Source organism: Mobula birostris, chromosome 25 (assembly GCF_030028105.1).
Source record: "Mobula birostris isolate sMobBir1 chromosome 25, sMobBir1.hap1, whole genome shotgun sequence".
Classification (NCBI taxonomy): Eukaryota; Metazoa; Chordata; class Chondrichthyes; order Myliobatiformes; family Myliobatidae; genus Mobula; species Mobula birostris.
Window position 1 is genome coordinate 29,292,793 of NC_092394.1, and position 262,391 is coordinate 29,555,183.

The 262,391-nt window shown below is 40.1% G+C and overlaps 3 protein-coding genes across 12 annotated transcripts; all 3 read left to right on the forward strand.

Moving 5' to 3' along the window:
- The first annotated feature begins 3,467 nt into the window (after nt 1-3,467).
- On the forward strand, nt 3,468-124,886 carry LOC140187841 (protein-tyrosine sulfotransferase 1-like). 6 transcript variants are annotated; one of them, XM_072243636.1, is made up of 8 exons: nt 3,468-3,575; nt 12,015-12,977; nt 23,346-23,544; nt 32,521-32,576; nt 101,613-101,772; nt 106,351-106,520; nt 107,915-108,093; nt 123,049-124,886. In XM_072243636.1, exons 2-8 carry the CDS (start codon nt 12,124-12,126, stop codon nt 123,423-123,425), a joined length of 1,995 nt encoding a protein of 664 aa, XP_072099737.1. In that variant the 5' UTR covers nt 3,468-3,575; nt 12,015-12,123; the 3' UTR covers nt 123,426-124,886. The 6 variants fall into 6 exon arrangements, 5 of the variants coding, with proteins under 5 accessions (XP_072099737.1, XP_072099733.1, XP_072099734.1 ...); XR_011883162.1 differs by lacking the exons at nt 101,613-101,772; nt 106,351-106,520; nt 107,915-108,093; nt 123,049-124,886 and adding exons at nt 67,207-67,316; nt 72,943-72,965 and having other exon boundaries at nt 32,521-32,571; XM_072243632.1 differs by lacking the exons at nt 101,613-101,772; nt 106,351-106,520; nt 107,915-108,093; nt 123,049-124,886 and adding exons at nt 72,943-72,992; nt 83,325-85,763 and having other exon boundaries at nt 32,521-32,571.
- Nucleotides 124,887-133,297: 8,411 nt separating this feature from the next.
- rabgef1 (RAB guanine nucleotide exchange factor (GEF) 1) lies at nt 133,298-167,339 on the forward strand. 3 transcript variants are annotated; one of them, XM_072243704.1, is made up of 9 exons: nt 133,298-133,424; nt 142,759-142,944; nt 145,005-145,162; nt 153,626-153,795; nt 155,434-155,521; nt 157,359-157,491; nt 158,559-158,650; nt 161,157-161,413; nt 163,192-167,339. In XM_072243704.1, the coding sequence occupies exons 2-9, from the start codon at nt 142,766-142,768 to the stop codon at nt 163,588-163,590; spliced, it is 1,476 nt and encodes a 491-aa protein (XP_072099805.1). In that variant the 5' UTR covers nt 133,298-133,424; nt 142,759-142,765; the 3' UTR covers nt 163,591-167,339. The 3 variants fall into 3 exon arrangements, with proteins under 3 accessions (XP_072099805.1, XP_072099807.1, XP_072099806.1); XM_072243706.1 differs by having other exon boundaries at nt 153,629-153,795; XM_072243705.1 differs by having other exon boundaries at nt 142,762-142,944.
- A 38,137-nt stretch (nt 167,340-205,476) lies between these two features.
- Nucleotides 205,477-239,649, forward strand: tmem248 (transmembrane protein 248). 3 transcript variants are annotated; one of them, XM_072243092.1, is made up of 8 exons: nt 205,477-205,920; nt 218,262-218,438; nt 222,624-222,909; nt 224,797-224,947; nt 227,661-227,844; nt 232,082-232,225; nt 234,243-234,271; nt 237,616-239,649. In XM_072243092.1, the coding sequence occupies exons 1-7, from the start codon at nt 205,918-205,920 to the stop codon at nt 234,255-234,257; spliced, it is 960 nt and encodes a 319-aa protein (XP_072099193.1). In that variant the 5' UTR covers nt 205,477-205,917; the 3' UTR covers nt 234,258-234,271; nt 237,616-239,649. The 3 variants fall into 3 exon arrangements, with proteins under 3 accessions (XP_072099193.1, XP_072099190.1, XP_072099192.1); XM_072243089.1 differs by lacking the exon at nt 234,243-234,271 and having other exon boundaries at nt 232,082-232,323; XM_072243091.1 differs by lacking the exon at nt 234,243-234,271.
- Nucleotides 239,650-262,391: the final 22,742 nt, after the last annotated feature.

Consider the following 262,391-nt stretch of genomic DNA (forward strand, 5'->3'; position numbering starts at 1 on the left):
AAAAAGACTACTGACTGCAATAGCTGTGAGAGTTGGTTCAACTACGTACTGTGCATAAGAAGATGAATACTTCTGACTGGCTGACATTTCAGATTTCGAATTTTTAGTTTTTTTAGTTTTTTAGTTTTCCCTGTTTTCGGGCTCTACTGTGGAAAAAAAGGAGCACATGATTCACAGATAAAAATTTTTCCATTAAATTAAACAAAATTCCTGGTTGTAATACTAATTTATGTGACCAAAGGGTTGGGCTGAATACTTTTACAAGGCACTGTACAGTTGATTGTTCAATCTGCTATTTATTGGTCATTTGGTGCTCTGCGTGACTAATCAGGTTATCCATTAACTTTGTTACACTGAAAGATAGGTGGCCACATGATTTTGCTTACAATATTCCTGCCTTGAATGGTCTGGTGGAAAACAAAGATCTGTGTGCCTCACTCTGAACCGTGAATCTGAAACATCATACGCTTTTCACAAGCCGATACCTTGGGTGAAACTGACTGTTGGAGCCTTGATTGGAATCCAAGGCTGCAGTCAAGAGAGGCCCTAAATTGTGCTTTAGAATACGGTGTATCTGAATTCCCAATAGGTACAAGACATTGTGCCATTATTTTAAGGGTTCTGATTCAACAGTATATTTATGGCATGTATTGTATAGGTTTAAATGCAATTAGAGGAATCAAACTGCAGATTATCATCCTCTCTACTCCCTTCCTACTTCATCCTTGGCTTCCAAGGCCACAGCTGCCTCAAATCTCCTAATCCGGTACCTGAGTCACATGGCAGTGATTGTTGAAAGCACCAACAGCCTCATTCCACTTTGCACACATCTCCCCTCCAGTGCTAGGCCACTGATGCAGAAGTGAACTATCTTAATCAAAATGACCATCAGCAATGGGCAATGAAGAGAAAAGAATTGGTATAAGGAGATTTTGAGAGTGATGATGATGCTCTTGGCTATCAAGTTGATGTGGCCTGGATCAAAATAGCTGAACTATCAAAGTTTCCACATGAAGACTGCCCATTTGAGCAAAGTTTCAACAGAATGTATGTTCTGGTTTTGAAGCACGATTAGTGGAAAGAAATGTGTGTGTGTGTGTGTGTGTGTGTGTGTAGTAGGGGAAGGATGAAGATAGTCATTGTCACTGTCTTTTTGGAATTATGCTTTACTTGTCAAGTAAGGAGTTTTAGTATCTGCCACTCGAAGCCACTCAACCCCAGGGTGCCTCAGTGAAGGAAATGTCAGTGACAGGTTGTTGCTACCGCAGCCAGCCAGAGCTCTTCAATAGGTAAGAGCCAGCTGAGCAACAAGGTCTGCCAATGAAGCAGCATTGCTGATGATGACTGAAGTGGTCCGGGTCAGGACATTGTGCTTCTTGGTGGAAGACTCAGTCAACCACTTAATGAACCTGTGCACCATCATAATCTATCAGCTGTGAGACTGGACTCAATTTTGGTGCTGAGCACAACACTGGCGTTGCTGGTCTGAGCTCAACACAGTGGGATGGATGCTCTGGACTGGAATACCCATCTTCATGTAGGGTTCCCTATATTCTGACCAAAAGAAAAAGACATTCAAAGCCCTTGACTGGGTTACAAGATCTTAGCATTTAGCCATAAAGATGGTTCAAATGATTACAAGCTTGAACTGTTGCCATTCTGAGGAGCAGAAATTTTGATAAGATATTGGAAATGTGAGCAAAATTTAAATATCTATGAGAAAGTCTTTATTTGAATTTTTTTTGGCACAGAATAGTATTCCAAAACGTTACTTCAGTGTGGTATTGAATATACTGGCTGATGTGTTCCAACAAGAAAAAACATAGCAGGTTTTGTTAGGATATTTTCAGCAAAGATAAAGAACATTCTGATACTCATTGTTCCATAATTTCTGCAAACACAAGTATTGCTGAATTTAGATAGATAAGCAGCATCAGCTCCCGGAGAAATGGTTGGATAACATGAGCCTTTACTGATCTAATTTGGAACCATCTTTTAAATTCACAATTTCTCTTTTCACCCCTTCCACTATCTCCCAATCAAATGCATAGCCACAGGGCATTTGCCTGAGCATGGCCCCCAGCTATGGCTGTCTATTTGTTGGTTATGTATGACAGTTCTTGTCTCAAAACTACTGTGCCACGGTGAAGCCAAATGCAAACTAGGTTAAAAAAAAACAGCTCATATTCTGCTTGGATAGTTTATGGCCCAATAGTATAAATACTGATTTTTTAAAAATTGCAGGTAACTCATTCCTCCTATGTTCCTCTCAAACTCCAGTCAGTACATCCAGGATCTCTCCTTCTTTGTTAACCTTTCCCACCACCATCTCCCCTTCACTGCCTGGACTCATTACTGGTTACTTCTGCCTATTTGTTCATCTTCCCTATCTCTCCCCACTTGGTTCTACTTGCCATCATCCCACCTTTATCTGGTTCCACCTATCACCAATCAGCCTCTGACTCCACCCTTCCGCATCCACATGATTTCACCTACTCATCTACTACTTTACTAATTTTCTCTATCATGTACCAGCCTCTGGTTACCGCCACCCGCCCCCCACCCCACCAGCTTTTCTACAGTATGGCTATCTTCCCTCTATAGTCCCAGTGCTAATGCAGTGTCTTGACCTGAAAAGTTATTTATCCGATTTTGCTTGATCCACCGAGTTCTTAGAGCAGTTTATCCCCCCCCCAATTTCCAGCAGCAGTAGTCTATTGTGTCTCCATTCACGTTCATTCTACCTTGTTCCACATATACACTCCTTTAAGTAAAACAATGATCGCAAATAATCAACTTTATGTAGCCACTTTCGGACAGAGTCAATATTCTCCGAAGTAAATGCAAATGAGGAATATTGTAATTGAAACTTAAACACAAAGTCTTCTGCAGATGCTGGGGTCAAAGCAACACTCACAACAAGCTGGAGGAACTCAGCAGGTCGGGCAGCATCCGTGGAAACGATCAATCAACATAACGGGCCAGAACCCTTCGTCAGGACTGACACTTTTTTTTTACAGGGAGTAAATAGAGTAGATAGCAGGCACAATGTTGGTGCTTAGATGTCTAGCATTACGGCTGTCTCAAATTCGGGGATCAATCATTCAAGATTGAGATGGAAGAAAAATATCTTACCCTTATCCTGGTGAATTTTTCACATTTTCAACATGAGAGTTGTGGAGGTTCATTCACGGAATGCATTCATGAAAGACTGTTATTTAGTTATTAAATGAATTGTGGAACTGATTGACGCCGGTGTAAAAGATTAGCCATGATCATGTCTAACGGTAGCAGGAACGAGGGGCCGAATGGTCTACCACCCTTTTATTTGCTTCTTTACCAAGAGTTAAAACCGCAGATATCTTGCTCCCGCCCCGAGCGCTCAGCTCGCCCAATCACCGGCCACCTGGTTACCGCCGACCAGCCAATGGGAGAGCCACTCTGCCCCATCAATCACCAACGGGTCGACTGGCAGAGGGGGAGAGTCTCGGAAGGGGGATGAGGGGGTAGTGAGGCGACATGGCGGCCGGCGGGGAGACAGCTGCCTCTGGAATCCGTCCCGCCGATCCCTCCCGGTGAGTAGCGTAGCACCGACGAGCGTCTCGGCCGCCTGCTCACGCTGTGAAGGTGAATAGCCATCGTTTGAATAACAGTACGGAGTGAAATGGGGGGGGGTGTGGAGAGAACTCGAGTCCCCGAGACCCGTGGCCGGTTGGTCGCCCCCCACCCACCCCTTCCCTTCCCGCCCCGCTCACGCGGGGGAGCCGCCCTGCCGCGTGGTGGCGTCGGGACTGCGGGTGTTTACCTTGGCCGGAGCCCCCGAGCGCCGACCTTCCTGTTCCCCTTCACCTTTGTGCAAAAACATCCCCTATCCTGCTTCCTACTAACTTAGCCTCGCCCCGGGGTGTTTTCCAGAAGCCGGGGATGCGGTTCCTAGTGAACTTGGCGTGCTGTTTGTCTCTGGATGGCAGGTCTGCCCGACTCTCCACGCCCCCGAAGTGCCTTTATGCTACATGCTGGAAATACTACAAAGTTTGTAGCATGAATTTGCCAATCTGTATGCCGCTGATAAAAGGGCTTGAGTGTTCTGGTGCCTTCCTGGACAGTTCTATTTTCCAGTCTATAGGCTTTGTTTTCTTATCTAGCTGAAGATAAAGTAATCTAAAATTGAAGGAAACAGTGAAGCTGGATCTTCATTTAGGCTATCTGATAATGTAACGAGCTTAGACTGCAGCCAAAACAACTTTTAGCACCCTGAGCCTTGTTACTTAATGAGAAGAGGCAGTTCAGTAAAAATTCCCTGCAGATTCAGAGCACGTGTCCTTGTTTTGCATTTGGCTGATTTTCATGGACGGTTTCTTGGGGCCGAGGGTGATGGATTGCATTATAATTCTGTGAGTATTGTGGTGGCCAGTGATACCAGTGTTCTGTGACGAGGGCTGGGGCTGCTTAAGAGATAATGTATACGTAGTTTAACATGTGCTGTATTGTATTTGCTGAGCTTTTGTATCTTGAACAGCTCTTCCATTTTGATGGGACAGAAAATTCCATTTTGTCCTGGAATACTTTGTTTTTCTCAGCATCGTGGCTTTAAGAGCATTTGCTGCTCATGTCTTAGAAGTGTAGTAGGAATCATTACTGCAAAGAAGATCAAGAGCTTTGTGCCAGGTTTGAGGATTTGATTATTGAGCTGCCTTCTTCAGATGGCCAGAGGCTGCACAGGTGCAATATAAGGGGTTGATAAATTTCTTTATTGCTGTTTGACTCCACTGAAAGCAGGCTATTGAGATTTTTGAAAAAAATAAGTGTTCCATATGCTGATACTTGCGATTCATTTTATGAATGTATGCGGATGCACCATAGTTTGGTAACCCTTAGTTTATTATTGGAGTGAAGGAAATGTAGGCTTTTGGCTTGAATGAACCACATAGAGACTGGAGTTGTAGATATAACCCACCTTTAGTCATCATAACTCACAGTCATTCTCGAAGATCTCTGAGAATCTCTAGAAATATTCTCTCAGCACAAGAGTACCTTACGGTTTTGCACTCTTTAAGCACAGCAATGTATTCTTTGTAAACCCCTCTGCCTTTGATTTCCCCCCTTAAGATAATCTGTGCAAATACTTCAGTCAAACTTTTGATCATCTGCCCAAGTAATTCATTGACTCAGTGTCCAATTTAACATCATTGCAATCATAATGTTGATGTTTATGAAAATAGCAGATTGATTACTATTTCAATAGTCACAATAGTTTATTATTTTAATGTTCTAGTTCTACATAATTGCATATTTACAGTGGAAACATATATGGACTGTTGAGAGTCTCCGTATATTCAAATACATTTGTTACTAATCCAGGCTCAAAAATAGCCTTTAGCAACAGTGCAGAGAGGTTTGCTGTCTGCAGGTAGTACTGTGTAATCATACAATTATCTTTGTCTTACTTTGAAGACTGATTCTTGTTTTTATTGATTGGCTGCTAACACCATTCCATAATCCTGAAAAATGTCCTGTGCCTAACAGTCCCTAGCAGGTCGTATACTTTCCGATTTGTCCTATCAGTTAGTTTTACTCTACCAGAACGGCAAGTATGATCGAGAAGAGTATTAGGGCGATTGACGTAACCTGAGATTGAGTTCGTTGATGTATGACAAATTGGCTCTTTGCTTAGAGGTGGATTTTTTTTTAGTGTTACCAAATGTATTTTAACTTCACTGTATGTGGTTTAAAAAATTAAAATTGTGAATTATTATCACTGTTGTAATAACAGTATTTTGGCAGTGTTATATAGAGAAGTATACTTTGTAGAAAAGTGTAGCTGCCACTATACTAAACAGTTTCTCAGTTTAATTTTAGTATATTTCAGATAAATTAAGGATTCTTGTATAATTGTAATATTGTAAATAATGAAAAGTCATTGGAAATACTGGATTTCTTTGTACAAGATAGATAAACTAATCTGTTTATCTAGTGTGTTTAGGACTTTGGCAGAATTTCTAAAGTATTGCATGTTATTCCAATTAATATTGCAATCTTACTCCTTTGAGATGTTACACAGCTTCATAATATAATAAATTTTCCAATGAACCTCGTAAATTTTAAAGGGAGCACAAAGACTAGATTCCTGGTATGTTAGTGCAGAAATCAGCACCTGTTGAACCATGTGCCAAATTGTCAGGATTTCAGAACAATTGAATAGATGATCATAGTTTTATTTATTTGGAAATACGGTGTGGTATAGACCCTTCCGGTCCAATGAGCTGCACTGTTCAGCAACCCACATACATCACCCTAACATAATCACAGGACAATTTACAATGACCAATTAACCTACTAACCAGTATGTCTTTGGAATGTGGGAGGAAACTCACATGTTCACGTGAAGAATGTATAAACTTTCTTACAGTGGCTGCTGGAATTGAACTCCAAACTCTTGACACCCCACACTGTAATAACATCACACTAACAGCAATGGTAACGTGGGACCCTTATAATGCACACACAGTGTGCTCATTGTATTTAGCAATTTCAGTTCATCTTTGGTTAACTCCACAAAAGTTTAATAATTACAATTTGTTAATTATCTTTTGCATATAATTCCACTAAATTGTTCACATGCTTCCTATCTGAATTCCAAAGCTGAAGTCTTTTAAATTTACTGTGCATTATCAGGTTGTATGTGTCTATTCTCTTTCAATGTCATAAAATATTGCAGAATGCTATACAAGCATGAAGCTAAATTGGACACTGAGTCAAGGCATTACTTAGGCATATGATCAAAAGTTTGAACAGAAGTGTTTTTAAAGATTATCTTAAAAGAAGGAAATCCAAGCCAATAGTTTACAAAGAGTACATTGGAAGATGGGCAATGAAGTTTTGGATTATCTCAAATTTAGAGGAAAATGTATGCTTGTATTCTTAAGCTAAGTAATTTCCGAATCACTTCTCAAAAATATTAAGTGGTTTCTTGCTGAGCAATCTTAGGTGCTGAAAAGTAAATGATATTTGCTTGTGTAGTGTTAAAGGCAATCTGTTACTTTGCGTCTTGAAATACTAACTCCCCTGAATTTCTGTTTTAAAAAAAAAGCACTTGTGGATTGATTTGGATAAATAAATGGTGAATGTGCCATTTTGGTTATGAATGTATCATTTAAGACCAGGAGTTGGTCATTTGACATCTTGAGCCTACTTTGCCATTCACTAAGATCATGTTTGATCTGATTGTTATTAAACTCTGTATTTTTGCTTATCTTCACTAAACTCCCCCACCCAATTTATCCAACCTTTGCTACTCAAGAATCTATCTACCCTCCTACCTTGTAAATATTCAAAGTTGTTGGATCTGGCAATGATATTGTCCAGATGGTTCTTTGGAAGCACAAATCTTATGGTTATAGCCATTTTATTGGATGTCCATCATAGTACATACAGTGTCAGCCTGCACCTGCCAAACAAGTAACACAACAATGAAAAAGTAAATGGAAAGGTTTAAAAGAAAAATAGGATGGACCTCATACACGAGGAAATCTGCAGACGCTGGAAATTCAAGCAACACACAAAATGCTGGTGGAACGCAGCAGACCAGGCAGCATCTATAGGAAGAGATACAGTCGACGTCAGGACGAAGGGTCTCGGCCTGAAACGTCAACTGTACCTCTTCCTATAGATGCTGCCTGGCCTGCTGCGTTCCACCAGCATTTTGAGACCAGACCTCATGTTCTTTCTATACCGCAAATCGGTTGAAGCTGGTTAGATAACAGTCTGTGAGGTAAAGACAGTCTTAAACTACCATGACATTTAGGTTTACAAAGAAACTACAGAAATACACAACCAACTATCTGCTGGAAATTCAGACAAACTAGTGATTATGTACACATTTAAACAAGCATAAAGAAAGTTAAACTACAAGAAAGTAACAATTTAATCCAACAAAGTCTGTGATTCCACTGCCCTTTTGAGGAAGAGTTCAACATTTGCAACTGTCTTGAAGAAAATCATCTGTCATTTTATTTTCTTCTAAAAACAGTCTTCACATCCATCCCATCAAGACTTTTTAGTCGACCTAGCCCCAACTCCCTCTTCTAAATTCCACTAAAATAAAAGTCTTGCTTATTCAGTCATGTATAACCTGCTCAACCCCAAACCTTGTCTGAACTGCTTCCAACACATTTTCATCCAATCTTGAATAAAGTTACCAGTATTTACTAAGATCCTATATAATTGAGTTGGATCAAAGGATTTGTATTTGAGAATAACATTATTTTTTCAGCTACTTTCTCTACCCTGTATGCTAGTCTTTCAATGAATAATGCATTTAGACACCCAGGTTTTTCTGCATCTTAGAGCTGTGTAGTCTTTCACCTTGGTATAGGAAAGCTAAAATCCAACCACTCACTCTATGCTGCTGGGCTAGCAGACTATATTGGACTATTGCTAGTCTAATTAATATTCCAGCATGCTTTTAATTCAATTTGGAAAAAAGTGTGTTACACTATAGTTTAATATTTTCCAGTGAATCCATAGGAGCAGGACCCTGGTATGTTCAAGTGAACCCAGGAGCTGACACCTTGGTGTATTTTTAAGTGAAGCTTAGGAATCAGTATCTAATGGACCATTGAGATTTCAAAACAATCAATTATGGTGGAGTTTTGCTTGATTGTTTTTATTTTTGTAGCTTCCTGTGTGTACTCTTCAGTAGCCTGCTTTTTGTATCATCAGTACATATAGCAACCAGATCTTTGCTTTCATCCAAACGCATTGTAAAAATTTGAGGCCTTTGATCCATTACCTCACTGGCCACGAGTTTTTATTCATTTCAATAATGTGATGTGTGACCTTATCAAGCACCTTCTGAAAATCAAAATATTGTCCATCCAAGGGTTCCCCTCTATCCACAGCACAGTACTTCTTTAAATAACTGTTTTGAAATGGTTTTAATTTCAGTTTATTGAGAAGCTGGGGCAGAGAGTTTGAATTTCACTTAAATTAAAATCTGTTGGTATGCTCTGAACCATAAATGGCTCTGTTAAATGTGATTACAATTAATAAAGCTTATGGAGAAGCTAGTTAACTATAATTTGTAGCATTTGTATTTTCTTAATGTCTAGGAGCATTTCACAAATAAAATTAAGGATGTATTAGGATTAGTAACTCAGCACTTGGTTAAAGTTAAATTTTAATGAAATCCCTATTGAAGAGATTTTGGAGCTCAACTTGGGTAGTTGTGATGGTTACAGAGAAAGGGAAAAGTGGAATGAGCATGATTTGAATAAATTTTAAAACTCCAGCTACAAACAATCTGGTCTAAGAGCTTGATGGGTTAAGCATTACCTGTGGTACAGCTGAAGGAATTGTTGATATTTTGGTCATCTACAGCAGCAGTCCCCAACCACCGGGCCGCAAAGCATGTGCTACTGGGCCGTGAGGAAACGATATGAGTCAGCTGCACCTTTCCTTATTCCCTGTCAGGCACTGTTGAACTTGAACATAGGGTTGCCAACTGTCCCGTATTTGCCGGGACATCCCGTATATTGGGCTAAATTGGTTTGTCCCGTGTTTCCCCCGCTAAGGTCGAGCGTTCCTCTGAAACCTTTCGTGCTGAAATGGCGTGAAGCGAAGAAGCAATTACCGTTAATTAATATGGGAAAAAATTTTTGAGCATTCCCAGACCCAAAAAAAACCTAACAAATCATACCAAATAACACACAAAACCTAAAATAACACTAACATATAGCAAAAGCAGGAATGATATTATAAATACACAGCCTATATAAAGTAGAAATAATGTATGTACAGTGTAGTCAGGAAGATGAAGGCAAAACCGATTTGTGGGGAAAAAATCGGCACGTACACGCATGCGCACACAGGTGCCTGCGCAAGGCTTCATGGTCATGGTAGTCTTTCCTGGGGTAAAGTGTCCCGGGATTTGACTGCTACTTTTGTCCCTTATTTGGGAGTGAGAAAGTTGGCAGCCCTAAATGTAAAAGACATGTTGAGGTGAGTTTAACCCTACTTCAACACCTGCCCCCCTGATCAGCCGGTCCACAAGAATACTGTCAATATTAAACTGGTCCTCGGTGCAAAAAAGGATGGGGACCCTTGTCTCTTATGCCTCCATTTAAAAATTGCAGGAATTTTAATTGACTTTATTACTTACATCCTTCATATACATGAGTAAAAATCTTTACGTTGCATCTCTGTCTAAATGTGCAATGTGCAATTTATAGTAATTTATAATAGTATGTACAACAGGGTAGTCAATATAACATAGAAATACAGTTGTGTCAGCATGAGTTAATCAGTCTGATGGCCTGGTGGAAGAAGCTGTCCCAGAGCCTGTTGGTCCTGGCTTTTATGCTGCAGTATGATTTCCCAGCTGGTAGCAGCTGGAACAGTTTGTGGTTGGAGTGACTCGGGTCCCCAATGATCCTTCGGGCCCTTTTTACACACCTATCTTTGTAAATGTCCTGAATTGTGGGAAGTTCACATCTACAGATGCGCTGGGCTGTCCGCATCACTCTCTGCAGAGTCCTGCGATTGAGGGAAGTACAGTTCCCACACCAGGCAGTGATGTAGACAGTCAGGATGCTCTCAATTGTGCCCCTATAAAAAGTTCTTAGGATTTGGGGGCCCACACCAAACTTCTTCAACTGTCTGAGATGAAAGAGGCACTGTTGTGCCTTTTTCACCACACAGCTGGTATGTAAGAACATAAGAAATAGGAGCAGGAGTAGGCCATCCGGCCCATCGAGCCTGCCCTGCCATTCAATAAGATCATGGCTGATCTGTCCATAAACTCAGCTCCATCTACCTGCCTTTTCTTTTCCCCATAACCATTAACTCCCTTACTATGTAAAAACCTATCTAACTGTTTCTTAAATATATTTAGTGAAGAAGCCTGAACTGCTTCCCTGGGCAGAGAATTCCACAGATTCACCACTCTCTGGGAAAAACAGTTTCTCCTCATCTCTGTCCTGAATCTTCTCCCCTGAATCTTGAGGCAATGTCCCCTAGTTCTAGTCTCACCTACCGATGAAAACAACTTTCCTACTTCTATCTTAGCTATTCTTTTCCAAATTTTGTATGTTTCTATAAGATCCCCTCTCATTCTTCGAACTCCAGAGAGTATAGTCCCAGGCGATTCAATCTCTCAATCACGTGAGAGGATTAGTTAATGTGGAGGCTAATAAAGTGTCAGAAAGATGGCTATGGGTTAAGATTCATGAGCAGGTTTGGGTGTGCATGAGTAGACAATCAAAGGCTGAAGAGTGGTCTGAGGGATTGTTAACATTTCAAGAGGGTGCCATTCATGATTCTTTATTAAGATCAAAGTTGTTACATTGCCAGATTTGCTTTGGAACTCAAAGACTTGCAACTAAATTGTACATAGAAGCAACTATGTATTTTAAGATAGTGAACATGAAAGGGAGATTCAAGAGCAAATGAATCTCAATTTCAGCCAGGTATCTTGGAGGAAGAAAAAAATGATATTGGAATGGATGGTGGGATTTTACTGAATTTGAGTGAGGCACGATTTTAACAGACGAGATCTCTTTGCTGAACATGGCAACAGCCTGTCATAGTTTTTAATCTGCATTGTAGCATGTCCCTGTGTTTGAAGTTTATTACAATCTAAATAGGAATTATGATTTTTTTATTGTTATAAAAATACAGCTAACTCTTTGGTGGTCTGAACTGTTAAAGCAGGACTTGGACAATATTTGAGTACTTTGAATCTGGTTTTGGTTATTGCTGTAACATTTTTTTCTCCAAGTACTGGTTTATAATGTATATGGTCTTGGCTTTCATCTCTGGAATTTTGTCCAACAGCATCTCAACCTTTTGGAAGAAAACAAATGAAACTTCATTCTTGTCATTTGCAGTTCAAAATAAATTGAAGAATAACATAGCTTGTTTGATTAACTGAGATGGAAAGTTTCATTTGTGTGATGAAATTTGTTCTAGATGTTCTTAACTGTAATTTAATTCATTATTTTTTGTTTTTCTTTCAGATGTACATGCCCCTGTATTTTTTGATGCCTTGGAATTGATGTAAACAAAATTACAGAAAACTATCTTGGACATCTGAATCAATATCAATTATAGTTGCGATATTTCAAAATGATAGGCAAATTAAAACACAACTTGCTTTTAGTATGTTTAATGATCAGTTCACTAACTGTGTTTTACCTGGGCCGTTATGCATTAGAATGCCATCATAACATAGATCACAACCATAAACATCCCAACATGTTAGCTAACGGAAGATCATTAAGTTATGTTTCAGGAACTGGATTCAAAAATAATTCAAAAAGATTTGCGTACAACAAAGACATGCCATTAATATTTATTGGAGGAGTTCCAAGGAGTGGCACCACGCTCATGAGGGCCATGCTTGATGCTCATCCTGATGTTCGCTGTGGGGAAGAGACGAGGGTTATTCCGAGAATCTTGGCAATGAAGCATATGTGGAGCAAATCTGGCCGAGAGAAGCAGCGATTGGATGAAGCTGGAGTAACAGATGAAGTGCTGGATTCAGCCATGCAAGCCTTTTTACTAGAAATAATTGTGAAACATGGAGAGCCTGCTACATACTTGTGCAATAAAGATCCATTTGCTCTTAAATCATTGACATACTTAAGTAAAATTTTTCCAAATGCCAAATTCATTCTAATGATACGAGATGGTCGTGCTTCAGTTCACTCTATGATTACTCGAAAAGTTACCATAGCAGGTTTTGATCTCAGCAGTTACAGAGACTGCTTGACCAAATGGAACCGTGCCATTGAGACGATGTACAACCAGTGTTTGGAAACTGGATTTAATAAATGTTTGCCAGTACATTATGAACAACTTGTTTTACATCCAGCAAAATGGATGAGGAATGTTCTACAGTTCCTAGACATACCTTGGAATACAGCAGTTTTGCATCATGAAGAAATGATAGGAAAAGTGGGTGGTGTTTCTCTTTCTAAGTAAGTATGAGTTTACTTTAAAGCTTACATAATTGTAGATTTTAATGAAAAAGCAATTTGAAAATAGTATTCTTTTTAATATTATTTGCCATCAGTGAAACAAAGAAACAAAATTTGTGTTTTGTGAACCTCCAGATTGTCTTTGTGATTACAGGGGTATTAAGAAACAACTCTAATCCTATTGTAAGCCTTATTGTAATTAGTTTTCCACAATATCTACAGTTATTTTAAGAGTGTTACAGTGATAATTTAGTTAACTATAACTGTCATATTTTGGATATCAGAGTATATTTTTGGTTAAATTTATTCTTTGCTTTATTCTTTACACTCTTTTGTGCCAACATAAGCACAGAATTCAACTGATTTGAGTTTTAAAAAGTAAAAGAACTATTTGATCCGATGGAATATAGCCTTCCTCTAAAATGGTAATACTGCTTCCACACTTGTAAATAATTCATTTTTTCACTTGTATTTGGGTGTTCAGTTTAACTAATTTATTAGGGGGAATTGAAATAACTTGTAGCAAATGTTCTGACATGCAAGAAACCTTAATTAACTAAGCTATTATTGTAATTCTTTTTCTTCATTCCCAAATCAATATGTGCCTCATTTTCTTTCTTATAAAAGATTGAGTTGCACATTAAATTCAGAAATGTAACTGCATACAATAGAGTTTCAAGCAAAATATATATAATTAGCCTGGATTTTTATGGTTAGCAGTTAAGAACAGACTTTTTCCATTCGCCTCTGTTGAATGGGTTTCCTTTATCTGGTATGAAGTGCAGTCTAAAATGTTCCATAAAGTCTTTTTGGCTTGTACCTATAGTAATATATTCAAGCAGGCTGACCATCCCATTCAATTGGATTTTTACACAACCAACCAAAGAAGTTAAAATGTGAGTTTTAATGAAAGCCTTTCATTTGTATTAGACGTTTTCGCAGCCTTTGCAGAATTTTACAAAGTTTGTTAACAGTATGAGTACCATTTGCAATGTAGAAAATGTAGCAGGTAATTACTTCTCCAAAAAAAAAAACAAGTGTAATCATAGTGCTTTGAAGAAGGGGCAGTGTTTACTGTGTTGTTCAAAGTATTGCTTTGGAAGTCTTTCCATCCTTTGGGATGGCAAATATCATCTGTTCAGGTTCATCAAGCAATTAGTGTGGGAAATGGTATGTTGATCTTTATTCTGAGAGGATTTGAGGATAATTATACTCCAATCGTATAGGTTTCTGAGAGTCCATATTTGGATTATTATTGTACAATACTGATCTCCCCACCTAAGGAAAAATGTATTTGTGATGAGAACTATCAGTAAGATTACATCGGATTGGTTCCTAAGGAGTCAGCTTGTTCTATGAGGAAGGATAAACAGACTATCCTGTGCTCCTGAGCACAGAAAAATGATTGAGCACATCCTAGTCTTGTAGTGGGGCTTTGGCCTAGATTTAAGAAAACATTACAAACAGGAGAAAATCTGCAGATGCTGGAAATCTGATTAACACACACAAAATGTTAGTCCTGACGAAGGGTCTCGGCCTGAAACGTCGACTGCACCTCTTCCTACAGATGCTGCCTGGCCTGCTGCGTTCACTAGCAACTTTGATGTGTGTTGCTTGAATTTCCAGCATCTGCAGAATTCCTGTTGTTAAATGCTGGAAGAACTCAGCAGGCCAAGTAGCATCAATGGGGAAAAAGCATAGTTGACATTTTGGGCTGAAATGTTGACTATGCTTTTTTTCCATAGATGCTGCCTGGCCTGCTGAATTCCTCCAGCATTTTGTGTGTGTTTAAGAAAACATTGTTCAGCTACCTCCATGACTTGATCTTGGAACACCGCTGTATCAAAATGCTGTAACTTGTTCAGGAGGAAGAAACGTAAGTAAGTGCAGGAATAGATTGTTTTGGCTTCTAAAGTCTGCTCTGCCATTCAGTGTGTTTAGAATCAATTGACCCCGCACTTGATTCCATTTTCTTGCCTGCTCCCCATAACCTTTAACTTCTCTAGATCAGAGATTGTACGATCAATTCTATGGCAATGGATGGGAATAGAGTTGGCCATGAACTTGAAATTTTCATTATTGTTAGGTTCATGTTTGAAAAATAGTGGTTATATGGTATAAATAGATCACTATTTTAAAGTAAAATAGTATTGTATAGTTGCATATGCAAAAATTGAAGTATGACCTGAAACCATGTGATGTCTGATGGTTCAACAGTATTAATTGCAGTTGAGTGATGTCATGTACTGTTCAGATAGATCTTTCAACATAAAGAAACAAACTACAACAAATTCAGAGTGGATCACATTATTAATGCATTCATTACTTTACGTACAAGGGGAGATACACTTCCAACCAAGGTTCATCTGGAAATATAGCTCCCATCTTCTGCTTCAACCAAACTACTTCTGTACTTTTTTTTTAAACATAGAACAGTGATTAGGTTGCTCCATTCAGTCACATTACAGTCCTCTGTTATCTTCAGCCTTATCTCATTCTCACATTTGATCTTTTGAAGTTTCCAACCTGTTTGCCAGTTATCAAACATACCCTCTGAGCAAAAATACAATTTCCTGTTATCAAAGAAAATAGTTAGTTCCCATATAACACAAACATAGTTGTTAGTTTTCTCACCCAAACCAGCAAAGCACTTCAGAATTTCATAGATGCTCTGTCCGCCAGAGAAAGCAGGATCTCCCAGTGGCCACACATTTTAATTCCATGTCCCATTCCCATTCTGATATGTCTATCCACGGCCTCCTCTACTGTCAAGATGAAGCCACACTCAGGTTATAGTCATACTTCATTGATCCTGGGGGAAGTTGGTTTTCATTACAGTTGCACCATAAATAATTAAATAGTAATAAAACCATAAATAGTTAAATAGTAATATGTAAATTATGCCTGGAAATACGTCCAGGACTAGCCTATCGGCTCAGGGTGTCTGACCCTCCAAGGGAGGAGTTGTAAAGTTTGATGGCCACAGGCAGGAATGACTTCCTATGACGCTCTGTGTTGCATCTCGGTGGAATGAGTCTCTGGCTGAATGTACTCCTGTGCCCAACCAGTCCATTATGTACTGGATGGGAGACATTGACCAAGATGGCATGCAACTTGGACAGCATCCTCTTTTCAGACACCACCGTGAGAGAGTCCAGTTCCGTCCCCACAACATCACTGGCCTTACAAATGCGTTTGTTGATTCTGTTGGTGTCTGCTACCCTCAGCCTGCTGCCCTAGCACACAACAGCAAACATGATTGCACTGGCCACCACAGACTCATAGAACATCCTCAGCATCGTCCGGCAGATGTTAAAGGATCTCAGTCTCCTCAGGAAATAGAGATGGCTCTGACCCTTCTTGTAGACAGCCTCAGTGTTCTTTGACCAGTCCAGTTTATTGTCAATTCGTATCCCCAGGTATTTGTAATCCTCTACCATGTCCGCACTGACCCCCTGGAACAACACCTTTATATTCTGTCTGGTATCCTCCAACCTGATGGCATGAACATTGACTTCTCTAACTTCTGATAATGCCCCTCCTTCCCTTCTTACCCCATCCCTTATTTATTTATTTATTTATTATATTTTCCCCTTTCTTTCTCTTTTTTTTCTCCCCCTGCCCCTCTCACTATAACTCCTTGCCTGCTCTCCATCTTCCTCTGGTGCTCCTCTCCTCCTGTCCCATGATCCTCTCCCTTCTCCAGCCTTGTATCCCTTTTGCCAATCAACTTTCCAGCTCTTAGCTCCATCCCTCCCTCTCCTGTCTTCTATCATTTTGGATCTCCCCCTCCCCTTCCACTTTCAAATCTCTTACTATCTCTTCTTTCAGTTAGTCCTGACAAAGGGTCTCAGCCCGAAACGTCGACTGTACCTCTTCCTATAGATGGCGCCTGACCTGCTGCGTTCCACCAGCATTTTGTGTGTGTTGCCAGAATTTCATAGACCCCAGTTCATTACATTTTACAAAAATTAAAAATTTATAAAGGCTCCAAGGGTTACAGATATGTTTACACATTCCCTCTTTTTCTGTATTTTCATGGTAACGCCATAATCATCAAAAACACAATTGTTAAGGTATGAGTGCAATACTCAGTTATTTTGAATATTCAAATAATGATACAGTTTCAGACCTTTAGTTAAACAAAATCCCCTTTTCCTAGTCTGGATCAACGGGTACCCATTTTCAATATACTCTCCTTAGTCCTATACTGCACATAAACCACAAAAGAATAACAGCTATTATTATATGAATGGTTATGCCTTAATGTAGGACGGTCACCCCTCATACTCTTCCTGGAGTGTTATAATTGTGAAACTGTGAACAGTCAACAAAGAAGGTTAAATCAGCATCAACAATACAAGTATCAGTAAGGTCCACACGAGGTTTTATTACTTATGTAACAGTTTCACAACAACATGGATCTTGTCTTCCTCAGTGGGGAGAAGTGGCCATAAGAGTTGCACAGTAAGTAATTCAAACATTTGGGCTTATTAATGACTCGATTTCATACTTGGTTTGCCTAACGGAGACAAGATGTTATGTGGCACAATGAGTCAGCATTTACTGAACAGCAAGGCAAGAGGCTGCATCTGCTGGAAGAAATTTGATAAACCTCTGGCTATTGGGCCTGAGCACCGAAATAAAAAATTGGCCTTTGTCTTTCCGTGTAATTCTTGAGTTAAAGTGGTCTGAACAAACCGTTCATGGAGAACAAAAGGTGAAACTCCTTTCTATAGTCTGGGAGGCCCAAAGCTGAGAAAAATATCACTGCTTTTATATGTTCAAATGCTTTCTCAGTTTCTGGGATATAACGTATTTGGTTGACTGGGAAAAGATATTTTCTGGATAGGCCTAACAATAGCGTCATAATCTAAAATCCACTCTTTGCAATACCCAGTCAACCCCAAGAAATGGTTCATTTCTCTGAGTCATTGGCTGTATGGATTTGGATTGAAGCAATAGTTAATCTATGGTCTTGTATCCTGGGATAGGGTACATCCCAGATAAGTAACTTTTGGTTGTACAATCTGTAGTTTCTGCTTCGTTGTATTTATGCCCATTCTTGACTAGTTTATGTAAAAGGTAGAGGGTTTCCTGCTCACAGACTTTGCTTGGGGAGGTTGACAGGAGGTCATCCACGCACTGTATTAGAGTCGAGCCCCTGGGGAAATGCCTTGCCACCTCCCATTTGCAATTTACACCAATTACATCAAAACTATTTTTCAAGGAATCTGAAGCTCAAAATCAATAAGTCAAAGGTCTTGACAGCATCTTTTATATTCTATAAATGAAAGGAGTCTTATTACTAAAGCAATTTTTAGAATTACCCTCAAAATATTTGAATCTTCCCAAAATTGTTAATTTCAAATTGCTAATTTAATTCTCTTCCAATTTGCAATCTACTCCAAATACCCATTTCCCTCAGAAATCTGGAATATAAATGCAAAAATTTTTACCTCAACTTAGATTACATCTGGCCAGTATGGAATTGTGATTTTTTTTTTCTAAAATCAATTCCACTTCCCCCTCCCACTTTCAAATCTCTTACTATCTCCTTTTTCCGTTCGTCCTGACGAAGGGTCTCAACCCAAATGTCGACTGAACTTCTTCCTATAGATGCTGCCTGGCCTGCTGCATTCCACCAGCGTTTTGTGTGTGTTGCTTGAATTTCCAGCATCTGCAGATTCTCTCGTGTTTGTGTTTTTAAAAACATGTTTGTGCTATTCTTCCTTGAAGTAACTTCAAAATTTAAAATGCCCACCATGGAAGGCTTTCATATTTTTTCAAAGGAGCAAAGAAGAGAGAGAGAAAAACTGGGTGGGGGGGCACACGTTAACACATTGATGCAATCTCTTAAAGGCACAATTTCTTAAAACAGCTTTCCCTCCCCCTCCCCCTCCAAAATCTCTTGCTCCTAAGGGTTAAATCGTTACCTCAATATTCAGTTGCAATTCAGCATAATTGAGGAAATGTGTTACTCCAAGACTCTAAAAGAAATGTTGGAAGTTATTCATCATGCACAAGTAAACAACATTCAACAAGTTTAAATCCCCACATTAACCAAGATTCCAAAATATTCTGACTGACCCTTTTGTAACTCCAATGTCTGATTTTTGTTAGGATTTAAGTTGTATTAACTGTTTGCTGTACAGTTCTGAGCATAAAGACGCACATTGCCACTGCTGAAACAGCAGATTTGAGCCAGATAACGGCTTCATTGATTAGGTGTAGGCACACTCCTCTATAATTTCTTTGCTGGTTTCTCCCCTGACCTGCATTTCACCACACAATATCCCATGGATTTTCAGGAATGGAAAACACTTTAACTGCCTCCGGCGTATTCTTAGAGTGTAAAATCTAACTTCCGTGCTTCCTTCTCTCATGCTCTAATCATTTTCCTCAGTAGATGTAGGGTCACTGGGAGATAACAGTTCCAAAATCTTTCTAAATCTGTTGGAACAGTGAGATACTAATGTTCCTATCCATCTGTTTTGTGGGTTCTGGCACTAAGTGATCTTGACCTAATGTTTATCCATACAACCCTTGAAACACCATCGGCAAATGCAAGAGGGTGTTCTCCTTTCCTCTGGTAACATTTATGTAACCCATCTATTTGGGTCCCCATTATTATTACCCAGAACAATCAGTGTTGCATTCTTTCTAATTCATCATTTATTTCCCTAGCATGGCACTGTGCTTCTGGCAAAGTGGAGTTTATGTTCAGATGCAAGCACCTTACAATCGACCTCCTTTCCTCATTATCACTTAGACTTGTGTATTGCTCTCTGGTAACTAATTACTTGGACCAACTCTGTAGAGTAATCCCAGGGCACATGTGTCCCAATATTCTTAACAATATCCCTTTAGCTGCTGTGCCCTGAATGAGGTGGTCTATATTACATTTAGGTTTTGATTTTCTGCACAGCTCCTTCCCCTCTCATAGTAACTGGGTGGGGGGAGAATCCTCATCATAACCATATTTGGTTACCTTATTTGCTACATTATTCCAATCTCTGTTTCCATATTCGTCGTCTTCCCCCTTTCAGATCCAAAAGCACATTTTATTCCTCTCTGGAGCAGCTTATGTATCTGCTTTAAACACTTTGTATTATTTCCAGTGTTAGATTTTCTTTTCACGTGCTAATTTCTCATTCGGGATCAGGGAAAGATGCACCCTGGCCCATTTACTTTTCTAATTACAATTACCAATATTTTAACTACTTACCAGTTTTCACTACAGAGTCCTGTAGGGTTTACTAAATTTAATTACTTAGTGTTCTCTCGTTCTCTCTCTTTTTTATTTTTATATATATATATATATGTCCCACTCGCTAGATTGAGCTGTATAAGTGTCCCAGACACTAACAACTATCCAATATGTTAATGCACATCTCTTTCATGCATCCTTGGCACTAGGTCGACCTCTTTCTGTAGTCAAAGTTTCTGTCGTCACAACGAATGCGTCGGAATCATGACGAGAGAAACCGATCCACTCAATATCATAGCATTGAACGGAGTGTACAGGGCAAAAATGAGTCAAAACCAAAAGTGTAACTGCCAAGGGTAGAAAATTTCCTTTTCCTTTGGCAGCTGCTACTCCTGAGGAGCTCCCCCTTGGCAGTTCTGGAACATATTTATTATTTTACTTGCAAGGGGAGATGTACTTCCAGCTAAGTTTCATCTGGAAATATAGCTCCCATCTTCTGTTTCTGTTTTTATACTTTTTTAAACCAAAGAACGGTGATTAGGTTGCTCCATTCCATAACATTACATTCCTCAATTGTTTTCATCCTTATCTCATTCTCATATTGATCTTTGGAAGTTTCCAACCTGTTTCCCATTATCAAACATCCTCTCTGGCCATAAGACATTTGCCTGTCATCAAAGAAAATAGTTTGTTCCCATATAACACACACAGTTGTAAGTTTTCTCATCCAAACCAGCAAAGCACATTAGGATTTCATAGACCTTGTTTCATTACAAGTTCATAAAGACTAAAGGGTTATAGATATTTCCACAGTGACCATATCAACGTAATGGGCAAAAGCAGTTTCTGCTACCAAGATCTGGGAAAGGATAAGGAGGGATGAGACTAGAAAATAAATTGCCATATCAACTGTATCTGGAATGTAGGTTTTTATTTTACGGTGGTGCGTGAAGAGCCACAGAGCTAGGAGAAACAGTTACCAGTAATGAAGTTGAAGAGAGATTATGGTTCAATGGTTCCATTTAATGTCAGAGAAATGTATACAATGTACATCCTGAAATTCTTGTTTGAAGGTACAATTTCGCAGACCCACAAAAATAGAAGAGTGCCCCAAAGAATGAGTGACAGTAAAAACAGTAGAACCCAAAGCCCCTCTACTAACCCCACCCATACACAAGCAGCAGCATAGCAATGACCCTCCCCCTCCCCCACTTCAGCAAAGAAAGCATCAGCACCTTCCACCCACCAAGCAAGCAATAGCAAAGACCCTGAGAGACCATGATCTGCAGTACAACAAAAACTAATCACACACCAACATACCACAGGCTCGCTCTCTCTCCTCAATAATGGGACAGAGAGGTGTCTCCTTTCCACAGCGAGAGGGGAAATGTAACAAAATGACTCACTGTTTTGTGACGATAAGGTCTGCTGTGTTGCTTTTTTCCGAGTTCTCTGGCTCTAGAATCAGCAACAAACTCTTCCCCCACCAACAAGGGAGAGAGAAGGCAAGCGAATGTACGATTCACTGAGTACAGAGCCTGTTACATGTTTCTCGGTATTCTGTTTTCTTCCCCGACGCTTCACTCAGCAGCTCTGGCTTAGAAGCAGCTTGTCCTCAGGGCCATGCAGACTCAGCACCCCGAAGGTGAGCTGACCTTCTAGGCTGCGTCCTTGGGATTTCGAAAAGCAGTCGGTGGTGAGTCCCAGGAGTGGGTCCCACCACTACAAAGAATTGTAGTCTGAGTGTAACTCCAGGTCAGGGTCTCCGACAGAACTGCACCCACCCTGAAGAGGGAAAAAGAGATGTCAAAAGTAGAAATTAAGCAGTTTCTGCAGATGAGCTTGAAGTGGTTGCCATTAGCCATTGTAGCTCCACTCCAATTAGTCCTTATAAGGGCTATGAAAGGCACCAGGAACCAAACTAGCGAAAGCTGAACCAGGAGGTGATATTAGAAATACTATTGTGATAGTTGTGCAAGTTTGTTGCATGCTCATTATGCTTTTCCTCCTGTTTTCCATTATGATGATTAAACCATTTTTAAAGCTATTTTAATGTATTTTATCATTGTAAAATCAACCAACTCTGTCCAAAACAAATGTAGTTTGTGAACCAAGAGGAGGAAGCAGCTTGAGGTAGAGCAGAATGCAGGCAACTGTGCCACCAAGTGGCCAGAGCTCTCATTATGATGTAACATACAAAATGCTGGAGAAACTCAGCAGGTCAGGCAGCATCAATGGAAAAGAGTAAACAGTCGACATTTTGGCCTAAAATGCCACTCTTTTCCATTGATGTTGCCTGACTTGCTGAGTTCCTCCAGTATTTTGTGTGTTGCTTTGGATTTCCAGCATCTGCAGATTTTCAAGTTTCTGATTAAGATGTGACTTGTTTTTAAATTTGACCCACAGCTGTTATCATGTGTTGCATATGTGGAAGTTAAATATTTGTAAACTTGTCTACATTAAGTAAATGTTAAGCTTGTTAGCCAAAGTTTGCAAAATGTTGCTGTTGGCCATGTCAGTAAATTTGCTTTTACAGTTTAATATGTAATATAAAGATGAAGGTCCACTAGACTCCAAGTTAAAGTCAACTAAATTTGAACTTGTTCTAATGAAAATCAGTTACAGTGATCATAGATTTTCTGCAAATTAGTTGTGCAAGTAGTAGCAAAGCATGAGATCGTGATTTTTATTTTCTATAATGAATATTATTATTCCCCAACATGGTGATTGCTCTCAAAGAAAGTAATTGAAAATTTTAATGTAACTTATGGAATTTATATAAACCTTGCCATATTTTTCTGATTTTTGAAGGAGGGTAGAGAAGTACAATCTATCACCAAATCTTTCTTAATGAATGAGAGCATTTAATTTGCTAGCATCACTTATTTCTGTCAAGGTTTTGTTAAAATAGCAAATAGATTTGAAAAATTATTACATATATATAATAAATCAGGCTTTGTTTTTCAATTGTGTATGAACTTTTGAAGAGGATCAAGATCTTGCTGAGTTCCACTTGCATTCTGTGTGTGTGTGCGCCTCAAAATTTAATGCTGCTGTTTCATGATGTCAATAAAAGGAGAAAATTTGGAATGTATGATATATACTTGCAAGCACCTTTGATATAAAGACTAAACTTTACAATGTTTTTAATATTACAGAGTTGAACGATCTACAGATCAAGTCATCAAACCAGTCAATATTGAAGCCTTAACAAAATGGGTGGGAAAAATTCCACACGAAGTAGTTCGTGAAATGCCAGTGATTGCCCCTATGTTAGCAAAGCTTGGATATGATCCATATGCAAATCCACCAAATTATGGAAAACCAGATCCAGCAGTTATTGAAAACACTAAAAGGGTAGGTGTAAGAGTTTAAATATCTGGAACATCCTTTTAAATTGACTGAGATTGTTCCTGTAGTAAGTAGTTGAAGGAAATTTTTTGGTTATTTCCTGGCCTGTGGAGTCTGACTTCTGTCAATTTCTATTTGTTTCTGTTGTATCCTCAGTATTCTTCTAATTTGGCATTTTCTGAATTATTTAATGAAAAGTTGGCTTAAGGGAGTAGATGCAATGTCTTAATTTTGTTTAAATGTACTGTAAAACCAAAGAATTGCAGGCAAATCATTTTATTCCTTGTACAAAAAATACAAGACTCCATTTTGATTTGAATTAAATATTTTTTTAAAAGGCAAATGTCAAGACAGACCCAATTGTGGAAGGTACAGATTCTAATCTGAATTTTTTGTGTGTAGAAAATTGTTACAATTTGTGCTGTACAAATTGCTATCAACTAATATCGAGTTTGCTCTTCTGCAGCACAATTTCCAAGTGTGTAGATGAGATTGGTACAAAGTGAAGCTCAAGTTCCTGAATCATGTTAAAATTCAGAATTATAACAACTCTTACTTCAAAACTACATTTGTAATTCATCACATTTTGAAGTAATATACATGTTCTAAAATTGCATCTATCATTTTTGTATTCCTCAGAGAAACGTTATTTGTATATATTTTTCTCAATGCTTGACACTGAAAAGCAAATCTTACAATTAGAGGGGTAGTTTGTAAAACTAAGTATTGCATTCAACTTGATAAATTTTGATTTCAAATTTTGATTACAATTAAGAGGAATAATTAAATGAAGTTTTTGTGCATTATAAACTTATGATTTTGCTTAAAAATTGAGGATTGCTTTGCTTATTGGAAAGCTGGGATTTCCTGCACTTTTAATCCTATCCCTGTCTGCAAGGAATAGTTTTTTTTCTCCTTTTTAACTCTGCACTTTTTAAAAAAAAAAAAAAAAAAAAAAAATCAATCTACAAATTTGCTGCAAATTTTAAATTTGGAATGTTATATGATGGTACTATTCAGAAGTTATATTGCACATTATGCTTTAAGCAACTTTACTATTGTTTCTAATGGTACTGAATTGTTCCCTAAAGTTGAATCTGTTTTGCTGTGTGGTCTATGCATTTAAGAATATAATACTTTTCCAGCTAATTACCAAGTAGAAAAATCAGAACTTTTCCTCAAAATGATCTACACTGCATTGTTTTAGTTTCCTCTAAATATGAAGCAAACTTCAATTTATTGAAATTGGAATAATTTTATGCACCAGAGAAAACTCAGCATTATGCTAGAACCCTTTCCAGTGCAATGCAATAATATCTTGGATAATGTGTATCATTTAAAAGATTGCTGCCTGTGGTAATTTTATCCACTCATTTGTTTCATTGCCTAATTTAGTCTTGACTATTTCCATGTAATTTACCACTAATATTAAACATGAATGCTGAATTTATAAGTTCTGTAAATCTATTCTAATGTGTTTGATAGCAATTGCTATTATGATAGCAACTTTTTTGAAATTTATTTTAAATTGCAACAAAAACAAATTTGTATCGCTCCATGACTTTCATGTATAAATGAATTAATCATTGAGCATTTTCAAGGAAGTTGCTTTCCAGGACCGATTTAAAGACTATTTAGCATTGAAGCTTTCTATTCAAATAGTGGTTATAGGTGCTAGGTACTTGCCTCAGTAATGCAGTAAGGAAAATGTTTGAGGATTGTTCATGTTTATTGTTGCCTCAAGTGTTAATACATATTTTGTATTGGCCATTGAAATGTATATACAGCTCTTTCACGTATTGATGTAAAGTCTGACAAAGATTGCTACATGATTCAAAAACTATAAATCATAATGTTAGTTCATTGTTTGAAAACAAACTGTAAAGTGATTTTGTATTGTGATTTTTAAAAAAAAATAAATAAAGCTACTGAAAATGCTGAAGACTTGTTTTTATCTTTTGAGCTGTTTTCAGCCAAATGAATATAATTATTTTTATAACCGGTCAAATTTAGAAGCCAGAGGGAATTTAGATGAATCTTAGTGCTCTTCCATCCTAATGTTCCAGTGTTTGTGGAGGAACTAGAAACTCTAGCATGTTTGTATTTTTTATGCCTCATGTTTGTATTTATCAAATATGAATACACAGGATAGAAGGTGATTTAGATTAACAACTGGAAGGCGAGCGAATCAAGAAGAGAAACACTTTACGAATGTCGTTGTGACAAATGTTGGTTCTCGGAGACTTGGATGCATCTTTTGACATGGAGATGGTTTGTTTCTTTATAAAGCTGTGGGATGCTGTTTGGATTTGAAAATGTATTTGCAAATATAAGCTGCTAATGATTTTGAAACCTTGCTGTCTACTGAAGGTGGAATGAACTTTTGTTCTTTATTTTCTTGGATTCTCAGATTGGGGGTAGTGATGGTGAGGACCTGTTTTTTTTTTCAGCTGGTAAAATGAAATTACCGCAGTGCAAATGTGTACAGAAAACACAAGTGCCATTGAAAACTGAGAAACTACTGCAGTACTAGAGGTGCCATTGTTCAGAGAATAAACTGGCTTTGGGTTGATGTTAAAGATAATGTGACAGTTTTTTAAAATTAAGGGGAGTTATCCCTGTTGTCCTGTCCAATACTTATTCTTCCATTTCCATCACCAAAATACAAGGTTACCCTTGATTTTGCAGTAGTAACAAGGGTAAAATTTACTGGTGTCTGTGTAACTGATAGCATTCAGTGCTTCGCTGAACATGGAACTCAAGAAGTTTCTGTCAGTCGAACAGTGAAGCTTCCTGTGACTTACTTTCTGTTTTATCCACTGAGAAATTAAGCTGCAATTACTTGTGTTAATATAGGTTTAGGCTTTATTTTATAAGCTAGCTCTACTGTGAAATACAATCAAAAGCTAGTAATTTTATACCTGCAATTTGAAGTTTTAATTGGCAAATTATCTGGTCCTAAATCAAAATGTGTATTGTAATTTCTTTGCGTAAATGTTTTACATCTTTCTTTGATATTTAGTCTTGTTTAATTCATGTGTTTGCTCAGTTTAGGATGAAGATGTTTAAAAGTTAATTAAAATTACTTAATGCTTCACTGTGAGGAATCCTCTTTAATGTGACTGGCTGCTTGGCCAGCTTGATACCATCACAACTGTTTGATGCCAGACTTGGCACAGTGTCAGTAAAGTACTTAACACAGTGGTTTGCAAAGTCGTTAGAAACATTTTGCCAGATAAATTGGAAGTTGAGTTGCTTTACCACTGGCATAACTCTTGTCCAATGTCTTGTATGGTTGTGAAAAGGTAACGTGTTCTTTAAAGAATGACTAATGTATTTCCTGTATTGCTACAGTGATTATACCTAATATTTAAGAGGTATTACAGATTGCTCTGGTGAGTGCTATATATTAATGTTGGGCATCTTTCTGATTGCTTGTTTGCAAAGGCATCTGCTTTATTAATAGACAATAGATAGTGATAAAATGCCCCTTATTCTCCAAAAGCTGAATTACAGCCCAGGATTCCAATGAGGTTCAGAGAACAATGCTATTGTGGTGTATAATTATGAAAGTAATCTTTCACACTTGATGGCCAGATATTGCTTGTCCAATTTCCTCCTCCCACCATTGTGTCACTTTATGGTTTTTCCACCTACTATCTCTCTCCCACTGGCAGACATCTTACTAGGACCAGTTGTGCAGAGCGTATCTTGTTGACTTGAAACTGCTCAGCAATAAGTTTCTAGCTCGTCCAGCACTCAAAGCTGCTACGTTTTAGTGTTTTTTTTATAAATTGTTTGACATGCAGAACTTCTTTAAAACTATTAAAATTAGGATGTAATTAAATTTAATTACTATAAATAGTTTTCCACAAACACTTGCAAATAAAATTAAAAACAATAGACATAGAAGGCATATTTTGAGTTAAAGGAATGAGACTGCATTGGTTCATACCCAGTAAGTAGCATTCAGAGAGCTCCAGCTGAAATGAAAGGCAATGTAAACAAAATGGAGCTGCATGTAGAGTCAGTGGCAGAACATCAGTAAGTGTTGGACTTCTGCTTTCCACAGCCCACAAGTCCTGGGCTTCCACTTTAAAAGGTAAATGCTGTCTTCTCATAACATTTCTCAAAATTCTCATTATTTTTAAGTTGGAACAAAGTGCACGTTGCATGATTTTTATTGAGTTGAAACAAAAACCATGGAACGTGCACTTTGCACTCAATATATTGAGACATTGATTTTGTGAGCAGTGTACGCCTAGTGGTTAATTTATAAAGGTGTGTTATACTTCGTGATTTTTTTTATGTGGTTCCCACATTATCTCATTACAGAAAATGCTGGCCAGAATATTCTCATAACACAAACCATGCTTATTCTGTTCCCAAAAATCAAATAATCAAAAAAAAATATCTACTAAAGTAAACTAGTTATAAATTTTATGGGAATAGCAGTTTTGAAACTGAAGATTAATCCCTTTTATTTTGAGGCTTGCTAAGAAATGTTTTAGCAGTTACCTGTAAAGCTGACTAAATACTGGACACATTTTGAGATTTTCCATCAGGCAGGTTTGAATATTGTGTGCTGTTTTCAGCACATTTTCTTTGGAATGTTAAAGAGATTTTTATGGCTGGCTTTCATCATTCTCCCTTCTGAAAATTTGAGGTCAGACGAAACTTCGCTTCCCAAGTTCAAGTTTGACATTCAACCATACACATGTATACTGCCACATGAGACAACATTCCTCTGGACCAAGGTGCACAACACAGTTAGATATAGCTCTCACACATAACACAAAGTAATATTACCGCAAGTGAATAAATAGATAATAAGGTACATATATGATACAAGTTTAAAAAGTAAACAGTATACTGCTGCTGGCACTTAATGTGTGATGAATCCTGAGGGTGGCAGGGAGTTCAGTAGTCTTACGGCCTGGGGGAAAAAGCTCTTTCCCATCCTGACAGTTATTGTCCTAATGCTATGGTACTTCCTGCCTGATGGTCAGGTGTCAAAGAGATCATTGGATAGATGGGAGGGGCTACTGACAATGTTAAGGACCCTGCATACACAGTGCTCCTGATAAATATCTCTAATGAGTGGAAGACAGACTCCAATGATCCTCTCAGCAATCCTCACAATTCTATGTAGGGACTTGTGGTCAGATGCCTTAAAATTCCCATACCAGACAGTGATGTAGCTGGTCAGGATGCTCACTAGTCAGTGAGGGCCTCCATGATCAACCATGAATATTGTGTCCCAACTGTTAATACAAGCCAGGGCATTATGATAAGAACAAGCTGTTGCTCATGTAGCAGGCTCCCCCTCTTCACACAGCTGATGAATCCAAAGGAATGGCGGAGACCTATAGAGTTGGCACCAGTGGCGTAGGAGTTGAATTCAATGCAGAACTGCCTTAGGGACTCTAGCTCAGGATTTTTCCTGGACATTTACATCTGAAGTCTTCTCCATGAGTGGGTACAGCTGCAAGGCAACAGAGATTTGAGATCAGAGTTTTCCTTCTCTGACATGAGCTACCAACCATGGCTGATGATGATGAGCCCCATCTGACTGAAGTGACAGGTTTTCAGGTGCCCCTTCTCTTGTCAGAAATGGTTCTACCAGGCTTAGTAACTAAGCCACATGTGAAAGTTGGGAGTTGATTCTCAGAGGCTATTTGAGATGCACACAATTAGCATTTAATAGGTAGTGGAAGCATATCCCCAGTACCACCCCTGCTATAACAACCTTAACCACTCTTGACGGTGCTCCTTTAACAATTGATTAAAATTGTGATGGTGGAGTGGGGTGGTGGGAGACCCTTACTCGCCTCAATCTCCTCAGGAAATGGAGATACTGCTGTGCTTTATTGACGAAAGAAGTCCTGTTGAGGGGCCATGTGAGATAACCTATTTTGTGCATTCTCAGTAACTTGGTGTTTCTAAATGTGTGTGTTCGTGTTTGTTTAGGTGTTTAGCCTGTATCATGTTATAAGTCCACAATAATCTCTTTGGTCTTGTCCATGTTGAGACTCAAGTTGTTCTGCTTGTTGCACCATTCTACCAACCACTCTACCCCACCTCTGTATACCATTTTATTGTTACTGATGAGGTCAGCCACTATTGAGTCATCAGCAAACTTAACTGATTCAGTTTCAATTGGATCTAGCAATACAATCATTCATCAACAATGTGAACAGCAGTAGGCTGAGCATGCAACCCTGGGGAGCGCTGATGATCATCTTGACAGAGCTAGAAATGTTCCTGCCAACATGGACTGACTGTGGCCTTTCTGTCAGAAATCCAAGATATAGCTTCAGAGAAATGTTGAGACGTGACAAAGATAGTTTACTCACTGGCTTCTGAGGTACCATGGTCTTATTCCATCCTAGCTATGAAATAACCCTAAAACGTCAACTCTACTCCAATTTTGTAGAAAGGAATAGCAAATAGCTAGCTTAAATTTCCTACACATCCAGTTCACTGATATAACGGTGTGTTATGTGATGGGGATAATTAATTACATACAAAGTAGTCTGGAAAAGCTCATAGTTCTGTGCTATACTATTTCTTTGACAATGACAATTATTGAAATCCAGTCCATTGTTCTGAGCAATTTTTTATTTAGCCCACCGAAAGGTTATCCTGAGCAAAGGTAATAATCCAGTTATCTGTCCAATTACTTAAAAGGACATGCAGCACATTTTGTGGAAGCATGTCCATCAGGATTAGAGTGTGGACCGGAAGACTTGGCTGTTAAATTGTGTGGCTGTTAACTGTGCACATATTTGATTTCCCCTGCCTTGGCTGAGAGCAGTTATCAAAGCCACAATCATTGGGCACATCCGGTCCATAAGAAGTAAGACAATGCCAATCTGTTCATTTATTACCCTGTTCATCCACTTCAATATGTCATCAAAGTGATGGATGATCTAATGTGTTACCTGTAATGTTACTGAAGTGATTTTAATCACTGCTAACCTACCAGAAAACAATGTTACCTGAACCAGTAGTTTGCATGAGAATTTTGTTCAATATATGCTTATCACCCCATTGCCAGTAGTAGTTGCTGGAACATTTGATGCTATCCAAGGTTAATGAAAACTATTAGCAAGACAACATATGGCATAATGCTTGCTACCAGGCAGGTGATGATCCAGAGGTTTTCTGATAGCAGTAGATTTGTACTTAAATTGAAAGAACGGCCCCAGAAACAAGCCATGCAACTAACTGTAGTTACCCAAAATGTCACACATCGCCATCCCTAGATATATTATTCCTCATTAATAAGGTGTATCCAATTAGTTGTCACTTTCATATCGCAATCACAGGTCAGATCAAAGCAGGAACAGGGAAGGTTTTAACTATACAATTCTCGAATGATGTTCTGGAAGTTTTTTTAAAAAAGGCATTGGAGAATTTGTAGCAATCTGGACCAAGAAGCATTAAATGAATGATCCAACTAAGCATGCCCTTGAGGACCTCTTTTACTTTGGAACCCATACTACTCCCAATATGGTTCACTCCATGACATCAAGAGAAAGCCAGTTTCTGGGTAGCGCAAAGGCTATGGACTGTGGTAGCATTCTAGCTTTAGCAATGAACTCTTGGCTTAAAATCAGCTATGCCTCTAGTCAAGTTGATGTGCAGCCAGTATAATCTGGAACTATGTCCTGATAATTGGTGGTAGGAGTGTGGGGTGGGGGGAGAAATCCAATCTAGCCCTTAGCATTCCACTGATGCACTTTCAACAAAGTAATAGATTATGGAAAGTCATTAACAGTGTTATCAAGGTTCTTTTAATTGCTAAAGACTTACAGCCTTCTTTTAAAAACTCATCAGGTATACTCACCTGCAAATTTTGGGAATATCTTGTTGCTCAACTTTTTTATCGAAATCCTGTAACATCTTACCTAAAGGTGCAACTAGCATGTCTTTACATGGACATCTGTGATTCAAGAAGACCAGCTCTTCCCAAGGCCAAAGATGTCCAATTTCCACCAATTAAAAACATACTTTTATTTAATATTTACCTTGTTGACAGTAGAAATTATTTCTAAATGCCTATAAAACCTGTGGAAATATTCCAATATTAAGACCAAATAGAAACAATAGAACGTGTGGTAAACATGAGTGAACTGTACTCTGAAGTTACAATTCCTGTGAAGCTGCCTGAGACTATTAAAGCAATGCATGTTAAGTTGAATAAAAGTACCCTACTGCTTTTAATGATAAAATAATCCCTTTTGTTTTTAAGAAAATAAAAAAATATTTAATTGTGTGCATAATATTTGCTCACTTACTACATATTTTCAGTAACTTAAGTTTGTGATCACCTGACTAAAAACATTTTATTAATGCATTATCCTTAGTTTTGTGCATTCATGGATTTGCAAGTGAGCAGCAGATTGACTTACCTTATATAAAGTACCAAGGAAAGTAGGCAAATCTGTAAGTAGAGGTGAAGGTCTGATGGATTGTGAAATAGTAATGATGGAACAGGGTTGAATAGTTGTCTCCTTCTCATTTATTCTCCATGTATTCATTTTAGATGGTTGTAACTAAATATGTTTTGATGTCTGTATTTGTATTTGATGACGTATTTAAATACTTAATAAATCATGGAGTGTAGCAATATGCTTGAGACTGATTTAATCAAAATCTGTTGCATTCAAATTTTAGTGTCATTTGATTTTAAGTTATATGTTGAAAATACAATATTTTCACAAAGGCTATTACAATTTCATATTGATATATTCTGTTTCATTTATTTCAGTAGTATTTAATTGTATAATGTTTAACTTGACTTTCACAGGCCTGCAGATCTGCATTCTTTTTTTTCCTCTTTTGTTACCTTCTCCCCCTGCAGAAAAACAAAGTCCACACTATTTGTTAGGTGGAGCTAAATGGCCATGTTTTGTTTAAGATGGCTTCGTTCACAGAAACCTGGTGTATCTAAAAGGAACTCATTTTTTTCCTTAGGTCATCAAAGGTGACTTTCAGCGACCTGAGTTTCTTAAAGATCAGCCACAGGTACAGTACTAGGTTTCATCATATCAACTTGGGGTTTATTATTTTATTAAAGTTACTGCATGTGAGCTTGTGCTTGTGTTTACAAGTTTAAATTTGCCTAAACTGGAGGCCATTGGATAGCATCTGGGAGTATAGTTAATTAAAAAGAAATGTTTAGTTTAGTTCCATATTTAACTTCTGTAAAATATCAAAATTCTTGTACCTTTGCTTGGATAGGGTATGTAAAGAGTAGTAAAATAAGGGTGTAGTTGAGAATTTGTGATTCCAATATGATCAAATGAATTACAGGAACAAATAAAAGTGTAGAACGAAGGAACTTAATTTGGGGATAAAACACTTCATAGTAGACTGATACAGACATTTGGAACTGGAGAATCATTGTATTTTTAAACAGGTTATTCAGCAAAACACATCAGTACCCTCTAATTCATTTGACTTTCCTTTCATCCCTACAAGTTCATTATCTTCAAAAGTTAAAATATTTTTGTTTCTTTTAGATCCACTATGTTTTGGTACAGTGCTTTTCAACTCCTGTTGTTAGCTGTATAAAGGATTCTTCTCAGATCACATTTGGATCTTTTTGGTGTGTACTGTAAACCTAGCCCTTGACTATTCTGCTTCTCTATTTTCCCTATTTAAACCTGTCAAGATGTTGAAACAAGATACAGTATCAACTATATTGAACAATCTCAATCTTCTCAATGTTACAGAGAGGGTAAAATGACAGAATGACAAACCAATGGAACATATGTAGAAAAATAAGAGGTAGTAAGTTTCCAAAGTAATTAATCTCTGGAGAAAATGAAGGAATGGGAAAAAGGGGAAAAGCTAGAACAAATTTTTAAAACTTAAGTAATTTTTCTCTAGCAGGAGTTTTAAAAAAAAATTTGTCAACAGTGAAGTGCAAGGGAAAACAAGGTGGGAGATAGACAAATGTAGTAAACAAAATTCTCAAAGTGTAAAAGAATTTTAAGAGTATAATGAATGTTGCTGGAAAGTACTTTTCCTTATTTTCAAAGAGGAGTTAAGTATCAAGCAAAAGTTGACACAGTTTATATCAAATGATTATAAACAGAAACAGAAAGGTAAATTTGAAGGACTTAAATAAGGTAGAGCAGATTTAGGAAAGAAATTCCAAAAAGGGTATGACTGGAATTCATCACAAGGGTGCTAATTTTAACTTTGAGATATTTTCAGATCAGAGGGAATGCAGGTCAACAGTTACAAGTAACACACAAAAAATGCAGCAGGCCAGGCAGCATCTATAGGAAGAGGTACAGTGGACCCTTCGTCAGGACTAACTGAAAGAAGAGATAGTAAGAGATTTGAAAGGGGGAGGGGGAGATCCGAAATGATAGGAGAAGACAGGAGGGGAGGGGTGGATCTAAGAGCTGGAGAAGGGAGAGGATCATGGGATGGGAAGCCTGGGGAGAAAGAAAAGGGGGGAGTGGAGCCCGGAGGGTGAAGAGCAGGCAAGGAGTTATAGTGGGAGGGACAGAGGGAGAAAAAAGAGGGGGGAAAAGGGGGGAAAAATAAAAAATATATAAAATAAGGGATGGGGTGTGAAGGGGAGGAGGGCATTAACAGAAGTTTGAGAAGTCATTGTTCATGCTGTCAGGTTGGAGGCTACCCAGACGGAATATAAGGTGGTGTTCCTCCAACCTGAGTGTGGCTTCATCTTGACAGTAAAGGAGGCCGTGGATAGACATATCAGAATGGGAGTGAGACGTGGAATTAAAATGCGTGGCCACTGGGAGATCTTGCTTTCTCTGGCGGACAGAGGTGTTCAGCGAAACGGTCTCCCAGCCTGCGTCGAGTCTCGCCAATATATAGAAGGCCGCACCGGGAGCACCAGAGGCAGTATATCACACCAGCTGACTCACAGCTGAAGTGTCGCCTTGCCTGGAAGGACTGTCTGTGGCCCTGAATGGTGGTGAGAGAGGAAGTGTAAGGGCATGTGTTGCACTTGCTCCGCTTACAGGGATAAGTGCCGGGAGGGAGATCGGTGGGAAGTGATGGGGGGGACAAATGGACAAGGGAGTCACGTAGGGAGCAATCCCTGCGGAAAGAGGAGGGGGAGGGAAAGATGTGCTTGGTGGTGGGATCCCATTGTACGGAGAATTATGTGCTGTACCCGGAGGCTGGTGGGGTGGTAGGTTAGGACCCTATTCCTAGTGGGGTGGCGGGAAGATGGGGTGAAAACAGATGTGTGTGAAATGGGAGAAGTGTGTTTGAGAGCAGAGTTGATGGTGGAGGAAGGGAAGTCTCTTTCTTTAAAAAAGGAAGTAATCTCCTTCGTCCTGGAATGAAAAGCCTCATCCTGAGAGCAGATGCGGCGGAGGCGGAGGAATTGCGAGAAGGGATTTCCTTGTGTCAACAGTTATAAGTGATGCATTTGTGTTGAATCATATATCATAGAAACATGCACTTCAGTCCACTGAGTCTGCACTGACCTTTATCGAGAAGTATTAAATATCAAGGCACTTAAAGTTAATGATGAGCTTGTACTTGTCTATTTAAAACTTTTTTTTTCAATACTTATTGCATTATTTGTTTGGAAGTAGATAATTCATACATTTCATGGAATGGTCTGTGGTTACCATTTTTAAAATATTTATCCTTTCCTGAAAATATGGTTTACTTTGCTGTTCTTTCAGCCTTCTGTCACAACTTTCAAATGTAAATACGCTTGAGTACAATTTTTTTTTAGAAACTCTGCTTCTACCTTTTGGATGAAAATGGCAATAATTAGGTTGTATTTAATCCTTATGCCTTTGGAGGAATTAAAGGCCAGATTGATAGTATGAACAACATGGCACACTGTAATGTAATGGTTAACATAACATTTTACAGCACCAGTGACATAACCCACCGCTGTCTTTAAGGAGTTTGTACATTCTCCCCATAACGATGTAAGCTTCTTCCAGGTGCTGCAGTTTCCTCATACATTCCAAAGACGTGTGGGTTAGTAGGTTGTGGACTGGAAGCATGCCACAAATACTTACAGGCTGCCCCCAGCACGTCCTCAGATTCTGTTAGTCATTGAAGCAAGCGATGCGTTTCACTGTATGTTTTGATGTACATGTGACAAATAAAGCAAATGTATTTTATAAATGATGAAGTATAGACAGGATTCTCAAAGGAATTGGTGTTTTGCAGCATTTTTTTTTCAAATGCCTGTCACTGAAACTCTTTTACATGATCTAATTAACTAATGAAGTATCACTTCACTAGTATACCCTGATGCATTTCATCAGGAACTATCTCCTGACATAAAATGGAATAGTTGCATTTCAGTGAATGTCCTGTCTCATCCTCTTTATTGTTCTATCCCTTCATTTACACTTTAAGCTTCCTGTGACAAAGGCAAAGTGTTCCTTGCCTTGCTCTATAATTTTTGTCATTTCCTTTCATTATTCTAGTCTTTCTTTTTACTCCATCGCATGTTCATTTATTTTTGTTTTTTGGATTTTATTTTTTGTAGCTTTTCTGTCATTGTACTTCTACAGTATCTCATTTCTCAGTTCAAGCACCTTGTGTGAATTGTCTAGTGTGTACTATAATTCTCTTGCTAGAAGGTTTCCTTTAGGTGAGGATGAGGATAATTAAAGATTGTCTCTCACTGTGTCCCTCATTGCCTGGCAACTATGATTTTCATCCAGTTTAATCAGTGATGGAACAACCAAGCCACCCTTGGTGATGCCCAGTAAACAAGTGTGGTTCAACACCTATGAAAGGTCAGTAAGAGATAATGAGGTGAAAGTTTCCTTGCAAAAGTCTCAACATATTAGCATTAGTAATATTGGAGGTAAGCAGATGAAATCCTGCATGCAAAGTTGAGGGATCTAGGACAAGTGAAAAAGAAGGATCTCAAGGATAGTAATTTCAGGCTTACTCCCTCTGCTAACATGTACAGAACTAGGAAGATCAAGTAAATGAATATTTTGTGCAGGTGGAGACACACGATGCTGAAATCTGAAGCAACATGTAAGAGCTAGAGGAACTCAGTGGATCAGAGAGCATCTATCGAGGAAATGGACAGTGGACTTTTCAGCTCAAGACCTTTCATCTGGACTGGAAGGAAAACTAGTATAAAAAATGTTGGAGATTGTCCAGGCAGGATACGAGATGTTGTTCATTCAGCCATGATCTTGATAGATGTATCACCTGAACCTGAGGGGGGCCAGTATCCTTGTGGGCAGGTTTGCTTGGAGCTGTTGGGGAGGGTTTAAACAAAGTTGGTAAGGGGATGGGAACCAGAGTGAAAAGGCTGAAGATAGGGCAGTTAGTACACAAGTCAATGCAGTGTTTAGTGAGACTGTGAGGACGGATACGCAGATGATAAGACAAAATTGCAGTCAGTGATGAGGTGAAGTACAGAATGGGGTAAAATCAAAAAGTATGATGAATATAGGACTGAAAATGTTATTTAAATGCACTCAGTGTATGGAATAAGGTAGATGATCTTGTAGCACAGTTAGTGATTGGCAGGTACAATGCTGTGAGCATCATTGAGATGTGGCTGTAAGAAGATCATAGTTGGGAGCTTAACATCCAAGGATATATCTTGTATCGAAAGGATGGCAGGTAGGCAAAAGGGTGGGTTGGCTCTATTGGTAAAATTGAAATCAAATACTCAAAAAGAAACCACATAGGATCAGAAGATATAGAATAGTGGGTAGAGTTATGATCGGAAGGGGACACTCGCAGGGATAATGGTAGAACAATGACTGGAGTTTCAAGGGGCAATTTGGAAGACACAGGACAGATGGGTCCCAAAGATGAAGAAATATTCTATAGGAGGGATGAGGCAACCACGGGGGTTGAGCGCTGTTCCCTTTTGGCTGAGCATGTGTGTGGCCTTGCAGTGACTGAAATGCTCCTGCACACATAGCTTTTGTTACTGTGCAGCCAGAATTGGACACAGAAAAAGTTCACTAAACATGAAAATTTTCTTTGTTTTACTGTATTTCATTATACTCTTCAATTAATAAAGAAAATCAGAAGTATGTGATACTTCAATCTTCCTTCTAAATATTCATAGTATGCATATTACAGAAAAAATTAAAGTGCTGCACAGTTTTCAGGCAGTGTAAAAAATTTTCTGTGCAGAACAATAGTTGGTCTGCACAGCTGTAAAAACATTAGAGGGAACATTGGTGACATGGGAAGTCAAAGACCAGATAAAAGTAAAAAGAAAGGGCATATAATATAACAAAAGTTAGTGGGGAAACTAGAGGACTGGGAATCATTTAAAAACAAATAAGGTAACTAAAAAGCCATAAAGAGAGAAAAGATAAAATATGAAGGTAGGGTAGCCAAAGATATCAAAGAGGATACCAAATAACTTTTGAGATATATAAATAGTAAAATAGAGGTGAGAGTGGATATCAAACTGCTGGAGAGTTATTCATTTGAGACAAAGAAATGGTGAATGAACTTATTACATATTTTGTGCTTGTCTTCACTCTGTAAGATACCAGAAATTTGAGTGTCAGGGAAGAAGTGAGTACTTGCTATTACTAAGGAGAAGGTGCTTGTGGAAGCTGAAAGGTCCTAAGGTAGGTAAAATACCTGGACCAGATGGACAAAACCTAGCATTCTGAAAGAGGTAGCTGAAGAGATTGTGAAGGCATTAGTAATGATCTTTCAAGAATTACTAGATTCTGGAATGGCTCTGGAGGACTGGAAAGTTGCTAATGTCACTCCACTCTTCAAGAAGAGAAGGAGACAGAAGAAAGAAATTATACCCCAATTAGCTTGACTTCAGTGGTTGGGAAGATGTTGGATTCCATTATTAAGGATGAGGTTTTGGGGTACTTGGAGGTGCATGAAAATTAAGCCAAAGTCAAGGGGAAATCTTATCTGACAAATCTGTTGGAATTCTCTGAGGAAAATGGGTGACAAGTGAGGTGGAAAATCTAGTCAGGTGGAAGAAGGCTAGGAAGCATGAGGTTTAGGAAGCAAGGATCAGATGGATCTATTGAGGAATATAGGGTAGCAAGAAAGGAGCTTAAGAAAGGGCTGAGAAGAGCAAGAAGGGGGCATGAGAAGGCCTTGGCGAGTAGGGTAAAGGAAAACCCCAAGGCATTCTTCATTTATGTGAAGAACAAAAGGATGACAGGAGTGAAGGTAGGACCGATTAGAGATAAAGGTGGGAAGATGTGCCTGGAGGCTGTGGAAGTGAGCGAGGTCCTCATTGAATACTTCTCTTCAGTATTCACCAATGAGAGGGAACTTGATGACAGTGAGGACAATATGAGTGAGGTTGATGTTCTGGAGCATGTTGATATTAAGGGAGAGGAGGTGTTGGAGTTATTAAAATACATTAGGACAGATAAGTCCCCAGGACCAGACGGAATATTCCCCAGGCTGTTCCACGAGGTGAGGGAAGAGATTGCTGAGCCTCTGGCTAGGACCTTTATGTCCTCATTGTCCATGGGAATGTTACCAGAGGATTAGAGGGAGGCGAATGTTATCCCGTTGTTCAAAAAAGGTAGTAAGGATAGTCCGGGTAACTACAGACCAGTGAGCCTTGCGTCTGTGATGGGAAAGCTGTTGGAAAAGATTCTTAGAGATAGGATTTATGGGCATTTAGAGGATCAGGGACAGTCAGCATGGCTTTGTGAAGAGCAGATCATGTCTGACAAGCCTGTTAGATTTCTTTGAGGAGGTGACTCGGCATATAGATGAGGGTAGTGCAGTGGATGTGATCTATGTGGATTTTAGCAAGGCATTTGACAAGGTTCCACACGGTAGGCTTATTCAGAAAGTCAGAAGGCATGGGATCCAGGGAAGTTTGGCCAGGTGGATTCAGAATTGGCTTGCCTGCAGAAGGCAGAGGGTTGTAGTGGAGGGAGTACATTCGGATTGGAGGGTTGTGACGAGTGGTGTCCTACAAGGATCGGTCCTGGGACCTCTACTTTTCACGATTTTTATTAATGACCTGGATGTGGGGGTAGAAGGTTGGGTTGGCAAGTTTGCAGACGACACAAAGGTTGGTGGTGTTTTCAGATAGTGTAGAGGATTGTTGAAGATTGTAGAGAGACATTTATAGGTTGTAGAAGTGGGCTGAGAAGTGGTAGATGGAGTTCAACCTGGAGAAGTGAGGTGGTACACTTTGGAAGGACAAACTCCAAGGCAGAGAACAAAGTAAATGGCAGGATACTTGGTAGTGTGGAGGAGCAGAGGGATCTGGGGGTACATGTCTTAAAGCTCTTAAAGATAGTGGAATCAAAGGTTATGGGGGTAAGGCAGGAAATGGATACTGATTATGGATGATCAGCCATGAACACAGTGAATGGCGGTGCTGGCTCGAAGGGCCGAATGGCCTACTCCTGCACCTATTGTCTATTGTTTTATGTCCACAATCCCTGACAGTTGCCTCACAGGAAGATAGGGTAGTTAAGAAAGCTTATGGGGTGTTAGCTTTCATAAGTCGAGGGACAGAGTTTAAGAGTCACGATGTAATGATGCAGCTCTATAAAACTCTGGTTAGGCCACACTTGCAGTCCTGTGTCCAGTTCTGGTTGCCTCACTATAGGAAGGATGTGGAAGCATTAGAAAGGGTACAGAGGAGATTTACTAGGATGCTGCCTGGTTTAGAGAGTATGGATTATAATCAGAGTTTAAGGGAGCTAGGGCTTTGCTCTTTGGAGAGAAGGAGGATGAGAGGAGACATGATAGAGGTATACAAGATATTAAGAGGAATAGATAGAGTGGATAGCCAGTGCCTCTTCCCCAGGGCACCACTGCTCAATACAAGAGGACATGGCTTTAAGGTAAGGGGTAGGAAGTTCAAGGGGGATATTAGAGGAAGGTTTTTTACTCAGAGAGTGGTTGGTGCGTGGAATACACTGCCTGAGTCAGTGGTGGAGGCAGATATACTAGTGAAATTTAAGAGACTACCAGACAGGTGTATGGAGGAATTTAAAGTGGGGATTATATGGGAGGCAGGGTTTCAGGGTTGGCACAACAATGTGGGCCGAAGGGCCTGTACTGTGCTGTACTATTCTATGTTCTAAATAACAGGCAGTATATACAGAGGAGAGTCAGTGGATGTTCTTTACTTGGATTTTTGAAAGGCCTTGGACAAGGTGCCGCATGTGACCTGCTTAACAAGATAAAAGTCCGTGGTATTACAGGAAAGATACTAGCATGGATAAAGGATTGGCAGGAGGCAGAGAGTCGGAATAAAGGCAGCCTTTTTTGGTTGGCTGCTAGTGACAAGTGTTCTGCAGTGGTCAGTATTGGGATCGCTTCTTTCACATTATATGGTATGTCAACAATTTTGGATGACTAAATTGATGGCTTTGTGGTCAAGTTTGCAGATGATGTAAAGATAGGTGAAGGGACAGGTAGTGCTGAGGAAGCAGGGATTCTGTAGAAGGACCTGGCCAAATAACTGACAGATGGAATATAGTATAGGGAAGTGTATGATCATGCACTTTGGTAGAAGAAATAAAGGTGTAGACTATTTTCTAAACAAGGAGAAAATTCAAAAGTCTGAGCTACAAGGGAACTTGGGAGTCCTTGTGCAGGTCGAGTCAGTGGTAAAGAAGGCAAATGCAATTTTAGCATTCATTTTTAGAGGATTAGAATATAAGAGCAAGGATGTGATGCTGATGCTTTATAAGGCATTGGTCAGTGTGGGCAGTTTTGTGCCCCTTATTTAAGAAAAATGTGCTGGCATTGGAGAGGGTTCATGAGAATGATTCCAGGAGTGAAATGGTTAATGCATGAGTGTTTAATGTCTCTGGGCCTGTACTTGCTGGAGTTTAGAAGAATGAAGGGGGATCTCATTGAAACCTATCAAATATTGAAAGACCTAGATAGAGTGGATATGGAGAAAATGCTTCCTATATTGGGTGAGTCTAGGACCAGAGGGCATAGCCTCAGATTAGAGTGGTATCCATGTAGAATAGAAATGAGAAGAGGGTGGTGAATCTGTGGAATTCATTGGTACAGATGTCTGTGGAGGGCAAGCCATTGAGGTTGATAGTTCTTGATTAGTCAGTGTGTCAAAGGTTATGGGGAGAAGGCATAAGAATGGGGTTGAGAGGGATAATAAATCTGTCATCATGGAATGGCAGAACAGACTCAACGGGCTGAATTGTCTAATTCTGCTCCTCTGTCTTATCATTTTGGCAATGTCAAGTGCAATTGGAATGACTGACCACTAGCCCGTTGCTTGACCCACTAAATTCCTTCAATACTTGATGTTGGAGATGAGAGAGTTTGGATTTCTGAGGTCTGAGAATGACCTGGGGCAAGAGGAACAGAGGCTCATCAAGACAAGGACCAATATCCTTGCAACAGGGGCTGTAAGTACTTTTCAGGAGGGTTAAACTTGGGGTTACACTATAGCCAGTGTGGTGAGTGCAGGCATTACTGAAGCCAGCCATCCACAACCCATTTATGCTAATCTTACATTAATCCCATATTTATTCTGCTCACATTTTCATCAGTTCTTGCCAATTCTATCACTTGCTTACATAGAAGGAACAGTTTACAATGGGCAAGTAACCTGCCAAGCTACGCACGTTTGGGATGTGGGAGGGAACCAGCATACCTGGAGTTACAGGGAGAATGTGTACATTTTACATAGACATCACCTGAGATCAGGATTGAACCTGGTCTCAAGTGCTATGAAGCTGCAGCTCTACTAGCTTGTGCCATTGAACTGAATTAAAATTTCTCGTAGCTACATTCTCTCTGCCCTTGAGTCAAGGTTTCCATTGCAATACTGTATTACTGATCTGCTAAGAAATCTCATCAGTTTTTTTTCCCTGGTTCATCAATTTTGTCTGTTAATACCACTGTAGATTTCTCCACTATTGCTGTTTCATAATTGTCATTTTTTTCTTGATGAAAATCTGGGTTTCCTCCTGTTTTTGTATAGTGTTTCTATAACCAAAGGTCTGCAGCTTTCATCCTAGATCCTCATTTCCAGCTTTTTTGAGTGCTTAACTGCTCACCACTGCAATCGCCATGTTTGTTGATTACTCTCCATGCAAAATTTGATTAAATAAAATATTTAGTTTTAACATGTGTTACAGTCAAACTTTTGTCTGAAGTGGGGGTTTTTTTTGGGGTGTTTAGCAAATTTGGCTGAGTAATAAATCACAAACATGAGAAAATCTGCAGATGCTGGAAATCCAAAGCAACTCTCAAAACACTGGAGGCACTCAGCAGGTCGGGTAGGAACTATGGAAAAAAAGCAAACAGTCTGAGACCCTTCTTTCTTCTTGCTGAAGGAGGGGCTCGGCCCAAAACATCCACTGTTTGCTCTTTTCCATGGATGCTGCCTGACCTACTGAGTTCCTCCAGCCTTTTGTGTGTGTGGCTTTGATTAAGGGGCACAGAATAGATGTACAGTTGAGACAGCCGAGGGAGGAACATGACTTGTTTTGTTGTTGCTTTTATTGCTGCTCGTCTTGTTCAGTTTTGTTGTGTTCTGTGTTGTTATACCAAGCATTGTGGACGTGCTATGGTGGCAAATTTGGAGATATGATGCTGCCTCCTGCAAATTCGTGGGTGCGTTGACTCTTCATGCAAAAACGCATTTCACTATGTTTTGATCAGCATGTGATAAATCTGGATCTGTGTCAGTCCATTGGGAGGAGCTAATGGGCATGATAAAGTACGTGACGGTATCTAAGAGGAATGCAAGTCTAAATTGCATTCATTGTAATGAAAGGAAGGCAGGAACGGCAATCCAATATCCCAGGGCATAAAATCTTCAGGCCTGACCGGAACAGATAGGGGGTTTGTTAAAGAAAAGGTAGCATTGTAAGGTTAATTTAATTGCTCATTACTGTGATAATGAGAGATGATATCCTAGAAGACTCTTCAAATGAAACCATATACAGTTGAAGTCAGAAGTTTACATATACCTTAGCTAAATACATTTAAGCTCAGTTTTTCACAATTCCTGACATTAATCCTAGAAAGCATTCCCTGTTTTAGGTCAGTTAGGATCACTACTTTGTTTTAAGAATGTGAAATGTCAGAATAATAGTAGAGAGAATGATTTATTTCAGCTTTTCTTTCTTTCTTCATTTTCCCAGTGGGTCAGAAGTTTACATATACTTTGTTAGTATTTCGTAGCATTGCCTTTAAATTGTTTAACTTTGGTCAAGCATTTTGGGTAGCCTTCCACAAGCTTCTCACAGTAAGTTGCTGGAATTTTGTTCCATTCCTCCAGACTGAGTCAGGTTTGTAGGCCTCCTTGCTCGCACACACTTTTTCAGTTCTGCCCATCAAATTATCTATCGGGTTGAGGTCAGAAAATGATGTCAAGTCTGGTTCATCCTTGGGAGCAATTTCCAAACACCTGAAGGTACCACGTTCATCTGTACAAATAATAGTACACAAGTATAAACACCATGGGACCATGCAACCGTCATACCGCCCAGGAAGGAAACGCATTCTGTCTCCTGGAGATGAACGTACTTTGGTGCAAAAAGTGCAAGTCAATCCCAGAACAACAACAAAAGACCTTGTGAAGATGCTGGAGGAAACAGGTAGACAAGTATCTATATCCACAGTAAAACGGGTCCTATATCGACATAACCTGAAAGGCTGGTCAGCAAGGAAGAAGCCACTACTCCAAAACAGTCAGAAAAAAGCCAGACTACAGTTTGCAAGTGCATATGGGGACAAGGATCTTACTTTTTGGAGAAATGTCCTCTGGTCTGATGAAACAAAAATTGAACTGTTTGGCCATAATGACAATCGTTAAGTTTGGACAAAAAAGGGCAAGGCTTGCAAGCCGAAGAACACCATTCCAACCGTGAAGCATGGGGGCAGCAGCATCATGTTTTGGGGGTGCTTTGCTGCAGGAGGGACTGGTGCGCTTCACAAAATAGATGGCATCATGAGGAAGGAAAATTATGTGGATATGTTGAAGCAACAGCTCAAGACATCAACCAGGAAGTTAAAGCTCGGTCAAAAATGGGTCTTCCAAATGGACAATGACCCCAATCATACCTCCAAAGTTGTGGCAAAATTGCTTAAGGACAACAAAGTCAAGGTATTGGAGTGGCCACCACAAAGCCCTGACCTCAATCCAATAGAAAATTTGTGGGCAGAACTGAAAAAGCGTCTGCGAGCAAGGAGGCCTACGAACCTGTGGAATCTGGAGGAATGGAACAAAATTCCAGCAGCTTACTGTGAGAAGCTCGTGGAAGGCTACCCAAAACGTTTGACTGAAGTTAAACAATTTAAAGGCAATGCTACCAAATACTAACAAAGTGTATGTAAACTTCTGACCCACTGGGAAAGTAATGATAGAAAGAAAAGCTGAAACAAATCATTCTCTCTACTATTATTCTGACATTTCACATTCTTAAAATAAAGTAGTGATCCTAACTGACCTAAGACAGGGAATGTTTTCTAAGATTAAATGTCAAGAATTGTGAAAAACTGAGTTTAAATGTATTTGGCTAAGGTGTATGTAAACTTCTGACTTCAACTGTAAGTAAAACTTGGGAACAAGGAGGTGGTCTCCTAACTGTCAGCCTGAAGTAGGGAAGGACTGATTTCGACAAATCACAAAGAAATATGATGTAGTTGGGTTATCATAGTAGCGGATGTCATTGAACCTAATCTTAGAGAATGTAGCTGGTCACATTGTTAGAGTATCAGTGGGAGAGCATTTTGCAAATGGTGATTATAAGTTTCAAGGTAGTTATGGGAAGGGATAAAGATAGTCATGAAATTAAGGTCCTAATTTGAGGAAAAAATGCCATTTTCACTATCATAAGATAGAACCTGGTAAACATGAAGCAGATATTTGTAGGTCAGTATATAACTGACCAGTGGGACGCATTTAAATGTGAAAATATTCAGATATATGTTTTTATAAAGTTGAAAGGAAAAGGGAACACTGGGTAAGAAGAGGTATCAATGACGTGATAAAGATGAAAAGTAAGCATGTGACTAAAACAACTGAAAATGGAAAAAACCTTTCAGAGTATTGAAAATAGAAGATAAATGTAAAGAAATTAAAAGGTTAAAGAGGGTCATGAATGGTCACTGGCAGGCAGGGTTATGGAAATTCAGCAAACACTCTGTTGTGTTAAGGGCAATAAGGTAACCATGGAAAGAACAGAGCCATATGGAATAAATATAGCAGCATTTGTACAGAGCTGGAGGACAAGTGGGATCTTAAATGTATTCTTCTCACTTGCATCCATAAGGAGGCCATTACTGCTGAAGAATTCAGCAAAGGGGATGGTGAAATCTGAGAATGTGTTAACATTAAAAAGGAGGTATTATGTGTCTTTAGAGGGTTTAAAGATTGATCATTCTTAAAGGGCCATTGAGATCTATAGTACCTGCAAAATTCTTAAGATACATATAGCTAAGACTTTTGCACTGTACTTCATGTACTTATGTATTGCACTATATTGCTGCAGCGAAAAAAAAGATAGTGACATGTGAGTGATAATAAGCCTGATTCTGATATGGGTCTCTCTTTTGATTTGAGAGTGGGAAAGGGGCAGGGAGAGGAGAATCCTGGTTGGGAAAAGGGAACGGCAGAAGGGACCCCACAGAGAGACATTCCGTGATCAATAAAGCAGTTGTTTGGAATCAAATAACCTTGCCTGGTGTCTCAGGGCTGGGTGTGTCTGCATCTGTGCCACCCCACACCCTGGCACTCTTTGTCTGCCACTTGTCGCACACCTCTCCCACGGCATTCCATCCTCACCATTCCCAATATCCTTTGCTTCCGCCAGATTTACTAACTTGCTCTCTGCTCCATGTTTACATATATGTAACTGCAAAAGTATAAGGCACCCTAGCTATTAAACAGTACTTTATCCCAGGCTGTGATGGGGAGAAGGGAGGAGCTTGTAGAGGACTTGATAGATTTTTTTAAAATCTTCACTGGCTGTAGATGAGGTGCTAGGAAATTGGAGAACAGCAAATATCGTACCTACTGTACATTTCAGGAGGGAAACAAGGATGAGCTTGATAACAGGCCTCTGGATTAAATATCAGTGATAGGGAATTATTGATCAGTGCTGGGACCTTTTCTGTTTGTCATGTACATCAATGGTTTGCATAGGAATTTAGGAGATATGATCGTTATCTTTGCAGATGACCCATAAATTGATGGCATTATTGAGCGGTAGCAGGATAGTCTTAAGTTTCAGGAAGATATTAGTCAATAAAATGGGCAAAGCAATGGCAGATAGAATGTAGTCCTGAGTATAGTTGATGCACTTGGGATAACATGGGTAAGAGCATATGCCGTGAATGGTTGAGCCCCGGATAGTATTGAGGAACAGAGCATTGTGCATTTCTGGTCATCAAGAAGAAAGATGTGGTTGCACTGGAGAGGACAAAATAACCTGCTTGGGTTAAAGTATTTCAATTGTGAGGTGCGATTGAATCAGCTAGGGTTTCCTTGGAGTGGAGATGAAATGCATCTCCAATGCATTCCCTAAATAATTATATATTGCTGTTGTGTGACCTTTGCAACACTTATCAATCAACCAATGCATTGTATAGATTAGTGGTCACCAACCTTTTTAAGCCCAAGATCCCCTACCTCAACCTCAGAGAACTAAATCGTTTAGAGAAAAAACAGCTCTGATTGTACTTCCAGTTTGAGGCCTTTTATTTGGGCGAATTGTATTTGAATTACACAAAATACTTTTGTCAAACTTCCAAATTAATTCAAACAAGAAAACACTGTAACTAGCATATCAAACAGGCCATAGCTGTCTTTCTTTAAGAATATTACAATACTTCACACCTTTAATTCCAAGTTTCATTATTTAATTTTATTTCAACACGAAAAATAAATGAATAAAAATTGACTGTTGCACTCAGTGTGATGACTGGGGCTGAATACTTTCTGCTAGTTCCCTGAAATTTGGCTCATAACTACAGACAGTCTGTGAGGTGTAGGGTTGCCAACTGTCCCGTATTCCCCCCGCTAAGGTAGAGTGTTCCTATGAAACCGTTCGTGCAGAAATGCTTTACGCCAAAGAAGCAATTACCATTAATTTATATGGAAAAAATTTTTGAGCGTTCCCAGACCCAAAAAAACCTACCAAATCATACCAAATAACACATAAAACCTAAAATAACAGTAACATATAGTAAAAGCAGGAATGATATGATAAATACACAGCCTATATAAAGTAGAAATAATGAAAATTAAGCCAAAACCGATTCGTGGGGTAAAAAAAATCGGCACATCACGCATGCGCACACAGGTGCCCGCGCAAGGCTTCATAGTCATGGTAGTCCTTTTGGGGTAAACACAAATGTCCCGGGAGTTGACTGCTACTTTTGTCCGTTATTTGGGAGTGAGAAAGTTGGCAACCCTAGTGAGGTGTCTGTCAGTAAGTCAGCTCCTGTACTTAGATTTAATAATTTTCATCTGTGAAAATACAATTTCACATGGATAAGTTAACCTGAAGTAGGCACTGACTTTTAGTGCTATAAAACCAGCGTGCACACCGTGCATTGCTCGGCCCCATCAGTAGTAATTGCCACCAGCTTATGAATGGGGATGTCATTTTCACGGACATTTTTTAAAAATTCCTTGTAAATATCCTCACCTCTCGTTCTTTCCTTTAATTGCAAAAGAGTGAGGAAGTCCTCCTTTGTTGTAAAATCCTGGAAATCCATACTGACAAATGCAACAAGCTGAGCTGTTTGCATTACATCCAGGGATTCATCGAACTGTAGTGAAAATGTATTCACAGAGTGACAAGTCGATCCACGGCCTCTGACAGTGATTCTACCCTCCTTGTCACTGTTGCAGGGCCAAGTGGTATATTATGTATTGCAGTTGTGGGCTGTTTTTGTTTTTAAAGTCATTAAAAACAGTCTTTGCGGTAATGACCATTTCTTCCTTGGATATATCGCCATCTGTAAAAGGCTTCTTGTGTTTAGCCAAAAGGTGACTTGCACGAATTGATGCTTCAATAGCAGCCTTATTTTGAGCAGCATGTTTTGTGGAAAACAATTGCTGGGACTTCAACCCCGATTTCAGCTCAACTTTCCAGGCACAAATTGTGCTCTTTGGTGGGTAGGTGTCTTTAAATTCCTGGTGGTTGGTGTTGTGATGCCGCTCCAGATTCCCTCTTTTAGTCAGTGCTTGTGTTTGTTGGCACAACATACATGCACACTTGTCTTTCACCAAGGTAAATAGAAATTCCTCTTATCATTCTGGATGGAATTTGTACGTTTTCATCTTCTTTCGTGGAGCCTCCGCTATGCTATCAGGGTATCACGAGTGAATGCCGATTGCGTCGCCTCTGATCTGAGCCGACATTTACGTGCCAGGCAGCATCTAATTAATTAGCTTGTTTATTTCGGCTTTTTTTCTTAAAAATGTGGTGTGTGATCCCGACTACCACTACACCACTGCCTGCTTCGCGGCCCGGAGGTTGGGGACACTGCCGTATATTGATGTTTGCCACAGTTTGTACTGTTACGTAATCTGATTGGTCACTTTGATGCAGCACAGGCTACGCTGAAAACGCGGTGCATGGTGGGGGAACTACACACGTGTGCACTGGGCAGAAAGAACGGAACTAAACCCCTGCAACCAGGAAACAATCTTTTTACAAACAGCTTTTTAGTGAAAATATTGCTATATTACCATTAGCCTGATTAGTATAACTTTTATAGTGCTCACATTACAACAGTATTTATGTATTTATTTTTGATTTTTCTTCGGGATCTACTGGGAAAATCTCAAAGATCGACCGGTCGATTGCAATCGACGGGTTGGCGACCCCTAGTATCAATGATATGGCCATTAGTTTCATTCTTGCTTGTGGGAGCTTGCTTACCCGCATTAAAATATGAAAGACACTATATGCTGATCTCTTTAAATTTTCTATTAAGTATCTCTTCACAACCACACCCCCTAAACAATTCCACCAAAGGAGGCATTTACTTGAAAATGTATATTTACAAATGAGCCTTCACCAGCCTTTAATCTGATTAGTTGCCTGCTGGCATTCAGTTTTAAGGAGTTTCATGAAAACATGATATCAGACTATAGAAACACCAAAGCGGAAAGTGAAGTCATGATAGAAGACGTGGCAGCCTCAAAGAACCTTTTTAAAAGAGGTGGGCTGTCAAGAGCAATAATTGTGATAGTCACGAGAGTCATTTGACCTTTATTAAGTGTGTGCAAAGTCTGAAGATAGTAACCTGGAGCTCAGATAATTGTCAACTCATTTTAATCATATAGCTAAAATTTATTACAGAGAGATATGAAGTTATAGAAAGAGAACATGGCACAGATAATCAAGAAACTAAACAGGAAAGCCACAGGAAGCAGGTGCAGATGTTGTTCCCCTTCTGTTTAACATAAAGCAGGCAGCTCATCATCTAAGTACAGTATCAGTGTTCTAACTATTACCATGTGCAGTCAGTATTAACTAACTGCTGTCTAACTACATGCATTAACAGGGCCCCAATATTTATTATAGCAGCGTTGGAAGTTAATTTGGATAAAGCCAGTGTGCACGTCTTAAAGACTAGTACATTGAGAAAGTTGGAAAAGCCAGATTTTTTTTGGTACTGAAAGTGAGTTGGTAAAGTGTGATCTGTGTCTGTTATCTTATGTCCTTGGAGTGGAGATGCTAGGGGACACATTGAGTGCAGCAGACAGGTTGCTGAGCTTGCTGCTCATGTCTACTTTAGAGCACAGTGATTCTTCCAGCATGTACGTTTGTATTTATTCATTCAGTAACCTACAAATAGCCACTGAACAATTTACAGTCAGCATGAATAGAATTATCGTACAAAGGATAGTTCGCAATTGTAAACACATGCTCCTGGGATTCATTGGTTAAATGTGAAGTGTTAATTCCCTTTTGACGCCCCCAAACACATTATTTATATGCTGGCATTAGTGTTAATTTACTGTGTAACCGCACTTTTTAAAGTGAAGTTCCAGAAGAGAGAGAATACAAGTGTGGATTTTGAAATGTTCTCTTTTGTTTCCTTTTGTTTTCCGTTTGCATTTGTTTAAAAGCTATTGTGAAAGAAACACACACAAAATGCTGAATGAACTCAGCAAGCCAGGCAACATCTATGGAAAAGAGCAAACTGTCAATGTTTTGGGTTGAGTCCCTTCATGGGGACTAGGGGAAGAAAGATGAGCGGTCAGAGTAAGAAGGTGGGGGGAGGGGAGGAAGAAGTATAAGGTAATAGGTGAAATTGGGAGATGGGAAGGGGGTGAAGAAAAGAGCTGGGAAGTCGATTGGTGAAAGGGATGAAGGGCTGGAGATCAGGAGCCTCTGATAGGAGAGGACAGAAGGCTATGGAATAAAGGGAAGAGGGAGAAGCACCAGAGGGAGGTGATGGAGGTGAACTGAGAGAAGGAAATGGGAATGGTGAAGGGTGGGGGGGGAAATTACTGGAAGTTCAAGAAATTGATTTTCATGCCATCAGGTTGGAGATTGCTGATGGAATACAAGTGTTGCTCCTCCAACCTGCGTGTGGCCGCATTGCAGCAGTAGATGAGTCCGTGGACTGACGTGTCAGAATGGGAAGTCAAATTGAACTGGGTGGCCACCAGGAGATCCCGCTTTTTTCTGGTAGACAGAGCATAATTGTTGTGCAACAAATGTGGGGAGCTCGAGCTTTGTCTTGGTCACCAATTTTACATCCAAAGTAGAGCTCATAGACTTTCTTAATAAGAGGAATCTCTTTGCGATTTAAGCGTATCCAGCCTCAAATTAAACAGTTTCACAGCTGTTGCAAGATTGCTGAGACATCTTGCTATCACAAACAATCCTGAAAATACAGTTAATTATGATGCTATATGCATAGAGCATGCGTATCAACGTGATTACAAACTGATATACATGCAAGCTCAATGCATAGAAAACATGATGCTTTTATAGCCTTTGTAAAACTTGTTCTACCATGCAGCATCTGCCCTGCCTTAGCATGCCCAGGCTTGCCTGGACAAGACCAAAAACTTTTCAGCTTACATTGTGGACAACATTTTAATTGACTTGAATTATGAATTGAAATAATAATTGTTGGCAATTTCAAAAAATGGCACATGATAGGGAAATTTCATGGCGATTTTCATGATCAGCAGCCCAAAATCCATATGAAACACGCCAAATTATTCAGGAAGCCAAATCTTTGTTGTTGAATAGTTCTTTTCTAAAGTGCACTACTTTCCAAAGCTTATTATGTTCAGGAGCAACACATTGAAGCATCGTGCTAATTATACTTCGGTGGCATTGCCACATAGTTGGAGGTCCAGTGGAAAGTTGTGTTCATATTAGCAAATATTTCAGGACTTCTAGCTAGCAGTCTGTTGGAAAAGTTCAGCATAACCACCCTAAGTTCCATATGGCATGCTTTCCTGGACAAGTTTGGATTGTTATGAGTTAAACATTTCTTGCTAAAGACATCTGAGTAGCTATAATTTAAGGTTTTCAAAAGTTACTGTTAGGAAAAAGTAGAAGATCAATTGATTAAAAGATCAAAACATTTCTGTTCTGTTGTGGCTATAACAATCATTTGTATGCCTCTTGGGGGAAGTTGAATTATGTTTGAAATAAAAGACATTGGCAACCTTCATTTTGATTAAAGGAGTTTCTTTGAAATGTGAAGGATTAAGTTAGTATTTTAAAGATCAGTTTCAATCTTTAAAAAAACTAAACATTGCAGTTGTATATTAGTGATTGGTTTGGAGACAATTAACCTTTAGATGCATGTTTTATTTTGATAGCATGTTAAGACTTGTTTTTGTCTCTCAGAATGCAGATTGAAATGAGTCATTCTTTGGAATTCTAACTAAACAGTACAAGTTGGTTACTATACTAAGTTTATGCTAAGTAAGAGTAGCTAGAATTGTGTATTAGTTTGTGAACAAAAGTCTTAAGATTAGTTTGTAATGAAATAAATTGAAGAACACAATTGTTGGAATTACCAATGATGGCAGATTTTAAGCCTGATCACTAAATTGTTATCAACCAAAAATATGATGCCTCTGAGAAAAGCAGGGCCAAGGAAAATGTAGCAGGTAAGAAATTTTAAATACAATCTGGAAAGGTAACTGTCAGATTTTTGGGCCATGCTGCATTTCACTAGCCCTAGAGGTTGGGTATTTGAATCATCAGAGAGAAATGATGTCTGTTTCCTGACAACTGAGGCTCTGGATAGAAATCCTATTGCTAAATCTTGAGGTGAAAGTTAACTATGGGTTGGCGTTACCTGTAAACTTTAGACTCTGTGCATCAATTAAAACTAAGTGATGGGGTGTGATAGTAGAAATGTAGTTAAGCATGCAATGACAGTTCGGCCTGACCAACCATACCCTTGGACCAGCCAAAGGCTAATGTTAGGCCCTTCCCATTGCATCATAATGTACCATGTAGTAATCCCAGTGGCAATAATTCTGAGCAAGGTCATAGTTCAGACATGCCGTAAATTAGAAACCAGATGGTTCCATATATAATAGGATCCCCTGGGAGCTGGTAGAAAGGTTCTTGTATTGTGTTGGCACACCACTTAAAGACAGGAGTCATTGTATAATTATGACCCTGAAATGAACAGTGAAGGGTACTTAGAGGGTTGGTGGAGATGACTGAATACAGTTTCAACCAATCCTGAAAGCTGGGTTTCATCTCCTAAGTTACAGAGAAAGGTTGAACAAGTTGGGTCTTTATTCTTTGGAGCGAAGAAAGTTGAGGGGGGACTTGATAGAGGTATTTAAAATTATGAGGGGGTTAGATAGAGTTGACGTGGATAGGCTTTTTCCATTGAGAGTGGGGGAGATTCAAACAAGAGGACATGAATTGAGAGTTAAAGGGCAAAAGTTTAGGGGTAACATGAAGGGGAACTTCTTTACTCAGAGAGTGGTAGCTGTGTGGGATGAACTTCCAGCAGAAGTTGTTGAGGCAGGTTCAATGTTGTCATTTAAAGTTAAATTGGATAGATATATGGACAGGAAAGGAATGGAGGGTTATGGGCTGAGTGGAGGTCGGTGGGATTAGGTGAGAGTAAGAGTTTGGCACAGACTAGAAGGGTCGAGATGGCCTGTTGCCATGCTGTAATTGTTATATGGTTATACTTAGGTCAGAAATAAAACTGGTTATATGAGAAAATGATGGGGATTGATAAATGATATTACCATCATTTTTAAGACTGGAACATTATGTGTAAATACAACCCTGAAATTAATTTTCTTGAGAGCATACATAATAAATCCAATAACCATAATAGAATCAATGAAATACCACATCAACAGGGTGTACAACCAGTGTGCAAAAGAAGCCAAACTGTGCAAATACAAAAGGAAAGAAATAATAATAAATGAACAATAACTATTGAAAACATGAGCTGCGTCTTTGAAAGTGAATCCGTAGGTTGTGGGAACATTTCAGTGATGGGGTGAGTGAAGTTATCTCCTTTGGTTCAAGAGCTTGTTGGATGAAGGGTAGTAACTGTTCCTGAACCTGATGGGATGAGTCCCGAGGCTCCTATACCACCTTTCTGATGGCAGCTGCAGAAAGAATGCATGACCTGGGTGATGGGGTCCTTGATGGGTGTTGCCTTCCTGCAACAATGCTTCTTGTAGATGTGCTCATTGGTTAGGAGGGCTTTACGGTGATGGACTGGGCTCTATCCACTACCTTTTGTAGGATCTTCTGTTCAAGGGCATTAGTGTTTCCATACCGGACTGTGATGCAACCAGCTAATATACTCTCTCAACCACACACCTACAGATACTAGTCAAAGTTTTAGATGTCATGCCAAATCCTTGCAAGTTCCTCAGGTGGTAGAGGCACTGCCATACTTTCTTCATAACTGCACTTATGTACTGGGTCCAGGATAAGTTCTCTGAAATAATAACACCGAGGAATTTAAAGTTGCTGACCCTGTCAACGTCTGGTTCCCCCGATGAGGACTGCTCATGGACCTTTGGTTTCCTCCTACTGAAGTCAATAATTAGCTCCTTGGTCTTTCTGACATTGTGACAGAGGTTGTTGTTGTGGAACCACTCAGCCAGATTTTCAATGTCCCTCTTATTTGCTGATTCATCACCACTTTTAATTCGGTCTATGACCGTGGTGTCATCAGCAAATTTGAATATGACATTGGAGCTATGTGTAGCTACACAGGATAGGCGTAAAGTGAGAAACCAATAAAATGGATGATATGGAAGCTGGAAAACAAGGAACAAGGAAACCAAACATGATTATGTAGGAAATGTGTAATACAATGGCTGAATCTAATATAGCAATTTCTGCGATGTTTGCTTCATTATATTTTTGATTATAATGGTTTGATGTTTAAAGTAATCATTTAAGGGAACAGGTCAAAAACAAATTGGGAGCTTCCATCTTTGTTCTAAGACTTGTTTCGTATGGCAGGTGTTTTTCTCTTCACACTTTTAATTGTTTTTTTGTCTAGCCACTCCTCCAGCTCATGGCTGCAGTGATGGACTGTGGCAAAGCTGTCTCAGATCTTGGTGAGAGGGCATATTTGAACCAGGTGGAGGATGTACTGGGTTGGGACACTGCAGGAGCAAGCTGGGGTTTGTCAGGCGCCCAACCGGTGTAGTGTTTGCACTGCTTTGGCATGATAAATTCTGAGTCTATTTGCGGCTGTCCTGTTTTTTCCTGCTGTCCTGTCCAGTGAAGCCTGGGAGGAGTGAGGTGGGTTGGTCAATCAGGTCTCCAGTGGGGCATGTTGGTGTGCTGGTATTGGCACCATTCAGTATGTTTGTCATAGGAGTTGAGGTTTATCAAGTTGTAGAAAGGTTTTCTGGATTTGAGTTGGGAAGTTAGAGGAGCATTTTCAATGAGTTTGCGAGCTGGAATGTTGTTGGGCATATTGTGGATACACTTGTAGAATTTTGCTGAAGCTGCTCTTTGGATCTCCGGGGTGCTATTCCACTCATTGTTGGGAGCCATTGGACAGCTGTGGATTTTAGGCTCCTGAGATTCTTCTCATAGAAGTATGGAGCTGTGTACTGATGATATTTGTGTAAGCACTTCTCTCCCAGGTGGGTGCACAATATTTGGCAACTGAGAAACACAGTACTAGGCTAGATGTTCGTAGGACTGACCGGTTAGCACCCCATTTGGTTCCTGCTGTCTTCCTGATCATGGCCGTTCTGGATTTTAGTTTATTTTCTACATTTTGAAGGTGGATCTTGTACAAAAGAGTTCAATCTAGTGTGATTCCTAAGTGTTTTGGATGTGGATCATTGGGTAGCTGTTTATCATTTAGTTTGATGTTAAGTTTTAGTTTGGTTAGTCGGTTGTCCAGATGATATATGGAAGTTACTGTTTTGTTGACGTTTATATTTTTGTACTACTTTTGAGAAGTAGTTGGATGGGAGTTGACATCTTGGGTAAGGTTTTTTCAATGATTTGACATCGTTTGATTGAAAGGCTATACAGCGTATCCACATTTAGCAGATCAACACATTGACGTTGTGTGGAGGCATGTGTGCTTTAAGGATTTCCATCAGACAATGCCAACTCAGGGCCACCCATGTCTGTGGATGAGATGCCAGATGAAGATTGATCCAATCCCGGCTCCCAAATGGACAGACTCGCGTCAGCCCCTCCTGGACCACACTTCATCGTGAATCAAACTCTGAGATGAAATAAACTTTGAATATGTGGTAGTGTCTAGGATTTACATTCAAGCTTGAGATTGTGCTGAATACAATGTAATTAACACATAATTATGGTCCAGAGAGTTAAGAAATGCATATTATTGCTTATTAATTCCAGGAGGGGCGATTTCTAGAGTGCTTAGAGTATGTTTTTTTAGAGCACCTCGTGGTTGAGCGCACTAGAAGATCAGCTATTCTGGATTGGGTGTTGTGTAATGAATCAGAATTGGTTAGAGAGCTTAAGGTAAAAGAACCCTTAGAGGAAAGTGATTATGATAGAATTCACCCTGAATTTTGACAAGTACTGTAGAAGCTATAGTCAGATGTAGCAGTATTACAGTGCAGTAAAGGGAATTACAGGAGCAACAGAGAGGAGTTGGCCAGAATTGATTGGAAGAGAACACTGTCAGGAATGACAGCAGAGCAGCAATTGCTGGAATTTCTGGAAGCAATTTGGAAGACACAGGTTATATACATCCTAAAGAAAAGAGTGCTGATGAGGGTCTTGGCCCGAAACGTCAACTGTACTCTTTTCCATAGATGCTGCCTGCCGTGCTCCAGCATTTCGTGTGTTGCTTGAAGTAACAACTATGATGACACACGAGAAGTCAATGCCAATATAAAAGCCAAAGAGAGGACATATAATAGAGCAAAAATTAGTGGGAAGTTAGAGGATTGGGAATCTTTTAAAAAATAACAGAAGGCAATTAAAAAGTCATTAAGAAGGTAAAGATGGAATACAGAAGTGATGAGTAGTTTGCATCAGTCTACACAGTGGAAGACACTAGCAGTATGGTGGTAGTTCCAGGTATCAGGCATCATGAAGTGTGTGACATTGCCATAACTAGAGAGAAGGTTCTTGTGAAACTGGCAGGTCTGAAGGTAGACAAGTCAGATGGTGTACACCCCAGAGTTCTAAAAGAGGTGTATTAAAGATGAGGTCTCAGGGTACTTGGAAGCACATGATAAAATAGGCCATAATCAGCATGATTTCCTCAAGGAAAATCTTGCCTGACAAATCTGTTGGAATTCTTTGAAGAAATGACATGCAGGATAGACAAAGGAGAACACCAGTTGATGTTGTGTATTTGGATTTTCAGAAGGGTTTTGACAAGGTGCCACACATGAGACTGCTTAACAAGCTACAGGCCCATGATATTACAGGAAAGATTCCAGCATGGATAAAGTAGTGGCTGATTGGCAAGATGCAAAGATTGGGAATAAAGGGAGCCTTTTTTGAGCGGCTCCTGGTGACCACTGGTGTTCTGCAGGGGTCTGTTAGGACTGATTCTTTTTACATTATATATCAATGATTTGGATAATAGAATTGATGGCTTTGTTGCAAAGTTTGCAGACGAAATGAAGGTAGGTGGAGGGGCAGGTAGTTTTGAGGAAATAGAGAGGCTACAGAAAGATATTAGAATGGGCAAACAAATGGCAGGTGGAATACAGTGTCAGGAAGCATATGGTCATGCACTTTGGTAGAAGAAATGAAAGGATTGACTATTTTCTTGCTGGAGAGAAAATACAAAAATCTGAGGTGCAAAGGGACTTGGGAGTCCTTGTGCAGGATTCCTTAAAGATCCATTTGCAGGTTGAGTCTGTGGTGAGGAAAGCAAATGCAATGTTGGCATTCATTCCAAGAGAACTAGAATATAAAAGAAAAGATGTAATGTTGAGACTTTATAAAGCACTGGTGAGGCCTCACTTGGAGTATTGTGAGCAGTTTTGGGCCCCTTATCTTAGGATATGTTAAAACTGGAGGGAGATCAAAGGAGGTTCATGAAAATGTTTCCCAGATTGAATGGCTTGTCATATGAAGTTTAAACGCAAACAACAGGAATTCTGCAGATGCTGGAAATTCAAGCAACACACATAAAAGTTGCTGGTGAGCACAGCAGGCCAGGCAGCATCTCTAGGAAGAGGTGCAGTCGACGTTTTAGGCCGAGACCCTTCGTCAGGACTAACTGAAGGAAGAGTGAGTAAGGGATTTGAAAGTTGGAGGGGGAGGGGGAGATCCAAAATGATAGGAGAAGACAGGAGGGGGAGGAATGGAGCCAAGAGCTGGACAGGTGATAGGCAAAAGGGATACGAGAGGATCATGGCACAGGAGGTCTGGGAAGAAAGACGGTGGGGGGGGACCCAGAGGATGTGCAAGGGGTATATTCAGAGGGACAGAGGGAGAAAAAGGAGAGTGAGAGAAAGAATGTGTGTATAAAAATAAGTAACAGATGGGGTACGAGGGGGAGGTGGGGCATTAGCGGAAGTTAGAGAAGTCCATGTTCATGCCATCAGGTTGGAGGCTACCCAGACGGAATATAAGGTATTGTTCCTCCAACCTGAGTGTGGCTTCATCTTTTTTTAAAGAAAGGGGCTTCCCTTCCTCCACTATCAACTCTGCTCTTAAACGCATCTCCCCCATTTCACGTACATCTGCTCTCACTCCATCCTCCCGCCACTCCACTAGGAATAGGGTTCCCCTGGTCCTCACCTACCACCACACCAGCCTCCAGGTCCAACATATTATTCTCCGTAACTTCCGCCACCTCCAACGGGATCCCACCACTAAGCACATCTTTCCCTCTCCCCCTCTCTCTGCATTCTGCAGGGATCGCTCCCTAAGCAACTCCCTTGTCCATTCGTCCCCCCCCATCCCTCCCCACTGATCTCCCTCCTGGCACTTATCCGTGTAAGCGGAGCAAGTGCTAAACATACCCTTACACTTCCTCCCTTACCACCATTCAGGGCCCCAAACAGTCCTTCCAGGTGAGGCAACACTTCACCTGTGAGTCGGCTGGGGTGATATACTGCGTCCGGTGCTCCCGATGTGGCCTTTTATATATCGGCGAGACACGACGCAGACTGGGAGACCGCTTTGCTAAACATCTACGCTCTGTCCACCAGAGAAAGCAGGATCTCCCAGTGGCCACACATTTTAATTCCACATCCCATTCCCATTCTGACATGTCTATCCACGGCCTCCTCTACTGTAAAGATGAAGCCACACTCAGGTTGGAGGAACAACACCTTATATTCCGTCTGGGTAGCCTCCAACCTGATGGCATGAATATCAACTTCTCTAACTTCCGCTAATGCCCCACCTCCCCCTCATACCCCATCTGTTACTTATTTTTATACACACATTCTTTCTCTCACTCTCCTTTTTCTCCCTCTGTCCCTCTGACCCTCTGAATATACCCCTTGCCCATCCTCTGGGTCCCCCCCCCACCCTTGTCTTTCTTCCCGGATCTCCTGTCCTATAATCCTCTCATATCCCTTTTGCCAATCACCTGTCCAGCTCTTGGCTCCATCCCTCCCCCTCCTCTCTTCTCCTATCATTTTGGATCTCCCCCTCCCCCTCCAACTTTCAAATCCCTTACTCACTCTTCCTTCAGTTAGTCCTGACGAAGGGTCTCGACCTGAAACGTCGACTGCACCTCTTCCTAGAGATGCTGCCTGGCCTGCTGCGTTCACCAGCAACTTTTATGTGTGTTGCTCATATGAAGTTTGATGGCTCTGGGCCTGTATTCACTGGAACTCAGAAGAATGAAAGGTGACCTCATTGAAACCTTTGAATGGTGAAATGCGTTGTTAGAGTGGATGTGCGAGAGGATGTTTCCTATGGTGGGAGAGTCTAAGAGCAGAAGAGACAGCCTCAAAATAAAGGGGCGTCTTTTTAGAACAGAGATGAGGAGGAATTTTTGCAGCCAGCAATTCATTGCCACAGATGGCTGTGGAGGCCAGGTCATTATGTACATTTAAGGCAGAGGTTGATAGATTCTTGTTTGGTCAGGGCATGAGGGGATATGAGGAGAATGCAGGAGATTTGGGCTGAGAGTAAAATTGGATCAGCCATGATGAAATGGTGGAGCAGATTCAATGAGCCAAATGGCCTAATTCTGCTCCTATACCTTATGGTCTTTTAATGCAGATATATATTAATTAAATAATTGTATTTGTTTTCACATTTTTATCTTTGCATCTTTAATATAGCAGTAACATTCAAGTGGGAAACTGAGAAAGTTTATTTTGATTCTGGAACTTGTGATCAACAACAAGAGTCGCCATTTGTAAAAGCACTGGACATAAATCTACTTGATGATTTCTGTAAAGCATATTGCTTGACCAAGGAGTTATGTGTGGAGCTTTGAACAATATTTTTTAATACCAACAAGTTTCAGGAATATAAAATACTCAAAGGAAGTAATACTCCAAGAAAAGCATCTAGACCAGAGTACCTAGCCATGTACTAAAGATCTGTGCTGACCAGCTGGCTGGTGTGTTCACTGATATCTTTAACCTGTCACTTTGGAAGTGTGTGGTACCCACCTGCTTCAAGCAGGCTTCGTTAATACTGGTGCCCAAGAAGAGCGTGGCGACCTGCCTCAATGACTATCGCCCAGTTGCACTTACATCCACAGTGATGAAGTGTTTTGAGAGGCTGGTGATGAAACAAATCAGCTGCTGCCTGAGGTGATTTGGATCTGCTCCAACTTGCCTCCCAGAGTAACAGGTCCACAGCAGATACCATCTCATTGGCTCCTCACTCAACCCTGGAACACCTGGACAGCAAAGATGCACACATCAGGATGCTAGCTGTTGATTACAGCTCAGCATTTCATATCATAATCCACTCCAAACTAATCAATAAGCTCCAAGACCTTGGTCTCATTACCTCCTTGTGTAATTAGATTCCCAGTTTCCTCACTTGCAGGCTCCAGTCAGTTCAGATTGGCAAGAACTTTTCCTCCATAATCTCCATAAACACAGGTGCACCACAGGGCTATCTGCTTAGCCCCCTGCTCTACTCACTTTATATCTATGACTGTGTGGTTAAGCACAGCTCCAATACCATATTCAAGTTTTCTGATGACACCATTGTTCTGGCCAGATTCAAAGGTGCTGATTAATCAGCATGCAGGAGGGAGATTAAAAATTTGGCTGAGTGGTGTCATAACAACCTCTCACTCAATGTCAGCAAGACCAAGGAACTGATTGTAGATTTCAGAAGAAGGAAACTGGAGATCCTTGAGCCAGTCCTTGGAGAATCAGAGGTGGAAAGGGTTAGCAGCTTTAAATTTCTGTGTGTTACTATTTCTGGGGACCTGTCCTGGACCCAGCACATAAGTGCAACTGCGAAGAAAGCACGGCAGCCCTCTACTTCCTTAGGAGTTAGCGGAGATTTGGCATGTCATCTAAAAATTTGACAAACTTCTATAGATGTGTAGTGGAGAGTGTTTTCAATGGCTGCATCACAGCCTGGTATGGAAACACCAATGCCTTTGAATGGGAAATCCGATGAAAGGTAGTGGATTCAACCAAGTACATCACAGGTAAAGCCCTCCCAACCATTGAGCACATCTACATGTAACACTGTCACAGGAAAGCAGCATTCATCATCAGAGATCCTCTACACCAGGACATGATCTTTTCTTGCTGATGCCATCAGGTAGAAGGTACAAGAGCCTCAGGAATCTCACCACCAAATTCAAGAACAGTTACTACCCTCAACCATCAGGCTCTTGAACAAAGGGGGTAACTACATCCATTGAGATGTTCACATAACCAATGATCTCACTTTAACTACCTTTACCTTGTTATTTCATGTTCTCATTATTTATTGCTATTTATTTATATTTGCATTTGCATTTTCTACACTAGGTGATCTTTCATTCATCTTATTATAGTTACTATTCTAGAGATTTGCTGAGTGTGCCTGCTGAAAAATGGATCTCAGGGTTCTATATGGTGACATATATGTATTTTGATAATAACATTTACTATTATTTTGAACTTTGTGCTGAAGTTGAGAAAAAAAGGTGGTATGCATTGATCAAGATAAAGGGCTTTGCAACAATGTTTTTGAGCTGTGTTTGATCCGTGTGGCAATGTTGATGGTATCTCTGTGGAGAAGGAAAATGAGGGTTGTGTCTCCACACAGTCTTGGGCAGTGAGATCCCCTCTTTTGCTAATTTCAAGACCACTAAGTGCAAAAGTATCTGTTGAATTCTTTGGAGTGTCAGTAAGCCCAGAGCTCTAATGCCATCAGTCCATTTTATGTGTCAATAACTGGGAGTATTTAAGTATTATGAAACTATTTGTTAAGTATTATTGATCTAATCAGTTACTCCTGTGGATTGAAGCTGACATAATCAAGAAGCTTAATCACTGTCTTGTAGCTATGATAATTAAGCAAACTCCCCTGTAATTGCTGGTATCTTCACAAATAAAATGTGTAAACATTCAATTGATCCAGAACACTGCTTATAAGAACTGTAGGAGAAAAAAAAATCTTCCTTTGCTTAGGCAACCTCTCAGGGTCAAGGATGACTTGTTTCAACCCCAGTTCTGTGGGGTTTTGCTGTGTCTAATTAGACCAATGTCAGGTTTACAGATGGTGCCAAGAGTCAAATAACAGATGCATGATGCAGTTTGTGGATGGTAAGGAAGGCAAAGTGCTACTTGTGCTCCCAATAGGCTCAAGGTTCTTAATGCTCCAGATGCTTCTTCATTTTGATCAGTCATGGTCCAGGAGCTCGCACAAAAGTAGAGGCTTTGAGAACATCCTTGAAATATTTCTTCTGTCTGCCTGGTATTCTCTTTTCATGACTGTGGCTGATAGTGTCTGTTTGGAAAGTCTGGTGGCAGGCATGCAAATAAGATGGCCAACACTGGAACTGCTGAGTATGGTCAGAGTTTCTGATGCTGAATGGTGGTGGTTTGAGAAAGGAAATTGACAATGATTTGCTTATTGTGCCAGGAGATTTGGAGGATTTTGTGGAGGCTGCTCTGGTTGTACCTTTCTGGCCCAACGAGCTGATGCTGCTCAATTACACCCATGTGGCCAAATAACCTACTAGCCCATACGTCTATGGAAACTGGAGGACCCGGTCATAGGAGAATGTGCAAACTCCCTACAAACAACTGTGGAGTTGAGCCTGGGTCGCTGACACTGTAATAATGTTACCCTAGCTGCCAAGCCACCACGGTACCCCATTCGTTATGACGTTGATGTTTGTGAGATTAAGGTTAGGCAGGATGACGGAACAGCGGCATTTTTTTTCCTTCTATGTGACATAGTGAAATATTTTACTTTGATCTGATCAAGCAGAATAGTCAGCATTTAGATTGCAGAAGTGTTTCAGCTAAGGTTATGAGCTTAAGTAAAAAGTCATTTTTGACATTATTGATGTACAAGTACTCAGAACTCAGAGGGGTTAATCTGCAGCATTTCATTTCATAGTGGAAATTATAACATGACTCATGGGCTTGTTATACTTGGCAACTGACTAGAACTGGGAAGCATGGAAGAAATACCACTCTTTGATAAAGTAACTATACATACTGTAGTTTCCTAAAAAAATATAGGATATGGACGTTATTGGTCATGTCAACTTTTAATATTCATTGCTACTTTTTCCTTGAAATGACTGGATTGCTGGGGTACTTCAACATTGCATGTAGAGCAGTCAATTGACAGGTTTTCTTTCTTAAAGGACATCAATGAACCAGCTGAGATTTTATCACAATTACCATTACTGATGTAAAGTTTAAATTCTCATTTTAATTAATGAATTTCAATCTCACACTCAGTATGATAGCATTCACATTTACAGTGCCTATGAAAAGTATTCACCCCTTTGAAAGTTTTCATGTTTAATTGTTTTTTAACATTGAATCATGGTGGATTGAATTTGGCTTTTTTGACACTGATCAACAGAAAAGGACTCTTGTGTCAAAAACAGATCTCGACAAAGTGAACTAAATTAATATCAAGTATGAAACACAACATAATTGATTGCATAAGTATTCAATCCCTTCAAGTCAGTATTTAGTAGATACTCCTTTGGCAGCAATTACAGCCTTGAGTCTGTGTGGATAGGTCTTTATCGGCTTTGCACATTTGGACACTGCCAAATTTTCCCCATTCTTCTTTACAAAACTGCTCAAGCTCTGTCAGATTACATGGGACTGTAAGTGAACAGCCCTTTTCAAGTCCAGCCACAACTTCTCAATTGGATTGAGTCTGGACTCTGACTTGGCCACTCCAGGATGTTAACTTTGTTGTTTTTAAGCCACTCTTGTGTAGCTTTAGCTTTATGCTTGGGGGCATTGCCCTGCTGGAAAATAAATCTTATCTCAAGTCGCAGTTCTCTTGCAGACTGCATCAGGATTTCCCTTTATTTGACTGCATTCATTTTACCCTCTACCTTCACAAGCCTTCCAGGGCCTGCTGCAGTGAAGCATCCCCACAGCATGATGCAGCCACCACCATGCTTCATGGTAGGGATGGCGTGTTTTTGAAGATGTGCGGTGTTTGGCTTAGTGCCAAACATAGCATTTAGTCTGATGGCCAAAATCCTCAATTTTGGTTTCATCGAACCATAGAACCTTCTCCCGGCTGACTTTAGAGTCTGTCACATGCTTTCTGGCAAACTCTAGCTGAGATTTCATGTGAGATTTCTTCAACACTGGCTTTCTCTTTGCCACTCTTCCATAAAGCTGCGACTGGTGAAGCACCCGGGCAACGGTTGTTGTATGTGCAGTCTCTCCCATCTCAGCCACTGAAGCTTGTAACTCCTCCAGAACTGTCATAGCTCTCTTGGTGGCCTTTCTTTCTCGTCCTTTTCTTGCACAGTCACTCAGTTCTTGAGGACAGCCTGCTTTAGGCAGATTTACAGCTGTGCCATATTTTTTCTATTTTTTTGATGATTGACTTAACTGTACTCCAAGAGATATTCAGTGACTTGGAAATTTTCTTGTATCCATCTCCTGACCTGTGCTTTTCAATAACTTTTTCACAGAGTTGCTTGGAGTATTCTTTTGTCATCATAGTGTGGTTTTTGCCAGGATACTGACTCACCAACTGTAGGACCTTCCAGATACAGGTGTATTTTTACTATAATCAATTGAAACATCTTGGCTGCACACAGGTCTCCAAAAACAGATCTCCATTTAACTTAATATGTGACTTCCAAAACCAATTGGTTGCATCAGTGATGATGCGATGTGTCATACTAAAGGGGAGGGGGTGAGCGAATACTTACGCAATCAATATTTTGTGTTTTATATTTGTAACAAATTTAGATCACTTTACAGAGATCTGTTTTCACTTTGACATGAAAATCTTTTTCTGTTGATCAGTGTCAAAAAAGCCAAATTAAATCCAATGTGATTTAATGTTTGTGACGAGAATACACATAGATTAAGATGTTAGCTGTCCTGTGCTGGCACCAGTGGGATCAGCAGTTGGTCTGCCACCTGTCTTCAGGAGAAAGAGAGAGAGATAAGGAAAACAATGGAGCAGCATTTGGAGATGTTAATGAAGGGACGTGAGAGTTTAACGGAAAGAGAGCTGTCAAGATTGGCTTCCCCCTTTGAACCCTGAACTGTTTGAAGTGATGGACAGGCGATACCCCAGCAGGGGGATAAAAAGGGACAGGTTTGCTAAGGCAAGACACACACGACACCCCGAGGTAACGAGACCCTGGAAACGGTGCGTCTCCCACAAGTCGGTGGGAAGTTTTGGAGGGCTGGTCGCGGGACCAAGCCATAGACGCACAGGGTGGAAAGGCACAATCAGCGTGAACCTGGTGTGTGTCCGCCCTTGCCTGGGTGCCAGGTTCACCGCAGAGAAACGATCGTATCTGGAAACGGAGGGGTCACGGTCGGTGACCTCAGAAGACATCACAAAGGGCTCGCCCGAAAGCTGACTGCAAAGAATATCGAAGGTCTGTGTGGAAGCCGTTTGAATATTCATTCGTTTTGCGCTCTCTCTCTCTCCTTCCCCCCCCCCCCCCCCACTGTCCATCTCCCACGGCAGTGATTACTGCGAACTGAACTGAATTCAATTGAACTGAACTTTGCGTCACTTTGAAACTGGTCATTTACCCCTAGACGACAATAGAGCTTGATTGATCCTGTTATCCTAATTCTATGTACATGTGTGTTTATCATTGCTGAACTGTTGCATTTATTATCCTTTTGATTAGAGTACTGTGTTGCTTGTTTCTTTAATAAAACTTTCTTAGTTCTAGTAATCCAGACTCCAACTGAGTGATCCATTTCTGCTGATTTGGCAACCCAGTTACAGGGTACATAACATGTTGTAAAACAATAAAACATCAAAACTTCCAAGGTGGAGGGGGGTGTGAATACTTTTTATAGGCACTGTATATGTCTCAAATAATAGCCTAGGCTGCTAGATATTAGTCTGGTAATGTTACTGAATTGTTACTGTACTCTCAGTATCTTATTACTATCACAAAATTGAAACTGTTTTTTCCATAAGAAGTATATGGAATGATTCATCACATTTTCTAAGACAATTGCCAGATCTGTTAAAGTGCAGTTGAATAACATATGAAACAGAAGAGATTCTGATAATGTGGGGTAAAACTGAGAAATGTAGTAATCAATTATCATTGAACAATTAGCACAGTAATGGATCCATCGCCATTTATAGTACATCTTAGCCTTCATCTTATTTGCCCCTCCTCCTTCCATCCCAACGTCACAGTTTGGTGATTTATCTTCTCCGTTCAACTATAATCTCAGCTCCACCTCTTTTCCTTTCCAAACATAAAAATATAAGAAATATGAGCAGCAGTAAGCCATCTGATCCGTTGAACCTGCTCTGCCATTCATTGACTGATCTGATCATTGACACCTCCATCGATCTGCCTTTCCCCATAACCCTTAATATCCCTACTATGCAAAATTGTGTCTTAATATATTTAATGATTTAGCCTCTACTCCTACCCTGGGCAGAGAATTCTATAGATTTACCTCTCTGGGAAAAGTAGTTCCTCCTCATCTCTGTCTTAAATCTACTCTCGTGGTTCTAGTCTCACCTACCAGGGAAAGCAAATTTCCTGCCTCTATCGTACCTATCCCTTTCATAACTGTACATGTTTTTTTATAAGATTTCCTCTCATTTTTCTGAATTTCAGTGAGTACTGTATAGTACCAGGCATCACAATCTCTCCTCATAGGCTATATCCCCATATCTCTGGAATCAACTAGGAATCATCTAGGAGTTGAGGATGTCATCATCTACCTGCTGAACTGTGTCTACGCCCACCTGGACAAGCCAGCGAGCACTGTGAGTATCATGTTCTTTGATTTCTCCAGTGCATTCAACACCATCCGCCCTGCTCTGCTAGGGGAGAAGCTGACAGTGATGCAGGTGGATGCTTTCCTGGTGTCACGGATTCTTGATTACCTGACTGGCAGACCACAGTACGTGTGCTTGCAACACTGTGTGTCCGACAGAGTGATCAGCAGCACTGGGGCTCCACAGGGGACTGTCTTGTCTCCCTTTCTCTTCACCATTTACACCTTGGACTTCAACTACTGCACAGAGTCTTGTCATCTTCAGAAGTTTTCTGATGACTCTGCCATAGTTGGATGCATCAGCAAGGGAGATGAGGCTGAGTACAGGGCTACGGTAGGAAACTTTGTCACATGGTGTGAGCAGAATTATCTGCAGCTTAATGTGAAAAAGACTAAGGAGCTGGTGGTAGACCTGAGGAGGGCTAAGGCACCGGTGACCCCTGTTTCCATCCAGGGGGTCAGTGTGGACATAGTGGAGGATTACAAATACCTGGGGATACGAATTGACAATAAACTGGACTGGTCAAAGAACGCTGAGGCTGTCTACAAGAAAGGTCAGAGCCGTCTCTATTTCCTGAGGAGACTGAGGTCCTTTAACATCTGCTGGACGATGCTGAGGATGTTCTACGAGTCTGTGGTGGCCAGTGCGATCATGTTTGCTGTTGTGTGCTGGGGCAGCAGGCTGAGAGTAGCAGACACCAACAGAATCAACAAACTCATTCGTAAGGCCTGTGATGTTGTGGGGATGGAACTGGACTCTCTGACAGTGGTGTCTGAAAAGAGGATGCTGTCCAAGTTGCATGCCATCTTGGACCATGTCTCCCATCCACTACATAATGTACTGGGTGGGCACAGGAGTACATTCAGCTAGAGATTCTTTCCACCGAGATGCAGCACAGAGCATCATAGGAAGTCATTCCTGCCTGTGGCTATCAAACTTTACAACTCCTCCCTTGGAGTGTCAGACACCCTGAGCCAATAGGCTGGTTCTGGACTTATTTCCTGGCCTAATTTACATATTACTATTTAATTATTTATGGTTTTATTACTATTTAATTATTTATGATGCAACTGTAACGAAAACCAATTTCCCCCGGGATCAATAAAGTATGACTATGACTAACCTGGTGAACCTCCTCTGTACCAAAGCCAGTATATGTACCTGCTCAAGTAAGGTCACCAGAAATGCGTTCAGTACCCCAGGTGCATCCACACCAGTATCCTGCATGGTTGCAGCATTACCTCCCTGTTCTAAAATTATATAACCTAGCAATGATGGCCAACGTTTTGTTTGCCTTGATAACTTGTTGCATCTGCAAACCAATATTTTATAATTCATGCATTAGCACTTGCAAGTCCCTCTGCACAACTGCACGCTGCAGTCTTCTATTTTCCTTTCCAAAATGGATAATGTGGCATTTACCAACATTGCACTCCATCTTCCAGACCCTTGCATTCTGACAACCTATCTATATCTCTCTCTTCAGACTCTTCACAGCTTCTGGACAATTTGCCTTTTCACTTAATTTAGTATAATCAGCAAACTTAGATGCTCTACACTCCATCCCCCCCTTCCCAATCTGTAATATACGGTTGTCGTATACAGTTATAATGAACAGTTGTGGGCCTAGCACAGACTCCTGAGGTACTATGCTCATGACTGACTGCCAACATCCATTTTTTTTAATTCTGCCTTCTATTGGAAAACTAATCCTCCATCCATACTAATACATCACCCCCAACACCATATCTTCTGGATATAACTTTTATGTGGCACCTTATCAAACTCCTTCTGGAAATCCAAATACACAACATCCCTTGTTCCCCTCTATCTTAGAGGATATGTTATTTTCCAAATTTTGTCCATATCTGTTTCTTCTCAAAATTTCACATTCTTCTGACAATTTTCCTGCTGTGCTAAAATATACAAAACAATCTGAAGCTTAAATGATTTGTCACCATGGTGAATTTATTTCCTTATCTTTAGCTTTTCTGGAACATGCTAGACACTTATCCACTTTCTCCTCCTGTTGCTTCTCTACATTATAATTTCATATTGCAACTATGATCACATTCTTAATTAGCTGCAAATTGCTTTGGGACTTCCTGGAATGCTCTTCATAAACTTAAGCTGTTGTTACTTTTCCTTTTTTCTTTCCCCATGGAATTAAAGGGCCTTCCTATGGAATCGACATTTCCCAAATGAAGCTAATGAATACAACAAAGGCTTCTTTTTCCCCCATTTTTTTGAACCTTGAGGTCTCCAAAGCATTTTTTGGCCATTTCTTTTTCATTAACACTCTACCTGGTCATCACTCTTGGTGGTTCTTTATAATGTGCACTAAAAGCCTCTCTCCTCCATTTTCAAGAATATTTTCACCAGCTCCTGGCTATGAAAAAAAAACTTGCCTGAAATTAATGATGGATGAGACAGAGCTTACTCAACAAAGGGACAATAAAGCTGTTGTCTTTTAATCACTCCCACAATCTATACTCATTTTCCAAGGCTTCCATTCCTACTCCCACTGATTGTTCAAACTGACCCGCACGTTCCATTCCAATCTCTTTTAAATCTCACATCCAACCTACCATTAAGGCCAGTTATTTCTGTATGTGAAACATTCCCACTTCTGTCTATTTTGCTGCCTTTCACTGTGGAGACCCTTATCTAATTCTGAATTTATTTCAACTACTCTAGTATTTTTCTGGTTGGTCTCTTGCCGTGCATACCATATTTTGAAAATGTACAGCATGTACATCAACCTCCTCATAATTGTGTAGAATCTCTGACCACCACTGTTATCCTCCATAAATGTTTAGTTTCGATTAATTCAGAGTGTCATCCTGCATTCCCCAATTTCCTCCTGGTTAAATATAGAGAAGATCAAAACAATTTTCTCTGCTTCCATTCATAAACTCTGTTTACTGGACAGTGATTCCATCTCTTTATAGCAATTGCATGATATTGAGCCATACTCTTCTCGAACTTGGTGTCCTGTTTCGCTCCAAGATAGGCTTTGGACAGTCTATCTGTGTAATGACAAAGACCGTAGTACAGAAACAATGAATTGCAACTGAAAGGTTGATTAGGAAATTTGAGCATATTCAGTTAGTCAGCCAGTATTTGTGGAGAGAACAGAATCAGTATTTTAGGCTAGTACACTTTCATCAGAATATTTAACTGCACTCATTAACTCCGGTTATCTAACCACAGATTTTACCTCAACTGCAGAGATTACTTGTTACTCTCTTGTTTTATTCTGTCATTAACCAGCTATTTTCCCTCATAGCATCATCTAACTTAATCCTAGTCTAGGCTCACCTGCTGGTGAAATACTGTGGACTTAACTGTTCCTGTGCATTCTTGGTGGGTTTCCACAAATTTGATCTTATTCAAAACTGTTGTTCATCTTCTCACTTCTGTTGGATACATTACTCCTATCCTTGCCCTGCATTGAGCTTTGGTAAGTAACATGTTTTTTCTTAAATTCTCCACTTTTCAAATTAGTCTTTGCTCTTGATGTTTCCTGCCTCATAGGGTATTTCTGATCTCTTGTTTCCGGCTTTATGCTTTCCAAATATAATTGTTCCATTATAGTCAAATGTGCTTTAACTGCTAAAGCCTTTCACTCTGGAGTACTAGCTCAGATCATTTACACTACTTCAACTCTCCTTTCTTCTTTAAGATACTCTTTGAACTCATGTCTTCGATTGAGCTATTAGTTACCCACCTCAATATTTAATTTTATAGTTTGATAACAAGTGTTTCATATGTTAAAGCTAATGTGTAACATCTTCTCAAACAGTCCCTGAGGATCAAGAACAACTTGCTTCGCTCTAGTTTAGAGGGTCTTGAGGTAATTGAGGCCAATGTGGAAACTGTAGATTCTGCCTCAAATAGGACAGGAGGTGCCTTACTGTTCATTTGGATGGGTCGATCAAATTGTGCTGCTTCTACTTACATAAGTTCCTTTGTGTTCCCAGTGCATGGACTTGAAGATCTCAATACCATACTACTTCTCTCGATTATCCAGGAATTTTTTGGAGATACTCTTTTTCAAGGAGGCATTAGCTACATCCATGACCCCGTTCCTTTGTATACCTGCAAATCTCTACCCATAACAGAAATTAGAAAAGGTTATCAGTTTTAGGAGACTGACATAGAACATAGAATAGTACAGCGTAGTACAGGCCCTTCGGCCCACAATGTTGTGCCGACCCTCAAACCCTGCCTCCCATGTAAGCCCCCACCTTAGATTCCTCCATATACCTGTCTAGTAGTCGCTTAAACTTCACTAGTGTATCTGCCTCCACCACTGACTCAGGCAGTGCATTCCACGCACCAACCACTCTCTGAGTAAAAAACCTTCCTCTAATATCCCCCTTGAACTTCCCACCCCTTACCTTAAAGCCATGTCCTCTTGTATTGAGCAGTGGTGCCCTGGGGAAGAGGCGCTGGCTATCCACTCTATCTATTCCTCTTATTATCTTGTACACCTCTATCATGTCTCCTCTCATCCTCCTTCTCTCCAAAGAGTAAAGCCCTAGCTCCCTTAATCTCTGATCATAATGCATACTTTCTAAACCAGGCAGCATCCTGGTAAATCTCCTCTGTACCCTTTCCAATGCTTCCACATCCTTGTCAAGTATGCAAAGAATATTTCTGAACATCGGAAACCAGACTCCTGAGACAGAAAGAGACTTCCAACAGAGTTAGGGCTTCCTTGATGGAAATATTGGCCTGGGAGTAGGTAATGATATTGGTTCACTTATCCTTATCGTGAATTCAGAGTATTTTGCGGTGTCAGCATTTTCATATACCTTGAGCTTCCTGCGACAGCTAGTCCTGGTCTCAGAAGCATTTTAGAGAGCAGAGATCACTGCTGTGTGTCAACTGATGAATTTTGTTCCTGGCCTAAGGTCTTTATCTTCAAACTTCATTTTCTTCAACCAATAATATGCTGTGCTGGCACACTGAGGACAAAAGTGAAAATTTATTATTAGTGTGTAATGTTTAATGCATACAGGAAGTGTCCATTTTTTCCTGGAGTTACATACTATTTATGACTAAACAACAAAAAGATATTTGGAATATACACAAGATTATGCAGATGCTGGAATCCAGAGCAACACACACCAAGTGCTAGAGGAACTCGGCAGGTCAGAGAGCAGCTATGGAGGGAAATAAACAGCTGATGTTTCATCATGACACTTTGGGTAAGATAGTTAGATATCTTAGATACAGACAAAAGGATAGTCACCATTTTGGGTCTAGAGTTTCCACCTGACACTCAACTGTGCCTCTGCCTCAACAGATGTTGTCTGACTGAGTACTTCTGTTTGTTTTCTTTTGCTCAAGAACTCTGCAGTCTTATGCCTATTGTGATCTTGTGGTTACTTTTCTAATGCCTCCTTCTCCCCCCCCACCTGCCACCCCCACACACACTTCCAGAAAGGTTCACTTTCCTCTGCATGTATGGATTCTTTTACCAACTTCTCAGTTTTTCTATTTCCATTCCTTAAGCATGTTCACTGACCTTCTGACCCAAGCTTTCAGATATAGACTTGAGATTAGTGTTTTTACAATGTGATAAATCACCTGAACTTTGTTTTAGGTTGAAATAAAGAAGTCCAAAGAAACAGTCAGAAATGTTCCCCATAAAAGGTAAGAAATGGAAATTTTAAACTTAATGTGAAATTCTTCAGATTAAAATGCAAGCAATGTACTCATCAATGAACCAAAGAAAATCCAGGAGGAGGTCTGGTTAGAAATGAAACCAAGGACTAGAGTACAAAACTAAGGTAGAGTTGAGACCATGCGTTATTATAGTAATGCTCATTACGTGAAGGAAGTGAGTGGACAATGGGAAGGTTCAGGAGGAAAATTATTTTTAACCAAATGAATCAGAGGTGGCGGCAGGTGTTTAATTTAACTGCTAATGGGAATTGTGCAGCATATATACGGCCACAAGAAAAATATACTGATCACGCCTTTAGACTCTAAGCTGTCCAAGTATAGAATATGGACACGATGGGTAGAGACTTGCCAAGGATCAACCTGAAACTGGACCTACTTGTAAATTTGGATTTTATCTAAATCTACAAGTAGATTCGGGAGAAAAATCCTGGTTAATATAGATTGATGGCTAGGGGTATGTAGAGAAGTGATTTCGTCAGACTGGAATTTTAAAGCTATGAAATGACAATCTGACATTCACTTGTTGGGTTGAGATATGGTGTCAGGAGTGGGATTGGGAAATTCAGAAGAGAAGGGGCCAGTAAACTTGATGTTTATTCTCAGGCAGCTGAGTATTGTCAATCACCGCATGCATATCTTGTATGCAGACTTAATGGAGTTGAGGTTGAACTAAAAAATTGCAGACTTACAGTTATCTTAAAATGAGTAAGGGAAATAATAAAGATTTTGGTTAAGATTACTTAATGAAATCTGAAGATTGCAAAGGTCAGAAGGAGAAGTCTATGGAATTTAGTCATAATAATAAAGATTCACAATGTATCCAGTAAACCTGCTCATGCTATGGAATGACCAGACAATGACTGTCTCAACCAATGAGACACCAGCCAACTTCACTTAATGTTTAATGACATTGCTGCAACCAAATCTCCAACCATCAACACCTTGGGTCACGTAAGAACCGGAGTAAGCCTACTCCTAATAAAAGGAGTAATTCCAAGCTGCTTCATTGAACAATGATGACCAGATATTTGCCTTAGCTTCCCTTTTCCACTTTGTTCCATACAACCCTTGATTCTCCATGAGATGAAGAATTTATGTTATCCTTTAATATATTCAGTAATATAGCCTTCACAGCTGGAAAATTTCAAACATTTTTGACCTTCCAAGAAAAGAAATTCCTCCGCATCAAATATCTTCATAAGTGAACAATCCCTTTTTTCTGAAGTTATGTCGCCTAGTTCTAGATTCCCAATAGTCAAATGCCCTTATTTGAAAGTTCAATGAGTATTGGCTTTTTCTTCTGGAAGCCTCTTTGTTCCAGAAATCAACCTAGTGAGCCACCTCTAAACTGTGACACATAAAAATACATCCCTTCTTAAATATCAGACAAAAACCATATGCAATATTCCAGATATGGTCTGACTGATGCCCTGTACAGCAAGACTTCTGGAATTTGTATATTGTATTCCCTTTGTAATTAAGGTCATTTTCCTCCTCAGTTTTCTGTATCTTCATGCAAACTTTCTGTGGCTTATGAATGAAGGTACCAAGATTTCTGTAAATCACAGCATTCTGTAATTTCACACATTTGAATTATATTTCATCTATCCACTGTTTGCCTACCTATTTCACTTACCTATATCCTCTTACAGACTCTACATCCTTCTAACAAATTGCTCTCTCGCCCCTCCACCCCTTCCCAATCTTTGTAATATCAACAAATTTGTCTATAATGACCTCATCCCTGTCTTTGAAATCACTAACACCAGTTGTAAATTATTGTCACAGAATTGACCTTTGTGGCACATGAGATCAGTGGTTACAGCTTGCCAATCTATTCTTTTTTCTGTCAGGTTGGCAATTCTGTATCCATGCTAATACCAACACCATGAGTTTTTGCCTTGCACAGCAGTAACCCATTGCGTGCAACCTATTAAATGCTTTCTGAAGACCATAAATACCACATGTCTACTGATCTTCTTTATCTATATTGCTCACTTCACCCTCAAAAACTATTTCACAAAATGTTAAAACACTCTTTCACTTCGATATAAACTCTGCTTAATAATTCTGTGCTTTTCTTAAAGTCCTGCTACTATTTATTTCCTTTATGTTATATTTTAACATTTTCCCAATGATAGATGTCAAGCTATCTGATTTTTTTCCCTCTCTACTTCTATCTCACTACATTCTTGAACAGGGGTATTGTATCTGCATTTTCCAAACCATTCCAAATTTCCTGAATGTAGCGAATGGCTTTTTAGAGCAGGTTGTGATTTGTGCCACTAGTGAATGGCAATTCTGGATTGGGTGTGTGTAATGAACCAGATTCGATTGGGAGCTTAAGGTAAATGACCCCTTGGGGGGCAGTGATCATAATATGACAGAATTCACACTGCAATATGAAAGGGAGAAGATAAGGTCAAATGTATCAATATTACAGTGGAGGAAAGGGAATTACAGAGGCATGGAGAAGAGCTGGCCAGAGTTGATTGGAAGGGGACACAACCAGGGATGAATGGCAGAATAGCAAAGACTGGAGTTCAGGGGGCAATTTGGAAGGTGCCAGGTAGATGTGTCCCAAAGATGAAGAGGTATTCTAAAGGGAGGTTGAGGCAACTGTGGCTGACAAGGGAAGTCAAAGACAGTATAAAAGCCAAAGAGGAGGCATATAATATAGTAAAAATTAGTGGGAAGTTAGACAGGGAAGCTTTTAAAAACCAACAGAAGGCAACTAAAAAAGCCATAAGGAGAGAAAAGATTGAATGCACAGGCAAGCTATCCAATAATATAAAGGAGTATACCAAAAGTTTTTCAGATATGTGAAGAATAAAAGAGAAGCGAGCGTGGATATTGAACCATTGGAAAATGAAGCTGAAGAGGTAGTAATGGTGGATGAACTTAAGTATTTTGTGCCATTATTCACTGTGAAAGACACTAGCAGTATGCCAGAAGTTGGAGAGTTTCAGGCGCAAAAGTGAGTGCAATTGCTATTGCTGAGGAGAAGGTTCAGAAGCTAAAAGCTCTGAAGCAAGATAATTCACTTGGACCAAATGAATTACACCCCAGTGTTTTGAAAGAGGTAGTTGAAGAGATTATGGAAGTATTAGTAATGATCTTTCAAGAATTACTAGATTCTGGAATGGTTCTGGAGGACTGGAAAATTGCAAATATCACTTTACACTTTATGGACCAAACAAGGCAGAAGAAAAGAAATTATAGGCCAGTTCACCGGACTTCAGCAGTTGGGAAGATGTTGGAATCCATTATTAAGGATGAGGTTTTGGGGTATGTGGAAGTGCATGATAAAATAGGCCAAAGTCAGCATGGTTTCCTTGAGGAAAATTTGTAGGACAAATCTGTTCAAATTCTTTGAGAAAATAGCAGGCAGGATAGATAAAGGAAAGTCAATGTATGTTGTTTACTTGGATTTTCAGAAAGTCTTTGACAAGATGCCGCACATGAGACTGCTTAACAAGATAGGAACTAATGGTATTACAGGAAAGATACGAGCATGGATAGAAGATTGGCTGACAAGCTGGAGGCAGAGTGGGAATAAAGGGAACATTTTTTGTTTGGCTGCCGGTGACATTAACGTTCTGCAAGGATAAGATTTGGGACCACTTATTTTCATGTTATATGTTAATGATTTGGATGACAAAATTGACAGCTTTGTAGACAAGTTAGCAGACAATGCAAAGATAGGTGAAGGGACAGGTTGTGTTGAAGAAGCAGGGAGTCACAGAATGGCAAAGAAGTGACAAATGTAATATAGTGTAAGGAAGTGTAAGATCATGCACTTTGGTAGAAGGAATAAAGCCCGTAGACTATTTTCTAAATGGGGAGAAAATTCAAAAATCAGAGGAGCAAAGGGATTTTGGAGTCCTCGTGCAGGATTCCCAAATGTTTAACTTACATGCTGAGTTGAGAAGGAAGACTAATGCAAGGTTATCATTCATTTTGAGAGGACTAGAATACAAGAGCAAAAATGTAATTCTGAGACTTTATAAGGCATTGGTTAGACTGCACTTGGAGTTTTTGTGAGCAGCTTTGGGCCCCTTAGAAAATATGTGCTGGCATTCAAGAGGATGCAGAGAAAGTTCATAAGAATTATTCCAGGAATGAAAGAGTTAATATATGACAAGTGTTTGATGGCTGTGAGCCTGTATCCAACGTAGTTCAGAAGAATGAGGGGAGAACTCATTGAAACCTATTGAATATTGAAAGGGCAAGCTGGAGTGGGTGTGGAGAGGATGTTTTCTATAGTGGATGAGCCTAGGACCAGAGGGCACAGCCTCAGAATAGAGGGAGGTCCATTATAACAGAGATGAGGATGAATCAGTGTTCATTGCCCCAGACAGCTGTGGAGGCCAAGTCATTAAGTATATTTAAATTGGAGGTTGATAGTTTCTTGATTAATCAGGGTGTCAAAGGTGACGTAGTGAGGGCAGGAGAATGGGGTTGAGAGGGATAATAAATCAACCATGATGGACTGGCAAAGCAGACTCAATAGGCTGAGTGGCCTAATTCGGCTCTTATGTCTTATGAGTTATGGTCTTACGGAATTTTGAAATATTGCATTCATTCACTATTACCCCAGCATTTTATAAGTCCCTATGATATGGGCCATCAGGACCAAAGAATATCTGCCTCTAAACCCTCTGGTTTGCCGAGAGCCTTTCTGCTTGTGATTAAGTTCTTCCCTTACTTTTACCCTCAGATTTTCTACCATCGAATCTCTTTTTCTGTGGTGACATATACAGAAACTTCACTGGATATGAGACACAAATATTGTGGCTACAAGTAAAGAATAAGAAGTTTGAACCAACTTTGGTGATAAGTTTATCATTACTCTTGGGGTAGATGAATAGATGAAAGAAAAACACAATGGTATCTAGAAGAATATTCCTCAGTGAACCAAGTTCCATCCATGCCAAGTTATTAATCCAATCATCCACAGCAAAGTTAGGGATAGTGAAAACTTTGTTCTTTAGTAAATTAACATAAGCAAGATTTGCTCTTACTTGGTAGTATTGAGGAGGTGATAAATGATTCAACATGAATAGGTAAAGCTAAAAGAGTTATTTGTTTATATAATTGATGCATGCATGCTTGTATTAAGACTGCTGAAATGAGTATTGGGTATATTATTGCAGAGCTAAATCAGAAGAGAGTTTATCAGGAGAGAGTTCTGTAAAAAAAAAAAAATAATAATACTGGTAAAATGCAGATAGAAGTTGCCTGTTTCCCATAATATCAAAAAGAAATGTTCGACTTCAGACCCATATGAACATCCCTCCGATAGGCTTCTTTCTGCAAAAAGGCTATCTTTATAAATTAATACCTTACTTTGAAACAAGATCAGTATTAATCTCTCCCTATCACCTTATCTAAATGCAGGAGTAACTTGCATGAAAGAATTAGATAATACTTGGGGAAAAAAAAGTTTAAGATATAATAAAGCAAGAAATTGAAATGATAGAATGCACCTTGGTAGATCCAGTACAGTTTGCAGAATAGCAAGGTTGTTAAGCTACAGTGCTGTACAATTCTGAATATTTATCAGAAGTTGATATTCTGAAAAAAAACAAACTCAATTCCCAGCAGTTCTTTATACATTTATATTGTTTGCCACTCAAAAGTACATTACGTATTTCATTAAGTACAAAAGCACAGCTTACAAACTACCTGTATTCAGTATAAGTAGTCTATGCTTTTGTTTACACTATGCATTTGCCATTTCCCACTCAACTTGCCCCTCCACCTGATACAATATCCCTTAAAATTTCTCAAGCTGATCCTTAAATATATTAATGCTATTAATTAGTCCAATTGACACCTAGGAACTTTAAATTCAGTTGAAAATACAGTGCCTTTAAAAAGTATTCAACTCCCCCCTCTGGAAGTTTTCATGGATTTAATTTGGCTTTTTTTTTGACACTGATCAACACAAAAAGACTCTTTTGTGTCAAAGTGTAAACAGATCTTTACAAGTGATCTAAATTAAATACAAATAGAAAACACAAAATAATTGATTGCATAAGTATTCAACCCCTTGAAGTCAGTATTTAGTAGATGCAACTTTGGCAGCAATTACAGCCTTGAGTCTGTGTGGATAAGTCTCGATCAGCTTTGTACAACTGTACACTGCAATTTTCCCCCCATTCTTCTTTACAAAACTGTTTAAGCTCTGTCGGATTGCATGGGGGTTGTGAGTGAACAGCACTTTTCAAGTCCAGCCACAAATTCTCAATTGGATTAAGGTCTGGACTTGGCCACTCCAGGACATTAACCTTGTTGTTTTTCAGCCATTCCTGTGTGGCTTTTGCTTGATGCTTGAGGTCATTATCTTGCTGGAAAACAAATCTTCTCCCAAGTCGCAGTTCTCTTGCAGACTGCATCAGGTTTTCCTCCAGGATTTCCCTTTATTTGGCTGTATTCATATTACCCTCTACCTTTACAAAGCTTCTGGGGCCTGCTGCAGTGAAGCATCCCCACAACATGTTTTGATTCTTTGCTTCCAATGGACTCCTTATAGCCCTGCCATATTTCCATGCATTTTGCAAGACTGTTTGCGTGTTCCTCTTTAACTGCCCACTCTGCAAAATTGTTTGTCATCTTCTATTTGATGAAATCATTCACATACTTCAGTTTGACAATTTGGAATATGTCATCAAGGACAGCTTTTACCCTGCTGTTATAAGAGTATTGAATGGTCCCTTAGTATGATACGTCTTCACCTCACAATCTAACTCCTTACAAACTTGCACCTAATTCTCTGCCTGCTTTCTCTGTAGTGTTACACTTCTTCTGCATTCTGTTATTGTTTTCCTTTGTACCACCTCAATTCATGTTGTGACAAAATGATTTGTATAGATGGCATGCAAAACAAGTTTTTCACTGTATCTCAGTACATGTGACAATAATAAACCAATTTAAATGTACCAGTTTTGATGTTCAGTCCCATTTTATCCTCATCTCTACTTATCAATGACAAATTGTACTTGGCTAGAGTTTATATATTTGTAGATAAATATATTTCTGCTGAGCTGTATTGATGCTGATAAAAAGGTTCTAACTCTCTCCTATAAAAAAATAGTGGCTGATTAGGCAGTATCTGCAGAGAGAGAAGAAGTCAATGTTTCAAGTTAATAACCCTTCATCAGAATTGTTCTGTAGAAGAGTCATTAACCCAAGTTGATTTTGTTTCATTTTCCACAAATGCAGCTTGACTGGCTGAGATCTTCCAGCAGTTTTGTTCTTGTGTCTTTCCACAGGTATTATGTGACTAGTTCAATATTTCTGAATTTTCTTATTTTGTTTCAGATTTGCAGCGTCAGCTTTGTTCACTTGCATTCATATTATGTTCTACTTTTGTTATTATTAATATTAGACATGGTTTTACGGGGCAGCATGAGGAACACAAATATCAGAAGCACCTATCTCCAATTCTCTTTGTGATCATTTTGATTTCTATTTAAAAACTAAATAATTTAGAGAAAGAGTTTAGTCTTTAATGTATCTTCTGCATTGAATATGTAGATTACATATTAAAAGCTGTGAATATAACCTCACAATAAACCATGGGGGTTGGGGGAAGCTTGGCTATAATAGGAATTTGAGCAGTCCACTCTGAGACACAATATTCAACATCCCATATAGGCATGACTAAATGTGTCAATCAACATTGCAATGTTATTTTATTCAGGCATTAGGAGCCAGACCTTGAAAAACCTTGGAAATGGTGGATGGCCTATGAATAATAGTTGAAAAGTTGTAAACAGTGGGTGGATTGACTGTGATTAATAGTTGAGTGGTCTATGAACAATGCTTGGGTGGTCTGTAAGTGTTGGTTGGATGGGCTGAGAGCGATGGCAGTGTGAGATCTAAAGCATATTCACGACATATATGAAACGGGAACCTTGTACAGTTAAAACATTAAAGTAATGAATGTGGGGTGTTCCCTATCTCGAATCAACTTGCAAAAGAATGAGATCAGAATCGGATTTACTATTATTGACGTATGCCATGAAGTTTGTTGTTTTGTGGCAGCAGTGCAGCACAAAGACATAAAAGATCTATACATTACAAAAGTAAATAGTGCAAATAAAAGGAATAATAAGACAGTTTTCATTGGTTCATGCATTGTTCAGAAACGTGATGGCAGAGATGAAGAAGCTATTCCTAAATAGCTGACATTGGGTCTTCATGTTCTTATACCACCTCTTTGGCAATAGTGAGAAGAGAGCTTGTCCTGGATGGTGAGGGTCCTTAGTCATGGTTGCTGCCTTCTCAATGAGTTGGACAGGAATATTACTTAAATTGGAGATAATGAGGATACAGAGGGACATAAACGAGGAGGGGTGTGGGGAATAGCAATAGAAGCTGGGAGGTGGTAGGTGGTGGCAATATAGTCCCGAAGATGATGGAATCTGATAGGAGAGGAAGATGGAGCATGGAATCAAGTGAGGGAGGTAGACAAATGGGAATAGTGGCAGAGGGGAACCAGTGGGATGAATGTGACGGCTGTGGGCAGATGAAGAGGTGTAAAAGGGGAAAGAAACAGTGATGGGGTGGGGTAAGTGTCAGAAGAAGTGGGTAGATCAGGAGGGGAGAGAAGAGGGACAGGGGAGAGCATTTTACTGGAAGTTGGATAATTCAATGTCTATGCCATTGGGAAGTAGATGACCCTGATGGAATATGAGGTATTGTTCCTGTGGTATTTAGCCTTACCCGGACACAAAAGGCATGAGGACAGACATCTTGATGTAGGAATGTGAGCAGAATTAAAATTGCTGGCAACTGGAAGCTCCAGACCGCCATGGCTGCCAATGCAAATAGAGCACAAGTGCTCAGAGAAGTGGTCACCCTGTTTGTGACTGGTCTCACCAATATCCTCCAGCATTTTGTGTTGCTACAGATTTTGGCATTTGCAGTCTCTTATGCACCCCGTTAGCCAGGATTTTGCCTGTAATGGAGCACTTTTGTTACATGAACCTGAGACTTTTCTCACTAGAGCACAGGAGGCTGAAGAATGACCTTATAGAGGTATATAACATTGAAGGGCATAGGTAGGGTAGATCGTTTTTCTAAAAGTTGACGTGGGTTTAATGTGAGAGGGAGATGGTTAAGGAAATCTGAGTGGCAAGTTTCTTTTTAAACACAGTGCGGTGGACATATCAAACAAGCTTCCAGAGGAGTTGACACAGACTGATATAATAGCATTTAAAAACATTTTGCATTGGTATATTGATCGGAAGGGAATGCAAGGATATGGGGTGAATGCAGAAAAAATGAGCTGACATGGATGAGACAAGTCAAAGGACCTTTTTTTGTGCTGCAAGCCTCTAAGAATCCATGAAATAGTTACCTGTCTATAATAAACATAAATATTAATGTCAGATAATGAAGCTAAGATGTAATCAAAATTCATATCCATGACAAATCATTCAACTTCAGAAGTCTTCCTATTGTACAGTTTACTATTCTGAAATCTACTGACATTTGGTTTCTCTTAATATATTGGAATATCAATTTTCATTGTACAACAGTTGAATTTGTCTCATCTTGTGATTGTGGCTCAGTGTCACATCAGTGTGTTCAGTAACTAATGATAAAGATTAGCTTTATTTGTTACTTGTATATCAAAACTTACATTGAAATGTATTGTTTGGGTCTACAATTAATGTTGTGCGAGGATGTGCTGAGGGCAGCTGGCAAGTGTAGCCTTGCTTCCAATGCCAGCGTAACATGCCCACAATTTACTAACCTGTATGTCTTTGGAATGTGGGAGAAATTTGGAGCACCTGAAGGAAATTCATGTTGTCAGGGGGAGAATTGTACCCAGATCGCTGGTGCCGTAAAGTGCTACCTTAAGTGCTACGAAGGGTGATTGATAAGCTCCTGGCCTATGGTAGAAGGAGTCAATTTTAGAAAACCTAGCACATTTATTGTGCATGTAATGAGAGCTGTATAACTCATCTCCTCCTACCGTAGGCCATGAACTTATCAATCACCCCTGCTGTGGACCACTGTCTCAAGGCCCAAGATGCCGACTTCTACAAAGAAGGGATCTGTATGCTCCACGACCACTGGACTAAGTGTGTAAATGTAGGAGGGCACTATATTGAAAAATACATGTGCTAGGTTTTCTAAACTTGACTCCTTCTACCTTAGGCCACAAACTTATCAATCACCCCTTGTATGCTACCATGTCACCCCATGTGATGTTGGTTAGCTTACGGTTTTTCATTTTGTACAGGAATTTCCAAAACAATGTTTTCTGTTTTGTTTTTCTAGCAGATGAGGCAATAACTAAACGATGAACAAGGTTCCTTCCTTCCTGCTTCTCAGAAAAGAAGAAGGTTCTCATCCTTGGATATAGATTTTTGTTTAAAAACATGTTGTAACATACCAATGTCATCACAGTAATGTGAAATAAAGTTATTATTTTTTGTATATTTTCCCCACTTCTTATGGGTTAAACCTATTTCGTAATGCTTAAGGACAAATATATGCTACTGAAGAGTGCATGTAATAATTCTTGACAACAGCAATACTGAGTTATTGCCTTAATTATAAAAGTATCAACAAATGACAGTTGAATGTGTGTTCATGTGCCCTTGAAGCTTATTCATAACAGAAAGGTCACTGTGGATAAAAGATTTTTTTTGTTGGTTATATTTTAATGACAGAATTTGTAACTAATCTGCCAAAGGGGGTTTGAATTAAAAATGAATATTTTTTTCCTAACTGCTTTGTAACAGTAATTGTGTTCATGTGATAAAATTATAGCAATTTTGTCTATATGCCTCCATGTAGAATGTGTAATAGTATTGGAACATGAGCTAATATAATACTTGATTTACTTGTATGGTTTTACAGGATTGCTTTGGGGGCTGCAGGCCAGTTTCTCATGGCCTACTTAATTCAACATCCAATCAGTCATAACTACTTTGTTCAATATACGATGGTGGTGCAACATAGCAGGGTTCAATTCTGACCATGGCTAATGTCTGTACAGTGTTTGCACATTCTTGCTGTGAGTATGTGTGCTTTTGCTGGGTTCTCTGCCTTGCTCCCATAACCTCAACGATGTGCTGTGACTTAAGTGGCTACTGCAAATGACCCTGCAGTGTAGAGGAGTGGCACAGAAACACAAAGGGAGGGTGATGGGGCATATGAGTGTAATTTGCAAGACCACAGACAAGTAAGGAAGCAGGAATCAGACTGATGGCATTGGCCTGCTGGGAGCCAGCATAGAAGTAAATGGTTAGCTTCTGATGAAGCTGACTTCCATTCCTTAAAGCTAATGTGTGGAATGGGAATTGCAGTTACTGGAATCATACTGAGATCACAGGAAGATTGAGTTCAAAACACAGACTGCCTTGGCAGGGGAGACTCCTGATGTGTCGTTTCTTTCCCTTTCAAAAACCCAACATACCAGAACTGAAATCAATGGAATTAATGAATTGGTAGCCACATAAATAAAAGCAGAAAGCACGCTGGGACCACATTTTTATGTATAAACAAATGACTTGGGCATGAGTGTACAAGGGAGTAGTTTCCAATTTTGTGGATGGTGCAAAGCTTGGCTGAGTCTTAAACACTAAGGGATTTCATAGATGGCAGAGGGGCAGTGATTGGCCGGCAGAATGTATAGAAAAGTGACAAATAAAATTTGATGCAGGTAGTGTGAAGCTTGGGAGAAAGAACAGAGAGGAATAGCTGAGATTAACTGGCTCAGTTCTGTGATCTGTGACCTGCATACATCCTTGATAATGGCAGAGCAAGTTGAGAGCATTGTTTCATCATGCAGTGGTCTATGTGGGAGTCAAGAGCCATGGTGTCAGCAGTTAAGCTTTGTTGTCCAGTAGATACCATCTGGTTTGTCAATGTTCCTTAAATGTAACACTACACTGCTGGGAAATTAAGGCATTATCTTAGCTCTTCAGGTATTATTTAATGACTTGAATAATTCACTGACTTCATACTAGCTGGACATTGGAATGGAACCTCTTTCAATTGTATGCAATGAGGTGCAATTGAAAAAGCCTGTGACCCTAGAAAAGCAGATACTTCTCCAGTTCTCGAAAGAGAATGAAACATAGCTGTCTTCAAATAAGGATACCAGTAGCTTCCCTCAAGTAGTAGTGAATGTGCAGGAAGAAGCAAGGTTTCAAAAACCAATTACTCTTTGAATTTGACACTGCAGTACTTTCCAAATTTCATTTTTGTATATTTTTATTGACGCAAAGCATAGTGTTCTTTGCTGAGGTTCAAATTAGACCCTTCCCCTTTCTCTCTCCTTCACTTCAACAGCTATTCGTGCCTCATCACATGCACTCTACTCACATCCACAGTGGTGCTGGTGCATAGCTACTGATTCGGCAACAGCTGGGAACAAATGTTTTTTTTTTCTTTGCAGAAGCCTTGCAGTCAGCAAAATTTTCTTCAGCTTTTGCCAATAATTGCCTATAATCTTTTGCAACTTGAAACAGTTGTAGAAAGTGCTAACCGCTTATGGCATCATAGCAACAACCATAAACATAACATCACCATCAACATAACCATAAACACATCAACCAACAACTCTCCAAGTTGTATTTGCTCTTTTAGAATAATATTTGCATCACTTGAAGGACTCTCTTTTTGATATTTCAATGTGTATTAAAATATATGATCGAGTTGATGTATCTCCTTCCAGTTGTAAGAGTGATTGAGAATAAAATCTGAACAGTTGCCATATGAATGTGTATACCCCACTTAATTATGCAGTATTTTCTTATAAGCTTGCAAACATTTCAATGTAATCTTACAGTATAGATTCCAAGAAATTGTACACAGAACTGTACTTCTGAGAGAAGTTCATCATTTTTCCAAATATAGACTACCATGCAACTTTGTTGCTCAAAAGTCTTACAAATCATGAAGTTCAAGCATACAGTCCAAAACAGTTTGTGCAGGCAACATGTTCGTGGACTAGTGGCCAGGCCCTCTTGTTTCACAATGACTATGAAATTACAGAGCTTAGCAGCAATAGTTTGTACAGAACAGAAGGCATTCAGCACAGTTATGACCTTTGATTATTTATAGAAAGATTCTGATTTTAGGGAAATTATGAATTATGAAGATAAGCAAACATTCCCCAAACTTACAATCAGTACCCATCATCTTGTGTCTATTTTTTAATCTGCCTTTTCATTGACCTTTCATACTTCAGCATGCATTACAACATACTGAGTGTAAGCTGTATTGCCGACATCATCAAGATTCAAGGGAAGTTCTTCTGACTTGCTGATGTCAAGTAACAAGGGCCACCCAGCTTATTATCTGATTTGAATTTATCAGCATTCTAAAAGTGACAGCAACACAATAAATCTCTTTGTGAGCAAGTTGCAGTAAAGCTACAAAATTCTGGCACAATCAGGATTTTAGTACTAAATTGGCAGCTTTTCTGGGGTATCAATTACTGTCACTGTACAAGTCGGTCCAAAAGGAAGCAGGGTCCTAGTGTATTAAAGGGAGCTCAGTAATCAGGCACCTGATGAATTGAATGGGAAATGAGGACCAGGTGAATGGAAACAATGTTGGAAACACTAGTGATGAATCAGAGGTCGAACCCAAATAGTTGGATCCCTGAGTAAGGAACAGATTCCATTTTCACAAATGTCTGTAAATCAATTTTCTCTAGAAGTCAGAAAATGTGCAAAAATCAGTCAGTATGGCAATCATGCATCCAGTGTCGCAATGACATCAGAAGCGCAGAAGACTGATAAGAAAGAGCAATTATTAAAAATGGAGCCAGAGAGGAAACCAGTTTTGTCACTTATAGGAGCAAACATACATTGAACTTTCAAATTCAATAATATTACTAGAGCTTTTTCATATGTCCATAAATCGAACATTCTTAATCCGAGGCGGCCTGTGTAAAGTCACACTATATTTGGTGAATTATGCTTTGTAATATACTGTCCCGGGGAAAGTTTTAACTGGCACTGAGGGGATATCACTGCTGAATTAATTTGTGGATCTTTTCAGTTAAGATCTGTAGTGCACTAGCTCATAAACAGTAATCTTGAGTTTCAAACATCCAGCTCCCGATACTGTCTCCTGTGCATTGGTGACACCCGATGTAAATTGGGGGACCGTTTTGTCGAGCATCTTCACTCCATCTGCAAAAGGGAGAATTTCTCAGTGGCCAGTCATTTTAACTCCATTCCCCATTCCCATTCCAACATGTCAGTCCAAGACCTCCTCTTCTGCCACAATGAGGCCACTCTCAGGGTAAAGAAGCAGCACCTCATTTTCCAAATAGATAGCCTCCAACATTGAGTTTTTATTCCAGTAATTTTTTTCTTTGTTTCTTTTCCCCTCCCTTTTCCCTCTTCTATTCCCCATTCCAGCTTCTTACCTCTTCGCAATTACCTATCACCTCCCCCAGTGCCCTTCCTTCCCCTTCTCTCATGGTCCACACCCAACTGGCTTCACCTATCACCTTCTAGCTTATCCTTCTCTCACTCCCTTCACCATTTTATTTTGGTGTCTTCCCCTTCCTTTCTCGTCCTGATGAAGGGTCTTGGCCCAAAATGTCAACTATTTATTCATTTTCATAGATGCTGCCTGACCTGCTAAGTTCCTCCAACATTTTGTGTGTGTAACTCAGGAAAGTGGAAGCTTTGTCTTCTTTCTCATATTCCCTTACCACATGAAAGGAGTTCATTTGTCCCGGCGAACTTAAGTCATTTCTCAGAACCATTCCATTTCCCCACTAATTTTGCAATGACCTATTCTTTCACCCATGTCTATTAACCAACCGCATAGCTCCCTCCCTCAATTCTCCTATCACCCACTTACCCTGGAGCAGTTTACAGTAGCCAATGCACTACCAACCAACATGTCTCTGGGATGTTTGAGGAAACATATGTCATCTTAGGGAAAACATGTAAACAGACAGCACCAGAGGCAGAATTGAAAATTGGCTCCTGAAGCTGTTGGACAGCAGCACTACCTGCAGTGTGACTTGGCCACACTATGTCAAGAGGTCCTGGTTGATTTGCACCACAAATAGTTGGGCTACCCCTGATCCATGGTGCTGTGGACAAGAATTTACCCAGTCGAGAACCTTAGCTCTTACCTGTTTTCTGATCTTTGGAAACATTCCAGATGATTCAGAGTGAGATAACCATAAAACAGAATGTCAAGAAAGCCATGCTTTCACCAGTGTTTCTGCCTAACAGTATGGTAAGAACAGGAGCTAATGCAGATGATCCTTGTAGCAATGTTGGTCTGTACAATTACCCTTCCAGCTCCCTTGTTAATTGATATTAAAGCCTATGTGTTCAGATCCTAGACTTCTCCATATCCCACTCCAAAATTGCTCTTGACCTCCATCTTTATACTTCTTGCCCTATTTTAAAATCACCTTCATTTTTAATATCTTATACAGTACAATTTACTCCCCTTGAATATGTTACCATCTCTCATAGTAAAACACATCTCCCAATGGTGTTACTTTGACATAACATATTCCTAGAATGTAATGCCTGTATGTCGGTTTCTGCTCCTGTTGTACAAATAAGAACAACTCTGCTGAAAGACACTAATGATATGTAATCTGACTGTTCAGCTCACAGCATGCCTTATTTTTAACTTGACAAAATTAACCACACTATCCACCTACAAGGCCTCTGCACTGAGTTTCAGCTGTGTAGAACAGAAGCCATACTCTTTATTTTCCATCCTTCTGAGGTGGGCTTTCAATGCTTCTCTGTGAAAATGAATGATATTCTTCTTAACCTTGGTGTGATTTATGACCCTTAACTAAGCTTTGGACTACAGATCCACATCATCAAAATGATGGCCTGTTTTGAACTCTTTGACACCAGTTTCTGAAACCATTATCTCACGCCTTTATTACCTGTAGACTTGACTATCCTAAGAAACACCTGTTTGAACCCCTTCCCCCTTTACCTTACATAAATGAGATTATTCAAAATCTATCAATGGCCTATCTCACAACATCCTGCTAACCTATCACCCATAAAGTCATTAACCTCCACTGGGTTAAGCAGTAACTCAATTTTAAATCTCCATTATTTTTAAACCCTTAATAGCTTCAATGCTGCCTTTTGGGTATTTAATATTTCAATAATATTCTAGTAATCTTGTATATAGTTTGATTAAACATTCTTTTTTGTTTGAATAATTATTTACAGGTTATATGTGTAAATGCATAAATTGTATACATCTTGGGAGGCGGGAGGAGAAGGTGGCGGTGCGACGCAGCTCGCAGCAGCCACTCCGGTGGTGATGTCTGTTATTTGTCAAGTAGGGTGCTGTGCACAATCCTGATTTGATGGAGACGGACGTCAGAGCACGGAGGAACATCTGGAGAAACTTCTGAAATGCCTGCTTCACTGCTGCTGCTACTGTGTGGTCCAGAATCTCTGGAGGAGAAGGCCCCGAGTCCTTGGCTTTGCTTGTTGCTCGGTGGCCGGGGAGGGGTCGAAGCGCTCGGCAGAGGATGGCGCTCGGAGAGGCTGGTTGGAGGCTCGAAGTTTTGGGACGGACTCAGAGTCCGCTGCGGTCGGGTATTTCCAATGGTGCTGCATCGGCAAGTTGGCGGCGCTTGGAGGTTCATGGCAGGGAGAGTTTCTCCCCTCTGCCGCCTGCATGAGATGATGAGGCTATCAGAACTTTGAGACTTTTTTTTTACTGTGCCCATGGTCTGCTCTTTATCAAATTATGGTATTGCTATGCACTGTTGTAACTATATGTTATAATTATGTGGTTTTGTCAGTTTTAGTCTTGGTTTGTCCTGTGTTTTCTTGTGATATCATTCTGGAGGAACATTGTATCATTTTTTAATGCATGCATTTCTAAATGACAATAAATGAGGACTGAGTGTCCTCATAATCTAATCTAATCTAATCATCACACTACCATGTGATATGTGCGTTCTTCACTTAAGGCCCATATTTTGGGCTCCTATGTCTTCCTTTGAATAAATTTAATGTTTTAAAGTCACAAAACATAACATTGACGACGAGGTATTTTTAAAACAAACCCAAGACGACTACCAACCTGTTAAATGCAGTGAGGAACGGTGAAACAGAGGAGCACGTGTTCTTCGGAAGAAAAGACACGATTGAGTTAAAACAATAAAAGGCTGCAAACAGAAGAGTGAGTACTGGGTGATGGCAATCATAAAAAAAGTACAGAAATGGCTGGCTGTGTCAGAAAAAATTGATGAGTTTGATTATACTTTGGGTAATTGGCTCATGTACACTGAACTTAGAGCAGTATTTTGAAACAAGTGAAATAGCCAATGAGAAGTGAGTGCCATTTTGCAAAGTGCATTGGGTTTAAAGGCAAACAGTTTGCTTTGAAGTTTAACTGCTTGAACTAGACCTGCAGAAATGAGCTTTGCTGATATTGTAAAAGTAACGCAGGAACATTTAGAACCAAAGCCATTGTTGATTGCAGAACATTTTAAGTTTCATAAAAGGAATCAAAAAGAAGGGGAGTCCATTTCAGTGTACGTGGCTGAATTGAAGAAATTAAGCCTTGACAGTACTGTAATGGGTTTAATGATACACGAACAGATTGTTTAGTTTGTGGAATCTTAAAAGAAAGCACTCAAAAACAGCTCCTATCTGAAGCACAACTTACATTTAAAAGAGCAGTGGAAATCACTGTATCAATGGAAACTGTAGACAGATGCAACTGAGTTGCAGTCAGGAATGAAAGTAAGCATGAACAAAATTGCAACATCTGAACAGAAACCAGCCTGGCCGAACAAATTGTGTTACCACTGTGGCAGGGGCTCACATACACCAGATCAATGCAGATTTAAACGCACAACTTGCAGAAAATGCAACAAAGTGGGACGCATACAAAGGGCATGTCGAGCAGACAAATATAAATGGACTGCACAGGGAAGAGAAAAAGCTAAAAAGTTGCAGTTACAAAAAGAGCATGAATCTCCATGCTGTTGGTGGAAAATCTGATAATGATGAGAGTGACACAGGACTGTATAGCCTTAAGATTTAAAGTATGAAAATTAACAATATACAAACAATATGGCTTGTACCGGAAGTGAATGGTAAATTGATTAAAATGGAATTAAACACTGGTTCAGCTGTTTCAGCCATTCCACTAAATGAGTTTGAGAACCATTTCAAACATACTAACTGAAGCCTGCAGATATCTAACTAAGAACTTATACTGGAGAAGAGATAACTCCTGTAGGAATGACATCTTTAACAGTAAAGTACAACAACCAACAAGGCACATTGAGCTTGTATGCGGTGAAAGCAGAAGGGCCAACATTGTGGGGCATGATTGGCTGAGACAATTACAACTTGATTGGAGGTCCATCCACCATTTTCATGCCACATCCCCTGCAATGAAGCCATATGAAAGCAAATTAAGGTACTGGATGATGCATCAACTGTCTCATACTGTACATCATGAACTGTTCCCCAAGAGAGGGCAAGCAGGTGTTGGTGTCAATCTCTGTGCCTCTGGTTGGAAAGTATATTGGACCAAGGAAGGACCATGCTGCTCAGAGGTTACATAAAAGTAATGAAAGCAGTGGTCAAACTATCATAGTTTTGTAGGTAGCATATCTGAACAAGCTGCTGATATGTTAATCAGGAAGTTACTTGCGCAATGTGGCTTGGTTTTAAGCTGGGAGAGAGTTCAAGGTTATCCTTCCCTTCATAAGTTATTGTGCATTATGTGTGTTATGTGCACCACTGCGTTTTACACCTTGATTCGAAGAAACGTTGTCTTGTTTCTATATACATTATATGGTTATATACGTTAAATACTAATAAATTTGACTTGACATGAAGGAGTTTCAGAAATTGCAAGCAGTCTGCTTTTGTGAGTATAAAGAGCCAGAATCTACTTTGTGTGCACTACGGTTATTGCATGAACTTCAAGCGGGTGACAAAAAGCTGCTTGTAAAAGTAATATTCAAAGACCAAAGCCCAGCTGTGTGAATGGAAGGCGAAGAGAAAAGGAGTCAATGGAGATTTGAAAACAGAGGATCTGTCAGATGATGTTCTGAATGTGGAAACCAAGAAGAGATATCAGATCGTAAAGGGAACAATAGAAAGATTAATAAGAGGAGACTCCAGTGAATCAAATGGACCTTTCCAACATCAGAGTGCACAAATTAGAAGAAAAAGGAAGGAAGAGAAGGGGAGGAAGAATGTGAATGAGAATGAGAAAGGTGTGAAAGAGAGATGGAACGTGAGAAAGAAAAAGAAAGGGATCGAAAAAGATCCCAGAGAAAGAAAAGAAGAAGGGTGCCCAGAACTGACAGAACTACTTCCTACAGTATCAGAGTCAACTCCTACAACCAACACAGAGGCCCCAGAACCTGAGATTGTTCCACAGTCACAAGTCTCACCTGCCAAGCAAAGTGATCCCCCTTGTCAGGAAAGATGTTATCCCACAAGAACAAGAAAGCCTCCACAGCGAGGAAATCTTTCAGCCTGAATGGGACAAATTAAAATTTACTATGCTGTGGATGTTGGAATATAGTTGTTGCATTATTTAATATACTGTGTGAATAGTTGAGAAGCATTTTCTATTGAGGTGGAGTTTATAGCTAAGCAGGGAAGAGTGTTGTGTATTTAATATTTCAGTAATATTTGAGTAATCTTGTGTGTTTATATTTATATGTATATATATGTGTGTGTGTGTGTGTGTATATTATATACACGTATATATATATATATAGATATTGATATATTGGTTGATTAAGCATTCTCGTTCATTTAAAAAATTACGGATTATATGTAAAAATACTTTAATTGCATACGTCACCACAGTACCACATGATATGTGCGCACTTAATTTAAAGTAAACTCAAAGTTAGACTCACATTTTATTTTTTGGACACTGTATCTTCCTTTGAATTAGTTTAATGTTTTGAAGTTACAAAACATAACACTCCCTATCTCTGTAACTTGTCTTATGCAGAGAAACTGATAAAATATCTGCCTTCCTGTAGTGCAGGCCTCTTGACCATTCCTGATTCAGTGTGGTACTTTTGGAAGTTGTGCCTTCAGCTGTCCCAGCCTTAATCACAGGAGCTCCCTACTGATTCTCTTTAGTCTGTTAATTCACTTTCCTCCTTTAAAAAAAACTTCTTAAAATCTATCTCTTTGATCAAGATCTTGGTCAACTGTGCCAATATCTAGTGTCAGATCTTGTTGATTCACACTCTATTAAAGATGAAATATAATTGCAATGTATTGCTATTGCTGTTGTTACTGCGTTTCTCATTTCCACGGGGAATGAGTCAAAAAAATGTTAGATGCAATGCATTTCAGATGTACAGATACCAGTGTCAACAGGACTATTTGTTAACTCAGCTGAGAATGTAGAAGTTGTGACCGTCATTGAAGCAGATGTTGGAAACATCAACAGATCATGCCCAAATCATTTTCTCTCAAAGAAAATGCTCACACGTTTCTACAAAAGGCAAGCAGAGAGAGAGATCACAGAGCACACCGTCACCAGGTAATGCCAGATTGGATTAACAGATAATTTAATACATTTTGGTCACTTACGATGAAGCAAAACAAATTAAGATAAGATTAAGATTAGCTCATTTGTTACGTACAGTTAAATGCATCATTTGAGTCAACGACCAACACAGTTTGAGGATGTGCTGGGGATGGCCTGCAAGTATCACTATGCTTCTGACGCCATTATAACATGCCCACAACTTCCTGCCTGTTTGTCTTTTTGGGAATGTGGGAGGAAACTGGAGCACCTGCTGGAAACCTACATGGTCACAAGGAGAACATACAAACTCCCAACAGACAGTGGTTGGAATTGAAATCCAATCACTAGCGCTGTGATATTCAGGGACTGAGACAATAATAAAATTGTTTTTTTAAAGATTTCCTCCACGATCTAATTTTAAATTTTTGGTACATTTTTTTTTCTTGTTGGCAGTTTGATGTTTATCTTTAGAAGCTTTTTTATGACGCATGGCTCCGGGGTTGAACATCTAATGGGTTTTTTTCTCTTACTTTTCCTTGCCTAGTAGGGGTTTCTTTTCTCTTTTTTTTTGTCACCAAAATTTTTTCAATCTTTAAAACAATTTTTTTTTCTTGAGACATTGTAAGTGTTGCCTACTTCGATGTACTCTTGTTAATTTTGGATAATAATAATAAAAAGATTTGAAAAGAAAGAAAATTGAAATGTATTGGCACGTAAACATGTATTGGATGACTTAGAAAGGTAACTACTGATTATGGTTTGAAGACCCAAAATCTGGTCTTGCAGGATCAAGCTTCCTTTCTGCCGCTGTATGAGAATAACTCTGACTTTACATTAGTACACTTTCACGATGCTGAAGTCCCGGCTGGAGCAGAACAGAAGATTTCAATACAGCAATGAGCCTTGTTTCACGATCCTGGCAAGAAATGTTTTGGCAACTTTGTCTCTGCCTTTTTAAAAGCCACTTATGTATAATCATTCCAATGTAAGATTAAAATGAAAACACTCCTCTGTAAAACTTCGCATGTCCTTCACATTTTGTTCTACTCAGGGCTTTAATACACTGATGCTTAATAATATTTAAATACCATAACATTAAAAATATTGTTGCACCTCACTGATATTTGTTGCTTACGAGTCATTTGGGATGACTTAAGAGCCTAAATCAATGGTCTAATAAAACCCATGTATGCAATGGAATATCTGCATGTGTTGGAGATTTTTAACAGAAAGTAAGTTTTAATCGCAAAATAACTGAATCATTGTGAAGCAGATAGATTGCACACTCTCAGCTCACAATATATGTTACAGTAATAATTGCTCTTTAAAACCACTTAAATTGAAAAAATCAAAATGAATTGGGAATTGATCATCTTATAATAATAAGCAAGGTTGATTATCATACACATGAAAGATAAGCCTATATATTTAGATAATAATAGTAATAATAAGTATTGATCCTGAGTAGAAAATTATTTCTTTATAGCAGCAACATTTAATAACACACAGCAATAATAATGAATATAATCATAATATTAGTTAATAATAAATTACAAAATAATAATATACACAATAATGATTTACCAATGTGCAATAATAATGTACGGAATAATAGAACGGAGACTATTGTACTATGGTGAGTGTTCTCTTGACACACAGAGATGAACTGTTGTATATGCTTATTGCATTTGGTAGGAAAGATTTTCTGTAACAATCCTTGTGACAGTGGAGCTGAGTGAATCTGTTTGAAAGGGTGCTCCACTGCTTATTCAGTAGGTCTTGGAGAGGATGTGCCTGATTGTCCATAATGGATAACCGTTTGTTTAGTGACCTCCTTTCCACCATTAACTCGAAAGAGTACGGGTTGTAGCCAAGGACAGATCCAGCCTTTTTGATGAGTTTGTTAAGATAAAGATTATACATCTGAGATCTGCTAAAGCTCTGCATATGTATCTAATGTATATTACATATTACATATGAGTTTTATTTGTTTTTGTTTTTGAACTTCACGCACTGGAGGTTTGCATTTTGATAACATTGCGCCACAAGTCCTCCACGTTAAACAATGGGCTCCTTCAAATTTTCTTTACTCCCCATTCAACTCCAGAATATAAATATACAAATAGTTCCTAAATAATTCAAAATTTGCATCTATTTGCATCTGGTTTTCATGGATCCATTGAATCAAACCCACCATTTCAAGTTTTACTTTTATTTCTCTTTTCCTTTCCTGCCCATCTGTTCACCCTTCTTGGGAAATGGTCTCTCAACTTTTTTCTAGCTGTTCAGTCCACTTCCTGCTACTTTCTGAGGCTTTACTCCCCCTTAAGTTAGCCTCCATCTTCTGTCCATCATGCTCCTTGGCCTATCAAGTTAGTCACTGCCTCACTAGGGACAATAACTCCAAAATGGCTCATCCTACTCTCTTTATGATCTCATCCAGTATACTGCTTGACCTAATCTCACCAGTAACTTCCTTCCCAATCAGCACAGCCTACTATGCACTCTGCCAGTGGGTCAACTGTAATTGCTCTGCACCTCCACTGTGGTGAGTACTTTTTTCTCATTTTTTAATTACAAATTTTATAAAGTTATAATCATGTCAGGGCTTAAGTAAGTTAAGGGTTAAGTAATTGTGTAGCTAGTCTGAGAAGGATACACACCCTGCTGTTTCCATTAGTGTTGATGATCATTTGATAGAAATATTGTTGTTGCCACACTATCTATTTATTATTTAAGAAGGTGGTGAACTAAGATAAGTCAGACCAATATGATGTGGTCATTAAGCTAGCAGGGTCAAAAGAGTCTGCTCACAAGATTCAAAGTCTGTAGATGACAGGGTTGGAAGGTTTGCATGATCAATGTGAGAAAGATGATGGGTTTCCGATCAAGTTGGTGCTACTGAAGATGAGTGACTGCTTTCTGGTAAATCAAAAGGCAAGAGATTCGACTAAAAACATTACTTATACCATCTTTTCTGAAGCAAATTTTGGTGAACTATCGCCACAGACAGTGAGGAGGCAGGCTGGTTTGGGTGATGAGCCTTGCTGGGGCATTGCGAGACGCAATGTGTTCGAGCTGGGGAAGCAGACAGAAATGGAGTGAGTGATTTGGAGGAAGAGTTCCGATGCTCGTCCGCCCTAACCCGAGTGCGAGTTTGGATCCCTCCATGTGCCAAGCTGATTTGGTGAGATTGAGAATGGCCTCAGGCTGAGCAGCCCAAGCATATTGGAGTGCCTTTATCTGGAATGTGACACAGCCTAGTGCTTGGACAATTTTAATGCTGGCACCGATTGAGTGGAAGCCTGAGTGTCAAGTGACGGTGAGCGCCAGGCTGATTTTGCTCGCTCTCCTGAAAAGGCTTATTCCTTTTTCCGCGATGCCAAGGCTGTGTACTGATCCAGCTGCTGTACGTTTCTTGGTGCACTGGGGGCCTCGTTGTGATGAGCTGGGGACTGAGGCTGGGGCCTACTCTGGCTGCTCTGGGAATGGATCTGGGGCTCAGTCTGGTTTGGAATGCTGTTGGCTTGCTTTGTGTTTTTATTTTCTCTCCCCTTCTCTACATGGTTTTTTTTGGTCTTTTTTAAAAAATAGGTTATTCAAGTTTCTTGCTTTGTGGCTACCTATAAGCAGACAAATTTCACGGTGTGTAATTTATACATTCTTTGATAATAAATGTGTTTTGTATCTTGAACCTTTGAATAATGGCCAAACTACAGTGAAGTGTTCACCTAGGCTCGTCAACTGACACTGGTCTTTTTGACCACTGGAACCAATAACAAGAACTGGGCTCTGTTAAAGACGATAAATGGACAGTGGGTGGCCTTGGGTTGAGGAATGAGAGTTAAAATTACACAAGTGGATAAAGATGCACTCAGGATTGAGGGCTACATGGGAAATTAGGAAAGCAAAGAATGGACTAAAGAAAGTGTCATCTGTGCCCGAGGAGTTCCTGAGAACAAGAGCTATGGGCTACTTATCTACAATCATACATTGTTTAATGCAGAATATTATACTTAATAAACTTGGAAACCTTTACGCAAGCTTCTGGCTGCTATTCATATTGTCTAGTGCAAGAATTGTCCTAGACTTAGTTCTTCAAAATGACTGCTCACAAATAATGTCCCTTGAGGTTCAACAAGTAAGTCTAGAGTATTACAACACAGAAGCAGGGTCTTTGGTCCATCTAGTCCTTGGCAACCTGATCCACTGCCAAGTCCCATCTACTTGCACCCGGACCATGTCTCTCCAGACCTCTCTCTACCATCTTTCCCTGTCCAAACTTCTCAGAAGTATAGCAATTGCATCTACCACTTCCACTGGCAGCTTGTTCCACAATCACACCACCCTCTGTGTGATGCGTGGTCCCGGTCTTTTGGGAAACCTGATGGTGATGCTTTCCTCACAAGTTTCCAGCCTGGCCACACCTTCCACCATATTTGCACACTGAGTCACATTGACCAAATGGTTCCTATCATAAAATAGGCTTATAAACTGTACCTCCTCTCTCATTTCCTCCTCCTTTGTGCCTCTCATCTGACTTCACTATTGCTTCCATTTAAAATCTTCAGTCCCTTTATTGTGAGTTGCCCTCAAAGCATTCCTTAATTTCTCCCAAAATATAAAGACCCCAATCCATATTCTATGCTACAGTCTTGAATTTGCATCTCACACAAATCACTACCCTACACCTCTTTGTCTTTCCAATGTTGCTCTTCATTTCTATGTCCTCACAGCTTCATTTCCTTATTTGGCCCTCGAAAAAAATTCTCTTTCAGTTCATTAAAACCTAATGCTAGTTGTGTAATCTTTGGTTCTCTATTTCCCACATTATTTCAGCAGACCCTGATCTGCTCACAAAACCTCCATCCTGGTCATTAACTCTAGTACAACTCTCCACCCTGGCCACTAACTCAATTACACCCACCTCATTGATTACTTAGCCCCAAACAGTAACGTTGAACAACTGGTCATTCACGGTCAGATATGGCTGAATCACGTGAAATGGATCCTGACCTGTTCAAAACTTCTCACTGTTTTAGGGCCATTCTGGAATGGTGACCAGTAAATCTTAATCAATGCTCTCTCCATCATCTCCTCCAACTTACTACCAATAACGAAGAGCTGATGGATACTTTAGATAGCAAATGGATACCATCCAATAACCTTGCTGTCTTGCTTTCCATCCTTTTGCTAAGTCTCAAAGTCAAATCTTCTTCATTTCTCTATATTTGCCCATGTCCTTCCCAAATCCATCTGGTTAATGAGACTAATCTAGTGATTTCACAATTGTCACTGGCCCATTAATCATCGAACTTCCCTTTCTTAACCCTTGATAGCTCATAGCATGAAGTATTCTCTTTCCTCAGATACTGGCTCCTCTTCTATAAATTTGCCAAATATTTAAGGACAGAAATTGACCTGTTGGCAAATATAGTCTTTTTTTTTTCATTTTATCACCACTCAAACTGACTGGGGTTTAATTATGTGTGCCCAGCAAAGAATGACTCTCAGGAAAAGATTGTGACTACATTGTTATAGCCCTCTCTTTGATCCGTTGAAAGTTCAAAGTAAATTTATTATTAAAGTACATATATGTCACCATATACTAGATTTATTTAGATATATTAGATTTATTTTATGAGATTTATTTAAGATTTATTTTCTTGCAGGCATTCACAGTAAAAAAAAACACAATAGTCGATGAAAAACCGTGCACCACAAAGACGGACAAGTGACTATTGTGCAAAAGACAACAAACTGTGCAAATACAAAATAATAATAATAATAAATAAACAATAAATATCAAGAACAGGAGTTGCAGAGTCCCTGAAAGTGAATCCATATGTTATGGAATCAGCTCTGTGTTGGGGTGAGTGAAGTTATCCCATCTGGTCAAAGAGCCCTGATGCTTGAGGGGTAATAACTGGAATTTCAGATCAAGCCTTCTACTGTTCATCTTATTTCACTTCTTGAGAAGCTAGTTGTATTTTGAAATAATTTATTAAATTTGCTTGAACAAAGGTTTGTAAATGATATTTACACTCTGAAAATACATTTATTTACAGTATTAACTTATATTTTTTTCTGAAGACATTTTGTTATAGTGAGGGCCAAGGGGAGTAACATCATATCACACAGTGGATAAAGGGAGGGCGGGGTTGTGGGGAGAGAGATTTCCACTTGAAAAGAACCTGGGACATGATGATTCCTCTGGGGAACTGAAGGTGTTCATGGCATCAGAGGATGTTGCAGCATAGAAACAATGCAATTGTCACATCAGCCACGTGGGAATGCTATTGTGAACTATGTATTTTTAAAACTTATAATGTTAGAAACCTTGTTTTCAACATTGCTTTCAATATTTCATGTATTATCTTTCAACACAAGCAGCTAAATCTGAATCTGAAAACAATTTCTCCATTGATTGGCAAGAGTATTATTTTTTCTGGTCTTTTACAAGCATTGGAAGAGATTTATAGAAAAGTATCTAAATTGTTCCCATCTGCTAGTAACAACCAAAACCTCATTCTGGCTTTTAAAATTAGACAAAAACATTTGGACTTCATTAACAAATAATAGTTCCTTGATACAACTTAATATTTGATAACGTGTCTGTGCGAATGTTAGTTTCAGCAGGTGATGGGCACTGAACTTGGAATATAGGCAGAATTCAAGTCCTAATAATACTGAGCTCCAACAATGACTCAAAATAATTACCTGTAATGTACAACACTGCAATTGGAAATGCAATACCATAATTCAATTTAAATAATTGAAAATTTGGACAAATTAATAGTTTTTAGATTATAAAAGGGAGACAAGAAGTTCTGGCGAAGGAGTTCCAAAGAGTATGAATTGTTTCATTGCCATTGAAATATTCTTCAAATTTCGTGTGTTGCAGTGTAGGGAATGTCATAAACAATTTATGTGCATGCTTCCACAGACCGTGATGAAATAACTGAATAGATCATTTATTTTCAAAACTATTTGAGGAAAAACTTTGGGCAGGATATGGGAAAACATTTAAAGTGCCACAGAATCTTTTTGGCCCTATGAGTATAAATCACAGAAACCAGCAAGCAGGTTGAGAAAGTGGATAAAAACAAGCTATGAAAACTGTTTACTCTAGGTAAAGAGCATAAGAGCCCTTGAAGTCATGATAAACCTTCATAAAACATTGGCTTGACAGCAGCCTGAGGATTATACTGTATTTGGTTCTGGGCACCAAACTTTAGGAACGATGTGTTGGTTTTACAGTGAGTCAGGGGAGGTTTACCAGAATGATCCAAGGGATTTTATGTAGAGAGCTGAAGAAGCGAGAGTTGTTCTCGATGCTGTGAAGTAATCTGATAAGGTCCAGAGTGTATACACAAATTGTTTCCATAGATGCAAGGATTACATTGAAAGAGAGCGATTTTGAAAGGAGTGACAAATGACACAAGAAATTGCTGCTTTATTTCCCCACGGTTAAATGGTGAGGATCTGAAATATACTGTCGGGGCTTTACTGAGCAGCTGATATTAGAAAAGTAGAGGAATTCTGGCCTGCAAAAAAAAGTCAAAGTTACCCAGAAGACGAACTTTCAAAAGAATGGACCTGAAAAAAAGTCTGGCAAAAAAATAGAGAAATTATATTAGGCTGTTACAGTTTTTGTTTACGTCTAGTTCCATTTCTCTTGCCACTCTCTCCAATAAGAATTAAATTGATTTAGGATATTTAATATCCAATTGCAAGGGAATGGGGAATACATGCTATAAATGACATTGCAATGTTCCTTTGCCATGATACACTGTAGCTTTAAGATTCTGCCCCGAACAGCAAATGAAATCTGAAGGAACTGGGAGGTTGCAGCTGCGCGGTGAAAATCCAGCGGGTTAGCCCACCTTATTGTAGAAATGCTACCGCTTGCTGAGTGATTACACAGCAGAAAAACAAAATCGCTAATACATTTGGAATCTGGCACCACCGTCAATGCAGATGCAGAGGGTGATGGCCATCGAAATGATCTGCAGTCATTAAGAAGTAACTTTTGTCCCTTTTGTTTTGCAACAGTAGCTTTTTTTTATTGACATTGCACAAGGCGAGAGTGATGGTGGTTATTTCAGGACCCAAGGGAAACCAGCAATCAGATGATACAATGTCGGCTTCCGAGGCAGAAGACGACGCTGGGAAGCCAGCTCCCAACCGACCCGCAAATACATTGATTATGCAAAAGGTAAGGACGGCGGTTGCATTGTTGGACCCGTTGATGCTTCTGCTGTCTGCGTTCATTCTTCCAAGGAGGAATTTCCCGGTGAATGCATCCCACTCCGATAATTTGCAATCTTCCAGGATAGAACCGGCACCATCGATTTTAAAAAAAAACAGGCTGCACATTTGCAGATTGGCACCGGCAAACCCTTTCTTTGCGCACCCGGTTTGCTTGTCCTGGGCGATGCTGCCCTATCATTGGATGCATCTTCTGTCAATCGCAGTCCTCGTCGCCCCGCTCAGGGTGACCTGAAAAGGGTTTTGCTGCATGTTTGTTATCTTAATCGTGCTGCAGGGCGAATATGAAAGTTAATTTTAAAAAAATATAGCTCACTGATCTTGAACGCAGTTAGCAAGTTTATTCTTTGGATTCGAGGCAAGGAAGTACTCCCCGATTTTCAGTTGGGAGGTGTAGGTTGAAACCTCGCTTGGGCTCAAAGCCTGAGGCTGAGAGTGAGTCTGGCAGCCCTGAGGGGTGGTGGGGGTAAGTGAGATGGTGGCAGGCAGGATGGAGCTGTATTGCTGGGTTTACTGTTACGCTGAGGGCCCTGGCTAGTCCTCTGGGATAGAGATAAACGCTGCCTTACTACTGTACTATTACTGGGGGGGGGGGAGGAATAATCCTATGGAATGGCTAATGTTTACCTCTCAGTTCACATAAATAAATCATATGGTCGATATGGTCTGTATTATAAAGACGACACATAAGGAGTAAAGTCTAAGAGTTTTGGGTCATCAGGGGAGTGAGATGTGTAAGGTAAATGTAGTGTTTATAGAAAATAAAGCAACTTCTGGGCCAGGCAGAGAAAATTAATACTGACCAAACAGCAATTACTTTCTTGCTGGTTTGTTGGATTTCATGAATTTTGAAAAATATTTTAATGTTCTAAATATTTGCTATTGGACTCCACAATGTCAATGGTAAATATGCACTGTGACATTGTATTCTATATTCAAAAGATTTGCTATTGAAATGTGAATAACTTCTAATTACTGCATTTGCCATGATCAAAAATATTATTAATGGCAAAATCATAGGCTTACTTTAGAACATTGCCATTGTCAGGCCATTATTTTGGAGGGACAGGGGAAGAAGAGGATGCTGTCCAAGTTGCATGCCATCTTGGACAATGTCTCCCATCCACTACATAATGTACTGGTTGGGCACAGGAGTACATTCAGCCAGAGACTCATTCCACCGAGATGCAAGACTGAGCGTCACAGGAAGTCATTCCTGCCTGTGGCCATCAAACTTTACAACTCCTCCCTTGGAGAGTCAGACACCCTGAGCCAATAGGCTGGTTCTGGACTTGTTTCCGTCTGGCATAATTTGCATATTATTTAATTATTTATGGTTTTATATTGCTATATTTATACTCTATTCTTGGTTGGTGCAACTGTAACGAAACCCAATTTCCCTCGGGATCAATAAAGTATGACTATGAAATCTGGTGAAACTAGAGGCCTAATACTATAATGACTAAGGTTTTAAATTGTGCTGCAAGAAATCTGCATGGGGTCAGCACCATGCCAATTGCAGTCCAAGTTCAGCTCGCTGACATTCAAGCTCTTCCTGCTGCCGTCATGATTGAGTTGCAAAAGGAAATTTACAAAAGAAAAACGCAGAAAGTGCTGGAAACACTCACCAGGTCAGACAGCATCGATGGGGGAAAGAAAAACAGAATCAATATTTCAGGGTTGGGGAAGTGAAGTAAAAACTTAATTTTGATGTAAAGGTGGAAATGGAAAAGACAAAATATTGATGATAGGATGTTGCTGGGGTTGCACAGGGGATAAGTAGTGATCAGTATTGGTGGGAATTAAAGAGATATCACAGATAATGCAATGTAAAATCTTATGAAGTACACCTTGTGTGAATGGAGCAAAAAACTAAGCAAATATCACATGGCTTGGAGATCGGTGTTTGAAGATGAGCCAGGGAGTCATAGAAAACTACAGCACAGAAACACACCCTTTGGCCCATCCAGTCCGTGCTGAACCATTTGAACTCGCTAGTTCCATCGACCTGCACTGGGACCATAGTCCTCCACACCCTTCCCATCTATGTACCTATCCAAACTTCTTTTAAACGTTGACATTGAAATCACATCCACCACTTGCACTCTCACCACTCTCCGAGTGAAGAAGTTTCCCCTCAAATAATTCACCTTTCAGCCTCTAGTTGTAATCTCACCCAACTTCAGTGGAAAAAGCCTGCTTATGTTAACCCTATGTATACTGCTCATAATTTTGTATACTTCTATGAAATCTCCTCAATCTTTTACATTCTTGGAAATAAAGTTCTAACCTATTCAATCTTTTCTTATAACGCAGGTCCTCCAGTCCTGGCAGTGTTTGTAGAGTGTCCAACAAACTGTCCTCCAATAGATTGGCTGAAAAACAAAAATGCTGTGGATGCTCAAAACCTGAAATAAAAACAGAAAATTTTGGAGCTACGCACAAAGTGCTGGAGGAGTTCAGCAGGCCAGACAACATCTGTGGAGGGGAATGTACAGCTGACATTTCGTGCCAAGGCCCTCCATCAGGACTCTTTGTCTGTTGCTCTGGATTTCCAGTGTCTGCAGAATCGCTTGTCTTTATAAATTCTAGAGCTACCTAGCAGATCAGACAACGCCGTGGAGATGGAAACAGAGTGAACATTATGATGAAAGGTCTTCATCCTGAAGTGTTTACAGTTTATACTCTCTGCAGTTGCTGCCTGACATGCTGTCCCCAGCACTTTCTGCTTTTATATCAAATTACTCTGATATTGGAAGAGTGTTAATAGGTTCAGGGAGCACCAGTCTTTCAGGATGGCAGAATTTACAATCTCTCCATCATCACTCAGTTAGTGCCCTCACTGTCTTAGGAGTAAGTCATCCCAAACCATGTCGGCCCTGGCAAGACGGTGTAATTTAAAACCTTGCATTCTAAGCCAAAGCTGCCTGAGGTTGTTCTGTAAGTCAACTGTGCCCTCCTTCATTATGAGTCAGCAGAATTTCATTGATATTAAATGCTTTAAGAAAGGCAAAGGTAATTGGGATATTCACTGGATTATTGATATTTATTAGTTATTTGACATAACTTCATATTTACATTTGAACTCGAATTTTGATATTCCTTGGGTTTTTGGTCTTTTGTTAAAGTGGATGGTCAGTGACAGACAGAAGGTAAAATGAGAACTGGTATGGTGAACTAGAATTGGGTTTTATTGATAACATGGGTCAGTTGGCATTGGACAGATTGACTGACTGAAAAGTGGGTTTTGTCATCCCCACCCTTACACTTCCTTTTTGTCCTCTTTCTTCCTTACCACCCAAAATAGGTCAGAAAGCACAGAATCGTGAAAATCAATCTCCGTTTCAGTGGAGAGGGCAGAAAGGCTAATCCCGAGGCCATAATACTTCACCAGAAGGCCCTCTTCTCTCCACTGATGGTGTGATGGACATGTCAGGGTTTACAGAATTTTTGTTTCATAAACCACTCTTCCCTCTGGTATTGTGATTTCAGAAGCATTTAGTTTGGCAATCACATTTGCGTCACTTTTGATGGGAAAACAAAACCTGTCGCTGGCATTTCTTCACCAGATTTATGACACATTCTAGAAGATTGAGGAAGTACCTTGATATATCTGCAGTGTATAGCAGTTCATCAAAGTGCACATAAAATAAGAAGCCTTGTTCAAGAATATGGAATTTTAAAATGCCCACTGACCTTTATACTGTGGCCCTCCAATGAAAATAAGCAAACATTTGTTTGTTTCTTTTTTTTCCTGCTTAGTCATGCCTTTCAGTTCCTCCGTCTTTCCAGGATGTTTTGTTTCTGTTCCTGTTTCTATTCTCCAATTGGCTTTCATTGTTTCTGTCTTACTTTATTTTTGATCATGAATAGGCAAACTTAGTGCTTTAGTCATTAATAAAGAAAAATTAATGGGCATCATGGTAGTGTAGCTGTTAGTGCGGCACTGTTACAGCTCCAGAGAATGACTGTTCCAGAGTTCAGAGCTCAATTCCGGTACCCTTCTGTAGTGAATCTCTGTACGTCCTCCTTGTCAAATGCGAGGGTTCTCCCCAGGTGCTGCAGTTTCCTCCCACAGTCCAAAGATGTACCAGGTAGGTTAACTGGTCATTGTAAATTGCTTAGGTTGGAGTTAATCAGGGTTGCTGGGGCAGGGTGGCTCGAAGGGCTGAAAGTGCCTACTCCACTGTATCGCTAAATAAAAATTGGTAACATTTGTTCTGTTGAAAGTTATACAATCTGGATCATACTTTTATCAGCTGGTGTGGAACAGTGAACTAGATATTGCAAAATACAACAGAGGGATTGCTAATTTGAATGTGGAATGAAATCAGTACAGTGGAATGTTCTCACATCCAATAACCAGGTCACATCTATTTTCAAGAAATAATTACAGTTGTAATCAATAAAACAAGAAAAATAATCCTGTCAGTGTTTTCAAAATCAAGCTCTCAAAGAAAGTCTTAATCAAGCTCTCAAAGATACTTGAAAAGTCTTCTTTAAGTTTTACTCTTTGCCCCTGCAGTTCCCAGAGGTTGTTCCCCTGAATGTAGGAGGCATGCATTATACAACAAGACTCTCCACCTTAAGACGTTATGAAGACACGATGCTAGCGGCAATGTTCAGTGGCCGTCATCGTATTCCCACTGATTCAGAGGGACGCTTCTTTATTGATAGAGATGGAACCTACTTTGGGTATGTAATGATGTGGTTTAGTTTTTAAGTACCTTTATAAAAAAAAAGTCACTGTACTTAACCTAAATCTCCCTGATATAGATAAGTAATCTTAAAGATGGCTGTATGATGAATTTGAGACAAGCTAAATACTTAAAGATTTTACTGTAACTTCTGTTAGGACAATGATTTCTAAGATTGATCCTGGTTCAGTCATGACCTTGGGGACTGTCTGTGTGGAACTTGCATATTCTTCCTGTGAATGCACAGGCCTCTTCGAGGTGCTCCCCATCCCAAAAAACTGAGAGTTGCCAGATTAATTAGCGTCTATAAGTTTCTCAAGGTTTAGATTCGGAGGAGGTGATCGGGGTGTGGGATGAATAAGATGGGTTTGAGTAGGATTAGTGTAAAGATGGCTTCTTGGTGGTTGGCACAAACTTAGCATGTGGAAGGGATTGTTCCATGCCGTACTGCTCTGTGTCTCTATCACCAAGTTTAGCTCCGTGTTACAAGGCTGGAAAACATTAGTTTGTTTCATTGCTTTTACTGAGTTTGCTGAGTGTAGCTGGATTGAGAGTCGAGGTACATCAATTCAAATTAATAGGTTGAATTTTAAAAGGGAAGAACTAAAATTAGGCAGGGAATCTTTCTCGTCACTGTCCACTGACATTTTCTGGAATATCAGCCTTGGTCTGTGTGATCAAGAGACTTGCTGAGAAATGAGGAAATGAACTGTGTTCAGATCTCACCTCAGATCCTGCAACACTTGCTTTGGAAAGGATATAGTTCAAATTCACAGAATTATAACACAGTTATGGAGTTAAATTATATAACCAGATTGAATAAAGTTGGCATGTATTCCCTAAGGCTTGTACTGTAATGAGATAAGTTAATTGAATGTAACATGCAGATAGATCCAGATAAGCACTTTCCTCAGGTGGGAGAATCCAAAAATTAGAGCTGAGCTATTTGAGGTGAGGAACCAGTAAAATGTAATCTGGAACTGCCTTTCCCACAGGCTGTTCTACTGGGTTAATTGAAATCTTCCAAGGTGTGTGGTTGCATTTTTGAGGGTAGAATTGTCGAGGCAAAGGCCTTTTTGTATGAGTGAGTTCCTTAGTTATCTTCCTAAGACACACTGTCAATAACCTTGTGCTTGAAGAAAATACTGTGTACAGCCGTATCCTAGACTGAGTTACCAGTCCTGGGTGAGGATGAGTACCAGTTCAGATAGGAATGGGGAAGTATGCTTAGAGAAAGATGTTCTTGACCTAAATTAACACCAATGTTCAAAAATAAGTTGGTGTAGCAAATTGATATTAATTAAGATTGTAATTACTAGTTTACCTAGGTCTTGTGCTAGTAATTTTATTACCATGATTAGTCTAAACTGATGTATACCTTTCTCCTTTCAGAGATATCCTTAATTTTTTACGGAGTGATGATTTGCCTCCTCGTGAGCGAGTGAGAACAGTTTATAAAGAAGCACAATATTATTCTATTGGACCATTGCTCGAGTGTCTGGATGAGCTGCAGCCCTTGGCTAGTGAAAAAGTCAGAAAGGCATTTTTGGACTTGATGCCTTATTATAAAGGTGATTCATTTTAATTGTCAGTTTTATTTATAAAATAGTTAATGATGAGAAGTCTAAGAAGATTTATTTGGAATTTGATTCAATATAAGACCGAGGAAATGGATATACACTCAGTTGTCACCCTATCAGGAGGTTCCTCTCCCCAATAAAGTGGCCACCAAGGTGTATGTTCGAGGTCTGCTGCTGCTGTAGCCCATCCACTTCAAAGTGTTGTGTGTTCAGAGATGCTCTTCAGCACCCCACTGTTTTAACATGTGGTTATTTGAGTTACTGTCATCTTCCTGTCAGTTTGGCCATTCTCCTTTAACCTCTCTCATTAACAAGACATGTCCACCCACAGAAATGCTGCTCACTGGTTTTTTTGTTTTACACACCATTCTCTGTAAACTCTGGAGACTGTTGTACGTGAAAACCCCAGATCAGCAGTTTCTGAGATACTCAAGCCACCCTATCTGGCACCAGCAATCATTCCACAGTCAAAGTTACTTAATTTACATTTCTTCCCTATGTCTGCATGCTTTTATGCATTGAGTTGCTGCCATGTGATTGGCTGCTTAGATATTTGCATTAACTGGCAGGTGCACAGGTGTACCTAATAAAGTGGACATTGAGTGTATATTGAATTATTCTTTACATTACTGGATGAGTCACCTAAGCCATGGAAAAATAGCATAGATTACATAGGAACTTGTAACCACAGTCATCTTAGTAATGACTGTTGATTCTGTTACTTAATTCCCTGAAGGTCTGCTATTAGCACTATAGTTAACATATGTGCTGGCCTTTTGTCCATACAATTTAATGCACAGTAATTCAAAAATGGATTTAATGAATAGATACTTTACAAAGAGTGCATGAATGGAATTAAGAGATTGAGAATTTGACTCATTGTTTACAGTTATAGTTCTCAGTATCATTTCTGAATTGTATTTATCAGCTTTATAGCCCTCTGGTCCAATTTGTTATAGATCTGAAGTTTTAATCTTAAGCTTAGTATGAAGAGCTTTAAAATTTTTGAAATAGCTTTGAGACTTAAGAGCTGCATAATTTAATTGGTATCAATTTTAATGGTTTAGTGGTATTAATTTTTAATGGCTTGGGATGGCACGGTAGTATAGTGGTTAGCACAACACTTTACAGAACAGGCAACCTGAATTCATTTCCTGCCACTGCCTGTAAGGAGTTTGTATGTTCTTCCCGTGACCTCCTGGGTTTCCTCCGGGTGCTCCGGTTTCCTCCCACAGTCCAAAGTCATACTGGTTGGTAAGTTAATTGGTCATTGTAAATTATCCCTTGATTAGGCTAGCATTAAATCGGGGGATTACTGGGCGGAGGGACCTATTCCATGCAATATCTCAATAAAATAAAATAATTTTGCTTTCAAATAAAGGCATTTTTCCTTGTCCTTTGTCTTTGAGGTTTTGGCACTAACATCCTTCACCTGTGAAAATAGGCTGCTTTCAGACATCTAGCCACAGTTTGTCAAAACTAGGTATTAGGGCTATTTGTTTGAGGCATCCTATGTGATTTTAACTGCCACTGTCTTGGCCAGATGCTCTTCCAATGTGTAAAGGATCTTAAATAGAAAATCAGATTCTCTTTCTTCTTGGTACAACAATAATACTATATTTTATTTTAAATCCTCAATTTAATCTAGTATTGTCAAGATTACTAATAGATTTTTCAAGTAGATATAATATTTAAATTGATTGAACTCGGTTTTATAACATTGAGCAAGTTATAATCAGTTCTTCATTTACACAAAATGAGTTTTTGTAGGTCAATTTAATCATCAAAGGGAAAAGTAATTAGGAAACGAAATAGGATTTCTCGTTAACCTCTGAATATTAAGTGTTGAAACTTGTAATGAGCTTGTTACTGATCCATGTAGTAAGTATGAGCTTGATTTTTCATATTCTACTGTTGTGAACTTGCTGTATCCCAATCCAAAATTGTCATGTGGGAGGGGATGGAGAGGGAAGGGGTTTGTCAGGCTGCATACAAGGAAGGGGACAGAACAAGTCAACCCAGAACCAAAGATTTTATTAAACTTTGATAGATGGCTAGACCATAACACTTGGCTTAGCTAACTGTCTTTCTTTGTTTTTAAATCTTTTTATTGAATAAGTATACAAAAGGGTAAGCCATATAGGCACTAATACACTGTTAGAATATAATAAAATTACAGGAGATATTAATACAGAAAAAAAAGTGATACAAACAATGTAATTTAAACATAACATACTAAGGTAACATAATAGTATACTAATTTTATATATATATATATCAACAGAGAAAAGAAAAAAAAATCCCCCCCAAAAAAAACCCACCGTGCAACTAAACTAAAAGCAAAGCAAAGCAATGGGCTAACTTGGAACCAAACAGAGTTAAAGAACTTAAAATCACGTCCTCAAACCCGACCTCCATTAAAAACAGTAAAAAAAAACAAGAAGGGTATATAAATATGGAGCAAAAAAGAAAAGGAAAAAAAATTACATTAAATGAAAATATTGAATAAAAGATCTCCAGGTCTGTTTAGCTAACTGTCAAACTTTTAATACTTTTGAATATTCGTGTGATAGGTAGAGTCATTTATAAATCACTAAACAATCCATGAAACAGACATATTTCAAGATGATTAACGTAAAATTATAATAAGTTTTTAATGTTTAAATCAATTGCAAAATTAAAGAAAATCAGTTAAAAATGTAAATCATCTTGTATTGTTTTGGCATTGTAGAGCAGTTAGATTTCATTGAAATAAATGGTCTTGCCCCTGCACTAATCCTGTTTTAGCTGGTACATGTTAATTGCTGAGATTCTCCAGCCTGAATGCTAGAGAATTAGCACAGATTTATGCTCCACACAGGACTCCAGTTCTGAAGTGCAGTTGGTGAACTGTGGTCAAGAAGTTCAGAATGTCTGCATTCATGTGGGATACTCCGAAGATGGCAGTTGCCCAGAGAAATGCCAACTGTTCTGCAAAAAATGTTCTCACTTCCCACTAGCCTGTATCTTCAAACCAAGCCTTTGTTTAACTCAGAGCTTTTCAGTTTACAGATTTCTCCTGATAGACTGCCATTTTGAGAAATATTGAGGAGACACTGATGTTCAAATAGGTTTGCATTTGAGTCTTCTTACCTTTCTAAGTTGGCCGTTGTTATTCACTAGCTTTTCAAATTCATGCATCATTCAACAATTGTATTAAGAAATAAATTGGTTTTTTGGGTTGTTAGCATTAAACTGATGTGAGTGAATTGATTAGTCCTTGTTCTCTTGACCTAAGAATTGGTTCCACTGAGTTCAGAGGGGAGTGGAGATAACTGGTAGCCTTTTGCTCTTGCAAGTGAAGAGCAGTAAATTTCCTTCACAATTTATTTCCTAAGGGGGCTTGCTGACTCCCATTGTATTCTCGTATGCCTTGAGGATTTCATATCTAGTGCAGAAATTGTAGGTGCCCTGGCAAAGGTATTCAAAACATCCTTAACCAAGGGTATGATACCAGTGTACTGGAAAATAGTTAATATGGTTCTGTTGTTCAAGAAAGGCTTTAAGAATAAGCTGAGAAACTATAGGCTCACAAGCTTGATGTCAGTAGTGGGTAAATTATTGGAAGGTATTCCAAGGGTCAGAATATTTAAGTATTTGGATAGACAGGGACTGATTAGGGATTGCCAACATGCCTTTATGCATGGTAGATAGTGCCTAATCAATCATATAGTGCTTTTCAAGGAAGTTACCAGGAAAGTTGATGAAAGAAAGGCAGTGGCGTTGTCTACATGGACTTTAGCAAGGCCTTTGACAAAGTACCTCGTGGGAGGCTGGCCCAGATGTTAAGTCACTTAGTATTCAGGATGAGGTGGGAAATTGGATTCCACATTGACTTTGTGGGAGAGCCAGTGAGGTATTAGATGGCAGCTTCTGTGACTGGAGGCCTGACGCTAGTGGTGTGCCTCAGGAATTAGTGTTGTTATTTGTCATCTGTGTCGATGATCTGGATGATAATGTGGTAAAGTAGATCAGCAAATTTCTGGATGACATTAAGAATGGGGGCGTAGTGGACAGCAGGGAAGGCTATCAAAACTTGCAATGGGATCTGGATCAGCTGGAAAAATGGGCTGAAAAATGGCAGATGGAGTTTAATGCAGACAAGTGTGAGTCGTTGCACTTTGGGAAGACAAACCAGGATAAATGGTAGGGCACTGAGTAAAACAAAGTGATCAGGGAATGTAGATCCATAATTCCTTGCAAGTGGTATCACCAGTAGATAGTGTCATTAAAGGGAGCTTTAGGCACATCGGCTTTTATAAATCAGAGTGTTGGGTTCAGGAGTTGGGATGTTATGTTGAAGTTGTATAAGCCTCACCAGCATCTTAATTTGGAGTATTGTGTGCAGTACCTACAGGAAAGGTGTAAATAAGATAGAAAGCGTGCAGAGAAAATTAAGAGAATGTTGCCAGGACTTGTAGACCTGATTGAACAGGTTTGGACTTTATTCCCTAGAGTGTAGATTTAGGGGAGATTTGATAGAGGTATATAAAATTATGAAGGGTATAGAGAAGCACTGAGGTTGGGTGAGACTAGAACTAGAGGTACTGTAATAGGTTCAGAGTGAAGGCTAAAGCCAGTCGAACTGGAAGGATTCTCGATGTACCAAATAGACTGAACTGCTGATTCGGAAAAGACAAAAGGTGGAGGTGTAAACTCTCGACCATGCTCCAATGTGGCGGCTTTGTCGAACTCGTGTTCCCCTGACTTTGAACACCTAATGGTCAAATGCTGTCCATTCTATTTACCTAGGGAGTTCTCCTCCAAAATCCTGACTACCGCGGCGGATTATAATCAAGGGCAAGTGATACTACGTGATGCCATCTCCAAACAAGAAACAGTCAATCCCAACGCATTTCAAATCATAAGTCAGATATTTCAACCAAGCTTGTTTGAAGAAAACCCTGCCCAATTACGGTCAGCATGAAGGGCCGACACACCAGACCACTACTATACTAAGATTTGGACTGCCTACTGTTCCATGCCCAGACCACATTTTGATACATTGGATCATTTGGCTGTCCTACCTGCATACAGGCAGGGATTAGGGAGCAAAACTCCAGAGATGAGGACAACAAAGAGATAGTTGCAGAAGGCAGAGGAGTGGCTACAGGATTGCTTTGAGTCAGTGGACTGGGACATGTTCTAAGACTCATCTGTGTATCTGAATGAATACACAATGGTTGTAAAGGACTTCACCAAAACAGTTGTATATGAGTGTGTCCCCACAAAATTATTGAGTCTTCCCCAACCAGGAGCCGTGGATGAACCACAAGATCTGCAATCTGCTGAGGGCCAGGTCAGAGGCATCCAAGTCTGGTGGCCGAGAAAGTTACATAGTCATAGTCATACTTTATTGATTCCGAGGGAAATTGGGTTTTGTTACAGTTGCAGCAACCAAGAACAGAGTATAAATATAGCAATATAAAACCATAAATAATTAAATAATAATATGTAAATTATGCCAGGAAATAAGTTCAGGACCAGCCTATTGGTTCAGGGTGTCTGACCCTCCAAGGGAGGAGTTGTAAAGTTTGATGGCCACAGGCAGGAATGACTTCCTATGACGCTCTGTGTTGCATCTCGGTGGAATGAGTCTCTGGCTGAATGTACTCCTGTGCCCAACCAGTACATTATGTAGTAGATGGGAGGCACTGTCCAAGATGGCATGCAACTTGGACAGCATCCTCTTTTCAGACACCACCGTCAGAGAGTCCAGTTCCATCCCCACAACATCACTGGCCTTATGAATGAGTTTGTTGATTCTGTTGGTGTCTGCTACCCTCAGCCTGCTGTCCCAGCACACAACAGCAAACATGATCGCACTGGCCACCACAGACTCGTAGAACATCCTCAGCATCGTCCGGCAGATGTTAAAGGACAAGAGGTCCGGGTACGATCTCTGGAAAGCCATCTCATGGGCAAAGTGTCAATTCCAGACTAAACTTGAAATAATGAAGGATGCTCAACAGTTGTGGCTTGAATACCGTCACCACTTATAAAGTTAAATCAAGCAACATAGGTAATAGCACAGCTTCGCTTCCAGATGAGCTCAATACCTTCTACATTCACTTTGACCATCAAAATATGGAGGAACCTTCATGAACTCCCACATACCCCGATGATCCTATGATTTCAGTCTCTGAAGCCGATGTACTAGCAGCCGAACAGCCTTCAGGAGGGTAAACCCATGAAGAGCATCCAGCCCAGATGGGTTACCTGGCCAAGTACTAAAGACCTGATCAACTGGCTGGAGTGTTCACAGAGGTCTTTAACCTCTGGCGATGGCAATGTGTGGTATCCACCTGCTTCAAGCAGGCCTAAAAAGAGCATGGTGACCTGCCTCAATGACTGTCGCCCAGTAGCACTTAATCCACGGTGATGAAGTACTTTGATAGTTTGGTGATGAAACTTATCAATTCCTGCCGGAGGAGTGACTTTGATCTGCTCGAGTATGCCTACCAGAGCAACAGGTCTACAGTAGATGCCATCTCATTGGCTCTTCACTCAACCCTGGAACATCCGGACAGCAAAGGTGCATACATCAGGATGCTCTTTATTGGCTACAGCTCAGCATTCAGTACCATCATTCCCTCAAAACTAATCAATAAGCTTCAAGATGTTGGCCTCAATACTGCCTTGTGCACTTGGATCTTTAATTTCCTCACTTGCAGACCCCAGTAGTTCAGATTGGCAACATCTCCTCCATAATCTCCATCAGGGCAGGGGCACCATGAGGCTGCGTACCTCACCCCCTGTCCTACTCGTTTTACACTTTGGCTGTGTGACTAAGCACATCTCAAGTTCCACATTCAAGTTTGCTGATTACACCACTGTTTTAGGCCAAATCAAAGGTGGTGATGAATCAGAAAACAGGAAGGAGATTGAAAATCTAGCTGAGTGATGCCACAACAACAAGCTCATACTCAATGTCAGCAAGACCAAGGAGCTGATTATTGACGTCATTAGGGATCAGAATTGGAGAGGGTTAGCAATTTTAAATTCCTTGGTGGTGTTATGTAGTATATATACATATAACAATCACAGCACGGTAGGACCTGTTGAGTGCAATTATGAAGAAAGCACGGCAGCACCTTTACTTCCTTAGGAGTTTGCAGAGATTCAGCACGACACCTAAAAGTTTGACAAACTTCTATAGACGTGTCTTGGAGAGTATATTGACTGGCTGCGTCATAGCCTGGTATGGAAACACCAATACCCTTGAACAGGAAATCCTGTAAAAGTAGTAGTTACGGGCCAGTCCATCATGGGTAAAGCTCTCCCAACCATTGAACACATCTTCATGAAACACATTCGCGGGAAAGCAGCGTCCATTATCAGGAACCCCCTCCATCTAGGACATCCTTGCTGCTCACTGCTGCCATCAGGAAAAGGTAGAGGATCCTCAGGATTCACACCACCATGTTCAGGAACAGTTACTATCCCTGAACCATCAGGCTCTTGAACAAGAAGGCATAACTTCACTTGCCCCATCATTGAAATGTTCCCATAACCAATGTACTCACTTTCAAGGACACTTCATCTCACATTCTCGATATTTACTGCTGACATAGTTATTTATTATTACTGTATCTTCCCTTTTGTGTGTGCGCAGTTTGTTGTCTTCTGTACTCTGTTTGAACACCCAGTTGGGTGGTCATTCACTGATTCTGTTGTGGTTGTTATTTTATAGATTAATTGAGTATGCCCACAAGAAAATGAAACTCAGGGTTTTATATGCTGAGATATATGTACTTTGATAATAAAGCTACTTTGAACTTTGATACTTAAGGGGAACCTGCGGAGGAACTTCTTCACTCGGAGAATGGTGCGAGTATGGAATGAGCAGCCACTGGAAGTGATGGATGCAGGTGACATTTCAGCACTTAAGAGTAATTTGGATAAGTGCACGGATGGGACGGTTACGGTGGGCTATGGGTCCAGCTGTAGATAATGGGAATAGGCAGAATCTCAATGTGGGCCCGAAGCTCTTGTTGCTGTGCTGTAGTGTTCTATGATTGTGTGCAACTAATTGCTAGGTGCTTCCAGAACTCTCTTCATCATTCATCTTCAGTCTTGACCACAGACGCTCTTCTGGTATGTCCACTACCTACTCTTCACCACACTCCTCACTTGACTACTGTTTACTACCACCATTTCCCCTCAGGTTTCACCCCTCAGTGGACAGCAGTAACATGCCGCTCATGGACTTTGTTTTCCTCTCCTTGATTACTGCTCTCATTAACTTCCAGTCAAGGTTTACAGATATTCATTTGTTTTACATACAGGTGATACATTTCTCTGAGGAATATGCCCTGAAAAATTAATTCACCTAAAGAACAACACAGCTGTTCACCTGAATGTTCTCAATAAATTTCCAACACAGAACCACATAAGACATATTAGAACGTGTGATCAAAAGGGCCGGCAAAGAGGTGGGTTTTCCTGGATATCTTAGACCATAAGACATGGGAGCAGAATTAGACCATTTAGCCCTTTGAATCTGCTCTGCCATTCAATCATGGCTGATGTATTTTTCCTCTCCCTTGGCCGCTCCCTGTAACTTTTGACACCCTTACTAATCAAGAACCTCTCAAACTCTGCTTTAAATATGCCCGGTGTCCTGGCCTCTGTAGCCATCTGTGGTAATGAATTCCAAAGATTCAAGACTCCCTGGCTGTAGAAGTTGCTCCTCATCTCTGAACTAAAGGGACACCCTTCTATTCTGAGGCTGTGTCCTCTGGTCCTAGCCTCGCCCACTAAAGGAAATATCCTCTCCATATCCACTCTGTCTAGGCCTTTCAAAATTCAGTACATTTCAATGAGATTTCCACCCCTCCCCCCATTCTTCTAAACTCCACTGAGTACAGCCCCAGAGCTGTCAAACACTCTTCATTTCCAACAACATTTGTAAGAACCTTCTCCAATCCCTGCACATCCATTCATAGGCAGGGAACCCAAAATTGCTCACAATACTCCTAAGTACGGTCTGACCTACACCTTATAAAGCCTCGGCATTACATCCTTGCTTTTATTTTCTATTCCTCTTGAAATGAATGCTAACATTGCATTTGCCTTCCTCACCCCTGACTCAACCTGCAAGTTAACCTTTAGGGAATCCTACACTTGGACTTCCTAGTGCAACTCCAATTTCTGAATTTGCACCCTGTTTAGAAAATAGCCCATGCCTTTATTCCTTCTGCTAAAGTGCATGAACATACACTTCTCGACATCTGTCACTTCTTTGCCCATTCTCCTAATCTGCCTTAGTCCTTCTACAGCTTCTCTGATTCATCAACACTACCTATCTTTGTATGATCTGCAAACTTGGCCACAAACCCATCAATTTCATCATCCAGGTCTTTAATGTATAACGTGAAAAGTAGCAGCCCCAACACCGACTCCTGTGGTCATCGCAGCCAACCAGAAAAGGCCCTCTTTATTCCCACTCTTTGCCTTCTGACAGCATCTTCTGTCCATCCTATTATCTTTCTTGTAGTGCTGTGGGCTCTTATCTTGCTTAGCAGCCTCTGTCGAAGGAGGAAATACAGTTCGAGTACAGTGAGATTAAGAAAGTCAATTGTGGAACAATTATATCTGAGTTTGCTAAGTTGCTAAACTTGGAAGAGTCCAAGTTGTAGGCAAGTGTTAGTTACAAAAATACGGAGTCAAGCTAAGGTAGGATTTGAAAACACAGGATTTTTATTCCATTCCAATGAGTTTAATTTTCGTCTGTCCTGACAAAGCTGCTTTCCATTCTAGTCTAATGTCTCCTTGCACTTTTTCCACAATTGTGAATTGCTCTTCACCATAGCTGACTGTATCCATTCCATTTCTGTTCTCACCTTTCCTCGAGGATAGGATTCATTTTTGACAGCTCCACTGCCGTCACATATCCCTTAGCTCACACTGGTGAGCATTTAACAACCAGGTACACCACTCTTATTTCTACTTTGCAGGACTCACTGTGCTTTCCTCTGCCTTGTAAGTGCAACAAACCAAACTTTTGTTCTCTCCTCTTACTTATACTATCACTATCTTCTTTTACCTTGTACCATCACTTGCTTTGTCACTTAACCCCCGCCGCCGGTGTACCACCTATTTAACACATTCTCTTGTGTTCTCTCCTTCCTGATTTCACTGTATCTTGGAATCTGTTTCTCTTTAACATTACACCGTCCTAATGAAGGATGATTGACCTGAAATTTTAACTCCACATTGCACCCTCTGACCTATGGAATACTACTAGAACTCTTCATTTTAAGAATTGAAGATTAGAAGATTAAGATTTAAGATTCAAGACTGTTTAATGTCAGTTCCACTATACAAGTGTAAAGGAGACTCTTTATTTAGCCTTATTTGTTGCACTTAGATCAAAACATGCAGTGAAGTGAGATATTTATGTCAAATCAAATCAGCAAGGATTGTGCTGGGGGCAGCCCGCAGGTCTTGCCACGCTTCCAGCTTCCTGTAGCTTGCGCACAACTTATTAATCCCAACTGTAACCATAGTGCAGGTTGAAACCGGAGGAAACTTGCACAGTCACGGGGAGAATGTACAAGCTCCTTACAGACAGTAGCAGGAATCGAACTCCGATTGGGTATTGTACACTTAAAATTACTATTGCTCAGATGCTTTCTCAACTAATTAATTATTAAATAATTCTGGTTGACCCTTGGTTAGACACACTGTAAAAATGATGAATAATTAGGTCAGTGTCTTGGAGGTTGCTCTGTGGCACTGCACTTTTAGAATTGGAAAGATCCAAGGACTGGTGTCCAATTTCCATTGTTGCAGCAGTTGAAAAGGGAGGAAATATCTATTGTAATTCAACTTCTTGACCTTTCACTCTTGTGAGTACAGGATTATGAAGTGTCATTTATGATTTCCACTTGTCCATAACCATGTGGAGTTGGAAAAAGACTGAGTGGGATTGTATGGTTTGGCTGCACTAGGTGCTGAATCGGAACCTTTACTGCTTCTATAACTATGTTGCCTGTGCTCAATATTAAGATTTTTTAAATCTTTTCTTAACGATGAAATATATTTCATTTGAAATGTTTGAAGTAAAATTGATCATGTCTTTCTCTAATACAGTACAGATTACAACCCTTTAATAATGCAAAAAAACAATCTTTTTGCTCATGAAATATAAACATGTCAATACAAGTTGAGTACCGCTTAACCAAAAATCCAAAATCTGAAATTCAAAATTTTTTGAGCACTGACATGCCATCACAAATGGAAAATTCAGAAGATGCTGGGAAGGCTCCCAGGCAACGCACAGATTTCTGCACATCACAGACAGTTCTGAGAAGTGACCTCACGTATGTGATGAACAGAAGTTAATGAAAATTGAAAAAATCTGCATAGTGAAAAATGAAGATCATGATCGTGTATTGAAAGAGTGGATTCATCAGGCTCAGAGTGAAAATATTTTGCTTAACAGTATTTTGATCATGAAACAAGCAAAAATCTGTCATAATGATCTAAAAGTTAAAAGTAATTGTGAATATTCAGCAGGATGGTTGTAGAATTTAATAAAAAGCATGGCATTACATTTTTTTTAAAACATCAAAAGCACACACACAAAATGGTGGAGGAAATCAGCAGGTCAGGCAGCAGCTGTGGAAAGGAGTGAACAGCCAGGGTTTCAGGCTGAGATTCTTCTTCAGGACTGGAAAGGAAGGGGGAAGATGTCAGAATAAAAAGGTGGGGGGTAGGGAAGAATGATAGTTAGAAGGTGATAGGTGAAGCCAGGTGGGTGGGAAAAGTAAAGGGCTGGAGATGAAGAAATCTGATAGGAGAGGAAGGTGGACCATAGGAGAAAGGGAAAGAGGAGGGGCTCCAGGAGGAGGTGATAGGCAGGTAGTGAAGAGCTAAGAGGCCAGAGTGGGGAATAGAAGAGGAAAGGTGGTGGGAACATTTTAGAAAGGAGAAATCAAAATTCTTCAAATTTCTTAAGTTCACCACTAATGAAAATCTAACACCAGAACAAGTCTACAGTGCTGATTGCTTTTATACCTTACATAAAAAAGTAAAATGCAAGTACAATTTACTGTCACCCTGTAATCAAAACACGGCATCGTAGGTGGAGATTGAAAGCCTGCCGTTGTTTGTTGTTTTTCAATAACTGATTCAGGTATTCTTCCAATGCTGCTTTTGTTATCCTGCACACATTATATTTTCATTCTATTAACTGTATGTAATAGTTTTTACTGTTAAGTACACATGTGATGAACAAGTGTAAGACAAAGACTGTAGCACATAGACTCAGAGTCAGAAATGATGACGATCTCAAGCTATCTCATCATATATTCCAAAATACAAAAAAAACCCAAAATCCGTAACACTTCCAGCTCCAAGCGTTTCAGATAAAGGGTACTCAACCTGTATTAAAGATTGCAAGGTTGTGTCCAATGCTGAAGCTTTATGTTATGACATTTAACCCCGGTAGTGACTGAGCAATTCCTGTTTTTAAAGAGCAAACCCATTAATACACGAGCAAATTCCAAAGAGCTCTTCAGAATCAGATTCAAATTAACTATCGCTGACATGTGTTGTGAAATTTGTTGTTTTGCAACAGCAGTATGGTCCAACATATAAAAATGACAATAAGTTACTAAAACAAGTAGTACAAAAGACAAATAACAAGGTCATACTTTTAGGTTCATGGACCATTTCAAAATTTGATGGCGGAGGGTTAGAAACTGTTCCTAAAATGTTCAGTGTGGGTCTTCTGGCTCCTGTACCTCCTCTCCGATAGTAGTAAAGGGAAGAGGGCATGTCCCAGATGATGAGGGTCTTTAATAATCAACACTGCCTTCTGGAGGTAGTAGCCCGTGAAGATGTCCTTGATGGCAGGTGGGGGTGTGCCTGGGATGGAGCTGGCTAAGCCTAAAAGTCTGTGCCCCCTCTGGTGATCTTGTGCATTGGAGGCTCCATACCTGGCATTGAAGCAACCTGTCAGAATGCTCTCCATTTCTCTAGAAATTTGCAAGAGTGTTAAGACAATTAGACCAACAGACATAGCAGAATTAGGCCACTCGGCCCATCGAATCTGCTCTGCCCATCTGTCATGGCTGATTTATTATCCCTCCTAATTCCACTCTCTTGCTTTCTCTCTGTAACCTTTGACACCATGACTAATGAAGACCATATTAACCTCAACTTTAAATATACCCAATGACTTGGCCTCCACAACCATCTATGGCAATGAATTCCACAGATTCACCATCCTCTGAAAAACCTGTTCTAAATGGACATCCCTTTATTTTGAGGTTGTGCCCTCTAGTCTTAAAACTCCCTCACTATCAGAAACATCTTAACCACATTCATTCTATCTATGTTAGTATCTTTCCTGTAATACCATGGGCTTTTATCTTGTTATGCAGCCTTATGTGTGGCACCTTGCCAAAAGCCGCCTGTAAATCCAAAGAAACAACATTCACAGACTCTCCCTTGTCTATCCTGCCTGTTATTTCCTCATAGAATTTAACGGATTTGTCAAGTAAGATCTTCCCTTTAGGGAACCAAACTGACTGTGATCTATTTTATCATGTGCCTCCAAACACCCTGAAATCTCATCCTTAATGATCGACTCCAAAATCTTCCCAACCACTGAGGTCAGGCTACCTGGCCTATAATTTCCTTTCTTATGCCTCACTCCCTTCACAAAGAGTGGAGTGATATTTGCAACTTTCCAGTCCTGTCACTTGGTGAAATAACAAACTCTTAATGAAGTAGAGCTGCTGGTGACCTTCATTGAGACTGCATCAGTGTGTTTAGCCCAAGGTAGAGTCTCTGATGCCCAGAACTTGAAACTGCTCACCCTTTCTAATGCTGACCCTTCAAAGAGGACTGGTGCATGTTCTCTTGACTTCCTCTTCCTGAAGTCCACAATCGATTCCTTGGTCTTACTGACTTTGAGTGGGACGTTGTTATTGTGACACCACTGTACCAGCCAACCTCTCTCACTCCTGTACACCTCCTTGTCATCTGAGCTTCTGCCAAAACAGTGATGTCATTGGCAAATTTATGTATGGACATTTCAGCTGTGCTTAGTCACAGTCAAGTGTACAGGGGAAGTAAAGGATCCAGTTGCAGAGAGGGAGGTATGGAGGCCTGGTTTTAAAGCTTGTAGATTAGTACTGATGGTGTTTAATGCTGAGCTGTAATCTTTGGAGAAGTATTAATACACTTTATAAAAGAGAAGGATCTGTTGCACCTACTGTCAGTATGAGGGTCGGAGTTTTCAAATCCTGATTTGTATCCCTGCCAGCCCAGTGGTTGGGATGTTACCATAGCAGCAAGATCTCACCCTCATGCTTTCGTTTGAGCCTATTGGCTGCTTGTAAGCAGGGGCTCCGTAAATGATCGAATGTTGAGGCCCATTGATATCAGTTGTGTGAATTGCTCACAGTCCCAGCGCCAGCTCAGGAGAGAACTGCGATATGAGGGAAAAGGCCAACACAAACTCAGTTTTTAAAATACATTTAAAGCTATTTCCTGTAAACTACAGCGTTCCATGAATTGGATAATGGAATTTGAATTTAAATGTGTAAATTTGTTAAATAAAGAGTACTGGGGCTTCTTGATTTTTGTAATTATTTCGGGGGGAAAGAACCTTGTAGTTGGAAAGCGAAATAACTATATTTTTCATATAGAAAATAGACTGGAATTTAACTTAAAGGAATATGTAAAAGGGTTATGAGAAAAGGGTGACACAAGTTTGCACGTGAGTATCTACTTTACAAAGGACAATTTGTGGAATTTATGAATAAAAATTCTTTCTTCCCCACTTTGGGGGAAAAATGCTGAAGAAAGCAATTTTCTGACCCAAGTGTATACAGCAGGTTAAGAATGAATTTTATATTTACTGCTATTTCCACTTTTTCCCTTCAACAGAAAACTTGGAAAGGATAATTGAAATTGCAAAACAGAGAGCAATGCAACGAAAGGCAAGGTTTGCAAAATTGAAGATCTGTGTTTATAAGGAGGAGATGCCAGTTACACCGTATGAGCGGCCGCTGTACAACTCGTTACGTTTCGATAGAAGTGAGAACGAGACAAAACTGTTTGAGCATCACTGTGAAGTAGATGTGTCGTTTGGCCCATGGGAAGCAATTGCTGATGTTTATGACCTTCTCCATTGCATCGTGACTGACTTAGCAGACAGAGGTATTACTGTGGATCACCAGTGCATAGGTGTTTGCGATAAGCACCTCATAAACTATTATTACTGCAAGCGTCCAATTTATGAGTTCAAGATTACCTGGTGGTAACTGAATTTTGTAATTATTTTGAGCTTCCTTATTCATCCTCTAAAATATTATAAGCATATAACTTTAGAAATTTAACATTAAAGACACCAGCAATCCAATATTGTACAGATGAATTCTGTGTCAGGAAGTATCCTGTAACAAGACAGAGATGGCTAGGTTATTTGCAACTGGAGTATCAGCATACAACAACAGATCATATTTATTAATGCCTTAACCTGATTTGTTTGCAAGAGCAAGGAGTTTCTGTGAAACCTCAGAATGCAGAAACACTTAACAATCACTTTATTAGCATATTATGTAGTTAAATAGTTTACTCATATTTCTCCATTTATGTATTGTGTGATGGTACATATATAAATGTAGGTTTTGTATATATGCCATGTATATACAGTATATAGTGCCTTTCATGAACTCAGGATGTCCCGAAGCACATTAATGCTGATGTAATACTGTCAATGTTTAGTCACATCTGCAGTGTGGGGAAAATGACAGCCAGTCTATGCACAGCAGATTCCTACTTAGAGTAAGATAGTACTGACTTTAGTGAGATTAATCAAGAGCGGAACATGAGACTGCTCACCTCTTCAACGTAGCGCTGTTAGGACCTTTTACATCGACATGAGAGAATAGGTCAGGTCTCGGTATAATGTCTCATCTGAATGGCAGGACTTAAATATTACAGCTTTTCCACAGTTTTGCACTGCAGTCTCAGCCTAGATTTTATAACTAAGGTCATGATTCTTCACTGTACAAGCAGGTGTCCAAATGAACCCTATTAAAAACTCCATGCTGCAGGGTCTACTTCATATTTTTTTTTCCATAATTTGATTTCAAATGTATTAAATGGAAATTAATGAAACAATGTGAGGTTTTCTTGCTGGAAGGTGGGATTTTCTGGCACTGTTCTTCATCAGATGGTATTTTTTTCTTATTTCTTAAAGGGCTTATAGAGCTTTTAAATGACGGCTAATCTTTGTACTCAAAATGTTGCTTTTAGTCAGACCTGTATTTTGTGGCTGTTGTGTCACGGACTGTTCAGTATTTGTTGTCCATTTGCCTTGAAACTGACTAGAATTTTGAGGTTAATGTAATTCCTGATGTTGCAGCCAGTAATTGCACTGTTTTCCATCCTACTCACTCCCATGTCAGATATTTATGAACTATGCTCACCTATGTAGCCTCTGAAAGTGTTGTCCATTGATGTATGATATCTAAATCTTTTAATGGTGTATAGAACCACGATTACTACTTCGTGAATCCTGGTCTTAAAATTCCATTTTATTTTGGTGAATTTTATCTCCTCAAGTATTTCATTATATATTACACTTTTAAATGTTATTTTGGAAATATTTATTTATGTGTCAGTTGCTACCTTAACCTTGTGTATGTATAAAATGTTAGTTTAGTGCTCTGCAAAATATTTAAAATAGAAATAAATATAATTAAAATAGAAGCAAAAAATGTGCTTTATTATCATTACTACCTGTGAGAATTCTTCTGTACGATTGGCTGCTCAGCTAGTCAGATGTCAGCTCCTTCTGCATCTTTAGCACCATCCAAGAAGAACTGAATGTATTTGATCTTCCTCTGCTTCTGATGGGAATGTGCTTCAACTCTCCCTCAATCACATTTTTGAAAGGCAAGTCCATCCTTGCATTCCAGGTTTGCCTGTCACGTTTTTGTTTCAGTTTATGTTGGACAGGTTCCATTGCAATTGTCCTTACTTCAGTTAATTATATTGTATCATACAAGTCTGTGGTAATAAATCTGATTCTGCTTTGTGTTGCTTTTTATTTTCTATCGCTGAGATATGCCTTACAATATTGGGCAACTAGGGATGGGCAATAAATGCTGGCTTAGCAGGTGACGGCCACATCCCGTAAATGAATATATTTTTAAAAATTTCCTCTACCAAAGCTTGGTGCACTTGACCCATCTCATTGCCTGAGATCAAGATCTGACATTGTAGAGAGTTGAGAGGAGGTTCACAAGAATGATCTCAGGAATGAAAGGGTTAACATATGAGGAGCATTTGATGGCTCTGGATTTATACTCACTGGAATTTAGAAGAAGGAAGAGGGATCTCATTGAAACCGATCAAATGTTGAAAGGCCTAGATCAAGTGGACGTGGGGGGGATTATTTCCTATAGTGGGTGGGTCCGGGACCTGAGAGCACAGCCTCAGGATGGAGGGACGTCCAGTTGGAACACAGATAAGGGGGAATTTCTTTAGTCAGAGGATAGTGAATCTGTGGAATTCATTGCTACAGATGGCTCTGCAGATCAAGTCATTGGGTATATTTAGGGCAGAGGTTGATAGGTTCTTGATTAATCAGGGCATCAAAGTTTATGTGAGAAGGCAGAAGAATGGGGTTGAGAGCGATACTAAATCAGCCATGATGAAGTGGACTTGACAGGGTGAATCGTCTAACTCTGCTCCTAGATTTAATGATTTTGAACCAGAAACATACTATTCAAGAAAATTATCATGGACATCTTCTAGAAACTACACCCTCTCTGACCTTAACATTATTACTATCCCTGTTTACAATGGAATAAAATTAAAGATCCCCATTATAATAACCATATCATTTTGTGTTTTTTTTCTTTGGCAACTTATAGAATACAACTAGTAAATTTATATTTCCTATATAATTTTATAAAGAACCATACAAATTCACCTTTAAAAAAACATAAGTACTGGCACAATAGATTCAAGCATTTTTATCTTCCAAAATACCTAGGGTACACTGTCACTGTAGTATCAGAATAGAAGTACGCTATTAAGCCCCTTAATTTGTGTTCTGCCTGTCAGTTAGACCATGTCTAATATGTGGTTAAAATCTATGATCTATCTTGCTCCCAACACCTAATTCCCTTGCCTAAAATATTTGAATGACCTAGCCTGAAACACAGAGACAAAGACTTAAATTGCCTTTTGCCAGAACAAGTTCTTTCTGACATTATCTTGGAATTTGCTGATTGCAATATTAAGGCTGTGCGTAAACATTTTGAAGAAAGAATAGAATGATTGGAATAAAAAGAAAAAGGATTAAAATTGATTGAATAGTCCTGCTGAACAGCCAGCATAGACATATATGCTGAATAGTTTCCTGTGTCACGCAGTCAATGATCTATGTTGTACAGATTATTCCCAGCTTTGATTAAATCAACCTTTGGCCACAAAATTCCTACACATGGCCTAAATGCTACACCTGCCCATTCACCTCCTCCCTCACCTCCCTTCAGGGCCCCAAACAGTCCTTCCAGGTGAGGCAACACTTCACCAACAAATCTGCTCGTGTCGCCTGTTGTGTCCGGTGCTCCCGATGCAGATTCTTCTGCGTTGGTGAGACCTGTGGTAAATTGGGGGACCGCTTTGTCAAGCACCTCTGCACCGTCCACCACAAGCAGGACCTCCCGGTGGGCAAACATTTTAATTTTGATTCCCATTCCTGTTCCAACATGTCAGTCCATGGCCTTCTCCTTTATCAAGACAAGGCCATTCCCAGGGCAGAGGAGCAACACAGTATATTCCGTCTGGGTAGCCCCCAACCTGGTGGCACAAATATCGATTTCTCCTTCCGATAAACAAAATCCACCCCCCCCCCCTTCTCCATTCACCACTCTGAGCTTTTACTTCTTCTCACCTCCCTTTTACATCCCCCTGGGTCCACTCCTTCCCTTTCTCCTATGGCCCACATCTCTCCTGTCAGATTCCTTCTTCTCCAACCCTTGACTGTTCGTACCACTGAGCTTCAGCTATCACCTTCCTGCTAGCCTCCTTTCCTCCCCCCCCACCCTAACCTTTTTATTCTGGAATCTTTCCCCTTCCTTCTCAATCCTGATGGAGGGTCTCAGCCCGAAATGTTGACTATCTATTCATTTCCATAGATGCTGCCTGATCAGCTGAGCTCCTCCAGCATTTTGACTGTGTTGCCCTGTATATTAGATGGTGTTAGTGATTTATCTATAAGACTTATAGTTACACAGAATTCATCCTCCTAGCTCAGTATCCATTTCAATAGTGTTGAAGTGAAATTTTAAAGCCTAGCAGGCTGATTCTCTATTGGGATAGATTTTTTTTGGTTCTGGAAAATACAAAGTATAACAACTCTTATCAAGATTTTTGACAAAGCAGTTCAGTTACGCTGTGCATTCAAGGTCAAATAAAATTAGAGCTCTGAACAATTATGTACAATTTAGTCTCGTGATATTATCTGTAAACGTATAGTGAGTTACACAATAGAGTCAGCTACAGTTACCCAATGGAAATTTTCTGGTTCTCAAACTTGAACCTCAGAGTTCACATGAAGGCAAGAAAAGGAAGTACATTAACATTATCAATAGACAATACTTTCAAAACCACATCAATTTAAAAACATTGGGGAGTAGCAGCTATTTCTGAAATTGGATGTATTGAGGAATAAAGTCATATAAATTAATTTTAAGCCTCTATATACTGGCAACAGATAATGAAGTGTTTGTCTCCACTGCACCATTCTCTAAATGATCTTGTTATTTAAAAGCATTTAAACTTCACAATAAGCAATTTTAAAACATTATTTTCCCTGTAAATTAGCTCTTTTAAAAAGCAAAGAAATGTGGAGTTACTCTCAAGAGGCTTTAAAATGCTGGAGCCCTGAATTCTACCAGACTCTTAACACAATATTGACAGATGATACATTGAACTACCAGAGAAACAAAAACATGGATGAAATCTACAAATTTTGCCCGGATTCTGCAAATAAAAATGGAAACTGGGATACTCCTTACAAAGTATCAAGTTGAAAATTACTAAACCATCTACAAGGAAGTCGGCAGATGCTGGAAGTCCAGAGCAATACACACTCAAGATGCTGGAGGAACTCAGCAGGTCAGGCAGCATCTATGGAAAAGAGTAAACAGTCAATGCTTCAGCCCGAGACCCTTCAAGATCTTCAGCCTGTAACTATTATTACTAGATTTGGTTACTTGCACAGGAAATACAAAATTAGTAGTCTTGCTTACTGGTTATAGAGTGTCTTTGCTTTAATAACTACAGATATGCTTTTAAAAAGACACAATATGAAACCAAATAACCAAATAACTATCTTAGATCTTCATGCCTGTAATAACTCACTACAATGACCTATGACCTAATTTCATGTACTGTACTTGCCTTTTCTTCATATCTGTTAATATCTTTTTCCTTGTCTATTTGTGCCTGCCCACTAATCTGCCTCCTGGCACATATCCCTGCAAGCCACAGAAATGCTATACCTGCCCATTCACCTGATGAAGGTAGTCTCCACCCTGATGACATGAACATTGATTTCTCCTTCCAGTAATTTTTCCCTGCCCTCCCTTCCCTCTTCTATTCCCTATTCTGGCCTCTTACCTCTTCTCACCTGTCTATCACCTTCCATGGTACTCCTTCTTCTTCCCTTTCTCCCATGGTCCACTCTGCTCTCCTATCAGATTACTTCTTCTCCAGCCCCTTATCTTTCTCATCCACCTGGCTTCACCCATCACCTTCTACATTGTCTTCCTACTCCTCCCCCTATCTTTTTATTCTAATGTCTTCGAAGTAATCGTATGGTCTGACACCAGTAGAGAAGTGGTTATTGGTGAACTCACAGTCCCCTGGGAAGACAACATCGATGAAGCCCATGAGCGTAAGTTAACCAAGTATGCAGAATTAAGATCAGAGTGCAGAGACAGAGGGTGGAAGGTCTCATGCTATCTATTCGAAGTAGGCTGCTGTGTGTTTTATTGCGTTCACTTTCCAGGAGTGGCTGCGTGACCTTGGCTTCACTAGAAGAGAGATCAAGTCAACCAGCAGGGCTCTAGCTGAGGCAGCAGAGAAAGGATCAGTATGGGTGTGGACCAAGTATGTCCAGAGGGGCAGATAGTCGGACAGTGTATACATATCTTGCAAACCCTTCATTGGTTGTATTGTCACCTGAAGAGTAGACTATCTGTTGGATGGAAGCAACCAACAACTCTGATAGAGGCAGATGCCAAGTTTTTAAGCTCACCAGTGGGAGGTGGTGCTTTAGCACTGCTGGCCCACCACCTGGAGGGAGTCTTGATCATAAGCGGGCCGAAACTCCGGAAGACAGGTGGCAGATCAACTGATGATCCCACTGGTGATAGCACAAGTCAGTTAACATCTTAGTCCACGTGTATTTTCAATTCAAATCCCCTTCCTTTCCAGTCCTGAAGAAGGGTTTCAGCCCAAAACGTTGACTGATTCATTTCCATGGACGCTGCCTGACCTGCTGAGTTTCTACAGCTGCTTGTGCATGTTACTCAGGATTTCCAGCATCTGCAGAATCTTTTGTGTTGTGTTTTTCCTTTGGAGTTGTTTTAAGAACATATGAAATAGGAAATAGGAGCAGGAGTAGGCCATTTGGCCCATCGAGCCTGATCTGTCATTCAATAAGATCATGGCTGATCTGGCCATGGACTCATCTCCACCTACCTGCCTTTTCCCCATAACCCTTAATTTTGCTTGTGAATTTTATCATAACAAATGAAATGGATTTTTTTTTCAAAAAATAGCTAATCAATAGAAATATGTTGTATATATTCAACTTTTATTTGATTATTTAACTTATGGACTTTAATATTCTCTGTACTGAGTTATGAAAATCAAAGCCAGGAACATTTTTCCCCATTTGGTAAAATTAGTAAGTGGGAGCAATTCAGGGATTTTGTTTTCTGCCTATCCGAAAATGTGTTTAACAATGTATTTCTAAATTGTATGTGGAGCTGGATTCTCCAGTCATTAATAAAGTAAGCCGGTTCACCACTGACTTCAAAGGAAGCCACCTACATTTACCTAGCGATACCTGTGATATGGACTTCCCTTTTTTCCTGTTTGTTGAATCAGAGAAAAGTTTAATGTGGAGGGATGTGAGTTGAACCACTTAGGTAGGAGAGTCAATTTAAAAAGAAAAATAATGGTCTAAACGAGAAATAAGAGCAGATGAATCTGGTTTTATGGGTGCATCGAAAGTGGCAGAGCTGGTTGAGAAAACAGTAAGGATGCATAATTCTGGAAGCATAGCATAAAGACACTGAAATTTTATAGGACACTGCTCCGGCCTCAACATTAGAGAGGGTACAGAAATTGGAATTTCACCCATGCAATAGTCCAGTGACAAGTCAACACCACCATCACATATCATTGTGCTTGCTGTGTGATGCACTCTCAAAGATACAAATGGTGGCTTCAGATAAATTAAATTCCAGTTACGAAAATACATTCACAAAGTAAAATTGGCACCATGGTGGCGTTGCATTTAGCACGACACTATTACAGCTTGGGATTTGGAGTTAAATTCCATTCGCAAGGAATTTGTACCTTCTCCTGTGACCATAAGGGTTTTCTTTGGGTGCTCGGGTTTCCTCTCTCAGTCCAAAGGCATGCCAGTTAGTAGGTTAATTGGCCATTGCAAATTGTCCTGTGATTAGGTTAGGGTCAATAGGTGGTTTGCTGGGATAAGTTCACGGGAAATGTGCAGGGCAAGTTTTTTTTACACAGAGAGTGGTGCTGGAGGCAAATACAATAGAAGCATTTAAGAGGTGCTTGGATAGACATCGGAATATGCAAAAATTTGAAGGATGTGGACTATGTGCAGGCAGAAGGGATTTGTTTCATCAGGCACCATTAGATAATTAGTTTGCACTCTCTAACTCTCACTCTTCCTCAATCTCTATCTCTATCTCACTCTCCCTCAGTCTTTATCTCTATCTCAATCTCTCTCGATCTCTATCTCTGTCTCTATCCCTATCTCCATCTCTCTGTCACATTGAGAAGCTTCTAAAAACCAACAGAAGGCAACTAATGATACCATAAGGATAGACGAGATGAAATATAAAGGTAAGCTAGCCAATACTAGTTAAGAGGATACCTGGAGTTTTTTTTCACATACTTAAAGAGTAAAAGAGGGGATATTGGACTGCTGGAAAATGTCGCTGGAGAGGTAGTAATGTGGGACAAATTTAATTAGTATTTTGCATCAAACTTCACTAGCAGTATGCCAGAAATTGAAGTGTCAGAGGGCAGAAGTGAGTGCATTTGTCATTAATAAGGAACCGGTGCTTGAAAAGCTGAAAGTTCTTAAGGAAGATAAGTCACCTGGACCAGATGGACTACACCCCAGCATTCTGAAAAAGGTAGCTGAAGAGATTGAGGAGGCATTATTAATGACCTTTCATGAACTATTAGTTTCTGGAATGATTCTGGAGGATTGGAAAATTGCAAATTTAACTCCACTCTTTAAGAAAGGAAGGAGGCAGAAGAGAAGAAATCATAGGCAGTTCACATGACTTCAGTGGTTGGGAAGATGTTGGAGTCCATTATTAAGGATGAGGTTTCGGGTACTTAGAGGCCCATGTTAAAATAGCCAAAGTCACATGGTCTCTTAAGGGGGAATCTTGCCTGACCAATCTGTTGGAATTCTTTGAAGAAATAACAGGCAGGATAGACAAATGAGAATCAATTGATGATGTTTACTTGTATTTTCAGAAGATTTCAACAAGGTGCCACAGATGTGGCTGCTTGACAAGACAAGAGACCATGGTATTGCAGGAAAGATACTAATGTGGATAGTATCCACATTAATGTGGATGTGGCTGACTGTCAGGACGCAAAGAAAGGCAAAAAGGGTCACATTCCGGCTTGCCGCTGGTGACTAGTGGTGTCCTGCAGAGTCAGTATCGGGACCACTTCTTTTCACGTTATATATCAATGATTTGGATGACAGAATTGATGGTGTGGTCACATTTGTGGATGATTCAAAGATAGGTGGAGGGGCAGGAAATGTTGAAGAAGCAGTAAATTTGCAAAAGAACTTAGACAGATTGACAGAATAGGCAAAAGAACTGGCAGATGCAATATAACGTAGGGAAGTGTAGTGAAGAGTATGGTCATGCACTTTGATAGAAGAAATAAAGGCATAGACAACTTTCTAAATGGGAAAAAAAATCAAAAATCAGAGGTGTAAAAGACTTGGGAGCCCTCATGCAGGATTCTCTTAAGGTTAACTTGCAGGTCGAGTCAGTGGTAAGGAAGTTAAATGCAATGTTAACATTCATCTTGAGAGGACTAGAATATAAGTGGAAGGATGTGTTAACAAATGAGGAGCGTTTGATGGCACTGGGCCTGTACTTGCTGGAGTTTTGAAGAATGAGGGTGTATCTGCTCCAATGTTTTACTGTCTTATAACAAGGGAGGGGTCTCATTGAAATGCTTCGACAGAGTGGACATGAGGAAAATGTTTCCTTTAGAGGTGGGGTCTCAGACCAGAGGGCACAGCCTTTGAATAGCAGGAAATCCATTGAGAACAGAGATGAAGAGGAATTTCTTTAGCCAGAGGTTAGTTAATCTGTGGAATTCATTGCCACAGATGGCTGTGGAGGCCAAGTTATTGGGTATATTTAAAGTGGAAGGTGATAGGTTATTGATTAGTCAAGGTGTCAGATGAGAATGAAGAAAAATGAATCTGAGAGGGATAATAAATCATCCATGATGGAATAGTGGAGCAGACTCTTTGGGCCGAATGGCCTAATTCTTCTCCAATGTCTTATGGTCTTTATCATCGGCTAAAGCACATGTTCCAATGTGCTATATATAAAATGCTAACTCTCATTTCTACTTCCTGACTGACCACATGTGTATTTAAACAATGCCCTGCTTTCAGCTGTTTAAACAATCACGCGGTGGTATCCACCCACCCCACCCCTCAAACTTTGCATCTGTCTCTTGCCATCCAACACCAGCAGCGCTTCGCTCCGCTAATCGCAACTTGCCGGGGAAGGCAATAGTCAGGTGACGCAGGCGGCGCTCACGTATGCGCGGTGACGCAATGACGCCGTGTTCCCGTCAGTGGCGAGCGGCGCCGCCGGTGGTGTTTTGGTGGAGGAAGCAAGGCGGCGGGAGGGAAGGAGAGACAAAGGTTTCCGAGACGGAGGTCGGTCGTAGGTCGACAGACTCGGCGAGTGTTCCAGGTGAAGGCTGGGTATTTAAAGTAGTAAAGGCAGTGGGTAGTGTCGGGTCGTTTGTTCGAGCAGCCGTCGGCTGCCGTGGGTTTGGACGAGGCACTGACAGCTCCCAGGCCCGGCCCGGCCCGGCCCGGCCCGGGACGGGAGTGGGGGAGCCCGGCGCCTGGAACCGAACACTGTTTGTTTTGTTTCTGGCTCTGGGAAATACAAGGTGCGGCTTCGACCAGGGACTGGGTGGTGTACGTAGTTATCAGGGCGTTGAGTGAAAGGTCACTGGAGGGAGGCGAGAAAGACAGGGGCATCTGTCTGTCCCATCTTTCCAAAGCTAACAACACAGGTGTTTGTAAGCGAATGGTCAGGTTTCGGGAAAGTCGGAGACGTGGGTATTATGTAAATACTCTATTATCCCTTGGTGTCATCCCAAGTTCAGTGGAAGGTTATATTAGGTTTAGCGTATTCTGCCTTAGAGTCAGAATATTTTGGATTTAGTAATTCAGGTTGGTGTTCCTGTGGAGTATCGGTTGAGTGCTGTGTTCTGGAATGAAACATTAAACTGTGCTGGCTTCTTGATTACGCTGTTTGAATGTCGACGTTACTAACATTTTGTTGTCATCATATCACATGTTCTCATATTGGTTATCGCTTTTCCTAGTGTTGCATCAGAGGTTGCACTTTAAGAGTGATTTGAGAAACATTTGGTAATACTTCAGTTACGACTGGCAGTGTATTAATGCTTATGTTTGATATTACATTAAAGATGAAAATGTTGAAAGCAATTCATGGCACTATTTTCTTCCCCAGCAAAAATAAATTGTGAAACACTATAGTATTTCTTCAAATGTTATTAGTTCTTCTCCCTTTCTGTTTCTCATGACACTTATTTTTAACTGCAATGTCTTTAGTTTAAAAGGAAATGATGTTCTTCTCTGCCCTATGTTTTCACATTTTCAGGGAATTTATTATGTGGCTGTTAATTGCTGCTGATAAGGATGTCAAATTTTTTGGTTGCTCTGTATGAAAGTCAGCTGATAGAAGGTTTCAACAACATTGCAGATCTGGACTTCAGAGATAGAAGACGTTAGTAATAATCTAAGTCTGTCAGGATTTGTGTAGTGATAAAAGTGAATATTTCATGTTGCTGACCTTTCACTGAACTTGGGCAAAGTTAGAGTGGAACTATTCTTTGACATGTAAGGAGGAAAGTGGCAATACTGTATATGAAACTTAATCAGATTGGCAGCTTGTTATTTACTGGAGTGCCCCAAGGGGTTACTGCTGTGTCTTTGCTATTAATAATTTAAGAAAGATGATAAAGTGTTATGAATTCAAGTTAGCTAACTATTATAAATCATGGTATCAATATGAATTATGCTGAGAATGCAGAAGGACAGAAATGGGCACAAGCTGCAAAGTGGACTATAATATGCTGGGTGTGAATTTGGACTATGCCTTCTGATGTTCACTTTGGGTTTTGCCAGTATCACTTATTAACAGCTTTCTCAATCAGGTTTATTATCACTGATATATGAAGTGAAAATCATTGTTTTGTGGCAGCAGTACCGTGCAGTACATAATAATTATATTTATAAAAGTTGTAATCCAAAATAATGTGAAGATTATAAAAGATAAGTAATGCAAAACTAGTGAGTTAGTGTTCATGAGTTCATTGTCCATTCTGAAATCTGATGGAAGAGGGGAAGAAGTCATTCCTAAAACATTGAGTATGTGCCTTCAGGCTCCTGCTCCTTGATGGTAGCAACAGGAAGAGGGCATGTCCTGGTAGTGGGGGTCCTTAATGATGGATGCTGCCTTTTTGAGGGATTGTCTTTTGAAGATTTCCTCTGTGGTGGAAAGGCTAGTGTCCATGATGGGACTGCTGAGTTTACAACCCCCTGTAGCTTTTTCCAATCCTGTGCAGTGGCCCCTGCATACCAGATGGTGATGCAGCCAGTTAGAATGCTCTCCACGGTACATCTGTAGAAATTTGCTAGTCTTTGACGTACTAAATCACCTCAATTCCTAATGAAATATAACCGTTGGTGTGGCTTCTTTGTAATAACATCAAAATGTTGGGTCCAGGATAGATCTTACGAGATGTTGAAACCCAGGAACTTGAAACTGCTTACACTTTCCACTTCTGATCCCTTGATGAGGACTGGTATGTGTTCTCTCAATTTTCCCTTCCTGAAGCCCACAATCAATTCTTTGGTTTTACTGACGTTGAGTGCAAGGTTGTTACAAGGCAATCTATCTTACTCCTGTGCGCCTCCTTGTCACGTGGACAAAAACTCCGAATTGTGGTAAGTTGTGCAAAAATACAAAGTAAGGTTGAGTTTAATGTGAATCGGAAACATTTCCCCAAAAAAGGGAATGATAGTGGTGGTGTGATTGAATTATTTCTGCTGAAAAGGATAAATGGATAGTAATCATGAATGGAAACAAGGGCACCCAATTATTGGCTTTAAATCACTCCATTGACATTGATCAACTTGTCAAGAATGATTTTTTAGCGTGGTAGAATTGGGAGTATGTTTGGCACTGATAAATAAAGGCATTCTGATTGGTATTGTTTATGTCAGACCTAAGATGAACGTTGGGTCATAGCACTTTAGTAGTCTTACTTTATCTTGGAATTCACGATTAAACTGCCATCTGCATGTTATACAATGTGGTCAGGTGACTGAATTCTTGTTTACACTTTTGGACTGCAGATCTTGTGCAGAGAAGGTGGAAACTTCCTGCTTTTCTTTTTACAAATGAAGCTGTTGCTTCTGGTCTAATGCTTTTGTGATGAAAATAGCTGAGGTCCCCTGACACTATGAAATTATTTATAAATGTTAAGAGGGCAAGGTTGTAGAAGATTTCTGCTTTTGTAATTCTAACAAACAAAAGTTTTCTAACACGACAAAATCTGCAGATGCTGGAAATCCAAACCCACACACGCACACACGTAGTGGAGCAGTCCTGATGAAGGATCTTGATGCAAAATGTCAAATGTCTACTCTTTGCTTCCTGCCCTGCTGGGTTCCTCCAGCATTTTGTGTGTTCCATATAAGTTTTCCATGTACTTTTAAAATATGGTGTTAATGTACCTACTTTCAAGTTTGTCCTGCTTAATCAAGATCCATAGTTAAGTATTTAAGTTTAGTCTCAATTAATTTTTCAGACAAAGTCCCAAGAGTCCACCACTCCTTTGGGAGATACGAAGTTCACTATTATCTGTCCATCTGTAGCCTCGCTTCATACTAGTTATTGACAGATTTCAAAAACAGAACTGCAGAAAAATTACTTACTTTCGTTACTATTCACTTTATTATGATAGGATTCTTTTCCCTTCCATAGATATGCTGAAATGGCTTGCAGTTTGCTCAGCTACCTTCTCAAATATGGGCCCCTAAGATCTATTTCCCAATATTTGGAAAGGAAATCACCTTGACATAAATTGGGTAAAGTTAACATAATGGGCAGATAATCCATGAATTTAAATTGACACACACAAAATGCATAAACCACACTAAGATGGGGGAGGGAAAGATGTCTAAACTGGCAGGTGATAGGTGAAACCAGGACAGGGGCAAAGTTGGTGGGGGGGGAAGATGGAAGTGAGAAGCTGGGAGATGATAGGTGCAAAAGGTTAACGGCTGAGGGAGGAGGAATCCATTAGGACAGAGTGAACTATTGGAGAATGGCAAGGAGGAGGGGCATAGGAGGCAGTGAGGAGAAGAGAAGGGATACGAGGGAAGCCACAATAGGGAATGGAAAAGCAGAGAAGGGGGTAGTGGGAGAATTTACTAGTTGGGGAAATTATTGTTCATACTGTCAGGTTGGCAGCTACCTAGGTGAAATATGAAGTGTTGCTCCTTCAACTTGAGAGTGGCCTCGTCGTAGCATTAGCGAAGCCATGAACTGATATGTTGGAATGGGGAGATAGAAAGAAGAATTAAAATGTTTGGCCACTAGGAATCCCACCTTTTGTGGCGGATGGAGCAAAGGTGTTTGACAAACCGGTCCCCCAATCTATGTCAGGTGTCATTGATGTAGAGGAGGTTGCACAGTGCCTGAACATCAGCTGTATATTCCTCTTCATAGATACAGTCTGACCTGTTGAGTTCTTCCAGCATTTTGTAAACATTGCTCTGTATTTTTAGCATATGCAGAATCTGTTGTTTATCAATTTTTTTTTTAGTATCTTTGTTGACAGCCTTCTCCCCTAGCCTAACCTTCAGATACAATACTTATAAAGAAAATGTTTGCAAACAATATTTTATTAAAGTTAACATTCTAGCATCCAAATTTTCCATGAAAATTTCATCACAAATTTCAGAACATGGAATCAAGCATCTGTCACTGCAATAGTTCTACAGGTTGTTGCCATTATCTAAAATCAGAGTCTCTAGTTTATATCTAGATTATGTAGAACTGGATTCACTAAAGATCTTTTTCACCCAAAATGTTTTCTCACCCTTTCCCACTGATTTCAGGTTTTGAATTGGTTCAGTTTCATTGAGGTTCTGTAAGATAATTAAACTTTCACTTCTGTATTTGGTCCACTTTTGATTCCCAAAGCTAGCATCAAAATGTCCACTAAATGATGAAGAGAGAATCAAGAGGATTTAAATTAAATTTAGATTTATTAATTTTGACTTGGAGAATTAACTATTCCTTAAATACAAGTATATTTATGGGTTGTGATATAACACTTTTATGATAGAATTGCACAAGAAACCTTTGTTAAAAGTGATGGTTGAAGCCATGCAGAATGAATCTAAGGAATTATTAGATACTGAGAAGTAAAGTTACTTCTCTGTGAACAATGTTATTGCTGAACGTGGTAAGTACAGCTTCTACAGTATGCTAAGGAATATGATCAGTATTGTATAATTGAATTGTGTGAGTCAATAAATGCAGCAGTTTTGGTATGAATAGCCATTGTCTTAATGAGGAAATTTATCAGTTTTCCTCAAATTCTGCTTTTGCTGATTTGCCTTTTCCTTAGTATTAACAATTCCTTGGAATTTGTTAAGGTAGCCAGTAGTTTGTTTATATACATCTTTCACAACTTCAGACTCCTTGAACAAGTATTTTTTTTCAGAGCACAATCATTTTATGATCTGCAGATGGCATTTTGAATACATTAAGCCCCCCATAATCAGAAAATGACAAGATAAACTGTATAAGTAATGTTGAATGATAGGCCATGGAATAAATGTTCTTGGTTTATGCCATGCAATCTTTGAAGTCCGCCTAGGATTGTGGATAAAGATTCAATTTGCAGATTAAAAGATGGTGATTAGCTTTATTTGTCAGGTATACATCATAACATGCAGTGAAATGCGTTTTGTATTAGGGTTGTGCTTGTACTGTTGCTGTGCTTCCAGCACCAACATAAGATGCCTACAACTTACTAACTCTTAACCATACATCTTTGAAATGTAGGAGGAAACCAGTGCACCTGGAAGAAACCCATGTGGTCACAGGGAGAATGTACATACTCCTTACAAACAGTGGTGAAAATCAAACCCTGATCTTAAAGCTAACATTATAAAATGTTGCACTAACCCGATGCTACCATACCAATCCTCAGCCAGATTTAATGTCCCGTTTGAAATGTGGTACCTCTGACAGTTAATCATTCCCTTAATATTGCACTAGAGGGTCCATCCAAATAATTATGCTTGCCTCTGGAGCATGATTTGACTCTAGAACCTCATAGAAGGTGAGAGTCCTGTGTAAGCAGAGTTCACAATCTCGACCGGCAAAATGGATTGGAAACTGAAGATCGGATGAACTATTAATGCTGGATTAAGTTTAAGAGTAGTTTTTTAATTGCTGGATAGGATAAAGGCTTCAAGGCCCTGTTGGTTTAACCACTTTTTGCAATCCTTTTATATTTGTTAGTGTTGGCATCTAAGTTTGGCTATAATTCTGAAGAAATGATTTGAAATCAGCTTCAATGTTTTTATTCTTAACATGTTATGCTATCAACAGTAGTTGAGAACCCCTTTGATTCTTTTGAAATATTCCAGTTCAGAAGGGGACACAATAATTTACCTTCGATACAGGGTTTTGACCTAGGATGTTGACAATTCCTTTCACCTAATGGGTGCTGCTCAACTTGCTGAGCTTCTCTATCAGGTTGTTGTTCCAGATTCCAGCACTTGCAGTCTCCTGTGTCTCTAGAATAAATTACCTGTTGCATTTTCAATAGGCACTGGAAAAAAGTTATAGACTTCTAATCCTGTCCCAATCCCAAACTGCATTCATGAATGTTTTCCCATTAGGCTTTACCTGCCCTTGCTCTCCATCCTGAAAATGATCTGAAATATTTGTGGGTTAAGAGCTGGAGAGCTAAGAAATCTCTCCAGGTTGGTAAATTAGAATGAACCAAATAATCTTTTCCATCATTAATTATTTTAAAGATCATTTATACATGTACAGTACATCAATATAAAACGTGTATAATTGGTTTCAAGTTGTTTGGAATTATTCAGAATTATTTATTTAGATTATGAAGACACGCAGTCCTCGTTTATTGTTATTTAGTAATGCATGCATTAAGAAGTGATACAATATTTCCTCCGGTGTGATATCACAAAACAGAACAGACCAAGACTGAGAAAACTAACAAAACCACATAATTATAACATACAGTTACAACAGTGCAACAATACCATAACTTGATGAAGAAGTCCATGAGCACAGTAAAAAGTTCAACTTCTCTCAAATGTCCCACATCTCACGCAGACGGGAGAAGGAAGAAAAACTCTCCCTGCCATGCCGACCACAGTCCGACTCTGTCATCCAAAAACTTCAAGCCTCCCATTCAGCTCTCCAACACTGAGAACTGAGTGCCTTCTCTGTCCGAATGATTTGACCTCAATCTCGGTCGCCAACAGCAGGTAAAGTCGGGGATTTTGAGGCCTTCCCTCCGGAAGATTCCCGACTGCACAGCAACGACAGCAGTGAACGAGTGTTTCAGAAATTTCTCCAGATGTTCCCCTGTGCTTTCACGTCTGTCTCCATCAGATCAGAATTGTCCACAGCCCCTACTTAATGGAAACAATATCATTTTTCACCGAAGGGCTGCACACGTGTGGCGCGCTGCTTTCTCTCCTCCCGCCGAACTGTTAGGAACTGTTTTTGGAATTTATATTTTTTTTCAGATTCCAGATTTTTTCAGATGTTGTACTATGTAATAGCTTGGGATCGCCATCATTTCCAACTCTGTATTTATGTTTTACCAGTCTTTGTCTTGCACGTCAATGTTTTTATTCTTCTAACATGTTATTATCACACATCTGTACTTTACAGTAAAAATTATTACATATCATTAATATAAAACTATAATGTGTACAGGGTAACAAAAGCAGCACAATAGCATCAGGAGAATATCTGAATTAGTTATTGAACAACAAACAACGGCAGGCTTTCAGTCTTCACCTAAAATGCAGTGTTTTGATTAAAAGGTTGCAGTACACCGTAATTGTATTTTACTTTAGGTTTTACTGTATGTAAGGTATAAAAGCAATCAGCATTGTAGACTTATTCTGGTGAAAGATTTTCATCAGTTACGATTTTGGCAAACTCATTAATGATTTTCTCTGCTGTTTCATGATCAACAGATGCTTTAAAATAATTAATGCCATGGCTTTTCTTAAATTTCTGCAACCGGCTTGCTGAATGTTCACAATTACCTTCAATTTTCAGTTCTTTGTGACAGGTCTTTGTTTGTTTCATGATCAGCATACTGTTGTCAGTGGCATACAGTACTGTGCAAAAATCTTGGGCACATGTGTAGCTAGGGTGCTGAAGAAGATGGAGCGTCAGGTTTATCGTCACTCATATATGTCACAAATTTTGTTTTTTTGCAGCAGCAGTACATAAAATTATAACAGTGCTATGCAAAATTCTTAAGCACTGTAGCTCTGTCTATACTAAGACTTTTGCACAGTACTGTAGTTTTCTATTTTTCATTAACTTCTGCTTATTACATATGTGAGGTCACTTCTCAGAACTGTCTGTGGTGTGCAGAGGCCTGCACATCATCTGGAAAACTTCCCAGCATCTTGTCAAATTTTCCATTTGTGCATCTTGTTAGTGCTCAAAAGTTTTGGATTTCAAAGTTTTTCGGATTTTGGATTTTTGGATAAGCGGTCCTCAACCTGGAATAAAAAAAAAATTAAAATATGTCTTTGTATGTGTCTGTGTGTGTGTATATGAGATTAAATAGGTAGTGCAAGAAGACAGCAAAAAATAAGAAAAAAGGTTGTGAGGTAGTATACATGTGTTCATTGTCTAATCAGAAATCTGATGGAAGAGGGGAAGAAATTGTTCCTGAAACATTGAGTGTGTGTCTTCAGGCTTCAGCAATGAGAAGTGGCTATGTCCTGGGTGATGGGGGTCCTTAATGAAGGGTGTTGCCTTTTTGAGGGCATTGACTTTTGAAGATATCCTTGATGCTGTAGAGATTATTGGCCATGATGGAGCTGGCTGAGTTTACTATCCTTTAAAGCTTTTTTGATCATTTGCAAGTGGCCCCTCCATACCAGATGGTAATGCAACCAGTTAGAAGTTTGCGAGAGTCTGTGGTGACATATCAAGTCGTCTCAAACTCCTAATGAAATATAGCTGCTGTCTTGCCTTCTTTGTAATTGCATCAATATGTTGGGCCCAGGATAGATCTTCAGAGATGTTGAGATCCAGGAATGTGAAACTTCCCACTCTTTCCACTTCTGATCACTTGAGGACTGGTTTATGTTCCCTCAGCTTCCCTTTCCTGGTCCACAGTGAATTTCTTGATTTTACTGATTGCGTGCAAAGTTATTGCTGTGACACCACTCTACCAACTAACCTGTCACACTCCTAGTTTGAACAATTTGTGTGGAAAATGCCTTGCCGTAGATTTAAAATAATTTGATATCACCCTTATTACAATGCATCTTGTACACACATTTTAAAGGTGTATATTTAAATATGGTACTGCAGATCAGTTATTCAATCAATGTTAAATGTGTCCCAGATATTAAATTTAAACATGTGAGAAGTAGCAAAGCATCACTGGCATAATATTTTGTTGCAAGCTTACTGGAGCTATTTTGAGAAGGCTAATTTGAAAATTTCACTAATATTTCTAGAACAAATTAAAATAACTTTCTAACTTATTAAAATATTTTTTCCAATCAAATAATTCACAATATAATTGTAATATTAGGTATGTTGTTATAAATTATTTGATGGCCTTATTACCAGATTTATGTAGCTGTTTTATACATGACTGGATCAATTTCCTTTCAAGCTTTAAGCCACAATTTGATTTTACTGTAACCTTGTTTGTCTCCAGTAGAAAGATGAGCTTGAAATCAGAACGTAGAGGAATCCATGTGGACCAATCCGAGCTCCTATGTAAAAAAGGCTGTGGTTACTATGGAAATCCTGCGTGGCAAGGATTTTGTTCTAAGTGCTGGAGAGAAGAGTACAGTAAAGCCAGACAGCGACAAATTCAGGAAGATTGGGAGCTTGCAGAACGGTAATTCTCATGATTTGATAATTTTGTGTTCAATTGGGAATATCACTTGCATATTCTCAGGCTGTAAATATATGCTGATCAGCATATACAGATTATTTTTAGTCAAACAAGGCATCCTGCACTAGCCAACTAAGATACCTTCTTTTCAGAATGTGCACTTGTTAAACTAAACACCAATCTGGAATTCTGGTCATCAACTTCAACAAAAGGGTTATTTATTAGTATGTTCCAATTATGTAATGTAATATTGAGCTCGACAGAACTAGAGTGTACAGATCGAGCACCTACCTTATGGTAGATCTTAAGAACTGTTAATACAAATGTGGAGAATACCTATAAAGGGCAATATGAAGTTTTCAGCACCAGCATTATATTTCCGGTGCTTAATTTATGAGTGCGTTAATACAAGTGCAAAATTTCCACCACATCTTCCACTTGTGTTAATTCACTCATTGTCTTGGAAACAAATGCTGGCAGCTTGGTGTGGACTCTGAGCTTGCAGTATGTAAGTGAATCCCATGCTACAGCTGCAAGGAACCTAGCTGAATATTTATATTTTATGTAAATTTCAAATTTGATTTTCATTCATATAGGTTTTAATTGTTTAAGTTATTTTGTGTTATAATTTAACATTTTAAGCATTTAATTGTTTCAGCGTTTTAAAAATTAATTTTTGCATGCTCCTGGAGATGATGCAGAGATATTACCAGGTTTAATGATTTATCATCGGGCCGTAACTTAGCCAGTTGTCATAGGTGGTGAAAGCCCGATGTTGTGCAACATCCAGGATTTGCCATTTTGGATTGGAATGGGCACAAAGAAATCTAGTTAAGGCAAGATCAAACTTGCCATGATTATGCAAGTTTTACTGCTGGCAGAAAGTTGTAGCCTACTTGAACCCAAGCAGATGATCTTCAATATTTTGTTCTATATACAATCCCATGTTAATTACTTTATTTTTACTATATTCATTTTGCCTTGAATTCATGGATGAAGTGGCCTGGAATTTCATCTTGATTGCAATGGTATTTTCCATGCAGTTTCTCTTAAACTAACCTAACTGCTGTAAGACATCAGAGTTTTCTGGGGCAAATTATATTCAAAGCTACTTGAGAATCCACAGACTTTGTTTTATTAATTTGAAAATCATTGTCAGATGGTTCAAAGTAAATTTGTTATCTAAGTATGTGTATGTTACCATAGACTACAAAAATAACCACACAATCAATATAAATTAAACATAATTGAATGATTTTTATTAGTTTCACTCATCTGTAGTCTGAGGTTCTAATTATTAGGTGGAATCCTTTATACACAGACATTGGTACATACAATTTGAATGAATTTTCAATATGCATATGGCTGCTCCTCACATTTGACACTATTTTTCGCTGATTCCTGGGGCTTTCAGCAATTGTTAGTTGCATTTGGAATGTGCCTGGGACTCTGCAAAACCGAGAGTTCAACTGTTTGATTAAATGTAGAGTAATTGTTAATTTTGTTTCATCTTTGCATTGGTCAGTTGCTTACACCCTCTTAGCATAAAAATGAAATTGTTATGCTTTTTCTATTAACACTTGAGACTGCCACTGAAAATCCATTTTTTCTTTCACTGGTCAGCTCAGAAGCAGTTGGAGCAGTGACTTTTTAGTATGATCTGCAAGTAGTTTTGTTATGGCAGATGCTAGAAGCCTGAAATGACAAAAGAAAACTCTGAAGGTACTCTGGTCAGGTAGCAACTGTGGAGACAGAAAGAGAGTTAATAATTTACATTGATGACCTTTCATAAGTTTTATCTTCATTTCTAATTGAAGGTTGGAGAAATTACACTTTATTTCTACATTTTAGATTCATAATAGTAATGCTTAGAGATTTCTTGACATCCACCACCTAACCTCAATATTAATTAAGCACTGAATCAATAAACTACATTAATTTTGTCAAACATGCTGGATTTGGTCTGTTTTCTACATCCTTTTTTTTTCCCCTCCTAATCCTTTTACCTTTATGATGAAGTCTCTGTTTTGTTGAGTAGAGTAAACTCAAATATTTTTATTCAGTTTACAGCGCGAGGAAGAAGCTGCATATGCTAGCAGTCAAGGGGCACCGTCACTCACATTTTCTAAATTCGAAGAGAAAAAGACAAATGAGACTAAAAGGAAAGTTCAGACTGTCAAAAAGTTCTTCAGCCCATCATCCAGGGCTGCACCAAAAAAAGGTGAATATATTTTAACTGAAAATATTTTAATTAGCTACTTTTTAGAGAAACATTGTGTTTAGTATTTTAGCCTTGAATTTGCAAAGTATTCTTGATTTTTAAATTCTCAAAGTAATTGTTTGGTGCTGTTGGATTCTGGTGTTTTTGAGATGCGGAGGTTCTGTGGAAGTCAAGAATGAGCCATAAAGCTTGTTGCTTGTGGCTGTTTTATTAAGTATTACAATAATAAACAATGAAGAAAGGAGCAGAGAAAAGAGTTGTTCTGGTTGTACTCTACAAAAACTAGCTCCAATGAAAAATATAAAAAATATTCCAGTGATAAGAATTGGCCTGTAAAATAACCAGATTCAAGTGGTGTGACACCTGTAGAAAAAAGAACTAAGAAGCTTCTAGAAAAATACAGAAGCAGCTATGCTACAATTACTGAACAACTAACCGAACAGTTATGCATCTATGGGTGATTTATAAAAAGTATAAGCAAACACAAGAAAAATAACAATTCTACACCCTAGTCCAACAATGCTAATACTCAAATCAATGTTGATCTTTATATAATTATGATGTGCAGGATTTTAAATGACAAAACATTGGATTTTCATTGGATCCATATGAAAGGGAAAACACTTGCTTCAGTTTCACTGAGAATAAGAATCTGTTAAGTTTATAGAAAACCATCCATTACTATGCGATCTTATTTTAGAACAATATATTTACAGAAAAGGGTTAGTTAACTCTATAAAGCTACTAATGGTAATAAAGTAATCCTTTTCAAAAGCAGGAAAAATTCACACAGCTATAGATCAATTAGGTCAGTTTATCTGTTTCTACATTTTAAACATATCAAACATTTCTTTAAAATAGTAAAAAAACCTGAATGAAATATTCAGCATTCAAGTAACATCATGGAAGAAAATGAATTCTCAGGTTGATTTTTCATTTTTGGGGTTATGTTTGATGTGGATGTTCTTTAGTTTCTTTCAATACAAAATATTTAGCCAGTTTGCTAGCTAAACATTATTTGAAAGTGGGACAGTAGTTTACTTTGTAACTGTTATGTCTGAAGCACGAGTTTGCGCAGGCTGGTCTGTTAACAGAATATAGTGATTTTATAGCAATGTCTAAACCGTCTCTGTTGGGGAAAACCCACAATTCTGTATTTAGTCTTGGAAGCTGCAATTCCCATTAGTATTTGAAATATGTGAATATTTACTTTAATCGTACCTTATTTTCTTCATAGACTTCATGTTTTCTTTTAAGAATTCTAAGCTATAAGCACATTCCTCACCTGCTGCCATTCTACTTGGAGCTGTTTGGTTGGAAGTGGTGCTCAAGCTCATTCACATTTCGGTCCATGATGTGGAGTAATTTGGCCTCCATTATTCAGGAATTGATGCTTATATTTAGACCCTAAATATATCAAATTCCAAACTGCAATAAGGTACTTTTATGTAGACTTGCTGCACATTTTTGGAGTTATTACACTTCTACAGCATAATCAAAGAGAAAACACTACCCATTGCTCCATTTCGACAGTGTTTTTTTGTCAGTTTGATATGTTTAATTGTATCTAAATTTCATTCAGTATTTTGTACAATGTAATGATGCTCCAAGTAATCGCACTTTAAGTTTTGGCTTTTCTTTTTTCCATTCATGCTGTCCCCCCCCCCCCCCTTTTGCTCTTTCTTCCTTTATATGTTTAGTGAATCAAGACAAACCTCTTAAAAAAGGAATAGGTGGGAGGGAATGCAATGCAGATAACATTTTTAGGGATTTGAAGGAGATTTTTACTCTGCCTTGGGAGCTGGCTTCTACAGAAGGTAATGCAGCGCAGCCACTAAGCTGTCTGCCTGTACTGGCTGGTATTGTATGTTACCCAAACCCGGTAACTGGGGGTTATTTTTATTGCCCATAGTTGTTGATCAATTAATCTTTTTAATTGAATCAGAAGATTTTTATTCATTAAACAATGTTGCTTTTATTTGAAATGATATAATTTTGCTGTGAAAAATAATTTCAGCTTCTTCAGTCTAATTTCATTTTTATTTTTTATACTATTATAGAAACTAAAATACTTGTATTTTATCGTTTTTCATTTGCATTTGAATCCCATGAGCACAACTGTGCTTTATAAAATAGTTATTGGAAAAAATTAAAACATGAAATAGCTCTTACTAAACATTGTTCCCCATAAGAGTTTGTTCTTGTGTAGAAATCTCTATTTTCTGAATGGGTAACAGCTGTTGTAAGAGAATGCGTGGTCTCTTCATTCAGCTTTTGAAGATAATTCTTCTGTTTTTCCTGAAGAGCTAGTTTTTTTCAAATTCTGCCACTTGGCGATAAACTCTAAGGGCATAGGTGTGCAATTCCTTCAGTAATGTCAGATCTGGCCACAGATGATTGGCCTGGAGTTTCACTTCAAAAGTCATTAAATTACTATCTCTTTGGGAAGGTTGTTGCAGGGAAGTTTCAAATTCAAACAAGGAAGTTTGAAACTGTGAAGTTTCAAATGTTTGCATTCAAAATTTTATTTCTTAAATGCATACCATTGAGCAAATCGCTGTGAGATTTTTTTTAATGTTTTATTTTAAGTTAACAACTGTGACCATTAAAAATTAACCTCTTCTGGTTTGAAAGGTGTGTTATATAAAAATCAGAGACTTCTGAGTAATGAAGCTAAAATAGATTATATGATTGCATTGTCATGTATAAAAAAAGTAATTAAGTTCAGTATTTTCTGACTCTTTAAAAAAAAACTGTTCTATAAAAATTTTACACATTGGTGATTTGTAAATATTATGTCCCTTAATATATTTGCTCCTAAAAGAATAACAAAGTAAAATCATTTTTGCAACATTATTAATCTATTAAGAACCACAACAGCCTGTAGAATTGGTTTATCAGAAGATATCTCTGATTTTAGATTACATTTACATTGTTGATTGGTAGAAAATGCAGATGCAATGCATCAGCTCAGTTGCATTTAACAGTTGAAGTTACCCAACTAGTTCATTGGAGCAGCATGATGAACTTTGTAGGAGCTAGTTAAATGACCTGAAACATCAGTAGCAATTATGAAGTACGATGATATTTCAGGTTGAGTAAGTGAGGTGAGGGAGGAAGACAGCAACATAATCGGGGTTGGATAAATAACTTGCTAACATGAAAGAACTTTACTAAAGTTTTTAGTAAAGATGGAAGGAATAATGGATTAAAGTTCACTATCTGAATCTAGTTAAAGTGCCAATCTTGTTCTACCTCTGGCTGTACATTTATGGCTAATGCAATCAAATCTGGTTCCAGAAGAATGTAGATCAAAGTATTAAATTATCCCTTAATGTCATACAGAGCTAATGTATGATGCTAGATAATTGGAAAATGTCAATTGAGCAAGCAGTATGTTTAGACCCTGTTGTACTTGTAAGATATATGAAAATAATGTATGAAACAGCATTTTGAAGCTAACAAAAACTAGTTGGGTTTTATCTTGATTAAATGTTGCTGCTGTTCTTGCTTTCATCAAGCTGGAAAATTTTAAAAATATATACTCTTTGTAATCCATTTTTAAAATTGTTTCCATTTGTTTGATATTAATGTGCATTTGGGGACAATATGCCTTTTTAATGTGCTTTGTGTTTATTTGATAATCTTTTGCCCTCATTTTACTGCAGTGTTTGCTGGTAAGTTGCAAGGTGGGTACTTATCAAGTGTGTCATTGGGCTCAGGATTGTTACAGAACATTTAGAACAATACATTTGAGTTTTGCATTGTATTCCTCAAAAAGTAAACAATAATTTTCTTGATTTAATTTACAATTCTCTAAAATGAGTTTGGAGTCCTTCATTAGCTAATGCAATAGTACTGACAGACGGTACTCACCAATAACCTGTTCATGGATAACCAATTGGTCAGGACCAGGTAGCTCAGAGTCCTGACTCAATAAAAGTCAAAGGTGAGGCACACCCCACCTCGGAATTTCTGTACAGGGCAGTGTTCCAGGGCCAACAATCAGCTGCTTCACGGACTTTTTTGTGACCTTCCAGTTGTAGTGATCAATGAACATTTCAAATGTTCAACTGCCTTCAGCAAATGAAGCAACTCAAGACTAGACTACATTTGCAATGACCCCTAAATAACATTTAGGCATGGAGTAATAAATGGCAACTAACCTTTGTGCTAGTCAGTGAACATCTCTAACAAGCAGGAACCTAGCCATTTACTTCTGATAGTCTATGTGGCATTTCATTGTCAAGACCCTCACCATCAGTATGCTGGGAGTGTCATTGATCATGAATTCAACTAGAGGAACAAGAAAAATACTGAATCTACAAAAGGGGGTTCAGGGGCTCATTATTTTGTGATGAGTGACTCACCACCTGATGCATCAAAGCATTTTCACCACCTGCAAGTCAGGAGCATGACGGAATTGAATACTTGCTCAGCTAAGTGCAGCTTCAACAACACTGTAACAGCTTTGCATCATACAGAACATGTCAGTGGGCTTGATTGGTACCACATCGATCACCCTGAACATTCATTCTCCATCAGTGGCACTGAATGACTACACTGCACTGTTCAGACAAGGAATTGCAATTACTTACCTCAACTCCTCTGACAGCACCTCCAAAACCTTTGAAACTCTGCCATCATCTGCATGCTCCCCTCTAAGTTGCACACAGACTTGAGTTTGAAATATTATTTCTTCTTTGTAACTATATAAACCCTAGATCTCCAGGTCCAACATGATTGGAATAACTAAAGAAAGGGAAGGTTGGAATAGAAAATAACTGCTGGCCTTAACCTGAACTCCAGACGTGAAAATGTGAATAAGTAACAAACGATTGCAAATAGTTCCTAGGACGTTCATATTCACAGTGGGAAGGTATCTTAACCAGGGTATGATCCTTCTGTACATATACATATATTTCTGCTTACTTTATCTAATTACCTAACCTAATTTTTTTCTTAACAGAATAACCCTAGCAGTTGATGAGTTGCTTACAAGTGCAAAAAAATTGATATACTTGATTGAGAGACTAAGCTATTTCCAGATCTTCAGCACATTGCACAAAATATATCTGCTACTCTGTTTTTCCTCATTGAAGAATGTTAATTTATGTCTCAGTGTTTAACTTCAGGATAATAATTCTTATGCAAGGGCCAGTTTGTTGTTTTCCTTTAGGAATCATAAACATGGGACCAAAATATGTGAACATGTAGAAAAATATGATTAACATCGCTGAGTTTTGTTAAATGTTGAAATAATTCTCGGGTATCGTTGGCATGATCTTCACCCGTGCCCCTGCCCCCCCCCCCCCCACCACCCCACCATCACCTCTGACTGGTGTCACCACAACCCTATTGGAAGAGACCAATCCTTTATATCTTGAAATTCAGTGGTAGTTGGGTTGCTGGCAGCGTAGTGAGGGATTCCTGTTACTGATCGCCTCTGGCAGGGAGCAGGTTTTCTAGTGGGACTTCACGGGCTGAAAAAGCTGGAATCACTTGACATCTAATATAAAATCATTTTCTTTTATTTTTGAAATAATAAATGGTCTTCTGTTTTACGCCAATTCTTTGAGCTACAATTCATATTGAAATCAATGGAGTGTTAGATCATGTGCCAGCAAGTGATTTTCTCTCCCCCCCCCCCCCGTATAATCTCAGAGCCTGTGACGCAGTTACATGACTTGGAGACTCCAGTGGCAGAGGGAGTAGACAGACTCTACCTTCCTGAATGTTAATAAATCATTGATATCTATCTACCATTAATTGTGCAGTAATCTAGGAGTTTTTTTTGGTTCAAACAGCTGAATACCAGTGGTTTCTAACAAAGTCATTTGGAGTATCCTATTTATTTGGTATAATAAACAATAGAACATTTATTACTGAAAATATTATTAATGAGGACATTACAATAACAACACGGCTCTACATCTTTCCCATGTATCAAAGTCATAATAATTACTTTTATCCTTCTATTCTGTTACCATTTACATCAGATAAGAATGTTAAACTTCCAACAGTTTCAAATCTTTCTAAACAATATGGAGCTAAGTCGCTGTCAATTTTCTTCAATTACTGACATTAAATTGGTAACAGTTCTGAGCTCTTTGAAACATGTTTCACTAATAACTTGTAGTAAGATTGCTGTAGTTTAGAAGACTACTTAGTAAAGCTTTATTCATATGTCATGTAATGGAGTTAGCTATGAATTTTAAAATTGCTAAATGTATAGCATGGAATTACTTTGTGATATATAATTTATAAATATATTTGAGTTTTTGGAATATGGCTTTATTGCTATGATTTTATTTGTCATCTTTGCATTGTATTTATCAGTTGCAAAACTTAAATAGAAGTTAAAGTTGGTGATATTAGTGGATGAATACAATATATTAAAAGTCTGTTTCTCTATATATGTTGGCATTTAGGGGTTTGATAGCTGCAAACAGCAATTCCCAGAATAGAGCTGTTTAAAATTGTGTTCAAGAGGCTCAATTAGAAGAGTGAAATATAAGGGCAGTAGAGATGGTGGAAATTGCAGGAATAAGGGGTAAATCCTTGGATAACAAGGATAAGACTCATCATGTTGAAGTGTTGTTTAACTGGGATCATTGTAAATGAACAAGCACAGGAATGTCAGACCAGCTGAACGCTTGAGTCAGCATGCTGGCAGCAGGTTTATGGGACACCACGGTATCTGAAGGAATTACAGTAATGAAAATGTTTTTTTAAAAAAAAGTCATGGATGAAACTTTGAGCATCTCATGAATTAGAGTAGAATTAGTAATGTTATACAAGTAGAAATTGGTAATGGAATTTGGAAGGATAAATGTAAGGTAAGTGTAGTATTTAGAGGGACCTTGAGATACAAGTCCATAGCTCACTTAAACAAATAGATAGGGTGGTAAAGAGGGCACATGATATGCTTGCCTTTATTGAATATAAAAGTTGTAGATATTTTAAACTTTGTTTGGGTCACAGTTGGGAGTATTGTGTGTAGTTCTGGTCACCATGTTACAGGAAGGATATGAAGGCTTTGGAGAAGTGCAGAAGTTCACCAGGATTTTGCCTGGATGAGAGAGTATAAACTATAAAGATAAGGTGAACAAATTTGGAATAATTTTTCTGCAGTATTGGAGGCTAAGGGGTGACCTAATCATGATATATAAAATCTTGAGAGGCATAAATAAGGTAGATCTTTATCTATGCCTTTTTTTCTCAGGGTAGGAAGCTCATATATGGTGAGAGGGATAAAGTTTAAAGATGATTTGCCAGGCACATTTTTTTGCACAGATTGAGCAGGTTTAACTTGGCAGTGTGTTTGGCATAGATGTTGTATGGGCCAAAAAGGTCTATTCCTGTGCTCTACTGTTCTATGATAGCATATTTAAGGATAATAATGGGGAAAGGCAGAGGTTTGGAATTCTGAGGAGAATGATCACAATAGATTTGGCGGGGGGTACATACTTTACTTTACTGTTTGGGAGGAGATCTATAACTGAGGTGAGGAGCCTATAACAATATCATTTAATGTGGGAGAAGTTGAGTGGTCAAGGGAGCAAGAGGTGAATTTTGTGGATAAGATGAGCTTGGAGAGAAAAGGAGGAGTACAAAAAGATTCCAGAAAAGATTTAACTTGGAGTGGGTAATCTATTAGATGCGTAGCAGGGATGGAAGTATAATAAGGTTCTCACTTGTTGAGGTTGAGTGTGAACGATACATTCAGCTCCAGCAAGTGATGGAGTTGAATCTATTCTGCACGCTGATTCTCAGCAGGAGAGTAAGAGAATTTTGCAGAACTGGAGAAAGATGACAGTCAATCCTCCAATAATGAATTGATTTTGCTCGTGGGTTATGCCCAATGGTGCTTGAGGTCCAACTAGATATGCCAGTTTATTGGTTTATATCTATATGCCTTGGTTTAGAAAGATAAAAATAACACACCTTTTAAAAAAAAAACTGTGTTAAGTCCTAGAAAGTAAATTAGCTCCTCGTTGAGGATTTTGCTACATATAAGCTTTGTGTGTGAATTGTTTGCTGTGATTTTAATGCCAGCATAAATGCAAGCAAAAAGCTCTGATCTCTGGTATCTCTGAAAATGATGTAATGGAGTGATTTTATTGTCAAAGAAAAATTGTCTGTTGTCAAAGAATGTGGATGCTGTCTGCTTGATGGTGAGAGTTGCTCAGTGACTTTAGGGCAGTGATTCAGTTGGAAGTATCTTTGAGGGGTACAGCAAACTGAAGTAAAGTAGCCAAACATAAAGTCAAAATAGAATCCACCTATGGTTTAAATGGGGCAATTCTTCAATATGAAATACTTTGCAGATGTATTACATGCTGTTTGTATTAAAACTACAGTGCAAGAAGATTGCACTTTTCCTACTCAAACCAAATTAAACAGTTGTTATAAAACCCTTTGAATACTGGCTTTCTTACTTTTGTATTGTTATTACACTAGCAGACAGTCAGGAAGTCAAAGCTTCAAGTCCATCCATAAATAGACAGGCCAGTCTGGAAACAGAACGAGCTTCGAAGGACTTTATTGATTTCCTCAAGAGCTTTCGTAGGCCTGGTCAAGATATACTAAAACAATGTCGGGCATTTATTGAAAACATGCAGCATAAAAAGGTAAGGTTCAAAAGAAGTTTGTTACCGTTTGCCTCTGAGTATAACAAAAACATTATTTTTCTAATCTCTACAAGTGAAAGTTGCACAATGCGTGGACAGCTAAATATAAACTGTTGGCACTTAAAAGTAATATTAGTCTTTTAATTAGAATTGAGCCATTATATTTAGTAAGATTTACAAAGCAAACATTCTCTGCTATTCTTTAAAGTGAACAAAAATTTCATAGAAATGTATGATTGACATTTATCTCAACTTAACTAAATTAATTCTAACCACACCTATCAGTTTGTTTCACCTCTTCAAACATCTTTCCTGTGTATTGATAACTGGTCTTATTGAAACTCTTTTCAACTTTATTAAACAATTTACTTAATCAAAAACTGTCTCTAGTTAAGTCCCTTCTGTAATGAAAATACCAGTCGTTTCTGCTCATGATTAAAGGCTTTCAACCGCAGTTTCATCTGAGTAAATATCATTTCATCTATAGTGTTTGAGGGAAGGATTTGAGCATTCAGGTTAAGTCTTAGTTCTGATGATGATGAATATCAGCCACCACCATGCCTCAGCCATGAAGTTTGTGATAGGACCAAGGGATTAAGGTATCTGGATAATCGTGGGAGTCTGACTCAAGTTCAAGCTAGTATGTCCTATGAGGTGGTGGCAGGCCCAATTGCAGAAGCAGGTTGTCAAGTATAAGTTTTTGAGAAAGGAACTGCATAGCATTGTTACAAACCATGTGCTCAAGACAAGGTTAATACTAGCTAAATAAAGAGAATTACTAGGTGATCAGTTAATCCTCCTGTTATTTAATAGAATTCCTTACTGTTTTACTACCTTAAGAATCAGCAGTAACACACAAAATACAGGAGGAGCTCAGCAGGTTAGGCAGCATCTATGGTGAGGAACAAAAATTGGTGCTTCAGGCCAAGACCCTTCATCAGGACTTGATCGGGTCTTTTCAAACACCAGAAAATGTGACGACGACTAAGTATTAGAAAGATGGATTCAGAACTCAACCTGAGCTGCTGATTTCCTCCAGGATTTTGTGTGTGTCACTCTGGATTTGCAGAATCTGCAGATTGTCTTGTGTTAATAAGCACCTGCACAACAATTAATTAATGCTAACACTAAACATGTTTTCCAGTAATGAAAATTAACTTCCCCAACATTCAAACTATTCATGTCTATATCTAAAGTATGTTGAAATTATTCAAAATAAAAGATGGAAAAAGGAATTAAATGATCTCATTTATAACCCCTCCTATCTGCAAATTGCTACCCCATCTCTTCACTTCCAGTCTTGAAAACTGGCAAAAAACATTCGTTTTCAGACTTTGAACTTTGCTCCCCTTTCAGTCACACTTTCTGGCTTCAAGTGTTTGAAGTTTACTCATAACCTTTAAAGCACTTTTCAAAACTTGTACTTGAACATGCCATTTGACTGTCAGCTTCCTTACCATATTATAATTGTATTATTGCCTTTATGCAGTATTTTAAGATGCTTTATAACAGTTAAAGCACTATAGAAATGCAAACTTTTTCAAGAGCTTATTTTAAGAGGACTTTTATAACAAAGTCAGATATCAAATCAGTTGATGCAAATGTTTAATTTTTTTTTTGCAATTCAACTTTTCTCAGGAATTAAGTATTGAAGAACAGTCAGAGTGCGTCCAGGATTTCTATCAAAGCATGGTTGACCGACTACAGTCTCACTCCAGTTTTAAAGGTACCTTGCTTGGGATAGGACTTTTTAATGAACCTGATCATTTAAGATTGACCAATTGACCTGGAATTTTTCAAACGCACTTTTAATCTTGGTTTAAAGAGTTTCCAGTGATGGAGATGTGTTCTACTCCAGTCCTTAATGGTTTCTAATGTTTATTTTTAAATTCCCATCTGAATTTTTGCAATTTTGCCTATCCTGGTACTACCAAGGATCTTTTCCTGAATAGATGCTGCCTGACCAGTTGAGTTTTAGTATCATGCACCAGTGGTTGATCTACCCATTGGTTTATAAGCATTTTGCTGTTTGAGGCAGATTAGACTTTCAGTAAGCTTGTGTTGTGAATGTGTTTATGTTGCAATATAACCTGAGCTAAAGGAGATGGTGGAGACCTGATATTTACCTCTATTAGGGTGGCTAGAATCAGAGGTCATTGTCTCAAAATAAAGAGTAGGCCATTCAGGACCGGGATAAGAAATTTATTCATCCACAGGATTGCGAATCATTGGAATTCTTTATTCAGTTCGCCTCATTCCCCATCCATACATTTTAGACATTTGTCCACAAACACATTTCAACAGTGAGACAGTAAAACGTAATTGTGATTCATAGGGCAACAAGTTTGAAGGCAATCTAAACTGTGATTGATAGAAATTCCACCTTTGCTCAGGGTTGGATACATAAATTTCCACGAGGTCTGTAGAAGTTCAAGACAGATATTATTTTTCAAATATTTAGGGAGTCAAGAAATGTGTGGTTAGTGAAGTAAAGTGGCGCTGAGTTAAAAGGCCAGCCATGATCTTTTTCAAAGGCGGAGCAGGCATGAAAGGCCAAGTAAAGTTTTTAATAAAGCTTTTCTTGGTTTTATATTCTATTATTTTAAAATCAATATGGATTTTCAACATTTCAAGTTGCACCCCACCACCCTCATATACTCAGATTTGTTTCTGCATAGCATTTAAAATTGATCCCCATTTTTTAAAAAAATTGGAATTTGTGTTTTAACTATATCCTTTTGAAAGAAAAGCATTCTCTGACAGATTTTATCTATTTGTTGAATCTTTAGAATATTTTGGATTTGGTACTTTATCTCTTGAATTAACTGATCACAGGTGGAGTAATTCAAGGGTAAGAGCATGCATGTGGTCGTGTTTCTTGATGTAAAGGGCAAATATTTAGTTGTGTCTCATTCCTAGACTTTATCATTTGGCCCAATATGACAAGGTATGTGTGCAACATTGAACAAAGATGCAGTAATCTATGGTAATCTATCTACTACCATAGCTAAGATTCCTTGGTTAATCTAGATTGTCTGCATTGCCTTATGAATAATTTTCAGTGAGATATCAAAGAGTCTTCTGTGTTTGTGGATATAAAGCAGTAAATTTGGGGAGCAGCAACTAGGAAAATGTATAACTTTTATGCAGAAAATTTATTTCACTATACAATTGATATCTTTGCTCAAGAACCTCTCAATCTGTTTTCTATTCTCCTTTGGTAGATCAAATTATATTCCTTAATTCTATCTATTTATTTTAAAATAATGCTGATAAATAATTTTTTGGAAGTAAGACAATAGAATGTTTTTTTAAAATAAGAAGGATTCAATGGTGTTATTAATATGTTCAGTCCAAAGAAACAAATGCGTTAGTTTTGGTTTGTGCAATAGTTACTTTGTCAGTACTTTACTGAAATCATAGCATGGCTTTACCAATTATTTGCAAAACATTCAGATTTAAATAATCAATCTTTCTAATACGTGGTGGTCTCCACATTTTCTGGTGATTTAAAAAAAACTTGCTCTCTAGTTGTTCTTCTTGTATAACAATTGCTATTTTAGGTTCTCCTGAAGGGATAGAGAAGATTATGGATCAGATTGAAAACTATATGATGACACGACTGTACAAAACAGTGTTTTGTCCAGAGACTACTGATGATGAGAAGAAAGATCTTGCAGTTCAGAAGCGAATTCGGTAAGAATATTCACTTCAGCTGAAATTGTTTTCAAGTAAGGTTAGACATAATGTTTTTGAAAGAAAATATGACGAATTGTAAATCTGTTCTGAGGTCACTAATTGTGCACGAAGCAGTTAATCTGCATTAACGTATTCTTCCAGAATGACCCTGGATGTATTTTAATTTTGAATAAATGAATTTGGAAATTGGGTTCCAGATTTCTTCTCCAAAATCCATTTCAAATGTTAATAAAAGTGTGTATTAAAGTTATTGCCGATGTGTTCTAAATTTTAGCTTTTACTATTTTGAACTTGTGTCCTCTGGTCGTACTGCCACTGTCCATTCCAAGTTAAGTGTTGTATTTACTTTTTATGTATTTTAATTAAAAGCACCTTAAACCTGCCCTTCCTTGGCTGAAAAGCACAAGTATTTTAAGTTTCTCTGTGTGTCAGACCTACATTGAGGCAGAATGTGTTTTACCCAGAAATCAATGGCCAGATGCCTGGGTCTCATTGTTTGTTCTAGCATATTCGCAAGTACAGTCTGTCATACTCGCAGGGTAGTTTTGATGCATAAGGGCCAATTTTGTCAAGATTATGTGTTACTGAATATCTTTATCAAAGATAACCATTCAATAATATGTGGAATCTACCAAAATACAAAAATGCTGTTGAATTAATAATATTTCTATAGAACATATTTCAAGGCCTAACCATTCCATATAATTTAAAAATATTTTAAAAGTAAAACCTAAATTAAATAATGAAATAAGTTTCACATGTCTTTTTTAGCTTGTTTCTCCCATTTAATTTGAACTTCCCTGTGGTGGTTTATGACATTGGCTTCTTTGCCTGATTACAAAAGTTTCTGCCACCTAATTTGACTTTTCCATTGTCTAGTAGTACCCTTCAGGGCAAAAGGTGTCTCCTGTTAAGCCCATGCAATGCTAGTACTTCTACGAGTAAAATAGGGATCCATGAACAACTTTAGCAAATAATGGTCTGATAATTTCAAAATTTGAATCTCTGTCCTAGCAAATTTAAGGTTCTGCAATTCTAAGCTAACAAAATTTTATTAACTCCAGGGCATTACATTGGGTGACACTTGAGATGCTGTGTGTTCCAGTAAATGAAGAAATCCATGAAGTTTACGAATTAGTTGTAAAAGCAATAACTGGTTAGTGTTGTAGTTTTTTTAATTGCAATTAATGTCTGTAAAAATCTTAAATATATCGTTGAAATACTTTCAAGATTATTTGCACAAACTGTACAAAGTTAAATTGTTAAACTTGTGACAAACCAAATATACACTTCCTAGTTTATTCTTTGGCTGTCAGAATGCATAGACAAATAGAAAACAGCATGAATTGGTCATTTGGCCCATAAATCTTTTTCTGCCATAGAATACAGTCTTACCTGATATTCTCAGTACCTATTCTCCTCTTAGCCCTTGGTGCCATTTCTGTGTAGAATTCTACAGTGTTACCTGCGATAGAAGAGGCTGTGTTCCTAAAAAAAAAATCTGTATTGGACTTTCCATCATACAAACCCTTTTTTCCCCATCCTTGAATCCCATTTTCACAGCAGGAGACCAGCCGTGGGATTTACTTTGGAGACTGACAAGGCAATTTCTTCAGTTGATTGATACTTCTATATGACACGTTGTTTAGTAATGTAACATTCATTTCTTTTTAACTAAAACAGTGACTGTTCCTCTTTTGTCTACTACAGAATCAGAATTCCCTTGCTTACAGAATGCAGATATGGGGGCATTATGTTATGAGAGAAACTTCCTAGCAGAATGTTTCTCCACCTGTTCCATGGGAATCAATGGTCAAAAAGAGTTACCCCATTTCATATACTGATGGCAAACTTAGTAATATTATATTTGGTTCCCTTGTTCAGATTGCTGATGTATGCTGTGAATAACTAAGACTCCACCACTAATCCCTCCTGTGCCCTTCCATTCACTGCTTGAACCCTTCTCTAAGACAGCCTCACTTATTCTGCTTATTACTGCTTTCTGTCTCAATATAATTTCATTCCATTGTCAGTAGATCATCTCCAATTCCATTTGTTTTTACTTTGCAAACCAAATGCTTATCTAGAGCTTCTGAACATATTTGTGTACACCAAAACCATGTGTCCTTTCATCTGTTCTACAAGTTACATCTTCAAAAAAACAAACAAAACTCTAGTAGGTTTGTCTGATACTATTTCTTTCAAAAATCCACCTTAGCTTTAAAGATTCAAAGTACATTTATTATCAAAGTACAAATGCAATATAAAGCCTTGAGATTCATCTTTATCTAAAACTGTTGATATTTTTTAAATATCCTGTTATCACCAGCTTCATGCTGTCCACACTTCCCTCCTACTGATGTTTAACCAACTAGCCTAGTTCCCCTGTTTTTTTCCATCCTTCCTTTCTTCCTTCCGCAGTCTGCAACAACTGTTCCATCATCAAGACAACTTTGTCTTCACTAATGCATTCACTATTTTCAAGGCTCCCTCTTTTAGTATTCTGGGATGTAAATTTTCACTTCCAAATGATTTGATAGCTTTGAATTCCATTAATTTATCCAGCATTTTTGTTAAATTAATTTCCTGGAGTTCAGGTTTTTCTTTTGAATCTTATTTTTCTAGCATATCAGGGACGTTATTTTGTTTACCTCTTTAAACAAAACTGAAGGATCTTCACTAGGACTGGAAAGCTGAGAAAACAAGTGTATTTTAGGTCATAGAGAAGATGGAGGATGGATGAGTAGAGCAAAGAGAATATCTGTGCTGAGGTTAAATTAAATGGGTTAATGTTGCTTGTTATGGTACTTTATGGGATATGTCAAGCCACACTAATTGAGGGAAAGAAAAACTACACTTGAAATCACAGATGGTTGACTGGCAGACCTAGCCAGTTCTGAAAAAGAAAGAAAGAATGAGTTACCACAAGTCCAGAATGCTGTAACATGCCCAGACAGATGACTTGTTCTTTAAGCATACATTAGGTCTCATTACAATGGAAGATGCCATAGAGAGGTCCAAGTTAGGAGTGGGATGGAGAATTAAAATGACAGGCAACCAGAAGCTAGGTTTATTCATTGCAAACTGCATACAGGTGCATTGCAAGGTGGTTACACAATATGTGCTTATTTTCTCCAAACTTGAAGAGCAAATTGTGACCAACAGATACAGTACACTAGTTTAGACGTAGAACTGGAGAATTGCTGCTTTGTCTGAAAAGACTTCCCGGTTCCTGAGGTTGGGAAGGGTGGAAATGAAAGGACAGGTATAGCTAATGCAACAGTTGCTTAGAAGAATACCACAAGATGAGGAATGGTTGGTGAGGATGGAACATCAATCCAGAGTGATGAAAAGAACAGTCTCTTTTGAAATACCTGGTTTTCCATGTGTTGCCATGTAACCTGCTGGATAGTGTGAGAGGTACCTTTAGTAGTTGATACCTGACAGCAGTTGACATTGGAAGTCAAATTCACACCACCCAGAATATTGGTTTTTTAGCAGTTTTGTTTTGAGATCAGTACTGAATTCTGTGATGTCACTGGTGATGCCAAAATCCAAGCCATTGTGTGAGATTTGACATCAAATCTTCGACAAGTGTAGGTTACAATGGGTTATGGTAAACTTAATATAGTAAGTATGTAATTTTCTCAATTTTCATGCAGCTGTAATAGAAATGGATTCAAGACGAGTTCCACGTGAAAAGCTGACCTGCATCACTAAATGCAGCAAACACATTTTCAATGCCATAAAGATCACAAAGAATGAACCTGCCTCTGCTGATGACTTCTTACCCACACTTATCTACATAGTATTAAAGGCTAATCCTCCTCGGTTACAGTCAAACATCCAGTATATTACACGATTCTGCAATCCAAGCAGGCTGATGACTGGTGAAGATGGGTATTATTTCACAAATTTAGTAAGTATTGTAACAAATTTAGAATGTTATTAAAACAACCAGCAACATTAGGCAATTACTTGATAAAATAAGTAAATGCCGGGTTTTTTCCCAAAATTTAAATATGATATTTTCAGTTATTTCTACTAGTCATCATCTTCTTTGGTACTTCCTTTGAGTTGAGGATGATTTCCTGTCTAGTTCAGTGGTGCTGACATAGCTGATGAGGAAACTGTGGCAGAGGTGGGGCAGGAAGCACTTGACGGGTTGGGGAGTTTGGTCATTTGAAATGTGGCATCTTGTGTCAGCACTAGACTTCTGTATCCCAGTGAGGGAACCTGAGGTTCGAGATGCCATTTTGAATAGTGATGGGCGAAGGGCTCTCATGAATTGATGGAGATATCATGCATGCTGTGAAGGTCTCTTGGGTTGAAGGTCTTGATCTTTAAGATATGTTTTACAGCTTGTTCTCTGATTGCCAAAGCATGTACTGATGCATTGAAGGAGATTTTGTTGGTCTTCATTTGACAGGTGACTTCTGAGTTGTGGAAAGTGGCCTATGTTCTCCAGGGTCTTGCGGCTTTTATTGTCAGTAGGCAGTGTTGTATAGGCGGGGCAGTTTGGGAAAGGAACTTTGTTTTGTGGATGCTTAATGTAATGCCCATTCTCTGAAGTGCGTCAGTGAAAAATCAATAATGAATTGGGGCTGATGCTCTAGACTTGAACTTAATGCAGATGTTTTCTCTGTATTGTAATGAGTAACAAGATTTGAGTAACTGTGGTCTTGAAGTTATGGGAACTTGTGTTGCTATTTTCTATGTGCTAGGCTGTACTCCTGTGGGATAGTATCCTCTTCCAAGTGTTATAATATCAGTATGGATATGTGTGTCTTGAAGCTTTCTTACCTTTCAATTGGCATATGCCCTTTTCTTAGGGTCTGGGATAGTGGCAAGCTAGATTGGATGGTTTATTAATGAGATACAGATGAGTTTTCCAAAGTGTTCCTTCAACGAGGTACCACGTACTTCTATACTTTGAATAAACTTTCTTTCTCCTCTCAGCATGATGATCATTGGTGTTCATGACAGTGCAGAATTATCTGCATATGTTGTAGCTATCAGAGTTGTTGGATCTCTTATGCCCTTTCTATCCACTATTTGCTCTTTAGTTCATGGATTTTATGTTAGATAATTGACCTTCACATGCCTGTAAAATTGTTCCTTTCATTCTCATCAAAGCATTATCACTGTTTTCTGGTATAGAATCCAAAAGTCTCTTCATGGGTGGACCAGGGACTCTGCTTATATTTTAAAATATCCTAATAAATGTAAGATTATTTCTTTAGATTTGAACAGTATTAGTTCTTTGACTTTCACAGCTTGGGTAAAAATATATCATTATTATTAAATTATTCTCTCCTAATCTAACTGCATAATAACAAAGATACAATAGTGGAAGAGTAATTTAGCCATGACATTTGGTAGTTTTTGGTCCTGAATGGATGACCTGATATCAAAATGTAAAACATGCACATCTTCTGGCGCTACAAATCAATTTTAACAATAGATTTAGTGTGAGATTCTTGGACCTAGCCCTGATTATTTGTTAGAATATCTGATATTGTTTGCATTTCATGTGTCCTTTAAAGTTAAGAGTAATCATTGCTAGAAGGATGGTGTTATGAAGTTTTGGAAATATTAAATATGCATGTATAGTGAATCAAATGCAATTGCCTAACATTACTGGTCTGAATTACTGCACTGTTATGCTATAATGCTTTTAAATGTCTTTGATTGCAGTGTTGTGCAGTTGCCTTTATTGAAAAGTTGGATGCTCAGTCTTTGAATCTAACGCAAGAAGATTTTGATCGTTACATGTCTGGTCAAGCATCACCGAAGAAACATGACTCTGAAGATTGGTCTCCCGAGGCGTGTGCAGGAATGAAACAAATGTGCAAAAACTTAAATCTTATTTCACAGCTGAATGAGAGGCAGCAAAGGATTCTGTCTGCTGCCAAACAGCTTGAAAAAGACTTAATTGATTGGAGTGAAGGTGTAACTAAAGAAGTTGAAGACATTATTGAGAAATACCCACTTGATATCAAACCTAGGGGCCAGTCAGTAGTGGCAATTGATTCTGACAATGTAGAAAATGACAAGCTTCCACCACCAATCCAGCCACAAATGTTTGTTGGCTGAAAGAACTAAAACTACAAATATGAGCAAACTCTATGCTAAGGTGTGTTCATTTCGAAGCTACATATTTGCTGAGAATTTGGAACTTAAATGTGACTTTCTATGTCAATACCTATAATTATAAAGTTATATCAGTACTTTTGAGGTAAAATAAGAATGTAAAATGCTGGTGCGGGTAAATAGCAGCCATTCAGACAGCACCTATAGAATTTGCAACTCCTACCTGACTAGCTGAGCACTTTTAGCATTGTGTTCCTATTGCAGATTGTGAATTACTGGAAGATCTAGTTTGTTCCATCTTTTTCAAACTAGAAAATGTCTGTTTTTTTACTTCCTGTGTTCTCTGCAACATTATTTTATTTTAATGCTATCATTGAGAATAATTATATTCAAGGATTCTAGTTTAAATTATCTTAAATTGTATTCTGTTTAATAATGCTTTTGAGATTTTCACCAGTGTTCTCAGTTTAGATTGAGTTGTTATAAAATAAGTAGCATTCTAAATATTCTTTTAATTATCTTAAACATAGATTTGTTATGAAGATTTTTAGTTTGCTCATTGCAGTACAGGTAAATGACTTGGCCATACAGGTTTTCAATATTTTAAAGGAGTAACCAACAAAAGCACAAAATGTTCATATTTTTATTTTCCCTCTGGTATTAATTAGAAAAAAAAACACATCAGTAAAACACACTTTTACGTTTCTTAATTTTAAAATTCAATCAGTGATACAGATGACTTGCTGGGAGGTTATTTTGATGTGGCCCAATTGATTGGATTTGTAGATCTTGAAATTGTAATGTTGAAATGCTCAATGGGCCATCTGCAATAATATAACTTGGACGTGGTTCATGGTAATTGAAATTCAAAATGTGTTCTGGTCTAGCTTTGATAGAGAAATATTTTAATTTTGAATACACCCAATTCTTTTGCAATTATTTTAGTCTTTAAATTGCATAACCATTTCAATAGTTTGATAACATTTGAATCACCAGAAGTTTTGTGTGTACTCATTTTTCTAGTCCCCAGAGTCTTACACTCCAATTGTATATTAATTATAAGAGTACTCACTGATTTAATATGTGTCATTAAGGACATCTTGTATTTGAGAAGTAAGATATATAGGCAGCTAATGAACTGTTCCATTACATTGGTTCCATGACTCCACAATTATCTTTTTAACTTGAGAATTATTTTTGTGATGACTTCCCTGTGAGCAAGTGGATGAACTAAATCCACATTATATAAATAGGGTGATTTGTTTGAGTTCCTAAGCTTCATTCACTCCAAAGTGATTTGCACCATATTGAGGTTTCTTTCAATGTTCAAGCCTGAGTGAGTTGGTTGCTGTAAATTGAAGTAGTGCAGAAGTTGAAAATTGACTTAAGTACTTTGCGGCAAAATTTTAACCAATTTTTAAACTGTTGGAGTGTGTGCTTTGAGTGCCTCTAAATCCCTTTGCTGTAATTGCTTCACTGTCAAATAGTGTGTGGATTTTTAATGCACACATAGTCACCACCTCAGTGAAGTGCTAGAAGTTTGTACAGTAGAATTTGTGGCATTTAAATCTTTCCCGACCCTCCATCTAACTTTCATATACAGGTTACTTATAAATTTTATCAAAATATTTTCTTGAGTTATCAAACTCCAAAGCAACTGCGTCCATTTTTCCCTTGTCAGGAAAATCAATGTATCTCTAGAAACTTTTTATTGAAAAAGAATACATTTTCATTTATACTTACGTGCTTTTTTTTTTTGCAAATCCTTGTAAATATTGAGGATTAAGCACTATTGTATGAAGTAACACTACTTTTTCTATGCCAGATGCACAAAATACCTTGATGAAGTGAGTCAATTCTTCCCACTAAAATGATTTTAAAAATTTATGTTGCATGAAATAAGAACTGTAAGCAAATCATTAATGGATTTTGTAGGATTTAACATTGTTTAGGATTTACAGTTTAGGGCCCTAAAATTATTGCATTTTAACTTGAAGTAAACTTTAATTTTATCACATATTTTACATGCTTCCTAATAATTCAGTAAACCAACTGAATTGCATTAGATTTGACATAGTTGTTGCCGAAGCATTAGACTGGTGTGTACCCCAAAACTTTGAGGATCAGACTAGCGGCATCTAGTACACAGCTTGCAGTCTTGACTATTTCTGTAATTTGCTCAAACTATTTATTTAGATGTTTTGAGATTAGGCACATGAAAGTAAAGGATAATGCTCCTAGTTTGTGAAGTCAGTCTTATTTGTCTATCTGTTGAATGGGTACCCAGTGGTAAATTATTTTTGAAATTTCACAATTCTGGTATTAAATTAAAAATCCAATGATGAATTCAGACCAGAATGACATACATTTATTGGAATAGCATTTCTTGGTGATTCACCTGGTGACTGTTCATGTTGTGTGCAATTCTACGGTTGGAATGCATGCCAGAAATAATAAAGTAAAATTAATTATACGATTAGTTTTTAGATAATCTTTTCTAACACTTCCAAATTAACTGACTATCCTGTGATTTCCTTAATTTTTAAGTGCATAATGCAGAAATAATACAAAATATGGAAAAAAGCAATCTGCATTTCTAACAAAACAAAAATCAATTTAACTTCCTTGATTTTACATATTTTAAGTGAATTAATAGCTTTGTCTTTAGATATATTTAACTCCATAGTTTACATCTCTCGGTTTAACAAATAATAAACATTAATTTATCATAAACTCGTGGCAGGACTCTTTCACTAACAAGAGTAATCTATCAAGACTTTCAGACAGTGACCCAAGATTCAGATTTAGGTAACATTTGGAAGATAAGAAAGGCAAGCTTGTACCATTTAAAATGGACAAGGAAAAGTGATGGGAAGATGCTTCTGTAATACAACTAATGCTGAAACTGGAAATACCTGTAATAACTGCCACTCTATCAGTTGCCATCTGAGTTAATAAGGAAGTGTGATTTCTTCCAACCCTCACACTTGTTTAAGCAATAGATTGTTTGAGCATTACTTGAACTTGCTGGCAGGTTTGTGAATGTTTGACAAGACTAATAATTTGCTTTTTCTTCGGTTGAAATAATAAGCAAAATGTATTGAACAGAGAATTGATAGATCAAATGGAACCAGGATACGTTCTAAGAAATTCTCAACAGGTTAGATAAAACCTCCAATATTTAAATTGATGGTAACAATTTTGCATCACAGGCTTTTCTAATACTCAAATTCCACTTGGTTGTTCAGTTACTAGCCATCCATTAAATAAAGAATTCCAAAGCAAGTGAGTTCCTTGGTATATCAAAGAATCTTCAAAAATCTGGTGCAATTTAAATTTGTATTTTTCTGCTGATTTTTATTGTAGAGTAAAATCAATGAAGTGATTAGAAATATATTGTCATCATATTGAACATGTCTTTTTATTTTTATCATCTTGTATAACTTATCTGCAATAATCTGTACAATTCCATGTTGAATGCATTTTTAGTGTCTAAATGATTTTTAAAGATTAAGCAAAGACATTTGCTTAAACGATTTAAATGCTACAGTCTGCACTTTGATTTTAAGATGTATGATAACATTTGTTTAGTGTCATTGTGGAAATGTTGGATACAATGTAATCTTTGGAATCCTGGTCAAACAAATATGGTATTTCCAAAACAAAATATTAAATGGAATTTTAGAAATGGATATGACTTAGTAAAGCATATCTTGAATGATCTTAGTAAATCTTGAATGAACATTTGCAGATTTGGGGTTTTCACCTTTCTTAACTGCTGTATCCTTTTTGGAAAGGGTCACTACAAGTTAAATTATCATTGTCTTCAAATCATTCTATCATTGATATCATAGATGGAATTTTTTAAAATCATATTTATGGGATAGGTAGGTGTGGATTTTTCAACAACCCTAAGATTCGTTTTCTTAGGGGTATACTCAATAAGTTTATAGAATAATAACTGTAACAGAATCAGTGAAAGACTGCAGCAAGTTGGGTGTCCAAGCAGTGTGCAGAAGACAATAAACTGTGCAATTAGAGAAAGTAATAATTATTAATAAATAAGCAATAAATATCAAGAACATCAGATGAAAAGTCCTTAAAGATCCATTAGCTGTGGGTACAATTCAATGAATGGGCAAGTGAAGTTGAATAACGTTATCCCATTTGGTTCAAGAGCCTAATGCTTGAAGGATAGTAACTGTTCCTGAACCTGATGGTACAAGAGCCTCAGGACGCGCATATCTTCTTGATAGCAGCAGTGAGGAGAGTATGTCCTGGACGGTAGAGTCCCTGATGATGATGTTACTTTCCTACGACAGTGCTTCACATCGATATGCTCAATGATGGAGAGGACTTCACCCATGATGGACTCGAACGTATTTACTACTTTTTTGTAGGATTTTACATTCCAGGGCATTAGTGTTACTATACCAGGCTGTGGTGCAATCAGTCAATATACTCTTTACTACGCACCTACAGAAGTTTGTCAAAGTTTTAGATGCCAGACTGAATCTTTGCAAACTCTTAAGGAAGTATTTGATGAGATGTATGCAACATCCTTGAAACTGGAGAAAATAAATTTATGAAGGGAAAACCCAAATTCTGAATGCTGAAGATTGGTGTAAGTCAAGATGATCTGTGAGCATATTTATTTAGAAAATACTGACTTTTTCAATTTAAAGTTATTTTTTTACTTAAATTCATCTATATGTCCTAGTAGACTAAGAGTTGGTAATTTTTCAAGTTTGTAGGGATGCTTTTGGGGACAGAAAAGGGGAGTTAGAGGACATGTTAGGGTTTAGAGACAGTAATGTGGTGAAGTTAAAGGTCAGATTAGGTTTGGGGACAGGGAGGTGGAGGAGTTAGAGGTCAGGCCTTTGCACTTGAAATTAGCAAAATAACAAAATAAGCGGAATAAGAGTAATTAGCATTCAAATCAGCAGTCAACAAAAAGATATCATCCATGTGCCTGGCTGCCTCTAACTAAAACTAACTAGGACAAAGCATGAATATGTAACTATGCTTATTTGCTTCTACCACTCCAACCCACATGATAAATTACTGTAACCAATAAAACATACAACACAAGATACAATACAGACAGAAAATAGATACATGGCTCCTATATCCCAGCCCCTTAAATATTACACTAATAGTTACAACTACATATTACAGAAATGGGAGGCATGAAATCTTCAAGGGCGTTAGAGGATAAATATCTTAACATTTATGCAAATGTCCTCTTTTTTTCTTCTTCAAGTCATGTAACAATCATCTAGGCCCAGGGTTACCAGCACTTAACTCATTACAGAGTGATCTTTACCACCAGTCTGTCAAGTCGGAAAGTCATGAAGCTTGCTGAGCTGTAGCTTCTTAAACCTCTGCCTCCTGTGGAAGACAGTTCTTGGTTGTATGCCTGTTCATACAGCTGGTCTCAGTCTTGATGTGCACCTGCCGCACAAATCCCCTTCTGTCTGGAAAGACTCTTCCCATGATCCATGAGTTTCAAGGTGCTGCGTCATCAACTATGAGGACAATGTCTCCTGGAAGGAAATTGTCTTTTTACCCGACCATTATAGATGTTCCCGTAACAGTGGTAAGTACTCCTAGATCCACTGTCCCCAAAACAAATTTGGCATATATTGGACCTACTTCCATCCAAGATGAGCATAAACATCTTCATTTTGGCATTCTCCTGTTGGTAAGATGGTGCGGTCTTCAGAAGCAACAGATGGTTGGGTGTTAGTACTTCCAAATTGTTGGGATCAGAGGATGTCTTAGTAATTGAATGACCTCTACTTCACAAAGGCGTGTATGAAAACCCTCTTCATTAAGATTCTGTACCTTCATGGTGGAATTGAGGACCTTTTGCACTGACCTGATCAATCTCTCCCATGTCCGTCCATACGTGAATCAGCCAGGAGATTGAAAATCCACTTAATTCCTTTCTGAAGCCATCACTGATCAGTGAATGATTCCACTTCTCCCCTTTGCAATTTGAGAATTCATCTGGAAATTACTTTCTTTAGCAAATCCCAATGATCTCCATTTCAGCCTTTCTGACCTCCTCCACAGAGAGAGACAATCTTGACCAATCTGACCTTTGGTCTTTTCAATCTCTCTCCTCAAAGAATATACCTGCTGTATTGACTAAAACAAAAGCAGGTTCTTGAATCTACAAATCCAGGCTACCGTCTTTCTCAGGCGGGTCCAAGATGAGAAGTGATGGATTATATGTCTTACTGCATCCACCTCCACTCCAATCTGCATATTTATCATACTTCCCTTGACTTCTGGATCATCTTGCAGGAGTTCTACAGAACAATTGGGATTAACAGGCCATTCATTTTTAGGCTGAAGTATATACTGAGGCCCTCACACCCATGTCTCATTCTTCAGGCAACACATTCTTCAGGAGTGTTTTCACCTTCAAATCTTTAGAAAAGCCATTATGCCGTGGACCCCTACATTAAGTGCAGGGTCTGTGGACCCCAGGTTGGGAACTCCTGCTCTAGAGGCCACATCTGCTGGATTGCTTGAATTGCTTACTTCTATTGAGATGCCTTTGAGACCTTAAGAATTTCTGAAACTCTGTTTGCAACGAAGGTTTAAAAGCTGGAAGTTTCGTTCTTGAAGTACGTAAGCCCAGAGTACTATCTGTCCAAAAAAACTGGGTCATGAAGCTGCATGTGCAATTCCTTCCTCCACAATGTGTCCATACAGCTTGCCATCGTAGCCACAATAAGCACCACACGAGGGATGGAAACTGACTTCAACTGAGCTACTATAGATTTTCCAATGATAAAAGCACTGTGCACCCGAGAGCACATGTTGTGCACCAACAGGAGAATGCCAAAATGAAGACATTTATGCTCAGATGGGAGAAGGTCCAATATATATAGAAACATAGAAAGCCTACAGCACAATACAGGCCCTTCGGCCCACAAAGCTGTGTGGAATATGTCCTTACCTGAGAAATTACCTAGAGTTACCCATAGCTGTCTATTTTTCTGAGCTCCATGTACCTGTCCAGGACTCTCTTAAAAGATGCTATCGTATCTGCCTCCACCACCATTGCCGGCAACCCATTCCACGCATTCAGCACTCTCTGTGTAAAAAAATTATCCCTGATATCTCCTCTGCACCTACTTCCAAGCACCTTAAAACTATGTCCTCTCGTGCTAGCCATTTCAGCCCTGGGAAAAAGCCTCTGACTATCCACATGATCGATGCCTCTCATCATCTTATACACCTCTGTCACCTCTCATCCTCTGTCACTCCAAGGAAAAAAGGCCGAGTTCACTCAACCTGTTCTCATAAGACATGCTCCCCAATCCAGGCAACATCCTTGTAAATCTCCCCTGCACCCTTTCTATGGTTTCCACATCCTTCCTATAGTGAGGCGACCAGAACTGAGCACAGTATTCTAAAGTGGGGTCTGACCAAGGTCCTATACAGCTGCAACCCTACCTCTTGGCTGTTAAACTCAATCCCACGATTCATGAAGGCCAATATAAACAGATCCCTGAGGCACTCCACTGGTCACTGACCTCCATGCAGAATATGACCCATCTACAACGACTATTTGCCCTCTGTGCGCAAGCCAGTTCTGGATCCACAAAGCAATGTTCGCTCGGATCCCATGCCTCCTTACTTTCTCAATAAGCCTTGTATGGGGTACCTTGACAAATGCCTTGCTGAAATCCATATACACTACATCTACTGCTCTACCTTCATCAATGTGTTTAGTCAAATCCTCAAAAAATTCGATCAAGCTCGTACAGCATAACCTGCCTTTGACAAAGCCATGCTGACTATTCCTAATCATATTATGCCTCTCCAAATGTTCATAAATCCTGCCTCTCAGGATCTTCTCCATCAACCCACCAACCACTGAAGTAAGACTCTCTATAATTTCCTGGGCTATCTCTACTCCATTTCTTGAATAATGGAACAACATCCGCAACCTCCAATCCTCCGGAACCTCTCCCGTCCTCATTGATGATGCAAATATCATTGCCAGAGGCTCAGCAATCTCCTCCCTCGCCTCCCACAATAGCCTAGGGTACATCTCTTCCGGTCCCAGTGACTTATCCAACTTGATGCTTTCCAAAACCTCCAGCACATCCTCTTTCTTAGTATCTTCATGCTCAAGCTTTTCAGTCTGCTGGAAGTCATCCCTACAATTGCCAAGATCCTTTTCCGTAGTGAATGAATACTTTGCTTCAGTATTAAGTACCTCTGCTATCTCTTCCAGTTCCGTACACACTTTTTCACTGTCACACTTAATTGGTCCTACTCTCTCACGTCTTATCCTTTTGCTCTTAAAATACTTGCAGAATGCCTTGGGGTTTTCCTTAATCCCGTCTGCTAAGGCCTTCTTATGGCCCCTTCTGGCTGTCCTAATTTCTTTCTTGAGCCCCTTTCTGCTAGCCTTATAATCTTCTAGCTCTCTATCAGTACCTAGCTTTTCGAACCTTTCGTAAGCTCTTCTTGACTAGATTTACAACAGCCTTTGTACATCATGGTTCCTATACCCTACCATCCTTTCCCTGTCTCATTGGAACGTACCTATGCAGAACTCCACGCAAATATCCCCTGAACATTTGCCACATTTCTTCCGTACATTTCCCTGGGAACATCTATTTCCAACTTATGCTTCCAAGTTCCTGCCTGATAGCTTCATATTTCCCCTTACTCCAATTAAACGCTTTCCTAACTTGTCTGTTCCTATCCCTCTCCAACGCTATGGTAAAGGAGATAGAATTGTGATCACTATCTCCAAAATACCCTCCCACTGAGAGACCTGACGGTTCATTTCCCAATACCAGATCAAGTAGATCCTCACCTCTTGTAGGCTTATCTACATATTGTGTCAAGAAACCTTCCTGAATGCAACTAACCAACTTCACCCTATCTAAACCCCTCACTCTTGGGACATGCCAATTGATATTTGGGAAATTAAAATCTCCCACTATGACAGCCCTGTTATTATTACACCTTTCCAGAATTGGTCTCCCTATCTGCTCCTCGATGGCCCTGTTACTATTGGGTGGTTTATAAAAAAAAAACACCCAGTAGTTGACCCCCTTCCTGTTCCTAACTTCCACCCACAGAGACTCCGTAGGCAATCCCTCCACTATAGGCATCCGTTAGTCTCGTGACACCATGGATTTGTGCATTGGAAGGTTTCCAGGATGCAGGCCTGGGCAAGGTTGTATGGAAGACTGGCAGTTGCCCATGCTGCAAGTCTCTCCTCTCCACGCCACCGATGTTGTCCAAGGGAAGGACACTGGGGCCGATACAGCTTGGCACCGATGTCGTCGCAGAGCAATGTGTGGTTAAGTGCCTTGCTCAAGGACACAACACGCTGCCTCAGCTGAGGCTCGAACTAGCGACCTTCAGGTCACTAGACCAATGACTTAACCACTTGGCCACGTGCCAACACTAACTTCCCTCCATAACTTCCTCCTTTTCTACGGCTGTGACACTATCTCTGAACAACAGTGCCACACCCCCTCCTCTTTTGTCTCCCTCCCTTTCCTTTCTGAAACATCCAAGGCCTGGCACTCGAAGTAACCATTCCTGCCCCTGAACCATCCAAGTCTCTGTAATGGCCACAACATTGTAGCTCCAAGTACTGATCCACGTTCTAAGCTCATCCGTTTTGTTCATCATACTCTTTGCATTAAAATAGACACATCTCAAACCATCGGTCCGAGCGCGTCCCTTCTCTAACACCTGCCTATCCTCCCTCTTGCACTGCCTCCGAACTTTTTCTATTTGTGAGCCAACCACCCCTTCCTCCGTCTCTTCAGTTTGGTTCCCACCCCCCAGCAATCCTAGTTTAAACTCTCACCAGTAGCCTTAGCAAATCTCCTTGCCAGGATATTGGTCCCCCTGGGATTGAAGTGTAACCCGTCCTTTTTGTACAGGTCACTCCTGCCCCAAAAGAGGTCCCAATGATCCTGAAATCTGAATCCCTGCCCCTTGCTCCAATCCCTCAGCCATGCATTTATCCTCCCTCTCACTCTATTCCTATACTCACTGTTGCGTTGCACAGACAGTAATCTTGAGATGATTACCTTTGAGGTTCTGCTTCTCAACTTCTTTCCTAACTCCCTGCAGTCTGCTTTCAGGACCTCGTCCCTTTTCCCGCCTTTGTTGTTGGTACCAATATGTACTATGACCTCTAGCTGCTCTCCTTCCCACTTCAGGATATCTTGGACGCGATCAGAAACATCCCAGACCCTGCACCTGGGAGGCAAACTACCATCTGTGCTTCTTTCCTGCATCCACAGAATCGCCTGTCTGACCCCCTAACTATAGAGTTCCCTATCACTGCTGCCATCCTCTTCCTTTCCCTGCCCTTCTGAGCCTCAGGGCCAGTCACTGTGCCAGAGGTGCAGCCACTGTTTCTTCCCCCAGGTAGGCCATTCCACCCTCCCAACGGTACTCAAGCAGGAGTACTTATTGTCAAGGGGGACAGCTACAGGGGTGCTCTCTAGCCTCTGACCATGCCCTTCCCTCTCCTGATTGTTACCCACTTATCTGTCTGCCCAGGCCCCAGTGTGACTACCTGCCTATAGCTCCTCTCTATCACCTCCTCACTTTCCCTGACCAGACGAAGGTCATCAAGCTGCATCTCCAATTCCCTAGCACAGCCCCTTAGGAGCTGCAGCTTGACACACCTGGTGCAGATGTGGCCGTCTGGGAGGCTCGGCGTCTCCAGGACCTCCCACATCTGACACCGAGCACAGGAAACCAGCCTCACTCACATACTTCCTGTCTGTATTCTACGCAGGCAACCTACCTCACCTCAACCCGTTAACGCTGAAGCCCCATTGAGCCAAAGCCTTCCCACTCTGTCTCCCTCAACTCTGTCGCCCGCTCCTCAGACGCCTGCTCTATAAGGCTGTCTGCCTTTAAACTCTTCTCGCTGTTCTCACTGGCTGACTTCCACATGCTTGCGCAGTCACGCCCTGATCAAACTGCTGAAGAAATAACCGTCTCCCTTTAACCTGTTCTCACTTTTAAACTCTTCTCTCTTTTCTCTCTGGCTGACGTCCACGCGCTTGCGCAGTCGTGCCCCGATCAAACCGCTGAAGAGATATGCCAAGCAAGTTTTGGAAGCTAAGTCAAGGAGTGATACCATAGTCAAAGAACATATATAATGATCAGGTAAAAAACACAATTCCCTCCCAGGAGACACTGTCCATAGCCATCTCCGCTTGCATCTGCAAAGCAGTGTAACACTGCAGCAGTGATTTTTCCAAATTCCAGAAGCTTCAAACATCTAACAAACTTGAAGTCTTCCAAATGACAGAGATCTTCCAGCCAGCTTGTCCAACTCATGAGCTGGTATAGTGTCATCCCAGCCAAGTTCTTTCTTTCCTAGCAGAGAGCACCACCAGACTCAAGGATCATAGCTGGAACTAACTGTGGAGTGGATCCCCCTTCTGTTGAATGCTCTATCTTGGATTGTGATCTTAAACTTGAAAGTATCCAACTGAATGCACCATTGCACACCAGTACTCCCTCCACTGAAGGTAGATCTTGATCCAAACACTTCATGTCTTTCAGTCTTTGCTCTTCTGATATCACAGCTAGCACACCATGTCTGTTGTTTATCCACTTTGTGAGTTGAAAAGTGCCTTTCGCACAAATGGATACACGGCCATGGTAGAGAGACACCACTTCTTCCTCACAGGATACTAACACAAGGCAGTCATCAACATAGAAGCAAGGCAAAATCTTATCCATCATTTTGAAACTGAACTGTTCTTTATTGCCTTCTGCACGTTTCCTAAGAGCAATGTTGGCACAGCTTGGTGATGAAGTTGTTCCAAACAGATGTACCACCATTCTAAAGTCCACCATATCTTGACTGAGGTCACCATCAGGCTATCAGAGAAACCTCAGCTGATCGGCATCTTCCACCGGTATTTTAACCTGATGAAACTTTGATTCAATATCTTCCATAATTACCACTGGTTCTTTTCTGAATCTGGTTATAGTTACAATTAGTGAGCTGGTAAGACCTGGTCCCTGTGAAAGCCAAGCATTAAGTGATATTCACTGAAAAGTCACTTCTGCAGTCAAATACAACACAAAGTTTCCCTTTTCTGGGGTGATAAACTCCATGATGTGGAATATACCAGACATCTCCATCACTGCTTTCCAGATTACCTGCTGACACACTTTCGGCATAAGTGTTGGAGGTGACATCCTTCATGAAAGCTGTGTAGTCAGTGTGAAATGACAAATCCTTTTTAAAGTTCTTCCTTAGAATTAGAACACACTGTTCTGCAATCTTCCTGTTACTTGGCATGTTAACCTCCTTCTTTCTCAAAGGTAAGCCAATCTGCTAGTGGCCATCCACCAGTTTTGCGGAACTCATAACCAGTTTCATGAACTTGTGGTCCTCTCTTGGCAAACCAGGTTGTTCATCCTGACTGCATTCAGGGAAGTCTGCTTTGAACTGCTGCTGCCAAAGCACATTGAAGTTCAAAACTGAGATCATGTTAACTGTCAGTTAAAGCTGTGCAGTCTCTTCCATCGCCATTGTCTCCTTTCAGTGATCTGTTGACAGCCCAGCCCAACATTGTTCTAATTGCATGGGGTCCATTATTACCACTGCAAATCACTTGCAATGGTGCCAGTGCTCTAGGCACATTTGTCTCTATCAGCAGCTCAATTTCCCAATCAATCCATGGTAAATGGACATGTCTCAGGCAAGACCATCCCTGGAGATCGGTCTGACGTGGACTATTCCCTCCATGGACAGGCATACTTTCCTGTGTATAGATCTTAGGTAGTTTGCAATACTTTTCAGCACCTAAGCCAGCCATTTCCAATCCTGAAACTATAGACAATAGGTGCAGGAGTAAGCCATTCGGCCCTTCGAGCCAGTACCGCCATTAATTCTGATCATGGCTGATCATCCACAATCACTACCCTGTTCCTGCCTTCTCCCCATATCCTTGACTCTGCTATCTTTAAGAGCTCTATCTAACTCTTTCTTGAAAGAATCCAGAGAATTAGCCTCCACTGCCTTCTGAGGCAGAGCATTCCACAGAACTACAACCCACTGTGTGTAACAGTTTTTCCTCAACTCCATTCTAAATGGTCTACTCCTTATTCTTAAACTGTGGCCTCTGGTTCTGGACTCCCCCAACATTGGGAACGTTTCCTGCCTCTAGCGTGTCCAATCCCTTAATAATCTTATATGTTTCAATCAGATCCCCTCTCATTCTTCTAAATTCCAATGTATACAAGCCCAGTCGCTCCAATCTTTCAACATTTGACATTCCCGACATCCCTGGAATTAACCCAGCGAACCTACGCTGCACTCCCTCCATAGCAAGAATGTCCTCCTTCAAATTTGGAGACCAAAACTGCACACAATACTCCAGGTGGGGTCTCACCGGGGCCTTGTACAGCTGCAGAAGGACCTCTTTGCTCTTATACTCAACTCCCCTTGTTATGAAGGCCAACATGCCATTAGCTTTCTTCACTGCCTGCTGTACCTGTATGCTTACTTTCAATGACTGATGAACAAGGACACCCAGATCTCGTTGTACTTCCCCTTTTCCTAACTTGACACCATTTAGATAGTAATCTGCCTCCTGTTCTTGCCACCAAAGTGGATAACCTCACATTTATCCACATTAAACTGCATATGCTATGCATCTGCCCACTCACCCAGCCTGTCCAAGTCACCCTGAATTCTCATAATATCCTCCTCACATTTCACACTGCCACCCAGCTTTGTGTCATCTGCAAATTTGCTAATGTTACTTTTAATCCCTTCGTCTAAATAATTAATGTATATTGTAAATAGCTGCGGTCCCAGCACCGAGCCTTGCGGTACCCCACTAGTCACTGCCTGCCATTCTGAAAAGGACCTGTTAATCTCTACTCTTTGTTTCCTGTCTGCCAACCAGTTTTCTATCCATGTCAGTACCCTACCCCCAATACCATGTGCTCTAATTTTGTCCACTAATCTCCTATGTGGGACCTTATCAAAGGCTTTTGAAAGTCCAGGTACACTACATCAACTGGCTTTCCCATGTCCATTTTCATAGTTACATCCTCAAAAAATTCCAGAAAGTTAGTCAAGCATGATTTTCCCTTTGTAAATCCATGCTGACTCGGACCTATCCTGCTACTGCTATCCAGATATGCCGCTATTTCATCTTTTATAATTGATTCCAGCATCTTCCCCACCACTGATGTATGACTAACTGGTCTATAATTGCCTGTTTTCTCTCTCCCTCTTTTCTTAAAAAGTGGGATAACATTAGCTACCTTCCAATCTGCAGGAACTGATCCTGAATCTATAGAACATTGGAAAATGATTACCAATGCGTCCACGATTTCTAGAGCCACCTCCTTAAGTACCCTGGGATGCAGAATCAGGCCCTACTATGGATCTATACACAACCTTCTCTTGACTCATGAAATGTTAGAGATTGTGTGTCTTTTTTCCTGCGAGGTTGAGCTTGCTTATGAGGCCCACTGTGCAGAACATTGCTGTACTTCCTTGATTTAGGAAAGCGTAGGTAACCACTGTCATGTTACCCTTCTTAGACTTAACCCGTACTGTGATGATGAGGACTTTTCAATCATAATTGCCAGTCCCAAAAGGCCATTAGATACCAGCACACTACTCACTGCTGCATCTGAATCTTTCATGGCTTGTTTTGATTCAGCACCCTTTTCGTTAGAGTGAATATGAAGTATACTGGGATGTTTGCCACTGCATACCTTGCATGAAAGACGCTTCCTACAATCTTAGCTGACATGTCCTGTACACAAGCAGCCAAAGCAGACACCATTTTCTTTTGGGAAGGCAATCTTCTCCCCATGAGCCTTTTTCTCCAGCTGAGGGCCCAAATCCAATGTGTGTTCACCCTCGCAGAACAGACAAACCCCTTTGGCTGACGAGACCTTTTCCCTTCCACTAGCTCCAGGTTCATTTTTAGCTTTACTTCTCACAGTGGCCACCGTAGTAGCAAAACTGCTTCCTTTAGCCTTAGAATGAAGTTTTGTTCACACCTTTGCAAATTGCCGGTAATGGAGCATCCTGTATATTCCCAATACTGAGTTTGTAGCAAACTTTACTCGTCTTTCAATAAAATCAACAACGTCAGCGAAAGTAGTCTTATGCAATGTTCCCTCTAAGGTGTGTATGCCTGCACATGCACACATCTTCTGCTACTAGCACACAAAGGCATTTAAACTGCACACAAAAGGTTGTCACCCTCCCACTCATTGACATGTTAAGTGTAGTTCATGATCATACACAACCACATTTCCTTTTCCATTTTCTGATGTGGATGGTGTTGACAATGTGGAATTTGCAAAGATTTGTCTGCAGATTTTAGAACTGGCTTATTTGTACTGTTTTTATTGAAGAAATTATTGATTCACTATGTTGAGTTCCTAAGGAGCAAAGGGCGTGAAGTGCAAAAGAACTGCTGGTTCATTTGGAGCAGAATAGCTTAATGGAACAGTAGAAACTGCTACACCGAAAGCTCATGAGGTCAGGAGTGTGCAGCTGCGATAAACTGGTGTTACCTGCGTGTATTATCATGATGCAAAAGTTGCTGGAGAATTTGCAAGTGGGAAGAAATAGAGTGATATTTGAAGACTTGACTTTTTCAAGTGCCATTTAGCAAGCAAATTACATATGGCGAGAAAATCCTTCATTACCCACTACAGGCCTGCTACATATGCTTTGTGAGAGTGCAGATGAAAGAGAGTGAGAATGATCAAACCCAGGATATCCAAGTTCTTACTGACAGTATTTTGCTAGCTGTTAAAATGAATACCACTGTATATAGAATACAGTGCACACGTTATCACTGGGCAAAAATTTGCACAGCACAAGATTTTAGCGCACACTGGTCATTACAAATTAGAGTGAACAGATGTATGAGAGTTGTGCCTTTCTTGCAGTTCACAGACCATCATTCTCCATTCATCCTTAAGCATATAAGGCAATTTCTTTATAACAATTGACATATTGGCAGGAATATCCAGCTCTGATGTGTACTGCACTTCTTCCATGGCATTGCAACAGCCTCTAGGAAAAAGACTGTAGTCCTGAAGAGCTTTCACGTCTTCAAATTTGATAGGTTCCTAAGAGGAACCATATAGGTGGATGCAATTTTCCATTCATTACTGAAATGTTCCTGCAGTAAAACCTTAGCTTTTTTCCATACTTTCTTAGGGTCAATATCCTGGCAACTTCTGACAGGCTTCTAGGGCGACCCCTAGTGTACTGTTTGAGGAAATAGAGACAGTCGCTATAGCAGTCAGTTTTGTCTTCCACACTATTTTCAAAAGCCCTCATGAATGTATTATACTGCAATGGATCGAAGATTTGAATCTCTCTTTAAGCAAATGTGAAATGTGTTGTTGTTGAACCAATAAGACTGTTATTTCTTTTCGTTTCCTCATAATATTAATAATACTATTTTGACCTCTAACATCTGAAACAAGAGTGCTTTGACGCTGTAAGTGAGGGCCCCCATGAGCCCTTTGAGCTGTTGTATATGACATTGGTTCAGAGTGCGTCATTAGTGCAGGGTAAAAGTAATCACCTTGAGCTACCTCTTGGGGGTCTTGTTCGCGTATCCCAGGCATTTAAGAGAACAAATGAATCAACATTGACATTGAGTGTTTTTGTTTTCCTCTGTGCCTTTTCAATGGAGGAACTCACACCATAGGGACTATCCTGCTGGAGCACGTTTAGCACTTGCCACACTTGAAGCTCTTAACATGATAATTTTAGCCATATGTTTGTCAAGTAGGACAATATTTCAGCACTTCAATAAAACTAAGTGATGAGCCCTCAGGAAAACACCACACAATCAAATAATGGTCCCAAATGGACAGGCAGTGCTGACCATTCAAACTGTGTTCAAACCACAAACACCCAACAAAAGGTTGCAGATAATCCTACTGCAAGCTGTTCCAGTTTTGCCAATGGGTCCAAATTGATCCTTTGGCGTAGACTGGTGTTCATTTGGAATAACTATAATTTATTGTTGACAAAAAGTAACGGTTACTTTAAAGCAAACCAAAACCGCTGAGAGACTGAATAAGGGACTCAACACTGTTTGATGCGCTTCCAAAATACTGAGTCGAAAAAAAGTAAGTTCAATCCTTTGTTATGAAACCAGCAAAGATGAACAATCTTATATCGATATTAGTAATTAGCACAACCAAAATTAGCAAAATAATAAAAAAAAGTGGAATAAGCGTTATTAGTGAATAAACTCTCCTCGGGCTTCCAGCCAGGTACAGGTATCGATTTTAACAGATTTTTTTTCTCCAAAAATACTTTATTCAGAAGTATTACAAAATAAAGTTATATACATATATATAAAAAAACATTCGTTGAACCTGAGTCCTTATTCAATAAATAAAGTTATTTACAATAAAATTATGCGTTGACTCTCTGTTCATATACAAATGAAAGATGTTTACAATAAATCGTTCATTTACTCTCAACCCTTGGTCAAGAGTTAAGACTTATTTACAATAAAATTATCAACAATAAAGGCAGGCGTCGGCTCTAATTCCTTTTCCAAATTAACAATTCCACCCACTTCTGGGGCACCATGTTGATTCATCTGTCCACACCACTGATGAGGGTTATTCTCCTCCCTACCTGACCCCTCACACTCCCATGGGCGATGAACCTTAAACTGTGGTCCTTCCCCACCGGGCCTTCACGGTGGCCACACCAAGCTTGAGTGCATCCCTCAGCACGTACTCCTGCAGGCGAGAGTGAGCCAGTCGGCAGCATTCTGCCACGGGCATCTCCATGTGCTGGCAGACCACCAAGTTTCGGGCAGACCAAAGCGTGTCTTTCACCGAATTGATGATCTGCCAGCAGCACCGGATGTTTGTCTCCGTGTGCGTCCCCGGGAACAGCCCGTAGATCGCGGAGTCCTCGGTAACGCAGCTGCTGGGCATGAATCTTAGCACTGTCCCTTCCATTCTCCTCCACACCTTCTTTGCGAACCCACAGTGTGCAAAGAGATGAGCCACCAACTCCACCCCATTACAGTCCTCCCGTGGGCAGTGGGGTGCGGAGACGACATTCCGGGCATACAGGAGGGATCTGACTGGGAGGGCCCCTCTCACCACCAGCCAGGCGAGATCTTTGTGCCTGTTGGTGAGGTCTGGCGATGAGGCATTTTGCCAGATGAACTGGACAGTCTGCTCAGGGAACCACCCCACTGTGTCCATCTCATCCTTCTCCTGCAGTGCCTGCGGGACAGTACGTGCTGACCATGGTCTAATGGCCTTGTGGTCAAATGCGTTGGCCTTGAAGAATTTTTCTATGAAGGACAGGTATGGAGGCAACGACCAGCTGACAGGGGTGTTGTGCGGGAAAGGGGTCAGACCCATCCTTCGTATCCAGGGCGACAGGTAGAACCTGGACACATAGTGGTACTTTGTGCCCACGTATCTGGGATCCACGCACAGCCTGATGCAGCCACACACGAAGCTGGCCATCAGGGTGAGGGCGACATTAGGGACTTTTTGCCCCCATTGTCCAGGGACTTGTGCATGACGGTCCGTCTCACCCGCTCCATCTTGGATCCCCAGGCGAATCTGAAGACAGCTGGGGTGATTTCCGAGCTGTAGGAGCAGGGGACGGGCCACACCTGCGCCAAGTACAGCAGCCCTGAGAGCACCTCACACCTGATGACCAGGTTCTTGCCCGTTATCGACAGGGAGCGCCGTCCCCACAGTCCCAGTTTCTGTTTTACCTTGGCAGTCCGCTCCTGCCAGTTCTTCTTGCACGCCTCAGCCCCTCCAAACCAGATCCCCAACACCTTCACGTGGTCAGACCTGATGGTGAAGGGGATCGATTTTAACAGATGTTTCGATAACAAGCTCTGCCATCTTCGTCAGGGATAATGCCCAGTCATGTCTAGTCTGGTGGTATTTATACCCCTGCCCCATAGTCCATCCCTCCTGATTGGTTAGACCTCATCCAATCAGGTTTCTACTGTCCCACCTTGTTTACAGTCAAATTCCGAGAGCGAGAGCTTTGTCCTTGTTAAAATTCTTTTCCTCTAGCTTTATTTCAATGGCTTCCTTTACCAGGCGATCCCAAAAGCCATTAGCGTGACACAGTAGTTTTGTACCATCAAAGTCAATCCTATAGCCATTGCAAATTCAATGTTCTGCGACCATCGACTTCTCTGGGTGACCCAAATAGATACACCTCCTGTGCTCCTTGATGTGGGTTTCCACCGTGCGTCCCGTCTGGCTGATATATAAGAATAATTAGCATTCAAATTAGCCGTCTGCAAAAAATATCATCCATGTCCCTGGCTACCTCTAACTAAAACTAACTAGGACAAAGCGTAAATACATAACTATACTAATTTGCTTCTACCATGACGCAACCCAGGTGACAAATTACCGTCACCACTAAAATTATCAACACAAGATACAATACAGACAGGTAGAAAATAGATACATGTTTCCTACAAGTAGAAAGAAGCTTGCTGAGTTGCTTCTGTTCATCTTGCAGAAGGTAAAGGTTGTAACCATGATGCTTCAGCAGTGATGGAAGTAAATACTTAGAATGGTGACAAGTGCAGACAAATAGGTTAATCTGTCCAGGATAGTATCAAGCTGCTTGTTGGAATTGCAACCATCCAGCAAATTGAAAAGTACTCAAGCAATTTATGTCTTGTGCATGGTAAAATGCCTTTGGGAAACACTGCCCAGTGCTTCTGATAGCTGGACCATCAGTATTTATGCTGCCGCGCAGGTGGAGTTCTGGTTGATGGGGGCGGCCTGCACTTGCACAGTCTCTGGGTGCTGATGGCAGAGTACTCAGTGATGTACAGTGATCTACATCTAACATTGAGCACTCAATGTCAGAGGTAGAAGACTTCCAGTTGGTCCTCATCCCGTTGCTAGCTGACTATTTTCACAGCCACGTGGTATAGTTGTCCAAAACAAAAAACTAGCTCATTTTTGTCCCTTTATTTAGAAGTTTAGAAGGCTTCACTTATACCACTTGCCTATTGATGCACCATCAATAACTCCGAAAGACTGAAGCAGAGTAAATACTGAAAGGCTTTTATTAGCAGTAAAATGTGACCTCCACCATGCTGAGAGTCTGCCCCTGGACTGAGGGAGGAGCAGTGGCCCAATCGCCTTGATTCAGGGGTCTGTAGGAGGAGCCACAGGGGCAGTCAGCAGAGGGGCGTGTCCAGACAGGTAACCCAGTTACAACATATATATGTGGCTTACCACACCTATGAAGAACATGGCAACCTACCTATCATCCAGTCATACTTACATCCACAGTGATGAAGTGTTTTGAGAGTTGGATGAAACATATCAACTCCTGCCCTAAAAGTGACTTGGATCCACTCCAATTTGCCTACCAGCACAGCAGGTCTCCAGCAGACACCATCTCATTTGCCCTTCACTCAACCCTGGAACATCTGGACAGCAGAGATGCATATATCAGGATATTCTTTATCAACTGCAGCATGTCATCCAATGCTATCATCCCCTCAAAACTAACCAATAAGCTTCAAGAGCTTGGCCTCAATACCTCCTTCTGCAATTGCATTCTTGATTTCCTCACCTGCAGACCCCAGCCATTTCGGATTGGGAACAACATCTCCTCCACAATTTCCATCAGCACAGGTGCACTACAAAGCTGTGTACTTCCCTTTGCTACTTGCTTCATGCTTATGACTATGAGGCTATGCACAGCTCCAATGCCTTATTCAAGTTTGCCGACGACATCACTGTCGTAGGCCGAATCAAAGGTGGTAACGAATCAGCATATAGGAGGGAGATTGAATTTCTCACCACAACAGCCTCTTACTCAATGTCAGCAAGACCAAGAAGCTGATTATTGGCTTCAGGAGAAGGAAAGCAGAGGCCTATGAGCCAAGCCTTGTTAGAGGTTCAGAGGTGGAAAGGGTTTGCAGCTTCAAATTCCTTGGTGTTATCACTTCAGAGAAACCTGTCCTGGGCCCAGCACCAAAGTGCAATTACAAAGAAAGCACCCCTTATTCCTTAGGAGTTTGTGAAGATTCAGCATGACACCTAAAACTTTGATAAACATCTGTACTTGATCTGGTATTGGGAAACGAAACTGGTCAGGTGTCAGGTCTCTCAGTGGGAGAGCATTTTGGAAATAGTGATCACAATTCTATATCCTTTACCATAGCCTTGTAGAGGGTTAGGAACAAACAAGTTAGGAAAGTGTTTAACTGGAGTAAGGAGAAATATGAAGCTATCAGGCAGGAACTTGGAAGCATAAATTGGGAACAGATGTTCTTAGGGAAATGTACGGCAGAAATGTGGCAAATGTTCAGGGGATATTTGTGTGGTGTCCTGCATAGGTATGTTCCAATGAGACAGGGAAAAGGATGGTAGGGTACAGGAACCGTGGTATACAAAGGCTGTTGTAAATCTAGTCAAGAAGAGCTTACGAAAGGTTCTAAAAACTAGGTAATGATAGAGATCTAGAAGATTATAAGGCTAGCAGGAAGGAGCTTAAGAAAGAAATTAGGAGAGCTAGGAGAGCCAGAAGAGGCCATGAGAAGGCCTTGGCAGACAGGATTAAGGAAAACCCAAGGCATTCTACAAGTATGTGAAGAGGATGTGCTAGAGCTTTTGGAAAGCATCAAGCTGGATAAATCACCAGGAGATGTACCCCATGCTACTGTGGGAGGCGAGGGAGGAGATTGCTGAGCCTCTGGTGATGATCATTGCATCATCAATGGGGACAGGAGAGCTTCTGGAGGATTGGAGGGTTGCAGATGTTGTTCCCTTATTCAAGAAATGGAGTAGAGATAGCACAGGAAATTATAGACCAGTGAGTCTTACTTCAATGGTTGGATCCCTCCCCCTCCTGTCTTCTCCTATCATTTCGGATCTCTCCCTTCCCTTCCCACTTTCAAATCTCTTAGTATCTCTTCTTTCAGTTAGTCCTGACGAAGGGTCTCGGCCGGAAACGTCGACTGTACCTCTTCCTAGAGATGCTGCCTGGCCTGCTGCATTCACCTGCAATTTTTATGTGTGTTGCTTGAAATTCCAGTGTGAGGGGATCCAGGAGTGCCCCTATTAACTGAAGAGAGACAGAGAGAGACATTTTTCACTGATGGTTTGTTTGGAAAGGAGAGAGAGACAGAGTTATTTACCACCGATATGTTGCTTTTGAAAAGAGAGAGACAGAGAGATGAAGCTTAACAGTTGGACTGTCACTTTAAGGCATTGGAAGTAACTTTGGATTTCTACTGAGTTTGGAGTTGGAGACAGCACCGAGCAGCTCGAAGGTTGCTATGGTGACCTACAGGACATTATTGATGTTACTTTCAAGGACTTGTTGCCTGCTTGTGCATTTCTTCACAGACAAAGGAAGGATGGACTCTCTGAATGACAGGTGATATTCAGTCTGGTGAAATAAATGGGAGGTCAGATGATACAGACCTCAGACACATGATCTGGACACTGAATGAGCATTGTTGTACCTGCAGAGAAAGTGGATTTTGGAGGATCGATTCCAAATTGCTATTCCAGTCTGAGGAGAAGGGGTTGACTGGTGGGGAGTTGTCTATGTGTCCACCCTTGCCTGGGTGATAGCTCCACCACAGAAGACCGGTCCCCCTGGTTAAAGTCACAGTCGGTGACTTGTAAAGGATTTCGGAGGGCGACAAGAAGATCGATGGCATCAGCTCACCTGAGGACTCAACTCACTCACTCTCCATCACTACTCAACTAAATACCACGAACTGAGCTGAACTGAACTTTACTCAACATCGTAAGACTGTATCTTTTTACCCCTAGACTTAAGAAGCTTGGTTTTCATACATATATATTCCACACTTACTTTTATATATAATCATTGCTAACCTGTTTGATTTATTTACATTTATATTTACTGTATTGCGTAGTTATTAATAAATATTAGTTTATAGCAATACTGGACTCCAAAGTGGTTTCTATTTCTGCTGGTTTCTTTATCCCTGTCATGGGATACGTGACACCAGCATCTGCAGATTTCCTCGTGTTAGCCTTTATTTTCATTTATTTTATCTTTATTTTGACTGACAGCATGGTAACAGGTCCTTCTGCCCCAATAAGCCAGTACCACCCAATTACACCTATGCGACCAATTAACCTGTACGTCCTAGGAATGAGGGAGGAAATCAGAGCACCCGGACGAAAGCCACAAGGTCACGAGGAGAAGGTGCAAACTCTTTACAGACAAATATGGGAGTAGAACCCAGGTCTCTGGCACTGTAATAGATTTACACTAACCACTATGCCACTATACCATCTCAGCTGAAGCCTAGTTCTAGAATTCTGATCTAGAAATCTAGAGTTCTAGAATTCTGATGTTTCCTGCGTCAAACATGTTGAGCTCTTTAAGATCTTTGCATGTCTCAATGAGACCCCATATTCTTCTAACTTCTAGAAAATAAGGTGTATTCTATTCAGTCTCTCCCCATGATAGATATGTCATCTAGGAATCAGTCTGGTTCCTGCCACAGTATGTACACTCAGTGGCCATTTTATCAATTACCTCCTGTACCTAATAAAGTGGCTACTGAGTTTACATTCATGGTCTTCCACTGCTATAGCCCACCACTTCAAGTTTTAATGTGTTGTCCATTTAGAGATGCTTTTCTGCACACCACTGTTATAACTTGAACAAATCTGGCCGTTCTCCTCTAAGCTCTCTCATTAACAGACTGCCACTCACAGAATGCTTTTCCTTTATCACCTTTCTCTGAAAAACTCTGAGATTGTTGTGCATGAAAATCCAAGGAGATCAACAGTTTCTGAGATACTCAAACCACCCCATCTAGCACCAACAATCATTCCACAATCAGTCAAAGTTACAGTTCTTGCCCATTCTGATTTTTAGTTTGAACAACAACTGAACCTCTACACAATGTCTCCGTGCTTTTTTTTTTTGCATTGAGTTGCTGCCACATGATTGGCTGATTAGATATTTGCATTAAAGAGTAGATGTGCCCAATAAAGTGGCCAATGAGTATATATCCTTTGATTAGATAAGGAGACCAAAAATGTACATATTAGTCCACGATACAATCTTACCAAGATCCATAAATTTTTTAGCCACCTTTACACTTCTACTCAAATCTTCTTGCAATCAAAGTTAATGTGCCACTTAATTTCTTAATTGGTTGCTGTAACTGTATGTTAGCTTTGTGCATTGAGTACAAGGAGAATTACAATTTCTTATTCTGTACTTATACTTTATACTTTATTGTTGCCAAACAATTGATACTAGAACGTACAATCATCACAGCAATATTTGATTCTGCGCTTCCCGCTCCCTGGATTACAAATCGATAGTAAATATTAAAAATTTAAATTATAAATCATAAATAGAAAATATAAAAGTTGGAAAGTAAGGTAGTGCAAAAAAAAATTCTCTCACCATTTCTGATTTTTCTACCGGCAGTACATAATATAATATTTTTACATGATGTAGTTAGTCTGCCATTTTGTTACCCATTAAATTCGCTTGTCTATATTCCCTTGAAGCTCCTTTGTATTCTTAATATGACTCATATTCTCACTTGGTGTCACGCAATCAGCAAATATTGAAATGTTACATTTGGTCCTCTCTTCTAAAGCATCAATATGCTTGTGAACTGTTGGGGTCCAGGTACTGATTCCTGTGGAAACCCAGAGGTCACAGCAGGCCGACCTGAAAAACACCTTTTTTTTGGGTTAATATTCTTTGTTTTCTATTTATTCACCAATTCTCAATCCAAGCTTGTGCATTACCGGTGATTAGTTTTACTACTCTTCTGTGTAGCACCTTGACCGTAGGCCTTTTCAAAATTTAAAAATATCATAATCCACTCACCTCTCCTCAAACTGCTCCTGTAGATTAGTCAAAAAGTTACATCTCTTTCATTTGTATGTATTGACTCTGTTCAGTTGTGTTATTTCCGAAGTTGTGGATTTTAAGTGGCAGAAGGAGAATAGTTTGACATAAACTTAGAAAGCTGAAAACTATCTTTAACATCCTGTGAAGGTCACTCAGCATTCAAAGATCTGGTGAGTCATGTACCGCTTTATAATTGGATGACATGTTGTGGATATAAACAGTACCTCCAGCAGGTGGATTGCTCTTAACACGACATTCATCTTCTGTTGTTACCATGAAAAATAAACTTTTTGATAATGTTGAGCCATTTATCAGGAATCACTCTGTTTTATTACGTAAAACCAGTGCCAAACGTACTGTTCTGAAATACAGATTTGAAGATTTGGGATTGATGAACACAATAAATCATTGTTTGTGACTGCAAAATTGTTATTGCATACATTCTACAGGAGCCTCTTCATTAAATTACATGTGCATTTATCAAGCTGGTGAGCAGGTGGCAATGCAATGAGCAGGCGCCCATTTTTAGCGCCAATGTCCTAACGTAAAGGATATGTAACACATAAAATGAAAATGAAAGATTCTGAGTTGAAACACTCTTGGATGCCAAGAATGGTAATCTCTAATAAAAAAAAAAACAGGCTAAGGTTTTCAAATGCATTGAATATGTAGTGTTGATTACAATTTTGTATGCAACAACAATAGGTAAGTGAAATTTGTACAAATCACTCATATAATGTATGTAGACTCTTCATTGTCACTGCTTGAAAGGACAAATGGAAAGGAAAATTATTACAAAACACCTGCTGCTTGGATATCAATCATGACCAAACTCAATCATCTCTGAGATTCAACTCCTTTATCCATGTTTGGATAAAGTTTGGTGTTGAAGGGAGATGGAGAAACCCAAACTTAGCATTTGTACAACACACACACAAATTGCTTGAGGAACTCAGGAAGTCAGGCACTGCATCTATGGAGGGGAATAGGCAGTCAGCATTTTGAGCTGGGACAGTTTATCAGCACTGGAAAGGAAGGGATTAGAAGCCAGAATAAGATGGTGTGAGAAGGTGAAGGAGTACAAAATGGCCACTGATAGGTAAACACAAACGAGAAAATCTGCAGATGCTGGAAATCCAAGTAACACACAAAATGCTGAAGGAACTCAGTAGGTCAGGCAGCATCCATGGAAAAGAGTAAACTGTTGATGTTATGGGCTGAGACCCTTCCATTAGGACTGGAAAAAAGGATGTGGAGTAAGAAGGTGGGGGGAGGAGAGGAAGGTGACACCAATCGAGGTGGCAGGTGATAGGTGAAACCAGGAGAAGGGATGAAGTAAAGAGCTGGGAAGTTGATTGGTGAAAGAGATAAAGGGCTGTGGAAGGGGGAATGTGATAGGACAGGGTAGAAGACATTGGAAGAAAAAGAAGGGGGAGATGCACCAGAGGGAAGTGATGGCAGGTAAGGAGATAAGGTGAGAGAGGGAAATGGGAAAGGGTAATGCTGGAGGAGAGGAGGGGGCCATTACCAGAAGTTTGCAAAATTGATGGTCATGCCATCAGGTTGGAGGCTACCCTGATGGAATATAAGGTGTTACTTCTCCAACTTGAGTGTGGCCTCATCACAGCAGTAGAGGAGGTCGTGGACTGGTATGTTGGAATGGGAATGGGAAGTAGATTTGAAAAGGATGGCTTCTGGAGATCCCACTTTTTCTGGTGGATGGAGCGTAGAAGTTCAGCAAAGCTGTCTCTCGATCAATGGCAGGTCTCACCAACATACAGGAGGCCACACCAGGAGCACCAGATACAGTAGATGACCCCAACAGACTCACTGGTGAAATGTCACCTCACCTGGAAGGACTGTTTGGGGCCCTGAAAGGTAGAGAGGGAGGTGGTGTAGGGGCAGGTGTAGCACTTGTTCTGCTTGTAAGGATAAGTGCCAGGAGGGCAATCAGTGGGGAGGGACAAATGGACTGGACGAGGAGGCTAGTGGGCTGGTAGGTGAGGACGAGGGACCCTATTCCTGGTGTGGTGGAAGGAGGATGGGATGAAGGCAGACATGTGTGAAATGAAAGTGACGTGGGTGGTGGCAACATTGATAGTGGAGGAAATAGAGCCCCTTTCTCTGAAGAAGGAGAACACCTCAATAGTTCTGGATTGAAAAACTTCATCCTGAAAGCAGATGCAGTGGAAAAGGAGGAACTGAGAGAAAGGGATGTCATCCTTACGAGTGACAGGATGACAAGAGGTATAGTCCAGGTAGCTGTGAGAATCATTTGGTTTATAAAAGGTATCAGTTGATAGATTGTCTCCAGAGATAGAGACAGAGAGATCGAGGAGGTGGCGGGTGGTATTGGAAATGGACCAAGCTGATAGGTAAGATCAGGTGAGGAGGAATGTGGGTTCGGGAGGGGGATGAAGTAAGAAGCTGGGAGGTGATTGGTGGGAAAGTTAAGCGGCTGAAGAAGGAACTGATAGAAAAGGACAGCGGACCATAGGAGAAAAGGAAGAGGAAAGGAACCAGGGCGGGGTGATTGGCAGATGAGGAGAAGAGAGGGTAACCAGAATGGGGAATGGAAAAAGACAGAAGACGGAGAGGAGAAATTACTGGAAGTTAGCCAAATCAACATTCAAGCCATCAGGTTGAAGGCTACCCAGACAGGATATGCTCAAAATTATTCCTGCAACCTGATTGGCCTCATAATAGCAGCCTTTGTAAATAGATTATTGGTGAGTGTGTTCCACTTGACAGCACGGTCAATCTTCCATTATATTGTTAAGTGTAGATCAGGTTGGACTTGATCATAAACACGAGAAATTCAGCAGAATTCTGGAAATGCAAAGCAACACATACAAAATGCTGGAGGAACTCAGCCGGGCAGGCAGTTAACTTTTCGAGCCGAGACCCCTCTTTAGGAGTGAGAAAGAAGGGTGAAGATGCCAGAATTAAAAGGTGCGGGGAGGGGAAGTGAGGATAGCTAGAATGTGATAGGTGAAGCCAGGTGGGTAGGAAAAGTAAAAGGCCTGAGATAAAGTAATCTGATAGGAGTCCATGATTCTCGGTGGCTCCGGGACGAGCATAGCCACACTGGCTATGGTGAAAAACCGGCAGCGAGTAGATGTAAGCTGGAGTTTTTATGCTGCCGGTTCAAATGAGGATCAGTTGCCCTAATCAAGGAGCCCAGTGGAACACGGGGAAAAGGAAATTAACTGAAATGAGGAGTCAACTGACTGGACCGTGACATAAACCAATTGAAAGGAAAAGAGAAGAGGCTGAAATGAAAATCTAACTTAGTTTTTACTTCAAGCGAGGTGCATGCATATCACATGGTCATGTGATGATATATTCCGTTTACATTCTTTTACATATTACCTGGAATCCATTATGTAAACAACAAAGAAAGCTTATTCAAACAGTATTCTTACAATATTACTCAAATATTACTGAAATATAATACACACAACACTCTTCCCTGCTTAGCTATAAACTGCAACTCATATAGAATGCATCTCAACTATGTACATAGTATACTATAAAATACAACTACTATATACTGACATCCACAGCATAGTAAATTTTAAATTGTTCCATTCAGGCTTAAAGATTTAATCACTGTGGAGGCTTTTTCACTCTTGCAGGAGACTGCCTTTCCTGACAAGGGGGAAATCACTCTGCTTGACAGGTAAGACTTGTGGTTGTGAAACAACCTCGGTTTCTGGAGTCCCCTCCATGGTGGTTGTAGGAGTTGACTCTGGGATTGCATGAAGTGGCCCTGACAGCTCTAGCCATCTTTCTTCTCTGACAATTGACTCTCCTCTCCTCAGCTGACTGATGTGCCATCTCCAGGTGATATCAGGCATCATCTCCACTGTGTTGGAGAGTGGTCCAGTTTTGCCATTAATCTTTCCAAGTGCCCTTTTTTTGATCACCTCTGTAGTCCCTCACCAGGACTGTTTACTCAAGTGTGAAACATCAAGCCTCCTTGTTTGAGCAGCCTTCAATTTGTTTCATCTGTTTGTCCAGCATACTCCTTCTGAGATTGGGTTTGAGGAGATCCAAGCATGAACACAAGAGGTAACCAAGGAACAGCTTAGCTGGTGGGTCATTGGTTGTGGAGTGTCCTACACTGCCATATGCAAGGAGGGCATGGGCAAGCTACTGATTCAGTGTCAGTGTAGTGTCTTTTGCTGACATAGCTTGTAGTACATTTTTTAAGACTCTGGACAAACCGTTCCACTAAGTAGTTTGTAGCTGGTGCTGATGTAACATGTCTTATTCTATTCATTTTCAGGAATGACGGAAACTGTTCTGCAACAAGCTGTGGTCCATTGTCACTGACCAAGTGTTCTGGAACGCCAGTCCTTGAGAAGAGGCTTCTCAACATGTCAACAGTGTGCAAGGCTGTTGTGGAGGCCTTTGGGAAGATCTTTGGCCACTTTATAGCTGCATCCACACCGCCAAGAAATTTTTGCCCATGATTAGTCCTGCAAAATCCACCAGGGATGGAGAGGTGCTGTTCTTGACAACTTCTGGGTGTGTTGGTGTCCCAAATGGTATGTGGCAAGGTGCTCGATCTGCTGATATTCTCTGTCCCAGGCGAGAAAACAAAGCTTTGAGTCAATGTTTTAATTTTGACCATGCCCAGATCAACGGATGTAGCTTCTCCAACAATTTAGCTCTCAGCTTGGAATGTACAACAACTCTCAATCCTCACATAAGACATCCTCCATTAATGGAAAGCTCATCTTAGCACTGGTAAAAAAGGGGTAACTAGGATTTCTGCTGCATATTCCATCTGCTTTGGGCTGAGTTTTCCAATGCCGTCCTTGAACACTGCTGTTCCAGTATCTTCCTTAATTTTCTTTCGATTGACTATATTACAGGGGATATGATAGAGCTTTAGCTGTCTCAACCAATTATAACCCCAATGCCAACCCTTCTGGTTTTATCACATACAAGCCCAATGTAGCTGGTTGGTTGTTGTAATTCACTGTTACAAATATCATTCCCACAGGCATTACCTTTTGCCAGTATAAATTCTTACTTGGATATCTGCAGGCTTCAGTTTAGTATCTTTGAAATGCTATTCAAACTTTGTTTTGTGGAATGACTGAAACAGCTGAGCCAACGCCCAATTCCGTTTTAATTAATTTAGCATTCACTTCCGTGTAAGCCATATTGTTTGTCTATTGTTAATTCTCACATTGTAAATCTCAAGGCTATATAGACCTGTGACACTCTCATTATTGTCAAATCTTTCATCAATGGCATGCTCTTCTTGAAAATGCAACTTGACTTTTTACCTTTTTCTCTAGCCTGCGCAGTCCATTTATTTTTGTCTGCCCGACATGCTCTTGGAATGTGTCCTACTTTGTTGCATTTTCTGCAAGTTTTCCTTTTAAATTTGCCTTTTGTCTGGTATAAGTGAGCCACTGCTACAACAGTAACGCAGTTTGTTTGGCCAGGCAGGACTCCATCTAGATGGAAGCTGCAATTTTGTTCATAATCACTTTCATTCCCGACTGCAACTCAATTATGTCTCTGTCTGCTGTTTCCATTGATACAACTATTTCACTGCTCTTTTAAATGTAAGTTGTGCTTCAGTTCAAAACTGGTTTTGAAGGCTTTCTTGTAAGATTTCACAAACTAAACAATCTCTCAGTGCACCTTACTCAACTGACAATGCTCAGGCATACAGGCCCAACTCAACCAGAGATGCTGAAATAGGCTCTCCTTCTTTTTGTTTCTGCTTATGAAGCCTAAAGCTTTCTGCAATCAACATGGCTTTAGTTCTAAATGTTCCTGCATTATTCTCACGCTATCAGCTAAGCTCATTTTGGCTGGTTTGATTGGAGCTTTCGAATTTCTAAGCAAACTATATGCCTTTAAACCAAATACACTCAGCAAAACTGGTACTTGCTTCTCATTGGCTTTTTCATTCGTTTCAAAGTATTGCTTAATTAGCTCTATATACATGAACCAATTTCCCATTGAGCTTTCTTTCCAGTGTAGCCAGCCATTTCTGTTCCTTTTTTTTTATATAATTATTAAACTCACGGTTTAGGAACTCCTGAATTCTTCCATTTATTAACTTGATCGTCTTTCCTCTTGCAAAGGAAATGTGCTGCTCTGAAGAAAAAAAATATGCTGAGCTTTTTTTTAACCCAACTGTTTCTTGCTGCACTTTTTAAAACTCAAACAGCTTGGTGCACTTCAGCAGGTCAGTAGTTGTCTCTGGTTTGTTTAAAACTTCCTCACTGTAACGTTTTATACTCTCCAAAACATTAAACGAATTGAAAGGAAAAGATGAGAGTCCGAAATGCAAGTCAAACTTAGTTTTTACTTCAAGTGAAACGTGTATATCATGTGGGGGTGTGATGACATGAGCCATTTACATACTTTTACATATGTAACAACAACATTTAGTCAAAAATATATTTACAATATTACTCAAATATTACTGAAATATTACATACACAACAGGTTCCACCCTCTCTCTAGTTATCCTCTTGCTCCTAACGTATGTGTAAAATGCCTTGGGATTCTCTTTAATCCTACTTGCCAAGGACATTTCATGGCTCCTCCTTGCTTCCCTAGTTCTCTTCTTGAGTTCTTTTCAGGCTTCCTTATAATCCTCCAGGGCTCTGTTTCATTCTAGCTCCCTAAGCTTTACATATTTTTCCTTTTTCTTCTTGACTAAATTCATCGCCTCACTTGACATCGAAGGTTCCCTTACCTTGCTATCCTTGCCCTTCCTTCTGACTGCAACATTCCTGTCCTGTACTCTGTGCAATCGGTCTTTAAACATCCTCCACATGTCAAACGTGGGCTTGCCCAAAAGTAGCTATTCCCAATGAACTCTCCCTAGTTCCTGCCTAAAGCTCTCATAATTGGCCCTGCTCCAGTGTAATACTCTCTTGCAAGAAGTCTGTGCTTAACCTTGTCTATAGCTATCTTAAAACTTAAGGAATTGTGGGTCATTGTTCTCTAACTTTTCACCCACTGAAAGGTCAGTCACCTGGCCAGGATCATTACCCAACTTCAGATCCAGTACAGCCCCTCCTTTTGTTGGACTATCTACATATTGATTTAAGAAACCCTACTGAATGCACCTAACAACCTCTGCCTCATCTAAACCACTTTCACTAAGAAAGTTCCAGCTTATACAGTATTAGGGAAGTTGAAGTCTTCCATGACAACAACCCTACTGTTTTTACTCCTTTCCTTACTCTGTCTGTATATCTGTTCTTTAATGTTCCAGTGGCTACTGGAGGAGGTCTGTAGTATAATCCCATCAGAGTGATTGCACCCTTCCTATTTTTGAGTTCTACCCACATAGACTCAGTGGACACACCTTCCATTATGTCCCCTCTGAGTGCAGCTGTGATATTGTCCCTGATTAGTTGTGCAGCTGCCTCACCCCCCTCTTCATCTTTTCTAAAGCATCAAAACCCTGGGACATGAAGGACCCTTTCCTGACCCTCTCTCAACCAAGCCTCTGTAATGGCCAGAACATTCCATGTACTGATCCATGCTCTAAATTCATCACCTTTACCCATAATATTCCTGGCATTAAAATCACACACTTCAAACTGTCCATCCTATTGAATCTATTAATTCGGTCCTGTCTGTTTTTAGTGCCCTGACATCTACCTTTCTCTGCATCCCTCCACTTTCTGACCTGGTGCTCTGTTTCCTATGCCCCTGCCAACTACTTTAAACCTTCCCGAGTAGCACCAGCAAACCTCCTGGCTAGGATTAGATTAGGTTAGATTATGAGGACACACAGTCCTCTTTTACTGTCATTTAGTAATGCATGCATTAAGAAATGATACAATATTCCTCCAGTGTGATATCACAAAAACACAGGACAGACCAAGACTGAAAAACTAACAAAAACCACATAATTATAACATATAGTTACAACAGTGCAACAATACCATAATTTGATGAAGAACAGGCCATGGCACAGTAAAAAAGTTCAAAGTCTCTCGAATGTCTCATATATGTCGGCTATTGGTTCCCCTCCACTTTAAGTGCAACCTAGCCCTCTTGTACAGGTCACCCTTGCCGCAGTAGATGTTCCAATGATCCAAGAACCCGAAACTCTGCCCCATGCACCAGTTCCTCAGCCACTCATTCATCAAACCTATCATCCTTTTCTTGCCCTGACTAGCATGTGGCACTGAGAGTAATCCAGAGATGATTACATTGGAGGTTCTGTTCTTCAGCCTTTTTCCTAACTCCCTATTCTCTCTGCTCAGGACCTTCTCCCCCTTCCTACCTATGTCATCAGTGCCAAAGTTCACCACGACCTCTGGCTGCTCACCCTCCCACTTGACAATATTCTGCAGCCACTCTGAGATATCCTAGACCCTAGCACCTGGGAGGCAACACACCACCCCAGTGCCTCTTTTATGGCCACAGAATTCCTGTCTGTTTGCCCCCTTAATTATCAAGTCTCCTATTGTTTTCGCTCTGCCTGACTTTACCCTTCCCTGCTGAGCCTCAGAGTTGGCCACCGTGCCACTGGCCTGGCTGGTGTTGCTGTTCCCTAATAGGTCATTCACCCCTCCCCCACCCGCAAAGCAGTATCCAATGGGGTTACATGTTGCTGAGAGGAATAACTGCAGGGGCACCCTACACTGGTGGTCACCATACACCTCTCATCCATGTACCTGTCCAAGTTTTTCTTAAATGTTAAAAGTGAGCCCACATTTACTACTTCATCTGGCAGCTCGTTCCACATTCCCACAACTCTCTGTGTGAAGAAGCTCCCCCTAATGTTCCCTTTAAACTTTTCCCCCTTCACCCTTAACCCATGTCCTCTGGTTTTTTTTTCCTCCCCCAGCCTCAGTGGAAAAAGCCTGCTTGCATTCACTCTATCTATACCCATCATAATTTTATATACCCCTCATTCTTCTGTGCTCCAGGGAATAAAGACCTAACCTATTCAACCTTTCTCTGTAACTCAGTTTCTCAAGTCCAGGCAACATCCTTGTAAACCCTCTCTGCACTCTTTCAACCTTATTAATATCCTTCCTGTAATTTGGTGACCAAAACTGTACACAATACTCCAAATTTGGCCTCACCAATGCCTTACACAACCTCACCATAACACTCCAACTCTTATACTCAATACTTTGATTTATAAAAGCTCTCTTTACGACTCTATCTACCTGTGACACCACTTTGAGGGAATTTTGTATCTGTATTCCCAGATCCCTCTGTTCTACTGCACTTCTCAGTGCCCTACCATTTACCTTGTATGTTCTACCTTGGTTTGTCCTTCCAAAGTGCAATACCTCACACTTGTCTGTATTAAACTCCATCTGCTATTTTTCAGCCCATTTTTCCAGCTGGTCCAAATCCCTCTGCAAACTTTGAAAACCTTCTTCACTGTCCACTACACCTCCAATCTTTGTATCATCAGCAAATTTGCTGATCCGATTTACCACATTATCATCCAGATCATTGATATAGATGACAAATAACAATGGACCCAGCACTGATCCCTGTGGCACACCACTAGTCACAGGCCTCTACTCAGAGAAGCAATCCTCCACTACCACTCTCTGGCTTCTTCCATTGAGCCAATGTCTAATCCAACTTACTACCTCTCCATGTATACCTAGCAACCAAATCTTCCTAACTAACCTAACTGTTTAATTAGAGGCTACTCTATCACAATTTAGCCAACCTGCTTCAACCGCCTAACTTTCAATATTGAATTGCAGTGTTTGATTGAACTGCTGTTAAGTAAATTAAACTATTAAATAAATGGTTGTAAACTATTTCAGTTTATGTAAAGTACTGTTCTAAATAGCTTGGAAATTATTAGTTAATTGCAGGAGTTAACCCTGTTTTGTTAGACCTGCTACTGTGTCAATGTAGATGAAGGCCTCTTCTTCTTTAATGATGCCACCATGTCTAGGGGTCGATTCAAAAATCTGCTTCATTGAACTAAAAAACTTGGAGATGTAAATACTTAAATCTTCACAAAAATGTTGCAGCACATCCATTATTTTTAAGACCCATAAAGAACAATTGGACTGATTAAATAGTTTAAACATTCCCCCCCCACCGCCCCATTCCCCACTCTCCACTCTAACGTTAAACTCTTCTTACTTGCCTGTTATTTCCCCCGGGTTCCCTTCACCTTCCCTTTCTTCTGTGGCCCGCTTTCCTCTCTTGTCAGATTCCTTCCTCTCCAGTCCCTGGCCGTTCCCACCCACCTGGCTTCACCTATCACCTTCCAGCTAGCCTCCTTCCCCTCCCCCCACCATTTTATTCTGGTGCCTTCTCCCTTCCTCCTCTGTCCTGAAGAAGGGCCTCAGCCTGAAAAGTCAACTGCTTATTCGTTTCCACAGATGCTGCCTGACCTGCTGAGTTCCTCTAGCATTTTGTGTGTGTTGATCAAAGATGTTGTTTCCACATAATCCGTATCCATGAGGAAATAGCAAACTGGGTCTGTCAAATGTTGTTTGTTTGGAGTGACATACAACTGGCACAGTGTGGTAAACCATATGTATATATGTTGTAACTGGGTTAACTGTCTGGACACGCCCCGCTGCTGACTGCCCCTGTGGCTCCTCCCACAGAGCCCTGAATAAAGGCGATTTCGCCCTGCTCCTCCTCCTCAGTCCGGGGGCAGACACTCAGCATGGAGGTCACATTTTACTGCGAGTAAAAGCCTTTCAGTATTTACCCTACTTCAGTCTTTTGGAGTTATTGAAGGTGCTTCACACAGGAGCCTTAGGTCCCACTCCACCAGGTTTAGGAACAGTTATTACCCTACAACCATCAGGCTTCTGAACAATCATCGATAACTTCACTCACCTTAGCTCTGAACGGATTCCAGAAGCTACAGACTCATTTTCCAGCACTCTACAACTCATGTTCTCCGTATTATTTATATATATTTTTTATTTGCACATAATTCTTCTTTTGCTCATGGGTTGTTTGTCAGTCTTTATTTATGTATAATTTTTCATATGCTCTATTGTATTTCTCTATTTTCCAGGAAACGCCTGTAAGAGAATGAATCTCAGGGCAGAATATGGTGACATATATGTACTTTCATAATAAATTTACTTTGACTTTATTTTCTTCTGAAGGCAAGTAAACATAGCTCTAAATTTTAAATTGCATGCAGTAAAGATTTATCGTTCGTAAACAGTAGTCACAAAGACCACCTGAGTCATAATGATTCAGCAAGCATTGACTTTAATGGACCCTGAAGGAAGAGATCTTACTTGATCATCCATACTGCCTAACTTGCTGTTGTGTTAATCCTTTGTGACTCTGGTTAGCTCTGATATAGCAAATCATAATTATTAACAAGCTCTTTTGGAAAGAATTCCAAATGAAAGACAATGCATTAGATTCGGCAGCATAGGGAATTGAAAATAAACATGTTGCTTTCTGGGACTAAGGGGTACATGGGAAACCTCAGAGCTCAGAGATAGTACTATACTATTTCTAAGATATATAAAGAACTGAAATAAAATTAATAGGTAGCTGGAATGAAAACCAGGCTAGGTTTGTTAAAGGCACATGCTCATGATTAAACCAAATAAGTAAGAGAGCCGTAAAACCATAATTCAGACAATAAATTATTTAATGGGTTGGGTTAAAACAGAGGTCATAGAAAAATGTCAAATTAAATGTAATGCAGAAAAGTATTAAATACCATAATCAGTAGAGTAAATGACGTACCAGACAGTCCCCAGGTTTCGTGAAAGTTCTTTTCTACAACTATCTGTAAGTTAATTTCTCTGTAAGTTAGAAACAGTTTTTTTTATAGTAACACTCACTAAAATGCTGGAGGAACTCAGCAGGTCAGGCAGCATCTATGGAAATGAATAAACAGTCAACGATTTGGGCTGAGACTGAGGACTGAGAAGGGAGGGGAAAGATGTCAGAACAAAAAGGTGGGGGAGGTAAAAGAGGCTAGCTGGAACGTGTTAGGTGAAGCCAGGTAGGTGGGAAAGGTCAAGGGCTAAAGAAGAAGGAATCCGATAAGAGAGGAGAGCAGACCACAGGAGAAAGCGAAGGAGGAGAGGACTGGGGGAAGAAATAGGTTGGTGAGAAGAAGTAAAAGGTCAGAGTGGGGAATAGAGAGACTTTTTATAGTGACTTGTATTGTATACCTACGCACTCACTATAGTTGCCCTATATTGACCTACACACTCACTATAGTTCTTTCATTTTATCAGATATTCATCCCAACAAAGTCAAAGTCAAATACTAATAATTAAATTCATGGAATATACAGAATATCAGATTCAGTCATTAATGAATATCACAAAAATTATTATTATTATTATTGCTATCTTGAATGTTTGAAAGTGAAGTGGAGAACTTGCATAAAGTTAGACTTCTATTTTTCAGGTCATCTGTAATCTGAGGAGCATAAACGCAAAAAGGAGCTCACAAAGTTGAGTATAAATCTGAAAGAAACCTGTGCAGGTCGACTCAGTGTTATACATTTCCAAGCAATAAAGAATAACTAGAATCAATAGCAAGCAACACACAAAATGCTGGAGGAACTCAGCAGGCCAAGCAGCATCTATGGAAAAGAATACAGTCGATGTTTCGGGCTGATATCCTTTGCAGGACTGGGGATAAAAGGCTGAGGAGTAGACTTAAAAGAAGGGTCTTGGCCTGAAACATCGACTGTACTCTTTTCCATAGTTGCTGCCTAACCTGCTAAGTTCCTCCAGCATTTTGTGTGTGTTGCTCGGATTTCCAGCATCTGCAGATTTTCTCTTGTTTATAATCAATACCAATAGGATCTTGAAATGTGTGGAAGAGATAGTGATGATAATGATTTATATTGTATTGTGCTTTGGTTAGACAGCACGTTAATGCTGTCTCCAATCCTGGTTGCCATGTAAAAATCATGTGGTGGGCAGTATTGTGAAGAGACACTGGGACTAATTTCCAGCATCAGGTTTTGAAGTTATGAGAAAAGCCATGATGGATTTTCAGTAGCCACTTGAGTTATTTAAATTCATACTGCTCAAGTTTGAACCAGAATCTGCCATCCTTCCCCTATTTCAACCACAGTTTATCTTCATGCTGACACAGAATGAGGCCATTTGGCTTACTGGTGCTGGCTCCCAGGAGAACAATCCTTTCAGTTAAATCCCCCCTCTCCATACTTCCTTGTAACCGTGATATTATTTTCTCTCTGAAATGCCCATCAACTTTGCTCTGATCTTTTTATTTTGCAAGGTATAATTTACATTACAAACACCAGAACATCTGCAGATCCTGGAAATCCACAGCAACACACTCAAAATGCTGGAGGGACTCAGCAGGTCATGCAGCATCTATGGAAAAGAGTAAACTGTTGGCGTTTCGGGCCGGGACCCTTCTTCAGGACTGAGAAGGAAGGAGGAACATGCCAGAATAAAAAGTTGGAGGGAGAGGAAAGAGGATAGCTGGGAGGTGATAGGTGAAGCCGGCTGGGGTGAGAAAGGTCAAGGGCTGGAGAGGAAAGAATCTGATAGGAGAGGAGGGTGGACCAATAGGAGAAGGGGAAGGAGGAGGGGACCCAGGGGTAAGTAATAGGCAAGTGAGAAGAAGTAAAAGGTCAGAGTGGGGAATGGGGGGGGAGGGTGAGGGAGGGATATTCTTCACTGGAAGGAGAAATCGATATTCATACCATCAGGTCGAAGGTATAATTTACATTAACTAATTGATCAACCAGTCCACCTTTGGGATTTGGGAGGGTACTAGAGTACTTGGGAATGAACTTGCAGAGTTCTTCATCTCAGGGTAACTAGGGATGGACAATAATTGTCAGCTTTAGCAACAACACCATATCTCGTGAACAAATAAAAAAGTTAGTTGACATGGTTGACACCATGATGACCCGAGTAGACCTCTTGCCTCATCCTGACCTCCAGTGCTGTCTTTGAGGAGCTTGTATGTTCTCCCTGTGACCACATTAGTTTCCTCTCGGTGCTCTGCTTTCCTCCAATATCCCAAAGATGTGCAAGTTGGTAGGTTAACTGGCAACAATAAATAGGCCCTTGTGCAGTGAGGGTGATGGAATGGGGGGGGGGAATGTGGGGAGAATACATACAGAGCCTAAAAAACAAGGGACCAGAGATCAAGACAACTAAGAGGTGGTCAGGGGAGGCAGAGGAACGGTTACAGGATTGCCTTGAGCCAGTGAACTGGGCCGTGTTCAAGAACTCATCTGAGGACCTGTATGACTACACCAGGGTCATTACAGACTTCATAGCTGTAGATGAGTGTTCCCCCCCCCCCCCCACAAAATCATTCAGGGTTTACCCCAATCAGAAGCTCTGGATGAACAATGAAATCCAGAATTTGCTGAGAGCCAGATCAGAGGTGATCAAGATTCCTACAAGAGGTGCAGGTATGATCTTTGGAAAGCCATCTCCTGGGTGAGGTAGAGATTCTGGACTAGACTGGTATCAACGAGGGATGCTCCACAGCTGTGGCGGGGTTTGAATGCCATAACCTCTACAAATTTAAATCTTGCAACACCAAGATAAATCAGTAGAGCTTCACTTCTAGATGAGCTCAATGCCTTCCATGCTCACTTTGAGCACCAGAACGGGGAGGATCCATCGCGCACCCCCATGTCTCCCGATGATCCTTTGGTCTCAGTATCTGAAGATGACATGCAGGCTGCCTTCATGAGAGTGAATCCGAGGAAGGCATCTGGCCCAGGTGGAGAACCTGGCCGAGTACTGAAGACCCGTGCTGACCAGCTGCCTGGTGTATTCACAGATATCTTCATCCTCTCACTCCAGCAGTGTGTGGTATCCACCTGCGTCAAGCAGACTTCAATTGTACTGGTGCCAAGAAGAGTATGGACACCTGCCCAAATGGCTATTGTCCAGTGGCACTTACATCCACAGTGATGAAACATTTTGAGATACCCCCTCAATACCCCCTTGTGGAATTGGATCTTGGATTTCCTCACTTATAGAACCCAGTCAGTTCAGATTTGCTAAAAGCATCTCCTCCACAATCTCCATCAGCACAGGAGCACCACAGAGATGTGTGCTTAGCCCCCTGCTCTACCTGCTTTACACCTTTGACTGTGTGGCCAAGTACAGGTTCAACACCATATACAAGTTTGCTGATGACACCACTGTTGTGGGCTGTATCAAATGTGGTGATGAATCAGCATACAGGAAGGAGGTTGAAAACTTGGCTGAGTGGTGTAATAACAACAACCTCTCACACAAAGGTAATAAGACCAAGGAACTGATTGTGGACTGCAGGAGAGGGAAACCAGAGGACCATGAGCCAGTAATCATCGGAGGATCAGAGGTGGAGAGGGTCAGTAACTTTAAATTCCAGGTGTCACCATCTCAGAGGACCTGTCCTGAACCCATCATAAAAATATAATTGCAAAGAAAGCACAGCATCACCTCTACATCCTCAGGAGTCTGCAAAGATTCAGCATGTCATGAAAAACCTTAGCAAACTTCTGTAGATGTATGCTGACTGGTTGCATTACAGCCTCATATGGGAACACCAATGCCTTTGAGTGGGAAATCATTCAAAAGGTAGTGGATTCGGCCCAGCACATCATGGGTAAAGCAGTCCCAGCCATTGAGCATATCTATATGAAATGGTGCCACAAAAAAGCAACATCAATCATCAAAGATCCTCACCATCCAGGCTATGCTCTTTTCTCACAGCCGCCATCAGATAGAAAGTAGATGTGCCTCAGGACCCACACCTCCATGTTCAAAAACAGGTACTACTCCTCAACCATGAAGCTCTTGAGCAAAAGGGAATAACAACACTCATTCTATTTCCTGAGTTTCCACAATCGATGGTCTCACTTTAGGGACTCTTTATCTTTGTATTTCATGCTCTCGTTATTTATTTATATTTGCATTTGCACAGTTTGTTGTTCATTGATCCTGTTTACAGTTACTGTCCTGTAGGTTTGCTCAGTATGCCCACAGGATAAAGAGTCTCAGGGTTTTATGAAGTGACGTGTATGTACTCTGACAATAAATTTTACTTTGAACTTTGGGAATATGATACAAGGATTGCCCTGTGAACTGGCATAGACTCAGGGACCAAATGATCTACTTCTATGTCATAAAATTACAGAAATGTGAGGAAATATGAACTTAATAAATAATAGGTTTTGGATATTAGTAATTTCAGTGAATCATCTTCAGTAAATTCAATTTCCATCAAAGAAAGGTCAATTTCCATTCATTTCCCGCAAGAAAATGAAGCTCAGGGTTGTATATGGTGACATATATGTACTTTAATAATAAATATAGTTTGAACTTTCAACGAAGTAGTGGGGAGAAAAGAAACATGGAATTATTTTAAAATTATGTAATTGGTGTTACGATGTGTAGGAGAGGACTTTATAATCTCTCTGAATCACTAAGAGGCAAGGCTAAATGGTCTTTTTTATTCTAGCTGTCTGAAATCTTGCAATATTTCATTTAATCAAAAGAAAATATAAAACCTATTTTATACTGATGACTACTTATTGTATCTCACCCCAAGAAACTTGCACCTACAGGGTTGTGTATTTCACTTTTAGAGTATAAATGCCTTTACATTGTTTTAATGATAAAGGTAACAAGTGACAAACCTTCGCTGGTGGCAGCCAACTGTTACGAGGTAAATATATACAGTATTCTTTCAAAACAGATTGTAAATCCACTTATAATAAATTAAAATTGTTCCCTTGAAAAATAATGAAACATGAGCTCCATGTTCAGCTTTATGAGCAACTGAGTCATTTATTTAAAATTGTCAGTGGCTTCAATGCAACACGAAACTTTAATGTAATAATCAAAATTAGCGGTAAACTAAGACATCCAGCATTGCAACTTGCTGCTCTGCGGCATTGAGGTTTCGATTTGGTTTTGCTTTTTGTGGCCGTACGGAGGCGATCCCTGCGAGTTGCCGTTGCCGGGTGAATCAGCTCGGCGTCGCCCTCGTCAGTCGCTGGTGGCCACGGCCCCGATCCTCGATCCCCGCCCCTCGGCTCTGGAGAGTCAGCAGGGCGCACAGCTTCGCCCGCCACCCTCCGTCGCTGGTGTCTGCAGACCTGCTGCCCGGCCTTCGCACCCGGAGAGTCGGCAGGGCGCACAGCTCCACCCTCCCCCTCCACCGCAGGCGGCTCAGGCTGCGAGGCCGAGATGCCAAGCCGCTTGCTGTCCGCGGCAGCGGCGTGAGAGATGCCGAGAGGCGGCCCGCAGCGCAGCCGAGTGCAGCTGCTTCCTCCCTCGCCCCGCCGCCGCCGTTCTCCATCTTCCGGCCCTTCTCGATCTGCCCCACTTCCCCGTTAATCTGCGTCGTCGCCGGACCGGGAGAAGGTGACGGGCGGGCGAGGCCGCCGGCACGGCCTGAGAATGGTAAGTCTCGCCCCCTGCGTTGTTTGGCACGGCCGGGCACTCTGGAAACGCGCAGGCTGCGCTGTCGCGAAGTTTAGTGTAGGCCGCTACCTGTTAAACTCGGGAGTCGGTGTCCTTTCAGTTTAACGTTGAGGAAAAGACGAATGGGCTTCACTGTTCGCATCACTTTTTGCTCCTTGGTGTGTTTTGTTTGTAGTGGAATCGTGAAAATTAGTAATAGGTCGTGTTCCACTTCTGGCTTCTGCTCCCTTTACAGTCGTGATGAAGAGTGTCGGCTGTTTATTACCATCCATAGATGCTGTTTGACTTGCTGAGCTCCTCCAGCATTTTGTGTGTGTTGCTTAAGATTTCCAGCATCTGCAGTATCTTGTGTTTATGAATAAAAATTAGAATGACAGCCATGTGAACTTTTGAAAACTGTGGTTGTTGAAAACTGAGATTTATTCATGCCCTTTTAGAGAATTCGATATTATTCTATCATCCCTATAACATCTACAGCAATGCAGTTGACATCTAGTTAGTTTCAGAAGTGGTTCCACTAGTTATTCAGTTCAAGAACAACTTGTGAATGGGTTGGGTGTTAGACTTGTCATTCAATTTCAGGTGGAATATTAATGTCTGGCTGTGACTGACAATTCCAGAATTTATTATTCATTCCTAGCTGTTTTTAAGAATGTCTTTGTGTGCTGTCTTGAAATACTTCAAACTCCTGATTATTGTATTGCCTGACATATTTCTCATTCTTGGGCTTGTGGATTTGGGAAGTGCTACAAGAATAGATGAGGGTGATGACTGATGTGCGTTTTATGGAGGGTACACTCTAAAACAAGTATGGACTGATGTTGGATGGGGTGCACTTGGACATAGATAATAAGGTTTTCGACTGGATATGATTAGATCATGTTTTTAATTTGTAGATAGTAGAAAACAGTATTGGGAAATAAGTCACTTACTGTACGGTATCAATCTTCTGATTTGATCTTGTAGCTACTGTGTTGCTGGTCTTGATTTTCCAGTTGGTGGTGATCCCAGGATGTTGGTAGAGATGGCAAGGGAATTTGGTTAGAACTGTTCTTGTTGAAGGTGATCATTGCCTGCCACTTAAAGTGATGTGAATGTTTTTGCTACTTATCAGCCCATGTTTTGGCATGGACTGCTTAATTTTCTGGTGCGCATTGAATGTATTTGAAGATAAATGCACACATCAGTGCATATCCAACTTAGAAGAATTTGCAACATGTAAAGAATTAGCAGCATGCCGTGCTGAAGAAGAGTCTCAGCCTGAAATATCGGCTGTTTATTCACTTCCATAGAGACTGCCTCTCCTGCCGAGTTCCTCTAGCATTGTTGGTGTTGCTTTAGATTTCCAGCATTTGCAGACGTTCTTGTGTTTATGATTTGTCTCTTGTTCTCTAAAAAGCTTTTGATTGTTAGATCATATATGTGAAGAAGTGAAAGAAGAATTTAAGCAGATGTGTCAAGTAGGGTGGTGGTAGTGTCAAATTTTTATATTCCTGCTATCAGTTGGACCACCCAGACTGCAGAGGACCTAGGTGAGGTGGAATTTGTGCAGTGCTTTTCAGATAGATTCCCCGCACAATCTATAGAAGGACTGAGTTTCAAAGGAACAATACTGGGCTGCTTCTTGGGGAATGAGGCTGGGAAGTACCTGAGATGGTAGTTGGGGAGCACTTTAGGTCCGGTGACCACAATTCTATTAAACTTAAAATAGTTAAGGAAAAAGAGAGAACAGGTTAAGGTCCTGAACTGGAGCAAGGCCAACTTTTGAGGGCATTAGACAGGGTCGAGCTGGATGACTTTTTGTAGGCAAAAGAACAGTTGCAAGTCGGAAGCTTTTAAAAGGGTCTTACTTAGAGTCCAGGGGCAGCACACTCCTGTTAGTCTTCGTGTGAAGGGTGAGCAATCCTAGTTATGGGAAGCGTGTCTGATGAGAAAGGTCAAGGCCCTGGTCAGGGAAAAGGAGGAAGTGTACTTTACTTGTAGGCAGAATATAAATGATTATAAGAGAGAAGGATTTGGAGGGAAATCAGGAAGGGGAAAAGAGGGTATGTGATAGATTTGGCAGGGAGAGTTAAAGATAATTCCAAAAGATTCTTCAGTTATATTAACAGTAAAAGAAACTAGGTCCTCTTAAAGCCCATCAGGGCCACCTATGTATGAAGCTGTGTGAGATGGCCAGGATTTGTAATGCCAATTTCTTTTTAATGTTTACTAAGGAGAATATAATTGATGCCAGAGAAAGGTGATGAGTGTTGAGGTCTTGGAACATGTACATCATGAGTATGGAGGTATTTGCAGCCCTGAGGGACATTAAACTGGGAAAATCCTCAGAGTATGACCAAGTGCACCGCTGCACCTTATGGGAGGCCAAGGAAGAAATTGCAGAGATATAGGTTGCGTCATCATTAACCACTGGTGAAGTTCTAGAAGACTGGACTTCGGCTAGTAAAACCTTTGCTAAGGTTCTTTATGGCAGGCTGACCTGGAAGATTAGATTGTTTGTGATTCGGGGAGCTTGTGGGGTGGATTCAGAATTGATTCTGATGGGAAGCAGAGGGTGTTGTTTGAAAGTCTTTTCTCCGACTGGAGCCAGGTGCCTGATAGGATGCCCCAGGGTCAGTCTTGAGACCTCTTTATTATAGTATGAATGTACATGGCATATTGTTGATAATGAGACAGGTTGCAATGAATTTCAGAGATCTTAATTAGTTACAGAGAGATCCTCTGAAATGGCTAATAATGTATTTCATTTAGATAAGAATGAGGTAATGCACTTTGTACATTTAAACCAGGGTAGGGCTTGTACAGTGAATAGCCAGGCACTGACAAGTGTTGTTGGAGCCCAAGTGCATATTCAGTGAATGGACTGTGCAAACAGGCAGGATGGTGAAGGTTGCCGAGTGCTCAGGTTTCCTCTTGTATCTCAAAGAAGTAGCATGCTGGCCTTCATTAGTTAAGGTGTCAAATTCAGGAGTAGGGTCATTATGTAGTAGTTAAAGAAGTTGGTGACACTGCATTTGGAGTATCGTGTACGGTTTTAGTCACCCTGTTACAGGAAAGACATTGTCAAGCTGAAGCGGGTACAGACGAGATTTGAGAATGCTGCCTGGAGTAGGAGGCTTGAACTATAGGGAGAATTTGGCCATGCTGGATCTCTATTCATTGCAGCAAAGAAGAATGTGAAGTAACCTCAAGTTTATAAAATTGTGAGGGATATGGATAAGTTTTTTTTAATCCCCAGGGTAGGGGAGTCCAAAACTAGAGGGGAGAGATTCTAGAGACATAAGAGAGCAGTGAGTAGCTTCCAGAAGAAATAGTGGAGGCATATACAATTGCAACACTTGAGAGGGGAGTTGGATGTGTACATTGAGGGCAAGAGCTTACAAGGTTATGGGTGTAACACGGGCAACTGGGATAAGCAGGGACAATGCTGTAGTTGGCATGAGTCAGTTGGGCCAAATGCCAGTTTCAATGCTGCATTGCTCTATGAGTCTTTATTTTGCCATGTAATTGAGAGGTTTCAATAGTGTGCAAGTTCCCGTACTTCGAATGCTGAAATTTATCGTGTTACTAACTACTGAATAACCAGAATTGTGTGACTTTTGTCTGAATAGTTTCATTTGCCATGAGTATGATTGTCAGTCTGTTTTAAAATTTGTAATATTCATTTCTTTTTAATCAAATACAAACATTTAGCATCAGATTTATCCAGTATTGACACATTAATTTACATTAATTTGAGAACTTGGAGAAATGCAACAAGAAAACAGGACCTATAGTAATCCCACATACTAAATTAACCCTCCTTGGAATATACCACTCATCTACACACTTGTTGCAATTTAGAGTGACTTATTTACTTACCAACACCTACATCTTTGAGATATGAGAAGAAACCTTAGCATTGGGAGGAAACCCAGGTGCTAACATGGAGAATTTGCAACTCCACACAGATGGTTTCCGAGGTCAAGATTGAACCTAGGTCTCTGACAGTGTGAGGTAGCTGGCTCTGACAGCTATGCGGCCGTCTTCCTAAACTGGAATATAATCTTTGATGCCTTAATGTTTTCAGCAACTCAGTGTTCGTGTATCATTGCTGGGATTGTGGAATTTCAATAACCATTCAACCAAATTTATTATTGCTACCAAATTGGTTGTATTTTACATTATTGCTGATATAATGTAAGCTACAGATTGGTGCCTCTTCTTAATTTACGGGAATGAGAGGATATTTTTGTACTTTTGATTTCATTTTAACATGTGAAATAGAATGGGCATAGGCCATTTGTCCCCTCATGGCTGATCTACTATTCAATAAGATTGTGGTTGCCCATATCTATGATTTGATTAATATATAATCATGTATTGATTTTTGACTTGAATATAGAATTGTAGTGAGGCACAGTGCATGCTAACCACTTGAGTACCTGTCTATACTAGTCCCATTTTCCAATACTTGGGCTATGCTTTGGTAATTCAGTTGCTTAACTACATACTTAGAAACTTGGTATTTCCATTCCAGAATCTACCCACTCTCTGAGTTTCCGACTACTTCCTCTTAAATTTAGGCTTTTTGTTCTTGTATACACCTGCTATAGGGAACATTTCTCGCTATTATCTGTAAGGAAACCAAAACCAGTCTATCCAGTTTCTCCTTTCTAACTGAAATGCTCCATCCCAGGCAATGTTCACTAATGTAGTCATCCTCTTATAATGTGGCAACCAGAACTGCACAGGGAACCTTGCATTCAATATTTATAAGACCAAAGAACTGATTGTGGACTTCAGAAAGGTTAAGAAGAGGGAAAACACACCAGTTGTAGAGGGATCAGAAGTGGAAAGAGAACAATTTCAAGTTCCTGGGTGTCAATATCTCAGTGGATCTAACCTGGACCCAACATATTGATGTAGCTACAAAGAAGGCATGGCAGCGGCGATATTTCATCAGGCGTTTGAGAAGATTTGGCACATCACCAAAAACACTCATTTTTCCACAGATATACTGTGGAGAGCATTCTAACTGGCTGCATCACTGTCTGGTGTAGAGGGGGGTTTGACTGCACAGGATCAAAGTAAGCTGCAGAGTTGTAAATTTAGTCAGCTTCATCATGAGCATTAGCCTCCATAGTATCCAGTACGTCTTCAAGGAGCAATGCCTCAAAGGTGGCATCCATCATTGAGGACATCCCTCACCTAGGTCATACCCTGTTCTCATTGCTACCATCAGAAACCTGAAGGCATGCACTCAATTCCAGAACAGCTTCTTCCTGTCTGCCATCTGACTTCTGAATGAATATTGAACCCAGGAGCATTATCTCGCTGCTTTTTTATTTCAATTTTTGTACTAATTTAATTTAATTATTTAATATCCATATACTTTAATTAAGGTTTTCCTCTATTATTATGTATTGCATCGTACTCCTCCTACAAAGTCAACAAATTTCACAACATATGCCAGTGATACTAAACCTGATTCTGATTCCTGCTGTGACCTACCCAATGTCATGTAAAGTTGACAGTTAACCTCTCAGTAATGAGAGATCCTTATTTGCCTGTGCTGTCCTCTTCATTTACCCATGGAAATTGTACACCAAGGTCCATCCATATGCCAATATCTCTGGGTGCTGCCATTTATTTTGTGCAGCTCAGTCTTATTAGTCCATCCAAAATGAATTGCCTCACATTTATCAAAATTAAAATCCAATTGCCTGTTTTAACAACCCACAGTATAGGCTTGTAGCTTAAGATTCCCTTTGTCACTGCCACTAGCATCATCAATTTTTGTCATTTTTGAGCATACTGATCATACTTCCTGCATTTTGTTGATACTTTATAACAATGTACTTTTAACACTGATCCCTGTGCTATAGGCTTCCAGTCACATAATCCTGCACCATTACTGTCTGCCTCCTTTTATGAAGCCAATTTTGGATTTGATTTGCTTAGATTCTCTTGGGCTCTTAAGCTTTTAGACCAACTCCCATGTGGGGCCTTGTCAAAGGTCTTACTGATGTCTACCACAGTTTCTGCACTGCCCTCATTAAAAGCTCTATGGGGAAAAATAATCAAATTCATTGTAAAACCATCAGTTACTTTTTCTAGTTGTCTGGCACCTCAGAAAATCTCTCTAGGGACCTAACAATTTGTACCCTTGCCTCCTTAGCTGCAGCCCGGGATGCATTTTTTTATGCCAGGCTCCTTATTGCAGACTTCAATGGCTGGCACTTTATTTTGATTTCCCCATTCTTGTTTCCCTTGCATTCCTCCTCTCGTTACCTGCCCATCACCTCCCTCTGGTGCTCTTCCCCCTTCCCTTTTTCCCATGGTCTTTTGTCCTCTCCTATCAGATTTCCCCTTCACTAGCCCTTTATCTCTTTCACTAACCAACTTTCCAGCTCTTTACTTCACCTCTCCCTCTCGTGGCTTCACCTATCATCTGCCACCTTGAACTACTTCCTCCCCTACTGCCTACCACCTTGTTCTGACATTCCCTTCCTTTCCAGTCCTGAAGAAGGGTCTCATCTGTAAAAGTGAACTGTTTACTTTTTTCCTTAAATGCTGGCCCACAGAGTTCCTGCAGCATTTTGTGTGCGTTTTTTTGGATTTTTAGCATCTACAGTTTTTGTGGTTTTGATTCTCTTCTCTGGTTCTCAATATCCCAGGTAGTGGAAGCCCAAATTCTTCCATCTACATTGTCAAAATCTATAAGAATTTTGCTATCTCTCAATGTGCACTTAACCTCAAGAAAATATAGGCCCAGGGTACTGATTTCTCCATGAAGCTTATCTCAAGAATCAACATGGTGAACATTTGTGCACTCTCTCACGCACAAATATATCACTGGGTAAGGATGACAGATCTGTACTTTACATTTCAGTGTGTCTTTCAAAAAAGATTTTAAAAAGGCCCTCAGGATCCCATGGTTGCCTTATTAACTTTATGCATGCATTTAGTCATCATGTCAATAGTATGGGCACTGCCACTTGCTTTCTTTGAACTCTTGGAATCTAAGAGTAGATTATTGAAAATCGGAAATAGCAGATAAGTAATACTGGAACCTTAGAAAGAAAAAAATATTTGCAGAGACTGACAGAGTTGATGCTCCAACTTGTTGATCTTGCATTTTTAATTAATGATCACCAATGTAAGTAGATTTGGGCAGAGATGCGTCTCCATCAAAGGAGGCATAAGGCACTCCTTCCCTCTGGTAGACCGCAGATCACCCTTGGGCAAGGTGCAGTACCTGTTTAGCCCTCTTGATTAGGGTCAGATGGAGCAGGTAGTGGATGGTCACATGAGTAGCTGGAGCATATCACAAGATGGACGCCAGTATCGATAATGGCTGGGCTCACCTGCCTTGTAAAGATACTGGCCAGAAGAAGGCAATGACAAAACACTTGTGTAGAAAAACTTGCCGAGAACAATCATGGTCATGGAGTGACCATGATCGCCCATGTCCTACGACATGGCACGTAATGAACAAACAAAATAGATTACTGCCTGGTTGGAATTGCACACCCTGTAGGAAGGAGTTATTGTGCTCTCCTTAATCATAATTTTGTAAAGATGTTTACTTGTGTAATTTTCAATATTTGTTTTTGCATTATCAATTTCTGCTTGATTGCTTATTTTATGTTGAAGGATTGTACTAATTTTGTTTTAGATTTATGCCCGCTGTTTTAATTTCATGCAATAATATCAAGGTTCATCTCTTACGTTCAGGGTTCACATTCAAATGAAATCAGAATAGATAAGACAGCAGGAAGTTTTTACACTTTTTTGTAAGTCTACCATGCAGAACAAGTTGAAGACTTGATGCAGGAGTTGCTGGCCTGAAGTGCAAAGCTGGCTGTAATCTGACAAATGCTGTTCTCTATCTTTTGTAATGATCTTCAAATGCCTTCTCTTAAGTGAACCTTTATTCATTAAAATGTGTTGTAACTTTCCTTGTTATTCTTTTCCTCTCTTGATACCAATTTATGAATCAGCAAAAATCTTTTAAAACTTGATTTATTTACAGAGTGACATCCCCTTAAATAGATCCATAATTTCAGTTTCTCGTCCCCTTTGTTGTGATTCATTGGTTCTAATATCCTATCACAATGGTTTTGGAAGGAATTTTAGTGCATAAGTAACTGAATGCAAAGTTATTAATGAAGTGTTTGTAAGGTGTTAGAATTGGATAAAAGATTTTAAATATTTGTAGGGCTAGAGGAAATTACAGAAATAAGAGAATTTGAAAACAAGATTTAAATTTGCTGCCAGAGATGGAGTCAGTGTCGGTCAGGAAGGAGAGGGATGATCGGTAAGCAGAACTTGATGCAAAAGAACCACGAGCAGCTGTGTTTTGACAGATGTGGTTTTATATAGAGCTTTAGCCTGGCCCGGAGCATTCTGGGAAGGTATAAGGTCATCTGGACATTTGGAAGAAACATTAAGTTAGTATTTTCTATGAATACCAGCAGTGAGTATTGCTTTCACTCCTAAGATTTTACCCAACTTAGGTGCTAATATTGACTGTAGATCTGAAGATTAAGGGATCAGAAATACTGGATTTTGCATGGTTTGCTTTACAGCAAGCTTAGCATTATATTTCTGATATCAGATGTTGTAACAGTCATTGCACAAAGCTTTTCTTTTAATATCCTGTTTCCTGCAGTCTTTTGATATTTATCCGGCTGAGCAAAACTGAAAACAAATTTCTGTGTCTTTGTGTCTATGCTTTGACTAACAATGGAAAGGAAATGTTACTTTTATGGCAATTGTGAATAATATGGATGCCCTATTGAGCACAATCTTGCTAAGTTTAGATGACAAAGAAGGTTAGAATCAAAGATTGAAGTATATATTTCTGGTGATGGATTGGTCTTGTTATCAAAACTGCACCTTGGCATCAAACTTCACGATGTCAAACTTCAGATTCTCAGTTTGCAACATACATAATCAGACATCCCACCCTGCAAAAACTCATTTCAGGGAGGTAACACCACCACCCTGCCCCCTGCAACCCCATATTCCCCCCCCCCCCCGATCCCGGTCGACCTCCAAGGGTGTATGTGTACAGGACATTTGATTATGAAAGAACATGGTGATTTATTTGATCACATATTGAAACTGTTCAAAAGGTTCAAAGGAACATCTAAACAAGCCTGATGCATTTTGGAAACAGGTCCTGTGGACTGATGAAGTTAAAGTAGAACTTTTTGGCCGCAATGAGCAAAGGTATTTTTGGAGAAAAAAAGGGTGCAGAAATTCATGAAAAGAACACCTCTCCAACTGTGAAGCACGGGGGTGGATCGATCATGCTTTGGGCTTGTGTTGCAGCCAGTGGCATGGGGAATATTTACTGGTAGAGAGAAGAATGAATTCAATTAAATATCAGCAAATTCTTGATGCAATCATCACTCCGTCTGTAAAAAAGCCGAAGATGAAAAGAGGATGACTTCTACAACAGATAATGATCCTAAACACACCTTAAAATCCACAATGGACTACCTCAAGAGGCGCAAGCTGAAGGTTTTGCCATGGCCCTCACAGTCACCTGACCTAAACATCATCGGGAAGTCTTTTGCAAGGAAGAATGGGTGAAAATCCCCCAAACATGAATTGAAAGGCTGGCTACAAAAAGAGTTTACCAGCTGTGATACTTGCCAAAGGGGGTGTTACTAAGTACTGCCATGCAGGGTGCCCAAACTTTTGCTTTGGGCCCTTTTCCTTTTTTGTAATTTTGAAACTGTAAAAGATGGAAATAAAAAAGTAATCTTGCTTAAAATATTAAAGAAATGTGTCATCTTTAACTTTATACCTTTTGGAAATCAGTTCATCTTTTACTTGCTTAGCTATTCATGGTAACAGAAATTTTGACCGGGGTGCCCAAAGTTTTGCATGCCTCTGTGTGTGTATGTGTATATATGTATCTTGTTAAGTATTTTGTTGGCAGTCTCAATGCTACTAGCTAAATGCTAATGCAAATAGCTTTTCTATTTCTTTTGCAAACTTTCCTTGTACTGTGATGTGGCTTGCTTGGCAGATTTGAGCATTTCGCCGGAAGTCTCAACCTCATAGCAGTCTGTGTCAATAAATTTGTTAATTTTGCAAGACATCAGATTCACAAGTGTTTTGTGAGACAGCTGGCTTCTGAATTCTGTCTTAATGTGACACACCATGCTGAATAACCTTTCTACATCACAATTAGAATTTGGCATCACCAAAAGCAGCTTCATCAACTGGCAGAGCTCTTTGAATCTCAACTGCCCTGTGCTCACAGATTTTACTTTGGACAGCTTCCCCCAGAACTCATCAACTGGCAAACTTTTGTAGTTTGGCACCAGTCCTTCAAGGTTAGCTGAGACGTAATCCAGGACTTCCAAGTGGAGCTGTTCTCTTGCATCTGCCTTGATCACATTTGGAAATCTCTCTGCCAAAGTCAAAATCTGCTCTGGATTCACCTCATCTTGGCTCTCTGTATTGACCACTGACAGATTTTTCAAGATTTGGTCTCATTGGGAACTTCTCCAAGATTTTTTGAAAGCACCTGGCATTGAATGCTCTGGCATCTTTGAAGAACTGCTTTGTCTTGTAAGGGGGGGGGGGGTTAGCAGCTGCCTCCTTGCCAGGTACCCAGCTAGTTTAAATAACGTTGGCTATGCTAACGAACGGATGACACCTGTTAAATTCACCTCAACATGTATTTTACAGTCATTTAACCCATCATGGGCAATAGAAAAGTCAGTGTTGCAACCAGTGCAGCGAGCAACACTGTCATTATTTTTGACCCCTATTAGGCAGGGGTACTCTTTATTGTAGTCTGGGGTGAAATACTTTTTATATTTTCTTCTTTTGGAACACTCTGCCATGGCGCTGCAGGACACGAAACTGAACTGATGGACAGTGAAAGAGAGAGAGAGAGGTTGACTGTAAAGCCCTCCCACAGAGAAAACTGATAGGTCTACTTAGCACAGAGAGACCAGTCGAGATGCTCTCTCTGTCACTCTCTCGCTACATCTGGCTGTCTTTCTGTGTCTCTGTGTCTCTCTCTCTCTGAAAAAATCGATTTCCGGGATATTGTATATAATTTGTGGGCGTCAGGGAGCCGCTATCAATATACGGGAGACTCCCGGAACTTCTGGGAGAGGTGGGATGTCTGCATAATACTGGAGGAATCCAGCCGGTCAAATAGGATCTGAAGGAGGTAAAGAATTGTTGAAGTTTCAGGTCAAATCCCTGCAGCAATTTTTTTTCTCTCCAGAGCAATTCCATGAAAGGAAATTGTATTCTGGATTTCAGTTTTTTTGGTAGTGATTCCTGAGTTCTGCAGGCGAATTTCTGTTGTCCATACTGCGTAACACATGGATATACTGTATCAGGTTAAGTAGTGAGAATATTACAAATCCTCTGGCAGTGATTTGGTTTGGAATTAGCTATAATTGGTTTGGGTTTTAATTATACCCAAACAGATTACTAATGTAGCCTGCAAAAAGTAACACGAGTAATGTCACAATTCACAAAGCATATTTACATTTTTAATAATGTCTACTTCCTGCAGTTAAGAATAATAGTAGGTGAAGAATATACATTTCTTTGTAGCTGAAATGTTTTAAGGAAAATAATACCAAGTTTTTTTGTGAATTCCTTGGGGTGAATGGAAGCTATCTGGTTATTTTCCATGGCTCATTAGTGATGCACTGATCTCCCCTGAATTCCTTCTGAAAATCAACAGTTGAAACTTGAATAAAAGATAATTATCTCTGCTTGAAATTGTTTAAAGCTATTGTATTCACAAACTTAAATTGATGGTATTTTTATTGTGTGAATTGGTCATTATGTCTCAGGACAGCAACTATATTAATGCAAATCATTTTCTGTTAATTTGTCTTTTTAGCTGTTATCTATAGGAAAGCAAAGGGTTAGTAATCTTTTGCGTTGAAAAGGAATATTCATTTTAATCATGTGTGTTAATTGAAGTGAAGATTCTTTTGATGAAGTCTTGTTCAGATTTTCCACATTTCGAAAGTGCCTTTAATTAGAACTCTGCTGCTACCTCTTTGAAATTCTTGATCGATGAAAATTGGATGCCTATCAATATTAATATGTATTCCAGAAATTTCCACCACTCTACTAAGTCTCATTCCATACCTAAAGTTTGCTGCTCATTTTCCAATCCTTAGTCAGCGTTCTGTCCCTTGTACCTCAAATAAACCTGACCAGTATCTGCTGATTTTAAAAATAATGTATTTTATGGTATCCCATATCCCCTCCTGGCTGTCAGTAGATAATCACGTCAATTCTTGTCATGAATTTAACAACCTTCTGTCTTGTAGGTTTACTTAACTGGAACCATGCTTACTGCCCATCCACTGGAGAATTTGAAGGTGTACATCAGCAACCGTCCTCCCCTTGTGGTGTTTATGATCAGTGTCAGTGCTATGGCCATAGCTTTTTTGACACTGGGATACTTCTTTAAAATAAAAGAAATCAAGTCTCCAGAGATGACTGAGGTAGTTTCTCTTCTATTCTTCCATTTATTGCTTGGAAATAAAATGTATATTCTACAAAAAGTCAGATTGAATTTTTTACAAGATTGCTCGCACCTATTCATAAAGACTACATTGGAGAGCAATTTTACTTCAAGATCCATTTTATAGGGTGCGGATGATGGAGAGAAAAGAAGTTCAAACTGTCAAATTTGCATTTATATACATAAACAATATGTGTGATAATTTTTAGTTTGTTAGTATCTGCCTATAATTTTATAGAAACAAAATTAATAGCAGTAATTATAAAAAAGGTTTTAAAACAAACAATTGTCATGTTTATGGCAAATGTTTTTTTTAAACAGAACCCTATCTTTCATGCAACTATTTTCAAACCAGACAAAATATTTGAGTCAAAATTTGACAGAAGTTGACAAAAGACTTGTTTTAAATGAAAGTGGTTGGCTATTACTATATAATTAGTCATGACATGAAACAGTGATTCTGTGAAATGCCATGAACCTACTACAGGTGTACATTCCTTTATCCGAAATTCTGAAGTCCAAAAAGCTCCGAAAACCAAAGTTTTTTTCGCCAACAGCTGACGTCACTCAGGTGTGACGTGGCAGCACTAGCAGAGACTGCCAGACGTCAGTTGTGGCTCAGCGCTTGTACTGGTTACACGTGCATTTGCTGTTCGCTGATATTTTGTGTTCACTGTTGACTTTGTGTTTAATTTCACTGTGAAAATGTCAAAAAGAGCTGCATCTACCCAATGGGTAACAATGAGAAAAAGAAAAGGAAGCATCTATCATTATCAATAACGCAGAAAGCGGAGTTATTGCAGAAACTTGATTGTGGTGTGTCTGTGCAGCATCTTACCGAAGAAAATAGTGTCAGAACTACCACTGTATATGATTTAAATAAACAGAAAGACAAATTACTGAAGTTTTATAGTGACAGTGATGTTCTACATTTATTCCAATAAGTCATTTACCATGTGTTTGATTTGGTTCATTTGGAGTTGTATATTTTTATGGTTTATTGAATGTTTTTGTTGGAAATAAATTTTTTTCTTGTCACTATTCCTTAAACAATACAGTATAACAACTATTTACATAGCATTTACATTGTATTAGGTATTATAAGTAATCTAGAGATGATTTAAAGTATACAGGAGGATGTGCATAAGTTTGATGCGCCGGCGGGTCCTAAAGTCCGCTGCACTGAGACAGGTTAAATGGGGGACTTGAGCATACAGTACGTGTTTTTTTGTATCGGTGGGGGGGGGGGCGGGGTCTGAAATCCAAAAAATTCTGAATTCCTAAATGCAACTTGCCCCAAGGATTTTGGATAAGGGATTGTGGACCTGTACGTGGCTGTGAAGTTTACAAACAGAATGGTCCCAAATGGGGGAAAATACTTTGGAAACTGTGCACTCGTATGAGGATGCCAGGATGTTACCTGGTTTGGAGGGCATGGGCAATAATTAGAGGTTGGACAAATGTGGGCTCTTTCTCCATGATGTTAACCTGTTCTGCCTTTGTCTCAATTAATATGCTAGTGTATCACTTTACCTGTCTTCTTCTGACTTGGCAATGTCAATGCATTTGTTGTTATCCCTTGTTTTGCCATCCAAAAATGGCTACTAGTTTTCTAAGGTCATAGTCATACTTTATTGATCCTGGGGGAAATTGGTTTTCGTTACAGTTGCACCATAAATAATAAATAGTAATAGAGCCATAAATAGTTAAATAGTAACATGTAAATTATGCCAGTAAATTATGAAATAAGTCTAGGACCAGCCTATTGGCTCAGGGTGTCTGACCCTCCAAGGGAGGAGTTGTAAAGTTTGATGGCCACAGGCAGGAATGACTTCCTATGACACTCTGTGTTGCATCTCGGTGGAATGAGTCTCTGGCTGAATGTACTCCTGTGCCCACCCAGTACATTATGTAGTGGATGGGAGACATTGACCAAGATGGCATGCAACTTGGACAGCATCCTCTTTTCAGACACCACCGTGAGAGAGTCCAGTTCCATCCCCACAACATCACTGGCCTTATGAATGAGTTTGTTGATTCTGTTGGTGTCTGCTACCCTCAGCCTGCTGCCCCAGCACACAACAGCAAACATGATAGCACTGGCCACCACAGACTTGTAGAACATCCTCAGCATCGTCCGGCAGATGTTAAAGAACCTCAGTCTCCTCAGGAAATAGAGACGGCTCTGACCCTTCTTGTAGACACCCTCAGTGTTCTTTGACCAGTCCAGTTTATTGTCAATTCATATCCCCAGGTATTTGTAATCCTCCACCATGTCCACACTGACCCCCTGGGTGGAAACAGGGGTCACCGGTTACTTAGCTCTCCTCAGGTCTACCACCAGCTCCTTGGTCTTTTTCACATTAAGCTGCAGATAATTCTGCTCACACCATGTGACAAAGTTTCCTACCGTAGCCCTGTACTCAGCCTCATCTCCCTTGCTGATGCATCCAACTATGGCAGAGTCATCCGAAAACTTCTGAAGATGACAAGACTCTGTGCAGTAGTCGAAGTCCGAGGTGTAAATGGTGAAGAGAAAGGGAGCCAAGACAGTCCCCTGTGGAGCCCCAGTGCTGCTGATCACTCTGTCGGACACACAGTGTTGCAAGCACACGTACTGTGGTCTGCCAGTCAGGTAATTAAGAATCCATGATACCAGGGAAGCATCCACCTGCATCGCTGTCAGCTTCTCCCCCAGCACAGCAGGGCAGATGGTGTTGAACGCACTGGAGAAGTCAAAAAACATGACTCTCACAGTGCTCGCTGGCTTGTCCAGGTGGGCATAGACACGGTTCAGCAGGTAGACGATGGAATCCTCAACTCCTAGTTGGGGCTGGTAGGCGAACTGGAGGGGATCTAAGTATGGCCTGACCATAGGCCGGAGCAGCTCCAGAACAAGTCTGTCCAGGGTCTTCATGATATGGGAGGTCAATGCCACCGGTCTGTAGTCATTGAGGCCACTGGGGCACGGCGTCTTCGACACAGGGACGAGGTAGGACGTCTTCCACAGTACAGGAACCCTCTGGAGCCTCAGGCTCAGGTTGAACACATGGTGAAGTACTCCACATAGCTGAGGAGCACAGGCTTTGAGCACCCTGGTACTGACACCATCCGGTCCTGCAGGCTTGCTTGCGTTGAGACATTTCAGCTGTCTTCTCACCTGTTCAGCTGTGAAGCCCACCGTGGTGGTTTCATGTGGGGAAGGGGTATAGTCATGAGAGCAGGTTGGGGGACTGTGAGGAGGGGTAGGAGGGGAGAGTGGAATATGTGTTGGTTGGGGGGCTGACAACAGATGACTCATGTGGGGGATGGGCAGGGGCCACAATGTCAAAACTGTTAAAGAACAGGTTAAGTTCATTGGCCCTGTCCATACTGCCTTCAGCTGCTCTGTTGCTATTTTGCCGGAACCCAGTGATGGTCCTCATCCCCCTCCAGACCTCTCTCATGTTGATCTGCTGGAGTTTCCACTCCTGTACCTGTCTTTAGCCTCCCTGATCCTGGCTTTCAGGTCCCTCTGTATTGCCCTCAGCTCCTAAGTTGTGCACATTCCTACCTTTGCTAACCAATGAAATGGTATCTTTTCCTTTACAAATTTTGTCTTCGTTTTCAAATCCCTTTGTTGTGGTCTCTCTGCCTTCCTGTCTTTGTATTCTCCTGCAGACCTACAGTACAGTTCTGCTATCTTAGTCATCCTCAAAGCTGATTGGTTCATAGTGGGTGATCATGCTGTCATCTGTCATAATATTTCTATAAGCACTGTTTAATTTTGTGTGGTAATGTCTATGTGAAGTACCCCTAGAGGACTTTCCTAAATGAGCATGTTATCTGCAGATAATCTTCAATGTGCTAAGTTTTTATGACACTCTTGGATATTCATTCAGAATGTTCGTAGGTATATACATCCTGCTTCCATATATCAAAGGATGTGTCAATTTAGGCTGTGAGCTTCTCTGTTGGGAACCAGGAATGAGATCCTGTCTTCCCTGTGCTGGGAAGCTTGATGTGAGGAACCTGATGTGTCCCTGACGATGGATTGTTTCACAGTGACTTCAGGTCAATAAAAATAGATCAAAATTCATTTGGTTGATGCCAAGGTAAAGATTAAAGTTTATTTTTGAAAGGGAAAACATTACAAAATCATAAGCATGTTTTTGTTTCCTGTTAGGACTGGAACACTTTTTTGTTGAAATTTAATGATCTGGACTTGTGCATATCTGAGAATGAAACATTAAAGCACCTCATTAATGAAACCACCACCCCAGAGAGCACAGTAACAAGTGGACAAATGCGAAGTTCCACTCAGTCCCCTCAACTTCTGGATGATCCTGGACCAATAAATATTTCTGTTGCAATAACGCTCACACTGGATCCTTTAAAACCTTTTGGTGGATACTCACGGAATATTACACATCTTAGTGCAACTATCTTTGGACATCAAATTGGACTGACAGGTAAAAGGATTAAAATTAGTAGGATAATTCTTTGTTTTTGATTCATTGTATCATTTTTCTTAGCAGCCTAAGTGTTACAAGGTTTTTAGATTAATTTGCAAATAACTTTACAATTCTGCCTCCTTTATGAAAACTAACAAATATATATTTTACCTTTAAGTTAATTACAGTCTAGTTATTGATTTGTATGATTCAATGAACAAAATTCTGCAAACAAATAACTTGATGCCCTATAATTTATTTACTGTCATTTTAATTATTAAATAAATTAATTTGTGATTCTAAAATTGTCCCAGAAGTTCCACCTCTAAGACCAAGGTGAGTAGCCTGTGAGTTTGCATGGCATTTTTCAATTGTTTCGATCTTTTGTACAGGAAAAATAAAATCTAATGGAATGCTTTTGTATTTCCTGAGGAAATAGACATTACTACTGGTGATGCAGACATAAATATTTTCTGAAATGAGGTTAAGGATTGAGATTGTAGTTTATTTTCAGAATCTTTGAAGTAAGGGAACAAAAAATTACTGCTTAAAATTTGATATATGCTATAAATTCAATGAAATGCATGTTTGGCTAATAGCTGTACAAGCATTGTTATGTACAGTACAGTTATGTAGCAATGCTTCTGTCAGAGCATTCCAAAACATTTAGCGGTTTCACTCTTGTCCCGTAGAGCAGATTTACTTGCTTTCTCATACTGCTGCCCTTTCCCAGACTGATACATGTACTGATAATAAATGTTCAGATAAGTAGACAGAAAATGCTGATGATACTCAGTTAAGGTAGCAGCTGTTGCTAGAAGCAGTTAAGATTTCAAGTCAAGGCCCTTCATCAAAATTGTAAAAGTAAAAAAAAATATTTTAAGTTGCAGAGAAAGGAAGGCATGGTGAACACAATTAGGAGCTGGGATAGGCCAATTGGCCCCTCAAGCCTGCCCAACCATTCAGTGTGATCATAGCTGATCAATGCTGGCCTTAACTCCTTATCACAAACCTTAATTCCTCGATCTTTCAAATATATACCCATTTCCACCTTAAAATTTATATCTAACAATCTGGTGTTCATTACCTTTGGGGCAAAGAATTGCAGAGATTCACTAACCTTGAAATGGCTATCATGCACCTCAGTTTTAAATGATTTGTCCTTTATTTAGTAGCTATGTGACTCTCCCACTAGTGGAAATATATCAACATCTATTCTGTTCAAGTTTCTTTAAGATCTGGTATGTTGTACGGGATTGCCAATGATTGAATGGAGACCATGGTTCTCCGGTTGACAAAATTTGCTTTCAGTTTGTTAGTTTTATGTACAAGTCCCAAAATTCATCTCCTAACTTGCCCTTCTTCCATGACTTGCATTACTTATGGCCTTCTCAAATGGAGTTGAGTGAAATGGATGGATTGATAAAATCCCTGAAATTTAACTTTTTAAACTATTTTTTGGCTGTGATGTTTTTAAATCACTTTTGTTGTCATTCATGCAATGGGAAACTTAATTGCAATAACATCATGGGTACAATGTCATCTAAGCAGGTTTTTAGAGGTGTGTCAAGGGTCTTGTATTGCTTTGCAATTACAGGTTTTCTTTCTATCAAGTTTGTAAATATTGAGCATTAATTGCATTCTTTATGGTATACCTTGTTAGACTCTTCATGTACACTTAGTTAACCTACGTTAGGCAGTTTTATTACCATTCATGTACCCCATAAAAGGAACAAATCTATTTAATATTTACAAGTATTAAATGTCTCCCATCATACTTTATTTTAATTGAAGTCATAACGTTTTGCTCTTTTGACTTCATTGCATTTTCATTTGGGGAAAACAACTGGTACATAGCAGGTCTTTGAGTAACTTAAAACAAAATGTGCTGTGATTATTTTGTAGGACGAGAAGCTCATGAAGAAATGAATATCACATTCACACTACCAACTTCTTGGAATTTAGATGAATGTGTACTCCACAACCACTGTGAGCAGATGGTTTATACTACATGTATGACCATCACTGCTGCAACTAATGTTTTTCCTGTCACAGTGTGAGTATTATTCTCTGGTGGGTCAATAGTAACAAAATAGAAATTATGTTCTATGTGTATTGTTTTGAATTGTGAATTATCTTGAATACTCCTTTGAAAAATTAAATGTGTTGTGGATTATGAACTTTTGAGAAAATTTGCAGTGGCAGTTAATATAGTCTTTATTGCTAAGTTTACCCATACTTGAGGGGGATAAGCATTCAATTTGTCCAAGTTTAACTCATGTGATTTTGATGCTTATTGTCATTACCTGATGGTCCATGGTTTTCTTTGAGGAAATTCAACTTCTGCATTGAAAAGCCTTAATTTCTGAATTTAGCAGTCTCCCAAGCTACAGTGGAGTTGACAAGTCTTAAAGCAGCTGTCAAGATTCAGAATTAGGTTTAATATTGCTGACATAAATAGTGCATAAGGGGGAAAAATAATGAGGTAGTGTTCATGGATTCATTGTCTATTCAGAAATCTGATGATGGGGAAGAAGCTGTTCCTGCAACATTGAGTGTATGTCATCTGGCTCCTGTATCAACTCCTTTTAGGGTAGCAATGAGAAGAGGCCATGTCCTGGGTGATGGGGGTCCTTAATGATGGATGCCACCTTTTTGTGGCATCTGCCTTTGAAGGTGTCCTGGGTGCTAGGGAGGCTAGTGCCCATGATGGAGCTGGCTGAGTTTGCAACTTCCTGCTGCTTTTTCTGATCGTGTGAACCGGCCCCTTCATACCAAGCGGTGATGAACCAGATAGAAAGCTCTCCATGGTATATATGTATAAATTTGCAAGTGTTTTGGTGACATACCAATTTGCAAGTGTATTTGATGACATACCAATTCTCCTCAAACTCCTAGTGAAATACAGCTGCTGTCGTGCCTTCTTTGTAATTGTATCAATATGTTGGGCCCAGAATATATCCCCAGAGATGGTTGACAGCTAGGAACTTGAAACTGCTCACCTTTTCCACTTCTGATCCCTTGAGGACTGGTATAGTTTTTAAAGCAACTCTCTGTACTTAGAATATAGGAGCTCCCTGGATTAATTATGTTGTAATTAGTTCAGTTCTCTCCAAATATTTTGTTACATGAAATTTTGACACAATAAATATGTCCAATAAATTCGGATAAAGCAAAATCTCAAGAGTTTCAGTAAGTCTATTAAATCGTCTATACAATTTGTGATACAATATGCTGATAATGTTAATCCATATTTGTGCATTCTTGAGCTATATTTTGAGGCATTTTGCAGTGCTTATAACTGAGCTATATTGTTTTTTTTTCCCCAAAGGTTGTTTGAAATGATTTTTATTACATTATAAAGGTTTCTTTATTTGAAAAAATTATCAGCTACTAAACAAAAAAATTCATAATATGTCTTAGCTGGTAATTTGCATGACTTGCTGATTTTCAGATACATTCCTTGATATACAAATACGATGTGTTCCTGGAAAATCATTTCCATAAACAGTTTAGTAAATCAAAGACTGTGAGTGCTGTGTATTGTGGGAACTTTGGTGCAGTGTAATCCTGTGGAAAGAGTAGTGTGATATTTGTCCTTGTGAAAAATAGCTTCTTAAATCAAAGACATCTCAGAGTCAAAGGCATAATAATGAAAATTCATCAATTGAACATTTGTAAACTGAATAAATCCCAGATTGCCTCTTGTTTCTTTTTTAATGAAGTTATTTTATTAACAGTGATGTGTAGAGCATTGAACTTGGCTAAGCATCTTAATGCATATGTTGAATGCATTTTACAAATCTGATACTGAACCACTAGTAGGACAATTAGAACCTGGGGGGGAAAGGTCAACATTTTAAGAGCAAGGCAGAAAAATTTGGGGATTAAATTCCAAATGTAAGTCTTGATTGCTGTGAACAATGGTAAGATGTGAATGAAGCCTGAATTGAAGGACTCCAGGTTTCTTGACTATAACCAAAATGGTTAGAGAATGGATCACTAGACTAGAATGAGAATTTTATTTTGAGCCATTGATGGATCAGTTGTAAATGTAGGTTAGCAGTGATGAATGATTGTAGGTAGATGTATGGAACTTGGCGTAACTTAACATTGTCAATGTACAGTAGGCCAAGTATGTTTACACAGTGAAAATTAGAGCTGAGAATGGAAGCTTGAAGGCTCCGTGATTTTCAAGAAATCTTAAAATCTTGAAAATGTAGATAACTATTTCAGTTGGGCAGAAACAGGATGGAGAAGGGTTATATTTGAGAACTAGAAGTCAGTAATAAACTTCTCCATAGGTCTGGTTAATATGTCAGGGTGGATTATTAGAATCAGGTAAAAGCTAAATTTAAATGGATGAATAATTAGAAACAGTTTAGCAACAGTTCTAAAAGCATAATGACTAAGCCCATACAGGATGGCACAGTGAAGGGAGCACGTGGCTCCAGTGATCTGGGTTCAAATCTGACCTCTCAATATGGGGTTGCACATTCTACCTGTGACTGCCTGGGTTTCCCCTGTGTACTTTGGTTTGCTGTAAATGATATGCCTCTTTAAATAGATGCTTAGGCGTGAATGGTGGCAGGCAAATTTGGCAGTTTTGAAGGGAAAGAAAGGACTGATGGGACTTCTGGGCGAACTAGTATAGACTTAATTGAACATCCTCTTACGTTGTCAGGAAAGACAATGAAAATTCATGGGAAATGGGGCTGTCTTTCAAAGTAAATTGAACAATGAAGTAAAGAGAAAATTATGTTTTACAGCCAACCACCACATTGCATTCCTGAGACCTATAGCAACGCCACCATCTGGTATAAAATCTTCACCACAGCTAGAGATGCAAATAGTAAATACTCGCAGGAATACAATCCATTTTGGTGTTATAAAGGAGCAGTTGGGAAAGTCTATCATGCACTCAATCCTAAACTAACAGTCATTGTTCCAGATGTAAGTAATATCTATACATAAAAAGAATGTCAACTTTGTTCTGTTGTTTTTGCCTTTAGGCTGACTATGACTCAACTATCATTAATGGTACATGAAATTGTGCACTGTATTTTAAATTTGCCTTTCAGTATTGTGTATATTACAAAAATATACAAACGTTTGTATTTGCCCTAATATAATTGTTCAATGTTTTTAGTTAATTGTGGTTTCGTCATGATGGGGCAGGACTAATTAGTAGAGTGAATGTGATTTTTTTTAATGGAGGAGAAACTTGCACTGAACTCTTACCCTCATCAAATCTTATTAGCTATTCCAATCTTATTTGTCCTTGCTGACATGGGTATTAGTACTTTATGTGATATCGATTGTTTTGATAATGCTGCTGTTGGGTCTGAGTGGCATCGATTGCTTATACCTATGTACAGTAAAATTCTAGGGAATATACACTACTAACAAGTAATCACAGAATTAATCTGGGAGTAAAATTAATCTGAGTGAGGTTGGTGTTCTGGAGCATGTTGATATTAAGGGAGAGGAGGTGTTGGAGTTGTTAAAAATACATTAGGACGGATAATTCCCCGGGGCCTGACAGAATATTCCCCAGGCTGCTCCACGAGGCAAGGGAAGAGATTGCTGAGCCTCTGGCTAGGATCTTTATGTCCTCGTTGTCCACGGCGATGGTACCGGAGGATTGGAGGGAGGCGAATGTTGTCCCCTTGTTCAAAAAAGGTAGTAGGGATAGTCTGGGTAATTATAGACTAGTGAGCCTTACGTCTGTGGTGGGAAAGCTGTTGGAAAAGATTCTTAGAGATAGGATCTCTGGGCATTTAGAGAATCATGGTCTGATCAGGGATAGTCAGCATGGCTTTGTGAAGGGCAGATCGTGTCTAACAAGCCTGATAGAGTTCTTTGAGGAGGTGACCAGGCATATAGATGAGGGTAGTGCAGTGGATGTGATCTACATGGATTTTAGTAAGGCATTTGACAAGGTTCCACACGGTAGGCTTATTCAGAAAGTCAGAAGGCATGGGATCCAGGGAAGTTTGGCCAAATGGATTCAGAATTGGCTTGCCTGCAGAAGGCAGAGGGTGGTGGTGGAGGGAGTACATTCAGACTGGAGGATTGTGACTAGTGGTGTCCCACAAGGATCTGTTCTGGGACCTGTACTTCTCGTGATTTTTATTAACGACCTGGATGTTGGGGTAGTAGAGTGGGTTGGCAAGTTTGTGGACAACACAAAGGTTGGTGGTGTTGTAGATAGTGTAGAGGATTGTCAAAGATTGCAGAGAGACATTGATAGGATGCAGAAGTGGGCTGAGAAGTGGCAGATGGAGTTCAACCCGGAAAAGTGTGAGGTGGTACACTTTGGAAGGACAAACTCCAGGGCAGAGTACAAAGTAAATGGCAGGATACTTGGTAGTGTGGAGGAGCAGAGGGATCTCAGGGTACATGTCCACAGATCTCTGAAAGTTGCCTCTCAGGTGGATAGGATAGTTAAGAAAGCTTATGGGGTGTTAGCTTTCATAAGTCGAGGGATAGAGTTTAAGAGTTGCGATGTAATGTTGCAGCTCTATAGAACTCTGGTTAGGCCACACTTGGGAGTGCTGTGTCCAGTTCTGGTCGCCTCACTATAGGAAGGATGTGGAAACATTGGAAAGGGTACAGAGGAGATTTACCAGGATGCTGCCTGGTTTAGACTATGCATTATGATCAGAGATTAAGGGAGCTAGGGCTTTACTCTTTGGAGAGGAGGAGGATGAGAGGAGACATGATAGAGGTGTACAAGATAATAAGAGGAATAGATAGAGTGGATAGCCAGTGCCTCTTCCCCAGGGCACCACTGCTCAATACAAGAGGACATGGCTTTAAAGTAAGAGGTGGGAAGTTCAAGGGGGATATTAGAGGAAGGTTTTTTTTACTCAGGGTGGTTGGTGCATGGAATGCACTGCCTGAGTCAGTGGTGGAGGCAGATACACTAGTGAAGGTTAAGAGACTACTAGACAGATATATGGAGGAATTTAATTTGGGGGCTTATATGGAAGGCAGGGTTTGAGGGTCGGCACAACATTGTGGGCCGAAGAGCCTGTACTGTGCTGTACTGTTCTATGTTCTAAAATTTCCAAGAATACCACCTAAATTTATTATGGTCCTCTGCATTATATCTGGTCTTTCAGTATTGGATATTGATGTACAGTAATGTCAATTATGTAATGTATTAGTAATTGACATTACTAATGTCAGTTGCCGTTGGGCACCACAGTAGCATAGTGGTTAGCATGACACTATTACAACTTGGGCTGTTTCAGAATTGGAGATCAATTCTGGCACAGTCTGTGAGGAGTTTGTATGTTCTCCCCATAAATTTCCTCTGGGTACTTCAGTTTCCTCTGACAGTCCAAAGATGTACCAGTTAGTAGGTTAATTGGTCATTGTAAATTATCCTTGATTAGGTTAATATTAAATAGTTGGGTTGCTGGGCTGTGTAGCTCACTGGGCTGTAAGGGCCAGTTCCGTGCTAAATAAATAAAATTCTCTTCAGGCCTAGTTGTGCCATTTTGCACACTTTCACTTGGCATGGCGCAACTTCAATATTTGTGCTCCTAAAACCTCTGATTTCAGTTATGTTTGGAGTGTGTCAATGGCATAATCTTCGGTAGTAAAATGGAACAGCTTCATACATATTCCTGAATTTGTGTAGTAATTTTAAGTTTTCTTTATCCATGTCTCCTTTTCTAAAACAAAAATTTCTTAGAAAATGTAAGAGCATAAATGCAGGTTGGTGACTGATTAGTAAAGGGATTCTAAAATTGTTTACAAATATCGTTTGAAACTCTAATCTGACTGACTCAAAGCACATCTGACCCACCAATCTCCCTCCGAGCAGGCAAACTGTTTTCTTTACCCTGGACATTCCCTGGGTAAAGAGGATTCTGAGAATGGCAGTAATCCAACGTATCCTTAGTGTGGAAACACTGTTGACAAAGGTTACAAAAGTAGCCTTAGTAGGTTAATTAACCATAGATGAATACAGATCAAGGTCGGCTTTGGATCTTAGTTATAATTAGTGTATTTCAGATTCAAAGCCAGACCACAAGAGTTGCTGGACCATAGAGTGCCAGACCAGAACGTTTCAACCTGTATTTCATGAGCAAATAGTAACTTTTAATAGGTGGCATAAAAAGTTGAGAAGGATGTCCTTAAATTAAGGCACGTGGAATTCTTGGCTTTAGAGTAGGGGTTGGCAACCTTTTTGCCTCTGTGGGCCGGATTGTGTATTAATGAGCAGATGGTGGGCCAGATAAGTGTCATAAAAAACTTGAAATATGGGAATTATCCATTTAAGTATATCTAGTTATGTTTTGCCTCAAATTAATGAATAACACATGCTAGAAAATCATTTCTGCTTAAGGTTGCCTACCCCTGCTCTAGAGGCATAGAACAGAATATTGAAGAATTTGTGGTAACTTTTTATTAAAAGATGAAATAATAAACACTGCACTTCAAAAATGAGACAAATTTTGGAGAGAATACTAAGGAGTTTTAAAAGAACTGTATTAAGAATGAAAGTTAATCCCTTTTTGGTTGCTCAGAGAGCCATATTATTCTTGTACTGGGTGAAGTAATTAAGTTGATGCACTCCAACAAATAACTAATCCACACTGACTAGATATTTTCCTCAAGATATTGATTTAAAGTTGGTGCAGCATTTTAAAATGTGACTTGCTGCAAAACTGTACAATATTAAGCCAAATGACATTGAGGGTACACAAAAAAAATTCTCTGCAGTCAGGGTTTGGGTGTCAGTTCTGTGGTGAGATTGAAGAAACTTGTATTATAAGGCAAAGTTGAGGGAAATTTGTTGGAGGAGGTGTTAAAATTCAGAGTTCTTATGAAATGAAGTCGGAAAAGGTGAGAGTAATGTGATCATAAATTGAATGGGTGAAGTAAGGGGATTCCAAGGGAATTGAATAATTGAAGGATAAAAATGCAGGAATATTGGATAAGATGAGGAGACTTGGATTGGCTGGTACGTTGCAATAGTAGCTCTGCCAGGATTGGCCAGATTCCTCCTGCCATATCATTCAGTGCTTTTCTGTTCTGAAAACAGTTTAAGTGTGACCTGGAATATCCAACCATACAAAATTGTATACATTTAAGAAAGATTTTAAGACATGAAATTTAAAATTATTTTAATTATAATTTTTGATCTTTAAATATTAGCTTATTTTACTTACAGGATGACCGTTCACTCATTAACTTGCATTTGATGCATACCAGTTACTTTCTCTTTGTAATGGTAATTACAATATTCTGCTATGCGGTCATCAAAGGACGACCAGGGAAAGTGCGGCAAAACAATAGTGAATTCTGTCCAGAAAAGGTAACTCCTTCTTTTTCTGTGACTCGACATGATTTAAAGAAAAATTTTACTCTGATCGTGATGCCAATTAAATACAGGCAATAACACAGTACACAATTGTGAGTATTAAGTTATTCTCATTTTCCTAATTTAAAATAATATATTGTAGCATTTACCTGAATCATCACTACAGACTGGAATTTAGTTTACAACATAAAATTAAGTATTTCTGCTTCAAGTATTAAGCTGCAGATGTATTAACTTGAGTTTATATTTAGATTATCTAATTACAAAATACTGTTTATAGAATGGATTATCTGCTCAATATGCATTAAGACGAGAGTAGAAGTGGGCCATTTGGCCCATTGAGTCTCCTCCACCATTCTTTCATTACTGAGTTATTATTCCTCTCAACCCCATTTTCTCACCTTCTCTCCATAACCTTTGATGCCCTGATTAATCAAGACTCTATCAACCTCTGCTTCAAATATACCTTATGACATGGCCTCCACAGCCATTTGTGACGATGAATTCCAAGGTTTACCACCATGTGGTTAACTAAATTCATCCTCGTATCTGTTTTAAATGCACATTGCTTTATTCTGAGGCTGCACTTCCTGGTCCTAGACTCACCCACTATAGGAAATATCCTCTCCACATCCACTCTGTCTCAACCTTTCAATATTTGATAGGTTTCAATGAGACTCCTTCCCCTTATTCTTCTAAACTCTCGTGAGTACAGTCCCAGAACCATGCCATCAAATGCTCCTCTTGTGTTAATCCTTTCATTCCCAGAATTATTCTCGTGAGCCTCCTCTGGACCCTCTCCAACGTCAGCACATTTTTTTCTTAAATAAGGGCTAAAATTCCTTACAATACTCGTAAGTGTGGTTTGATCAGTGCCCTATAAAGCTGCAGCATTACATTCTTGCTTTTATATTCTGGTCCTCTCAAAGTAAATGCTAACATTGCATTTGCTGCCTTTACTGCCAACTCAACCTGCAGGTTAATCTTTAGGGAATCCTGCTTGAAGGCTTCCAAATCCCTTTTGCACCTCATGATTTTTGAATTCTCTCCAGTTTTAGTAAATAGTCTATGCCTTTATTCTTTCTACCAAAGTGCATGACTGTTACTCCCTGCACTAAATTCCACCTGCCACTTTTTTGTCCATTCTCCCAATCTAAATCCTTTTGCAGACCCCCTGCTTCAACCCTACATGACCCTCTACCTGTGATCGTATCATCCGCATCTTGGTCACAATGTCATCAATTCCATCATCCAAGTCATCGATATATAATGTGAAAAGAGGTGATCCCAATACTGACTCCTGCGGAACACTGGTCACCTGCACCCAACCAGAAAAGGCCCCCTTTATTCCCTGGCAACCTTCGGTTCATGCAAGTATCTTTCCTGTAATATAAAGTTAAAAGGTTCAATTATTATCAGAGTAAACGACTCCAAAATTCTTCAATCTTCAGGTAGCCATGAAACCAAGAAAGAAAAGAAAGGCAGCAACCCCCAAATCTTATGTCCCGGCACAAAAAATTGAACAGGCACATCAAGCCCTGAAACCATCCTCCTGCACAAAAAATGAACAAAATGGATCAGTGTTTTTTTTTTCTGTTTTTACCACGGGGGCTCTTGTGTTGTAGCCTCACATGCGACACCTTGTCATAGGCTTTCTGAAAATCCTAGTATGCAACATCCACTGACTCTCCTTTGTCTATCCTGCTCATTATTTCCACAAATAATTCCTACAGATTGCTAGACAAGATTTCCCCTTAAGAAAACCATGCTGACTTAGGTCTATTTTAACATGTTCCTCTAAATACCCCCAAAAACTCATCCTTAGTAATGGATTCAGTATCTTCCTAACCACTGAGGTCAGGCTAACTGGCCTATAATTCCCCTTCTGCTTCCCTCCCTTAAAGAGTAGGGTGGGATTTACAATATTCCAGTTATCCGGAACCATGCCAGAATTTAGTGATTCTTGAAAGATCATTACTAATGCATCTGCAATCTCTTCTTCCTTTTTCAGAACCCTGGGATGTAGTCCATCTGGTCCAGGTGACTTATCTACCTTCAGACCTTTCCTTAGTAATAGCAACTACAATCACTTCTGAACCCTGACAACCTCGGATTGCTGGCATACTGATAGGGCTTTTCTCAGTGAAGACTGATATAAAATACTTAAGTTCATCTGCCTTTTCTTTATCCCACATGACTACCTCTCCAGTGTCATTTCCAGTGGTCTGATATCAACTTTTGTCTCTATTACTCTTTATAAAGTACAGTAATGTGCAAAAGTCTTAGGTACAAGTTAAAAAAAATCTGTAAAGCGAAGACACTTTCAAAATGATCAAATGAAATGTTATGTATAATTTACTATAAAAAGTAAACTGTAAAATAAAATCAAATCAATATTTGGTTTGACCACCCTTTTGCTTTTAAAACTGCATCAGTTGTTCTAGGTACACTGCCGTGCAGTTTTATAAGAAATTTGGCTGGCAGGTTGTTCCAAGTATTTCTTGAAGAAATTGCCACAGTTCTTTGGCAGACTTTGGCTGTCTCGCTTGCTTCAGTCTCCAGGTAATTCCATGCAGCCTCAATGTTGTATACAGCCATCTGTTACAGAACTTGTTCTTTTCGCTGAAGATGGTTCTGTATGACCTAGGCCTTGTGTTTGGGGTCATTGTCATGTTGCAGAATGAAATTGGGACTGATCAGACGCCTCCCTGATGGTATTGCATGATGAATGAGAATCTGCTTGTACTTCTCAGCATTGAGGGATCCATTAATTTTGACAAGATCACCAACTCTATTTTCAGAAATGCAGTCCCTAATCTGCAGGGAATCTCCACTTTAACTGTTAGCTGCAGACACTCATTCATGTAGCACTCTCCACCTCTTCTGAGGACAAACTGTCTCCTGTTTAAGACAAGAAAATTCAAATTTTAACTCATCAGTCCAGAGCAGTTACCGGTGTTGTTCAGCACCCTGGCCTTTGTGGTTTTGTCCATAGGTGAGTCTCTTGGCTCTGCTTCCATTTTGGAGCAATAGCTTTTTGGCAGCAACTCTTCTATGAAGACCACTTCTGACAAGATTTCTCTGGACTGTACTTGGGCACCAGTGGTTTCCATGCGCTCAGCTGATAGCAGTGCTGGACTTCTGATTTAGAAGGGATGTCGGTTTGATGTGTCTCTTGTCTGCTGCACTCAGTTTCTGTGGCTGACCACTATGTTTCTAGTCTTCAACCTTAACATTTCTTTGTGCTTCTTTAAAACTTGGACAGCACATCTTGAAACTCCTGTCCGTTGCAAAAATTTTGCTTGGGAGAGACCTTGTTGATGCAGGATGACCATCCTGTGTCTTGTCGCTCTGCTCACTCTTCCCATGTGTAAGAAATGATGATTTGAAGGTTAAACTGTCACATTGGCCACACCTTCACCTTTATAGTTTGATTGTCGTTCGCCCAGTTTGATTCCTTCTACTCCTGGTTCTGTTTCAGTTAATTAGTTTAGTTCATTCAACTCATTGTTATTGATCATTAGTTTAATCGTGCACTGGGATCTATACCTACAAAGTAATCAAGTTTTGTTTATTATTTGAAAGGTGATCTATTAATGTTACTTTCTATAACAAAATACAAAATTTTCTCTAACGTTTAAGTTTTCTTGGAAAATGAATATTTGGAAATGTAAAATTTGCTCTTTTCTGCTGACACATTAATGCAGAAGAGAAAATAAAAAAAGAGAATTTATATAAAAAGCTAGGATGCCTAAGACTTTTGCTCAGTGCCATACATATGAGAAACTTCTTCCTCTTTCATTTTATTAACTAGCTACCTTCTTATTTCATCTTTTCTTTCCTTGTGGCTTTTTTAGTTGCCTCCTGATAGTTTCTAAAAGCTTCACAATCCTCTACTTTCCACAATTCTTTTTGCTATATTGTATGCCCTTCCTTTTGCTTTTAAGCTGTTTTTGACTTGTCAGCCATGGTTGCATCAGCCATGGTTGCATCATCCTTACTTTAGAATACTTCATCTATGGAATGTATCTATCCTGCACCTTCTAAGTTGCTGCCAGAAACTCCAGTCATTGCTGTTCTGCCGCCATCCTTGTTAGCATCCCCTTACAATTAACTTTGGCCTGCTCTTCTCTTACGCTTCTGTAATTCCCTTTATTCTACTGCAGTGCTGATACTTTTGACCATAGCTTCTCCCTTTCAAATTGTAGGGTGAATTCTATCATATTATGATCACTGCCTCCTAAGGGTTTCTTCACGTTAAGCTCCCCAAACAAATCTGGTTCATTATACTACAACACCCAGTCCAGAATTGCCTTTTTCCTGGTGAGCTCATCCACAAGCTGCACTAGAAAGCCATCTTGTAGACATTGTACAGATTCCTTCTCATGGGATCCAGCACCAATCTGATTTTCCCAATCTACTTGAATATTGAAATCCCCCATGACTATTGTAACATTGTCCTTTTTACATGCCTTTTCTATCTCCTGTTGTTTGTACCCCATAACCTGGCTACTTGTTTGGAGGCCTGCATATAACACTTTTCAGGGTCTTTTTACCATTGCAGATTTTTTAGCTCTATCCATAGCGACTCTACAATTTCTGACTCTATGTCAACTCCTTCTAAAGATTTGATTTCATTTTTTTAAAAACCAACAGAGACAACCCTCTGTCTACTTGCCAGTACTTTTGATATGCTATGTGTTCTTGGATGTTAAGCTCCCATCTACAGTCTTTCAGTCACGACTCAGTGATGTTCACAGTGATGTACCTGGCAATTGCTAACTGTGCAACAAGATCATTTACCTTATTCCGTATACTGTGTGCGCTCAAATATATCACCTTCAGTCCTGTTTTCATCACCTTTTATGCTTCCTTCCCCCTCCCCCATGTTACAATTCAACTCATCCCACCGGCTGGTTTTGCCCTATCATTTGCCTGCCCTTTCTCATAGTCTCACTAGAAAATTATTGTATTTTATCTCACTGCATCTATTTGTATACCAACCCATCCTCGGCATGACTCCAGTTCCTATCCCCTTTTCAAATTCGCTTAAATATCAAATATTAGAAACCCAAGTTTTACAGTAATAATTAAAATGCAAGCTGAAATGTTAACCTACTGAAAATGATATTGATATATTACTATTTTGTACCTTACTAGACTTTGGTTGCCCAATTGTGAGCTTCACATTTCCTAACTAGGAATGTGTGTAGATAGCAGCATAATCCTGACTTTCTAACTGCTTTGGTTCTAAGTCTGCTTTGGAGTATTAAGTAGTGATTAAGGATAAAAGATAACGAAACAAACCTGGTGACAGATTGATAGTACTCTAGTTTTCCAGCTTATTTGTTTCTATGCACATGATTTTTTCTTTTTTTTTTCAGGTTGCACTATCAGAAGCATAAAACAGCTTCATTCTTGGATGTGGACAGGTAGAAGCATTTGCACATTAAGCCCAAGAGAAAGGGCATTGACGCTTTGAATGCAGTGTGTCCTGCAACGTTGGTTTATTCCAACCAAAGACGTTTTAAGTGCCTGTACTTACTTTGTACATATTTGTAAGGATATATCCAAAACAAATCCATCAATGCATTTCCGTCACATGCTAACTACAGTTTTTTTTTAAAATACAAAAAAAAAACACTTTGCTGCCATACCAGTCAGGACAATAGAAATGAAGTTCACGAAGACTAACCATGCGTTCGGAAGCGATTCCTTTTTTTTTGTTAAAACTTATTGAACCCTTTTGAAGTTTTGAGTTGCAAGAATACTTTCACTGAGGTTGTATCACATGTAAATATGTTGGAAATATGTGCTGTAGTGGTAAATACTGCATTTCTGGCACCAATGGTCTGTTAAGTATTTGGAGTTGATGTGTATATGTGGTTCAGCACAATTATCTCTTGTTAATGCTTGACAGAAAAGTCATCATATTTTGGAAATTTGAAGATTAATGTATAATATAAGTGCATTTTGGTACTGCTTGAGCCTGCAGGAAAGGGATATAGAATTCAGTGTGTATTTTATAATACTGCTATCCAACATAACTGCTTGCTTAGAACTGCCCAGCACTGGCTGTTTAATGTGTATGGCTTGCAAGTGTGCATATTTTTGTTTATTACCATCTTCTAGTCAAAATGTATCGCATGTATAGTACTGTCAGCGAAATGATCCACAAATTGCCTTAATTACCTTCCTATTTCTATTGGCCTTTTTGTTGTCTTCGTCCATAAGTATTCCAAAGTCATTAACTCCTCTCTAATACATAGGGTATCTTCTTTCTCTTGAATCTCTCTTGCTTGTAATGACAGTGATTTATTTGATGTAAGAAATTCCAAAGCTGTCTCAATGTATGGTTTCAGACCTTGAAGCTGTGTGATCCCAGTAGCACCTAAAGATCGTGTTGGCACAGTTTAAATATCAGTAACAGATTTTTGAAATTGGTCTTGCCAGTCGAAACCTTAAATTTCCAAGTTTCTGCAAAAGAATCTATCTTGTACTGAACATATTGTCATTTTGTTCCAGTAAAATTACAGGCCAAATGAGGATAAACAGCTGTTTAGCTACTCTTCATAGTCCCTTAGTTACTTCCCATCATTCATTAACTTTTGAAAATGAGCCTTAGTTATTTGCTGCACTGAACCTGACCCAAGTGGATTGTTTGTTCAATCATTGATAACTGTATGGATCCAGACAGCAGTGAGTTTTTCATTTAAGTGTGAACAAGTCTCTGCATCATAGTGCACTTTTAATCATTATTTTATTCTCCAAGCAAGTTTCTATGAATATCTATATTTCGTACTTTCTGATGTTCGGCTTAGTTTCGGAAAATGAAAGTATTTGATTTTTTTTTTGTCAGACAAACTTTTCAAATGAGCATATGTTTGGTTGTGTTAATGCATAAGTTTGTGGGGATCAAATAGTTTATAGCCTGAGATTACCTGATAGAAAAGAACAAAATATCCCATAAATGCATGCAAAGTGTGCAGGCATAAATTAGGGTCAAGTAAAATACATTTTAGTCCACCAGCCTTAACTGGTGTTTCAGGTTGGCATGTTAGATGCTCCATGTTGTACCTGTGGCACATACTTGGAGGTGGCTTATTTTGCTGCCTTCTGATTTGAATCTGGAGTTGTGCTGATTAAGAGCTATTGCTTAAACTAAGATTGATTGCCTATGTAAGTGTAATTTTTAACCGTAGTTGTGGCCTCAAATCTCAGTTCATTGGTAAAGTGCCTAAGCACTAGTTAGGATGCCCTGTAGTTTGTTTAGGAAGGAAAAGCTTTGTGACTTGTATTGTTGCATGAATGTAATCATAGCACATTATTTTATGACAATCTCTCTCATTTCTGGAATTACTGTGCTTTTGGTAAGATTTGCATATGCTTTTTGCTGAATAAAAGGATCCAATAGTTAAGTGTTGTATTTTCCTTTAATTGGGCATTAACCTGTGATAAGTTATGCTTGTGCATTTCATTGCTTTGGGATGTAAGTTGGTGATTAATTGACTCTGCTTGCTGCAGATCTCAAGAGCTGCCTTAAAAGATCAAGTGATTTTTGGGGTAATGTCTTCCTTTTTTCTACATCAGTTGCCAAGAGGCATCAACTGAAGGTGATTTTTGGCAACCAGTTGTAATGAAGTCATCAATATGACAAAGCTGTCCATCACATTAAAGCATTTTCACTGATGCAGGCTACAAAAGAAAAGAGCACAGTTTTTTCCTGAATATTTTCAACATATTGCAGGTCCTAAATAAAGACTGGCGGCACAAAAATTAAAATGGATGAAATATGAAGACATTTCAACATGCACTGAAATATTAATTGGGTTGCTTGGATGTCTAAATACTGTATGTATAGTACATCATTAAAAATTCACAATCATTCCACACTCTACATTTCCATGGTACTTTTATGCAAATACCTGAGGTTGTTGACGACTTAATGTGTTTCTGGACATGATGTTGGAGAAGGCTGTGAAACAGTGTACTCTCTGGAACAGCTGGGAATCACAGACTACAGGAATTCTGAATTTAACTGCATTATCTGGGCAAAATGTTTGAACCTATTAATAATACAAAGACTAGATTTGTAAATCCATGTTTTAAAAAAAAGACAGTTGGATTGCTTAAACTTGTTAATGTTTGCTGTGTTCTCATTGTAAAACATGTATCTAAGAGATTAAATCTGAAATTTCAGAAATTAATCATTTTTATGGTGCCCTCTGCAAATTTTCAGCTCTGGAACACAATCTATCCTACTCAGATCTGTACAATATATTTAAGATCTGAATATTTTAAGTTATAAAAGACCATAAGACAAAGGAGCAGAAGTCGGTCATTTGGCCCATTGATAAAGAGAATACAGTATGTGCCGTCTGTATAGATTTTCAGAAGATAAGCCCTACATTGCAAGTCAGCTGGCAAAATTTAAGGTCATTGGAATAAAAGGGTGAAGTTATTTTTCAAATAGAAATGCAACAAATAGTGTTTGTTAAGATTAATGCAGGAAGTACTTTTTGATTTAATGATTGGATGTGGTTGCACAGAGTGAAATTTCAAAACTTACACTTGTGTGGTACTTTGAGACGTGTCCAACAATGAAAAGCAATGGTCTGCAGTTGGGGAAAAAAGGCTGACAATGCTGGCAGAATAAGCAAGTAATTTTTAAAAAATTGACTCTTGTGAAGTGATGCGTTTTGGCAGAAGAAAAATGTGCAGGGTTTAGGCATGATAGATTTATGCATGAGTGCATAAAACTTTGAATGTGGGACTTGAAGTAGTTAACAATGTATAGGACATGGCGCTTCATAGTGGTAATAGAAATGTAATTTGCTGAGCAATGGGGAAAGAAGAGGAATGAGACTTGAGATTGCTTCAGAGCTGATTAGCTGGTTCTGTGCCTTGTTTTGTTTTCTCACAATCTTCCTTGTCTTTGAAGGTTTTCTTAAGAGTACCATATCACACTGGTTGCATCAAAATATCCATGATGAAATACTTATTAAATGGTAGGTTGTATGACCTCGGAACTCAACTGTAATTTTCCATCTGACAATTCATCAGGGTCTTGTAAATTGCAAAGAGAACAAAAGGAGGAATTGGCAGCTGCTTAATCTTTATGGCTCAGCTGTAAAGTTACTCTCCAATGCACTGGGAGAACTATCTTTGGATGTCAGATATCAACTGTTGCAGTGCTTTGAAATGTTCTTGATTCCTGCTGTGTAAATGTAATTCACTTCACCTCCACTCTACTCCCTCTATCTCCCCCACATCCCATATAGCTATAATGGCTTTTGCAGGTATGGTCACTTTGACCACACTTGTTCCCCTGTTAAGATTTAAGACAATAGGACTCCCAAAAGACTTGTCATCATGCTTTCTTGCTCCCTAATGAGACTTTCTCCCCTCGTCCTTTAATACTATCATCAATTTGGGGGGGGGGGGGGAGGGTGCTTCAGAGGTATAGTTTCCTTCCATTTCTACCTGCCTTTGGTCAGACAAATGTGAGCCATAATTTTGGTCTCATCATGATTCAGTACATGGAGCTGAGTTCTCATTTGTTCTTGAATTTGAATGTGAAACTGCGTGTTATTGGGCTTTTCTGATTACCTTGTATTATAGATGTCTCCCATTTTGAGCAATCTTTCCACATATCTCAGTTCAGTGACATTCGATTTTGAGAAAGGTCCTACGGCACAAAGAAATCTTAATTTCATTGTAGCCAAACTTGATTTATATGCTATTAATTTGCATCAGCCCTAGTGAATAACGAGTAAATTAATCACAGAGGATCATTTTGTGTTTCAAACAGCATTTTTAAAAAATTGAAGATCAAAATAGCTTAACCGTGCAAAAACAAGCAGATGCTTTATTGTCTTCAAGCCTAGTTCACAGGCAAGTTGGACACTAGCTTAACTGCTTTCCAGAAACAATCCTATCTAACTATTTTAATGAGGTTGTATTTTTTTCAAATGTTAATTCCACATGATATTTTCTAAACTTTGGGAATCTGGAAGCTGAGGAAAATGAGAGTGGCTGGATGGAACTAAGTAAATGACTTCCTGACGCTGCTTGAACATTAATTTGAATGCTCGCTACCTGCATTGCTGACGAGTGTGTTTCTCTTTAATCTTAATGATTATCTGCACTAACTATGCCTTCATTTCCACATTGCCTCTGTATTATTTCTTTGCCACCTTTAAGTACTCAGTGGCCAGCCAACTTCTGGCTGGTTGTGGACTATTTGGAAAATTTCAATCAAGACCTAGTGAATTAAATTCAAATTTCTAGAAACCTGGATTTTCCAATTGCTAAATCTTGCTCTCCTTACCTTGCAGTTATTGAGTTTTTTGCTCCTCTTCCCTGGCTTTCATATAGTCAGGTCAATTTTAATTTCTACTGAATCCACAACCTCAGTTACTTGATCCAGACTGAAGGCTTAAGGGCTTCGGCTCAATGGGCTTAGGTGGAAACAGGCGAGGCGAGGAAGGTTTGGTATTCATTTTTTGTTGTTATTTGAGGAGAGGGGAAGTATGTGTGTGAGGGCAGTTTGTTGTTCTCGGTGCCGGATGTGGGAGGCCCTGGAGTCTCCAAGCCTCCCAGACGTCCACATCTGCGCCAGGTGCGCCGAGATGCAGTTCCTAAGGGACCGCATTAGGGAACTGGAGCTGCAGCTCGATGACCTTCGTCTGGTCAGGGAGAGTGAGGAGTTGATAGAGAGGAGTTACAGGCAGGTGGTCACACCGGGGCCATGGGAGGCAGACAAGTGGGTCATGGTTAGGAGGGGGAAGAGGAAGAGTCAGGTAATAGAGAGTACCCCGGTGGCTGTGCCCCTTGACAATAGGTACTCCTGTTTGAGTACTGTTGGGGGAGACAGCTTACCTGGGGGAAGCGACAGTGGCCGTGCCTCCAGCCCTGTAGCTCAGAAGGGTAGGGAAAGGAAGAGGAGGGCAGTTGTAATAGGGGACTCGATAGTAAGGGGGTCAGATAGGCGATTCTGTGGACGCAGTCCAGAGACCTGGATGGTAGTTTGCCTCCCTGGTGCCAGGGTCCGGGGTATTTCTGATCGCGTCCAAGATATCCTGAAGTGGGAGGGTGAGGAGCCAGAGGTCGTGGTACATATAGGTACCAATGACATAGGTAGGAAAAGGAAAGAGGCCCTGAAAGGAGAATATAGGGAGTTGAGAAAAAGGACTGCAAAGGTAGTAAACTCGGGATTACTGCCTGTCCCACGCGACAGAGTAGGAATGCAATGAGGTGGAGGATAAATGCGTGGCTGAGGGATTGGAGCAGCGGGCAGGGATTCAAGTTTTTGGATCATTGGGACCTCTTTTGGCGCAGGTATGACCTGTTCAAAAAGAACAGGTTACACTTGAATCCTAGGGGGACCAATATCCCGGCGGGGAGATTTGCGAGGGCTGCTGAGGTGACTAAACTAGAATGGTTGGGGGGTGGGAATCAAGTTAAAGAGACTAGGAGAGAGGAGGTTAGTTCACAACAGGGGAATGGGAACAAGTGCAGAGAGACGGGTGTAAAATGAGGGTAGAAGCAAAAAGTAGTAAGGTGAAAAGTAAAAGTGGCAGGCCGGCAAATCCAGGGCAAAAATCAAAAAAGGCCACTTTTCAACATAATTGTATAAGGGCTAAGAGTGTTGTAAAAGCGAGCCTGAAGGCTTTGTGTGTCAATGCAAGGAGCATTCGTAACAAGGTGGATGAATTAAAAGTGAAGATTGTTGTTAATGAATATGATATAGTTGGGATCACAGAGACATGGCTCCAGGGTGACCAGGGATGGGAGCTCAACATTCAGGGATATTCAATATTTGTGAGAGATAGATATGAAAGAAAAGGAGGTGGAGTAGCATTGCTGGTTAGAGAGGAGATTAACGCAATAGAAAGGAAGGACATTAGCCCGGAGGATGTGGAATCGATATGGGTAGAGCTGCATAACACTAAGGGGCAGAAAATGCTGGTGGGGGTTGTGTACGGGCCACCTAACAGTAGTAGTGAGGTTGGGAATGGTATTAAATGGGAAATTAGTAATGTGTGCAATAAAGGAACAGCAGTTATAATGGGTGACTTCAATCTACATATAGATTGGGTGAACCAAATTGGTAAGGGTGCTGAGGAAGAGGATTTCTTGGAATGTATGCGGGATGGTTTTTTGAACTAACATATTGAGGAACCAACTAGAGAGCAGGCTATTCTAGACTGGGTATTGAGCAATGATGAAGGGTTAATTAGCAATCTTGTCACGAGAGGCCCCTTGGGTAAGAGTGACCATAAATTGGTGGAACTCTTTATTAAGATGGAGAGTGACATAGTTAATTCAGAAACAAAGGTTCTGAACTTAAAGAAGGGTAACTTTGAAGGTATGAGACGTGAATTAGCTAAGATAGACTGGCAAATGACACTTAAAGGATTGACGGTGGATATGCAATGGCAAGCATTTAAAGGTTGCATGGATGAACTACAACAATTGTTCATCCCAGTTTGGCAAAAGAATAAATCAAGGAAGGTAGTGCACCCGTGGCTGACAAGAGAAATTAGGGATAGTATCAATTCCAAAGAAGAAGCATACAAATTAGCCAGAGAAAGTGGCTCACCTGAGGACTGGGAGAAATTCAGAGTTCAGCAGAGGAGGACAAAGGGCTTAATTAGGAAGGGGAAAAAAGATTATGAGAGAAAACTGACAGGGAACATAAAAATGGACTGTAAAAGCTTTTATAGATATGTAAAAAGGAAAAGACTAGTAAAGACAAATGTAGGTCCCCTACAGACAGAAACAGGTGAATTGATTATGGGGAGCAATGACATGGCAGACCAATTGAATAATTACTTTGGTTCTGTCTTCACTAAGGAGGGCATAAATAATCTTCCAGAAATAGTAGGGGACAGAGGGTCCAGTGAGATGGAGGAACTGAGCGAAATACATGTTAGTAGGGAAGTGGTGTTAGGTAAATTGAAGGGATTGAAGGCAGATAAATCCCCAGGGCCAGATGGTCTGCATCCTAGAGTGCTTAAGGAAGTAGCCCAAGAAATAGTGGATGCATTAGTGATAATTTTTCAAAACTCTTTAGATTCTGGACTAGTTCCTAAGGATTGGAGGGTGGCTAATGTAACCCCACTTTTTAAAAAAGGAGGGAGAGAGAAACCGGGGAATTATAGACCAGTTAGCCTGACATCAGTGGTGGGGAAAATGTTAGAGTCAGTTATCAAAGATGTGATAACAGCACATTTGGAAAGCGGTGAAATCATCGGACAAAGTCAACATGGATTTGTGAAAGGAAAATCATGTCTGACGAATCTCATAGAATTTTTCGAGGATGTAACTAGTAGAGTGGATAGTGGAGAACCAGTGGATGTGGTATATTTGGATTTTCAAAAGGCTTTTGACAAAGTCCCACATAGGAGATTAGTGTGCAAACTTAAAGCACACGGTATTGGGGGTAAGGTATTGATGTGGATAGAGGATTGGTTGGCAGACAGGAAGCAAAGAGTGGGAATAAATGGGACCTTTTCAGAATGGCAGGCAGTGATTCGGGGGGTACTGCAAGGCTCAGTGCTGGGACGCCAGTTTACAATATATATTAATGACTTAGATGAGGGAATTAAATGCAGCATCTCAAAGTTTGCGGATGACACGAAGCTGGGCGGCAGTGTTAGTTGTGAGGAGGATGCTAAGAGGATGCAGGGTGACTTGGATAGGTTAGGTAAGTGGGCAAATTCATGGCAGATGCAATTTAATGTGGATAAATGTGAGGTTATCCACTTTGGTGGCAAAAACAGAAAAACAGATTATTATCTGAATGGTGGCCGATTAGGAAAAGGGGAGGTGCAACGAGACCTGGGTGTCATTATACACTAGTCATTGAAAGTGGGCATGCAGGTACAGCAGGCAGTGGAAAAAGGTGAATGGTATGCTGGCATTCATAGCAAGAGGATTCGAGTACAGGAGCAGGGAGGTACTACTGCAGTTGTACAAGGCCTTGGTGAGACCACACCTGAAGTATTGTGTGCAGTTTTGGTCCCCTAATCTGAGGAAAGACATCCTTGCCATAGAGGGAGTACAAAGAAGGTTTACCAGATTGATTCCTGGGATGGCAGGACTTTCATATGATGCAAGACTGGATGAACTAGGCTTATACTCGTTGGAATTTAGAAGATTGAGGGGGGATCTTATTGAAACATATAAAATCCTAAAGGGATTGGGCAGGCTGGATGCAGGAAGATTGTTCCTGATGTTGGAGAAGTCCAGAACGAGGGGTCACAGTTTGAGGATAAAGGGGAAGCCTTTTAGGACTGAGATTAGGAAAAACTTCTTCACACAGAGAGTGGTGAATCTGTGGAATTCTCTGCCACAGGAAACAGTTGAGGTCAGTTCATTGGCAATATTTAAGAGGGAGTTAGATATGGCTCTTGTGGCTAAAGGGATCAGGGGGTATGGGGGGGGATGGCTGGTACAGGATTCTGAGTTGGATGATAAGCCATGATCATACTGAATGGCGGTGCAGGCTCGAAGGGCCGAATGGCCTACTCCTGCACCTATTTTCTATGTTTCTATGTTTCTATCCTCTACATAAACGTGAGAGATTCTGCAGAGGCTGGAAATCCAGAGCAGCATGCACAAAGTTCTGGAGAGACTCAGCAGGTCAGGCAGAGCCCTCCAGTTCTGTAAGCCAGGCTTTGTCCTTCCAACACTTCTGACTCTGTCCTTTCATTTCAGTTTTTAAAACCTGACGCTATGTCTGTATAACACAAATTAAAATGTAAATTTTCAGATCTAAAATGCTGGAAAATTTATGATTGAAAATTTTAACAAGGGTATTTTATTAATTAAAAGGAAGGCTTTTAGTATTACAACAATATTCTTACTGTGACTTTCTCCACAGAAATTGTGACACTGGAAAAAGTTGCAGGGAAAAATACCAGTACAATTCTTAACTGGTACACAATGTTGGTTATGACTTGGAAACTATTTGGTATATCCAACCTTTATGTGATGATACTATTTAAAATGGTTACATTTTTAAACTTGTATTTAAACCTTGTCACTTTAGTGAAAATGAAATGCTGGAAGTACTCAAGGTCGATGGAAGTTGTCAATCTGAAGCATTGTTTCTCCCTACAGATGCAGCCTGACTTAGTGAGCATTTCCAGCATTTTTCTGTTTTTATTCTCCATCTTCAGTTTTTGGCTTTTATTTTAATCAATAAGAACTTGAATTCACTTAGCCAGCATGTCATTCCTTGGTTTAGGACTAGAACTGCCCTCCTCAAGGCTGTAGGCACAGTGCTCAAAGTCAGGAAGATGTCAATTTTGAAAATGTAAATTGGCAGAATACTAATAGAGATGGAGAGAACAGAGGAGTGTTGAGATATTCAAAGGACTATTATTATTGAAGCAAATGAGGTTGATGACAGAATGCTAGATTGGTGTGAGAGCCCCTTTCAATGACTAGCTCAGATGCATAGAACTAGCTCAATCTGCAAAAGGTGCAGACTATGGAAAAAATATTTGTTTTTGTTTTAAATAAGCTGGGATAAGACAAGTCAGCCTTGTACATTCAATGGCAAATGTGTATAAAATTATGGGCCAGAGAGAAGGCAAAAATGACCACAACCACTTGGGAGGGGGGTCATTGAGATTTTGGGAAACCATCTGTTATTGTCTTAATTATTTGTATTGGATGCAACTTTCTTAAATCTATTGTCCTAAAATACCAGTAGTCACAAACAAGTTTTGAGTTGATTTAAATCAAATCATGAAAGTGAGTGAAAACTTAAAACTACGAAAATCTTGCATCTTGGATATCATCTGAGTTTTGGGCCACTTGCCTTTGCTGCTTTTAAGATGTACGTGTGAATGCCGGAAAATGCATATCAGAAAAGGCAGTGATTCCTGCTTAGCACTGAAGTTGCTTAATTTTCACCAATGCAGCACTTATAGATTGCATTTTCTCAGTGAATTTGCTGCTGAGCCCCAGGTTTTTGTTTTAAACCTTTAAAATACAGTCTTAATTAGCCTCTTTTATTCTCCATCCGGTAAAGTTAAGGTCAATGTTCAAGTGGAGAGACAATACAGAAAGTTATGTTACAGAGGGCTTTGGGAGCATTTGTGAATAGAAACACAATGCTGTGCCGAACATGTACTTGCTTTAGAAGTTATCTAGGGTTTCCCATAGCCCTCTGTTTTTCTAAGCTCCATGTACCTATCCAGGAGTCTCTTAAAAGACCCTGTTGTATCTACCTCCACTGTTGCCGGCAGCCCATTCCATGCATTCACCACTCTCTGCATTTTTAAAAAAAAATCAGCTTAACCCCCAACATCTCCTCTGTGCCTACTTCCAAGCACCTTAAAACTGTGCCCTCTTGTGTTAGCCATTTCTGCCCTGGGAAAAAGCCTCTGACTATCCACATGATCAATGCCTCTCGTCAACTTGTACACCTCTATCAGGCCACCTCTCATCTTCCACCACTCCAAGGAGAAAAGGCCAAGTTCACTCAACCTATTCTCATAAGGCATGCTCCCCAATCCAGGCAACATCCTTATAAATCTCCTCTGCATCCTTTCCATAGTTTCCACATCCTTCCTGTAGTAAGGTGACCAGAACTGAGCACAGCATTCCAAGTGGGGTCTGACCAGGGTCCTATATATCTGTGTGTCATTACCTCTCAGCTCTTGAACTCAATCCCACAGTTGATGAAGACCAATGCTCTGTACGCCTTAACCACAGAGTCAACCTGTGCAGCAGCTTTGAGTGTCCTATGGACTCAGACCCCAAGATCCCTCTGATCCTCCACACTGCCAAGAGTCTATATTCTGCCATCATATTTGACCTACCAAAATGAACCACCTCACACTTATCTGGGTTCAACTCCATCTGCTCAGCCCAGTTTTGCATCCAATCGATGTCCTGCTCTAACCTTTGACAGTCCTCCACACTATCCACAACACCCCCAGCCTTTGAGTCATCAGCAGATTTACTAACCCATTCCTCCACTTCCTCATCCAGGTCATTTATAAAAATCACAAAGAGAAGGGGTTCCAGAACAGATCCCTGAGACACACCATTGGTCGCCGACCTCCATGCAGAATATGACTCATCTACAGCTAGTCTTTGCCTTCTGTGGGCAAGCCAATTCTGGATCCATAAAGCAATGTCCCTTTGGATCTTATGCCTCCTTACTTTCTCAATAAGCCTTGCTGAAATCCATATACACTACATCTATTACTCTACCTTTATCACTGTGTTTAGTTACATCCTCAAAAAATTCAATCAGGCTTGTAAGGCATGACCTGCCTTTGACAAAGCCATGCTGACTATATCTAATCATTATGCCTCCCCAAATGTTCATAAATCCTGCCTCTCAGGATCTTTTCCATCAACTTACCAACCACTGAAGTAAGGCTCACTGGTCTATAATTTTCTGGGCCATCTCTACTCCCTTTCTTGAATAAGGGAACAACATCTGCAACCCTCCAATCCTCTGGAATCTCTCCCATCCCCATTGATAATGGAAAGATCATTGCCAGAGGTTCAGTGATCTCGTCCTTCGCCTCCCATTGTAGCCTGGGGTACATCTTGTCCGGTCCTGGAGACTTATCCAACTTGATGCTTTCCAAAAGCTCCAACACATCCCCTTTCTTAATGTCTGTATGCTCAAGCTTTTCAATCTACTGTAAGTCATCCCTACAATCGCCAAGATCCTTTTCCACAGTGAATACTGAAGCAGAGTACTCAGTAAGTACCTTTGCTGTCTCCTCCGGTTCCATACACACTTTTCCACTGTCACACTTGATTGGTCCTATTCTCTCACGTCTTATCCTCTTGTTCTTCATATATTTGTAAAATGCCTTGGGGCTTTCTTTAAACCTGCTTGCCAAGGCCTTCTCATGGCCTGTTCTGGCTCTTCTAATTTCATTCTTAAACTCTACTAGCCTTATAATCTTCTAGATCTCTATCATTACCTAGTTTTTTGAACTTTTCGTAAGGTTTTCTTCTTTACTAGATTTTGAACAGCCCTTGTACACCATGTTTCCTGTACCCTACCATCCTGTTCCCTGTCTCATTGGAACGTACCTATGCAGAACACCACACAAATGTCCCCTGAACACTTCCCACATTTTTGCTGTACGTTTCCCTGAGAACATCTGTTACCAATTTGTTTCCAAGTTCCTGCCTGATAGCTTCATGTTTCCCTTTATTCCAATTAAACACTTTGCTAACTTGTCTGTTCCTATCCCTCTCCAATGCTATGGTAAAAGAGATAGAATTGTGATCACTATTTCCAAAATGCTCTCCTACTGAGAGACCTGACACCTGACCAGATTCATTTCCCAATACCAGATCAAGTACAGCCTCTCCTCTTGTAGGCTTGTCTACATATTGTGTCAGGAAACATTCCTGAAAACACCTAACAAAACCCCTTGCTCTAGGGAAATGCCAATCAATACTTGGGAAATTAAAATCTCCCACCATGACAACCCTATTATTACACCTTTCCAGAATCTGTCTCCCCATCTGCTTCTCGATATAGTCATAGTCATACTTTATTGATCCCGAGGGAAATTGGTTTTCGTTACAGTTGCACCATAATTAAATAGAAATAAAACCATAAATTAAATAGTAATGATCATAGTCATACTTTATTGATCCCGGGGGAAATTGGTTTTCATTACAGTTGCACCATAAATAATAAGTAGTAATAGAACCATAAATAGTTAAATAGTAATATGTAATTTATGCCAGTAAATTATGAAATAAGTCCAGGACCAGCCTATTGGCTCAGGGTGTCTGACCCTCCAAGGAAGGAGTTGTAAAGTTTGATGGCCACAGGCAGGAATGACTTCCTATGATGCTCAGTGTTGCATCTCGGTGGAATGAGTCTCTGGCTGAATGTACTCCTGTGCCCATCCAGTACATTATGTAGTGGATGGGAGACATTGACCAAGATGGACAGCATGCAACTTGGACAGCATCCTCTTTTCAGACACCACCGTGAGAGAGTCCAGTTCCATCCCCACAACATCACTGGCCTTATGAATGAGTTTGTTGATTCTGTTGGTGTCTGCTACCCTCAGCCTGCTGCCCCAGCACACAACAGCAAACATGATAGCATTGGCCACCACAGACTCGTAGAACATCCTCAGCATCGTCCGGCAGATGTTAAAGGACAAGAGGTCCGGGTATGATCTCTGGAAAGCCATCTCATGGGCACACAACAGCAAACAGCAAATATCCCTGTTACTATTGGGTGGTCTATATATTTGGAAAAAAAAACACCCAGTAGAGTTATTGACCCCTTCCTGTTTTTAACTTCCATCCATAGAGACTCAGTAGACAATTCCTCCATGACTTTCTTCTTTTCTGCAGCCGTGACACTATCTCTGATACGCCACCACCTCTGCCTTCCTCCCTGTCCTTTCTGAAACATCTAAAGCCTGGCACTCCAAGTAACCACTCCTGCCCCTGAGCCATCCAAGTCTCTGTAATGGCCACAACATCATAGCTCCAAGTACTGATCTACGCTCCAAACTCATCCGCTTTGTTCCTGATGCTTCTTGTATTAGAACAGACACATCTCAAACCATCGGTCTGAGCGTACCCCTTCCTATCAATCTGCCTATGCTCCCTCTTGCACCGTCTCCAAGCTTTCTCACCGCCCCTTCCTCCGTCTCTTCAGTTCAGTTCCCATTCCCCAGCAATTCTAGTTTAAACTCTTCTGAAATCTGAGTCCCTTCCCCCGCTCCAGTCCCTCAGCCACGCATTCATCCTCCACCTCACTCTATTCCTATACTCACCGTCGCATGGCACAGGCAGTAATCCTGAGATTGCTACCTTTTGAAGTGCTGCTGCTCAATTTTCTAACTCCCTGTAGTCTGTTTTCAGGACATCCTCCCTTTTCCTACCTATGTCGTTGGTTCCAGTACGTACCACGACCTCTGGCTTCCCACTTCAGGATATCGTGGACGCGATCAGAAACATCACGGACCTTGGCACCTGGCAAGCAAACTACCATCTGCGTTTCTTTCCTGCGTCTACAATATTGCCTGTCTGACCCCCTAACTATAGAGTTCCCTATTATTGCTGCCTTCTTCCTTTTCCTACCCTTCTGAGCTGCAGGGCCAGACACTGTGCCAGAGGCGTGGCCACTGTTGCTTCCCCCAAGTAAGCCGATTCCTCCCCCCGTACTCAAACAGGAGTACTTATTGTTAAGGGAGACATCCACAGGGGTACTCACTAGTACCTGACTCTTGCCCTTCCCTCTCCTGTTACCCACTTACCTGTCTCCCGAGACCCCGGTGTGACTACTTGACTATAGCCCCTCTCAATCACCTCCTCACTTTCCCTGACCAGACGAAGGTCATCGAGCTGCATCTCCAGTTCCCAAAGGAGCTGCAGCTCCAGGCACCTGATGCAGATGTGGCCGTCCGGGAGGCTGGGGGTCCCCTGGACTCCCCACATCTGACACCCAGTACAGAACACCGGCCTCACAGACATACTTCCTGTTTCTATTCCTCACAGGTAACCTACCTCGCCTCAACCCCTTATCGCCGAAGCCCTACCACTCTGCCTCAGACCACTCCGTCGATGACCGCTCCGCTAGGCAGTGTCTCCCTTTTATGCCTGAACCTTCCCTGCTATTTAACTTACGATTGGTGCGCCGGTTATAGCCGCTGATAGGCCACGTACAATGGACTAACGCTCTCGAAGCTCCCTTTTTAGGCAACCTGATGTATCTAGCATGTAGATAGAGCCAGTAATTACAAAGGCAAATGGAATGTTGTCCTTCATTTCAAATGGAGAAGGAATATAAAAGTAGAGAAGCACTTCTGCCAGTCAGTATACAGGTTGTTAATCAGACCTCCGCTGGAGCACTGTAAAATTTTGTTCTCATTTTAAGGATGTATTAGAGGTAAGTTTAAGATGATGAGAGGCATTGATCGTGTGGATAGTCAGAAGTGTTTTTTATTCCCAGGGCTGAAATGGCTAGCACGAGTTTTAAGGTGCTTGGAAGCAGGTACAGAGGAGATGTCAGGGGTAAGATTTTTACGCAGAGAGTGGTGAGTGCGTGGAATGGGCTGCCGACGACGGTGGTGGAGGCGGAAACGATGGGGTCTTTTAAGAGACTCCTGGACAGGTACATGAAGCTTAGAAAAATAGAGTGCTATGGGTAACCCTGGGTAATCTTCAAGGTAAGGACATGTTCGGCACAGAATTGTGGGCCGAAGGGCCTGTATTGTGCCGCAGGGTTTCTATGAGTTAATGAATGTTGATGGTTAGGTTCTTGTGATGAAAGGCTGTGCTTCTTCCTATAGATGCTGTCTGGTCTGCTGTGGTCCACCAGCATTTTGTGTGTGTTGCTTGAATTTCCAGCATCTGCAGATTTCCTTGTGTTTTATGTTTCCACTTGTGAGAACCGTTAGCGTAGTTTGAATATAGTGTTGCCCATTAGAGTGCAAATGAGGAAGAATTTCTTCCGGCAATGTCACAAATCTTTGCAGTTCTTTACTCCAGAAAGCTGTAGAGGTTGAGTTGTTAAATACAAGTCCAATAGAGATTTTTGATGTGGAGTTTTAGGTTATGGGGAATAGATAAGGAAGTTGAACTGGAATTTAGATTTATACAGTATGAAAGCATGCATATAGAAACATAAATCGTGCGTGCTTTTATTTTTTGCGTGATTTTTTTGTCTCGTTAGTTGTTTTTTGGGTTTCTTGTTTTGTGGCTGCCTGTAAGGAGAGGAATCTCAAGGTTGTATAATTCGTACACACTTTGATCAATAAGTGTACTTTGAACTTTTAACAAAGATGATTCTACACTAATCTCATTTGTCTCTATTTGACCCATAACCTTCTAAAACCTTTCCTATCCATGTACCTGTCCAAATGTATTAAGTACTTGTAGTCGTCCAAATTTTCCAAATCTATATGCATATTGAAGACCCCTTTGACTATTGTAACATTGCCCTTTTGGCATGCATTTTCTATCTCCATTATAGTTTGTATACCACATCCTTGTTACTGTTTAGAGATCTGTATACAACTCCCATCTGGGCCTTTTTACCCTTGTTGTTCCTTAGCTATATTCACAATGTTTCAACAGCTTCTGACTCTATATTACTTTCTAATGATTTGATTTGATTTCAGTTTTACCAACAGAGCAATGCTGTCCCCTCTGCCTTCCTGCCTGTTCTTTTGATACAATGTGTATCCTTGGGCTTTAAGGTCCCATTTATAATCTCCTTTCAGCCATGATTCAGTGATGCCTACAACATCATGTCTGCCAACTTCCCCTCCAGTTCAGGTGCAAACCTTCCCTTCTGTACAGGGCCCACCTTCCCTGGAAGAGAGCCCAATAATCCAAAAATCTTATGCATTCCTCCTACACCAAATCCTTAGCCACATATTAAACTGTATAATCTTCCTAGTTCTGGCCTCACTAGCACATGGCACTGGTAGCAACCCTAAGAACACAACCCTGGAGGTCCTGCCCTTTAACTTAGCCCCTAACTCCCTATGCAAAACATTGTCAATCGTCCTACCCATGTCATTGGTACCTACATGGACCACGACCTCTGGCTGTTCATTCTTCCACTTAAGAATGCCGTGGACTCGATCCGAGATATCCTGGGCCCTGGCACCCAGGAGGCAACATACCATTGGGAATCTCGTTCTCATCTACAGAACCTCCAATCCATTCCCCTAACTAATGAATTCCTTATCACCACAGTGTGCCTCTTCTCCCTGCTTCCTTTCTGAGTCACAGAGGCAGACTCGGTGCTAGAGACATGACCTATTGTGTTTTCCCTCTGTTCAGTCACCCCCACCAACAGTATCCAAAGTGCTAAACCTGTTGCTGAGAGGGGATGGCCATGGAACTACTCTGCACTGGTTCCTTAACCCCTTTCCCTTTCCTGATTGTCACCCGTCCTGGACACTGGGCGTAATTACCTCTCTATATGTCCTACCTATTACCTCCTCAGCCTCCTGAATGATCCGGAGTCCATCCAGTTCCAGCTCCAACTCCTTTAAGGTGGATTGTTAGAAGCTACAGCTAGGTGTGCTTCTCGCATTTGTAGTTATTAGGGGCACTGGAGGCTTCCCTGCCTTCTCCAATCCTGCAAGAGGAGCATTCAACTATCCTGCCTGGCATCTCTATTGTCTTAACTGAGCAGATATCAAGAAGGGAAGGGGAAAAAAAACTTAACCTAGAGCTTCTTTTTGTTTTTGACTGAAGCCTCAGTATCACCAATCTGACTCTGTCCACTTAAACTATGGCCACTGCACTTGCCCTGCCTTCCTTTAATTTGCACTCGCTAATCAGTCCCAGATGCCGATTGGTCACTGATCAAAGCTTTTTAAGGTCATCCCTCAGCCTCCTTTGTTCCATGGAAAAGAGTCCCAGCCTATCAGTCTCTTGAGACACAACCTGTCCTGTGAATCTTTACCTGCTTCCACCTACCTGATCACATCCTTCCTGCAGCGGAGTGACCAGAATTGTCAACGTCGATGGAGCAGATTGACCTAATCAGAAACGACATCAATCTTGAATATTAACAATTTCTCTTTCCACAGCTGCTGCCTGGCTTGTTGAACATTGCAACACCTTTTGTACATTTTTATTATTGGATTTCCATCAAATATTCTGAATTAAGCTGTATCACCTGTAATGGAAAGTGTAATGGCTTTAAAGACATAAATGATATGGAATCCCGTGATTCTGTTCATCTCCAGAAGGACATATAAGGACAGTTGTTTATATACTGTTGTTTATCCTTCTGTCTTTTAATTAGTGCAATAATAAAATGAAATTATACGTATGCTTGTAGTTGGATTTCCAAATTATGATAACACTTCTAGACATCATGTGTTGTCTTAAAATCACATCAATTGTCTTCATCACTAATTTGTTCTACATGAAAAATCTGTGGGAGAAGGAAATTTCTGCCCTTTCCTGATTTATAACCTGTTAAAGAAATTAAAAAATTGTCCTGTATTTGTCCCTTCATCAAAGTGGAGATCTGAAATAAAAACATTAGTCCATATACCAGACATCCCGCCCTGCAAAAACTCATTTCAGGGCGGTAACACCACCATCTTCACCCCCCTCCCCCCGGTTAACCTCCAAGGGTGTATGTATACAGGACATTTGATTATGAAAGAACACAACAATTAATTTGATCACATATTGAAACTATTTACACATGTAGAACATCAATAGAGTAGCTCCTTAGCAGCTAGTTTAAATAACGTTAGCTATGCTAATAAATGAATGACACCTGTTAAACTCACCTTAACATGTCTTTTAGATTATGAAGACACGCAGTCCTCTTTTATTGTCATTTAGTAATGCATGAATTAAGAAATGATACAATATTTCCTCCAGTGTGATATCACAAAACACAGGACAGGCCAAGCCTGAAAAAACGAACAAAACCACATAATTATAACATATAGTTACAACAGTGCAACAATACCATAACTTGATGAAGAAGTCCATGAGCACAGTAAAGTTCAAAGTCTCTCAAATGTCCCACATCTCACGCAGACGGAGAGAAGGAAGAAAAACTCTCCCTGCCATACCCGACCACGGTCCGACTCCTGAGTCATTCGAAAACTTCGAGCTCTGATCAGCTCTCTGACACCGAGTACTGAGCGCCATCACTATCTGAACGATTCCACCTCCTTCTCGGTCGCCAACAGCAGGCAAAGCCAGGGATTTTTGAGGCCTTCCCTCCGGAAGATTCCCGACCGCGCAGTAATGACAGCAGTGAACGAGCGTTTCAGAAATTTTTCCAGATGTTCCTCTGTGCTTTCACGTCCATCTCCATCAAATCAGAATTGTCCACGGCCCCTATTTAATAGATACGATATCATTTTTCATCCGAGGGCTGCGCACGCGCATCGCGCTGCTTCTCTTCTCCTGTTGCCCACCATGGGCAATAGAAAAGGCACTGCAGCGAGCAACACTGTCATTATTTTGACCCCTATTACCCCTACACTTTAGTGTAGTCTGGGGTGAAGTACGTGTGGTAAACCATGTATATATGTTGTAACTCGGTTACCTGTCTGGACACACCCCTCTGTTGACTGCCCCTGTGGCTCCTCCCACAGAATCCTGTGTAAAGGTGTTCGCCTTGTCCCTCCCCCTCAGTCCGGGTGCAGGCACTCACTGTGGAGGTCGTATTGTACAGCGAATAAAAGCCTTTCAGTATTTTACCAAACCTCAGTCTTTTGGAGTAATTGAAGGTGCTTCAATTTTATTCGCTGTACGTTTTAAAACATGGAACAGGTCCTGAGACCAGAAAAATTAGACCTCAATCCGCAAACACCTGAAGCTGGAAACGCTTTCGATCTCTGGCTGGCCTGCTTCGAAGTGTATCTAGAGGAGATTAAAGCGACCGACCCCGTAGCGAAGCGCAGGGTTCTACTCTCCAGGGTCAGTCCACGGGTCTATTCGCTGATCAGAGACCAGCCGAACTACGACGGCGCGATGAATGCACTCAAAAGACAATACCTGCGGCCGATAAACAGCGTCTATGCTCGGCACCGTTTAGCGACACGGCAACAACGTCCTGGGGAATCGAGTGCTGAGTTCGTCCAGGCCCTACAGACGCTCGTGCGAGCCTGCAATTGCCAGGAGCTGACGGCGGCGCAGCATGCAGAACTCCTAGTGAGAGACGCCTTCGTCACGGGGACCAGGTCAGTGTACGTGCGCCAGCGGCTGCTGGAAAAAGCCGATCTTACCCTAGGTTCGGCGATGGAGCTGGCTGATACGTTGGAGGCCGCTCTGCATAACTCCGAGGCTCTCCAGGCACGCGATCCCCCGGTGGCCTCGTGGGTGCCGCAGACCCCGCAACGTGCCGGCGAATCGACCTCGGCTGCCGCCAGTCGTGAGTCCGTGAAGTGCTACTTCTGCGGACTGGAGAAGCACCCCCGGAAACGCTGCCCGGCCCAACAAGCTACCTGCTCCAGCTGCGGAAAGAAGGGCCACTTCGCCAAGGTCTGTAAGTCAAAACCGTGAGCGAGATCGAGCAGCGCCGCGTGCGAGATGTGGGGGTTACCATCTTCCCTGCACACTGCCACCATGTGCGAGACGTGGGGGTCGCCATCTTGCCTGCCGCCATCTTCCTTGCACGCTACCACCACGTGTGAGACATGGAGGCGGCCATCTTGGTCGGCGCCACCTCCCACCGCCTACGACCAACGGGTGCTCACAGGGCACCCCACCACGCCGGACCAAGACAGTGACCCCACCCTGGCTTCCGTGACCCTCGACCAAAGCGCTCCCCACCAGCTCGCAAGGTCAATGATGGACATCCTGGTGGAGGGGCACAGGACAAGCTGCCTGTTTGACACAGGCAGCACGGAGAGTTTTATCCACCCGGCCACGGTGCAGCATTGTGGACTCATGATACGGCCGGTAAGTCGGAGGGTCACCATGGCCTCCAGGTCGCATACAACAGACATCCGGGGGGGTTGTGTAACGACACTAGTGGTGCAGGGCACAGAATATCGGGACTTTACGTTACTGGTCTTGCCTCAACTGTGTGCCCCTGTGCTGTTGGGGTTGGACTTCCAGAGCCACCTGAAAAGCGTGACAATGAAGTATGATGGGCCCCTCCCGCCAATTACTGTCATAAATCCCCTGTTTTGTAGAGATATGTCATGTACCCCGCTACTGACCACACACACACACACCGACCCGCACATCCCACCCAACATCATGCCAACTGCCACACTACCGACACCACTTGTGGCCTCTCCACCCTCAGGATCCCCCCCCCAGCGCTGTTCGCCAACCTGACCCCCGACTGTAAACTCGTGGCAACTAAAAGCAGGAGGTACAGCACGGGGGACAGAGCTTTCATTAAGTTGGAGGTGCAGCGGCTGCTCAGGGAGGTGGTCAGTGAAGCAAGTACAAGTCCTTGGAGGGCGCAGGTGGTCGTTGTTCGGAACGGGGAGAAGAATAGGATGGTCGTGGACTGTAGCCAGACCATCAATAGGTTCACGCAGCTCAATGTGTACCCTCTACCCCGCATCGCGGATATGGTCAATCAGATAGCACAGTACAAGGTGTACTCGACCATAGACCTAAAATCCGCTTACCATCAGCTCCCCATCCACCGGGAGGACCGCCCTTACACTGCCTTCAAGGCGGATGGCAGGCTTTATCAATTCCTGCGCGTCCCCTTTGGTGTCACGAATGGCGTATCTGTCTTCCAGAGGGCAATGGACCGGATGGTGGACCAGTGCCAACTGAAGACCACGTTCCCATATCTGGATAACATCACCATCTGTGGTCACGACCAGCAGGATCACGACAACAACCTCCAAAAATTTCTCCAAGCGGCCAAATCTTTCAACCTCACCTATAACAAGGACAAGTGTGTATTTGGGACCACCCGACTTGCTATCCTTTGGTGTGTCGTGGAGAATGGAGTCATTGGCCCTGAACCCGACTGTATGCGCCCCTTGTTGGAACTCCCTCTTCCCAATACCCTCAGAGCCCTCAAAAGGTGCCTGGGCTTCTTTTCATATTACGCCCAATGGGTCTCTAACTATGCAGACAAGGCCCGCCCCCTGGTCAAGACCACCACATTCCCCCTCTCTGCCGAGGCCCACGCGGCCTTCAACCGCATAAAAGGGGACATTGCCAAAGCAGCAATGCATGCGGTGGATGAGGCCATTCCCTTCCAAGTAGAGAGTGACGCCTCCGACTTTGCGCTGGCTGCTACCCTCAACCAGGCAGGAAGACCAGTGGCGTTCTTCTCCCGTACCCTTCAAGGCCCTGAAATTTGGCACTCTGTGGTAGAGAAAGAGGCCCAGGCCATAGTGGAAGCTATAAGGCACTGGAGGCATTATCTTGCCGGCAAAAGGTTCACTCTGCTAACTGACCAGTGCTCAGTCGCATTCATGTTTAATAATCAGCAGCGGAGCAAAATCAAAAATGATAAAGTTCTGAGGTGGAGAATCGAACTCTCCACCTACAACTATGACATCATGTACAGGCTTGGGAAGCTCAACGAGCCCTCCGATGCCCTATCCCGGGGAACATGCGCCAGCGCGCAGATCGACCGGCTATACGCCCTACATGTAGACCTTTGCCACCCGGGAGTCACCCGGCTTATCCACTTCGTGAAAGCCTGGAACCTGCCTTATTCCCTTGAGGAGATCAGGATGATGACCAGGGACTGCCAAGTCTGCGCAGAGTGTAAACCGCACTTCTACCGACCCGAAAAGGCACCACTCATCAAGGCCACCTGCCCCTTTGAGCGACTGAGTGTTGACTTTAAGGGCCCCCTTCCCTCCACCGACCGCAATGTGTACTTTCTTAACGTAATTGACGAGTACTCGCGGTTCCCCTTCGCCATCCCCTGCCCCGACACCACTACCACGTCAGTTATAAAAGCCCTGCGCAAGCTCTTCACTCTGTTCGGATACCCATGCTATATCCACAGTGACAGAGGGTCCTCGTTTATGAGTGACGAGCTGCGCCAATATCTACTGGCTAGGGGAATTGCAACCAGTAGGACCACGAGCTATAATCCCCGGGGGAATGGACAGGTAGAGAAGGAGAATGGCACAGTGTGGAAAGCCACACTCTTAGCCCTCAGGTCAAAGGGACTGCCGGTCTCCCGCTGGCAGGAGGTCCTTCCCGAGGCACTCCACTCCATCCGCTCCCTGTTATGCACAGCCACCAATGCCACCCCTCATGAGCGGCTCTTTTCTTTTCCCAGAAAATCGACCACTGGAACCACCCTACCATCTTGATTGACGTCCCCAGGGCCAGTGCTGCTCCGGAAACATGCGAGGAGCAATAAGTACTCCCCGATAGTCGAGAGGGTTCACTTACTTCATGCGAACCCCCAGTATGCCTACGTGGTTTTACCTGATGGGCAGGTGGACACGGTCTCCATCTGTGACCTGGTGCCCGCAGGAGCTCCGGGCCCCTACCCTGAACACTCCGTGGTGACTATTGACCCCGTACCCACCAATGTATGTACCGAGACACCGTGCACCCCAAACCCTATACAGACACCACACGACACTCCCATACCGGGCGCGACGCACACGCACGAGGGATTACCGACGCCTAATGTGCTGGCGCCTGAAGTCAGGCCGGAGCCAGCACAACTGCCATCGCCGGTGCAATCACCGCCGGTGCTACGTAGGTCACAGCGACGGACTCGACTGCCTGATAGACTTAACCTGTAAATATACTTCTTGTAAATATTGTCAGTCACTTCACCCCACGGGACTCTTTTTAAAAAAAAAGGAGGGGTGAATGTGATAAACCATGTATATATGTTGTAACTCGGTTACCTGTCTGGACACACCCCTCTGCTGACTGCCCCTGTGGCTCCTCCCACAGAGTCCTGTATAAAGGTGTTCGCCTTGCCCCTCCCCCTCAGTCCAGGGGCAGACACTCACTGTGGAGGTCGTATTGTACAGCGAATAAAAGCCTTTCAGTATTTTACCAAACCTCAGTCTTTTGGAGTAATTGAAGGTGCTTCAGTACGTTTTATAATTTCTTTTTTTCAAACACTGTGCCATGGCGCTGCAGGACACTAAACTGAAATGATGGACAATGAAAAAGAGAGAGAGAGCGAGATCGACTGTAAAGCCCACCCACAGAGAAAACTGATAGGTCTATTTAGCTCAAAGAGCGACCAATCAGGATGCACCCCCCCACTCCCAAAAATATCGGTATCCGGGATATCGTATATAATTTGCGGGTGTCAGGGAACCACAATCAATATGCGGGAGACTCCCGGAACTTCCGGGAGAGGTTGGATGTCTACATTAGGATCACTAAGTTCATTAGCCCTAATGCAAGCATTTTGGAGCATAGTGATTTTGAAATAAAGTTACATGCTAATCTAATCAGTTTTGTGAACCTCGAATTAAAACTAGAAAAAAACTTTAACCCTCTTCTCAGCCCTTGTTGAGGACTATTAGGACAAAAAGGGATAACCTTTGAAATGTGTTTTCTGCAAAATTAGTGCATTGATCAACTGAACTAGGATGGAAGAAATGTAAATTTTTAAAAATCATTTTCCGATTGCGCGTTAGTTAAATTTGGGCTGTTGTGAATGTCACTGACTGGCAGTGCAGGAGAAGCTGTGTGCTCTACTTTGAAATGTTCCCGCGGA

Bases quoted from the DNA above. Each gene is read 5' to 3' on its own strand.
- LOC140187841 (XM_072243636.1), top strand. From the start codon at position 12,124: ATGATAGGCAAATTAAAACACAACTTGCTTTTAGTATGTTTAATGATC. The intron at 106,521-107,914 runs GTATGTAATGAT...TTCTCCTTTCAG, and splicing joins AGAGATGGAACCTACTTTGG to AGATATCCTTAATTTTTTAC. The intron at 108,094-123,048 runs GTGATTCATTTT...TCCCTTCAACAG, and splicing joins CTTGATGCCTTATTATAAAG to AAAACTTGGAAAGGATAATT.
- rabgef1 (XM_072243704.1), top strand. From the start codon at position 142,766: ATGAGCTTGAAATCAGAACGTAGAGGAATCCATGTGGACCAATCCGAG. The intron at 153,796-155,433 runs GTAAGGTTCAAA...AACTTTTCTCAG, and splicing joins AAAACATGCAGCATAAAAAG to GAATTAAGTATTGAAGAACA. The intron at 161,414-163,191 runs GTAAGTATTGTA...CTTTGATTGCAG, and splicing joins GGTATTATTTCACAAATTTA to TGTTGTGCAGTTGCCTTTAT.
- tmem248 (XM_072243089.1), top strand. The intron at 218,439-222,623 runs GTAGTTTCTCTT...GTTTCCTGTTAG, and splicing joins AGTCTCCAGAGATGACTGAG to GACTGGAACACTTTTTTGTT. The intron at 224,948-227,660 runs GTGAGTATTATT...TATGTTTTACAG, and splicing joins AATGTTTTTCCTGTCACAGT to CCAACCACCACATTGCATTC.